Genomic DNA, 288358 nt, shown 5'->3' with positions numbered 1-288358 from the left:
CCTAAAAAGGAGTCTAATCTTCCATACAATACCAATGCAGCCCTAAAATAAACACACACCAACCTTTTCAGCTCCCTCCCAATATTCACACTGATTTTTAGCAGAGCTCATTTTACAATGTATGTATGGAAACTTTTTTGAGATCACAGGTATAATCCAGAGTTTAGATGTTCATTTTAGGGCTTAATGGTTTTTGGCTGACTATTCTTTTGTTAGGTAAATTGCTGATAAACTGAACATCAATAAGTCATCATGGGCAATTACTCAGCATCTAGGAGGAATTGGGTTCTTGGCAGTTTGGGATCTTTCTGAGTTTTTAAATGAATCAGATTTTGATGTGAATTGTGTATGCAGGAAAGAGAAAACAAAGAAAGCAGAGTAGGTAGTCTGGAAGACAACAGAAGAAGAGAAGTCAAGTGTGTGAAGCTGGAGTTAGCTGAAAATGGAGGAATAGCTCAAGATGCTTTTTGAGGACCTGCTTCTGCTTGAGGAGACTGCCTGCCCGCTTGCGTCCACTTATGCACCACTTGTATATTTTCCTACGAAGTTGCTTATGCTTCCAAATTAAAAGCACACACACCTAAAGCTGGTGGTTGTGCATTTGACTGCTTGGGCCAGAGGGACAGCACACAGCAGCATGAACACAGTAGTAAACTCATTTCCTTGTTCTGAACGCATTTAACTACTGGAATTGAGTTAGCCCCTCTACAAACCGCCATGATGTATTCCAAATATGGGAAGAGCTCACACATCGCTTTGCAGAGAAGTGACCTCCCATTGAACATTGATGATCTGTACACATAACAAGAAGCACAGCTCGCTTACAATTTACGACCAGAAACCAACACAAGCTACCTAGTTAACATCAAAAAATGCAGACAGTGTTTATTGATTCTATAAATAGCCAGGGCTACCTACAATGGCTGCCAGCAACTATAAAGGATGGTGACAGGGAGCATAACCAAATAGGCCCATCATTTCTAAATACACTGCAGAGGATAAGTTCTTGCTGAAAGGTGGCAAAAGAGGGTAGTAGCAGCATGTGTGTGAGACAGGGGGATGGGGGTGGGAGAGATGGTGTTTGACAACGTTTCAGGCAGGTGAAGGAAGATAATTTGTATTGACCTAAAAAGTGCAGTCTTAATAAAACCTAGATATAAAGAGCGGACCTAAATGTGTGCACACATATTCTAGTAGAAGCCAGACATTTATCTCAAAGTACAACTGATAACTACTATATGCATGCTTTATGCTGCCCAATTTCTTCATCATGCATTTTCATAAGAAGCTGAATTAGCCTGCGAGGACGAACAGGATGGATACTAAGATCAGTCATTAAAATCCTCTGCTGAAATAGCAGTGGATAGATCTGTGTCATAGTGTGATTTTCCTCAGCCAATTAATAGAAAATCCAGATCACACCATCTTGTAAGTGTTCAGCGCCAGGAAACCAGCTGCATTTCCCCCACAAAACATTCATCCAGAGAAATGCCAATTTTATTTTATTTTTTCCATGCAGATGTCAGGTTTATGACCAAATATACAGAAAGAACTACATGAGATATATAACGGGATGATTAATGCCAGTTTGGCTTTTTAATTTTTTTTTTTTTTACGGAATGCTAGTTTAATGTTACAGTATGGCAGTTCATATATCTACTGAAATCTGACACACGTCCATTCATATGCAAGTGCTGCAAAATGACCTTGCTCTGTAAGTCAACATTTAAAACCATCTATGTTGCTGAAATCTCATGGCTATTCAAGCTCTGATGCTGAATTGCACAGCAAGTGCCAACCCTAGATATGACAACTAAACATATATTTCATGTATGCATTCTGACAGGCTTATGTAGCTTTGCCTTTAATATATTTAGAAAACCGTGTCCACGTTTGGTACAGACATGCACATCTATGCACAGACATATGTCACTACTGACTCCCTTTTAGAAGACACTTTTTTAAAAAAAATGTACAACTATTGTTATTCTTACTCTGTTATTAAAGCTTCCTAAAATTTGTTACATGATTTCAGCTTGTAAATACTTCTTTCCCTCTGATGCCATGAAGGCATTTCTAAATAGACTACCTCTCTGGATCTCAAAGCTAATTCTCTCTTTCACTTAAGAGGTTCATGCATTAGAGAGTCTTTCCAGCATGGAACCTCAATTTTATAAGATCTACTGCTAGAAAAACTCTGTTTATATATTTGCTCTTTTGGTTAAAAAAAAATAGGATTGATGTCTACTTCATACAATTGCTTTCTTAACTGGGCTATGTTCTAGCCACACATATATACATATAGATATGTACACAAACAAACTTTAAAAATGGCACCCTCTAAACAGGATGCGGAAATGGCCTAAAATAAGCCATTACCTGTAATTCCTATGAAAAAGTCAACTGCTCTCAAAACGTCAGAAGACTGAAGAGCACCACATACTTAAATATAAAGTTGGGAACTACTTTAATACTTGGAAGTTTCATTTAATTCCCTAATATTCTTCCAGAGTGATAGGCTTCGCCATTATTCTATCAATGTATCCTGAAGAGATCTAAACCTCATTCTAACTTGTTAGACTAAAGATTCTTAAAGTATGCTATGAAAGTTAGCTAAAGTGAGGTTTATAAGAACAAACTAGTTAAATACTGAAACACTCTGTACAAATTACTGCAGCTTGAGGGAAGAGGGAGCAACAGGCATATTTCAAAAAGAGAAGTAACACTTATCAACATGTGCAAAACCTGTTAAGACCTGTTTTATTTTTCTATCAAATAAGAATCTGTAGCTATTCTGGAAATTCAGAACTACCTTATAGTAAGTGTACATTTAGAGGTTTTGTATAATGCAAGTATTTAAGACTTTAACTATCCCAAAGTGACAAAGGTGGCTCTATTCAAAATGCCAGCCCTTTCTCATAATTTTTCCACAAGTATATTTACATGTTATGCTTGAAGTCCACTATAAATGCTTTAAGAATTGCTGAATATCAGCTGAAAATGTCAACTAGCAGCCACTGTATTATAATGGTCATTTGAGTGAATGCATAAATTTTTCAAGACTATATTCGGAGTCATACTGTTCTTGATCCCACAGGTCTCCAAGATTCTCAAGAACGGACTTCATAGTTGTTTTTCCAGAAGCAGAAGAGGCAGCATCTGATTTTTCATTTTTTCCATCCTTGAAGGCATTTGGAAGGTGAAGTGGAAGAAAAAGAGAAAGAGAAGCACATTGAAATCTATGTATTTTAAGAGACAGAAAGCATCTGCAAATACATAAACCAGTACTTAAAAGATCCAACAATCCTAAAGCAGTCTCTGCAAATTACAACACAACAGCAAGCAGAAGCATGAGGGTACTTATCTTTTTCACATCACCTCTATGAAATGAAAGACTTAAGAATGGCTATAATTCCACTGCATATCTTACCAAACATTGTTGACTAATCCAAAGCATTACAACTACGGTAGCATTAGTCGCTTGCTTTCAGATCATATGTGAGCTACTCTTTACCTTGTCGAGTGTGAAGAGGTCAAGCAGCTGATCTGTCCCCATGCTTTGTAGACTAGTATTCTCTTGACTAATCACTGTATTTGCAATATTCATTTTGAACTTCTGCAGACCCATTATTTTTTCTTCCAAGGTTCCCCTTGTAATCAGGCGATAAACATTAACAACTCGTTTCTGCAGGAGACAGTTAATAATCGTTCAATTTTACCAAAGGGTAAAAGAAAATGTGGAGGAAAACACTTGATATACACCACAAGAGAAAATAAAGCAAGTAATAGAGGCCTTCGTCACTGGAAGCAATTTTTACACTGTACTTTCAAATCCAGGTTTTGAACAAGACAAAAATGTTCACAGCATAAGAGAATCCAAGCCTGGCTCAGTGGCGGAGAGGAAAGAAAGGAGGCAGTCCCCAATGAGGACCTTTATAGGAGCATGGAATAAATTGCAAGAAATTATTGTATACATAAATAGTATTTTTCCTTCCTAGGATAGTATTTTTCCTTCCTAAGATTTATCTTGGGTGTTAATGAGATCCCTTCTCTGGTAAATAGCAAATATCTATTTTTGGGCAGGGTGAAAAGTGAAGAAACATTTTTTTGGGGGGGGATACTGCAGTAAACTTTTTGCCTGGAATCTCTTTGCTAGTCTATGCTAATGCTTTCAGCTCATCTCCATTATTTTAGAAAATGGTTATAAACTGAAAGCACAAACTCTGAATGATGGGGGCTATTTATGGCATTGGTTTAGGAAGCTTAAACCAATTTTGGATTTATTGAAATGGTTTTAATTGCTCCCAAACTGGCAGCAATTTATGTTTTACCTGTCCAATACGATGTGCTCGGTCCATTGCTTGGAGGTCTTTCATTGGATTCCAGTCATGTTCAACAAATACCACTGTGTCAGCTCCAGTTAAATTAAGGCCCAGTCCACCAACGTGAGTAGTGAGTAAGAGGACATCTATGGAGGGATCATTATTAAACCTGTGAATGAAAAAAGCCAGTTTAGATTTACATGGTAGCACATGCAGAAAAAGCTTGAACCCACAATGGCAGGGCTGAGCAGACAGTGCTGGTGGGATGGAGGGACTGGAGAGAAAGGGAAAGAGACAGGTCAGAAACTGACGCTAGATTGCGTTAAAACTAACAGCTTTATTGCTTGCACCTTCCAGATACTTTAAGTCTTGCATGGACAGAAATCAGGGCTTCACTAGAAACTGCCCATCTGCTGACGGGGCACTTCTAGCCTAACTTTTGAGGTGGGAGGGGGAAAGAGGTGAGAAAACCCAGCTTAAGACAAGTCAATGGTATGAGCTACTTCTGAATACCTTCACCAACCTGGGTCTGTAGATAGCACCATCAGCTCACGATGGGACCGTGTGAGCAGCCAATTTCTACTTATCCGAGTTACAGTCCCTGCCCAGTGACAAAGTGACAAAACGCACTGTGACTCGAGAGCAATGAGTGCAAAATGTGAGTTCAAAGCAAAATAGTATGCTAAGAGGAAGGCAAACTCTCGCATGGCTTCCAATCAGGAACCCAGACAGAATTTCTGTCCACTAAGTTAACATCTGGTAAGCAAAAGTAAGAGAGGGGAAAGTACCCACTGTAGCTGATAAGTTCATCTTAATGCCATTTTCATGTTTATGCTGGGCACCAAGGATGAGCAGTCCTCTGCATCCAGCATAAAAGCAGGCCATCAGGGCAATTTGAGTTATGTATTCCAAGTTGATGCAAGTGAACCATAAGATCTCATTCCTTTCAGCAACTGTGGGAGCTCTACATGCAAGAGCTACTCTGTTAGAATATAGCTGACACTGGATTTACCTTGACACAATGGAATGCCTCTGACCAGCAGGTATGCTGCCATCCAGTCGCAGGTAAGTAACAGCGGGCAAGTGGGGCTTGAGAAGGTCGTGTTCAACGATATCCAGCATACTCTTGAGTTGACAGAATATAAGGATCCTGTGTTGTGCAACTATGGCTTCTGTGCCACTTTCTGAGGAGCCTCCGTTTCCCAAGCCACAATCTAGTAGCAGCTTAAAGACCAAATACAAAAGTATCCCATTAGTCATTGAACTTAGTAGGCATATATTCTCCATTCAAAACGATTGTATAGATTTCATCCATTGGCAGAGTCATTGTAGCTCAAACAGGATAGCACATGCTCCACATGCAGAATTCCGATGTTTAATCCCTGGCATTGTGAATTAAGAGTCAGGTAGCAGGTGATGGCAAAGATCGCTGCCAGAGAATCTGGACAGCTGCTGCCAGTGAGATAAGAAAATACAGGACCAGCCAAATCTAACAATGGATGAGGTGCCTTCCTAGGTTTCATAATATCTAAACATGAAACCGATGAAGCTGCAAAAAAGTTAAAAATATTTGATTCTTAGAGCCTCTGGAGGTGCACATGTACATGCATTAGAAGCTAGAGAATGGCTAGGGCACATCAGCTGCAGCACCATTTATTTCTCTTTTTTAAAGTAGTTATGGGTGAAATCTACTTCGTACTAATGACAGAGTGTGAGTATTTTGGCATAAACGTAGAAATGAGACACCAGTGACAAAGCAAGAGGCAAATCTGCTTTTCATAAAAGACGTTGATTCCAGAGGATTGCAACAAAACAAGAACAGAAATCATGCAAATGTGCTCAGGATGATAGGATTTCTATTTCCTTAATGTGTTTTTTATAAACTGATCTATATTGAACACTTTTATCCAGCCTTGGTCAGAACACACCTGGAGCACTGTGTCCAGCTCTGGGCACCACAATTTAAGGAGGACATTAACAACCAGGAACGTGTGCAGAGGAGGGTGACCAAGATGATTAAGGGTCTGGAAACCAAGTCTTATGAGGAATGGGTCAAGGGAACTGGGTATGTCTAGCCTAGTAAAGAGGAGACTGAGAGGAGATATGATAGCCGTCTTCAAATATCTAAAGGGCTGTCACATGGAGGATGGAGCAAGCTTGTTTTCTGTTGCTCCAGAAGCTAGGACCTGAAGCAATGGCTTCAAGTAACATCAGGAAGAACTTTCTGACAGCAAGAGCTGTTTGACAGTGGAGCAGACTCCCATGAGAGGTGGTGGACTCTCCTGCCGCTGAGGGTCTTGAAGCAGAGGTTGGGTGGCCACCTGCCATGTATGATTTAGTTGAGATTTCTGCATTCCAGGGGGTTGGACCAGAAGGCCCTCAGGGTCCCTGCCAACTACAATTCTATGAATTTTACAATTCATACCACAATTTCTTTCCCATCCCTTTGTTACATATAAAAAACGAATAGGCTTAAGAAGAACACTTTTCCTAAAACTAGATATGAAGCCAGGATTTTCCTCACCTGTTTTAAAGCAGAGAGTTTAGGTGCATGCTGGATGTCTCGAAGGGAAGAATTCTCAATGGAAAGTTTTTCTGTAATCCTCTTGTGCTCTGGATGATGAGCAGTTAAAACTAATGCTGGATGGTTGCAGAGTTTCCTTAAATACTGCAATGCCTTAAAAAAAAAACCCATGAAGGAAGCCATTAAACATGCATAACAACTTAATATATATAAGGCACAAGATGGTATATTTCTCTTACTCATTGAAATCTTGCCAAAGATTGGAGATAGATGCCATACTTACAGCTAACTAATGTTCATTGTTTAATTATAATCAGTTGTGGAGGGCAGAAAAAAATATGATTGACAAATTTGTCCCTGGAGCAATTACTTTACCCTGTATTTAAAAAAAAAATCATTTCTTTGCTTCCTGTGAATCTAAGAATACTCCACACTATATTTGCATGTTATAATGTATTATTTAATAAATTTTACATTTATATATCACCAAGCTTAACATCTATTTTGGAAATTTAGAGGCAGCTCACTGCTTTGGTTCAATAGAACTACAGTATTTAATCAAACAATCACCAGTTACATAAAAATTACCACTCTTATTAAATGTTTGTAAGGAAGATGTAACAAAATGAAATTTCAACCTGAAACACATGTCCCGTGGCTTTAAGTTTTGGTTTCTCAGTTTCCTCAACCAGTGACACTGCTGAAACAGTTTCTTCCACATCACATTTGGCACGAGACTTGGCAAAATCTTCATAAAGCTGAACCTATTAAGAAAGGAAGAAATTTATGCTTAATAGACTATTGTTCACTTCAAAATTACCTCACAAAGGGGTGTGTTCAACAGTAGCTATCTTTTTAAAGAAGGTGGTACTGTGGTCTAAACCACTAAGCCTCTTGGGCTTGCTGATCGGAAGGTTGGCGGTTCGAATCTGTGTGACGGGGTGAGCTCCCGTTGCCCTGTCCCAGCTCCTGCCAACATAGCAGTTTGAAAGCACACCAGTGCAAGGAGATAAATAGGTACTGCTGCAGCGGGAAGGTAAATGGTGTTTCTGTGCGCTCTGGCACTCGTCATGGTGTCCTGTTGCGCCAGAAACCGTTTAGTCATGCTGGCCACATGACCTGCAAAGCTGTCTGTGGGCAAGCGCCAGCTCTCTTGGCCTGAAGCGAGTTGAATGCCACAACCCCATAGTCGCCTTTAACTGGACTTCACCATCCAGGGGTCCTTTACCTATTTACCGACTCCCACATTAACCTCAACAATATAGTTGACAGAAGGTCAGTATCCTGTGTTAGACAGCCATGGTTTCTGTTTCATTTCTTAGGTACTGCTGTTTCCCAAACTATCATCCAGCAACAACTTAAACTACTAAATGCTCAACACACTGCCATTTTCAGGATTAAGCCACTGCATTTCCTCTTTGCAAGGGAATATACAACCACAACTATCTTATTCTTAACATAAGCCCAAAGGAAAATGCTTAGAAAAGGGTATTCTAGTCAACTATTCATATCCAGAGGGACAGAAGCTTTTGCGCCACACCAGAGCAGCATTAACTATCTTCACTGTTGATTCCCTTCCATTTATTTATATTATTATTGACCATACACTACATATAAACTACAGCACAAGACAAAAGCTATTTCAATAGTCCAGAAAAAAACCAAAGGGTTTTCAGTCCAAGAAGTTATGACTAAACTTCTCATCATGAAAATGTTGTTACCTTGGACACAAGCACCTGCAATATTTTTCAGGCAGGACACAACATAATAAAATTCCAATTTGGAACAAGTATAGGATCTGAGAAGATCTACAACAGGCTCGTTTGTTGTTTACTAATTTCAGCATAATGCAAACCAGCGCAAGGAACTTGCCTGTAGAGGACTGAGGATGCAGTAATAGTCTTGAATAATTTTGGGTGGAAGATCCTGTAGCACATCTTCTTTCATCCTTCTCAACAAAAATGGCAGTACTTGCCTGTGCAATGCTTCCATTGCAAGAACACCTGCAAATGCCCACCAAAGGAAGAGCATATGGATCAGCAAAGCCACTAAACAAGAACAGGATTCTTCTGGTGTCTCACCCACAGCAGGATTAACTTTCCCCAAGAACAACAGTGCTTCATTAAGCAACAGAACTTGCTTCTTACCGGCCTCCTGTTCTCGACCAGAACTCCGAGCATCTCTACTTGCTAAGATGGGCTTGCTATAGCGAGCTGCAAACTGGCGCTCAGTACCCAAAAATCCCGGCATAAGGAAGTCAAACAGTGACCACAATTCTAAGACATTGTTCTGAAAAAGGGGTAAACAATATTTATTTTTAATTACGGCAAACTGGGTCAGGTCTCATGCATTTATTTATTTCAAGGGGTAGCGGGGGATTACCTGAATTGGTGTCCCAGAGAGGATTATCCTATAATTGGCAGTCAACTGTTTTATTGCTTTGGACAGTTTTGTTTTTCCGTTTTTGATGACATGGCCTTCATCAAGAATACAGTAGTTAAATTTAATATTTCTAGGAAAGAAAACACAACTAATCAACTTAAAATAGCTTTGAAACCAACAGCATCTTTCAAAATAGCAGGAAGAACTATAGCTTTTACCTGAAAAAATCAATGTCATTCCTCACAACATCATAGGAAGCTACAATTAGATTGTATCTTTTCACATGGTGCTGCAACCTTAAGAAGATAAAGTATAGAAAGTAGAACTTTAGAGACAGCAACAAAAAAGAAACCTGTACACTTATTTTTTAAGTACTTTTCACATCATCACAACAGAAGGAACCGTCACTGCAAAGCAAATCTTAGAGCCAAGCTTCTGCAATATATTACAGTACTTACCTTGCCCTTTCTGTGGGAGGGCCAGTATAGTGCAAAGGATTTAGATACTCTTTGGAACAAAATTTGCCCACTTCATCCACCCAATGGCCTGTGAGTGTGGGAGGGCACACCACTAAGGATGGGAGTGGAACACTATCGGCCATCTTAGTTCTTGCATATTCTTGGGCCCTTTGGAGAACAAAACCAAATTACAAGAAATGTTACATCTTCTATACTGCAGATATGTTGATGTAAAAACTGACTAGCCGTAATTGCACATGCTACCTGAGACAGTGATCTCCTGCAAGAATACAGATGGACTGCAAGGTTTTGCCCAAGCCCATATCATCACAGAGGATGCCATGAAGCTTGTATTTGTTGAGAAAAGCCAACCAATTCACACCTTCCTGTGAACAGAAAGGAAGAGGGGAAGAGGAACATAACTTAGGCTTCTCTTCCTATGCCCCATGGCCCTAAACAGGCCCCCACAATTATTAACATTTAAAATACACCCACAGCCAAAAAAACAGACAACAAGTAGGCTAGTGAAAGTGAATACAACAACAGGGAAAATTGAAATACATTAAAATTATGATGCCAAAAAAGAAAAAAAAAGGTATTACCACTCATCTAACAAAAAGAAGAAAATTAAAAAGCATTTTCTCCCCAGCAACCACACCTCTTTGGGCAGTATTAATGCTTTTCTCAGGAGAGATTCTGCTAGAAGTAAAAGCTCAGTCCTCTCCTCCCAGCCAGACCTCTGACACTTTAATGTTAACATTATACCACTTCATGAAACTGCCAACACTCAGTGTGCACTAGAGCCAAGATTTTGATAAATATTTCTAAAATGTCTTAGGTACAAAAAACTAAGCCACCTAGTACTGATGCTTGCACAGAGGAATTTATTTTCAGCTCTGCTCATGTGTTTTATGATTAATCTCAGGAATCTTATTAGATACAATTCTTGATCAGTAGAAGCTATACCAGGGGTCCCCAAACGAAGGCTCAGGGGCCGGGTGCGGCCCAATCGCCTTCTCAATCCGGCCCGCAGACGGTCCGGGAATCAGCATGTTTTTACATGAGTAGAATGTGTTCTTTTATTTAAAATGCATCTCTGGGTTATTTGTGGGGCATAGGAATTCATTCATATTTTTTTTCAAAATATAGTCTAGCCCCCCACAAGATCTGAGGGACAGTGGACCGGCCCCCTGCTGAAAAAGTTTGCTGACCCCTGAGCTATACAACTCTAGTTGCATTTTTTCCAGGTAGGCATTAATTGGAAAATAGTTTTTTTTTAATGTTCGAGTCTTCATATAATTATGATTGGAAGCAATGTTCAGAAGACAAGAAACTACTGTATATGGTTTTAATATCAGGTACCAAAATACAAATTTAAATAATAAAAGCTATTCAAACCAATCCACAAGACAAATTTGATAAGGAAATTATGTGTGTCTTGGGGAAAAAAAACTTCCCATAAGATTTACCTGCTGATATTTTCTTAGTTCTGCTTTAATTGGTACTGGAATTTTATAGTTTTCAAGTTTTTTCCCATCCAATAATTGTTCCAGAAAATGGCGCTCTTTGGCTTTAATTTTGATTAAGTCCTCAGACATATTTGGTGGGTCTGGAATGCCAGCCTGAAACAAGAAAATATATATTTATATATAACTTGCATATTTAATTAAAATATGAAATAAAGTTCACGATATGCTAAAAGTTAATTTTAATTCATGTTTCAACTCTATCAATATTCTACAAAAAGCATAATGAAATCACACAATTTGAAAGTGTCACTTTTCCCCCAAATTCCGACCATGAAAAGTTTAAAGTGCGGCTTAAATTCAGGACCTTACAAAAATGGGCTTTTACGATATCCCTGCTGAAACAGACATACGGTAAAACGGAACGGGTGTGAAATTGGAGCGGCTTATATTCAGGTATTCTCTCTCTCCCCCCCCCCCGAATTTTAAAGGTGCAGCTTATATTCAGACCAATACGGTAATTAGTTGAGATTCCTGCATTGCAGGGGCTGGACCAGATGACTCTTGGGGGTCCCTTCTGACCATGATTCTATGAATTGGGAGAAAGGTAAGCCTCAATGAAGTGCAGGTGGTCAAACTGAATATCCCCTGAAATCTGCAGATATATAGGTGTTCAAAGCCTCAACAGCTATGTCATATAACATGCAGGTTCCATTATTTATATAGCACCATCTGCATACCAGTAGATCACAGATCTGTTATGTAAGGTAACTCACATAGTGGTCTGTACAGGATGCTTTAAAGACAAACTTATGTTGCAACCAAACAAGAAGGACAAACTGTACAGAGAAGTATTTTCCCAAGCAGATTAAACTATGACCAGGCATTGAGAGTTAATGTTTTAAGTGGCATTATGATACAGTAAAATCAAAATAGTTAACAGTGATTTACATGACACAGACACCCACTTTGTCAGTTTCAAGCCTGCCTCCTTTAAACTGACAAAAGGTGAGGGAGGAGAGAGGAGAATGTAAAGGACTCATTTATCTTTTCTACAACAGTGACTTCCTTGTATGCTGTTATGTTTCTTGCTATTCCTGAGTGGTTTCTTGATCTTTCAGTGTTAAATTTCACAGTCATAATAGAGATAGTTTCAGTGTTTGCAAATGCACCAAGACAAATTTAACTAAGAGTCTAGAAAGGTGCTAGGATCAAGAATGAATTGAACATTGTATGAAAGAATGCATTTGAAATTCCAAGAGTGAATGCTCAATCCAAGTATTTGTAAAATATAATATTCCAAGCTCCAAAACGTCAGATTTTAAACAGTTGAGAAGATTTCTGACACAAAATGCATTACTTGCTGAATCCCAAAACTTTTACCTATTTCCCCAAATAGGATGCAATACCGAAAGACTGCTTTCTATCACTATACTGTACGCCAATACGCTTTTTTACAGGGCTCACTCACTGACTTTCTTCAGTCAAAATGAAAGACTTGGACTTACCTCAAGAGGCATTAATCTAATCAGAGTAGCAAAGCACTGGGTGGCCATGAAACGTACACTGTCTGTTTGATCGCTCATTCTGCCCAGAACTGGAACCACAAGGAGAACTATATAGGGAACAATTCCAACATCTAGTTGTTCCATTACACCTGGATTAATAATTAAGGAGCTTCTCTTTACCAGTTTTGGAGTCATTTCCACAACAATAAATCCGTCTTATCTAAACCCAAAATGCATCTAAACAGCAATTACATATGCATGAATCTTAATTTTTGAGAGTAGTGTTCCCCTTGTGGAATGGGGCTTTCCTGCCTCCCACTTCCTAATGCAACCCCTGTTCCCCCTGAAAATATGTATTTTTGATGCAGCTGGTCTAATTATGAATATTTGCGACCCCTGAAAAACTTCTCACTTATATTTTCCATTCTCTCTTCAGATAGTTCTTCTTTTATGGGTCAGGTGGTGCATTTTAAAAAACTACCTTCCAGCTCAGTGCTAAGAAAATGGCACCAATATAGAATTTTCTATTACTATAGCATGCTGTGCAGTATTCATCTTAATGGAAAATAACATTATTATTTTTAAGGAAATAGGGTGGAACTTTTGGGCATATATAGGGGAGGGAATCCCACTTTTTGCTTTACAATGGTCAGAGGAAGGCTGATGTTGCATAGATGTAGCATGGGATTGGATGCAGGCAACCCTGCATAAGCTAAAAAAAAGCAGACCCGATAAAAGCTGTATTAGGCGCAGCCATGAAGTATCCACTAGAGTGAATTCCTTCCATATCAATTTGGCACAGTAATTGCTGTTATGTTTCCCCTCTCATCAGAGTCATTCTTCCTACCACTGCCTGCCCCTTTCCGAAACACAACTTGGAATCATCAGGTTCTTCAGGACATAGTGGTACTCTCACCATGGCAACCATAGTGAGGAGATGTGTGGACTCCTAATGATGCTACTTCTCATAGTATTAACTGTACATTACAGTACTTGAATTCTGGCTTCCATTCAAAGGGCCACATGCAATTTTCAACCTGCCACACAAGAACATTTCAGCCTATCCCCACACCACACAACTCATGAAGGTCAAGGGATCGCTGGTGTCTTTCAGCACAGCCTTCACCAAATGTATAAACTGTGGCTGTTAAAAAAAATTAGACGGAACTGGAATCCTATTAAGGTTGGGCAACTATGAGCGTAGGTACATGATCTTCTCAACTACTGAAGCAAGATATTCTCATGACTTTGTGTAACTGAAAGCTTGAGAATATGAGCAACTGGAAGTCATGTACCTGGGTCAAGGTAGAAAGAGTCTCTGGTCATTACTATCGAAGTTAGCGGGTTGCAGAATGGTTTCTAGGACACTTTCTCTATACAGGAGTATCCAGTGTCAATATACAGAATTCCAGGCATTGGACTAGAGCTCAAACAATTATTATGCATTTCCTTAAAAAAAAAATCTTTCTTCTCCCAAACCTGGAATCAGATGATCATATATACCATTGCTAGTAAGAAGCAAATATTTCTGCTCCAGTTCAATCTTGCAGAAGCACTTGCCCTTTTGAAGAAACTCTCCAGGCTTCACAAAACTTACTAAATCTTCCCCACGAAATCATACATCTGGAGAGCATTTCAGCACTTAAAAGTCACACATGAATAACTCTTCCTTAGAATCAGGAAAGGATACAGGCAAGAGCTTCAATTGCACCCTCTTGCTTGGTACTGTCATCAATTGCTCCCAGCCAAGGAAGAATCTTTTCCAAGAAAATGTGCATGGTTTCCAGGGTGGCCACTTTGCTCATTACACCTACACAGCGAGCAGCCATGTGCCTCACTGCAGTGGTGGGGTGTTGAAGGCACATACAAAGGTAAGGCAAGTGCTGTATCAACTGCAAAGAGAAATCACAGCCGTTTTAAAACATACCGAATGCCAACCGTGAGTATTCCATTTTGCTAAATACTGCAACCTGCATAAACTCAAAAAAGAACTTTAACATAACCACACACAAGGCATTAGGTGCCTATAAGCTACTTGGCTCTTGGAACTTCCGTACAAAGAGGGAAATGTGTAATGCTAGTGTACAGTTTTATATTCAGGATGGAATGAAAATTGGAACATATTAGGTGTTTATTTTGGGCTTAAAATATTTTGGGCTCTTATTTCCAGAAGGAACAACCATCACTTAACTAAGAAGTTCATTTCAAGAGACCGTTTCAGTAAAAAACGGGGGGGAAACGAAGTATATGTATCATATCACCTCTTGTAGAGAAATCATATTATCTGCGTAGTAAAGTTTACTATGAAAGATGTTGCATCATTTCTAATAAAATGATGAATGTAAAGAGTTAACTGAACTGAACAGAACTGTGTTCCTGCAAGGAACTAGAGGGAACAAGAGTAGCCCAATATCAACATGGAGATGGATATGTTTGGGGTGGTTTCTAGTTTTATGTTCCAAATCAAAGGCATCAAAAAGGGTGTTCTGCTTTAATTGGTAATTTAGTGAACATGCTGCCTCATCTTGTTATCTCATAATCACAGACCAATAAGAGAGTGGAAAAATACCTTAGTGCTATTGATGGTACAAACTTGGTGGAGATGCATGGCTGATGTAAATAGGTCAGTGAATGGTTGTTGGAGCTGCGGTTGTTTGGAATAGAACAGCAGCAAGGGACTTAGGAAGAGGACTGTAACTACTTGGGGTCTCACTTTGAAAATAACAGAGATTTAAACATAAATATCCTAAACTTACTTCATCCTTCATAACTGCAAGCTACTGTTGCATAATCATTTTTCCTAGTTTAGAAAACGTGCAATGCCAAAAAATTGTATTCTTGAACATCATCACTTATGTTATCCATTTCCAAACACCTACATTGGCAATTAAAATTGTGTTAGAAATAAATTCAAAACATTTAAATTACCAAAGGGTGAAGCTGAGCATCCATAGAAGCTGCCGTTGTTTCAAAAACCTGTAGAGAGTTCACTAATTCCTGGGCTGGACCATCTCCTTTTTCCAACAGCAGTTTTCTGTCTACAAGAAGCATTATCATATTATCAGAAGTGTTTCAGAATTCAACTTTTAGAATACCCATACCTTAAGAAATACACATACCAAAGTTGTCTATGTCAATACTGTTCCTTAAAGAACCAACCATAGCATCCCAGAGATGTGGCAAACCCATGGCCATTTCACATCCAAAGTGTTTAGCAATAGTGGATAAAGCAAATTCTGCTCCTCTTCTCTGTACAACGTAAGGCTTCTGAGCCTAGAATTTGATAAGAGGGTAAATAGAAGGGTTATGAAGCAAAACAAAAAAAGTTTTTATCCAACCATACAGCCTGCCCAGAATAAATTAGACTGCCCTAGACTACATATCAAACTGCAAACAGAAAGCAATCACACTTCCACAGAAAGAGCAAAGTAAGACCAGCAAAATTTCGAGGCAAAAATTGCCATTGATATAGGCCTGCAACATTTAAAACACTTATCTCTCAACAGAATCATAACCAGGAGAGACAAACACAATACAAACAAGCATCAGATTAATGTCAAAGGGTGTTGATTGAAAATGCATGTGATCAAGGAACAGGTATAACTGCTAAATCTTCACAACTAGTTGACTATTTCCAAAATCAAATGAGATTCCAAAAATGGTTTTCAAGGCCAGCTTTGCACGTATGTTCATTACTGAATATCTGCATGTGCAAATGGACTGTCATTAATCAGAGGCAGATAACTGTGCTTTCAAAAAATGAAGCCTATTCAGAGTTACAACGCATTGTGTAATAAACTTATGCACATCTTGTGTGTTAACCAGTGAATAGAAGTAAAGAAACCAGGAAAATACTCTAGAAAAGCATTGCCAGAAGCATTATTTCCCTGTCCTTTCTTTCTAATCCTCTGTGTTTTCTATTTGTTGTAAACTGTAGAAACTGATGCTGACACCGCACACATCACTACACATATTCTATTGGCTACAGCAGGGTGCTTCTTTCAAGCCTAATTTCAGTGGTGGGAGGGGACACTGAAAGTGCCAGGGAAGGCCTGTGAGGGTGCATGGGCACCGCATTAGCAACTCTTGCTATAAAGGGTCATATACACTTGGAGTGGAGCACCAAACAATGAAATTCGCGACAATGAAAACAAAAAGTTCACACCCACTTCATCAAGCTCTGTGGTTACATTTCCACTACTGCTTGTAGGTAGATCTCCAACTTGGGCTTTGGGGGCCTTTGGTGTAGGACCTCGCCTGCTTGTGATGGCAAATGCAGCTTTCTGATGCCTGTACAGTGTGATTATACCTCTGTGCTTGGTGACTGTATGATGCATCCCATCTCTTTCAGAATTAGATCCTACAACAAAGAAAGGTGGCAATTAAAACATTTTTTCACACCCAGGGAGCGTTTATGCTAATAAAAAACGGTGAGGGGAAACCAGGAACATATGTTTTCCTCTCCAGAGGATTGAGAGGGAGGGGAAGGGAGAGTAGAGAAATGCAGTCTGGAAATTCAATTCTCTGATAAACATTTGAGCTGAATTAAAGAAAGGGGCAACATCAAAACAGAACACTAAGACCATTGTTTTGAAATGCACATCCTTAAAACCAAGTGGCATAATGAGGGGTGGATGGACAATGAAATTCAGATGCACATTATTTCTAGAGAGAAATTAAATAAATGATATGCTTAGATGTTATTCCTCCTTCCCACCTTGCCTGGAAGAAGGACTTGGATATAGCATCTCCTCTAACACTTTTAAACTTCCAGGGTGAGTGAGTGTTCAGATAAGGACAGCAATTTCTTCTCCAGGCAGTGACAGTAAATCAGGGTAGGCTCAAACCCAAAATTCAGGGCTTCTCTTCTAGAAGCCCTGAACAGGACTAAATCCATGGATCAAACACTAATAGTATTCCCAAGAAAGAAGTATGTTCAGAAAATGAATGTTTCCCTTCCTATAAGGAAACTCGAAGCACTGCAAGCGTAACACAATAAAGTTACTGTTCATTTAGAACATTTCTCTCAATAAAAAAATTATGATGCCAAACACAAGAATGATTAACCAGTGGTCAGTTGGTACCACCAGGTTAAACAAAACATTTTAGGAGTTTCTGCAATATTTTCCTACTCTGAATCCAAAGAAAGCATCATGAACAGTACCAGGCAAAGATGCTGATTTTATGGCTAGCTGGGAAAACTGCTTTGACAGTCTGTCAAGGATTATTCAAATGCCCCAAGCTGTTTTGGACAGCCTCTTTGTAGGTTTCTCTTCTACCAAGTTACTCATCCACAGAATAGCACATTACCTACCTTTTGAATTTTCATGGCTGCTCTGAGGTTGTGCAGGGCATGATGCTAAAGGAGTAAGATGAGAGTCTACACAGAGAGAACTGCAAAGATTTTTTATGATCTTTGAGTTGGGACATGGAGATCTTGTTGTACACTGCTGAAGTAACTTTGCTAAGCACAAAGCGGCGTGATTTTGTACTAGTGTGTTCTCTTCTTTCTTCACAGCCTCCATCAGTGGTTTTATGACAGGGTTTAGTTTTTCTGGAAGTTGTTCAAGATTCACAACAGCACAGGCGGCAAAAGTATGGACTCTCATCTGCAATGTTTGCCATTCCTGGTTTGTTTCTGAAACAGTCATTTGGAGTTGTTGTCGTTTGCTTTCTAGCTGCTGAAGAACTTTAGGATTTAGATCAAGAGAGGATGTAGCTTCATTGAAGACAGTAGTGATCTAAGAAAATAAAAATTAACCCAAAGCAACATTGCTCTATTACAACAGAAAGAAGGACAGCAAAGTTTGCTGGTTTGTTTACACACAGTGCTAGAAACTGATACATGTTTTTTGCTTGTCTCCCCCCTGCCCCCAGACAGGTGATATTGTACACTCTACCTCCAGAAGTAGCCAAGGCAGGCATGAGTACATCTAGGTTCAAAATAAGCCTCCATAGTAAAGTCTTAGTAGGTAAAATGCTTAGTACACCCATTGCAATGCTCAATGTATTCTAGAGAAAACTGCCAGAGATGTGACAGTGGCAAATGCGAGATAGTCCATAATACCCTGGACAAAATTTTGTCCAGATAGATCCATTACTAAACATAGATGCGTAATTTCCCCATGTTTCCAAGTTTCATAAGTATGATGAAAAGGAAGGCCTTGATTATGAGCTGAGCTGTATGTGACCCTATTAATGAGGGTGTGCCTGTACTTCAATATCCTGCCTGTTTTGGAATCTCAGTATGAGAACAGATCCCTTTTACCAGCAGCCAGAAAAGGTAAAGGAGGACTGAGAGGCTTGCAGCTTATTCTGTTGCCCTAAAGAGGGTAAAGTAAAGGTAAAGGGGCCCCTGACCATCAGGTCCAGTCGTGTCCGACTCTGGGGTTGCGGCGCTCATCTCGCTCTATAGGCCGAGGGAGCCGGCGTTTGTCCGCAGACAGCTTCCGGGTCATGTGGCCAGCATGACAAAGCTGCTTCTGGCGAACCAGAGCAGCGCACGGAAACGCCGTTTACCTTCCCGCCGGAGCGGTCCCTATTTATCTACTTGCACTTTGATGTGCTTTCGAACTGCTAGGTGGGCAGGAGCTGGGACCGAGCAACAGGAGCTCACCCCGTTGCAGGGATTCGAACCGCTGACCTTCTGATCAGCAAGCCCTAGACTCTGTGGTTTAACCCACAGAGCCACCTGGGTCCCTGCTGCCCTAAAGAGGGTAGAAGCTATCATATAGACACATTTTCATTTTTTGCAGTAGTAGTACCTTGCTGCCTTAAGACAGCAGTAACTTTTATTTTTAGTGGAAGCTCCCACCTTGCAATTAGGCAATTGCCATACTACAGTGGTACCTCTACTTACGAATGACTCGACTTACAAATGTTTCTACTTACGAATGGAGCTCGTCCGCCATCTTGGATTTGGTTTAGATAGGATTTTTTTCTACTTATGAATTTTTAGATAGGGTTGCTTCGACTTACGAATTTTTTCTCCCAATGCATTCCTATGGGATTCAACTTATTTTTCGACTTACGAATGTGCGTTCGGAACGCATTAAATTTGTAAGTAGAGGTACCACTGTATTCTGTTCTTCAGTGCATTTTCCTCGCAATTGGAAGTGGGTGCAGCAAATACTTTTCAAATGAATTACACATCGATTAACAAAATGCACCAAAGAAAACTAGTGTACTCTTTACAAAACATAGTGTGCACATGTTATTCTCATAAAAACTTAACTGTTAAAACTTTTTTCCTGGGGTGAGGGGATTAATATGGTCCCTTTTGTGAAATTAAGATCTGGCCAGCTCTGTTAGTGGTGAAAGATGCACTGAGGAAGAAGTGCCTTGCTTTGCTTATACGGTCCACATCTACAAGCCAGACACCTCTACAAGATGGAATGGGATTTCTCTCTGAAGACTGGTAATACTTTCCACACTATATTTATTAGTAATATGCATTGGGGGGGGGCATATATTTCTGTGTAGCCACAGGTGAATGCTTGTATGCTACCATGGCTGCTCAAGCTCTTCTTTACTCTGCTCACCTAAAGATTGGAGGCTAGCCCTTTCATTGAGTCACTCACCAATTCATTCGCTTGATCTATTGTAAACACACTGCAGTTTACTCTGCTGCCCATGTCAATGTTTGCATCAGTGAATGCGGAGATGAGTTGTTTACATTCATTTTGCATTCGGGTGAAGGGAATAGCAATTTCATCATAATACAGATGCTCAGAAAGGATCCCAAGCAAGCGTGACTGGACAGCAGTTGTCACTTCTTTGTTTTCCTGAAAGCAAACACCATGTTGTTCAGCTGTCAAATTAGCTATTTTAAGTGCAAGCAATCTTCATTGTCCATGAAGAATAATTTGGGTTTGTAACATTTTTTTTTTATACAAAAACAGGCATTTCCAACATATACAACTGCTGATAAGGGGCCAAAGAATTGATACAACTAGTTCTACATGTCCAATAGAGCTGATGGCTTATTATCAAACAGCTAGTCACCCACCCACTCTACTCCATCTCCGAGAAGCTCTGAACGCAGTTTTCTCACTACATGCATGCCTAGCAATACATTTTCAGTCTCAGTCTATGTGCATCAGGAGTACTGAACACAGCCCTGTCAGCTACATGCTTTCAACATTAAAATTAGCACCTTGCATATCAGCTCATGACAGCATAAAGAAAACGTAAATCTGCTCCAAAAATACAATCGAAGCTTAATGTTTTAACTTTGAAAAAGCATGCATTTTTACTGAAGTACATGTCTTACCTTCTGCAAGGAAGCCCACTCACAGATTACTAATGCAACAGTAAACCTCTGCAAAGCAGACTTGGAGTTCAAGTGGAAAAGCAATAGCTGGGCTAGTGATTCAGCTGGCTTTATTTCTTGGGAAACAGTATTCACACCTTGATCACAAATACAGCAGCAAAGTGCTCCAAGCAATCTGGAACAACAATCAATTTTATATTAGTTACACTTCAAGTAACACACTGTTCTGCACAATCAAACTTGAATTATCTTATGAATAGCTTGTCTATAAATATATTGATTTTCAAAAAAAACAAAACCAAAAAAACCTGTTTTAAGATTCTCAGTAATAAACTGACTTTGCTGCCATCATCCGGGCTCTCATAACAACATAATCCCTGGTTGCTAGATCTTCGGCGACACTTTCTGCTCCAGCAATATATTCCTGTACTGCTTCTTTAGTTGGGGCTTGACCTTGCCGCACCTTGCCACCCGTCTTTTCCTATGAACAAGATATAAAAAGGTGTTTGTGCAAGCCTCATTTGCTTTCACATCCTACTCTTTTGTTTTTAAATTTGGGCTACAGATATGAGAAAAGCAGCCTTCCATTACAGATACATTTTACACCACAATGTAATACCTTTTCAAGTCAAATAGTATTTAGAAAACAATCCTGACTCTTACAGAATGTATATAATTTCTTAAAATATGCATTGCATAGCTTTGTCTTCAATACTCCTAACCCTTCTGGTGCAACCCCTGAGCTTTGAACGGTTTCAGGCTCCATGGTTCTCAAAGTAAGAGGCAGCCCTTGCCAAAAAGTGCAAGCATTTAGTTAGAAAATGCTTAAGCTTGTGACATGCACAGTTCAGATTGCTCCATAGTATAACGCAACAAAATAAGCAAAACACCACCCAAAGTAATACAGGTTTCTTCTGACCTTTGATCTGGCTTTCACTTCTAGCAACATATTTAAATCAATAGGCAAATGTGACGGCTGCATCATTAAGCAGAGCCAGGCTCCCATCCATGGGCACGCAGCTGCTACTACATATTGTACGGAAGCCTTGCTTAGTAATTCAAGCCACACCTAAAAAAAAGGAGAAAAACAACATTCACAGAATTATAAAAACAACTACCCTTCAAATTCAAACATCTTACATTACCGATTTCTTTAAGACTTTTCTGTGCACATAAAATACATCCACAATTTTCACCAATATATTCCAAGGAACAGCATTTCACACTGCATGGTACAAAGCAGATTTGACCAATGCTAAAAATGAAAGTTAGAACATTAAAAGACAGCATCCACGCACAACCAGATTTACAAACAGGGCAAGGTAAATTTAAGTTGCAAAAGGGCACATACCTTATGTATTAGTTCCAGAATTTCTTGATTGCTTTCTAAAATACAGAACTGAAATATATGTCTTAGCATGTCTTGCAAAATGGGAGTGAGCCAGGCTGCAGAACTCTAGAAACAGCAAATAAGAAATTATCAAAGCAGATTATTCTAACAAAACAAGCTTATTCTCAAATAAGCATACCAATGATTTTTAATTTTTATTTTTAAGACGATGGAGCAATATAGCTACTGTTTTGGAGAGCAAGCAAAAGTAATTCCTTTCTCACTTGAGTGTGCTATACACACAGTATATGTGAGTGGTAGAAGTTTACAAATTAGTTCTCATACAGTTGGAGGGACAACTCTCCCCACTGGAAAGACAAAAACTCCACATCAATGTATTTTTATCCAATAAAATACTAACCCTTCTGAACCAACTTAAAAAAATAGGGGGAAGACTTTTTATAGCGAGGGAAAATGAGAAGATGAACAAAGAAGTAACTCTGATAGATTAGAAAGGGTCCACCAATGTCCACCAAGACCGCAAGCAGGTAAATAGCTCTCACCTGATCCTCTGTAGATAATAGGGTAAACAAAGTTTCTAATGCTGCTTTTCGAACAGATGATATTGTATGATGTAGGAATGGCCACACACGTGGTACCAGAACTGTGAGTGATTGCTGAATACTGAGGTAAGTGTGGAAGGAAAAAGAAGATCACATTGTAATTCATTTTTGTTTGTATTCATATCAATTTATAAAGCAAAATCAGTGCTGCTGCGTAGGCATGCTGACAAGTAGAATTCATTCTATATATCATAAAGACAAGATCTTTTGAAAACAGTGTATTTTTACATAAAAATTAAAATTGTGAAAAGAATTAAATTACCTGCATTTTCGGACCTGAGAATACGTCAAAAGAGATGAAAGAAGGGTCATAATGCTGTTTGTGGAAGCTGTTAAATCGTCCAGTTCCAGGAGTGCATCCCAAAGTACATTAAGAATAAAGGGAACCTAGATTATAGACACAGAGATGAAAAATACATCAGGTGAAGACAGTTTCATAAAACATGGATTCCTAAGACTTGGTTTTTCCTTCAGAAGGGTAACAAAACATTGAAGTGTCGGAGTGCTCCACTTACATTCTGTGGCTGAAGATGCACAAGGCTTTCCACAACTGGTACTAAAGATGCTGCAGCTACAGCTCTAACGTCATCATCCAAGTCTTGCAGACCTTCAGTTATTGCAGGCAAGACTTTAGGCAATAAAGTATCAATTAAGTCCTGCAAAAGCAAGAATCCTTAAGCTAGAGATCAAAGGTCAAAGCAAATTCTAAGCTTTCTGGCAGAATGATTGTTCCTTTTCAAGCACACATAGACTATTTTCACTTTAGGTAATTTAGCATCATTCTGCCTAACAGCAGACGCAAGTAAGCTGAGTGTCTATCAGTCTGAAATGGAGTCACCCAAAATATAAGGTAATAGTTTCAACATACATGCAATATTTTCTAGGTACACAGAAGTATGCAAGTTATGAGAACAACAAAAAAACAGAACAGAACAGGGTGACAAATACCTGCAAACTTCCAGGAGCAACAGAATTCTGATGGAAATTTGAGCTCAACAAGGAGAGACCAAGGGGCCAAAGCTCAGGCAGACTATATGAGTCTATGAATAATATCTACGGTTGGGACATTGTATGTTAGGCTGATAGCTGGATAAAAAGAAAAAGAGGGGAGGGAGCGTTGTCCTGCTGGAGTTCCTAACATCCCATAGTAAGTATCCTGGAGATGTGCATGTGTGAAACAATAAAGGAACATTTTTCTGCCCACCTCTCAAAGTGGGGAACCTTTCTATTTCTGTCTTAAGGGGTGAAGTATACACCAACACTACGCTGCAAGTTCCACTATTATTATAATAATTATTATTATAATTATCATAATTATTATTAAGAATGAAGGAAGCATTACCTAGTCTTATCATCAAAGAACACATTTCTAAGCCAAAACAAACCCCATCCTCCTGGTGGGTACTGATCAGGGCAGGAAAGGCCCACAAAACCGCTCAGTAGAGATATTCACATACACATTGCACATGATGGCACAATGCCGCTTTATACAGCAGCCAAGACTTTGAAATCAAAGAAGAAACAATACCACCTTGAAGATTTAAAACCAATTACCTGGCGCACTGCCAAAGCATACTTTATCCCCAGCAGGCCACCATGCCTCACTTCCCACTGCTCCTGTGCCAGTAATTTTAGCAAGATAGTCACAGTTTTATGAACTCCACTCTCGTTCATGTACTTCAGCACTACGCCCAAAGTCTGAGCACAAGTCTCTCGTACTGGTGCCACAACCTAAGGTTTAAAGGGAAATAAACACACCCAGTGTAATAAAACAAAGGCATCAGAAAATTGAGCCCCATATGCAAAATAAGGCATCAAAGATTGATACTTACTTCATCGGAAACAAAATCACCAAATCTGTCTAATGCAAACACACAAAGAAGCCTGATAGCCAAGTCTTCCAGCCAGTCTTGGTGTTGTTGAGTCATCTGTTTAGAAAAAAAGGTAAATTTTGAAAAGGTGAAATATTAAAGATTATTACTTACATTTTTAGTCGTTGCCTCACAAAAAGTTAACTAAAAATGAATTTCTATATAGTTCCAACATTAAAACCAAATACTGTATAAAAACCAGAACAGAATGAAAATCTAAAACATAATAAAACAAACAAAAGGCGGGTCTAATATAACCCACCCCACAAAAAAGGCAAGGAAGAAGCCAATATAAACACAAAACTCTCAAAATGAAGGTCCAAAAGCTAGCATATTAAAAAAGCACACCTTTTTGCCTGGTGCCAAAAAGTAGATAATGATGGTGCCAGGAAATGACAGTGCTTTCTGTAGCAACCTCTCTCAACATTTCATTATTTTTATAACAAAAGAACAGCTGAGAACTCTGCACTACAGCTGAATGTACAAATGCTCACAATGTATTATCTAGGTTTGCATATTGATCTTACCTCTTCTATAGTGCTGTCTCCTATTTTACCCCCGCTTTTTCCATGAGCTTTAAGTACCTCTCTTAGTCCAACACCTGCACCATGCCGGATCTAAACACAAACAGATTAAGTTTCTAACGGTTTAAGAAGAGGTTCCATGATACAAGATTTATTTACATACATGCAGGTCTCACTATTCAAACAATGCATTCTCAGGAAATCGTTTGTTGACAATTTCTATTGATTCCTATGGGAAAATTTCTAATGTGTTCCCAGCCACAGAATTTTGATCCCAAAATGATGAAACAATATATGAAAACCCTCTGAAATCTTGCAAAAGACAAACCAGGAAGGAAAAAATGCTCTCTTATTTGTTCAGTCTCTCCCATTTCCTCCCCTCCCTGATGGTTCTGGAAAACACCTCCCACGAACCACAAAAAGTAAGCATTGTTAAAGCTGCTTATTTGCTTACAGTACTACAAACAGGTCTGGCTGTTTGGATAACTGAATTGGTGGTGTGTATAGTGAGGTTGGGTAAGTGAATTTTTGTGTAATGAGCATTTGGATAGTGGGACCTGCCTGCATTCAAAGCACACAGACCTTTATATGCCATGGTCCATTTCACCCTGAAGGGAATGTAGAGCTTGAGGGGGCATCTCTGTACTAAAGCCTACACAACTGCCCCACTGTATCCAATGCATGAAAAGGGCATCAGTGGTCTTGAATGTCAAGTTACCTTTAAATGGTTAGAACTGCACAGAATGAATAGAACTGAACTACTGTAATGTTATGGTCTGAACTATTTGTTAGTGTCAATACAAATAACTTATAAATTGGAAACAAAAAGATTTGAAAAACTGCCCCAAACTCAATCTTGAAAGTCTCTATTCTTTTCAATCCAATACATCTGAAGACAGCAAAATTATTATTATTTACCTCCCATGATGGATTAAAGAGATCATTGCACACTTCTTCACAAAAACTCTCCAGAGGCCATTCGTTGGTCTAAAAGAAAGACATAAATAATACAGACTATTACCACTGTCACCAACTGAATCACTGGATAAAGTTATTGAGGCTGGATTTTGCTGTCAATTCAAATTTTTATGAGGGTATACTCTACCTCTTCTGGCATATTCTCTACCAAAAGTTTGGAGTCAGTTGCAGGTTGACTGATGATAACATTTGCAATTTTTCTTCTCTTTTCATCAGGCTCACCATCAGTGCTATCATTGCTAGAAAGAACAATAAAATGTTTAAGTGTCCAACTGCTTGACAGAATAGTTACTGGTACTTGTCACATACGTTATTGTACTCACTATTAGCATCTAAAGATTGACAATTTTAAATCAAAGTGTCTAAGACTCCTCACAGAACAACTCTTGGAAAATTTGGGCATGCAGGTGCAAATATCATATTGAATGGGAATGCTTCCAAATCAGAAACTTACAGTATTATATTTGAAAATATAAGAAAAAAGGTTGGCTTCGATTTATCACTAGATTCCTTGGTATTATTTTGCTACATGAAATAAAAATGGCATTATTAACTTGTAGGCAGCTGCTAGGATAGCTATAAATCATAGACAGAAACAAAGAGATACATCCTCTTTAATGTAAAGAATGTAGGACATGCACAATTAATGTAAGTAAGATGGAAAACAGTCTTATCTATATCTATCTAACCAACCAATCTTGCAATGGAATGGAATGACAAGGTTCAAGATATACAAATGGTACTGGGAGTACTGAAAAGGAACTAACAAGACAACTTGTTGTACTGTAGAGTACTCTTTCAGGATTTCAGCTAGGCAACTTTCCCAGGATACTCCATTCCTCCGCCTGTCATATCAGCATTCTGTGGCTATTAAGAATGTTCTACCGGTATCTTAGGGCTGTTTTAGGGTTTTTGTACTTGCGCAAACATTGGGGTTTCCTCAAGCTTGTAGATACCTTCCTCGTACACACAGAAAGTGCTGTTTTGGTCTCATAATCAATGGCATTGAGAAATTGAGAAATAGAGGGTTTGTGTTTTAGTATGTCTATATCAGGCATAGGCGACCTTGGCTCTCCAGACGTTTTGGAACTACATCTCCCATGATCCCTAGCTAACAGGGCCAGTGGTCAGGGATCATGGGAGTTGCAATTCCAAAACATCTGGAGAGCCAAGGTTGCCTATGCCTGGTCTATATTGATGTACTTTTGTAAATCAGCCTTCCAAGCTTGGTGCCCTCTTGATTGTTTTGGACTACAACTTCCATTATCCATGAAAATTGATCTTTCTGACTGGGGCTTATAGGAACTCTAGTCCAAAACATCTGGAAGGCATCAGGGTTGAAGAAGGCTGTTTTAAAATATTTTATTATAATGGTAAGTAACTTAAAATTGATACAGTACCTCTTCTCATTGGTTTCTACTGCATCTCTTGACTTCTGCTTTGCAAACAACTTGGCCATTCTTTTAGCCTTGTTTTTCTGCCTGCTACTCATACCAGCTCGAAATTCTGAATCAATCAACTCAGCAGCTTGAAGAGTCTGGAAAGATACAAAGGTTCATTGGCTACTCTGGCTTAGATCCAGATAAACATGATTTGAGTTCCACTCACACAAAATGTTTTTCATGCCGTTGCCTCCTTTATGTAGCCTCTTGTACCCCAGCAAGGGATTCTTTGAGGAGTGCAACATGGGGCAAGTATGGCTGAAGTGGTAACAACTGGAAATTCAGGATCACTTTGGGTAAGTAAAGTAGCTTCTGACTGAAATTTAAAGGAGGACAGACCTCCCCCCTCACCTAAAACTTTCAATATCATCCTCCATCAATGATTTTTACAGTATGTTACAATAAATTACTGTGTGATATATTTTCCTAAAGTTGAAATTATGACAAGCATAGTATTTGAAACTTAATTCTTTACGTTATATGAGTCAAACAGTCTGAAATTTTACCTACAGGTTGTTTGTGAACAAAAAATGATGAAGTAGGAGTGTAGTCCAAATCCTCATCATTGAACAGGTCTTCTGTGTTCATTCCAATGGCAGCCCCCATATCAAGGCCAAGCTTCTTCTGAAGCAGCTTCCTCTGTCGTGCTATTCTCTCTTTGGGATCAACTTCACCTTAAAAAGTAAAAGAGTATTTAATCCCATATTTATCCTTTACCAACATGAAAGCTCTAAGCACATTTTAAATCTAGAAGCAGAACATTTAACTGAAGAATAACTCCTATTTCTCCGCTTCTTTCAATATATACTCTTCACTGCCACACTTTGTGTCTGAAGTATATAATGTCATCTTGACTAGTATAGAGAGTTTGGTTTAGACAAAAAAATTGCACTTTTATATATTAATATGCTATTTAAAATATTTCATTTTTGCTACTGCCATCTGCTACATGGTGCAAGAGATAAATTTCTGCCTCTTTATAAGTGCTGCTATATAGACATTTTCAACACTTCATATTGTTTTTATAGGTATGGCTTATAAACTAAAAACACATGAGCAATAGTTCTGGGACCAAACTGAGAATCAGTGCAAGAGCCATAAGAATATAGGAAGATCTCCAATTTTAGACATTTCAGATCTGCTGACTTCAATTAGCCTACTCTCAATATGGCTTGGTTGGGTATTACCCACACCCCACAATGATAGTGAGGATTCTTTCATGGACTTAGCTACCAAATGTGGAAGGAGTGATACAGTTTGCATCTAACACTAAGCCAATGCAAATGTGTGGGTTCCCAGAGTGAAGATTGTTATCGCTGCTCTCCTCCATTAGTCCTGCTGCAGGTGGGCTACCCATGGCTTGGCTTAATATTATATGAATTAACCCAGGCTTATGGTTTGTCATCCGGGACGCGGGTGGCGCTGTGGGTTAAACCACAGAGCCTAGGGCTTGCCAATCAGAAGATCGGCAGTTCGAATCCCCGCGACGAGGTAAGCTCCTGTTGCTCGGTCCCAGCTCCTGCCAACCTAGCAGTTCGAAAGCACGTCAAAGTGCAAGTAGATAAATAGGAACCGCTACAGCGGGAAGGTAAATGGCATTTCCGTGTGCTGCTTTGGTTCGCCAGAAGCGGCTTTGTCATGTTGGCCACATGACCTGGAAGCTGTACGCTGGCTCCCTCGGCCAATAATGTGAGATGAACACTGCAACCCCAGAGTCGGTCACGACTGGACCTAACGGTCAGGGGTCCCTTTACCTTCATGGTTTGTCATGAGCTCAGGTTTGGTTGTAGTGCAAAGCCAAACCATTGTTTACCCTCTACCGGTAATACCATGGCAGCAGCAGGTACAAGAGGAACACAGTGGGTGTGATCTTTTCTCCATCTGTTTGCTTGTTCATGCTAAGACATGCTTTGGTTTAGCATTACATCTGAACTGCACCATTGTATCTAATGTAGTTAAATAAACATATTCTAATTTATTTCATAGATCTGATATATCAGTTGTAAAACATGAGTAGAAATATTTAATCACAAAAATGCAGAGACTATAAAATATTTTTAATTATTTGAGATAACGAAAGGTGACACAATGAAAACAATGTAGCTGAAGTATGTGGCACAGTTAATGTATTAAAGGAGCAAGTACCAGATGTGTCATCTTGAACCTCGAATTCTGCACCAGCAGACCCAAGAAGAGAAGCACCATGCTTTAGAAGTCGGCAGATATCAAATCGGTCAAAACGCAACCGATCAGAGGCAGAGGATTCTTCCACTGGACTTTCGCAGCCATGTTCTAGGTAAAGGTTAACAAAAAACTTAGAATGAGATTAGTGCTGAAGTAACTGGTTCAAAAATATACAACTGCCAATCAATGTCATTTCACTAATGGGTTGAAGTTTTACACATGTCTAAGCAAAGTGAAAGAATAGATAACAGCCACATAATGTACTTCATAGTAGAGAGGGGGAAATTGTGTTCATTATGGCCTTTTTGTTGTTGTTAATAACGAAATATACAATGTTGCAAAGCAGGTTGAGAAAGATGGCTGCACACATAGTTTAACAAAAATGTACTTCACAGTAATAATTGTAGTTCTCTTGGAATCACCTTGCTTTGGTCGTGGAGTTGGGTTCCATTCTGTTACATTTTTCACTATTGCTTCCACAGCTTGTCCAGCTGCAATGCGGGTATCCCAGTTCGTACTCCTTAAGTGTATCAATACCTTTAAGAAGTTCAAAATTGCATTCGTTATCCTCTTTATTTCCAAACAGATGTAATTAAATTCAGCAGCCATCCAATATTCTGCATAACACACAAGAGCTTATAAAGTATGATTGATTAAAAGCTAGTCATTGAAATAGGAGGTGATAAACGCAGACCACCTTTATCTTTACATCCCAATAGACTATCAAGTTTACGCCTGGTATATACCACTTGATTTTTTTTAAAAAAAATATTAGTAGTTTATAAATGCCTACACACACACACACACACACACACACACTTTTTGATATATACATGTTAAGCAATGGTCTGGTTCAACTAGCTTTTTGAAAAAATGTGGACACTTCGATGTAATACCTCTTTTCTTTCAGAAATTCATAGTTGTTACTTACACAGAACACTAGATTAACAAATTTAAGGATTTAAGAGCTATTTTTACTCAAAAATAGCTCAACAGCATGAGGCTCTCTGCATCTCAGCTCTCATCTCCATCTGTTTCTACAGAGGATATTCATTGAGAACATAAGAATCTGCTGGATCAGCCAGTGGCCCATTTAGTCTAGTATCCTGTTGGTACTTGGCCAACTAGACCCCTCCAAGTCCAAAAGCAGGAACAGAGTGCAACAGCACTCTAGCCACTTGTGATTATCAGAAACTGACAATGTTAAGTCACTTCCTTAACCTATCACAGGTCAGAAGCAAGGGTGGCACAGAGGTGGCACAGAGCCCATTTACAACAAGTCTACAAATATGTCCAACTTACTTCTGTCATTTTTATAATAATGCCATGGAGGAAATCAATTATTGTATTCCACAAAATATTACGACAGTAAATTCTGTGGATTTTCAGTAATGATATTCCCTAATAAAGTGTTTTATGACTAGTATCATAATGAACAGCCCCTATGCAGAGAGACTTTACCAATTAAAGCCGCAATCATACACACCCACACCCACTTGGGAATAAGCTACATTACTAAGACTTTATTCACACCAGACATATACAGGATTACCCTGTAAATACAGAATTCTAACACAGACTTATATGCTATCTAAAGTGTTCTATTAAATAAATTAACAAAGTGCACCATTCAATGTATTTTGGTATTATTCAACTGATTCTAACTTAAGGCCTTCCACAATCACCAGGTATTTAAGGTTACAGAAATTCACATTTGGCTCATTTTGATGACAAGGAATACCTCCAACCATAAGAGGCTATTGGAGAGGGGTGCTACTGCAGAACAGGCTTTCCAGCACTGATGTCGTATGGGAGAGTGCAGGGTGGCACCAAGGTCAGGAAGGTGTTGGTGTATTGGCAGAATCAATCCAGCAGTCCCAGAGGTGAACCTGAGCAACTTCTGCCCCCTCATCCTGGTACACAGCAGCTGAGGGGGTTACCAAGTCCAGGGTGGTGCCCCCCCCCCGCACTGCCTAATCCTGGCACCAACATTATCAAACATTCAACAAAATGCTTACTTTAGCTAAGAGATTATGTAGTTCATGTGGATGAAGTTTCACAACCTCCCCAAGTTGTTGTGCAGCTGCTTTCCTTGTTACTGGTGTTGTGCCAGTGTCCAGTAAGATAAAGAGACGATCAAGCCTAGTATGGATGACAAAATGAAAATAAAATATTTAAAAGATGTATCTGCGAATTTTGAGGCAACCTATGTTCTAAAGATCACACGACTAGATAGCTAATTACAGTGCATTGCATTGACTGTATTAAAAAAGGAGTTTAAATACCATGACTGGGGTAGTCAACCTTTTTATACATACCGCCCACAAATGCATTATTCTTGATAGTAAAATTTCCTTACCGCCCACCAGTGCTGCAGTAACATGTGCCATAGAACCCCCTACCGCCCACCTGGAATCCTGAAACACCCACTAGTGGGTGGTAGGTTGACTACCCCTGGACTAGACTAACAATTTGGACAGTCACATTTCTGTCACAGTGAAATATAACCATATAGCCATCCAGATCTTTAACATCAGATTGACATCAAACAAGGTATGCTGTCTCTGAAAATTTTTGCTCATTATCCTTGACTGTGTGAACTGAAATACTGTACAAAGAACTTCACAATTTGCCTACCCAGTATACTACTTTGTAGAGCACGTTGTCGTTACCAGGTTTGTTGCATCTTCTCTCTGCCTCTATTTGTAAGCTGATTCTCATTTTATTTTTTTACCATGTAGGAAACTTACTTTACAGTCATTTTTAGCATAACACTTATGCTATATGGCTGCTTGAGCAGAGCTTTGCTCAATGATGGACTACTTAACTTAAAATACTTATAACTAAGTACAGCCTGCAACATATGCACATTAAACTTGTGTGTGTTCAGTATTACATGCTAGGCAACTTTTTTAAAGTGTGGGGTAGGAAGTGTCTTTGAAAAAAGACCTTTGCAATCCCTCCCACCATTCTACCAAATGTGTTTTGACTATACACAATTTTGGTTTGAGGCACAATGCCCAGAACGTAAACTCCACATAAACATAAATTGTGGGCTTACTTCAGTACAGAGATAAGGAATCCAAGTAAGTATTTTTGATGACTGTCATTTTCTAGTTTAATTTTCTAGCATGCCTCTTTAAGAAGAGTGCAGTTGTTTGTACAGTACAGTATAGGACTCTCAAAAATGGATAAATCCTATAAGCATGCTGTTAAGCAACTGTACACATATGATCCAACCAGCTTGGGGCTTCTTTCTTTGATGATGATCTTGTAAGACAAACTCTCACCTTTGACTCTTTATAGAATATAATGTTTCAAGTCACCCTGGCCTGCAAGGGTAAAACTAAAAGCATTACAGTATTGCACCATATTTTCTATCCCACCCCACATTATTTCATTTGTTAGATGCCTACTACAAAAAATGTCATAGGACCTTACCATTTAAAAATACAAGGGCTAAAAATAATCGTAGACTTAATTATCAAGCCAACAGAAAGAAACTTTGTATACAATCACAATTACTAAGACTTTAGCTAGCTGAAACGCCAACAGTGACAAAGACATCAACAATCAAATGCCTAAGAGAAAAGGAAAGTCTTTGCCAAAAATATTAACATAAGGCGAGTCTCACTGGGGAAAGCTTTCCACAAAAGGGAGGGAAACCACAGAAAAGCCTCTTCCTTGCTGCTACTCTCCAAGTTTCTGCTGGCGGGGGATACTCAAATGAGGGCCTCCAACAATTATCTCAGGATCCATGTAGGCCCATCTCAGAAGAAACATTCTGCCATGTATAGGATCCTCACTGTGCAACAATTACAGGAATAGATATTGAGAACTCCTATCCATACTGTAGACACAAATCAACCTGTATTTCTGCAACTAGAAAGTGTTGCCACCTTCATGAGAAGATCACACAAGGCCTTTGCTTTATTATGAATTGTTGTCTCCTTCAGGTGCATTATGAACTAGTTTTGAGATACCAGAAACAAGTGCCCTGCATCTGATGTCTTTTTGAGTTGCCCCCTCCCTTGTGGGTGATCTTTTCATCTATTCCTCAAATGCTTGTCACACTGCTACCAAACAGTACAATCCTATGCATGTCTATTGAGAAGTGTCTGGGAATATAATCCCCACTGAATTCAATACTAATTACTTCTGAATAGACATGCACAGGACTGTAATGTAATGTGCTGTAGTTTTGAGGCTGCAATCCTCCTTTTAGTGGAATGAAGTGCTGCTAAACATAGTGGGTATTCTGAGTAAACATGTGTAGGACTAATCTAGCCAACCAGATGCCTATGGGAAGCCCACAAGAGGGACTCTCTTTTACCCCCTTGATAATTTTGTTGCCCTTTTCTGAAACTTTCCCAACTCCACAATATCATTGTTGAGATGAAATGACCAGAACTGTACATAGTATTTCCAAATTGGTTCCACCATACAGTTGTATAACGGCATGATTGTATTTTATTTTCAGTTCCTTTCTTAATAGTCCCCAACATGGAATGTGCCTTTTTCACAGCTGCTACACACTGGGTCAAGGCATTCATCAAGCTATACATTATGATCCCAAGATCTCATTCCTGGTCAGTCACTGCCCGTTCAGACCTTTTGAGTGTATATGTGAAAATAATGTTTTTTCTGCTTCAACATGTAATCCCTTTTTGTTTTAACCACCCTAAACTATTAAGTATCATCAGCCAGCAAACTTTGCTGCCTCACTGCTCACCTCATTTATGAAGAAATCAATAAGCACAGGTCCCAATACCAATCCTTGGAAAACTCCACATACACCCCTCCACTGGAGAAAGACTGTCCCATTTATTGCTACTCGTCTGTTACTTAACCAGTTCTTCCTGATTTTATATTGTTAAAATTATACTGCTTATATTTCAATTTCCCAAAAATTGGTTATCTCAGAGAAAAAACTTGGGAAAATGTTTTTCCGTATGGCTTAAATTATAGAAATTTTTACATCTCTATGTGTGATAAATCAATGAAATTGCAGGATCTTCCCAGAAGACTGAGTAGAGACACATGGGGGAGGGCACTCAGGCTCTTCCATTACTGTAATACCAATTCCATCACACTTGATAACTATCTATCCTACCTCCTGCTCCCATATCCTGCCTTCCACTCCCATCCACTATCACTTCACACACAAGGCAAATGGGCATAGTCAGTTTCAGGGTGTCCTTAAGCAAGAGGAAGCAGGACACAGAATGGGAAGCAAGAACCAAGACAATGCTCTTTGTTCCAGACATGGGAAGAATAGATACAAATCAGTGGATTTGGGCTCCCGCAATACCAAGTCCTACTTGAAGCAGAGTTCAAGAACACATTGCTATTCATAATTAACGTACTTTTGACCCTTGGCCCCCTCAACATGGCTCCTAGTGGCACAGAATGAATATGTCAATAGTGAAACCATTTTAAATACTTTTACCATGAGATCCAGATAATCTATTAATTTGGAAAATTAAACACTGTAATAAAGTTAAGCAAAATTCTAGTGAAATACTGTTACTATGTATAGTATACTATGTATAGGATAGACTAGAACAAAAACCCACCTATACCACAAAAAGTAAAATAAAACTATTTAACACACATATAAGAACTAATATTTCTTGCTGAACATTTTACATTTTAGTTGTCTCTTGCATTTTTGCTCCATTTTAAAGTCTTAGTATTTCCTTTTACAGTAACACTGTGTCCTCCATCTAAAAGCCTAACAAAAGTAAGAGAAGACCTTTAAAAAAAACTCCCAACGAAGTCTCTGAATATTTTCATTAGACCAAGTGACAGTGTGAACCTGTCGTTTTAAGAACCAGGGACCCAGGTGGCGCTGTGGTTAAACCACTGAGCCTAGGGCTTGCTGATCAGAAGGTCGGCGGTTCGAATCCCTGTGACGGGGTGAGCTCCCGTTGCTTGGTCCCAGCTCCTGCCAACCTAGCAGTTCGAAAGCACGTCAAAATGCAAGTAGATAAATAGGAACCGCTACAGCGGGAAGGTAAACGGCGTTTCCATGTGCTGCTCTGGTTTGCCAGAAGCGGCTTTGTCATGCTGGCCACATGACCTGGAAGCTATACGCCGGCTCCCTCAGCCAATAATGCGAGATGAGCGCGCAACCCCAGAGTCGGTCACGACTGGACCTAATGGTCAGGGGTCCCTTTACCTTTAGGTACAAGCCACACAGAGGCTCACCATTTGGAATTTTTTGCCAGGTGTCAGATTGGCTTTAATTGGCCTTACATGGGGATGTAATTACTATAAATAAATCCAATGGTTCAATTTCAAGCTACAATGATAATTGTCGAAGGGGGTCTCATTATACCCAAGAATGCTGCTGTTATTGGGGCACCATGTTTGGCTACTCAGCAACTGCTGTTGGCAGTAGTTTCTGTGCTGGCAAACCTATGTTTCTCTCTGCATAATATGTAAAATGTGTGCTTTGTGCAACACTTGCAGAGATGAGTTTAATAATTTGTATCAAGAAGTGGCTACTTTGTGACTTCATGCTACAACTGCAGCTGTTTAAAAAATAGCATCTTCATGTACTGTACAGTATGAGGTACATATGAGCCATCATTTAGACAGGGGGAAACTCTTTTATGCCTGTAATTACTAACAGAATGAGAGATGGAAAATCCGTCAACAAGGTCCATAGACAACTGCTATATATTTTTGTTTGGCAAAGACATCAATTTTATTCATCAGTTTCTATTTTTGTATCACTTTGACCACAAGGTTCCCTACTTCATGGTTTCCTGCCTTCTTTGGATGTTTAATTGCTCAAACTCCTACACTGCTTTCCCAGACCTATTGTTGTATAAAAAATTGTAGGTGCTTCATAGCTAAGCAAATAGAAATCTTATAGAGCTTCATTTTTTTGTCTCATTCATTATCTAACAGCACAAGATAGTGGTTTATGTCTTATAAACCTTAGGGCAAAAGATGTAGAACAATCAATTCAACCTTTCAATTGAGAAGGGACTATTTTTCTTTAGCTGCTAGTGAGCATTAATGTTTGTATGAAACATGTACAACCATTTCAGGAAATCATGGCTTTAAAACTGGGAATCCATGGACTTCCTAATGTCGTTGGATTACAACTCCCATCAGACCAAGCCAGTATGGCCAATTGTCAGGGACGATGGGAGTTGCAGTTCAGCAATATCTGGAGGCCCAAAGGCTCCCCATGCCTGCTTTAAAATGTTAAGAACAATATCATGATTAACTCAGACCTATCATCTTCTAATTTGCAAATGACCTTTACTGGCTGGTTACAGAAAGTAGGAAAAACAAACAAACTGCCTTGAACTGAAATGACCATTTGGGCCCACTATTTCCTACTTCAATTGTGTCTTGGCCAAGCTATGGCCTTTCTTAAAGGTAAAGGGGCCCCTGACCATCAGGTCCAGTCGTGTCTGACTCTGGGGTTGCGGCACTCGTCTCGCTCTATAGGCCAAGGGAGCCGGCGTTTGTCCGCAGACAGCATCCGGGTCATGTGGCCGGCATGACAAAGCTGCTTCTGGCGAATCAGAGCAGCGCACGGAAACGCCGTTTACCTTCCCGCTGGAGCGGTCCCTATTTATCTACTTGCACTTTGATGTGCTTTCGAACTGCTAGGTGGACAGGAGCTGGGACCGAGCAACGGGAGCTCACCCCGTTGCAGGGATTCGAACTGCCGACCTTCTGATCAGCAAGCCCTAGACTCTGTGGTTTAACCCACAGTGCCACCTGAGTCCCTATGGCCTTTCTTAGAACAATTTAATTAGACCTCAGTGATCCATGTTCCAATAACCTCCCATACAGATTACTGCAATGTGCTCTATGTTGGGCTGCTCTTTAAAACAATCTGGAAGGTGCAGCTGGTGCAGAATGTGGGAGTTCAGCTGCTAAGCTGCTAGAGTATTGCACATCACTCCAATTTTGAAAACACTGTACTGAATGCCAGTGGAAGTACAGTACCAGGCCTAATTCAGGATGCTGGTACTAGTGTACAAAGCCCTTTATGACTTGGGACACAAGTACCTGAAAAAGTACTTTTCTCTATATGCCCCGAGTCACAATGTATATAACCAGGGGGTGAGACCCTTTTCATAGTGAAACCACCATGGATGGCAAGGAGGATGGGAATGCACGAGAGGGCTTTCCCTGTGGTGGCACCCTGCTTCTAGAACTCTTTCCTGGGACACATCTGGTAGACCTTCATTTGCAAATTCCAGGTGGAATTTGAAGAAGTTTATGTTTGTGCAGGCCCTTGGAAGGGAATGTAGATGGCCAGACATTGGAATTTCATGACACAATTACTGCATATTGTTTTGTTTATGCTGATACAGTGGTACCTCGGTTTAAGAACAGCCCTGTTTATGAACTATTCGGTATACAAACTTTACCTCGGTCTACGAACGGAAGCCAAACGGTGGAAGGGCACCGACGGCAGGAGGCCTCATTAGGGAAAATGCGCCTCAGTTTAAGAACGGACTTCCAGAATGGATTAAGTTTGTAAACTGAGGTACCACGGTATTACCCTGGGGACCCTTTGGGGGGGGGAAGGGCAAGATATAAGTTTAACTAATATTTTATTATTTATTAGATTTATATACCGCTCTTCATCACAGTATCTCAGGGTGGTTTACAGGATAAAATCAAATATAAATTAGCAGTAGACATTTGAAATATCCAGTGACTTTTGTCAACTTGCTACTAAAGATGCTTTCAATCATCCCCCCCGCTTATCACTGGCTAAGTTGGCTGGGATGATGAGGACTGTAGTCCAACAGCAGAACTAGAATGCTGGGGAGCTGCTCTGTGATAAAACAATGAGCTCAAGGTGATTGGTGGACATTTGGTGATTTATTTATTTATTTTTGTATTTTTACTGTACCCTTTGGTATTAATATGCTACTCACAGCTTGAGGTGGCCCTTGTGCCAAAAAGTGGTATATAACTAAACCACAACTTAATAACATAGTATCTGGGGACCTAAGGTTGAAATGAAGCTGCTTGTCTGTGCAAAACATACGCTCTACTAGAGAGCTATGTGAAAAGGATCTAGGGGTCTAGCAGAACACAAGCTTAACATGAGTCAACAACAGTGTGATGAAGCAGCAAAAAAAGCTAATGCTATTCTAGGCTGCATCAACAGAAGTAGTGTGTCCAGATCAAGGGAAGGAACAGTACCATTCTATTCTGCTTTGGTCAGACCCTAGAGTGCTATGTCCAGTTCCAGGCACCACAATTTAAGAAGGATATTGACAAGCTGGGATGCTTGCAGAAGAGGGTGACTAATAGGATCAAGGTTCTGCAAGCCAAGCTTTAAGAGGAACAGTTGAGGGAGTTGGGTATGTTGAGCTTGGAGAAAAGACAGAGGAGATACGATAGCCATCTTCAAAGATCTGAACGGCTGCCACATGCAAGATGGAACAAGCTTGTTTTTTGATGCTCCAGAAGCTAGGACTTAAACCAATGATTCAATTTACAAGAATGGAAATTCCACCTAGGAAGAACTTTCTGACTGTACAAGCTGTTCAACAGTGGAATGGACTTCCTCGGACTTCCTTTGAAGTTTTTAAACAGAGGTTGATTAGCCATCTCTTGGCGATTCTTTAGTTGCAATTGCTACATTGCAGGGGATTGGACTAGGTTACTCTTGTGGTCCCTTCCAACTCTCCAGTTATATGATTCTATAAAGCTCAAATTATAACACTGCAGTATCGTCACAAGCTACAGCAAGACAATTATGTAAAGAACTGCTGGCAGAAGCTCACTAGTTACTGCCAAGCCAGTGTAGCACAAGGCAGCTAGGTTTTAATTTACATGATCAGAAAAATGGTGGGGGCTATAACAGAGGCAGAGCACATGGTTTACATGCAGTTCCCAGGTTCAATCCCTAGGATACCCATTTCCAAATAGGGCTGTCTGAAACCCTGGAGGGCTTCTACCGGTCATTAGTCTGCACAGAATTTGTGCCTGCCCCCAGTGTTGGTCATAGTTCATCACCATCATTCCCATACAGCATGGCCAAGAGTCAGGGATAACAGGAACTATATAGTACAGTGACAGCTGAAAGTCCACATATTCTGCAGATCTGGTATAGGCAATACTCAACTAGATGGACATGACAACTTCCTAGAAGTTTTTCAAATCAGGCTTTTTATGAATAAAGGTAACAGCACTGCTGCTTAACAGAAAGAATAACCAGAAGGAAAACGCATGATAAATAAAACACTGACCAAATGAACACAATGAGCCACAAGTTAACAGCTTCAGCCTTCTAGATTCCTAAATTTGTTTTAGGACTGCAGTGAAAGCATCGTTACTATGTGGGGACCTCATGCACCAGGATGCTCAAACACTGGAAAGGGCATGATGCACAGCTTCTCCATATACAGTGGAGGCCTCCGTGCACACACATCATGCATAGACAGGAACACACATTCAGACAGGGAAACCCTAACAGCCTTGATGACTTCTCATTCACTTTCGTGTAGCCAGAAACCATAATTTTGTGTGTGTGTCTCATCAGATTTCTCCACGGCCCTTCTTTATTCAAAATCACTTAAAGTTGTGTTGAAATAAAGTTTGACACCTACCACCCACCGACCCCCTTAAAGCTTGGGAGTCCCTAACTTTAGTGGGGGGGGGCAAGATCCTTTCGCCTGCACTCATCCTTGCTTCTAGACTCCACAAAGCTTCTAGAATCCCGGGTATAGGGCAGCATATAAATTCAATAAATAATAATAGGGGGGGTATGCCTGCCTACCACGACTCCATGAGCAGCCACCTCCCCACGAGGCGTCTCTCCGGAGTAAGAAAGGCAGGCGCATGCCGATATCCCGGGCTACTATACCAAGCCGAGGAAAGAGCAATTGAACGAAGAACGAGCCGAAAACCCTCTTAGGACACCGCCTGCCCCCTCACCCCACGCCTCCCCCACCACCTCACACCGACCTGGAGACGGCCATGGCGAACGAGAGACGGAGCTAAGGCCCGGCTGAGCAGGCAGGGAGCCACCGAGCTGCTGGCAGGAAGGAGCGGGGACAGGGCCCCGGCTTGGGCCTCCGGGAAGCGCGGCGCGGCCCGAGGGCGGGATGGCGACTAGGCGAGGCTTCGGCCCGCGGCGGCTCGAGCCCCCCTCCTCCCTTCGGGCGCCTGTACGAGCAGTAGCGACCAGAAACTCCACCCGCGCGGATTAAAGCCTCTATTCTCCCATCACCAGGGAGAAGCCCGACGCCTGGTTTTATATGAGCAGCCATCTTGTATTTATTCCCTTCCTCCATGGAAGCCGCTTCCTGATTGGCATGGACGCCAGACCGCAGCCAATGGGAAGCGCCCTCTGAAGAGAAGCGCGGGGGAGGGGACAAGCAGGGGCTGGAGAGAAGCCTACCATGGAGTTCGCGGAGCCCGCTGAGGAGGAGGAGGCGGCGGCGGTGGTGGCGGCGGCCATGCTTAAGGGGCAGTACCATTCGGCCACCTGGATGGGGGTGGTAGTGAAAGGAAGAGGCGGTAGTTTTAGCAGTTTCCCCCCCCGCGGAATAAAGGGAAATAATATATCCTCCCCCCCCCACTCTCCCAATTTCTTCGAAAATAAACTTAACTTGGAAAATAAAGCGGTGAATATGTAAGTTCCTGAAGAAATAGGTCTGTTGTCCCCTGTTCTTGCTTGCAGGTTTCCCGCAGGCATTTGGTTGGCCACTGTGAGAACAGGTTGCTGGACTAGATGAGCCATTGGACTGATCCAGCAATCTCTTCTTATGTTACTACTGTATGTTTCCCCCCAGAAAATGCCCATAGGACTGTGGCATTTCTAGCTTACACTTCAGTTACAGAGGGGAACTGAGTAGCCTGTGGTGCTTTTAACCCCACTTTCCTAGGAATGAGCTGCACTAGGGCTTCTGAATAAACATGGTTAGGATTGCACTACTACTATGGCAGTTCTACATTTGCTTGCACTATTTATGGTGAAGGAATTGGCTACTGTGCCCCTTGCTGATAGAATGTAATGCTAATGAGTTCAGTTTTAGGTCAGTTTCAGAAGGAAAAAGTAGACCGTAACGAAACAATTCAGACTTATACACTACACTGTCCATGAAAGTTGAGCACATTTGATGATGATGATGATGATGATGATGATAAAATGGGCAAAAGATATTGGGCATAATATTCAAATTGACTTAATTTCACTGCGTGTACGGTCTTGAAAGAAAATATAATGAAACTGATGTACATATGGTACTTAACTACAGCTAAATTAGCTAAGATGTACAGAATGAAAAATAGGAAATGTTGGAAATGTAATGAGAAAAGGAGATTTTTATCATATGTAGTGGACTTGTGATATGCTAAGGTTAAAACATTTTGGGAGAATATATATAATGAGTTAAAGAAAATGCTAAAATATACTTTCCCTAAGAAACCCGAAGCCTTCCTGTTGTGAATGGTAGGGGCTGAAATATCCAGATCAGATCAGAAATTACTGTATTTATGTACGCAACCACAGTAGCAAGAACTTTACTTGCCCAAAAATGGAAACAACAAGAAATATCGACGATACAGGATTGGCAGACAAAGATGATGGACTATGCGGAAGAATCAGAGTGAGCAAGTGTTCCAGACAGACTGGAGTAAATTTATTCCATATATAGAAAATCAGTGTACACATTTAAAAACACTAGCAGGATTGAGATAAAACTTGCATTGTTTATAAGAAGAAATTTTCTACTTGTATTTTAAAAATCTGAATAATTTAGAAAAATGTAGAATTGTGATGATATAATTGTGTGGAATTAAGATACCGTATGTCTTAGAAAACCAGAAGATGGATGGAGGGAAGCGGAGAGCTTGGCAGAGCTAAAAGTTAAAATGTGTTTTAAGTTGATATATTAATGTTAAAAATTTGGAAATATATATATCCAAATTTTAACATATATATATGGGGGGGAAGTACTATTGAACATATTTTAGATCTAAAAATGCAAGAAATATAGGCTGTCATCACAAGGAGACTCTGCAGTAGGTAACTGCTAACAAAGCTGCACTCTTCCTGCCACTTCAATAACTTGGCGTATGTTCGCAATACCACCTCAAAACACAGTGAATTTTTTTTTTCTGGTGCATTTTACAGCTCCCCCCCCCCAGCTATTCATATCAGCATGGCTTCATTAGTGTCAAATTAATTTCTGTTTGCGTCTGCACCATCTTTACCCTATGCAAAGGTGTTCACACCTTGGCTAGAGATTAATTAGGAAGAGCTTAAGCACTCCAATCAGTGTGAAACTGGTTTGAGAAAGAATGCAACAGATATTTAGTATTTTAGAGCCAGGTAAAGGCATAGCTGCCAAGTTTTCCCTTTTCTCGCGAGGAAGCCTATTCAGCATAAGGGAAAATCCCTTTAAAAAAGGGATAACTTGGCAGCTATGGGTAAAGGACACACATATATTTTGGATAATGTGAACATGGATTAAAAACCCAGCACTGGAAACAGGGTGAGTGCACAGTAAACAGGAATGTGAATACAGCCTTAGTTAATTCATCAGCTCTCACCAACTACTGTAATCACCTTAAATTTCACATACAGTATTCCATAATTTTATAGGTGCATATTTTTAGATACTGAAAGGATAGCCTAAATTCAACAAAAATAATTACCAATCATGAAAAGGCCACATTTTAACTTTTTTTTACACAACCCGACCAAAATAACACCTAGAAAACTCTAGTGATCTCTGAAATATCAGCTCCACCAAGACAGACTAAAGACTAATAATTTATAGTCCTTATTACAAAAGCCCCAAACATGCCCACATATTATCATCTCCTGTAACAGAAAGCATGAGAGATAATTTATAGGCTAATGTTAATTCCACCCAACCCTAAATTTCAGCAGTCATCAATCTCCAACTAAGTCATAGTAAGAGTAGACCCATTTAAATCAATTGACTTAAATTACAGCCCTTACATTATGACTGTAGAAACATAAATAGAGCACTGTTGGATTTTATTACCATGTTTGTAGCATTCAATTTGTTTAGGTCGTACTACATACTACATTGTGTTCAAATTTTGCCTTATGCCATACATTTTTCAGCAAGTCATTGTTTTAATGATGTGACCTAAACACACCTTAAAAACATGCTTCCCTGGGCAGTTCCTTGATTGATTCAGAACCTAGATGGGACCTAGATACTATATGTAGCCTAGATTTAAAGATTAAATAACATTATGCTATATTTAGCCTTAAGCCCCCAAATGGGGGTGCCAGGTCACAACCCAGAGAGCATGTGTGCCCTTTTACAGCCCCACAATAACACAAATCTATGCAGCTGTGGCTTCTTTTGCCTTGATCACCCTTCTGTGCCTTGCCCACCCTTCTCTTTCTGCCTGCTGTGCAGCATATTGAGAGCCCTGCTTCCTCCAACAGTGGAGAAAGGTGTGTGGATTAATGGACTGGGGGTGGCTACATCCTCATTTGCAGATTGGATGGCTTTTCCTCTAACTAGCCTGTGCCACCCAATGAATGGCTGCTACTCCCATATTTCGTGCTGGTGTCATTGCTTTGCCAGTGTGGTATTACTTGCTGTCTCCCATGCTGCACAGCACCCGCTGTTAGTTCCATTTTGTCCCACCATACCTTTTTCAATAGCCAGTGGCCTTGTGTTAAGAGTTGGGCTATTTTCTCGTTTTCTGTTTTACTTTATCTGCCCTTCCCTTCTCCTTGGATGTTCCAGCCCATGATATGGAAGTGTGTTGTGGTGGATATAGTCTTGTGCTTCCATCAGGAAAATCTCAATTCATTCACCAGTCAGATACGAAACGAACACTGATCTTGTCCATGTCAGGTTTAAAGACTGAGAGTGTGAGGATAAAGTGGGGAACCTGCTCGTAAAATACCCTTGGAAGAAAAAAGACATCCTCTCAAGTAACCTGGTCCTGAGTTATAGAGTCTTACGTGTTAGTACCAACACTTTAAATCTGGCCAAGTAGCAGATTGGTAGCCAGTATAAATCCTGCAAGCAAGGCAATATTTGGTGGTAGTGGTTTGGCCCCACAAGCAACTGAGCTTTATGAATCATGGAGTTTTTTGTCCCTGCAAGAAACACCCCACCCAAGAGTCTCTTCAAGTGCTTTCTTTCTTTCTTACTTACCACCACAGGAACGAGTAGCAGCTAAGGCTGTGGACGGACCTCTCCAATCGAATCTGTGGCCCCCCATTGGGTCAATTTGCTTTGTGCTGCCCTATCCCTCCCCAAATCTGTCCCCAAAGCAATTTGTTAAGCAATTTTTAAATCCCTATTTTAACACAAAGTTTAATTAAAATAAAATAAAATAAAATAATAGTCCTGTAGTCTTGATACGGATCTTGCTTCTAGATTCTAGTTTTGGCTTTTTCAAGATATTGCTTATAGTAGTACTTAAAAATCCTCCAAAAGCATAACAGGACAAAAATGATGAATGCCTGCAATGACAGTGAGGACTCTACACAGCTATCTTCAAGCCTGAAATTTATTTGCCTGTTTGTAATATACAAGCACACCTTGGTTTAAGAAGGCTTTGGTTTAAGAACAGACTTCTGGAACGGATCAAGTTAATAAACCAAGGTAGCACTGTGCTGAGAAATTCAAATTGCTACCATCAAATGAATTGACCATAACTATTTTATTTTCATATTTTGCAGATTTATTTCCTTTCAAATTCATAGTAAAAGTTTATTGAGAGCAGTATTTGTCTTTAAATTATTTTATTACACATTTCATAAGTTGAAGCAATATATATACTTTTCAAAATAGGGGAAGTGAGAAGAACACAGCTTCTGTGATGCTGTAAGCTGCGGTCTTCCAATTTCACTATAGGTAACCACTATTTTATTTTACAGAAGTTGGACATTTGTTTCCACATACACGTAACAAATGTACCACTATCTACATGTAAAAAACCCCAAACATTTGTGGAAACTAGTCTTACTACTGATACGAGTGCTGTAATTTTTAAAGATAGGCTTTTTCAGTTTGAGAAAAGGTTTGGTCCCCACACAAGGGATAATGGGTAAACATGCATGGCCACACATACTTGGCTCATTTCCAAATCTGGTGCAGTTTTGGAGGTAAATCATAGTGTGATCTATCTTCGTCTTCAGTTGCATAGTCTAAAGGCAAACCATAATTGTAATCAATTGTTACTACATGCAATCTTTTCCTTTGCTCTGTCTCCCTTGTAATTTTATGTTGAAGTTCCCTTCCATGGTCCACTGAAACTGAACTACCGGTAACTTTCTGTTGCACGGATGAAGAGTGATGTATTGGCTGTGAGGGATATGGTGCAAATCTGGTTTTTCTTTCTTTGCTAATTTCATCCTTAGAAAGGCCGCTTCTCCTGTAATCTTCAGGGCAATCAGGTCTATAATGTGAAAACAATTATTAATTGTAAACTTCTTCAACTGATCAGGCAGTCATCACAGACAGGAAAGACAAGCATAAAAGGTTGCACTTTACAAAAAGAGCTATGAATTGTTCATTGAAACATAAGCATTATGCATTATTTTCCTTAATACTTCCTTTCTTTGGAAAGGAACATGTCAAATTAAATATGTAAAAGGCGTCTTTCTCCAAGTGATGTGTAGTGCAGCCTCTCTGTGTGAGATAATGAAATTCCCTCCTAGAAGCTTTTTAGTTTCAATACATTTCATAGGAAAAATGTTACCAGTATAGGTCCCAATGCATAGGAAGATTCATACCTGCACACAAGGCTCAGCCTCCACTCAAGAAGAGATTTCAGGGGTCTCTTCTGTAATATGATCCATGCACACAGTGAGACGATCATGCTATGTGAAGAACAATAAGTCTCATGTATGCTGAGACCCTTGTGTATATATCCCACCCCACTCAGAATTTTGGACTGCGATGACATAATACAGCATTAGTGTTTTGAAGTGTGATACCGAGCAATCCAAAGCCTCTTTGTGCTGGTCTGGAGGTGTGGTTGGTTGGACCGAGTGGAGGTATTGCTCCAACAACCTCCCGCTGCCTGTGGAGTGATGCCAGTATCACAATGTCAGTGCAGACCTTCTCTTTTCACCTGCCAAACAGGCAGATGTGAGGACCACCGGTGGAATCCCCGCCCCACTGGCACATAGGAGAGAGCTCTGAGGGGAGGGGGGAGCTGAGGATCCACTCCAGGTTGATGCAAAGATCTGCCTGCCCCCACTTTCTATCCCGGCCACCATGAATGGCAGGGCTGCATATGTAGTGGTGGCATAGCTGCCAAGTCTCCCGTATTCCCCGGGAAACCCCCGTTTTTCCAGCCGTTTCCCTCTGGCAGCCTGGATTTTAAAAAAACCCATAAATCCCCCAGATTCTTATCAGCCCAGGGAGGCTCCTTCTGCGCATGTCTGGAGTCTCTGAACAAGCGCAGAAGCGATTTCTGGCGCTGCGGCCATTTTGGAAATGGGCAGAGCATGCGTAGAAGCGACTTCTGGTGCTGCTCTGCCCAGTTCCAAAATGGCTGCAGTGCGACTTCCGGTCGCAGCACGACTTCCGATCCCGGATTTTTCAATCTGGGAGTTGGCACCTATGAGTGGTGGCCCTTGCCAGTCTGTTCAGCCCCACCGGACTGGATTAGGATTTCCCCCCTTTAATTGCTTCCCCTTCTGTCTTCTGCTGAGACTGTCAAATATCTTCCTAAGAATATGATCAAACACATTGTCTCAACAGAAATATCCCCAAACACAAATACTTAACTATTTTGCTGCTTCATCCCAGTGTAAATTACTTTAGTTTATAATGAATTGTTGCAATCAAAAATGGTTACTTCCTGCTGTATAAATAATAATATACGGTAGGTTACATGTTATATATCACACAGGCAGAGAAACATGTTTGTGGTCAGCAGCATGAAGCCACACCACACTGCCCAGTTATCTACCCTAAGGATCAGTGACTTCAGGCCTTCTCTACTAAGGCCTCATTTGATGTCATGCTGTGATTTTCTTTAAAGCCATACTTTAAATAGAACTATATTGCTTTCACTGCCACTTGATCCCGATATGCCATCCAAATTCTAAGAGGGCATCATTAAAAATAAATAAATGAAAACTTCTTTAGGGCTACAATTCTGAGTCCAATTATACCCAGTAAAATTAATGTTATCTGGAGCTACAATGCTACCTCTCTCCTACCCACAGTTAAGATACTATGAAACCAGCTGTAGGGTGCTCTCCAAACCCTCCTCTGTTGGATGCACATACTACTCCACTACCTTAACTACAAAATGGATACATTAGGACTGACCCCCAACCACATCTAATTCTAACCAGGATTTCCAGTTAAGCATAATTTGAAGCCAGAGTTTGATCTTGATCAAAATCCATTTTAAACTGGAACCGATGAATTAGTTTGTGCTGTTGTATCGCTTAACAGCAGCCACGGTGGGAGAAGGGAACTGAGAAGAGGGTGGAGGAGATATAGGGTGTGATTTCAGAGACTGCTCCTAATTATAGCTAAGAGGGAACCAAGAGTTGTACCTGCTCCAGCCTCTAAAGAAAAATCTTTATTTTCAAAGCCGAGTTCCTCAAGAATGAAGTAATTCTATGAAAGGATGTATTGTGTGCACAGGAAACTGTCTTGTTGCAAAAACAAAGCAGGAGTATGTATATTATTAGAATATGTCAATCTTTTAGTTTATATTTTTGAATGTGAATCAGTGACATGCTTTGCATAAATTCCGTGACAACGCCTTTACCTGCAATATCTATTATAATCATTTTCTCTGTGAAGTACCTCATGAGAAGATTCTGTGAAGTGCTCATGAGAAAGAAAAGGATGACCTCTATAAGGAGCAAAACAGACATATTAAAATAGTGGAAAGTAAGAAGCAATCTGAGTATAAATAATATATATAATAATTGGCACATTAAAATATATATGGAATATGAAGTTTATACAGTCAGAAAGTTAATTGTATATGGAGCTTAAAGAAAAACAGTATTTGAAACTTGATAATTTTCACCAGAATTCATGTTCCCAATTCCATAAATACAATAAATAATCAAAACTATAATTTGCTAATCTGGCTAGGTTACAGAATTCCATTGTAGATGGAAATATCAAAAATAGCCAGGATATCAGGCTCCTTGACCTCAGAAATCTGAAATCTAGCAGTACATAAACGGAAATGGAGTCTTCCTAACTGCTTTGTACTGTTCTTCCTTTGTATTAGTTAATAGCAGCTACTGTCAAAGACAGGAAACTGATCTAGAGAGATGTATACTGTGAGCTAGTAGGGTAATTCTTACCTTTCAAAATATCCTTCACATGGCACATCATCATGGGGCGTGTGGTCATTAAAAGGTCCCCTATTTCGAAAACCTTTCAGTTGTGTTTCCTCAGCGATATCACTGTAAGACTGATCACCATGAAAATGTCTACATCTTGATCCAGAATCTCTATCATCAAAATCTTCTAGTGGCACCTCTCTTTGTAAGTCATCGATGTGATGCTGGTGGTCGGGGAAAGGTGCCATTCTTTGTCCATGGGTCCTACTAACAAACTCAAAGTCTCCTACTGGTGGCTGCATATCATCATGAGGGGGACAGTCATGAATATGTCTAATTCTTTGCAGAGGTCTCTTGTGGAATGTTAGGTCTTTTAACTGCACATGTGGTTGAAAGTCATCATTAGACTGCGGTTCATAAAATGGTCTCCGCCTTTCTACATGGCCCCCCTCAATCTCCGTATCTAGCAGCATACTTCTGAGAGCAGGGATGTCAGGAAAATGATCATGACCCACATTAACAAGATCTTCTGGTGGTGCCCTTCCTGGAAAGTCACCAGAAAACTGACCATGGAAAGGACTCAGCCTATGTTCTGATCCCCTTAAATCCATCAGGCGCATTTCTTCTTGATAGTCATCATCATAATACTGGCAGTCAGGAAAATGCCTTTGACTTATTTGTACTAGTGGCTGCAAATCATCTTGAAATTGGTGATCATGATACGGTTTTCGCCGTTGTCCAGGACCTTTGTTAATGAAATCGAACTCTCTCAATTGAACTTGTTCTGGTAATTCATTGTGGCCATAGTCAAAAACTCTTACTCTTTCCCCAGGCCTGTTAAGGAAAGGGTTCTCATTTTAAGAAAGGCAAAAATATTGAAAACAGCAGATAAAATCAAAGTGTAAAGAAATATCTCATCTCTTAAGAGTATCACACTTACAATTTATATTTTTGGACATAGTTTTAATGTTTGCATGTCAGTTTTCATTGTAGAAGAAATCCTTGAATAGAATTATGACTTTTACTGCACTTTCCACAATTTAAAACCTAGTTATCATTAAATTATGGCTTAATTTTAAGCATTACAGTAGAACTATACAGATTTCATTGTTCCAAAATATTTTTCATACTTCTACTTTCTACTTAATAAAAATGAATTTCTGCAGGTTACCTAGGATATTCCTCATTTGGGAATCTATCAACATGTCCATCAACATCATTTGGTGGTGGTGCATTATCTCCATCAGCATCCCATAAATTCATTCCAAGATTGCTAGAAAATGTCAAAGCAGAATGTAATAATTGTTTGCTGAAGTTACTGATAGAAAAATACAAAGCAACATTATAATGAAGAAAGGGGGAAGTTTTCAGCCATATTTATCGGTTTCACACCTGTATATAAATATGTTTATACTTTCACGTAGCTGTACAGTAGTATTTTTATGAGCAAGGGACAGATGTGCTTAATCAGCATGTAGGACACCCAGATTTCATATTAGGATATGTTACTCTTCACTTATCAGTTTATCAGAATGTATATTTAGTGTATATTCAGGAAGTGAACAAAAAAGTTGTCAGGTTTGCATTTTGTGTGTGTACAGAAATTATCGGTTTAAAGTGTAGAGATATTTCCTATTCCATTGATTCAAGAAGGAAGCTTCTATTGATTCTGGAAGCTTCTCTGTGTGATACAAGCTGGAAGTTTCTAGCTAACAAGCAAGCTTTTATTCTGCCTAGAAATAAGCAGAAGGTTCCTGATGTTTGGCTTATTCCTTCAGAGAAGTTGAACAGCTGGTTTAAAGGGGTTCTGTTATCTCTTTCTGTCAAGGTGATGCTGACTATAATAATAGGCCAAAAGGAGCCTGGGTTTCACTTCCTGTCTCTTTCCTTCTGTTCTGTACATAGTATGTTTAAGCAGTGCTTTTTTTCTATAAAAATGTTTAGGGGTACTCTCATTTTTCTACTCATATTGAAATACTGCCCCTCAATGAGGCCAAACTTGGATTCACAAAATGTTTAGGGGTATGCATACCCCTGCTTCCCCACAGAAAAAAGGACTGTGCTTAAGTGTTGAGGTTTTAGTCTTATTGTAAGTTTAAATTAAGTCTGCTGCAACTGGATTTCTTATGGTTTGTGATAATCCTGAAATTTATGGATTTGTGACCATAAAGCTCATTTGCCTTCAGTAGTAAAAAGCTCTGATGGGTGAAGTTGATTGCCTCTGGTCTCTTTTTTAGGAACCCTGCATTGTGTTTTAGTTTTTACTCTGCTAACCATACACTGAGGTCTGCTCTGAATCAATATGGAGCAGAATCCATGACAAATGTAACAAACTTGTTATCACAATCAAAGTCTGAAGAAGGAAACGCTGAACTTGTTTAGAATCTCCAATAACAGAAATGGAATGAAAAACTATGTATTTACTTACCTTCTCATTGGTTGTGTTTTGAGATCTGCCAGGTATATTTTCCCATCAATATGGTGACCACGAGCCTCCCCAAAAGCTAAACAGATTTTGCAAACATTAGTTGTATGGAATGCTATTTTGTGAACAGTGGGGGAACTGTTGATAGGGGTTCAAAAACCGCAGCGCACTGCATGCTAGGAACAAATTCTGTTATATTTACATGGGCATATGTTATACTTACATGTTCTTCTCAAGTGAAGAAGACCAGCTAAGTTGGGGAAAGTTCCATGCCTTGGGGAAAAGGAGGCAGTCTCCTTCTAGAGGTTGCAGGTCCCCCCCTCCCCCCCTCCCGATCCCAAGGCAAAGGTAGATGGTTCAAGGATCAGTTTAGATCTTTGATGAGATCCCCTATGGATATGATACTTGCTTTGAGGAGAGGGGAAGGGGATAGGAGCACAAACAGCCAAGCTGGGCGGAAATGAAGGAGCTATTCTCTCCCAGGGAAGCGGCTTGAATGATGGGGCCTAGCTAATCTCCTTTACTTTAAAATAACAGAGAGTCACAGGTGAGCACAGAATTTCTTTCCTTGAGCGCAGGAGGCAATCTAGGTTGGGGATTTTTGAAAAGCAGTGCATCTCTGGGTAGATCAACAACTCTCTGGAGAGCCCATTTGCCAAAGCTCCCCATCAGAGGATGCAAAGAGGTTAATTTTGTAATGTCATGATAGCAGAGATGGCTGCATGCAATTCTGCTCTGAAGTGCTCTGTCACAAAAAGCCACTGAAATTGATTCCTCAGTGACTGAGTGAGGAATTATTTCCTCTGGCTTCCACAGGAGCTTGAGGCTTGGGTGTAAAGCAGGTACTATTTGATAAAGGAAAGCTCACAATGGGAAAGGTCAGATCAAGCAGCAAAGTTTGGTCAAGGCAGACAAAGTCAAGTCACAGCAGGCACCCTCTGATGTTTATAGAGCCATCACGTTTCACATTGAGGACACAGCATCCTGTTCATCACTTTTAAACAGTTCTTCCCTGGATAGGAATGTAGCTACCACCTTGCTAGCATGTTGGTTGAGAGAATGCATCACAGTGTTATGACCCACCAAGCTTGGAACCTTGCAGTGCATGGTAGAGGATAAAGTTGAGGTCCCTTCCTCCAGGGGTTGGGGAGCAGTGAGAGGAAGAACCACCAGTTTTCCTGGTCAGAGGACACAGCCCTGTCACCATCCTTGGACTCAGTGATGAGTCCCCTGCTGGATCTCCTCCCCAGGTTAGCAGAAGTCAAACACTACAAAATCAAACGAGTCCCTTTAACAACCCAGACTGCTCCTAGGGAGGCACAGCCACAATACAGGTCCTGTCAGCCAATACTGTATAAATCTTCACTTGGCTTTCTACCTGCTAGTATTAAATTTTCTCATAGCTACCTTATGTAGTGGAGAGCTTTAGCAGAGCAGGGCTGCTTGGAGCTATCCAAGGTACTGATTTTCTTTGTCCTCTGCCTTCACCTGACCTTGGGCTTGGCTGGCTTGGCCCATTGCTATTTAAAGATATGATTGAAGTTTGCTGGGACTATTGTTCTCCCTGCTGCTTTCTGAGTCATCTAGTCCTTCCTTCCTCCCTCCCTTCCTCTTGTGCTAAATTGTAGGAACCCTGCTAGATTGTCTCACAGCCTCTATGTAGGAGTTGACTGGAGATCCGGGAAGGTAGTCCAGAAGGAGACTGCAACCTCACTCTGAAGTGTGGATCCCTCCCCCAACTTATTTCGTTTTAACATGAATAATGTTGTTTTAAAACAACACAACACGATAATAACTGCATCAGGCTGGTGTTGACATATTATTTGTTCTGTAAACTGTTGCCTAGAATTGCGGTGTCTTGGGGGGACGGGACATCTCAGATCCACTTCATTTTTTACTAGAGCCCCGGGTTCTACCGTAACAACCAGACTCATGTGCAAAGACACAGAGGTAGAATTAAAGAACAGGGTGCCTCTGAACATGTTCTGAAACAGTAGTTAGAAGGGAGAATTTGGCCAAAGAAGGAGAGGAGGTATGAGGTGGGGATGTGTATTTCCAAGGCTGACTCTTGATTTGCCAAGCATGGTTCTCAGAGAACTAGTGTTACTACACTGCACTGGTCCAGTGGGTGCTATTTGCCACTGCTGCTATGGACAGAATATTTTCAATCTCTGAAAAGATAAACTGTGCCCAGCTGCAATATAACAAATCATGGTTTGTCATTATGAAGATGGACAAGCAGGAGCCTCTGGTTCACATACTCCACTCTCATCCTTACCTCTTCTCCATCACTTGCATAAGAAAATTGAAAACTGCTTTAGAATTAACCATAGCTCCCTGTTTCATTCACACTCAAGGAACTGTGGTTTGTTCTAACTGTGGTTACTAAAACTAATTAGGCTTAAACTCTTATAAAGAAGAATCATCCTTCTTTTTAACTAACCGCAGTTGTTTGGGATCTTGAGAAAACCACAGCTGGAACAAACTGCAGTTCCCTACTTTTGATGTAACGGGGGCATCTGATGACTGTTGAAGCAGAGGTTTTTGACCTCTTCCTCATATACAAAGTAAAGTGAAGTGGATATATGAGCCGAAGGGTCAGAAAGGCTCATTCTCATAACAATGAATTATAGTTTGTCATTTCATTTAACCAATGTCATGGACGCTCACAAAAACAGCTTATTATATCCACCCCACCCTACTAGGCATGAGAATTATCCATTTGATGAGCAACTTGATAAAAACCTGAAACTTTGAGTTCTTAGATACACCTGTGGCCTCTAACATATGAAGAAATATATACTGAAGTCAGAGATAGTGGAGGTTGCTGTATCTGTATCCAGTATCTGCATGGTTCACATCACGGTGATCATGCAAATGAGAACTCCACAACATAACACATTAAAAAGATTTACAGACATTTTGCAGACAGTATCAGGACTGAATTATCATGAGCTAAATTACATGAAGCCAAATCACATTAAGGAGGCTCTGTTTTCCCTTACACAAGTGTAAAGTTTTCTGTGCACATATGGAGAGATTGGAATGTTGCACTTTTGGTATAGCATCCTGCTGCTCCTCCAGGAGAAGTTTTTTTGAGTTGCATAAAACAAAACAAAGAAAGGAGGCTGCAAAAGTCTCAGTACGATTGTGGCTTTTGGGGGGCAGCCTTTTGGATCCCAGCTATGGCAACTGATATAACAACACAGTGCATGCAGAACCTTGACTTTTGATCAAGGGGCACACAAATACCTTGGATTGCTGTTTCTGGATCCCAGCCTTCAACGTCAATAAGATATCTAAAGGAATATATGCACAGATGCAGATCACCAAGCAGAACATATCACTCTAGTGAAAATAACTGTTTATTATTTTATATTATACTTACCTACAGATAAGATAACCCGTTCTATTGATTCCATTAGTACAGTGTACTCCTATGAGCTTTGCTATTTAAAAAGCAAAATGAAAATAAAAGAATGTGAATATAAAAATACAATAAGTGCACAATAAAACAAAGAGGTTTTGTAAAGACTCTTGTTGTTTAAAGAACTGGCCCAGTAGTAGTGCATCTTTAATCCCTTAATGCTGAATGTATTGGCTCCCACTTAGAGAACCATAAATTCAGCAAATGGCTATTTACACTCTGCTTCACTTGCAAAACTTCTTCTAAGATGTGGTGAAGACTCTGAAAACTGACAGTCTTGAGCAGGCATCCCCAAACTGCGGCCCTCCAGATGTTTTGGCCTACAACTCCCATGATCCCTAGCTAACAGGACCAGTGGTAAGGGATGATGGGAATTGTAGTCCAAAACATCTGGAGGGCCGAAGTCTGGGGATGCCTGGTCTTGAGCCAACTTCTCCCCCCTTTTCTGCTTAACTAGTAATTAGTTTAGGACTGTTAGGACTGAGGTGGCATCTTAGGTAGTCTGCATGCAATATACATGGAGCAGAATTACCTAAAGACTTCTGCTTCTGCTGTGGGCCTTTCTGCCCATCCCATCCCATAAAATTGGCATGGTGGGGTGATCAGGTAAAAAAAGGTAAAGGACCCCTGGATGGTTAAGTCCAGAAAAAGCCGACTATGGGGTGTGCCACTCATCTCACTTTTCAGGCCAAGGGAGCTGGCGTTTGTCCACAGACAGCTTTCCAGGTCATGTGGCCAGCATGACTAAACCACAACGGGACAATGGGACAACGGGACACCGTGACAAGTGCCAGAGCGCATGGAAATGTTCTGGGGGCTGGGATCAGGAGAACTCCCAGAACAGCATGCAAAGGAGGAGAGGGATGATCATTCCATCCAGCAAGGCAAGGTGCAATGCTTGTGCAGATGGAACATTTGGAAGAGCTAGCGTGACATTGAATTCTACCCGAATAATTGCTTTTGTGGGTCCAAAACTGAATGCAAGGCTTTCCCTGCAGCTTAATCCACATATGCAGGAATCTGTTACTGCATATGGATTGACTTTTCTGGGCTGAGACAATGATGTGGATGCACATTTTTAATGGGAATTGTTTCTACACAATAGCCGAGATTCAAATAAACACACAAACAGCTTTGCATGCACAAAAGGGCTTTGTATTTGTATTTCTTGAATAGCAGTTGCATGCTGCGTAGCAAACCTCATTTGAAACTGGGCCAAACTACACAATATGTTAAATGCATGTATTTAGTGTCTCTGACTTTTCTTATTGAAAAATACACTGATAGTAAGGGGGAAAATGGAAACATTGTAAAATTCCAGATTTGTTACATTGGAAAACTGTGAATCCGTATTCACAGATTCCAACAGCAATTAGTAAATTATACATACTGTATACAGACAAATAATGTCAGTGTTTTACAAAATGAAAAATGCTGTTAATTACCATTTTCTGCATTTTCCCATAGGAACTTTCTGACCAATTTTTTGAATTGTAGAATAGTATGATCACCTGGAACTTCAAATCCAATCGTATAAAGTTTCTTATAGACCACATTTTTAGGCAAATCCTATCAACAAGAACAAAATTGTAGCAAAAAATTGTAATTTAATCACTGCATATCTCTAAGATTGATCCAACTTTTAAAAATTGGCTCTGAATAAAGTTCATTTTGTAGGAGCTGAAAGTGCACAATTATGTCTGGTGAATCATTTTCCAAAAGGCTCTTGCATCAGTCATAATTACTGTTGGTACAAATCCCCAAACTCAGAAAGGGAATGTGATTGCAACAACTCCAACCACTTTTGTGTCATCTGTCTTCCTTGCACTGAAATTTATTTATTTATTGCACAAGATCTGCCAGGAAACCTGCCTCATGAGACCGTATTTGGAGAAAGCCCTATAGAGTTTTAAACATATGACATAGTAACATGGCTAAGTATCCAGTTTCAAAGGTTTGAGCGTCATGGCATCATTATAATCATCTGCCAAAACACAGACAGATGTCAGCTGAAAATATGAGTGCTTCTCTCTGTTTCCAACATTTTTGGAATTTCATTGTGTTATGTGCATTTCATAATTTGATTAAAATCAATGAACAGAAATATCTGGGTTTCAAACTGGCAAATCTTACTCTCATAATCCTGTCACTATGTCTCACTACCAGTCTAAGTAACTCGGTCACACTATAATCCACTAAAACGAATCAGCTCATTGATTCTAATGTACTATTGTAACGAAGCCTAAATGCATTCTTACTCTTTCTCCCTACCTCTACTTCTCTTCCCTTGCTCTGCTGTTTTGACTGCCCTCAGGGGCATGGATCTAATCCTGTTACACTAAGCAAAGCACTGTGCATATAGATGGCAACTATAAATAAATAATTGGCATTAGGAGCTCATCAAGTTCCTCCACTGTTGAATGCTGCATAACACATAGAGAATTGGTATGTTTTAAGATCAGCATTAGAAAGTATGCAGCAAAACTCGAAAGTACAAATTTACTATTATTACCTTCACATGATAATATCTTGTTGTATATGTTAAATCTATAATTAAGCCAAGCTCTAAATTTAGAGCTTTTATAGCAGCTATCAGATCTTTCGGAGTGAACTTTTGAGTTGGTGTCAGTCGCTGGTTGATTTCCTAGGGTGGAGAAAAAAGTAATTGTATATGAGAAAATGTACCTATGGAAATGGAAAAATCTGACTCATAAAACTGAGAATTAGGAAATGAAACAGAAGCATTCAAAAGTAACAGGTAGCTTTGAAGCACAAAAATTATTTACCAAAAAATAAACAGGAGGCACAAGTAATATGAAAATTCACAGACAGAAGGTTGTTGAAGGGGTTTCTGTCTTGGCTGCTGTAAGGATAATGCTAATTTAGAGCCCAAATGGAATTGCCCTGAATTGAACCTGTGGTATTTTGTCAAATATCTGACTTTTGCAACAACCTGAACAAGTGAAGTCACTGGAACTTCTGCCTGCTTCTTTGGAGAGAAACTGATAAGCAACAGGAGCAGATCATTGTGGAGTAAACATCTTTCATTATACAGTTTCACCATTTGAAGCATCCTTCACAAAACACCTCTTTGCATCATCTAGAGTAACACTGCTGTTTATCAGATAGTAAATAGCAAACCAAACCTCCCATTCTTGAGCTTGTAAGCAACTCCACCCAGTACAGACAGGGTAAGAAACAGCACTTCTCAATTGGAAGAAAATTCTCTCCCCTATTCACCTTTCTTTTCTTAAGTTTAATTTACATATCACCCCCTTCCTTTTCCCCAGCCTTAAGGAGTGAGTTAGCAAGACAGAATTCAATCTGTGTAAATTGTGATTCCTGGAAAAGTGTTATGCTGACCCATTGAAAAATATGGAAATGTGTGATGTAGGTGCACATAGGATACAGGTTTGACCTTTGTATGTTCTGGAAAGAAAGTGCTTTCTTTCTTTTAATCTCAGTTAATAAAACTCTCAGACGCAACTGAGCAGCAGACAGGAGTTTTGAGACAAAGGGCCAACACACAGAACACAATGGAATACCCTACAATCATGGCAGTTTTGAGCCACATACAAAACACAGAGTAGGGATAGGAGGATACGAAAAGATTAGTCTTGTAGTTTAAAGACAATTCTGTTGCTCTTATCTAATATTGTGCTGAATGGGATTATCCAAAGGGGGATAAGTTAATAGTCAAACACTTAGATAAAATGTACCTCAGTTTATGTGCTATGCTTTGTGATTAATATAAATGTATGAAAGCAAAATTTTATACATACCCCTTTCATGGGTGCTTTGAAAGGAATGAACCGGGTTCCTGCAATAGGTTGTCCAATTGGTGATACATTCCGCCATCTGTTAAGAAAAGCGAAATAGGGTTGTATTTAATTCTGTATGCATTGGAAAAATAGAGGTTATGACAACAGTGTTTTACATAAGGACTTCAATCCAGAGATATGCACATAAAGCAGAAACTGGCTTTCATAATACTGCTGGAAAGGAAGGAGGTTCTGGATTCCCTCCCCCTCCCCAACATATTGTTGTCTCTGACCAAACTCAGGGTTCAACCATACTTGGTGCTGTACGTGTAATCCTCATGCCAATGTTACTGTGCCCCAGAAGCTATGTAGGCAAGCATTTGTGTACACTTCATTTCCAATCCAACATTGTTAACAATGTTGATTTCTCCTTTTCTGTAGCGTTGGTCATGCCATTCCAAACAGGTAAGCATGTAACGCTTACTGAAATCTCAGAGCATGGGCCTGCCCTATTGATTTTAATGGGAGAGAGCTCAAAATTCTCCTACAGAAATGTGCTCAATCTTTGATTAGGTTTCTGGAAGGGCAGCTAAATTTGTCTGTCAAAGCACAAATAACAAAAGAATCTTGAGGCACCTTAAAGACTAAGAAATTTATGAGGGCATAAGCTTTTGTTAGCGAGAGTCTGCTTTATCAGTTGTATAAAGTGCTCTCTTCAGTTGCAGGTAGGAAGAGGATTATCAGCAGTGAAATCAAAGAGAAATGGAATTTCAAAATTTACAAAGGAGAATTAAATTAGGGTTAGAATGTCTGCAAAAAACAACAACACTATAGAGTGAACATTCCCCAAAACTATGACAAATGTTAACATAATCAACTTAGTGATGTTGAGTTAATTAACATATGCAGTGAGACAGGAAACCATTTTCTCTTGCTATTATTGTGAGATGATAATCAAGTTTTTTGTTGCCAAATAGCACATTTTGCTATAGTACTTGTTACTACTATTGCTACCACTAATTCCATGGGATGTATGGAAGTGATGTATGGGAGTGAGAGCTGGACCATAAAGAAGGCTGATCGCCAAAGAATTGATGCTTTTGAATTATGGTGCTGGAGGAGACTCTTGAGAGTCCCATGGACTGCAAGAAGATCAAGCCTATCCATTCTGAAGGAAAGCAGCCCTGAGTGCTCACTGGAAGGACAGATCGTGAAGCTGAGGCTCCAATACTTTGGCCACCTCATCAGAAGACTCCCTGGAAAAGACCCTGATGTTGGGAAAGATTGAGGGCACAAGGAGAAGGGGACAACAGAGGATGAGATGGTTGGACAGCGTTCTCCGAGTCAGACACGACTAAACGACTAAACAACAACAACAATTCCATGGGGCATTTACTGCTGCTGCTACTACTAAATTATTTAGGACATTTTTATGTAAAAAGCACCCAAACCAAACAGAGGCAGTCTAGAATACACTGATATGATTAATGACATTAAATGCCATTGTGAGATTCAGGAAGGTCAACAGGGCTACACTGTCCCTATCCATCTCCTGCCATAGGACCAAATCTGGGCTGGAAGCAGGACAAAAACCTTTATCATTTCAAAAGTTACTTTTTTAAAGCAAAGCTAAAATATACATTACTTAATGCAGTAACATATAGAACTAGAAATGAGGTTGGCAGGCTCCAAAGCTTAAAATGCATCTTTAGCAATTTTTTAAAAATGGGAGTCACTGTGATGTGGCTGTTCCAATGCTATTTCTGGCAGGGTTTGAAGGAAGCAATTGTGAGCTGGTTTAACATGTTTATATCCCAAGCCATCATCTCTGATATGTGAGAAATAACCATTGCTCCAGCAATGTCTACAATCACTTCCTATAAACATTACAAGAAGCAGCTGTACTGCAGCAGCTTCTATGTTGTTGCCAGTTACATTTAGGGGGCTGTTGTGTATTGAGCACATATAGTAAGCATAAAAACTCACGGGACTCATAATTTAATTTTGGCTTTTATTTTGTATTTTATATGAGATACCCTATTATGGAACTAGAAAATAGAAATTTTACTTGCAAAAGTAATGGGAAGCCTCTGGCAAAGTGAGAGGTAGGTAAAAAGTATCTCTTGCTACTATGGAAGTCTTTGGCTTCCCACGTTGCGCAAACCAGGTTGCTGCATAGGTAGCCTCAAACTATGGCTTACTGGGACTGCTGGATGTGCAGGCTCCTGCAGCAGAGCTCACAGCTGCTTTGCTCCTCCTAAGTCTTTTTCGCACCAGCAACATGCTGAGCTAAACCAAGGTTTGGCTTAACGTGTCATCTGAACCCCAGCTCGTGATTAAGCTCTTCCCCTGCAAACCATGAGCTGTACCCAAGAATAAACCATGGCTAAGAGCAAACCTTGGCTACAGTTTGCGGTTAGCAAGGAGAGAGCTTAACCACAAGGCCAGATTTGGACACGCTAAGCCAAATCTTGGTTCAGCATACCATAAGCATCAAAAGGACAGGGGAAGCACACATACTTCTTTGTGCAAAGTAGGCATCTTTTTACTGTGGATATTGTGAGGAACGTTTTTCACATTTGTAGGTGTTAATACAGGATATGGGGTGGGGATTTGAAAACAGAAGCCTGGATAGTTAAGCTATCCTGCAGAAAGCAGTATTGCTTGGACACCTAACCATGTGACATTGTCTCTTGCACTATTATTGGGGATTCAGCATGCAACTGAACATAAAACTCAGCCAAGAGGCCCTCTAGTTTGCTTTTAAAAAATCGGGATTCACAACTATGCTCTACCATCCTTCATAACCTGTCCCTGTGCAGTATGTATATTCTGCTTATTAAATAAAAAATCCCTTCCAGTAGCACCTTAGAGACCAACTAAGTTTGTCACTGGTATGAGCTTTTGTGTGCATGCACACTTCTTCAGGTAACATGCATGCACACGAAAGCTCATACCAATGACAAACTTAGTTGGTCTCTAAGGTGCTACTGGAAGGAATTTTTTTTTTGTTGTTTCAACGTCAGACCAACATGGCTACCACCTGTAATTGCTTATTAAACATACATATGTGTATTGAGCATGGATATATGTGAAGGTAATTTTGAAAATGTGTATGCAATACATGATGAATCTTAGAAGAGCAGCATTTCCAGGGACCAGGTTCAGGACTTCAGTACCCTAAATAATTCATTGGCTATCCTCTCATGAGTAACAGAAGTAGAAAAATAACAAAGTAACAGAAGTAGAAAAAGCACATTTGCATATTTTGCAATATCTGAAGATTCAGCTGTCCATTTTTTCATAAGCCCATGTATGACTACAAGGGCATGTGCAGGCATACAAGACCAGTATTTAATCTCCAACTCATTCTTGTTGAATGTGCAAGGCACATTAGCCTCCAACACCAATTTAAAAATGCAAGCAGTGTTTTAGGAATGTGGAGTAAGCAAGAGCAGACTTAAGATAAATTCATGGGTGGGGAACCTCAGCCCAAGGGGCTAAATGCAGCCCTTAAGACCTATTTACCTTGCCCACAGAACTCTCCCCTGGCCACACCTCTTACTGGTCCTGCTTCAATCCCTCCTTAAGTATTTTTGCCTGGCTGAAATGCTTTTAAACTCTAGATAGTTCTTGGTTGCCTGAGGGACGGAGGTGTGGAAGTGTATAAGTTTACTACACTATTAAGTTTCACAATTCTCAGTCCACTTCTGCCTCTGACCATGCTCATTGCTTGCCTCTGGCCCCATCCATTACTAGCATGCTCCCCAAAGGGATTGGAGCCCAGGCTGAAAAAGGTTCCTCATTACTGCATAAAGCAATGCAACTATAAACTGTGCTACAACACTCAAGGCTTTGACATAAAGATCTTCTCATCCCTTATATACCAATGACAATCTTATCAGAACTTCTCTGATAAATAAAATATAGGCACTCCATATTCAAAACTCAATACCAGTGGCAATGGATAGCAAAGCCTGTATTTCTTGCTTTATATACATGCTCCCAAAGTTTGAACACTTATCGCTATGTCCAACAGTCAATAGTGCATATTTCCTAAGTTGTACCTAGTGGCACTTGCTTAAAAAATAAATTTATTTTGCTTTAAGTTGGACTAGGATCTGGGAGACTAGGGTTCAAATCCCCACCTCAGGCATGCAGTTCACTGAGTGGATCTGATTGGGTCAGGCACTGTATCCCAGTCTAACTCACAGGGTCACTTTGAGGATAACATGGGGAGAGAACCATCTAGCCACCTTGAGCTCCTTGAAGGAAAGGTAGGATAAAAATGCAATAATGAAATTATTAATAGGCTGAATAGAAGAGAGCTTTGTATGTTGTTAGCCAGCTTTTACTACAGCTGACAAAGAGAGTGCCACATTACCTTCAAACAGTTTGGCAGATTGTTTCCATAGCTTAAAGGTTCTCATCGGTTGCTAGTGGTATGCCAATCCAAACCATAGCTATATTGAAAATGATGCTGATGATAGGAGAAGCAGCAATCCACTCAATGTGTATGAATGTGGCTAGAGGTTAGGAATATTGGAAGCTGTCTTATTCAAGGTTGGACCATTGGCTCACATAACTCACTACAGTACTGTCTGCACTGATGGACAGTGACCCTGCAAGGTTACACTATTACACTTTTGTAGTAGACTCTTTCAGACACAATGCTTGGTATCCACAACAAAAAAGCAACTTGGTTGAATTTTATTGTTTAAAAAAGATTTATATACTGTTTAACCTTTTTTTTATAGAAAAATGGTAAACATTTCCTTTATTTCAGGAAATGTTTTCCATTGTGTAAGCTTAAGCTTCCATTCTCAAAATGAATTTAAAAAAGTATAGCTGACAGGTGAAATAAAGAGACACAGAGGTGGTAGAATTATTATATTTTATTGTCAGAAATATCGGCTTGTCTGAAATACAAATTATGCAAGATTGTGGGGCTTTCTTCAGATTAATTTAAAGATTGTATGGAGTAATTTCAAGGTTTACGTATGTAACCACTTAATGAAGATAAAATAAGCAAGCGTTATCTGCTGCCACATACCGATGCAACACAGTTGTTCACTGACCAAAGTATACTTACCATCTTTGAACACTAAAACTCTTATCGTAGGGATAGGCTTTCATTCTCTATTTGTATAGCTATCAATCTACCCAAACTGGACTGGGATCCAGCAAGCACTACTGAATTCAAACAGCACACCCAACCACTGATTATGATCCAAAGTCACAGCTTGAGTTTCCAACAAGGAGATGAGTTAATATTTAAATTGTGCTTTAACCAAGCATATGATATTTGATAAAAGCAAGACTCAAAGACATATTGGTTTGTCTTAAGATTCTGTTATCAGTGAACCTTGCCTCAGAAGTATGAATGCAAGTATCCTATGAAGTCTTTTTTATTCCTGAACATGTTTAAAATTTATTAATATTATTTTTTTATAACTATATTCATTTCATGGTAGTTGCATCCCAAGCAGAAGGCTTTTTGATATTAACCTACATTAAATATATCTGAACCACCTCAAATGGTTGAAGAGGCTACCAAACATTTCTTAAGATACTGGGAGAAAGAGGCAATACTCATGAACCCAAGCTGGAAATCAAAACCAATTTTTAAAAACATTTGACTCAATATGTCCTGGGCAGAAATGACTATCTGCCACCTTTTGGCAGCTTCTCATACTATAGCTGCCACACATAATATTACTGCTTGAAATTGCTTCCTTGGTAGCAACAGCCTCATGCAGTGAGCCATTTCATATGTACTGCCTCACCTTGCTGGTCAACTCCCACCACATTTTGTCTCCGCACCAATGCCAAAAATTCCAGCTTCTGTGAACACGGAGATAAATGAAATAGTTGAGCCTGATCCTCATAGTGAAGTGATGCATACAAAACATCTCACCACATGGAGGCAGTTTCAGATAAACCAAAACCAAAGCCCTCTCCCCGTTGAAAATCCTTCATCTGTCATGGACTCTTTACATTCTCCAAAAAAGTGAGGAAGGTCATTGTCATCCATTATCTTAAAACTGGCATGCAGAGCTGAAGTTTTTTGTTTTAGTTGTTGCTACCTTGCTATACAAGGAAGCATCTGGCAAGAGGAAAAGAGATATGTTCTCAAGTATCATTTCCTGCTTAAATACTAGATTGGGCAAACTGCCAGGATTTACTCTGAATTGAGGATGACTCCTTAAAACAGGGATGCCCAAAGTCTGGCCTAATCTGGCCTGCCGCGGTCTTTTTAATCCGGTCCCTGTGGCAGTTTATTTCCTGGGGTAAAATCCTTTTAAAAAGCTCAACAATTTTGGTCAGCCCTCATGCATGTTCACTTCATCAAATCTGGCTCTCTTTGAAAAAAGTTTGGACACCTCTGTCTTAAGGGGAGAACATAATTGCTAGTTTTAAACATGCTTTGTCTCGTCTTCTTGAAGATTTCTGCCTGTCATGCCATTGAGAGCCATGCAAAAAACTGAATGTTAGAATTATGCTGAACATTAAATAGGTGGTGAAATCCTACTTACGTTAATATTATATTAGTCTAGGATCAATTAGAACAGGAGTGACTAATCTTTTTCACCCTGAGGGCCACACTAAGGGCTGCCACCCCTCCAAGTTCTGCATGCCAGTGGTGATGTGCCCAAAGAACATGTGTACACTCTCCTACTCAGCTATGCTGGCATACAGTTCACCATAGAGGCAAGCACACATGCAGTAGAATGGGGTGGAGAGGGACAGACCAGCAGAGGAGGAGTGAAGGTTCCAGCGTTCTTCCTCTGCACTGTAGTGCTAGGATAGGAGGCTTTCCTCCTATCTCAATGCTATAATGGAGACGAAAAGCCAACAGTTTCAAATGTCTTCTTACATTCCAAAGCAGCCTTTTCTCTCTTTTGTGCAACGCCACTACAAGACAACACAGGAAACAGGAAGAAACCTTTCTTCCCGTTTCCTGAGCTATAAGGCCTTCTTGCAATTGTATCACACCAAAGAAGAAGAGGTGCATTTGCAAGCTAAGGTGTCAAATTTTTGAAGAGTTGGTGAGGCACCCTACAGCAATAACACTATACCATCACAGCGGGAGTCTTGCCTCATTGCACTCATCGAGTGAAAACTTTGGAATGAAATCCATCTCATGCACACTTAAGTTGCACTCATCACTTCCTCTAACAAAGAAATCAGGTAGTAAGTGATGGCAGAAATGGAACTAATAAGAGAGAGAAAAGAGAGGTACCAGCATGTTCAGTGGGACCCCATGGTTTGCAAAAGTATAAAAAATATGTTTTTTAAAAAGAAACCCAAGTGGCAAAGCCCTCAATGAGGCCTGAGAATACTCAGTACCTATGTAAAGTTGACTGTCAGATGGAGAAAATCAACAGGGGTGAAGGTGGAATTGGGTTTTGTGGAGGACAGCAGTGCAGCTGTAATGGTTTTACACAATTCCTCATCTGAGCTAAACCTATTTTTTCATAATAAGAAAAAAACTTAGGACTACTTGCAGTGACCCCAATTAACATCTGATTTAATACTTCAAACTGTGTTACAGAAATACACTAAGTGATGAATATTTCAACTGTCCCTCAAATCATAAGGAATGAAAGGAGAACCATTTAAGCAAAAAGCTCAGAGTAAAGAACTATCTTATAATGCCCTCCACAAGACTCTACAATAAAAAAAAATTAATGGAAGGGAAATTTGTCTTTATTCTGTTTAGGCAATCCAAAATTGATAGTATGTTATCACCTGTTAAAAGAATGATCATGCAAGCACCTGAAATTATGTAAATAAGTGCTTCATTAACAAAAAGGTGATTTTTAAATGTTTGCTAGCCTACGTGTCTTATGAATAATTGCAAAGTAACATAACATTTTTAATAAAGAAGTATAGTTCCTTCTTACAATAGGAAACAAAGACATTCAACTGCACTTTCTATTCCTACTTATATATTATTATTTAGCTGCCTAAAATAACTTAGCTGTTTAAGTTGAATGTATTTTTCCTAATATGAAAACAGAAAATATTTATCAAGATGAATTGCTTAATTTTTATTAGATTGTTAATATACCTGAAGTATATAATGATAATGCATTCCACGTTATGTGTATTAGCACTTTGGATAATGTATATTCACCTACAGTATATTGTTAGCAAATTCATTATAGGTATAACAATTAACATATAATAAAACAAAATAATGATGTGCAATTTGAAATAGTCCAGCTATAGTGTACAATTAAAGGGGGACGTAAAAACTGGAACCTTCAGCTTATTGTGAAAGTTATCAGTATTTTTTTTCTACAGTAAAATATGCCTAATATTCTGTAGGGCTGAATCATATTGGGAAGGTAAATCTATTTCTGCATTATTTTCCTTTAATTAAAATATTTATATACCTCTTTTCATCAATAATTTCAAATCAGTGTATAAATCTAATCAGTGTACAAATCAGTGTACAAAAAAATAAAAAGAAAGCAGCAGCAGATAAAAGCACAATTAAGTCATATAATACAGCAATCCTATACAGTATAGTGCTCTCTTACTGAAGAGGAAGTCCCACTGAACTTCATTCTCAGCAGACATACATATTTAGAATAGAAGAATTCTTTTAAATGCCTGAGTAAATACAAAATGTTTTTGTCTGGTGCCTAAAGATAGCAATGGTGGCATCAGGTATACTACCCTGGGGAAGCCATTCTATAGCAAAGACAAAAAATGTCCTTGCCCTTATTGTAACAAATACCATCTCTGATATTTGGTATTTGAAAGAGAGCATCATTCAAAGACCCTCTGACAAGGGAGGAAACCGACTGATATGCATTTTATATTTTTGATCTGTTTTACACATTTACACCTGGCTTTGGACCAGAGATAGGACCTTTTCATTGGTGTGCTCCAGATTTGTAACTTCACTACGTTTTTGGCACTGGGAACAGCCATACTTCTCCCTATTTTAAAAGGTCGCTTCTATTCTTACTGATGCTCTTTATTGGTGTTGTTTTTGCTTTTATGTTAATGTTCAATTTTAAATCAATGTGTTACCATCATTGGAAACTTCCACTGAGAGGCGAGATGGAAACCTTTTAAAAACTGAAAACCCCCAGCACTATCTTCTTAGCAAAAGCAGCTAATGTCCATTCTTTATATAATCCTTTCAACCAATTTATCACAGATTTTTTCATATACCCCTCACCAAGGATCAACTAGCCAAGAAGTATCTGGGGTGCTATAGTCTGTGTGTACTACAACTCTAGTGCTGGTATTTGTATGGGTGTACTGTGAATGCATAGAGAACAGCAACGACATAGAAGAACAAATGAGAGATGGCAGGTTGTGTAACAACCCCTTAAATGAACAGCTGCTGCCAGTAAACTCAGCCAGTAATGAGTTCCAGCTAGCGGTAGTAGCATATACTAAGATGGCTAATATAACTGTCAACAACACAGACAGCTCAGTGCACAGAGCCTGTAATGTGCAGCTACAATTGTATAGTAACTTCAGTACTGAAAACTTATCTGCACCTAGTTCAGTGCACAATTGTGATAGCCATGGATCGCTTCTCATAGTATGTTACCAAGCTGGAAGAGGTGAAGTCCTGTTGGTTAGCAGCTATACACTGAAGAAGTTGTGACGATTGGACTCTAGACAAAAAATCAAGCTCTACTACGCTAACAGTTCTAGCCTAAAAGATAATGTACCAATCTTGCAACTACAGTTCACTTTTATTTGCACTATTTTAATTGGTACCTAACTTCCTAATAATTCCTTACAATGTTAAGCTTTTGTTCTCAATGCAGAATTCCAACCAAGTTATCCTTCTATTGAGGGTTGGACTACCAAGTTGATCTGTTTATGAAAATCAATGCATGTTTCAATTGTCCATTAAATGCATACTCAATTTATGTTTGTAATTTAATGCCAGGTTACAAGAGTGTACAAGAGCAGGAGGCAACAGAGGAAGACGCAGAACAATTCAAACTAAAATATATATAACAACAAACTTTGCTTTTGAATTGCTGCAACAGTACTCCTTTAGAAATAATACTGCTTAGCAATATTCTATGTTTAATTTTCTAATGTCACTTCCTGAATTACTTCAATTTTATATTGAAATTTGGATAGCTTTATCAAACTAATCTCTACATTTTAAAAGCACTTTTCCATAGAAAAGTTGTTATCTGGGATATTTTGGCATGTCACAAAAGTGGAGAAAAATTGGGACCTTAGGGGCTGTGATGAAGGAAAGCAATTATTGTTTAATAACTGTTAGATAATTATGCAAGTCAATGCTGACAATCCTACTGTTAAAAATAACCACACTTGAATACGTACTTTGGTATCTGAAGCAGTGTGCATGCACACGAAAGCACATACCAATGACAAACTTAGTTGGTCTCTAAGGTGCTACTGGAAGGAATTTTTTTACTTTGGTAAAGTTGGGTTTATGTAAATAGCCTGTGCTTAGTCAAGTGCCGTGTTTCTCCGAAAATAAGCCATACCCCGAAAATAAGCCATACCCTGAAAAGAAGCCATAGTGATAGGCACCATACTTAATAAAAAAAAAACATCCCCTGAAAATAAGCCACCGTGTTTTTTTTTGAGGAAAAATAAATATAAGACGGTGTCTTATTTTTGGAGAAACACGGTAGCATATGTTTCTGCATGTCATGTAATTAATAAAAACCACATTTATGACATGATCATGTGGTATTTTTCTGCCATGTCACAGAACTGAAATGTTAAGAATGTAGTTTCAATTAATTCCTCTTTACACACATTTGAGGATAAAGAGAGAAGAAACAGGAGCCATCTATGGCTGCTGGAGGAGCATTCACAAACACGGTGGGATAAAATACTTACCTGGGGGATGGTAAGCTGTGATTTCATGTTGCTGCAAATACTTACCTTAGCTTATGGTAGATGGCAAAGATAGTGTTGCAGCAAGAGAGAACAGGTGGGGCTGTCAGAGCCCCTTCCTCTCTCTCTATGTAATATTTATAGGATACTTACCCAGCAGGAATACTATTCTTCTTAACCATGGTGAAAGCAGGAGTGGACAAGAGTGCGAGGCAGCAGAGAAAATGGGCAGCACTGCAGCAAATGAGAGAGAACCGCGCCGTTAACCCGATGCCAGTCTCTTCCTCCAACTCTCACAGAGCTGCGAGCCCTCAAAGGCCCATGTCGGATGCAATGGTGGTAGCTCACCAACCATGCATAAAGCAAGGGAGCAGAAGAGCTAGCTTTTGTTGCCAAAGAGGAGAGCTGAACCCTCACACAGCACTTATCTCCCCACAGTCCAGCCCCATACCACACCAACCTTACTTTGAACACAGGAGAGGGGGGGGGGATCAGACTGCAGGGAGGTAAACGGGGGGAGGGGCCCAATAAACCCAGTTTGCTTCCAAAACCAGACCCTTGCCCCTCTCTACTGGGGCACTGGGAAAGAAAAGCCTGATCGATAAACAAACACCCCTCACCGTTTGCTTGGTCTTAAGTGCACGCACTTGAGCAGGTGGAAATGGGTGGGTGGGGGTTTTAAGGGGACGGAGGAATCACCCCCAAGGGCCCGAAGCGAGGTGGGGAGAAAAGGGGGCGCCACAGACTTCATAGGAAGCCCCGGCTCCCCGGCGACGGACTCCGAGGTTGGGGACCTCGGCGCCGGGCCCCCAAACAAGAGGGGCGTGTAAACTATCTGGGCAGGCACCGAACCCTTCGGGCCGAGAAATCAACCGAGCTGCGTCATGGCCTTCACCAGGCCTCGCAAGAGGACCGGCGGCGGCGGCGGCGGCAAAAGCGGGTGGGCGGCTGCTCGTACCCTCAGAAACGCGTTTTTTCCTCTCTCCAGAGAGAAGCGAACGGACCCAGCGACGCGGAAAACTTCCCCCCTTCACGCTCCGGTAATGCGCATGCCCCACAGCCGGTCAGAGCTGCAAGCGCATGCCCAGCGGCCGGCGGCGCGCATTTGGAGCGCATGCTCAGAGAGGGCCCTCTTTTGCCGGCTTCATTTGCCGGCTTCTGTCGGAAGAGTGGCTGGATGGAGGGAGGCGGTGCGCGTGCTTGTTTCGCTAACGGTAGAAAGGTTACAGTTATAGCTAGGGCGGGAGAGAGCGAGGACCTCTCTCTCTGCTCCAGAGCGTTTCACTTTGCCTCACCCTAAATGGAGCTGGGACTTGGCGGGCTGAGGAGACGGTTCTCCCCCTTCTAGCTCACTTCAGGAGGAAACGGTCCAGCTAGTCAGAACTGCGGGCGGGGGGCAAGGGGGGGGGGAAGAGATTGAGAAGGAGTTTCTGTTTTTGACGAGAAGGGTGCGTGCCTAGCGGTGCATTTCTGTGCTGGGGAAAAGCTGATTGTTCAAGCTTTTAACTAGCAATGAGCCTTCTCAGCTTAAAAAAAAAAGAGAGGGGAAGAATAAGATTTTGTCTTACTGCATTTCTATTTTCTAGGATAACTTCAGTCAGTAGAGCATGAGACTCTCCATCTTGGGGGTGGGTGGGTTTGAGTCTCCTGTTGAGTGAGAGATTCCTGCATTGCAGGACTGACTAGATGATCCTCGCTGGTCCCTTCCAACTCTACAGTTCTGCAATTCTAAGAATTTAGGACTTTCTGGTTCTAAACTACTGGACCATGTTTATTGGCAATCCAGAAGCAAAACTCCTGTTCTCAGAACTTGCTGGTAGTAAATGCGCCCACTTCTCAAGTTCTCAAATAGGGCTTCTCAAGTTGGGTGCTTATTTATTAAACCTGTTTGCATTCCATTGTTATCTTGTGGCAGCCACTTGAAACAATATTGCTTTCAATGCTTGGTCGCTGTAACAGACCTGGACAACTATTTCATAGAACTCACAAGCCCTTAAATGTGGCCTGCCAGGTGATTGACAGCTGCCGCTCAAGTGTGGTTGGTATATGAGCTGTGGTTGACTTGGAATGTTCCAGGTTACACAGATCTTCTGTAAGCACATCAACACACACTTCTGCATTCTACACCTGCACTCAATGGGCAGAAACATTCTTTACTAGGCAAAAGAATAAGATGAGCCATGATAGACACAAATATGTGGAATGGAGTAAAGATGGACTGGTTTTTACATTTTAATATTCTGCATATTTTTCCCAGTTTCCTTGATGACCAACTGAATCCAGTTTTTATATAAAATGGATCCTGACAAAGAATTAGGAATATTACTGGATAGAAAAACAAAGGCAAGCTATGAAAACTATTTTAAAATGTTTACATTATTACCCAACTACAATGCCCTAATATTTGGATTTGTTTATCAGTTTTTTATTCTAGATAAGATAGTGATCATAATAACCGGCATATGTTTATTATTATACCCCAAGAATGTACTACAGTTAACAATTAATATGGTTATTCTGAATTTCTTATAAGACTCTTACAGATAATAGACTTAAGTGTATTTTAAAAACAAATACATATAGATTATGGCTGCATTCACACAACACTTTATTTTGTTTTCCGGATATTTCCCTAATGGTTAAAATCTCAGGCAAGCAGATGCCTCTTTGGAGGTGAAGGTGTGGTTGCTTACTGATTAAAACCCCACCTCTCTTCTCCCCCAACTTCATACATCAAATGTAACAGATTTGTATAATAGACTCTACAACCTGCAAATAGAGGCAATGCACATACTTTTGTAACCCAATAAAATCTTTAATAAAAATTATTTATAAAAATCCTGAAATTAATTGTTATTCATAACAACAAACAAAATTGTTATAGTGAACATCCCTACGTTGCAAGAAGCCTAACCTTAACAATATAATCAAATATTTTTAAAGGCAGCATATTTATTTCCCAAATTACCCATCTACATGTAGTCCCTCTTATTTATTTATTTATTTATTTACCACTTGACTATGATAGTCTCTAAACGGTTTACAATAATTCAATATAAAAACTAAAAAATTAGTTAAATTTATAACATGAAATGCTTGGTGGAGTAAAAAAATAAATCAGTAGGCGCCAAAGGTTCAGTTAGGAAGGAGTTCCCTAAAACTGACTCCATCATTCTATGCAAAACCACCCTTTTATTTACATTTGTTTATGAAGTTGTGTATCTTATAGATTATGATTTTAGATAGTTTTCTTTTTTATTATCCAGAAAGAAAAGGTTCAGGGAAGAATTGCAAGGAAAAGTAAATCTTTACACAAAAGAAGTATCAGTAGAAAGGTACGTTCATACATTTTACCCCATCACATAGCACTGAAGCAAGAATTTGGAAAGCCTTTGCTTTTAATTTTTTCTAAAAAATATTCTCTTCTCTACAGTGCTTTCATGGAAAATGTATTTTCCCCCAAATCAGTTTTATCTTGAAAGTGAAATCTTAACTGCGCAGTGCCATTTTAGTGCACGCGTGGGTGAAGATATAATGACATCAGAGTAAGTTGCTCTAGTCTAGACCAGCTTTCTTCAATCTGATACCTCCAGATGTTTTGGATTACAATTTCCATCATTCCTAACCAGTGTGATCAATGGTCAGGGATCATGGGAACTGTAGTCCAGAGCACCTAGAGGGAAACACTAGGTTGGAAAGCCAGTATTAGACATTAGGAAGTGAGGCACTTCAACTAAGGTTGCTGTTTTTGTAATCATTTCATATTATAATATTTGGTTTTGCATTCACTTCAAAGACTCATTGGCGGAGCACTCAAGGGCTTTGGGGGCCTTTCTCTATTTTCCTTTAGTCCTTCAGAATCTCTCAAAAGGCCACTTTAGAAGTTCTAAATACAACAAGAGCCATGGTGGAGAAAGGGGGTGCGGATCCGCCCCAGGTGTCATCACTGGGGGAGGTGTGACAAAATGACAAAAATATGAGTTGTTTTTTAATGGGCTCATGAAACTTTTTTGTTCAGTCAATGAATGTAATGTGGCTGGCACTGGGCACCACACTGTGGGGGCCGTCACTTACCGCGGGGCCTGCAGCATGCCTGAGCCACGTGTCTCTCCTGGGAGTGACGTAGTGGCTTGGGTGCCTGCAGGCTCTGTGCTGCCTGAAACAGCAGCGTGGGACTTGTGTTTGCCCTCCACCTCTCCCTCAGCCACCCTACAGCTGAGGGGGAGGCGGCGGAGAGGCTCCATGCAGTGCGCGCCACCCCCATGGGCGACTTGCCCCACCCCCAGCTGCAGGACGCGCATGCCGCACCTGGCACCCGAGCGGCTAGCTACTCCGCTGAGCAAGAGGAAGTAAAATGGAAATTAGATTTTGAGAACTCCGTTATACATGTGGATACATTTGTTGAACACATGGGACATCTTGGATCTTGGACAATTAAATGTTTATATAGCAATGTTATTTTGTTTCTAATATGAATATCATTCTTCTTTGTTTATTCCATTTACTATCGGAATGATGGCATAAACCTTGCCTGCAGGCTACATCACAACTTGAAGTTTTTGTAGGCTGCTCACTAGTAAACATTTTGGATGGGGTGATGGTATATGATGTAGAAAGCTGGAAAAAAACGAATAAAAATGTGAGGGAATAGTTTTGATCATTTCCTTGCAACTTTTCTCTTTTGTTTAATGTAGCAAACTGAAGATGACATACATGTTGATAGAAAACAAAAAGAAAGTCCGGACCAAAATCCACAGGAAGGTAGCTCAATGTTTTTACTCCTTACCAAGTGGTAATATATCACAATGAAGTTCAAGGGCATTTCCACAAATGTGGCTCAGATTAAATTTAGATGTTATTCAATCGTCAAACCTGCATATGACCTTTTCCTGTTTTCATTCTGTTCTAAAGTACTGTAACAATATTAGCACTTGATAAAAAATAATACAGATTATTCTAATGTGCTAAAATTAGAATATTCTAATTTTAGATTTTTGTCAACTTTTTGTGCAAATGTTGCAACTAGAAATCATGTGTTTTGTGCATTTTTCTTGTGCAGTGAACTAAATGCACTTTCATTTATAATTTGCACTTTAAGGAGCAAGCTTGAAATGTGAATGTATGACTCAGATAAATAATACTTAATCTATTCTAAATCCTTCACAAACTTTGAAAAACCTACTGGATCATTGTCATTTCCTTGAGAATCCAAAATTCTCTATATGAAAAGTACTACAGAAGATATCCTGATAATATTCAAGTATTTTATTGCAAAGTGTGTTTGAAATATCTGTGCTTTTTATAATAGCTGTGGCTGTAGAAGAAAAACAAAGTATATTAACTGAAGTATTACGGGATAGAGTGAGAGGGAAGTTGAGAACAGTTAAGGTAAATAGTTTTAATTGAATTTTGATTTAGCATTCAAATGAAACGTAACTTATTGTATGTATGATTCCATAAATGACGGAAAGTTCAACCAATTTAAAAGACTCATCATTTCTCCCACACCAATTGGAGCACATCAGAAAAAGAAGTTAAGTGCTGAATATGGAAAGCCTGCATTTTATCTCGGTTCTTGTTTTCTCTTTGTTTAAAAAATAACAAGAAGCACACTAAAATATCCTTTGTTTTAGGCTGAACAAGAAGAAAAATCTTCTGACAAACCGTACTCTGATACTAAAGAATACCAACACAACTCTGAAGTGACCACTGAGGTAATAAAATATTTGTAAAATTGCTGCCAACACTGATAAGCTTTTTATATTCAACTTGGTGCAACAAATTCTAATATGAGCATATTTTTGTAGAATGTGTGATTCTGGTTATTCCTGCCATTACATATAGAAAACACCTTAATCAAGAAGATGGGTATCATTCAGTCCTGAATCTCTTCTCACTACTTTTTTTTAAAGCACATCCCCCATCCCCTCAAAAAAGGATCCTGTGAACTGACATTTTAAGGAGTGCCAAGAGTTGTAGCTCTGTGAGGTATAAACTACATTTCCCAGGATTCTTGGGGGTGGGGGCGTGTGTGCTTTAAATGTATGGTGCATATTCAAGAATCTCTGTATCGGAGAGGAGGGGAGGGGAGAAGCAAGAGGGAGATGCTTGCCACTTGTTCCTGTGGGACTTGATATCCTTCCGCAGGGCCTGCAAAACGGCGCTGTTCCGCCTGGCTTTCTGTCTGGGCCCAGTTTGACCCCCCCCTCTATGGGACCCTGTCCCAGTTCCTGCCAACCTAGCAGGTTGAAAGCAAGTCAAAGTGCAAGTAGATAAATAGGTACCACTCCAAGCGGGAAGGTAAACTGCGTTTCCATGTACTGCTCTGGTTTGCCAGAAGCGGCTTTGTCATGCTGGCCACATGACCTGGAAGCTGTACGCCGGCTCCCTCGGCCAATAACGCGAGATGAGCACCGCAACCCCAGAGTCGGTCACGACTGGACCTAATGGTCAGGGGTACCTTTACCTTTACGGGACCCTGTAAGTTACCTCTTTGGCCCTTTTATCAGCTCATGTGGGACCAACATGGATAGCTGGCCCTGATTAATACTTGAGGTTCCCGACCCCTGTGGTTGTAATTTCATGGGCAGTCATTTAATTTTATCCTGATTATAATTTTTAAGCTGTATTTTAATCAATTGTTTGATTGTGTTTTAATGTATTTGACATTTGATGTTAGTCGCCCTGAGCCCGGTCTTGGCCAGGGAGGGCGGGGTATAAATAAAAATTTCCTTTCTTCCTTGCTTACTTACTTACTTAAAAAAATAAATCTCTCTGGTAGCTCTGTAAGCTAGAGCTTCTTCTTGCTGCTGCACAAATTTGAAAAAAGCCAAAGAAGCATTCTGCTTCCTCAAGCAACATGATCTAGAGGTGTTTTAAGTTGAAGTTGAAGGTCAGCTGGAGAAGACTGAGAGATAGGAATTACCTTTGTTTACAGAAAGATTGGCATGGACCCAGGTGGCGCTGTGGTTAAACCACTGAGCCTAGGGCTTGCTGATCAGAAGGTCGGCGGTTCGAATCCCTGTGACGGGGTGAGCTCCCGTTGCTTGGTCCCAGCTCCTGCCAACCTAGCAGTTCGAAAGCACGTCAAAATGCAAGTAGATAAATAGGAACCGCTACAGCGGGAAGGTAAACGGCGTTTCCATGTGCTGCTCTGGTTTGCCAGAAGCGGCCTTGTCATGCTGACCACATGACCTGGAAGCTATACGCCGGCTCCCTCGGCCAATAATGCGAGATGAGCGCGCAACCCCAGAGTCGGTCACGACTGGACCTAATGGTCAGGGGTCCTTTACCTTTACCTTTTACTCCCCTCTACGTTCAGACTGCTAAGATCTGAATGATGAAGAAGGTAGATGATTTTGGCAACAAAGCTATGGGCAGAGGTGTGTGAACTAAGGCATGATAAGGAAAGGCCTAAGAGGAAAAGGTTTCATTAGACAGGATGGAAATCAGAAGACGATGAACCAAAATTTAAGTTGAGAAAGATAGAGATGAATTGGTGGGTTTTTATATAAGAAAATGTGACTTGACTCGGTGAGAAGACTGAATATGAGAAGGAGGGAGGAAGGAAAACAGCCTCAGTGCTAGGTTAGATGGTGATGTTGTCAATGGATATGCGGGACAATAAAGGAAAATTAAGTTTTTGGAGAAAGAGAAGGCTACCCAGTATTTAGCACTACTGACTGATAATTATTCAGCTACATTTTAAATCTTAGAATGAAGTCTCCTTTGATGAGGGTTTTATATTTTTTACATCAACTTTTGAAGATTCCTCAAAGCCGAAAGAAACTGATCAGGTCATTGACCAGGTATTGCTATTCTTCTCTTCATACAAAGTGCATCTTTTTCTGTTGCATTATGATGCTGGAGTGTCTTGAAAGTCTTCTGTCAAATAGATGTCTAGTATTTGAAGTTGTTTATAGCTACAGTTAATTCACTTTCTCTGTTAACAAAGGAAAATTATGAAATAAGCTATTCAAAGGTTTTCTTCAGTGGCCCTAAACTTATATACAAAATAACCATATATCCTTAAACAAAAGAAAAAGAGTTTTTATTTCATTCATTTTCTTTTTTTCAAAGTACCTTGTACCATAGATTTCCTAGATATATTTGACCATGATCTAAATAAGTATTTGAATTCGTTTATAAACAATTGTCATGCCACTGGAGCTTTCTTTAAAATATTTAACTTTTTCACAGACTTTTGTTACACTTTCTAGTGTTGCAAAGACCAGTTGGCCACTTTAGTATTCTGCTGATCACTTCAAAGGGATGAGCTGGGTTGAAATTAGTTGTATACAGTATAGGTAAGAAAGTGCCAAAATGAGTAACAATATGGGCTGGGCTGGAGATTGCTTGTGAGTGAGCTGGAAGGAGAGAGATGCTTTGAGAACTAGGGACAAAAACATGTCTTGCTGTGTTCTGAATCCAAAGCTGTGGCTAATGGAGAAGCAATACTTTTTGAGCTATTACTGCTGTGAGCCCCTCTGCCCTGTGCTCAGGTTATATGTACTGGTATGTAAATAAAAAAATATATTTTAAAGACACCACAGTCTCTACTGACCTTCTTTCCAAGGAAATGGAGCCCGAGCAACACAATCCCTGGAGACTCTCACTGCTTGGAGAGGCATGGAACCATAATTGGCATGGCCCCAACTGTCTTTATGACTGTATCAGAGTCCTTAGAAGAAACATGAGAAGCTATAGAAAATGAATACAGAAGTTTATTTTGTTTTCAAGTGAATGAGAGTGAGGAAGACAGCATTTTGGATGAAATCACTATGCATTTCTTTCACTTGCTTTGTGAACAACAAACTGATATGTGTTTAAGCAGAGACACTGGGACAGGTTAGGTAGTTGGGCTACACAAAGCACCAGACCCTATATATTTGTTTTTCAACGAGATCAGAGAGGTACTTCCTGTTTCCACACACCTATGGACTAGACCAGGGGTTGTCAACCTGGTCCCTACTGCCCACTAGTGGGTGTTTCAGGATTCTAGGTGGGCGATAGGGGATTCTATGGCACAAGCTGAATCCTCCTTCCATCGAGCACCGGTGGATGGTGAGGAAATTTTACTATCAAGAAAGGTGCATTAGTGGGCAGTAGGTATAAAAAGGTTGTCTAACCCTGGACTAGACCATGCACTGAAATGCCCGCATATTCTGAATGTAAGCAGTATTGGTGATACTTCATTTTTGAAGTATTTGTGGAAAATGCCTATTCTCATAGAGATAGAAAATAGTGATCCAGGTACTGTATTAAGGAATCACTTATTTCTTCATACTTGGATACGGTTCATTAAACCTGAAAGTTGAAGTATGAGTTTTCTAATTCCAATGAAAACCGTAAAATATAAGAAAAATTGTGGCTATCAATGTTTATCCATTATAAATAATCAAAGGGTAACAATAAGGTGCTTCCTTTATTAGGACCTATTGAAAGATCAGAAAGAAGTGAGCAAACTGGTCCTAATAATGGTGTTTCAGCACTACATTAAACATACTGGACTCATAAAATTATAAAGCAATTTCTCTGGAAATTACCTATATCTATTCCAACATGTTTATGTAGATTGTTTCCTGTTGGTATCTGTCCCATCATTCTCTATATTTCTATCACACTTATTTTTTATTATGATTAACAGAAATCAATAAATGACAGCCTTCAAAATGTCTGTGGCTTAAACGAACAAGCTCCTTTGCTTGATCATGTGAGAGAAATACTACTACCAGAACTGCTTGAAGTAAAATCTCCTAAGTGTGAATGGAGTAATCTTGATAAGAAAAAACAATGGGACCAACAACTTTTTCTGCCAAGCACTTCCCCAGGTAATGTATGTTGCAAAATATGACAGTGACTTAGATCCTACAAATGTGCATGTGAACACACAAATGCACAGTAGCCTGTGGATAGTCTGATCCTGTTCATTTTCTGGTACAAATGCAGAAATGACTGCCACCCATCACCAGGTGAAAGGCCATGGAATGCAAGGAAAGTGCCTGTTTTCAGGTTAGCCCATTAAGAGACTAGTTCTTCGAAAGTCGGCAAAGTCTAGGAGAGGTGGGCTAGAGGCAGAAACTCTAAAGGTCCTAGAAAACTTTCAGTCCTTGTCAAAGCAAGTTGTTTGCTAGCAGCTCTGCTTGGTGCTGTGATAATAGACCTGCCTTGCTACATGAGCTTATCTGCAGGAGCAGAACAGGACACGTTTCGGTATCAACTATTCTGAGAGAGAAGGAAGGATTAGAGAGAAGAGCAAAAGTTAGTGAAAGAGAGGGCTCATTATAAAATTTGCTATATTTGGCGTAGGTGGTTAAGCAGTTCGTTTTGGGTTACTGTTGTACTTTTCTGGATCAGATTTAAATATCTGACCAACAAAAAGAAGAGGATAAATTAATTCAAGAACTTACATTCTACCTATATGTCACCCTAATTTCATAATAATTGTTCTCAGTTATACAGAGCTGTAAATTGCCAGACAATATGGCACCACGATTCCTAGAAGATGAAGGGTTTTATATTCCAAGAAAGCCTCATATATCTAGGAATACATACTACAAAATGGAAAACCGTCTTCTTCAGCAAGATGGGGTAAATATGTGCTGCTTAGTTCCTAAAAAGTTCTGTAACCTAAATAATATGTTTAAAAAGCAGATGACTTGCTTAATGTTGTTTGTGGTTCTGAATCATATTTATTAAGGGGAAAAACTGGTTTGAAGAAAGCGGGGAAATAATGTCATTGCCTTCTCCAATCAAACCATCAAGTTACTACAGAGTGTTTTTTCCTTCTGAGATTGACCCACGATTAAAGACAACATACAGGAAGGTTTGTTTGTTTTTTCCACTTTAAAAAACAAAAACACTTCCTTTTTAAGATTATTATTTTACTAGGAAATGCTTTCTATTCCTGGGCTAGAAATACTATGTAGGGCTGGGAGTATATTTTAGATGGAATTGTTAATTCACATCTTTACAACTAATTAAAGTTGAGGAAGCTCTCTACTGCACTAGGAGTTGTGCAGTGTACTACCAAAATGGAATGAATATATTTGAGCTAATATTAACAGAAATATATAATATCTTATGTTTTAGCTAAAATATTTTAATGTACTTCATTCATTTTATATACATACAGTACTGTACACTTAATTTATAGAAATAAAATCTAGTGATCAAATAAAATTCTATAAATCTAGTGATTGCTATAAATTAATTTGCTACGGAATCAAACACACATAAAGTTAAAGAATGGTCTGAAGGCACATAAGGCCATTCAAGCTATAGGTAGGGTCTGATTAGTGCATAAGTGTCTGGAAATCACACGTACTCTGTCTTAATAAAATTAATATTAAAAATGGTTCAGTTTATCTGAAGTAAGACTAATAGTCACTAAAGGTAAAGGTAAAGGGACCCCTGACCATTACGTCCAGTCGTGACCAACTCTGGGGTTGCGCGCTCATCTCGCATTATTGGCCGAGGGAGCCGGCGTATAGTTTCCAGGTCATGTGGCCAGCATGACAAAGCCACTTCTGGCGAACCAGAGCAGCACACGGAAACGCCGTTTACCTTCCCGCTGTAGCGGTTCCTATTTATCTACTTGCATTTTGATGTGCTTTCGAACTGCTAGGTTGGCAGGAGCTGGGACCGAGCAATGGGAGCTCATCCCGCCACAGGGATTCGAACCGCTGACCTTCTGATCAGCAAGCCCTAGGTTCAGTAGTTTAACCCACAGAGCCACCTGGGTCCCTAATAGTCACTAGAGTGACTCAAAATAAACACCTTTGATTTGGGTTGGAGGTATGTTTATTAGGCCTTTTTACATATGTAATATTTGTGCTCTCATGTAAAATACACCTTATATTTTTGTAGATGTGATAAATTCTTATACATATATTTAAGGCTGAATCATATAGGAACTCAAAAGTAGTAAATAAGAGTAAAAGTTAGTTTAGGAACCAAGAATTAAGACAGAAATAGTTTTTAGGAGAGTCAGTTGATACTAGAGAAGCAGCACTTTCCACAGTGTATACTTGCACACATTTTTGTCCACTGCTATCTCTGGTCAAGGAGGTTATGCAGTTTTTTTAATGTTGTGAAAACCTAGAAAACAAAGCAAAAACTACCTATCAGAGCCAAAAACATGCATGCCAGATGAAGTAATTCCTCATTCAAACCATATTCAACTCTGAAAAACTTGTAGCTTCACCTCAAATTTACTTTTTTTAAAACATAGGCAATGCAACCTCAACTGGAAAACTGCATCATAACTAAGTCAGAGGAACAGAGTACAATTTATCAACTGGATCTTAACATATCACGTATTGTGTTTAGCCATCATTTTTTTTTCAACTGTGAGCAAGTACTGGCTGCCAGGTTGCTTGACCTTTATGACTGCTTTCAACAACGGCAGCAGCAAAACGTTACTCTCTTGCTATCTGAAAAAGTAAGAAAATGCTTTATGTTACAGTTTTAATTATAAGGTATGATGTAAAAGGCTTTAAGACTTCAAGATGTCACAGCTTGAAGGCTTGGTGTCTTCATTCTGACAGATGGGCAGTAAAATGGCAAATGCAAATCCATGTAAACGAATGCATAGTGATGCATATCAGGGCAGGAAAAAACCAACAACCCTAAATATCCAGAAAGGATATTGTCCTGTACAGTGTGACACTTTCATTTTAAAATATAATAATTTTAAAGTCTTTCATTTTAAAATATTAATAATTTTAACAAAATACCACATGAAGTTATTCGCTAATAAAAAAAATAATGCATTTTAAATAAATTATTTTTTTATTACAGCTCAAAGCATTAATAAGTTCCACAAAATTACTGGAAAGTAACTTAAAAACAAGTGAGCTAAGTACGAAAACTTTGAAGGATTACAGATCACAAATAAGGTACCTATTTAAAATGGGGCAGGAGGAGGAATTGACCGTGGTATAGGTATATACTGCTTTGATCAATGCTGATTTCCAAGAGTGCAAAGTTGAAAATAGTGAGTAATCTGCATTGACTCAAAATCAATTCCCTGAGGCAACTGATTAAGCTGCTTTGAGGTTTTAACCACGTTGAATACCCCCCCCCCCAATCAAGGAGAAAATAAATTCTATAAATAAAACAAAAAACAAGCATCACCACCATCATTTCAATTTGTTTCCCACCCTTCAGCATCAGATACCAGGGTAGGTTATAACAATGTAAAATTCAGAAAAGTTAAAGCAAGTTGCAGTTCCAGGAATAGGGCGAGTGCTTAAAATATATATCTTGGGTGTCAAAGCCCAGGTAAAGGAGTGCATCTTCAGCATACAGTACGGTGGAAACTACTGTATGTACTGCGAAAGTACCACCCCCCCTTCATAGTCTGGCCCACCTGGTCTGAGGACTGGCCCATGGCTGAAAGAGGTTGCTGACCCCTGGTCTAGGCCCAGACCTCTCTTTTTTGGAACTGGGTAGCATGCGTTTGGTGGGCGTCAATCTGAATGGTGCCATGAATCCCTTCCAATTCTTGGGCTCCTGCATCTGTGTGGATAGAATTTACAGGCTTGCCAAACCAATTCCTTTATTAAGGTAATGACTTTGTCTGGTTTGTTAAGCACCATGATTAGCATATCCAAAGAAGTTGCTCTGTTCCATACAACTAATGGGTGGGATTTCCCCCACCCACCTACGCTGCTGGGTAGGAGAACATTGGCATCCTCTTGCCTATGAGCTAGAAGCAGGAGACACAGATACAGTATGTGGTGAGCCCTTCTATCATATGCTTAAGTTGTATATATGTGAACATAAAACCATCTATCCTGAAGACGCTACAGTCTCTGCTGACCTTCATTCCAAGCAAACCAAATTCTGGGCAAGTGCTGGAACCCCTAGAATCTCTCACTGCTTGGAAACTGGGGTAGTGTGTAACTATATTTAAAAAATATGTTAATCGCAGGGGAAATGAATGTACAATTTATGTCATGATTTTAGATTTTTGTTTAACAACTGGAAATCATTAAATGGAATTTTAAGTTTGTGATCAGTTTTTTTTGCTGCTGTTTTGCATTATAAAATACCAGAAATACTAGAATATTACATGACATAGAATACCAAAGAGATAAATGTTTAATACAAAGTATTATGAAAGTATGGAAACAAATAAAATCTCTACGGAGACAGCAAGGATTTGTCAGTTCTTCTGTCAGGCTGCAATTTCAAAAGTAAGTGGTAATGATTATCTTTCATATATGATTTTATATTCTTCAGGAAGATTTAATCTAGTCCTTGTGTGTTTGTAATATATTGCAGTTTGTTTGTTTATATGTACTCATAAACAGCTTGGTATCTTTAAAATCTCTAAAAATTAATCTAAAATCTAAAAAGACAAAAAGCAGGATTTTGAGTACTCAGTAAACTAACAGTATTTGGAGATCAAGGAGTATGTTTCTCTGAGGATATGATGTAGGGCAGTAGATTTTGTTGGAATGCTTAGGCCAGGCTTCCTCGACCTCGGCTCTCCAGATGTTTTGAGACTACAATTCCCAGCATCCCTGACCACTGGTCCTGCTAGTTAGGTATCATGGGAGTTGTAGGCCAAAAACAGCTGGAGGGCCAAGGTTGAGGAAGTCTGGCTTAGGCTGTGTGCCTCCATCTATGCTTAACCTGTATATTTGTAAATAAATTCAAATACAATATTACCAAATGCAATGGACCTCCAATGATTTCCTTCCAAAGGAACAAAACTCAGATAATAGCTGGAGAGGGAGAGCACTGGAGGGCTATAACTGAGTGTGAGAAGAGTGTCGGGTGAAAGAGGTAGCAAAAAGGCACTTTCTTTCTCTAGTTATATCCTCTTCACATTAAAAAAGGAGATGAATTGTACAACCAAATATCAGATAACATTTGAGCCTAAATGTAGAGGTTTCATTGTTTTCTTCCCATCTTTCAATAAGGCTGACATATATCTCAGAACTTGATGATTTTGAAGGCAACATATCAGAAGAGAATGAAAATGCTCCAAGAGAAGAAAGATATACTGATTTATCAAACAATTTTTCAGCAGCTGGAAGAAGACAGAAGGTTCTTAAGTTGAAGGAGTAGTAGAATAGTAAATCATTGTGCCATAGGAAAATGTGATTAGCACTGTTCCCTGTTGGTTTGTGCTCAGTTAATTTCTGGCGCTTATTATAGAAATCTGGTTGACCTTATGAATATTTTATATACAGTGTAAATTCAGAATTGCTCTATCTCATACATGCCACTCTAAGCTTTTTTAATTGGAATGCAGATATTGTGGTTTGTTTGAATATTGTATTGGATGCAATGAAAATACAAATATTGATTTCTAGGGATGCTTGGATTCAGCTCATACCTTTCAAACCGCAATGGACATTGGAGGGATAAATGAACCTCTTTTGGTGCCACATCTTACCTTTGTAACAGAAATAACAGCAGAAGACATGTGCCCTCTGTGAGTTGCAGGTTTCCTTTTTTTAGTTTTGCAAAGCACCTATTATATAAAAATGTATTTCCCCAGTAGTATAAATATTACTGGGGGAATACACACACACACACACACACACACACATTATATATATATATATATATATATATATATATATATATATATATATATATATATATATGAGAGAGACAAAGAGAAGGCTGTGCACCTGTCGTTTTGTGCTTATTTATTGAGTTTTATAATGCTTTAGGGTGGGGGAAGGGGGAATGCCCCTTAAGTGAGCCGGCCCCCAGCCAGCCCACCCCGCACCTCACTCTGCTTCTGAAAGTGGAGATGCCAATGACAATAGCCTATGTGTGCCTGATATCCAGAAAGAACTATGTTCCACTGGTTCTTTCCACCCCACCATTATGCCCCCTACTGTATATTAATGCTGTCCTCCAAGACTATTTCTGAAGTTCAGCAGTTCCCATCTTGAAGCACTAGGGGGAGCCAAATCCTATGTGAAGACCATCACTGAAGGGGAAACCTGGAAATTTCCTGAATGTTTGGCTGCCAGTTACTCTGAATTTCTGCTAATTGTAGGACACAGTGCACTATGGGTATAATCCAGTTATATCCATCTGCTTATCTTATGCAACATAAATCTTCTGGTTTACCGTCTCTCTCCCCCCCCCAAATGTCCCCAGATCTGCTCTGGAGGATCCTTCAGCCCTTTGGAGCAGATTTGGGGTGTGGGGGAGCTGCAGGTTGGAGGAAGCAGTTTCACTGTGTGAGCAATGGCTCCCTAATTTTTTGAGCTCTTAATAATTATTGTGGTAAAAAGAAATATACATATGAGAATTGTGACTTTGAACCCCAGTGACAGAAAAATATTGTATCTTCATTATTGATTTCAAAATCTTTAATAACTTTGCACAAGTTAAAGAAAATACGTGATTATGCTGTAATCTCCCACTTTTTGGTTTGACATGCAATATATAATAAATATTCAATTTAATTCTGTACACATTAAACATTTAAATTGTTTGCCATAGTGAGACCCAATGTAGGAAAAGTGTAAGCACATATTTTATTGTACTTTGAAAGTTTCCTCTGATTTGTTGGCTGGTTGTGTATATAAATATTAATATATTCTTTGATCTGGTCTGTATTCCGGTATGTTTAGAGATGAACAACAGAGAAGAGAAAAAGTCAAAATGGAAAAATACTTTATTAAAATATATTACAACAATAAATTGGTCTCCTCTACTTCCGAAGCTCCTCTTCACCAGGATTTTAAAGTAATATTTCAGCAAATTTTTAGAATTCAAGTATTAAACTGGCCTGAATCTCTTCGATTAGAGGTATGCCTAGTTAGATGATAAAAATAGTTCAACAGTGTACCATAGCTGAAGCTACTCTTTACAAACCATGCACTTTGAAGAGAATTGGTTTGTATTCTGATGTAAAATTTAAGAACTATTGTTCATACTCAGCATAGTTTCCTGTATTTTTATTTTAATAGGTAGGCTGCATAAAAATTGTGTGAATCTATGGTGTTCAATAATGTGTGAAAATGTCACATGTCTTTTTCATGCTGTCAGGATTTTGGCATCTCACATTTCCGTGGTGCCCTGTGCAACACCAAAATCTGGCACCCTCTGCCTCTCGCCTTCCAATGGATATCATAGTTGTTGCACCTGCTTCAGCGCCCCAGACACTGTGCCCAGAGTGACTGCACTGGTCACACTCCCCTAGACCCACCTTTGATGCTGTGTTATATTATCTGTACGTGCCACTGGAAAGTAGGGCCAACTGTGGCTTCCTTGTAGGATGTGCATATGGTAAAGAAGAAAAGATGTAGTTACATTTTGGGAGTACAACAAGTCCATGTGATGCAGCCACTTATTTTGTAATGTGTGAATTTTAGATCATATTTATAACCTTAAATCAGTGGTACCTTTTACACAGTATTGTGCTATACTGATGACTACTTGTTTACAGTATTTTAAAAGAATCCACTTTGCACTAGGTACAGTATTGATTTATAAGATATCAGCCTTTTAATATGTGTTTAATAGGGTTTCTTTGCTTTTCTTTTTCTTCTGCATTTCTTTCGTTAAGCTGACACAGTTTAATCTTCCTTTTTAAAAACATTAAACATTGGGTGATTTGTTCAATTTTAGATATTTGAATCAAGTAAAAAACCGACTTTGTTGGCCAAAGTATACTTACCTCTTCCCAATAATGTTACATTGAAAAGCAAAGATGTTTTGGATGAGGCAGAGTTTAGTTGTGAACAACAAGTTAAACCTTCCAATGGGGCAGTGGGAAGCAGTAAGTTCATAATATATATATTTAACTCGATAGGCATGATGGTGGTGGCTACTATTTTGCGGATCATTCAAACCAATATGCTACAATATGTCTCTGTGGATGATCAGTTCAGGAAACTAGATATGGGAAGGGTGCCTCTATTAATTCTGCTGCACCTGTCAGTATGATAATGGCTTTCTTTTAAAAAATGCTTATTCCTCCCATTATATCCAGTGATATATTTGATAGAATTAAAAGATTTTGACATGGAGCCCCCAAACTCTGAGGATATTTAGCTTTCTACCTTTAGACCTCTGATTAGTCACTGTGAGGGCTAGTCAATATGCAATGATGGCAGATCCATGCATTTAGATGTAGATTGATGAGCATAGCCAGGGGGGGCAGCTGCCCTCCTGAAACAAACAAACAAAATACAAATATGAGGTTCTGCCCTCACTAACTCTGTCCCAGTCACAGAGTATAAGGAGCGCAGGTAAGGGGTGTATAACCCACCCTTCACTGACAGCTTACCTTCTTGAAGCATCTCATCATGAGTCAAACACCCAAGTATTTCTGGGGGAACAGACTGTGAAGAGGTAAATTGAGGGTATTAAGGTTTCAGTCAACTGTACACTCTTTTATTCTTTAAAAACACCATCATATCCTCTCTCTTCATGTGAGTGGGCAGATCCACATTTAAACACACGAAGCTGCTGTTGTCATGATTAGTTTGGCCTTAACACTTCAGTCCTAACCATTTCCATTATCATCATAGTGGCCAGGATACTTCGCTTTGATCAGTTGTTTGTTATCAGGGGGGGGGGGGAGAAGCAGCTCAGGAGTTGGGGTATAAATTGGATGTATGGCAGTTACCGGTATCATTAATTCACTCAAAAGATGCAAAAGTAGGAATGTTTGGGGGTGTTAATGGTAGTTTATATCACATATTTGTTTCCTCTCTTTCTCTCTCTTTGTCTGTGTGGGCTTATCCACATTGCAGCATTAATGTTAGCAATAACACCTTAAATATAAGGTCTTGTTATCAAAAGGTTTATTTCAGTTATGTTTTTGACAGATGTATCTTTTTTCCTTGATGAAAAGGAAAGAGAAGAACTATGTATTCTGACATCAGGAAAATTAATGTATTCTTTATCTTGGACAGTTGATGACACAGGAGCTCCTTTAGCACCCACATTTCAGCCTCTTCATGGTGCCTGCATTAGGTAGGTTTATATTTGCTGAATAGAGTTCCATCATAATGAGACTTGCTTATCCCTTTAATTCTTTTTTCTTTTTTCTTTTAGTGTGCCAAGGTGTATTGATTCAGGAAAAGGAACTGGAATTTGGCAGCATTCTGACATACAGAAACTAATTGAATGGGCAAAAGAAGCCAATATTGATCCAAATAACCCTGACTATTTGGATTTGATTGAGATAATCATGGTAAATATTTAAGTCTCAATAGCTAGTGTATCAGTTGATACTTAGATCTTTGTCATATCAGAGACTTTTTGGAAATGTGAGGTGTGCATCTGACACACATTGCTGAGCTCCTGGACCAGGTTTGCAAGATCCATGCACCTGCACTTTCTGATGTGCAAAAGTTGTGTTTTCAATGGTTTTGCTTTATCATTTCAGCATGCATGTAGAACATAACATTGTAAGCGGTATTAAGAGAAGAATTGTTTAGTTTAAATTTAAAAACAACTGCCATATTTATTTGTTGTAGGCAACTAAGTTGCTAAATAAATTATTTTATAATTCCTAGTATTCAAAATCCTTGGAGCAAAATGAATCAAAATACTTTCGTCTTGAACAGCTGCAAGAAGAATTTAACTTTGTTACTGCAGAAGAGATTACAAATTGTAAACGTTTCCAGCTGTTGCAGCTGAGAAGCTTGGGACAGTTAGATTTCTATGGTTTCCAGCAAATTCCTTTGTATGACAGAGAAATACCAGACACAGTCTTTCAGGTATTCCACTTTAAAAACAAATGTTGGCCTACAATTTTGGATACTGTTTGCTTGAATACAAACAGTATTGGCTATGTGTTTCATTCTAATATCCGCATTCATGTTGGGCAATATTGATTATGTATTCTGAGGAATGGAGCTTTATGATGCCTTTCTACATAGTTTTAGTAAATTCATTTTAAAAGTTTATTTCCATCTTGTCTTTCTTTCAATAAGCTCAAGACTGCATACATAATCCCAGGCTGTTGAATGACATATGGAGAAAACAAGGAAATATCAAATATATAATGTTTATACAGGAAATCAAAGATACACATTAATTCATACAGCAAAGTACTTAGAAAGTATTATTCTAAAGCTGAAGGACAAAATGCTTGAGAGTTATGCGAGTTCCCCAAATACTATGAAAAATGGAACATAATTGTAGCAACTTAACTTGTATATGGCTAGCTGCACAGTCCAGTGAAAATTAATGCTTTATGATTAATGAATTGATTCTTATTTCAGGCATATGGGAACCAATTAGAAAAGGACATGATGACAGATGCAGATCCTATTTCTGCACGAAGGAATAGTTCAGCCACTTTTGTTAGGATGGTATGATATTTTCCATTAATTTAATATTGAAGCATACAGTAAATGGCTAAGAGAAGTACTGGAAATACAGCTAGGTATTTCAGTCTGGATTGGGCCAAGGACTGTTTGAGTCATCTTGTGTCAAACTTGGTTTCATGTCAGTATTGCATGCCTATGAAGCATCAAAATTGTCATCACTGCACCTGCAACAATGATCATACCTGTGCTTAACTCTCCTCACCATTTATTTTGGCTATCAGTCTGCTGTTGGGGTCTGGAAGACCCCTTTCAGTTCCAACTTAGAACTAAAAGCAATATCTGATTTCAAAATAATTCAAAATAGATTTTATCCGTATCACATTCTAAAAAAGCAGTCTATAATATTGGACCTTACAATGTTGGTGTCTATGTAGCTAAACCCATTATGATTTAGTTTCAGATTGCATTCATCGAGTCTCTTTTTTATATACAGATGAGAAAACAAGCTACAAAACGAATTGTGACCATTAGGCACAAGTTTAACTTATCAGATATTGTGAATGATTATGAAGAAATTATATCTATGAGGTACAATATTCATTTATTATGTAAAAGGTTAATGGACTATACCCCATTCACTTTGCTGCTTAGTGTAGGGCTATGTACCTATATTTTTGGCTGTTCTATAATCTTCCATAGACTACCTGACTAATGTTTCTGAATTTTACAGAAAAGCCTATAGAAAAACATTGAAGTTTAAAACTTATTTTTCTAGAATTATGTTACAAAATGCATAATTAAGATTTAGATTTTTCTCATATGAGCATATGCAAGTCTGATCTAAATTATTTCCTTTTTTTAAATAGTGAATTGAGTAATGCAATTTTCAAGCTAGGTGAACGCAAAAGACATTTGAAACCACAAAGGAAAGAGAGGCGAAAGATTCCAGCACAGGCTGTCTCTGATGGAGATGTAAAACTTCTCATCAGAATATTGAGAGCCTATAATATTCCTGCAAGAAAGGCACCACCAGCTAAGTAGGTATAGAATTCCTAGATTATAATAGTATTGACTCTTAAGAAAGACTGTTTATATCAACACATTGTGTCATAGAGAATTGCATAATGGTTGGCTTCCGTCTGTCTCGGGAGTTGCATACATATTTCATAATCTGTTCTGTATGCCTCTCAGTATAAAGTTTCCACTTGGACATAACATCTAGAATGAAGGAACAATTTCACCTGCTAAGAATATTGCTACAAATATTTTGTTAAATATCTTCAGTATCTTAAAAGTCACTGAATGAAGTGAGACAGATACAATGGTTGAGTTAGAAAAAATATTTATGGGAAAATACAGTGAAATTAAAGTATAACAATTAGAATTATAGGGAAAGCATATTGAAACATAGTGCATATTTTACTGCAGCTTCTAATCATCAACACATTGTTAGCATTTTGTGCTATTTTTATCTGAAGTTCAGCTGTGCAGTGAAATACTATTTTAGTGTACAGATATGTAGAAGGATTTTGTGAAAGTGTAAATGGTTAGCATAATAGCCACTAAATCAAATTATGTTGAAAAATCAAGGCTTTAGTGTATTCTGAAACAAACTAATAATAATTTTACAAGGTACTGTGTTTGAAAGTATGTTTGTTCTTTTATACATTACTATGCAAGTAATTTGGATTACAAAATATGTTGTAGCTGCAAGCAAACAGAGCTTTCTTTCAGAGAATCTAAATAATATTTTAACAAGAATGGTTGACTTAGGGGGCACATCACAAAATACTTGCACTGGTTTAGTCTCATTGACTTGCATAGAATTACCATTATGCTGAATTTCTCCCTTAAGAGATGCATTATTCATGATTTTGCTCAAGTAGCAAAGCACAAAGAAAACTATTAACTATTATTGCTTCCAAACTCAGAATGAAGGCATGGATGGATGGATGGATGTAGTTTAAATAAAGAGCCACAACTTTATTGAGCCACTGAATATTGAGCTACCTGCAACAGGCAGACTAATCTTAATTTAGCACAAACACTCTACAAATGTGGGTGCCTACCAGGTTGTGGAGGTACAGCAATGGGGTACTGCCGCCTGCTGTCTCTGTCTTGCTTAGCCAACTCCATCCTGGCTCAGAGCCCCAGTTCAGAAGATTTGTTGCTCATTGAACCCCTTTCACCTGGTTAGCAATTAACGGAAAGCAAGCTGGCTGCCTACCTGCTGAGATTGTGCCGCTGATAACGTTCCTTTTTTTCCTGTCTCAGTTTGCAAGGGTGTATGCTGCAATGTCAACTTTCAAAGTGGTCTTTTCCTGCCCCCACTCCAGCAGGAGGGCATTTCGACTGCCTTTTATTTCTAGTAACAACCAGCCAATTATGTACCTATACATAAGCAGGGAATCTTGATGCATGTTAATGAGGTAAACTGGCTGAAATATGCATGTAATTCTTGTTTACTATCTCAAGGGTTGGAGTTGCTAATTCACCATCCTATTTACCAAATCGAATGTCCAGAGGCAGGCATATTTTGTCAGGAAATTCAGCCTATTCAGCAGACCCTTTGTATGAGGTAATTATGGGGAAAAAACATTTATATGCTCCCCTCTAAATTAATTTCCAAATCATGTCTATTTTGTGTGTTCAGAAATTAGTCGGAAGTGGTGGATAGTTTCATCTTGTGGTTAAAAGTTTGCTTTCAATAAACAAGGCCTCTTTTTTGCTTCTGAATCTCAGATATTTCAGCTAATTTGAATGCTAGTATTCAGGGGGTGGAATTTGATTATTACATGAAGGGAGAAGGGAGCAATCTGTGCTAGAATCAACACTCATGCTGTGCTGGCAGGACTTCAACGAGCTTTGTGGCATAGGGATTGAAAGTTATCCTATACATTGCAGTAAAATGCATGTATTTTTGGAGAATGAGGTGATTCTAAAATTTTGTTTTTGTTAAGTTGTGGGTAAGCATAGCAGACGACATAGCAATCTCTCCAAAGCAGCTCTTTATTTGGAAGCTGGAACAGAACTGAACTGCATTGCCATAAGCGTCCGTCTTCGAGTGCTACCTGGTATGAGCGGGGTCCAGTGACTTCCACTACCGTGGCCGGCACCCAAGGAATGTTTCCCACAAAGTTCCGGGCAAAATCCCGATTCCCCGGAGTGGGTGCATTGACACAGCCCGGGGGTTCGGCCACACCAAAGTCCGGGTGTAGTCGATCGAGTGGAGATCGAAGGCAGCGGCCCATCAGCAGTTCGGCCAGACTCCGCCCTGTGGCCGAATGAGGGGTGATGTGCTGCACAAGCAAGTACTCAGTGACCCGCTCGTGCCAGTCCCCCTGGTTTAGGCGTGCAAGCGCCTCTTTTGCCGATCTCACCATTCTTTCTGCCTGCCCATTGCTAGTGGGGTGAAATGGTACTGTCAGCGCGTGTCAGATGCCCAGTCCCAGAAGGTACTGTTCAAACGTACCTGAGGTGAACTGTGGTCCGTTGTCGGAGACGAGAACATCAGGACACCCATGGGTTGCAAACAGGCCCCGCAGCACCCGGATGATGCCCTCGGAAGTGGTGGATGTCATCAGGGCCACCTCCAGCCACTTGGAGTAGGCGTCTCCCAAGTGTGTCCTTTAGCTGCTGGCGGTGCAGGTCTCGACTCTTGGCACTTTTGACAGGCGGCAACCCACGCAGTGATGGCATCGTCCATGTTCATATATACACTAATACATAACAGTTTTTAATGTTGATGACATAACAACGTCCTCTGCAATAAGACTAGGTAGAAAAGGGTTCAGACTGAATGCAAGGGCTCAGGTTGTGCTCTAGCAACACAGAGCTCTAGGGTTGGATCAGCAAGGAACAAACTAAGACTTGATGCCATACAGTAGTAGCAACAGCTGCATCCTAAGTGCTAGCCTTGCCCATTACGAAAAATGAAGTACCTTCCATGAGTGTCCACAGAAATAATGGAGGCGGGGCAATGTGTATGACTTGAAACCACAGCTTATTGACTTGACTATTCAGTCTTTTTATGATTGAACCACACACACATGGTGCTGAAGAGAAACAAGAAGAAACTGGTGGACTGTTACTGCTGGTGATACACTATGTCAGGCATAGGCAATCTTGGCTCTCCAGATGTTTTTGAACTACAGCTTCATGATCCCTGACCACTGGCCCTGTTAGCTAGGGATCGTGGGATGTATGATAATCTCAAAGTTGTATGAGATTATACATTTCAGAACTAACTTCTAACAAGCTGCTTGATTTCTCTATTTGACAATAACAGAATAAGGCACTAGTAAGACATAGTAGCTTCAGTTCGTCTATATACTGTAGGACTCTGAACCAGGTTAAAAAACCCTAAGACTAAATTCCACACCTTCTACACAACATCTGCCTTGGCTGTGGTTAGGGATGTAGTTTACAGTTTGGTACCAGTTTGGTTGTCAATTCACCAAACTGGCAGCTGTTATTGTGATAGGATGGGAACTGGAGTGTATTTTTCTCTTGTAATGCCCACTGGGTATATTATATTGGGAGCGGGGAGATAAATGCATTACATGAGTAACTTTGATAATTGATTTTTAAAATGTCTGCAATTAATCTAAATAACTGTAATAAGGAAAATGACTATGATCAATAGGCCTGAAAATGAAACAAAACCAAAATAAATTCCAGTATGTACTGCACATTTTTATTTTAGGTGGGTGTCCACCCTTTTGTAGAAGTTACCTTCCAGGACACAATCTATCAAACTAGCACTGCTGATGGCTCTCATCCATGTTGGAATGAAGAACTGCAAGTTGATTTTATGTAAGTTACGTGTATCTTTTAATAATGTATACAGTACTTCAAGTTTTCTGTGGCCAAATATTTTTTACATTGCAGCCTGTTCCATTATTTTAAGTCTCTGATTTCAACTGTATATATTGGTTGTATATGTAAAATCAGTAATCCCTTATTTTGCATGGTTGTGGAAATTATCTGAATATTATCATAAGGGTTACCTTGCAGGGAGCCTGAAGAATATGTAATGTTGAAGGCTTCAAACTTTTTTGTTTTGTTTAGAAATATAGGTTTGGATCCCAGGTTCCACATTCTTGAGTAGAAGTAGTTCTGATCATGTATTTGGTGAGTGGAGGGAGTCACAGATTTCTCCGCAGCCGCAGAATCTCCTGGAGGATAAAGATACCGATGGCTAGCCAAGATGGCTATGTTCTACCTTCGCTTTTAGAGGCATTATGTCTCTAAGAAGCAGGTTCTTGGAATCACAAGTGGGGAAGGTGCTGTCACACTCAGGTCTTCCTTGTAGCCTTCCCATGGGCATCTGTTTGGCCAGTGCAGAAACAGGATGCTGGACTATATGTGTCTTCAGTCTGACCCAATGGGGCTCTTCTGCTGCCCCACCTCCTCAACTGTTCATGGAAGAACCAATTCAGAATGGCTTGAGAGGTTATGCATAAAGATGCAGTGCATGTAAATTGTTACCCTTCTGTGCACAAGCAGAACTGCTTACAGAACATTAAACCAAAACCACATTACAGTCATAACTCGGAAGTCAGTTGGAATCCATTCCGGAAGTCTGTTCGGCTTCCAAAAGAATGTTTGAAAACCGGAACACTCACTTCTGGTTTTTGATCGTTTGGGAACCGGAACGTTCTACTTCCAAGGTGTTTGAGAGCCGAGGTACGACTGTACATAGTTTCAGTAACTTTGTTGTCAAAATGTTTGATTTATTTTTTTTGCTTTTGTTTTTGTTTCAGCTCTCCAGGGCATGATTATACTTTTTCAGGACTATCTAAAATCAAAGACAATATAAATATTAACATTTTTGATGAATTTGTGATTGAAAAGCATGAGGTAAATTGTAGACTATGTTTGTTTGGGGAATGTGTACAAGGAATCATAGAAGGTTATAGTACAGTAAGGTTATAGTATGGTGGAGTACAGTATCGTATCACAGATTTTAAAGAAAAGTCTGGTATTTTGTACACCAAACCCTATTTCAGCATCATATTTGAAACTAGACAGCATTTTTTTCTAAGAATGTATTTATAACCCAGATAAATCATTTGATATTTTTACAAGTATTAGATGTTACCTCTTGTTTCTAGTTTAAATATATACCCTGTATTTCTTTTCAAACTGTTTATTAACGCTAGAAATAATATTGGTGCTATTTAATGAGGAGAGAATATTATTGAAAATTGTTTCGTGCCCCCAAAGTTTTCGATAAGTTGCAGCTAGGAAAATACTTTTGGTCTGCTTAAACACCGTAAATCCATTTAGGCAGTAAGTGAATAAAGACGTGAGCTAGTTCTAAGATTCAGCTGTTTAGGAAACATAGTTGAATAATACATACTAAAATACAAAAGTTTAACTCAAATTATTAACTTTGTTAGGACACATGTCCAAAAAACTGCACCGGTCACTCCTATGTAAGAAAGAATTGGCTTGGATCAGTTATGTTTCCTTTCTCTACTCTTCTGGAACATTCAAAGGTAATGGAGAAGAAGAATCACGCTTTTAAAGATTTTGTATCATTAACTTAACTGCAGATAATGAATTGCTTTTAAAATAGCAAGATTGTAATGCAGCCATATCATCAGATTTTTAGACTCTTAATACTTGCATTTGTTTCAGTAAGCCAAATAATGTATGTTTTCACAGATTTGTGGTACATTTCAAGTAAATATGCCACCGGTTTTGCTTGGATATACTTGGAGTAAGACATATGTGCCTCCCAAAGAAGAATGTCATGGCCAGAACTTGAAGGAATATACTTTTTTAACCATCTTTGCCACTATTGAACCTCAAATATCTTCTACTGAAAATAATTTAGAATCAGACAAGGTTGGCCTTTATTTTTTACTCTGTTTAATAAATAGGATAATTTGGATGAAATTATTGCTTTGAAATTTATAACTGAGATTATAATTTTGATCTCAGTTTAAAATAAGTTTTTTTAAGACATTGGAAGAACCTGCTGCATTCGGCCTTCTAATCCATCATTCTGCTCTCACAGTGGGCAACCAGATGCCTATGGAAAGCCTAACAGCAGGACCTTATCACAAGAGCATTCCCCACTCCTGTGGTTTCCAACAACTGGTATTCAGAAGCCCACTACCTCCAAGCATGGAAGCAGAGCATAAACACATGGCTATTAATTAATCATGGCTGTATTCCCCCGTGAATTTTTCCAATCCTCTTTTCAAACCACCCAAGTTGGTGGTCATCATTGCCTCCTGCAGAAACGTATTCCATACTTTACATATGTGCTGTGTGAAGAAGCATTTTAGTTTGTTTGTAGTTTGTTTGTTTTGAATGCTTCAACATTCAGCTCCACTGAATGTCTATGAGTTCTAGTATTATGAGACAGGGAGAAAAACTTTTTGCTATCTACTTTCTTCAGGTCATGCATAATTTTATACTGTTCCATCATGTCACCTATTACTTTCCATTTTCCTATCCATTCATTCAGTTTTTAGAGGTCTTTTTGGAGCTCTACACCAGGCATAGGCAAATTCGGCCCTCCAGAAGTTTTGGGAATACAATCTCCATCATCCCTAGCTAACAGGACCAGTGGTCAGGGATGATGGGAATTGTAGTCTCAAAAACATCTGGAGGGCTGAGTTTGCCTTTGCCTGCTCTACACAGTCCCTTTTTGTTTTAACGATCCTGAACAATGAATGACCCTGAGCAATTTAATAACATCAGCAAACTCAGCCACATCACTGTTCACTTATAACTCTAGATTGTTTTTCAGTTCATAGATCATGAAGACCAAACACTGTTGCAAAAAGCATACATTTTTAAGCAAACATGCAAAGCATTGTTTCCAAAGAGGAGAATAATAACCTCAGCTTTTAACAATCAAGGAAGAAATATTTTAGTCACAAAGTACATTACCTCTCTGAATCCACCTCAGCAATTATTAGATATGTGTGCTGATGAGCCTAACTCAACTTCTGTAAGTATGTAATGTTTATCACAAAATAAGCACATACTTGGTGGGCTGGGGCGCTCACAGCAGGGGACCCACAGTTAAAGGCAAACTGGTGGAAACTATGAGTTGTAAGGGTGGCATTGCAGTACTTGGTTCCAGCTATGAAACTGAGACATGTGATGCTGAGGATGGTCAATACCACAGCCAAAGCTCACATCCATCATCAGGGTGGCATAAGATCGCAGCTAACCTCTGTAAGAATGTAAAAAAATGTAACACAATGAGTTAATCATTGCTTGATGCCTTTAATAACGCCAAATGTCAGATGGATTATTTTAATATGTATTTCTGGGACAGACATACTCCTATTTGTTTTGTAGGATCTTATATCACGATTTGTGTCTTTAATTCCTTGTATATCAGACACGGGGGATGAAAATGATGATGTTGAGCTTTGGATGACATCAGAGGTATATGAAATGTTATTTCTGCTATGCTTCTTTTTCTTACTGGTTTGATTTTTTAAATGTAAATTGCTTTTCTTAACCACTTTAAAAAGGATTTTATTGAAGAGCAGGGTATAAATTTGTTAAATAAATAAAATGTTTTGATGTTCCTTTTAAGTCATAATAATATACCTGAAAATATGAGCAATAATGTTTGAAATGTTTCTGCACTTCAAATAGCTTGAAGTTTGAGGGTCCTCTAAGTTAATTAAGATGAGGGGAGGGGCAGAAGCTAAACTGATAAAAGTAACAAGTCATCAGACTTGTAGCTTTCATGAAAGTACTGTAGCCAAAAAAGAAATTCCTTAATCATGTGTATGCCACAGAATTAGGACAGAATTAGATCAATGCATTACACCATTGAAAAGAAAGATTCTATCTATGCCACAACCGCAGCTAGAATACTATTGGCAAAGTACTGGAAGACACCGGAGATACCCACTGTTGAGGAATGGCGAATGAAAATGTTGGACTATATGGAACTTGCTGACCTGACCGGAAGACTACACGACCAAGGAGAGGGGAAGACGGAAGAGGAATTGAATAAATTTAGAGTGTATTATAAAAAATATTGTAGAATTGATATATGAAGAGAATAATAAGCAATTGTGTACGTTGCAGGTTATGAAATAAGAGTAAGAAAATTAAAATAAAATATAGATTAGAACGTGATAAAGGAAGTAAAGTGTAAGAAAAAAATGTAATAAGTATAACCAAGTATAGTAAAAAAATGAGTAGAAACTGCGAAGAAAGATATGCAATGAACCGCTAGAAAAGGAGCTCGGGGAAGTCTAGGACTGATTTTGAAAATGAGTTGTTAAATTAGATTTATTTGCTGTCATGATCTTCAATTTTCTCTTTTCTTTTTTCCCCCTTTTTCTTTTTTGGTTGATATGAAGGTGTGAATATGTTTGAATATGGTGTTATATACAGATGTAATCAATTGTTCTTTTCTTTATATAATAGAAAATCCTAATAAAAAATACTTAAAAAGAAAAGAAAAGAAAGATTCTAAGAGGAAAGTACAGGTGTTACATCTGTTCCAGTTAAAATGGTAGAAAGTGTTACTAAAGCAAGATTTGCTAAAAATATGGCAGAATTAGGGCCCCCACCAGAATGATGTGGATAGTTGGCAAAACTTGGATGGGGGCATCTTCCACATGCATGGAACACTGTTATCTGACAAATGTAAATTCCTCACTTCACACATTCTACAGGATTACAGAGGGTTCCCAAACTCCATAGTGGCTTTCAAGGGGGTACTTTCGTCCCAAGCTAAATAAATACAGCAGTGTGAGCATCTTGAACTTAGTCTGCTTATTTATATTATTTACATAATTATATGTTTAAATATAGCAGTGGAAGAAATATAACTTGTGAGAGCATTGTGATTTTTTATTTTGCTACTTGAAGTTAATATTTAAATAACATGCAAGCTGCCATTTCTGAACTTCCTCATGGCAATACCACTGTAGTATTATTTTTGTGGGAAGATGAAGAATATATGCATTGTTTTTTAAAATGAATGATCTTATATTTCTAACAGAATTTCCTTGAACTTGGTATTGGTAGTAAAGAAGAACATGCAGTGCTTCTATGTAACTACTTTCTGTATATTGGGAAAAAACCATGGGTACTGTTGGGAACATCAGTGTTAGAAGTAAGTCTGGCAAAATATTTCAGTCTTTGTTTCTATAATTCAAGGGTTGATGAACTTTTTTGTTCTCAGTTTAGTGCAGATCAGTATGAAGAGAATCAGCTGCAGCAGGAAACCATAGAGGGTGAAAGGTTGAACGTTAAGTAGATGTTCTACTTGGTATGTCTGTGTTCAGAAGAAGAATGGCATGAAAGTAATAGTGGGCATGAACAGCAGGGTCAGTAGTAAGCTCAGCGCTGAAAGAGACACAAGCAAGTGCAAAAACCTTGAATGGGCAAGGAAATGAACCAGCTGACTCTTCCAACCTCATCTTCATCAGCAGCAAATTCAGCCATTGAGCCAAATGAGATGCAGGTTTCAGGTTTCCTGCCTGTGGTATAGTTCATCCCAGAAATATAAGCCACATAACAAGTGGAACAGTATAAAATTCATAGCTTTGTTATGCACTTAATTCTGAATCCAAGCCATAGGCTTAGGCGTAACAGGAACAGCAGGACAGTGTTAAAAGCTGCCGGATTAAAGAAAATCCATTAAAGATATTAAATAATAAATTGTTTCAGGATAAGTTATTTCAAAACCCTGCTAAATGTAGTGTAGTCTTATCTTTGATATTAAATGACCAATCATGTGTGATCCTTAAGATGTATTATTGATACAATGGCACCCATGACAATAAATTCTTAATATTATTTGTTTTAGATTTATATATTCTTCATTACAGTACTTAATAATAGTTACACACCTCTATCCCATTGTCTTGAAATAAAATGGCCTAGCTTTTATCAAGCCAAGTATTTATGTGAATAAGGATTGTAGGATTTCTAAAAAATACCAAATTGCTATTTTATTTATCAGTATATTAGAAAGTATAAGGAGTAAATATAATATATAGTTTCTCCTGTATTTGTAAAGGGATGAAAACTACAGTATACATAGGACCCAATACCAATCTTTTGGCAATGTAAAAACTGGAATAAACAAGCAGTATAGATTTGGCAGTACGCCAAGAGCAGAAACAGAATCTCCATTACTAAGAGAATGATGAAATAGTATCTTGGATATGGTATACATGTTGAAATTGATAGCTATTCTAAAAAAACAACAACCCAGAGGTTAACAAGAGAGCAAGGGTCTTATTGAAAAATTGTCATTGTTCATAATGTATTAGTGTAATAACAAAGTGCAAGATAATGTGTTTTATTTCTTCCTTCCCTCTTGTATAAACACAGACATTATAGGTTAAGTGTTGCTTTATTTTTTTTCTCATTTTTTCCTTGTTATAGAGCAACCTTGGCTCTACATGTTATAGAGCAGGCACCCCCAAACTTTGGCCCTCCAGATGTCTTGGACTACAATTCCCATCTTCCCTGACCACTGGTCCTGTTAGCTTGGGATCATGGGAGTTGTAGGCCAAACATCTGGAGGGCCGCAGTTTGGGGGTGCCTGTTATAGAGCAACCATAGCTGACCTTAGCTCTCCAGATGTTTTAGAACTACAACTCCCATGATCCCTAGCTAACAGGGGCAGTGGTCAGGGATCATGGGAGTTGTAGTTCCAAAACATCTGGAGAGCCAAGGTTGCCTATGCCTGTTATAGAGGCAGGAAAATAGAGGGTTTTTAAACCATTTCTTGGTAATTTTTTAAACAACAAAGATGGCTGTATCCTTTGCTTATTACAGGGGAAAGTAGCTTATGTAGCAACACAAGAAAATGGAGAGTATTTTCTGTGGAATCCACTGAGTGGCCAGTGCTATAAGCAGTTTGATGCATTTTGCCCTCTACAGAGTGTTGATTGCTTAATCAGTTGGAAAAATGTAAGTATGATTAAATAGAGTAGAAAAACAATATACTGTTACATGCTGCCTGCATCATTGTGGGAAGATTCTTTAGCAGTGGTGGGTTTGTAATACTGTACTGTATTTCTTTACAGTAACAGTACATAGTGATGACAAATATACCCTTCTAATTAGATTTAACAGCTTGCACCAGATTTCCAGAAAGCAACATTTATGGTCTGACCCTCCTCCTTTGGCTCTGTTTCCAACTTATTTCAGCTGGAAAGCTCTTAGGCAGCTCACCTGTTAACTCACATTTAAATTACCAACTTTAGATGATTTTCCTCAGCTGCAGAAGGCCCAGGACATACCCAGCTTGAGCCAAAAAACTATATTTCCAGATAAAAGTCCCCATTAAACATCACTGTTGTGAAAATGTTGTAATCTGGGTAGAGAAACTGGGCAATATTATGCCACTAATGAGGGATCTTTGCAAGGTTTGGGAATTAATACAATTATTGTTTGTTTCCAGGTTGGTGGCAATGAGTCTCCAGCTAAGATATCATTGTACAATATAGTCATATGTGGGACTATTAAATCTGTAAATGTTTTATAAAATACTGTAGAAAACCCATGTGGACCAAGAGATTTTCTCACTTCTAGTTTTTAATTGCCTCTTTTATTCATTCTTCTGTAATTGCCTATTCCACAAGTTTTGCCTCAGCTTCCTTTACAGTTGGTATTTGTGTTGTGAAGCTTAAAAAATCGCATCATTTCTGAAGGGGGGATTTTGAGGAGTACAAGGAGGAGAAAAATTATTTATACTTCTCAGATTTGTTATGTAGAAAATACTTTTCTCCTGGTTTAGTTTTAATAGCCGTTATAGTTTCTTTATTTCTTTTATTTCATAATCTTGTGGCTAACAGTTTAGACCCACTTCCCCCCAAATTCGTATTTTGTTTTGTTTTAAGTACAGCTGTATCATAGTTTTCTTTATTTCTATGGTCTCCAATTCTTTCCACTTTATTTGCAATTTTTAAAAAGCATTTTTGATCCTGTAACTGTGTATTTGTTCCAGAAAGGAAATTTCCTGTTCGTTGTCATTTTTGTGTCCTACGTGATATGTTTAAATGTGATTTTTCCTGTATACATGCCCTTTTCATCACAGCCTTCATTGTTTCCCACAATAGACCAGAGCTTATTCCTTCCGTATTATTTTCCTTATTTTTTTCCTAATATTTCAGTCAGTCTTTCTCTTATTAATTGACTTGTTATGAAATACCATAGTGAGGTTGTGTGTTCAATTGGAATGAATTCAAATTTTGTGCAGACTGGGACATGCTCTGTTGTTTTGATCTCTCCTATTTGTGTTCTTTCACCGTATTTAACAGTGGGGTGGATGTCAATAGGAAGTCTATTCTGGATCACAAGCTAAACACTGGCTACACATATGTCAGTCATATCTCTCGGATTCATCTCCCCACAGACATCCCTTAATCCCCACTCTTGTATAAACCTCACCAGTTTCAGTTGGTCTCTCCCTTTGTTAAGTTTTGTAGTGCTGCTACATTTCTGGGACAGCCCACTTGTTTTGCTTAACTCCATATAAACACTGGAGCTTCCATATTTTGAATCAAATCCAGTATAGACTGATGGTATTATGTATTAATTTCAGTGTATCAAATAATATGTGGAAATGGGAGTATCATTCAGTGACAGCAGATGCTTTGTAAGCAGAAGGTCCTAGGTTCAGTCCATGGCATTTCCAGCTAAAAGGATATGTGGTAGCAAAACTAGTTCAAATATGTGTTTATTTCAATTATTTATTGTTGACATTTTATGTTTTGATAGGTCTGGTTCAACATACAGCAGAACAGTTCACCAATGTGTGTCAGTTTTGATACTTCAAAGGAAAGCTTATGGAAACAATTTCTTCCATACCATGCTCAGGATTTAAAAATGCAGACCGTACAGGTGACAAATATTTCAAAAAGTACTTACCTTGCAAGAGACTTGCCCAGTGGGGCAGAACCTCACTGGATGAGCCTACATATTACATATTGTGGTAAGAAGGAAAGAAGAATTTGAGCTAGAATTCTGCTTTTAAAAATTGCAAGTTGCTCTGATACCGGAGAGCTGTGTGTGCATTTAAATCAGAGGTGAGGAACCTCCATGCCACCAAGACTCTCAGTTTGGTCTATGGAGCTATTTTGGGCAAACCACACCTACCTGTCAGTCAAAGGACATCAAACACAGAAATAATGTGAGCCTTTGTTGTACAAAGCAGTTTAGCAGAGGCACTCAAGTCGGGTGGTCTTCAACATCGTTCAATCAACTTTAGGTCAGTGTAGAGTAGAAGACACAGGTGTTTACTATTTAATAGAGAGTATCATAGGATGGAATGCTGGATTGTGGAAATTCTGTTTCCACACCTCAAAATTAGCTTTGAGCCTTGCGTCCTGGAACATGAATCTATGTTTCAAGGATACAAGTTGAATTTACTAATATATATCTAGGTAATTTTTCTTTCCTTCACAACATTTATACATGGCTCAATCAAAAAAAAATCTCAAAGCAGTTTACATAAAATAGTATACAACATTCATAAGGAAATATCGATAAAACCAGCAGACTTTAAAAATAAGTAGACAGAATGTGTCCATATGGAAACAGACAGTTCAATTCTATACTGTCGTGATAGCTCAGTCAGTAGAGCCTGAGACTCTTATTCTCAGGGTCGTGGCTTTGAGCCCCATGTTGGGCAAAGGACTTCTGCATTAAAGGGGGTTGGACTATATAATGCTCGTGATTCCTTCCAACTCTACAAAATGATTCTTTTAGGAGGAAAGAAACATGTAGTCTCATGGAACCTGGAACTGGAACCACAGGCTAATCCAATATTTCCTCATAGTGGGAAAACAGATGAGAGCTGAAGTTAGAGGGAGGAATCTATTGTCACTTTTCTCTGTGCCCTCACTCCTCTCCCATCAGTGTTAGCATTTTTCTGCACAGCCTCTCTCATTATTGATCTCCATACCACAAGCAGTATTTAATTGGTGCCAGTTATCAGGAATCTCACTCCCTGACCATCTTATACGTTACAGCTGCATTTTCCCAGTAACGTATGGTGTGCTTTGTATCAAAAAATTGTGATACCTTCAGAAAATCGTTCCAGATCCTGCTTAATGTGTATCTGTATATTACAGTGTTGTACAATATCTGTTTCAGCAAGAAGAACTATTTTACATCCCAACTGATGTAAGTTTGGTCATAGAGCTACAAAATAGGTATGCACTTTAAACAACATTCTTTCAAATAAGCTGGGAGAAGAAAGGGAAGTTCCCAGTTGAGAGCTGTAAGGGTCTATCCCCTTCAGTGTGAGACTATGGTTAAGATCTACCTTAGAGGGGGGCTTTGTATCCCCCTTTCTCTTTTCTCGTTTTTTTTTTTATACTTAGTTTGTTTTTCATTATAATATATGATTAAAAGTTTCAATTAAAAAGATGCCCCTCAAAGGTTTTTCATCCAGCCTGCTGATGAAGAAGGAAGTCTTGTATAAGTCATCTGCCTTCTTCTGTTGCAGTGCCAGTTATGCCACTCAAAAGGCAAGGCCCATTAGCAAACTTGACATCATGACCACTTTCCATTCAGCCTCTCTTCCTTATTATCATAGCTTCTCCTGTATGTATGGTTTGTATGTAATTTTCCCCTTTGCAAATATTGTTTCTGTTCTACATTCCATGATACCCACTAATGTAGACGTTTTGTCATTGTATGGTGTTAATACAATGCTGTAATGGTTAATAATAGAGCCAGTGTGGTGTAGTGGTTAAGAGCAGTGGACTCATAATCTGGTGAACCAGGTTCGCTTCCCCGCTCCTCCACATGCAGCTGCTGGGTGACCTTGGGGTAGTCACACTTCTCTGAAGTCTCTCAGCCTCACTCTGTTTGTTGTGGGGGAGGAAGGAAAGGAGATTGTTAGCTGCTTTGAGACTCCTTAAGGGGAATGAAAGGCGGGATATCAAGTCCAAACTCCTCCTCCTCTTCTTCTACTGTTTATGCTGCTACTTTTTTTTTTTTTTTTAAAAAAAACAGGATTGAAAAGACTTTGAAAAAGAAATTTATGGAATGGCGATCTCAGCAGCCAACTCGGTGGCATCGACAGTGTACCAGTGTCTTACGACAAATTCTCTCAAATCTAGAATTTAGAAATGGACAGACAGCTAGAGAAAAAGAAGAAAATAATTTGGAGGCTTTCCAAGAACATTACTGGGTTAGTGTTTATGCTACTAGATTATTGAAATGTCCTGTTCTCAGGGACACTCATTCCCATTATTTCTGCTCTTATAGAGGAATTGGATTTATGCAGTCAGGACTGAGCCACAGGCAGGCATCACTTAGCAGCTAGGCGCAAGGGTTCAGAGATAAGGGATCAAGCCCAAGATTTAGAGTTGAGGGGGCTAGTGCTCAGAGGTAAAGCCAGAACTCAGAACCAGAACTTCTTAATTATTTTACAAGGTGGCCTTGTTTTTATTGAAACAGACTTCAAACATGAAACACAGTGTTAAGGTACTGAAAAATGTTATAGAATTTGTACTTTCTAAAGTTTAATATCGTTGCTGAGCAAACATGCAACGTTTCATGTTTGACACAGTGATTATTTTATAATTTAGAAATTATTTTTGTAGGTTACAGGATTTCCTATTCAAATGCCGTATCTGGATCTACAGTCAATAACTGAAGCTGTTTATCAGACAGGAATTCATTCTTCAGAGGTTCCCAACACAGAATTCGCTCTTGCTGTGTATATTCATCCTTACCCAAATAACATGCTATCTGTCTGGATATATTTAGTATCTTTGGTACGCCATCAGTAAGCAGTACCACAAAACTCTTCAGGAATCAAGAATTTTAGTGCAGCCTTGAGGTGCTTGCTGGTTGTGATGTCTGAATGTTCACTCATATCAGCAAGTAGTAAGTTATGTCTTGAGATTCACATTGCTTTTGCAGAGATTATATCTTAAATGTTCCTCACATATTGCTTACTAGATATATGTAAAAATGCTGTTCGTTTGTAATTGTATTAACTTGTGCTTTCATTTACTTTCTGCAGTGGTAAACAGCATTAAAAAGATTTTAATAATCAGAAAATAAAAGCTTTCCTTGCACACATCTCTATATTGCAAGATTTAAATTAGCCAGATTCAAAATGTTATATTGCTGGTTCAAGGACTTGTGTTTCCAATGACTACCCAGCAAAAGCACCCTTGGATCAATATTCACCATGAAGCCAAGGGACCAAACCTCCTTTACCTTGGGATAATGTCTGAAATGGCATATTAACCAGGGATTTGGTTCATTCTGGAGACACTCCTGCATACCATCCTATGCTCAATAGTCTGTATCTTCCAAGTTTGTGGTTATGTATGTTTTGTATTTCCTTTAGTACAAGAGTAGAAATACATTGTTGAATAGCTGTAGAATTCTATGTTATCCTGTTAGCAATTGCCCTATAACCATGCTGATTTCAATGTGATTTCAGCATAAATAGCCTATAGTTCTATTGCTAGTTGTTTATAACCTAATACAGAAACATTTCCTGTCTTGCTTCCTCTCCTTCTTAGGAGAGGAGGATGTGTCAGTGGTGGAGTATAAAGTACAGACCTTTTTTTGCTATAGATGTTTTTTAAAAAAAGTATTTCCTGCCTATTTTGTTTGTAGAGTTAGCATATTAAAAAAACACATGCTGATACATACGGTATGGAATGAGCTCTATTCACTTGCTGCACTCAAATGCACACACCACTAGAGAGATGATTGCTCAAAACTAGTTTTATTTTTAAAATGAGTACATGGCACTCAGCTGGAATTTTTTTATTGTAGACATTTCTCTTGCATGACCACGACACATAATTCCTTTAGTCGGAATTTCAAGTAGTGTGTGGATTCAGTTGAGATTGACCAAACCCATTTTTATATATATATAAAAGAACTGGAAATGGTTCACAGTGCATATTCTATTGTCAATATCCTGCTAGTATGTCAAACTCAAAAGGCTAAATAATAAATAAATAAAAAATTCAGAGCAGAAAACCACAAACCCAATAGCACATAGTGGATCCTTTTAAGTCCGATGACTTAAATACAAGTAATACCCTATTACACATAGGCTTTGCTGTTAACTAATTACCCTCCCATAATTCCAGTGTTAATTATCAGCTAATGTTTGAGTGTACAGGCCTACAAAATAGATTTCTTTTGTATTAGTAACTCTAGTTTGCTGTCTCACACATGGAGGATGAAAATGAACCCAATGTAAAACAAAACAAAACAAGTAACCTGCTGTTATTTCAAGTCATGGATTACCACAAGACTGTACATTCAACATATTATTGAGGTAGTCAAACAATGAAGAGTCTTACATATAGTATTACAAACTAAGTTGAGTATCTTTTCCTTTCAGATGCATTCTGTAGTCCTTCATCCTCACATATTAAAGTGAAACCACCACAAATGATATCATCAGACCTCCACCTCTTCTATTTGTAACCTTCTCTCTGCCCCCTTAAAGGATAGCATGTGAGAGGAAAACAAGACAATACTTTTATCAAATTGGTGTTCTCAGAATGTTCCCTTCTCTCAAAAACTCCTCACATTTGTCAAAGACACTCTGAAAATATATTACGGTATAAAATAATTGCCTCAGAGGATTGTTTCTCCTCTAAATTAAAGAGTATTTTCTTGCAGCATATTCAGCTCTAGGAGAGCCTTTTCAACCAAGCAGTGCCATTTCTCTTCAAAGCACCAAGTGTTTGGGGGTGGTCCCTTTTGTGTGGAAAATCTGTGGCAATTTTTATATATACTTTCCCCTATCAACTCATACTATTCTTCTGAAAAGCTTAATCCATCCCTAGACATCATGAAGCAAGTGCTACCTTCTGCCTTCAACCATCATGGATTCCTTCTCCCATCTACATCAGATAGTAAGCTAGAGAAGATGTAAGGTGTTCACCCATTTGCCAATCTGTTTCGGGTATGAACCCAAGTATAAGAAATTAAATAGCTAAAAACTATCACCTTTCTGATAGTTATGCACTTAGCAGTCTTTGTAGGACTATCTAGTTCACATCAGAAAAATATCTGAATCACTATTAATACGATTGTAGAAACAAGAAGTGGTAGCTGTTCTGGTAGAGCCTGAGAACTTCAATCCCGTATCTGCTCTGCAACTATCATGTACAATGCTATGCTTCTTGAAAAGATTTCAATTGTACTTTCTCCCTATTTAAGTAGGAATTCATACAATTGGGGGGGATTTGGGTCATAAATAGTTGGTTACATAAACTAGGGGAAACAATATTCAGTTGGCTATGCTACAACATTGGTTTTGTTTGAAGATAGCACACCATTCTTCCCAATAGAAAGCACAATTTTAGATTAAGGGAGTAGTCTGGATGAGTATCTGAACTCCCTTTGGTATTTGCTATGGCCATTACCCTGAGTGAGAAACCCAAGAACACTACTTAAATGATATACACCAGTATCAAAGTAGTTTGATTATTCCCTGAGTTAGTATGACAGTTTAGCTCTAAAATGGTTTCAGCAAACACTAAAGCACTTTGAAGTATGAGATATACAAAAAAGTTAACCCAAAGGGCATTCTAACACAAAATCTCATCCAAAGATCTTGAACGAGAGCGGAACTGCCAATTTCAATCAAGAGGTTCTCTCCTCTCTCCCATTTAGCTCTCCATCTTGAAGGAAAGCATGGCACTTGGTGGAGTTTAAAGTCTTATTCAATACTGTATAGCGAAGGGTAGACGCAGTGGTCCCTTTAGAACCACACGGGATCATTCCTCTTCATGGGAAGACAAACTAAGCCAGTGCAGCAGTTTCTCAGCATCAATTTTAAGCGCAGGCTTCAACTGAACAAATACAACAGCTGTGAACGGGGAGTATTCCACCCTTCTCAGGTTATTAACACCTTACCAGTAGGTATAATCTCATATTAGCAGTTCCTGCAATTGAGTTACCTTTTTTTTAAAAAAAAAGTATTCAACTACTTCTCTGCTGTTAAGAGGAAAAAATAGAGGACTGTCCTCCTTGCAGCATTCTGCTGTAGTTATCACCTCTCAAAGCAGGGAGTAATGCAAGGATAACGTCCAGCGATCTGATAGCTTCGGTTGTAGGAAACACTTATACATGGCTTTACTTCTATGGGGACAGTTAGTGACATTCCAGCAGCCGTCTGTATATGACCTCTCGCCTGGACACCACCTTGTAAACCAGCTGGGCAAGTCTGCAGTGGATAAGACGACGTGTGGCCAGATGGCAGAATCTGCTGGCAGTTTTGCTGCTGCGCTGTTGGATGATACTGCTGAGGAGTCTGATGTGCTTGAACATACGGGGGTATGTGCTGCTGTGGAGGCTGTGTGGTTGTTTGAAATAAACTGTGCTGGGCCGCTTGAGAACCGTGCTGTCCTTTTTGCTTGTTGGCTTCTTTTACATCATTATCATGGGCTCTAGAATATAATATTAAAACCTTATTTTATTATCCATTTTAGAGAGGCTGGAAACCAGAACCCACCTACCCCATGTATGTATGTATGTACATGCAGGCATATTGGGGTGAGAGTATTTCTTCATATATCAAAGCCTACTTGATATGCATGGAAATTTCTGTGGGAAGAAACTGAGGATGTCTGTGTGGGGAGAGAAACACACACATATACAGGTGTGAACATTATTTACAATACTTTAGATCCTGGCCCCAGTTTCAACAACAATAGAACACAATAATATTCTCAGTATTCTGTTTCACTGACATTACCTCATGTAAAACAAATGTAACAAAGCACTTTACATCCTCGTAAAACAATTGGATTGGGGGGGGGGAGAGACTTGTCAGAAAATAAGCAGGCTTCTAAAACATAAGAACAGCATCTAAGGTTGATTTTAAAACAGGGTGTTTCTTTTTTTACATATGCAAAATTTGGTATTTTTGAAAAGCAGTAAAGTAAACCAGAGAAGGGGAATCTGTGGCTCTCGAGTTGTTCGGCTCCAGCTTACATCGGCCCGAATCAATATCACCAATGGGCAGGAGTTTCAGTCCAACAACTTCTAAAAGGCCACAGGTTTCCTATCCTTACAATAAAATATGCCTCAGAAGGTTAATGGCTATTAATTTTTCAATAGTATTTCAGTGTGCTTAATTTGCTCTGCATTCTGGTACCTTAAAGCTGCAATCCAAAGCGCTGTCATTTCTGAACATAACTTGTTGAAATCAATAGGGCATACATGCAAGACCATGAGTTTAGCAGCGGCAGGGCACTAAAAGGGTATACTTTAAGCAAATGAATTCATGAATGTTTAATCAAAAATAATAAGTTTAATGTTTATCACCATCTGGTGAGTATGAATGAAGCACAGAACTCCTAAGTCATCTTTACAACTTCCTGTATTTGACCTATTCTGGCTATTTTATGGATATCGTTAATTAGTTTTTATGCTGCTAAACATGTATGTTTCTGCTCTTTTGTTTTATTGTAGGTACATCGCCTTGGGTACTTCAGTAGAAAGATGACCAATAAGTGCACTGATAGAAGTCAGACAAGGTACTGTTTATGCAACTATTTCTAAGGCACCAAAGCCGCCATGAGCCAGATTTTCCTTGCAGTAAATGCAAATCAAAACTCCACAATAAAAAGCCTAAATAAAAATAGTTGTAAGAATAAAGCCATCATACAATTTCAGACCTTCTAAATTTAAAGTGGTGGATTGCAGGCTGAAGACAATGGATGCAGAGCGAGGCAGCACAAGGAGGGGGAAACCACATTCAAGTCAGAAGCCGATTTTGTCAAGTGGGTCCCAAGGAAGGCAAGATTAGAATGAAAGTCCCCTTAATAAAGGCACTTTGTACCTTAGCCAAAACACACGAGGTTGAATTCTGTGATAACTAGGATGAATTTCAGGCAGAAAAGGGGGAAATCATTGGGGGGAAATAATAAAATGTGGCAATTTTGTGAAAGCATTCAAGCTAAAAACAAATCAGTTGCCAGAATCAAGACTGACACCAGCATGACTACCAGTTTCTTCAAAGTGATCACAAGGCAAAACAAAACACATACAACCCTCTGCATTCCACCACTTGGGTGATTTAAACCCACACCATCAAGTTAGAGACTGCTTGAAAAACTTACACCAACAATCGTTCAATGCATGGCACCAGGAAATCCCAGGAGTACGCAGTAAGGCGATGGAGTCTTGCTGGCCACGTTGGAGAAAGACGCAAGATAATCCTTGAAGAAGCCACACATGCAGCAGCCACTAACGAAGGGGCATAATTTAAAAATGCATGATCTGGAGAGACATTGGAGGATCACGGTTAAGTCAAACACAGTATTAGCTGTGTAACCTAAGTAACTATGGGGGTCTTTAGAACAAAGCCATGAAAACGCACCTTGCAGGGATACTTCCAAAAAGTAGTCGGCATATTTTGCCATGTACAACTTTGTCTTGTCCAAGCAAACCATTGGCCATCCATCGTGAAGATCGGACTCGTGAACGGCAATGGAGAGGTAATAGTCAATGAAGTGAGCAGCTGTCGGGAGGCAGAGGTTCCACTGAAAGGTTTCTAGTAACAGCAGCTCCATGTGCAGCAAGTTCTGTTTGGTTAGTACCAGGTTCATGTTAGTCATACAACCCAAGCTGTTTAGCTGTTCAAGTTTAGGCACACTGTCTTCCTTCTCTTCAAATTTACCTTGAGGGAAATGAGAAGGTAAAATTCCATTACAGCATAGATACACAATAAAAACACATGTATGTATGTTTTAGCTCCTCATGGAGGAAGTGCAATGCCTCAAAAAGAAACAGATCAACATTATAAAATAATAATAATAATAATAATAATAATAATAATAATAATAATAATAGCAGCTGCTGCTGCTATACAACAGGGTTAGCCATCAGGGTGCCTTCCAGGAGTTGAAGCATAACCATCATCATTTTCAACCATTGATCAGGCTGGCTGAGGCTGATGGGAGTTGAACAACATCTGGAGAACAGCATGTTGTGCAGTCCTGCTACAGAGGATTAGCCAATTGCCACCACATCCTGCAAAAAGTTACAACTGGGATTCTGTTGCACTTGTAGTACCTTACATCACATCATAGTGAAAAGCTGCAAAGGTAGGTAATGGCATAAAGAGCATATATACTCTTTCTAATAAGGATAAAGGATATACATTTACAAAATCTATGGTAGATCTGGTCCTCAGTCTTAAAATTAAATATAGGTTGCTCATTTAGGTTGACGATATAAATGGATTTATTTATATTTTTTAAGGTTTTGACAAAAGCATTTCGAGTAGAGTCAAGGCAGATTTGGTTTGCCACTTCAGATATATTCACAGAGTAGAAAGCGATTGCTTTTTATTTGGGATGTATGCCATACTCAGTGCCACAGTATCTGAAATAACCAGTTTTGGTTTCCGTATTTTTGCAAATGTGATAGAGAGAGGATTCTGATGTGGACAACTAGGTATAGTATCGCAATATTTGAAATTCTGAGGTATTTCATCCTTTCTTAAATTCATGAAGTATATTGCTAAGTCAATTGTCCAAAAGCTTCTGAGGAATTCTGCTGCTCACCAAAGCCCTGTTCACAATTTACTCATTGGGACAGGGGCTGCTTTTAGCTCTACCCTTCATTACATTAGCTCTCTGCTGCAGAAGTTATGGTTTTCTTTCAATTTGTTGAGGATCCCGGCACAATCTGAAATGCTTCCTGCCTGGGGTTCCACACTGTGTAGTGAGACTCCACATGTAGAGCAGGCTCCCAATTTATAAGGTATGATCAAATGGCAGAGATGGGAGGAGTCACACAATTTGGGGGGCAGGTTTAAACAAAGCCCCAGTCACCTTGCTTTTGATGTGATTCGTACAGTGGAACCTCGGAAGCTGAATGTCTTTTAACTCCCAAATGTGTTGGCTCCCAAACGATCGAAAACCGGAAGGGATTGTTCCGGTTTTCGAACAATTTTCGGAAGCCGAACATCTGGCACGGCTTCCGCAGCTTCTGATTGGCCACATGATGCTTCTGCAGCCAATCAGAAGCCACACCTTGGTTTTGGAACTGTTCCGGAAGTCGAATGGGCTCCTGGAACAGATTAAATTCAAAAACCAAGGTATGGCCAGAGAGTAATGTGATATTAACACAGGACATGTGGATATAAGAATGAGATTGAACCTACATAGAACAGTGCTTGCTGAGAAACTGCCAAGGCCCTGTGTCTCCCTCACAATCCTTCAGTATCTTGCAGGGTGGTGTATTATTTATTTTTTTTGCATAGTTGTAGGACATGTAACAGACTGGAAAACTGAGGAGCTTTTAACCGAACAATGGGAAATATGATTTTCAAATCTGTTAATCCTGTTGCTTCATACTTACTTGCTAAAAGCAAACAGGAAAGAGCCACCACATGCAGCTGCTGAATGGATATGTCGTAACGGTCCATAAAGAGGTCCAGGAGATAAACAGCAAGATGGCGGGCAGCAGGGCAGAGCCTGAAGCGATTGCTCACAATGGCAATCAAGTCTGCAAAGTATCTTCTCAGATTTAACTGGGGGGACTGGCCTTTATAGGATGGAAGCTTCAGCTCCTAAGTGGAGAACAACAGGCACTTTAAAAAAGACAGCCACCACTACACAGGCATTGAAACTGACCAAAATTAAAGAAACTGAAATCAGTTTAGGAACCTAGGGTTTACAGTTTCTCTTATTTTTTCCCCTACTGATGACACCACACTCCAGATCTTGTGATGACTCCACTCGGATATTACATTTACAGTCGTACCTTGGATCCCGAATGCCCTAGAATTCAGACATTTTGGCACCCAGACGCCACAAACCCAGACGTGATTGTTCCGGTTTGCGAACAATCTTTTGGAATCCGAACATCCAACAGGGCTCCCGTGGCTTCTGATTGGCTGCAGGAGCTTGCTGCAGCCAATCAGAAGCCGCGATTTGGTTTTCAAATGTTTTGGAAAACAGACTTCCGGAACAGATTCTGTTCGACTTCCAAGGTACGACTGTATTTGTTGTTCTTATATCACTCCTTACCAGAGCAGCTAACTACAGTCTTAATAATCACAAATATAGGAGGAATTAAAATTATCAACAGTTCAAAAACAACCCTTTAAAACACAACCACATTCCTGCAGCACCCTAGAAGATAGTTGCCAAGGGTCTAAGATATATGTGTCCTGTAAGTAGGAGCAGAAGCACTTTTACACATTGCCTCCCAGTCCCTACTCACAAGTCAAGTCTAGCAGGATACCATGGTCAATGGTATGAAAAGTCACTGAGAAATCAAGGAAGAAGAACAGGGTCCAGGTAATCCGTTTCTTCCAAGAGTGCAAGAAGCTGGGCCGCCACAACCTTCCCTCCAAAGGGAAAGCCAGGTGGAAGTTGTCCAATAGCTCTGGGTGCACCGCTATCTCACATAGCCACACATACGCAACATCCTGCATGCATCCAAATTAGCTACAATGAGTGGTGGGTTCAAAATGCACTTATCATCCAGCCTGTTTCATCAACTGCAGCTCTTTCGAGCACCAGGGAATAGCACTGACTCCACAGCACTAGAAAGGACACTTTGTGTTGATGGCCTGCCACATCTCCCTAGACTAAGGCCTTGACAGAATCACTAGCTCCATATGCAAGAAAATTCCACTGACCATTCAGGAACCCACTGGATTCCATAGGTACCCAGAGGTGGGCCTTTTTTGTATTTTTATTTATTTATAACATAGCAGAGTATAACAGTAGGTGTCAAATAAAAGTAGAGAGATATCTAGAATCAAACATATAGGGACAAATTTCCATACCAAAATCAAACATAGCAACAAAATACCACAAGGTTCCAAGTAACACAAATGGATTTATGTTGTCCTGCACCTTATTACTGTAGTACATTATAAAAAGAGTCAGTTTTTGCACAAAAGCCTTATTTTGTTGTCTGTTCTCTCCGGTTCTCACCATATATATAAGGGATGTTCATAGGCCTTTCCATCCCTACCACCACCACCCAAACTGCTTTAGCCTTCAATCCTATTTCTTGTCACAGTGCTCACAAGGCAAAAGGCTTCAGCTAATCTAGAACAGTAGACAACCCTATGCATATGAGCAGCTGGACAGCCCACTACATGGGCTTCTATTACATTAGCAAGATTTGCCTATAATCATTGCTTTCACAACACCTCTGTGGTGGAAAGGGTTACTGGATCTCCAGCTCACAGCTGGACCAAGGGGAGGCAGCCAATTAGCACTCATCTGACTAGCAGACATGCCAGCACTTATCACCTCTCCAAACTTGTTTGCACAAAACAGATGCTATGATCCATCTATTAGTATGTAAGTACCCAAGAATTCACTGGAGCTAAGAATACACAATGCCAGCAAGTCTGTAGCCTAGGAAGTTATGAAAGATCATTACAATGAGCATTGGGTGTTGCTAGAACAGGGAAATTTTATCCAGCACTATATCTAAGGGCTCAAAAAAATTGGGCTCAGTCTGCAGAGCATGAGACTCTTAATCTCAGGGTTGCAGGTTCAAGCCCCAAGTTGGGCAAAAGATTCCTGCATTGCAGGGGGTTGGTCTCTTCCAACTCTACAATTCTATGATTCTAAGTGTTCTTGGTTTTCACAGGGAAAACCACAGATAAAATGCCTTGACATACAAAGGCCTGAATTTACTTTACTGCTCAGCTGCCTTATACTTTGTAGTTAAGGGTTAACTGCAAGAGTCGCTGCATTGGTTAGCTGACTCACAACAGTCAGCAAGGTAAGACATCACAGCTCAATGCTTTAAAAATAAACATAGGACAGAGAATCACTTCCACTGAAGACAAGACAAGTCTATAATTAAAGTAATCAAGAAGGAATATCCCCAAATAATAGTTTGGATTTAGTTTGCAGCAAAGAATGATTTACTGTGGAATAAATCCAGAATTTCAGGATCTTTTTTAGAAGGCACATCTGACTTCAGCTATCTTTCTTAGCTTACATTGGGATCAACAAAGGCTTTAAGAAGCTGGCGAGGGAGCAGAAAAATGGGATGGTGGTCACACAAACCACTCATGCTTCAAAACAGCTGCCAGGGCAAGTCCACTGGTTTAGTTTCAAAGAGAATGACACTTCAGTTGTCAGTAGAACTGAGCAGGGCAGCCCTGCTCCTGTTTGTGACCTATATGGGAATATGACTAAGGTGCTGTTCAGACAGATTAATGCTTAAAAGGGTGCAGTCCTAAGCACACTTACAAATATGTAAGTTCCGGTGCTTGTAAGTTCCGGTGCTTCCAGTTATATTTACTTCTAAGTAAATATGCTTAGAATAAGATAGAAAACTGCACGGTGCCCTTCTTCAAGAGAGAATTGACCAAGGTGTCATCCATATCCAGACTTTTACTCTTTCAGAACGCTGCTATAATTAAACATCATCAGCTGACATTTATAGCAGTGGTAACTGCTGAGAGAGCATTTGTACAACCAGAGGCAACTACACACACACACACACACACACACACACACACACACACAAAAGGGTTCAGAAATAGGTGGCAACTATTTATGAAATTAACATAACTGAATCAGTACAGTATATTAACTGGTAATTCCAGAAGAGTTGCCATCATTATTCCAGCGGGGGTTATGTGCCTTTAACAGTAGCATGAAAGGCAGAAATTCAACCACTGCACCGAAGTGATGAAAAGCTGCACCTGTTGAATTTCTACCCTGTTTAAAACCACAGGAGTCCTGCCAGAAACAGGTGTCAACACTTAACTCCAGAGCAGATAACGTGCATTTGTTTATTATTAAAAAGGATTAAACTTGCTAAAATCAAGTAGACATTCCAGATGGAAACCCAACATTTTAAGTTTGGCAGCCTACTGGTCCTTTGAGGAAGACTGCTGAATTTTTATTGAATGTCTAGGGGAAAGAGACAAATAGAGCTAATGGGATGGCAATTTCCGACTAGGATCTATTCTATAGCACTAGCCAGCTGTCTAATGTCCCTTTAACAACTACTATGACGACCCAGCCTCTCCCACAGTTGTTCCTACTGCCCAGCAACCCACTATCACATTTTCATCATTCTTTATGTAGTTCCCATGAAACTCTGGCTCAATAGCCCAGTTAAACAGCCTGGAACTTCCACATAGCTCAACAGGCTTTGGGACAAGGCATCTGAAGTTGTCTTGATGATGATGATATATTTCCCAAAAAAGGAAATCCCTTTTGTATAGAAGGTAGAATAAAGCCTTTTTTGATCAGGGATGAGTCACTTTGGGAAAAGCCAAGACTAAACAGGTTCTTACAATTCCTGAATGAGTAGAGGGAAAATAAACAGGTCCCTCAATGAAGTCACTATCTGAATAAGAGTTTCATCTCCACATGCTGTTCAATTAAGAAAGTAAAGCTGATCAAGCAGAAGAAAAGTTTCAATGAACTCTTTGAAGACAATGCAAAGTATATTATCCTTTGTTTCTATAGGTGCTGGAAAGCACTTTGCGTGAAACCTTTGACTCAGCCACCCTTCCTGATCCTCAGAAGGAACATTTCAGACTCCTTTGCAAAAGCAACAGGTCCAGTTTCAAATGCTCACTAATATACATACCGGTACATCTGGCAGACACCGTGACTCAAAAGACTGCCAGCCAGACACAGATCTGTGAGATCTAAGTTTCATCTCTCCCAGAGATATATAATGCAGCCTGAAGCAAGTTGCGTGGCCAGTCTGGGATGTTTACCTTAGGCCCCAGTTCAGAGAAAGGTGAAGTCTGATCCTAGGCAGTTTTAGGACACCAGCTTGGAGTCTAACTTTGCTTCCATGAACAGAATACTGTACATGGAACATTGCTTTGGCAACTTTTCCCTCCCTCCCCAGTCTCCTCCAAAAACTGTTCCTGGTGGCTGGGAAGCCCTGGTACACCATTCTGGGTGCACATGAAAGTTGACAGAGTTGTCCTGTCCCATGAGAGAACAAAGCAGCTTAGGAATTAAAGCCACTGGAACCAATGGGATTTAGTGTACCTAAACTTTATGGTGCAACCCTATGAGTGTCTACTCAGAAGCAAGCCCCATTCAGTGGGAAATACAAGGCAGGTTATCAAGATGGATTTAAAGCACAACTAACTTTCAGGGCATCGGGGCCTCTGAAGCAAGTCCCCCCTGAATTCCCAACAAGCATGTAGTTAGTTTCCCCATCTGCACATGAACAGATTAGCAACTTCACTCCTGCAACAGCCCTATGAGCGAACACAAGTAAGACTATGAAATCCATCTGGAGGTAAACGGGCGGCCCATACTAGGGCACGGCCTTCCTGCAAAATGTAAACGCTGGGGACAAAAGAGTGAAGGCAGGAAGCCGTTTGATGCGCCCAATGTGGGGTGGGAGGAGGACAGAGAAAGAGCAGCAGGCAGCTGTTTCACCCTGTCACTCAAAAGAAGCAAACTTGATTCTAGCACTGAGCAGCCCGAGACCTACCTTCACCCGGAGCAATTCTGATTTGGAAGAGGAGAGTTTAAAAAAAAAAGTGGGAAAAGGGGGTAGAACACGATCGTGCCCTGATCGAGTTACCTTGTAACGAAGCGCTTGGTGGATGTCGGCAGCGAGCTGTCCTTTCCACCACTGCCCCTCTAGCTCCATGGGACAGGGTGAGGCGGCCGGGAATCAGCAGCGGGCGGCGGCAGCAGCAGCAGCACCGAAGCCTGCACAGGAGAAGGAGCGGAAGCAGCCCCGGCTCAGACCCCCTTTTCCAGGGCCGCCGCTTGCGCCCAGTTAGAAGCAACCGGGCAACTGCTCCCCACCCCGCCCCGCCGAGCCACGGGAACTCCGCGATCCCCTCCCCGCTCTCTTTCCAGGGAGGGAGGCCGGCCGGCCGAGGGAGCTGCGCTTGGGACCACGCAGCTGATCCCACTCAATGCATGTCGAGAGACAGGCGCGCAGGGGATCCTCGGGGGCGAGCAAGAGAGATCGAGCTCGGAGTTTTTGGTGCCGCTCCCGATCGCCCGTCGGATCCCCCTGGTGGGAAGCGGGGAGCCTGGGGTTGCATTAAAGGGCAGCCAGCCCTCCTCCTGGCGGCACCCGGGGATCGGGAAGCGCGGTGGGCGCCCAGCTGAGCTTCGGAGGAGGAGGAGGACGTCTTGGCCTCTTGACAAGGGCTGCGGGGAAGAGCGAGCGCCGGCCACGTCCTCCACGCCCAAGACCGTCCCGCAGCAACTGCCAACTTTCCTCCTCCTTGTGGAAAGCGAGAGCGCAGCGCCAGATGAAGCTACAACAAAGGGCTTGACACGCTTCCTCCGTCTGCTGCCCGAGCTTGCCTCTGGAGAGTCCCTTATCCTACTCCTTCTTCGGAGCTCCGCGCAGCCCCGCCGCCTCCTTCTCTCCACTTACCCGGAGTTTGCCCAGTTCCACTTCTCTCTTTACAGCCCCCGGGCCAGCAAGAGATCCACCTCGGGCATCTCCCCGGGCATCGCACCGACTCGAACGCAGATCTGCAGCAGCAGCCTCAGGCTCGGCATCCCGCGGGAGCTGCGCCCGTCGCCCGTCGCCATCCGGCGGAGCTTCTCCCTCCGTCCATTGTTAAAGGGGCTCAGAGAGCGACTCTGTATACAAAGACAGCGAGCCGGACACATGCGGCCGCGCCTCCGCCAATCGGCGCTCGCCTTACAACTCCGCTCCGGCCGCGCGCTCCAATCAGCGCGCGCCATCCACTCCCTTACCCCCGCCGCTGCCATATGCGCTGGAAGTTTTTGGGCCAATTGGATTGCCGTAGGCCGCTCAGACTTAAAACAGCAAAAGCGAAAAGAGAGGAGGCGGCGGGCGGGGAGTCACGTGGCCTGGTTTGGGGGCAAGTGGTTTTAGGTGCGCTCGGGTAAAGGTCGCCTTGCGTGGAATGATTTTTTTTTTTAAATGTTCAAGGCGGGGATCTGTAAACGACTCGAGTCATTGTCCGGGGCTGGCGGGGGACGTCTTGCGCGTTGTGAAAGTGTGTTTTGAACAAGTTTGAATAAGCGTATATGCTTATCAGTTTAGAAAAGGTTGGGTGCGGAGAACAGCCAGGATCGAATAAGGGGATCGATCGTGATAAGAGGAGTGGAGGCTGCATTGATCAAGGGTCAGAGACCTTGTCTGATGGCCTTCTTTGCTCCTCTCCTTTCCCTTCTCTAGCTGCTGGGAATCACTTGATGGCTGTCTTTCTCAGAACACACTTCCTAAATTCAGTTGCACTGGTGCAACGTTTGGCATTTTGCTAAACCACTCGGTTAATTGATAATTTGTAGAGCTCAGAAACATGAAAGTTGTGTGACTCAATGCAAACCATGTTTAATGCATGATATTTAATTAGCAACCTCAAACTGGGATGCCTTGCCTAATAGTCTGTAGATATTATTTCAGGTGGCTCTGCAGAGTAAAGAGAGTTGGGCTGCATCCTTTGCACACTTAGCAGAGAGTGTTCCCCCATTAAATACAGTGCTACTTACATCCAAGTAAACATGCACAGGATTATGTTGCATGGCTGTGCTGTTTAAGACTCATGTAAGGCTCCTTAAGTCTTAATGCTTGCTTACTTGCACTGCATGGTGATTATGCCCTGGGTAAATTTGACGGAAAGCAGTGGGGCCTTGAAGTGAGCAAGCATAGGGTCAGGATGCACATGTGGTAAAAACATAGCTTTTGAGCAAAGCCATCCCGTGCAGACTCTGTTGTAAGTACTACTGAGATAGTTCAGTTCGCAGAGTCAAGGTTGTGGGTTCAAGCCCCATGTTGGGCAAAAAGATTCCTGCACTGCAGAGAGTTGGACTAGATGACCCTCATGGTCTCTTCTAGCTCTAAAAGTATGAAGTGGGACTTCTGAGTGAGTAAGGATACAATTTGGTATCACATCTTATTACCTCTTTGACGTGTTGCAGACACTGTTCCACATTGTAGAAGTTCATGGAGATGAGGGAGAAGGGCTTGGGATTTGTGTAGCTGTTTAACAGTTGCAGCTTCTCATTCATTAGGCATAAAGCCTGCTCAAGTGAATAGAGCTTGTGTGAGAAGAATGCAGTAGTTGGACCTGTCTAGTCACTTTCGCAGCCGAGGAGGTTTTGTGCACATGCTATCATCCATGCTAAATTGCATTGAATTCAGTGAGATATGCATGCAAAGGATCACACCAGGGTCAGGGCCATCATTAGGCCAATTAGGCAGCTATCTAGGGTGCAGATCCCTGAGGGGCGCAGTACTAACCTTTGAGGGGTACTGTTTTATACAGATTAGTTTTTGATAAACAAAATATTTACTTGGCATTTTACCTGGCATTCTGTGGTTCAACTGAAAAGTTGTACAGTGCTGGCAAATGATATTTTTTTTACCTTGTAGAATTATCTAGCCCTTTTTGATCCTATCACAAAGGAACATTTGTACAGTGAAAGATCAAGAAACAATGGTTTGCTACCTGGGAAAATATATCCAAAAAGAGTTTATATAGCTTCTAGCAGATGCTACAAAGCAGAACATCTTAGCACAGGCATCCCCAAACTTCGGCCCTCCAGATGTTTTGGACTACAATCCCCATCATCCCTGACCACTGGTCCTGTTAGCTAGGGATCATGGGAGTTGTAGGCCAAAACATCTGGAGGGCCGCAGTTTGGGGATGCCTTTCTTAGCACATGCAAACTCAGCCAAATACTACTCAGTTATTCTGGACTGCACATCTGATGTTAGTCACATTGAACAACTTACAATGATTGTATATTATGTTGATGCTATCAAGCCACAGATAATGAGATGTCTGAGCCTGGGGTTATCATAAGAGAACATTTCTTGGGATTTGTTCCACTATAAAGGAGACTACAGGTGCCTTTATGACAGAAACTCTTCTTCGACAGCTTGAGCAAATGAGATTAACAATTTAGAATCTGGTGTGGTCAAAGTTATGATGATGGAAGTAACACGAAAAGCAAAGAAAATGGCATACGAAAGAGAGTCTGGGACATAAACCCACGTGCCCTTTTAAAATTTGGTAGTCAATGCTGCTGCAAAATGTTCTCTGGAAGCAACCAGTTTTTTTCAGTTTTGTTCAACAGATATGTAATTATTTCTTTGCCGTAGCTCAGCATTGGGAAATTCTAACTAGCCATGTATCACACTTAGGCATCTGTTAAGCAAAGGAGTACATCTCTTTATACTACTGTACAGCAAAAACTCCAGGATAATGTGCCTAATGTTTCTGTTGCTCTAAGGATACTTCCCACACTTCCAGTGTCAATGGCAAGTCACAATTTCTCAAAGCTCAAACTTATATAAACTTACACTTTACAGCTAGTTGGCTTGGCAACTACTGTATATGAATTGAACATGCCCAAGTATCTGCACTTCACTTGAAGAAATTGGTGACAAAATTATCAAAGGAAAAGGCACACAAAGTGAGATTTTGATGTGCCTGAAATTGAAACTTTTAGAAGACTAATTTTTTTAACATCACAATTCACACGATTGTTCAAAATGATTTGTTTGCTAAAATAAATTTAGCAGTTTCAAGTTTTGTGCTTTTCATTTTTTTCAACAAGACATCTGTTTTTGAAAATTGATGTTAGCAATTTTGGAGTAGTGGGGGTGGGGAGTACAAGTAGTTAGCCTGGAGTAGGGTGCAAAATTGCCTTGGACCACACCAAGACAGTTTGCTTCTCAATGTGACTGTTTGATCATGCTATGGAAGTGTGAATCCTAGCATCCTTTGTAACAAGCCATGTCTATTTATGGTGCTGGGTAAATAACAATCCCGGTTGTACAGAATTGGCAGTGCCAAACTAGATGTGCTACTACAAGATGTACATATACATATGCCCCTTGAATTTTTTCAGGTATTTATACCTTGTTTTTCCAAGCAAGATGTCTTCACAAAGCAGCATACAATGCCTTCGCAGAGCAGGATACAATATCTACTATAAATACATTTTTTTAATAAAAAAAAATCTCCCCCAAATATTCCACAAGTCTCTTCCTGTTCTGTGACTAAAGGTTCAAGTAAACATGATGAATGAATGAATACACTATAGAAGTTGATGCTGTTTGTTACCAGCCACTTCAGTGTTTGTGTGATTTTCATTAGGACTGTCATATAAGTGGAGAGGGCATTACTTTTCCTACCCACCAGTGCCCCAACAGAAATTCCCCACCCCCTCTGTGGCTACTATTATCCCTGGGAGGGAACCTTCCATTCACAAATGAATTTCTGTAAATCGCTAAATCCCTCTCTTGAGTTCATTGCACATCAGCAGTGTAAGTAGGAGTGGTCAATTTAGATTTATTTTGGCTAGGCCTTTTAAAAGCTTAATATGGCAAAAAAGGCTTAATGCTCAAGAATTTTATATGTAATATATATATAGTGTGTTGAAATAAATTGAAAAAAATAAAAAAATTGTCCAGTAGCACCTTAGAGACCAACTAAGTTTGTTCTGGGTATAAGCTTTTGTGTGCATGCACACATCTTCAGATACACTGAAACAGAAGTCACCAGACCCTTATATAAAGTGGGAGGATGGGGCAGGTTTTTTCTCAGAAGGGTAGTAGGAGATGGGTGATTGACTCAATGGGTATGGTAAACCTGTTGACAACTGTTAACGACTGCAATTAGTCCTACAGGAAAAAGCAAGGGATAGTATGCAGATGACCAAAAATAGCTTTAGCATATGTAATGAGACAAGAATCCAATATCTCTATTCAGACCAGGTCTCTCCATAGTTTTCAGTTTAGTATAAGTTGTAATTCAGCAACTTCTCTTTCAAGTCTATTTCTGAAATTCTTTTGTAATAATGCATGCACACTTCAGATACGATGAAACAGAAGTCACCAGACGAAAGCTTATACCCAGAACAAACTTAGCTGGTCTCTAAGGTGCCTACTGGACAATTTTTTAATTTTATTTTGACTGCGTCAGACCAACACGGCTACCTACCTGGATATATATAGTGTGTGTGTGTGCTGCCTACAATAAACTCTTAGCTGTGTGTGTTGTTGAACAATGTTCGTTTTATGATTTTCTAAATTACTGGTGTGTGCTTTATGGTGAAATGGCCAACAAACGCCCTAGAGCAAATTTAGGACACCAAAGATTGTAGATAAGAGAGGTCACAGTGTGATTTTGGCTCATGCCTTTCAGTTAGCACAACAGCCCTCTCCTTGCAATGCAGAGAAAGTGACAAAATTTATTAGGGATTTAGAAGAACTGTGTGGATCATTAATTACCTGATCCATTTTAGCAAATCGATGGGAACGGAGTGTTTTAGCTTTACAACGGAGCATCTCTGAAAAATGGTCGCTCACGCAGAAAGAAGGCAGAATTTCAAGTGGATAAAGAACACTGTGTAACTGGAACAAATGACTTGTTTTCCAAGCCACAATATAGCTAGAGCTACCCTAAAAGCAGGTTGGTGTCAACTTTGACTATGAAGGAATTAGAAAGCAAGAAGGGGGGGGGTATAGCTTGAGATGCCTTAATGCTTGATGTGCTGAGTCACCTTTTCAGACTGTTGAAGTACACTGCTAGTATGAGAAGAAGAAGAATGTGGCTCAGGATCCTAGTATCTCAAATACCACCTCCCCCCACATGAACCAACCAGTACAACTGATGTGCTTCTTTTTGTGCCCTGGGTGAAACATGCCTAGTGCCACCATTGTCTGTTTTTAGGAGTCAGGAAAAAAACATTTACTTGGGCTTTTGGTTTTCAGTTGGAAGGGCAGTTAGATATGCCAGTGGCCTTTGTTGTGCTCTCCTTGAGTGTTTTTGCCCTGCTAGAATATGTCCTGGAACTCTTCTTACTTGCCCGTCTTGAAGATTTGGAGGTGTGTGGAAAGCAGCCTACCATACGAAGGAAGAAATTATGCTCAGTGCTCACTTTTGCTTCCAGCCCCACCTGGCATGGGGCCCTTGGAAGGTGGCCTAGAAGGGAAAGTGGGCCCTCGGGCTGAAATGGCTTCCCCACCCTTGTACTGGAATGCGTAAGGTAGTGCCACAATCCTCCAGGAGGCTTCACGGGAAATGCTCTGGCAGCACCTGAAACAGCAGAAATGTCAGCCATGAAGTTCTTAGTTCTTGGCACACACCTGGCAACGGAAGCAATGTTGCACTACAAGCTAAAGCTGCTTCTTCTTTCCATGTGTTCGTATTGTATAGGGGTAGGGGGATAGGATTTTTGAAATATATTTTCCACATTTTTTAATATAATTTATCAGTTTATAATCTATCAATCTTCTAGGTTGGAGGATGGATGGCGGCTAACAGATTGAGGTTGAATCCTGACAAGACAGAAGTACTGTTTGTGGGGGACAGGAGGTGGGCAGGTGTGGAGGATTCCCTGGTTCTGAATGGGGTAACTGTGCCCCTTAAGGACCAAGTGCGCACAGGTCATGGAGGCACAGGTCAATTCTGTGTCCAGGGCAGCTGTCTATCAGCTCCATCTGGTACGCAGGCTGAGACCCTACCTGCCTGCAGACTGTCTCGCCAGAGTGGTGCATGCTCTAGTTATTATCTCCCGCTTGGACTACTGCAATGCGCTCTACGTGGGGCTACCTTTGAAGGTGACTCGGAAACTACAACTAATCCAGAATGCGGCAGCTAGACTGGTGACTGGGAGCAGCCGCCGAGACCACATAACACCGGTCTTGAAAGATCTACATTGGCTCCCAGTATGTTTCCGAGCACAATTCAAAGTGTTGGTGCTGACCTTTAAAGCCCTAAATGGCCTCGGTCCAGTATACCTGAAGGAGCGTCTCCACCTCAATCATTCTGCCCGGACACTGAGGTCCAGCACCGAGGGCCTTCTGGCGGTTCCCTTGTTGCGAGATGCCAAGTTGCAGGGAACTAGGCAGAGGGCCTTCTCGGTGGTGGCGCCCGCCCTGTAGAATGCCCTCTCAACAGATGTCAAAGAGGAAAACAACTACCAGACAGAATACATCTGAAGGCAGCCCTGTTCAGGGAGGCTTTTAATGTTTAATAGATTACTGTGTTTTATTTTTCTGTTGGAAGCCGCCCAGAGTGGCTTGGGAGACCCAGCCAGATGGGCGGGGTATAAATAATAAATTATTATTATTATTATTATTATTATTATTATTATTATTATTATTATTATTCAAGGTGTTGTGAGACTTCTGTGGTGTGTGGAATTCTCCCAAGGCAACACTGGATGTTTTTAGTTATGCCAAGCGATGTTGAATCAAGTTGTTCTGTAAGACTGTGCAGCCTAACTTTTTTGAGGGTCTATCTATCACCCTTTTCTTCATCCAAAAGCTTTGGACAATGTGCATGGCCCCCCCTTTCTCCTAACAATAATTTTGTGCAGTAGGCTAAGTTATTATTACTAGCCCGCACCTTAAAAAAATGGCGTCTAATGGTTTCCCTTAAAGCGATGGAGGGCTCTGTTGTTGTTGGTTCCCTCTCTTGCTGCAATCACACTGCAGCATCTTTCTTGTTGTCCCAAAGGGCTCCCCAACCCTCTGGCACATATTTGAGGGGAAATTGCCAAAAAAATACCTCCTTCCTTATTCCACTGATGGAAACCTCCATGGATTAAGTACAAAGGACACATTTGGATGCACGCAATGGTGGTTCTTCTTGTTTAAACCCATCACTAATTACTGTATTTCACAGGGACCAGCCAATAAACTACCCAATGCGAAATGAAAATACCCACAAGACATAAAAGAAGTAGAAGGATCCAGGAAGGGAATAAAGTGGTATACTTCTAAGCATATTGTGGCTTGGTTGCTAAGCTGATAGCTCAGCAAGGATACCTGGGATCAATTCACACATTCAGTCATTATCAAGTGACAGCCGTTACACATCTGTTACACTCCAGCAATTGTCCACACAACCTTCTGTGTCATAATAAAGGGAGCCTGTTTACCTAGATCAAAATCCCAAGAATATATAAGTCCCGTTGATGAGAATAAGTGCATACGTCTGCAGCCTTGATAACTTCCCTATCACCAGCCACACAAGGTAGTCTTTACAGCAGTCTAGTAAAGACTAGACTGTCTAGTAAAGACATCTAGTAAAGACATCTAGTAAATGTCTAGTAAAGACATCTAGTAAAGATGTCCCATTCTGAGCCACTATTTATAGCAGAGAATCATCATCCCCAGCAACACTAAGTTTGACAGGGAACTACAATGACTATACTGTACTGTATTTATAGAAAAGCTGAATAGTTTTCCACCTCTAGAGGGACCACCAGGATCAAAGATTAGGCATGCCAGCTCACTTGAGGAAATCCATACTGCTTTGCAACAACTTTTCTATTTATTCTCTTGGTGTGGCATGTTCAGCGATCACCAGGTGGGGAAAGCTACGGTATAAGGGGTTAAAATCAGGTTGTCATCAGAGTCAAGGTTTCCTAGGTGAGCTGCCTTGGTTTTTAGTGAGGCCATTAACTAATTGATATCAGCATAACATTACCTCAATACAGAGAGTTATATTGAAGGCAGTGGAGAAAAATACTGTTAAGAGTTTCGTTTAGAATACACACTCAATTTGTTTCTCCTAATCTGGAATTATTCACACTCATCCTCAATATGCTGCTGCTGCTGCTGCTGCTGCTGCTGCCGCCGCCAACAACAACAACAACAACAACAACAACTTATTATTTATACCCCGCCCATCTGCCTGGGTTTCCCCAGCCACTCTGGGCAGCTCCCAACAGAATATTAAAAACACGATAAAACATCAAACATGATAAACTTCCCTAAACTGGGTTGCCTTCAGATGTTTTCTAAAAGTCAAATACGGTAGTTGTTTATTTCCTTAACATCTGATGGGAGGGCGTTCCACAGGGCGAGCGCCACTATCAAGAATGCCCTTTGCCTTCAGGTTCCCTGTAACCTCTCTCTTCTCAGGTAGGTAGCCGTGTTGGTCTGGATCGAAGTAAAATAAAAAAATTCCTTCAGTAGCACCTTAAAGACCAACTAAGTTTTTATTTTGGTATGAGCTTTCGTGTGCATCTGAAGAAGTGTGCATGCACACGAAAGCTCATACCAAAATAAAAACTTAGTTGGTCTTTAAGGTGCTACTGAAGGAATTTTTTTATTTTACTCTCTCTTCTCAGTGAGGGAACTGCCAGAAGGTCCTCAAAGCTGAACCTCAGTATCTGGGCTGAATGATGGGGTGGAGACGCTCCTTCAGGTATACTGGACTGAGGCTGTTTAGGGTTTTAAAGCACCAACACTGATTGTACTGTATCTAGATTGTATCTAGATGCTGACTTCCACAAGGGTGTGTGTGGTTATTTGATATGTGTTTGAAAACCCTCCCCTTGATTAGCTTATCCATGCCATTTGCTCCCTGCACATACCCGAGGGTAAATGATGAAGGAAGTGCTGAGTGAGATCTTGGTATACACCCACCATGTCACTGGGCAGGTGTGGACACATCACCACCACGTCCATTGCTTGGGCCACCTACATCTGGTTTCTTCTGTTTTAAAATGGTCATAGGGGGTGTGCTTTTCAAGGGGACGCTTCTCATCACCTCAGGATGGAGAAGCAGGGAAAGCATATAGCAGACATCCCCAAACTGCGGCCCTCCAGATGTTTTGGCCTACAACTCCCATGATCCCTAGCTAAGAGGACCAGTGGTCAGGGATGATGGGAATTGTAGTCCAAAACATCTGGAGGGCCGAAGTTTGGGGATGCCTGGCATATAGCATTAAGCCCCGGTTTAATGTTATATCTGAATATGACCTAAAGGGTCAATTGCTTTAGTCGTCGGGTTTATTTTATTTTATTTGTCATATGAAACTGTGGTAACAACATTTCAAAATAGGCTTATTTCCTTTTCTCCTTGCATTCATCCTCCTTATAACTCTACTCAACATGCATTACTGTAGAGAGAAAAACAAGGTGTGGTAGTTTTGAATTATTTTTGTCCCATTCTAAAAAGAAACGCACAGTGTTATTTCATAAACCGCTGTTATTTTAGCTGCAGATTCTACTCATAGCCCACTCCCTGCCCCTTTCAACTTTATAGCGGACCTGCCAACTTGCCCACTTTGGCCAGATTCATTTCCTTATACCGTAGCTTCCTAAATGGCAATGTTGTTAATTAAGAAAATTGCCCATGAGCTAAACAGGCTTGGTATATGGCACTGCAGCACCTTCAAACACTGCCAGCTTTCTCTGCAAACCGTTTGTAAATTAGCTCACCATCCAGGCAAGACCTTGGATTTGAGTTAACTAGTTGGCCAGGTTGACCAGTTTCTTTCATGACTGCAAAGTTGCTTGGGAAGTGGGAAGGAGTAGGGAATTCAAACTTTCCCTCTTTCAAAGGTTGGCAGGTATGTAAATATTCTTTCCCCTTGTGGGAATTTTGCTATCTTTTGAAAAACAAGTATGTGGAGTCCAAGTGGTCCACTGGAGTGTTGTACTTTGGCTTACAGCAGGCATAGGCAAACTCGGCCCTCCAGGTGTTTTGGGACTACAACTCCCATCATCCCTAGCTAACAGGACCAGTGGTCAGGGATGATGTGAATTGTAGTCTGAAAACAGCTGGCAGGCCAAGTTTGGCCATGCCTGGCTTACAGGGACCTTTTTAATTGGGTCTCTTTACTGAACTATAGCACCTTCAATGTTACATCTAGGGTCTTTCGGTTGCTGTAGTTCTGAGAGGGAGAATTATTCTGCTTTCTTTTCAGTAACATCTTGTTTCCCTGTGCAATTTGAAGATAAGTCCAGGCCTCCACAATATTTTGCCTTCTTATCTGAAGGCTGGCATGAAGTTGTTCCTTCAGCTTTACCACCCATTGTACTTAAAACAACAATTAAATAGTATTTCCTTATTCCTAGTTAATTGTGGAAGTCCTTCCCCCCCCTTACCCTGCTATTCTTCCTCAAAACATGCAGCTATCAGTGGAACTTCCACCTAACAGGCTCAATCCAGGAAATGGTAACTTCCTAATGTCTTGCTTGAAATCTTGCTTGAGTCTAGACCTTAAGCACTGCACTATAATATATTCAAAGATCTGATCCTTTGCTCACTCTCTAGGAAGGAGCTACCATTTCAGTCAGTGAGCCTTACTTCCATGTACATTATGGGATAAAGCTGCATGTCATACTGATTTCAAGGTACCATAAATGTGATCGACTGCTTTCCTAGTGCCCTCCAACCTGATTCCATTTTTGCTAACCCTCTGGTGAATGGCAGGAAGCTGTGTAGGGCCACTGAAGCTCTGTCTCTTAACCACTGGAGATGTAATTCCTACCAAAGAAGGATGGGGCTGGCAGGATCAGTCAGAAGAGAAGGGAATGGAGGACCCTGAGAATGGAAGAGGAGAGAGTCCATGTATTGAGCTGGGAAAGGTCCCTACCCTGTTATTGCTAGATGTCAGCAAGCAGGGTGGGGAAGCAATTGAGACAGTCTTTACTCCATCTCTGGAGAATGGGATGTCCACGGCAGCAGAGGAGACAGCTGGCTCACTCACAGAAGTGGAGGAAAAGCCAGAGAAACTGATGCGAGTTCCATCACCAAGGACATACTGCCGCAAGGGCATATCCAGGATCAAAACTAGGGGGGGGGGCAAGAGAGGGGAAGAGAGAGGGAAGGAAGGAAGGAGGGAGGGAGGGAGGGAAGAGAGAGAAGGAAGGAAGGAAGGAAGGGGTGAGAGAGAGAGAGAGAAGGAAAGGAAGGAAGGAAAGAAAGAAGGGGTGTGTGAGAGAGAGAAGGGAGGGACGGAGGGAGAGAGAAAAAGGAAGAAAGAAAGAGGGGGGAAGGAAGGATGGAAGGAAGGAAGGATGGAGCTCCCGTCCGCCCCGCCCCCCCAGCTCAGGCTGCACCTCCCCCCTCCCACGTTCCTGGCTGCAGCCGCGGAGGGGGTGAAAACAGCCCGATTTCAGGCTGCTTCTCACCCTCCCCACGTTCCTGTCGCTGGCTGCAGCCGTGGAGGGGGCGGGTTTCCATAACCCACAGCGACTTTCCCCCTTCAGTTTTTGGAGGGGAAAAGTGTGGGTTATGGTCCGTAAAATACGGTAATTTTTTTTTGCTTCTGGAGGGGGCAGCTGCCCCCCCTGCCCCTTGCTGGGTATGCCCATGTACTGCGTATTGGTACAAACAGACTCCGCCCATTTACTGGAGCGCACTCTTGAAAGTTCAGTCTTCTCATTGGGGATGAGAATTGCACAGTCCCCTCCCCTTAAAAAGGAAAGTGGGTGAGGCATATCAAGTGCTGGAACAGCATATTAGCTAATCTTACAGACTTGCTTATAGACCTATGAATTGTGTGACTTGTAAAGGTAAAGGTACTTGACCCCTGGACAGTTAAGTCCAGTCAAAGGTGACTATGGGGTTGCGGCGCTCATCTCGCTTTCAGGCTGAGGGAGCCAGTGTTTGTCCACAGACAGCTTTCCTGGTCATGTGGCCAGCATGACTAAACTGCTTCTGGTGCAACAAAGCACTGTGATGGAAACTGGAGTGCATGGAAACGCCATTTAGCTTCCCATTGCAGCGGTACCTATTTATCTACTTGCACTGGTGTGCTTTCGAACTGCTAGGTTGGCAGTTGAACAAGAGATGAACAAGGGATGGGAGAGAAAAGGAACAGTCCAAGTTTCTTCCTTAATTCAACTCCTACTCTGATATATTTGATTGGTCCGGTTTGGAATATTTATATAAATTTGTGTAGATGTCTTTAAATTGTCTAACAATTTCTAGAGTTCGGTTAGTTTCACCATCTTCTTTTAATTTCATTTAGGCTACACTATGGTTGTAAATTTCCAGGTTAAATTTCCCTGCCAGTAATAACTTCTACACTGGAAGATACTTTGTTTTGCTTCTCCAAGTACCAACATTTTGTTGTTGTTGTTGTTGTTGTTGTTGTTGTTGTTGTTACATTGGGAAGTATGTGATCTATGCTCTTTGAATATATTGTAATATAGAGCACATATGCTTTTACAATTAAGAATGCCCTGCTCTCCCTCAAATATTAAAAATGGTTTTACAATTAAACTCCCTGCAGTGCTGAGCAGCCCGGGCATGATGTTGTTTGTGAGAGTCTTCCATCAATGAAGGATGATTCACAACAGAAGAGTCTTCAGGGCTGAGCGCATATATATATATATATATATATATATATATATATATATATATGTGTGTGTGTGTGTGTGTGTGTGTGTGTGTGTGTGTGTGTGTGTGTAGGTTTATAGCAGTAATGCAAGAATCGTTAATCACTTTCCATATTTTATTATTTTTCAGCCACATGTGATGTTGTACGGTAATATTTTCTTTAAAGTTTCAAGTACCAGGAGACCGTATATGTATGTATGTATGTGTATGTGTATGTATAAGATTTATGTTCTGCAAACCTATATAATCACTACTGTGGCACTAGCTGGAAGGTGTAAGACACCAAAGCGAGAAGCTGCAGTTGTAATTTAAATGAATATATTTTAGTTTTGTTTTCTTGCTGAAGGATTTGCTAGCCAGCAACCAATCTTGCTGTGATCCTTTTCAAACTCCTGAAAATTTGAGTCATCTATCTTGCCTTCCATGGTGGCAGGAGAGACAAAAAGGCAACAAGGAACTTTGCTGATTTACATTAGAAAACTCACGTGTTTGAATTATGGAACAAAGGGGAAGGAGTCCTTAAGGGAACCCCAAACTTCCATCTCTTCTCTCCACAATTTTAGCCACCCAAAAGCCTTAACACAATGTGTTAAGGAGTCCAAGCCCTTGCATGGGCGTAGCCAGGATTTTTGTTAAAAGGGGGCACAATTTCAGTTTGCTATGTACTTTTATTGATTTTTATTGAATTGAGGGGGGGCAGCTGCCCCTCCCTGCCCCCTGGCTGTGCCCATGACCCCTTGTAATTCAAGGACTGCAGAAGAAAATGTTATGAAAGTCATAATGCTAGCAACCACACCCATTCACCAACCTCAATTTTTGAGCTGCTCACCATAATCTCCACTTGAAAAATACAGTTAATAGCACTGGAGCTGCCCTGTGATCAGGCAGCATTTTACACATTCCACCAAATTTTTCAAGCCCCAGTGTGCTTCGTTTTTATCCCTCCCTGGAAACTTAAAGAGTGTTTTGAATACTTCTTTTTTTTGGGGGGGGGAGGGAGGACGAATTCAGATTGTCTGCTCCCAGATTTGTGATTGGGAAAAGGCATAAAAGGCAGTGGCAAATTCTTACTCAAAAGTCACCACAGTCCTTCAAAAGATACTGTCAAAAGGGACATGAAAGCAAATGGCTGCCTTTTATGATCTTATTGCAGTGCTTATGCTGCCATGTAGTTGGTTTTCTCTTCCCTGTCCACCCCCTTTAGTCTGGATGTGTATTTGCATCTATTAAAAGTGACTACATAAATACTGGGACCAGCTCAGTAACATAGTTCATATGTCGTTCTCGTAGTGTTAGTTCAGATTATGTCTCTGCTATTCTCAGAGGTCCAGATCCTATCCAATTTCCAGCAGAGGTCACTGCATAACAAGATCAGCCAGGGCTTCCCAAGGCTACCTGGTAAGTGGTTCTCTTGGGATTACAGCTCAAGTTCTCTATACATCCAATCCATTCTACTGCCCAATGTTAGTTTCTCATTGTAGTTACTCATACATAATTCATATTCTGGGGGGGGGGGGCGGGCGGGGCGGGGGAGAGGGAGAAATGCTATTCCATTTTTGAGGCTGCAAAGTAGAACGTTATATTCGAGATACACGCACAAACATACACACACAAAATGGCAGCCAAACAATTTGCTTGTGGCGTTTGTCATCTTCATTCCAATGCAGTGACTCATCTCATCACCTGGAAGGCCAACCTGGGTTGTTTCCTCTCTTATGCATTATACATGTACCATCGACGCTTTCCTGAACAGCTCCAAAAGGACACTTTCTCTGCTCAGCCATTCATAGCCTTGGGTATCATTTCACATCTGCAGCATCTTTGCTCAGCAAACCGATCCTCAGTTAGCACACAATGAGCATGAACTTACTGAAAAGCTGTATATTACACTAATCCTTTATTGGTCCTTTATATGTCTCAGAGGTCAGCAGCGAAGTTCACTTATTTCAGTGATTCTTGGGAACGTCCCCAATGTTCATTCCCTATAGGGGAGAGGGGCTAGCTGGGGTTTTATTTTGCCCCAGCTGAAGCCTCCGGGGATGGGGGGGCACAATTCAGGCCCCTTGCCTATGTGTGCATGTACACAAATGTGTGCGCCAAACTGGGTCTTTGACCCAGGTAAAATAAAGTCTACTTTCGCCCCTGGATGGAAGTGGCACTTCTAAATGACAGGAATATTACACCAGAGCAAAACTTCTAAGGGCCTGTCCATAGCTCGGCTTAATGTGGATTGTGAACCCCTTGCGCCTCCTTTAATTATGGATAATAAAGCATGATTATTTATTTTTTAAAAAGTGTCCCCGGATTCATTGAAAAAAATCTGGTAACCATATCCAAAAGGGATGCGGGTGGTGCTGTGGTCTAAACAACTGAGCCTCTTGGGCTTGCCGATTGGAAGGTTGGCAGTTTGAATCCCCACAACAGGATGAGCTCCTATTGCTCTATCCCAGCTCCAGGCAACCTAACAATTTGAAAGCATGCAAGTAGATAAAGAGGTACCGCTGTGGTGGGAAGGTAAACTGCATTTCCGTGCACTCTGGTTTCCATCACAGTGCTTTGTTGCGCCAGAAGCAGTTTAGTCATGCTGGCCACTTGACCCAGAAAGCTGTCTGTGGACAAATGGTGGCTCTCTCAGCCTGAAAGCGAGATGAGCGCCACAACCCCATAGTCACCTTTGACTGGACTTAACCATCCAGGGGTCCTTTACCTTTTACCTTTTAGTGGTGATCCAGATGACATTGTGTGCTTGGATTTCCCAAAAACTTTTGACAAAGTATCACACCAAAGACTCCTGAGTAAGGTTAGCAGTTGTGGAATAACAGGGAAGGTTCCTCTTGTAGATCAGGAAAAAGTCTGGATAACAGGAAGCAGAAAGTAGGAATACATCCTGTTTGTTTGGTGCATGGGACAGTAGGGCAATAACCTAACTGACTACAGCTCGGGAATCATGTTCAGCTGTCCGGATGGACAACAAATCTGGTTGTCTGGGCATCACCACACATTCATTCTCATCTCTGCTGTTATGAGAATTATAAGATCTAAGATATAAAATAAATGTTCATAAATGTGCAAGGCAAACACATACCTAAGTATCTGAAATAGTACAGGAGAAAACCCTGAAGCCATTTTGACTCTCCCAAATTGACCTCAAATATTTCTCTGCAAGAAGGAAGGAAATGGGAAAAGCTTTCCAATTGTCTTTGGACTTCAAGGGCTTACGCTTCTGGCAAGTATCTGTTAAGCTGAGCACACTATCAATATGCATAAGAGATTCAGGAACTAAGTATTTACCACCTCAAAGGAATGTCCAGGCTACCAGAAAAGGCAATACTGTAATATAAGGCATTATCTGATGTTGGGAAAGATGGAGGGCACAAGGAGAAGGGGACGACAGAGGACGGGATGGTTGGACAGTGTTCTCGAAGCTACCAACATGAGTTTGACCAAACTGCGGGAGGCAGTGGAAGACAGGAGTGCCTGGCGTGCTCTGGTCCATGGGGTCATGAAGAGTCGGACACGACTAAACGACTAAACAACAACAACAACAAGGCATTATCAGGTATCCTGGCAAACAGGAGAGAAGCAATACACTCAAATTTCTGCTGGGGACCACGTCTTTCTGTGATGTATGTATGGTGTTTTTGGGCGTGGTCTTCAGCTACAGGGTACGGTAGGTAATTTCAAAAGTCTATATAAGAGCTTGCACACCAATGTTCTGGGTTCCTCTCCTCCCACCCTGCATGGGGGAGTGGGGGGCCCTGTTGCAACAGTTTAATAAAGATCATGCTTCTCAATATTCTCTGGTTGTTGTTGTTGTTTAGTCATGTCGTGTCTGACTCTTCGTGACCCCATGGACCATAGCACGCCAGGCACTCCTGTCTTCCACTGGCTCACACAGTTTGGTCAGACTCATGTTGGTGGCTTCGAGAACACTGTCCAACCATCTCGTCCTCTGTCGTCCCCTTCTCCTTGTGCCCTCAATCTTTCCCAACATCAGGGTCTTTTCCAGGGAGTCTTCTCTTCTCATGAGGTGGCCAAAGTATTGGAGCCTCAGCTTCAGGATCTGTCCTTCCAGTGAGCACTCAGGGCTGATTTCCTTCAGAATGGATAGGTTTGATCTTCTCACAGTCCATGGGACTCTCAAGAGTCTCCTCCAGCACCATAATTCAAAAGCATCAATTCTTTGGCAATCAGCCTTCTTTATGGTCCAGCTCTCACTTCCATACATCACTACTGGGAAAACCATAGCTTTAACTATACGGACCTTTGACAGCAAGGTGATGTCTCTGCTTTTTAAGATGCTGTCTAGGTTTGTCATCGCTTTTCTCCCAAGAAGCAGGCGTCTTTTAGTTTCGTGACTTTTAATTCCCTGGAATTCTCTGGTTGGCCTCTGTTATTTTCTCCTACCGATAGAGAACCTACATAAGGACTCCATACAGGCTCTTGAATGCCCCATAAGGGATAAAGGAGCAGTTTTTTTCTTATAACACTGCTATAGTTTAATTTCAGTGGTGCCAGCAGTCTCAGTGTACACACCATACATTTAAAGTGCCCCCTTCCCAATTCTGGGAACTGTAGTTTTGTAAGGGGTTTTGTGACTCTATGAGGGATAAACTGCACTTCCAGGATTCATTGGGTGGGTGCTCTAAATGTATGGTGTGTACACAATCCTATAATACTTTCTTGGGAGTAAGTCTGATATGTTACTTCTGAGTAGGCATGCATGGGATTGCCCTGCAACTTCATGAACATAAGTAGGAAATTGGCTGATTTACTGGTTGCATATTGCTCTCTCCAGAAAATGGCTGTCAGCTGACAGCTCTCTTTATATAAGACATTTCATCATAGCTGCCAAGTTCTCCCTTTTTTAAGGGAAATTCCATTATGCTGAATAGGCTTCCTCGCGAGAAAAGGGAAAACTTGGCAGCTATGCATTTCATTGATATACATAAAAAAAATTGATATACATAAAAAAAATTGATATACATACTAAGGCAACACTTTTGGTGTTGTACTACATTTGATCGTCTTTGCACATCTCCCTTCCGTATGTGCCCTTTCATCTCTAAGGGGAAAAGAACAACAATAAAAAAAGTTTCTGGTTAATATGAAGGAATTTTCCTGCCTACCTTCCAGCTGTTTTCATATAGTAGCCAAAGGTGATGCACAGTTCATAGTAACTACATGCTGCATTCTGGTTTTTAATTTCAAAATGCATAATTCCGCCCCCCCCCCTCACAGAAGTATTACATTAAAAATACCACAACAAAACTAATTGCCCTGACTAAACATATGTATAGAGAGAAGGTGCCAAACAGTACAGCTATCTGCAAAAGTTTCAAGCAGCGTTTTAAAAGCCTCAAGGGAATAAGATCTAAAATAACAGGCTGATTAATGTGCTTGGAAGAAAAACTGCAAAAATAACTTTTATTTAGCCTGTTTTGAAATCACAGCCGCAAAGAAGTAACTGATCCGCTGTCATTAAGCTGAAAATCTTAAAGCCTGGGGGCGCAATTAACAATCACATGCACACCTGCTGCTTCAAATCTCTCTTTTGAAATCAAGAGTAAAGGGACTGCAGAGTTTTATCAAGGGAACAAAAAAGAAGAAGAGATTCTAAGGTTTCTCTCCTATAGGGTCCTAGTTCAAATTTAGTCAAGTGGGTGAGGGGCTGGGGTCTCTATATGTTGTCCGGGGCTGCGTACACACCTTACATTAAAAACATATGACTTCCCCCAACCCAAAATTGAGGAAGCCATTGTTACCCCTCACAGAGCTACAGTTGCCAACACCCTTAACAAACCATAGTTCCAACAAGTCATTGGCAGGAAGTCATGTGTTTTAAATGCATGGTGGATACATTGCCCATATTATAACTTGGGAGAGAGCAAATACTCAACAGGGCTTTCTCTTTTCGAGCCATGCTTCCTATTGTGAGGATCACTTGTGATTATTCGAAACAAAGGCGAAGATCTGGTTCTGTATCTGTATGCACACGCAAGTGCGCTTGAAATACACTCTACCACTCCACAACTCTTATCATATCCACTGATCTGGAAGGGGGAATGGTTACTCCAAATGTGGAAAGTCCTTTGTTTCTAATCTGGACATATTAACATTTTGCTATTTATCTCACCACCTTGTAAAAGCATTACAAGGGAGGCAGTGCCTCTCCAGTTGGTGTGCATTGCAGAAAGAATCAGTGAAATATGTCTTTGGCTCCCTGGTGTGAGAAGGAGGAGCCCCTGATGGAGGATGCTCTAGGTGAGAGCTAGGAGGCAAGGTTGAGACATATAGGCTGTCCAGCTGTTCTATATATTGGTGAGCTTCTTTGGCATGGGTTTTGTTGGTTGGTAGAGGGGTTGAAAGTGAAAGCTTGGGTTGTGCTTTGCTTCTGTTGACTGAAGTGGTTTGTTAGCTTCACCGCCTTTTCATCCTAGCTCATTTTCCCTTTCCCTTTCTTTTCCTTTTCCTCCTCCCATTGGTTCCAAAAGGAAAAATGGATAAGGGAAAGCAGGTAATAGGCTACCCACCCACCCAGCATCTTCTGCTCTGCTGGCAGGGTTCCAATAGGAGTTGGGAAGTGGTGGTAGATCTACCATAAATTCTCTCACTTCCATAGGATAGCTTTGGCTTTCTCTGGAAACTTCAGAGAGAGCTGTAGCTCACTGGTAGAGCATCTTCTTTACACGCAAAGGTCCTTGGCTCAATCCCTGGCGTCTCAAGCTGGGGTGAGGAATGTCTCCGATCTGAATCCTGGGAATGCTAGTTAGTGCAGAAATTCGGAGGTGGATGGACCAATGGTCTGACTCAATATAAGGCAGCTTCCTGCATTTCTAGATTTGAGGCACCTTAAAAGTTGAGTTCCAAGAGTCCCTGAGCAGGTTAGCTTGTTTAATGTCGTAGTACACATTACTAGGGACGCGGGTGGCACTGTGGGTTAAACCAGAGCCTAGGGCTTGCCAATCAGAAGGTCAGCGGTTCGAATCCCCGTGATGGGGTGAGCTCCCGTTGCTCAGTCCCAGCTCCTGCCCACCTAGCAGTTCGAAAGCACGTCAAAGTGCAAGTAGATAAATAGGTACTGCTACAGCGGAAAGGTAAACAGTGTTTCCGTGCACTGCTCTGGTTCGCCAGAAGCGGCTTAGTCATGCTGGCCACATGACCTGGAAGCTGTATGCCGGCTCCCTCTGCCAATAATGCGAGATGAGCACCGCAACCCCAGAGTCGGCCACGACTGGACTTAATAGTCAGGGGTCCCTTTACCATTTACCTTACACATTAGCATGTTTACAGTGTTTGTGGCGATTTTTTTTTTTCTTCCCTGAGAGATGAATGGTACTTACTTTTACAGAGGGTACTAAAATATATTTCAGTAGGAAGAGGAAACATTTTAATTAAACACAGCATGGGTCCCAACACATCTTGACAAAATGTCTTTCCCAGCAAATATAACCTATATGAGAACAACTGATGAAAACGTAACTCTTAAAAATACCAGATACAAAGTAAAGACACTAATTAGTACAGTATAAGTAATCTAAGTACAGCATATATGGAGAATGTATGTGGAACTGCTTCAAAGAAGACATACAGATATGAAATGTGCAAGCTATTCATCCAATTGCCTTACATAATTCTTGGTCACCTGTGTGTGTGGATGAGCTACCAAAAAAGAAAAGAAAAAAAAGAACTGTCTTTAAATATGAACAGAATAATAATCATAGTTGTTGTGATATAAGCAAAAGCAATAAGCTGTGAAACAGCAATTATGAAAGACTAATTAGCACTTCAAACTCAAAACTCCAAAAGCTTAAAAAATTCCCCTGGATAAAAAAAAAGTACAGAGGAATTTTATTATTTAACTAAACTGGTGTTTTTAATACTGAAATTTACATCTGGATGCCAATAGTATGAAAAAAGTCAATGGAAACATACCTCCATTGCTACAGTAGATGCTTGCTATGATGATATTATTATATAACTAGATCATATCATCATATTTAAATATTTTTATTTTCTAGTTTCAGCACAACTGATTTGGGATCTCCCAGTGACTTTAAACTCTGATTTTTATGCTGCTTTGTATCTGGAGGGAGCAACAATTACTGTATTTTTCTGTGTACGTATAAGACAAAAACATCATGTCAAAAATTAGGGGGTGTCTTATACACGGATAGTGCCGAGGGTGGACTGGCGATTGGTTGTTGCCCAAAAATAGGGGACATCTTATACATGGGGGCATCTTATAGATGGAAAAATACGGTAAATAATTTAACCAGTGTTTGGGATATATTTTGAAACAGCAAAAATTAGCATTAGCCAGTTGTGTGTGTAGTACCTTGCTTGTTTAATGAAGATTAATTTTGTTGTTGTTGTTTAGTCGTTTAGTCGTGTCCAACTCTTCGTGACCCCCTGGACCATAGCACGCCAGGCACTCCTGTCTTCCACTGCCTCCCGCAGTTTGGTCAAACTCATGTTCATAGCTTCAAGAACACTGTCCAACCATCTCGTCCTCGTATTAATGAAGATTAATAACCTTATTTTAAACAGGAATATATTTAGATATAAGTATATTTGTGTAATTACAGGAACATACAATTCAAGTATTGATTAAATTATAAATATTCTGGGGAAACTTTTTAGGGAAGATCTAATGGAGGGAAATTATATTAAGTAATTTAAAATTAAGTTAATACTCCTGTCTTAAATATCCCAAAGGGGCCAATCCAGAAAAAGTAAGGAATGTTCAGCTGAAATCAATGGATCTTAAGCACTTCAATATGAGCTTACATCTCATCTATTTAATCTCTCAGTTACATCTACAACAAAGCTAAAGAACCTGTTTGAACATAACACTAAAACATAATTTAGCATTACTATATTCAGCCACCATGAGCCTCAGCCTTGGTCATTTCACCTTCTAGCCATAGCTGCCAAGTTTTCCCTTTTCTCACGAGGAAGCCTATTCAGCATAAGGGAAAATCCCTTTAAAAAAGGGATAACTTGGCAGCTATGCTTCTAGCACAGAAGTGAACAATAGTTGAGATGTTTTTGCTTCCATTCTAGATTAACCACAGTTTGCTATGTCATCTGAACTGTGGATAATCTTAATGATGGCTAAACCAGCAAACTGTTGGACTAAATTTAGTTAAGATTAACAATATTTTAGGGCAGAGGTCGCCAGCCTTTTTGAACTAGTAGGAACATTTCTAGTTTGAGAGCGTGCTGAGGCTGTCAATCACAAATTGACTGCCGTGGAGAGGGTGTGGCATGACATAAAATGGCTGTAATGGAGATTGTGGCATACATAACACAGAATTAGAGAGAGAACCACTCTTGACATCCTAGGCAGCTATATCCCCATGTTCCTGACTGTGCAGATCTCTCTCTCTCTCCCTCCCCCATCCAACCCACTGTTGCTATCTAGTAACAACTAGGAGCATTCCTCAGTACCAGGAAAAATATAAGATTTAGCTACACCACTCTCAAAACAACATTTTAAAGCAATACAAAAAACCCCAAAGAAAAAACAATACAAATGCTTTCAATGATTTTGAATCCTGAGTGATATTTAGGATATGACACCATCTATTAGAGTCAAAGCAATTTTAAAAATCTGTTGTTCTTCTCTCAAATACCATATTGTTCTTATCAACACAGAATTCTATTTGCTGTTTTTATATGTTAGAGAGATCTTCTCTAAATTTTACAGGTCTGCATGCATTGTGACTTTCTTTATGTGAAATTAGCAGATAGAAGTTTCAACATTTTTGTACAATCTGCAGTTTCACTTCCTCGCTATTTACACTTCTATCTTTACACTGTCATTTACTTCTGTTGAGGAAACCTTTCATTTAATCATCTGCTTTATTTTGTATCCATTTAAAATATGCCCTAAGCCCTCAGGATATTGGCAAAGATATGAATGCACCTGCTCTGCTATTGCTATCTTATTGCACATTGATGCTTACTGTGGTTCCAGCACATTTCCATAACTGGTGTTTGAAGCTGAGCACACATGACATAAACCACAATCCATAGGTATCCTCTAACTTCTTGATTAAATACTCCGTCTGAGGTGCTTTCCTCACACCAGTTTCCATCTGATTTGAGAGCATCTGAGAACAGAAGTGGCAGTAAAGATAAGTTGTATACATTTCAGGCAACTGTTGCACATGTGCAGATGAAAGCACATGTACAGATGACACCTTCAGCGAACTGGAGTTTGGCACGGGTAATACAAAGCAAGCAATGGGCATTGGATGAAGACAAACCGGACCCTACTCTGGTCTGCACAGCAGCATAAGAAAGCAAGTTGAAATGCTGTGGGAGGAAGCAACCTCGTATTCACACCATACATTTCAAGCACATGGCTTCCCCCCAAATAATCCTGGGGAAGTTTTCAAGGGTGCTGGGATTGTAACTCTGTGAGGGATAAGCTACTGTTCCCAGAATTCAGTGGGGAAAGCCATGCGGTTCGAATATACGGAGTGAATGTTGCACATTGGAATGTGGATCACCTTTAACCACATACTGTTGACACCGTTAAGATGTTCTCTTGGCTTTGTTGAGGCATGATGCCATTGGTCCACAATCTGCTGCATACATATATGAATTCATATGTCTTCATAAAATTGCTTTCCATTTGTGTGGTACAGAAATTAGGCCAATTTGCCTCTAATTCCAGTTCTTTCATTAAGTGAGATAACATCATAATGATGCTGTTTTGTATTATGTTCAATTTTGCGACTTCAAAAACTGGAATTTAGATAGCTTGATGATTTTGTGACCATTATTACTATCCCCCTGCCTTGCAGAAGGTATCTTAATTCACTTGGTTTCCTTTGCCATTATATGGATTCTTAAACCCATTCCAGCTCTTCAAGCTTCCTTTTACTTTCTGATGCAATGCATGCCCACTTGTAAACTGATTTCCTGTCTTGCCCACTGGATTACCATACATATTCCATAACTGAGCTATAGCATGGTGTTATCAGTCTATTTTTCAACTTCCATCAATTGTTACATACAAAGGATTGCACACTAAAGACTACTATTGTCATTAGGGTACTAGGAAGTGAGAGAAATCAAGTTGGTAGGTTGATAAATTGCATCAGACCAACATTCTTTAATGAAAATGAATACATTATTTCCAGCTTCATGGGACTTTGTCTGAAATATTGCTCTTTTTATACCTAAAAAAAAGTTGACTTAATTAAAAATACCACTCCATCTGCACTGTCTCTTGTGAGTGTTTTGTTTTAGGTTCTGCTTTGTTCACTTGCATTTTTTCTAAACAGGATTTGGATTATCAGAAAAGAAAATAATAATTCTGATGAACAATACAATGCATGTCAATGAGAAGATGATAGACATTCTGTAAAATAATTAATTCTATATGGTAGTGGAAAAATACAGTAGCTTTCCTAATGATGAAGTTATAGCATCCAGAAGATATCCAATTAAAGTGGTTTAATTGGCCCTTTCAGCTTTTTGCTCATCATGTTTGCTCCAAACATGGAATAAAACATACAGAAGGTGGCACAAGCGTATACTCCTACTTTTGAATGTCATTTATGAATAAATAATACATTTTTAAACAGCAACATAGGACCAAAAATTGGGGAGGACAGTTATTCTGGATTAATTTATGCAGAATAAATGTATCTTTTGTGTGTAGCATTACAAATAAACTTTTCAGAAGAGGACAAAGCACACAGCTTAAAAAGAAAAAAAGATTTTAAAAGAATATGGAGAGTGGCAGACATACGTAAGTTGACTCAAAGAGGTGCTGAATTAGTTCTGTTGCCCAGTAGTGTGTTGGATTTGTGTTTCCTGAGAAGTCTCCCACATATTTGCATGGCAAAGGACATTTGAAACTAGGAGGGTGGAAAAATCAGCTTGTGGTGTATAGCAGAGGCAATTGCTACATAGGTAAGAGTAAACAATCCTGCTTTGTAGCCCACAAATCTTTAGGGTAGCGTAAAGTAGCTCTTTTGATCCTAGGCCATGGAATATTGGAGAAGATAAAATAGGGCAAAAAGCACAGAGTGAAAAACATCCTGGAAATAACAGATATTTGGGGGTTCAGATGTTGAGCTCTTTCCCCTCCCGTCCAACTCCATGGCTCATTCTGAAGTAATATAGAAGCTTGAGTCAGAGCTGCTTCAGATAGGATTCTTACATAAGTAGCACTTCCATATAGAAAAAGCATGCTCCTATATCACAGCAAGCACTTTTAGGGCCCCTCCAGACAAAAATCATTTTCCCGATTTGCAAGAAAGGGGATAGGATGATCCACAAAACTATTAGCCGACTAGCTTGTTAGACATCTTCTCAAAGCTGATCAAACTGGTTGAAAAGTAATAACATTATTCATGAAGAACAAGTGGGTTTCAGAAGAGGACGCAGTATTGTTGATCAATGTTTTATTCTGAACCATATTATAAGAAAATATAGTAAGAGTAAGAGCATTACGAATATAGTAAGAGCATTACGAATAATCTTTATATAACCTTAACTTATCTTTTTTTCTGCATTCAACTCTGTTAATCAAAATAGACTGCAGGATAAATTTCAAATTGCCAACATTGACTGCAAACGTCCGCTATTGATTCAAGAACTATACAGCACCACAGAAATGAGGGTCAGAGTAGGTTTAAACGGTGATGTGACTGATGCCTTTAAAATGTCATGAGGAGTGATGCAAAGTTGCATTCTGGCTCTCATTCTTTTTAACTTTTATATTAGTGATTTGGTGCCATATTTACCCAAGCAAACTCCCCCTCTCCAGTAGTTAGGAACACAAAGATCTCAATCTTGGTGTATGCAGGTGATTTAATGCTCTTCTCCTTTTCCTGACTGGGCCTCAGCACATACTGTAGACAGGAAGACCTATCTACAAATTACTCCAAGACCAAGATTATGATATTTGACAGACACATTCCTAGGTATAGATTGTGCTTGGATTAGCAGGCTATAGAATCAACTTGCTCATTTAGATACCTGGGTGTACTCTTTAATGAAACCTTCTCTTGGAAGTGTTATATGGAGGCAGTAAAAGTAAAGGCATAGAAAACCATAGGGTCATTGAAGTTCTACTACAATAGGGGGGGGGCAGCTAATTGAACCAGCCCTAAAGATATTTGGTAGCCAGAGGCATACCTAGGGTTTCTTGTATCCTTGCTAGGAGTGGTATTGGCACCCCCTGAAAAACAAACAAACCCCACTTTACTGCAATCACCTCTTGCCGACCTTGCTTCCCGTCCAGCCTATTTATGTTCCAAAGAATTCTCATCCCCTTCCTATAAGATCACCTATTCTGTTGAATGAGTGACCAAGAATTTTCCATCTTACAGCCAATCAAAAGTGCAATTTTTTACTCAGTATACAAAAAAACCCCTTGCTTTCCAGACCAGTCTCATGTAACAACCAGCTGCTAGTCAGCAATGGATACTTTGTATTTTAAACTTAGCTCTTCACAAAACTATGGACACATAGCGAATACAGTATGTAAAACAAACCCAGTAAAACATGATCTCTCCACAGTCACAAATGCTTTATTTCATGATTTATGAAAAGTGCATCTTGCTTCCCAGATGTATTTATATACATTGTATATACTATCAACATTTTATATATTTATTAGCCATATTGAATGTTTAGTAATCTAAACAGAAAGGTAGGATATCGTATTTTCAAACAAATAAGCCAAAAAAAAAAGAAAGAAAAAGATTTAATATGCAAGTAGGTTCTTGGATGAGAGTTTGTTTTGAAAGTTTGTTCATTGAAAATAGTCATATTTTTCACAAAGTAATGAATCTTTAGCAAATGTCTAAAGGTTTTATAGTCCATTGAAAAGTGGCATTTTTTCTCTGACTGTTGAAACAGTATTTGCTTTTGGAAGTTCAAATACAGAACGGGGGGGCGGGGAAGACAATAGCAGAGTTGAGTCTGATGGAAAAATTCAACTCTGAATAATGCAGTTTGAAGATCTGTTTATTGCACTCCCTTCCTGGGAATGTAAGGATGACATTTATTGAATGTTACATTTGTTTTAGTTCTGCGTCTAAGGTCTTCCATAGAACACAGGAAGCCAATCTATTTTCTTTATACCGCATGTTGCCATTTAAACCACCCCTTTATGCTCCAAATATTTTTCCTGCTAGCTTCCTTCTTTGCATTTGACTCTGGTCTTAAAATCCAAATATGCATAGCTGTCAACTTTCCCCATTTCTCGCGAGGAAGCCTATTCAGCATAAGGGAATTTCCCTTTAAAAAAGGGAGAACTTGACAGCTATGAATATGGCTGCTCATATGTTGAATAATGCTGTGCTGGATTTGCTTCAGCAAGGCTGCAAAAATGTTGAATTTGGACGCAATCCCTTGGTTTGTAAAGCTTACCCTCCTGTTGCAGTAACGGCTAAACAAAGAATTACCTTCCATATACAGTACCAACCAAAGGCGCACCCCTGTGTTGTCTGTCACAAAGAAAGCTTCAGCACTGGCTTCACCCCCATTTTTAGGTCCTCCGGATAACGTTCACCTAGGTTTTAAACAAATGCGATTCATGCTACCTATTCATGCTTCTATGTGCCCACTCAGCAGTTCTCTTCCCCATCTGCTTTGTTTTGTAGCTAAGCTGGGTTCATATAAGCTGCTTCGAGGAGGCCATTTCCCCTTCCCTTTGCATTTCGCGATTGTGCAAAGAGCAACGCCATTGTCGTCTTCATGCAAGAGAAGGGGAAACAGGCCGCGTTTTCCTTCTTCTTTTGAGCACGAAAGGACTACTATCTGCAACTGAAAGATGAGCACTGGAAGGAGGGCAAATACATTGCTAATATCAGGAGGCGGCTTCCTGACAATGGCCGCGTGCGGCTGATGGATGAGCAAAGGGGGAAGAAGTGGGTGATGTCGTCGTCATCCCTTGGCTGAGGAAGAGGACATGATGGCGCCCTGTTTTGCTTCACGGGACGGGCTTTGCTTGTGTGTATGTATGTGCTTGTGTGGCACCAGGCCGTTTCGTTGGTCACCCGTGAGGGGGGAATATGGGTGCCTCTTTGTTGGATCTGGTAGTGTGTATTGGTGTTACTGATCCACCCCCACAGCCTTCCTTTCTCTCTCTCTCTCCCACACACACACACAAATAACAGGCGGGGAGGAGGAAGAGGAGGGACTCGGTCGTGTTGCCGCTGCTGCCTTCATTACTTTGACAGAAAAACTCCCCGGCCGCCGGCAGTTGCCGCGTCGCCGCTGAGGCAGCTTTCATAGTACGTGAAAGCGCCGGGGGGGGGAGGCGCGCAGGTCGTGGCGGCAAAGAGGGGGTCGTCGGCAGCCCGCCTGAGGCGTCTCCTTGCGCCCCCCAAACTTCCCTGGGCCTCCGTCCTTCCGCCCCCTTTCCTGTGCGGCGACATATCCCTCCGCCACAGTCACCCCGCCTTCCATTGCTGAGCTCGTCAAACTGCCGGAGTCCCCGGATGGAAAACTATAATGGCCGCCAATTGTGACTCGTCGGACTATGGAGACGGGCGAGGTAATTTAGGCGGCCGGCGCTCGTGCCCAGCGTAGGGGGGAAGGTCGCGGGGCTCTGGGCGCCCAGCTAGGTAACGGGGAGGCGGGATCCCCCACACCCCATACGGGCGGCGGGAGGGGGCAGCTTCTTCAGCGGGACGGGCGAATCCCGGTAGTTGGGCAGGAACCCGCCCTCTTGTTGGGCCGAGGTATCAAATAGTCCCGCGGCCGCGGCTTGGGTTTTTTTTTTTGGGGGGAGAGAGAAGTGCACATCATTCAAGGGGCGCAGGGGGGGGCTATTGAGGGGCCACGCGCCGTTGGCCGCGCGGCCGCTCGCGCCCCTGTGGGCGAAAACTCGACCAACACAGCGCGCGTGTATCCCTCCGCCTTGCCAGGATGAGAGTTGCTGTTCGGCAGCGCCCCGTCTCCTCCTCGCGGCTCCAGGGACCCCTTTTCTAGGACGGGGGCGCGAGCAGCTTGATCCCCTCCATCCCCGGTCTCCCGCAACACAGCTCCATGGGGGCCAAAATAGCGAGGTTGGTGCCCCTGAGCGACACTTGAGGGGCCTGGCAGCGCTTCTCCCAATGGCGCCCAAAAGTTCTAGAGGCGCCCAGGAAACTCAACTCAACCCGAAAGGGCTTTTTTGTGTGTGTCCAGGCAGACGGATGAGTTGGGTGGTCTTTTGTTTTCTCTCCAGTTTATGGACTCCTCCAGCACCTTAAGGGTCTTGAGACCTAAAGACAGCAAGTTGGCAGGCTAGACTCCATGGTTTCAAAACTCAACAAGGGTTATCCTACGTTTGACTTGGGGCAAAGGCCCTTCACCCTTTTCAAGTGCAGATGCTGAGCATTGCCCTATCTGGACTGTGTTGAAAGGATTAACTTGGAACTGGCTAGGAAGCACTTCCTGCAGAATGAGAGAAGAGAGAGAGAGGTTGCTTTGTTGTTGACTGCCATCTTGTTTTGCTTGGGTGTAGCCTTGCAGCAAAAAAAGACTTGCCACAATCACATTTTCTGAGCTGATTTTGGTTGCTGATATTTATTATAGTTACCGTAGGACTGAAGTTAAGTATCATGTGTTGGTGCAGCTTGAAAGAATTTATTTGGAAAGGAAAACCAACAAAGCCAATTGTTCATGAAAATTCCTTAAGATAGTGCAAAGATTATTCTATAACCATGGAAAAGTGCTAATCATTTTTGTTCTCACTGCCGTCTTACTAAATTACAGTGAGTGATATATTGCTGCATAATAATATAGTGGGGTGTACTTATGTGGATAATTTGTAAGATGGACCTGTATTACAACTTAAGTTGAGAAAATTCTAAATCTGCCAGTCCAGTCTTGCTCACATATACTTGAGACATGAAAACGCAAAGGCTTGGTTCTGAAATAAGAAAGATACTACCAGAAGTTACAGTGTTACAAGTAGACAAGTATACAGTGTTACAGTATACAAACTATGGAGATAATTTGGCTTTGCTATTCCTTCAACTCTTGCAAAATATGGGATATTTTGTATAGGGAATTGATAAGTAGACTTAAACATCTTTTTTTTTAAAAAGGTGACTACAGTGGTACCTCAGGTTACAGACGCTTCAGGTTACAGACTCCACTAACCCAGAAATAGTACCTCGGGTTAAGAACTTTGCTTCAGGATGAGAACAGAAATCATGTGGCAGCAGCGGGATCCCCCATTAGCTAAAGTGGTACCTCAGGTTAAGAACAGTTTCAGGTTAAGAACGGACCTCCAGAACAAATTAAGTTCTTAACCCGAGGTACCACTGTACATTGCATGTAGGTTACAATGCTGAACCAAGAATGATAGTCTGTAAGATTGATGTATTGGGTTTGTTTTTTGCCATTAAAATGATGTATGTTTTGGTAACTAGATTTTAGGCTTCAGCCTGTATAAGGAGATACTAAAATTGTTATAAAATTGAGGTTTGGTTTTTTTTTTTTAAAAAAAGGCATATCTGCTTTTAATCCTTGGGCAGAGTGATTTAGCCTGTTAAGTTCCTTCTCTGGTCCCCATGGCACACACCTCTGCATGGCACACACCTCTTTCTCTGTGAAAGATTTCATGCTTCTGATTGTGTACTCTGGTTTCCAAGTCACTGCTGTCTAGAAAATCCTAAATCTAAACTGTTTTTATTATTATTATTACTACTTGTAAGTAATCTAATCTGGGGAAGCGGGAAGTGAGCAGAGCAATCCTACTGGGTGGCAAAGATCTCAGGCAGAGTGACTTCCATTTTCAAAGCCTTGCTGGCTTTGGCGGAAGGTGAGGAAGGGGTGACCATTTTTTCTGTTATGGTTGCTTTCCATTGCAGGGAATTAGGTATACCAGCTCTTAGGCTACTGTAGTTTCTGGAGTCATGTGGGTGAATGAAGAAGTGTAGGATCCTGCAGATCCTTACCTGCCCTCAATGTATGCTAATATCCTTCTAGTTTTGGGCCCACTAGGGTAGACATGGCATCAGAAAGCACTGTTGCCATCCAGGGAACCACCTGACAGTGGTCCACTTCTAGAGATACTTTATGGTGTCTGGGACTCCTTCCCGGGTACCACAGGATTGCACCCTTAGTAAACTAGTGGTGTTTGCACTATTTTAAAGCTTGCAAAATCAATAAGACTCATGTGTTTAGTGCAATCCCCTTTATGTTTACTCAAAAGTAGGAGTGCAGCCTTTGTTTTATAACATGTGAACAAATTCATTCCTGACATCTTTTAACTATTTTTGGAATATTTTGGGAAATAGTTAGATTTCCAGTTTCTGGAGATAAATATTTGCAGGTTAATTTACAAGTAAGCAATGTAAATATTATGTATTAAGGAAGCTCGTTACATGTGCTTTAAAGTTAGCTAGCATAGCCAGGTTTCTATTCCAAAGTGTAGAAGACTTGTACAGATGTGTAAGGTTGGTGAGATTTAGGAGAATAAATTAAACTTGGCATTTGCCTAGTTTATTTGTTTAGAATTCCTGTCATAGTGGGCATTTATTTGATTTTGATTATCCTGCTAAAAATCAGGAGTCAAAAAATGCTACAGATTTGTAGTCAACAGTATCATTTTTTTAAAGGGGGTATTAGTAACTACTTAGTGCCAGCTATGTGCAGAACTACAAAAACTTGCAAAACTTCTAGATATTGAGATAAAAATTTCACCCCTTCTGGCCATATTATGAATTTACATTTAGAGTAAAATTACCTAAATTTTTGCTGTAGGTACATTAGGATCAGGCACAGTTAGATTTTAAGTGGTAGTGACTTCTAAGTTGTTCCTATGTTTGTGTTTTTAAAAACATGTTCTTTATTTCAGGATTTTTTGTACATTGAATGCAGTGTCTTTTGACCCTCTGTTTTATGCCGGTCATCTCTTGGAAAAGAAAAGTATTGAACAGACTACTGAAGAATGGATTTTTAGTCTTTTTAAACAGTAAGTTTATTACTTATTTGTGGTTAAAGTTAAATTCACTGTGGGAGAGTTTTGTTTAAAATATCCTGTATTCTCACATGCTGTTGAGTGATATCTAATGTTAGTTATACTCAAAGTAGTACCAAAATCAACTTAAAATCCATTGATTGCAGTGAGTGTGCTCTTATTTTTATACCGCCCTATACCTGGAATTTATATACCACCCTATACCCAGAGGTCTCAGGACAGTTCACAGAATAGTTGGATATCACTCGTTACATTTATGTATGTGTTCAGACCTGTAAATCACAACATGCCTGGTTGCTTATGCTGGTTATTATTATTATTCATATAGCACCATCTGTGTACATGGCACTTTACAGGTTCTTACAATCTGAAACCTAACGAAGGAAAACAACAGTGGCAATGAAAGCAGTGGAAAACGGGGGAATAAGATTAAATTAAGTTTCTTCAGCTTGGTTACTATAGGGTATTATCACTAGAGCAGACATCCCTAAACTTCGACCCTCCAGATGTTTCGGACTACAATTCCCACCATCCCTGACCACTGGTCCTCTTAGCTAGGGATCATGGGAGTTTTAGGCCAAAACATCTGGAGGGCCACATTGGGGATGCCTGCACTAGAGGATTGTTCCAAAGGTGAGTTTTTAGGAGAAATTTGAATGAGGGAGGTGGTTGGACACATTCTGGGAGGTATTTGAGGCAGCAAGGGAGAAAGGGTGGAGAATGAGACTTTTAGTCAACAGAGGGTAATGGAGCTGAATAAGTAAAAGCCAAAGGAAGGGATGTGTTAAGATATAAGAGCAGAGAGATAATGGAGAGGAAGGCCGTGGAACTTGGAAGGATTTGAAGATGAGCACAAGAAATGTATTTATTTATTTGTAAGATTTCTCACCCACCCTTCATCATAAGCTTCCAGGGTGAGTTACAACAGTATAATGTGCAATTATTTAAAAAGGTTAAACTGTTACAATTATAAAACAAGTAAAACCATTCGAAATTGAGCAGAACAGTATAAATTCAGCAAAAGTGGTGGGTCCCATGAAACAGTCGAAGGCCAGGGTAAAAGAGGTTTGTCTACAGCAGGGGTCAGCAACCTTTTTCAGCCATGGGCCAGTCCACCGTCCCTCAGACCATGTGGTGGGCCGGATATATATATAAATACCCCAGAGATGCATTTTAAATAAAAGCACAGATTATATTCATGTAAAAACACCAGGTAGGCCCCACATATAACCCAGAGATGCATTTTAAATAAAAGGACACATTCTACTCATGTAAAAACACACTGATTCCTGGATTGTCCGCGGGCTGGATTGAGAAGGCGATTGGGCCACATCTGGCCCCCGGGCCTTAGGTTGCCTACCTCTGGTCTACAGCATACAGCAAAAACTGTATAGTGAAGATGCTAAATGCAGCTGTGTTGGGAGTTCCATAGTTTAGAGGCTGTCACAGAGAAAGTGATCTCTTGGGTTACTATTCTCTGCACTTCTGTGGTTGGTGGAATTACTAAGAGAACCCCCTCTGTAGAGCTTAAAAGCCCAAGAAGGTCAGTATGGATGGATACAGTTTTTAAGATACTTGGGAGTTGAGTCAGGCAGGATCTGGAAGGGGAGAGGAAGCCAGTATAGGGATTTAGGAAGGGGCATCACATGGTCAGTTTGCCAGGGGAGGTGACATTGTCAGCATAATGTTAGATGGAGATGAGTGGGTGAAGGATGGGACAGTGGAAGACCTGAGATGGCAGTAGCTAAAGAAAGAAATTACCAGGGCAGGGGCCAGAGTTTTGCTGAGGAAGCAGAGAGGAAGGGCTATATTTTGTGACATTGTAATAGATTGCATGATCTGGTGATGGACTGGATATAGGGGCATCCATTAGGTGTTGCACAATGGCAAGGACATGGCATTTGAACCAAGTACAAAATTACCTAATGCTGTTTCCATTTGAGAATTTCAAACATTGCTACTATGCTTTGAGCTAGAAAAGGAGAACATCAACCAGTGTTGGAACCCTTGGACTTCATTGTTTTAATTTGGTGAACAACATTATAGATGACATAACGGCATATAGGAAGACAAAGACCTCTCTAGCTCTTTTTAGGTGTTAGAATTTTCAAATCCTGGAAGGGATTTCTGGCTCAATGTGGGAGGAAGGCCGGTGCATGCAAGAATGTTGCTAACAGTGTCGTCTTGCATGGCCCTCTCTTTCCTACTTTAACCCCAGTTCCTTGTTTAGGCATAATGCCTGCACAGCACTTCTGCTTAATGAATCTCTCTCTCTCTCTTTCTCTCTCTCTCTCTCTCTCCCTCCCTCCCTCCCTCCCTCCCCCCCCCCCCCCCGGACAAGAGGATTTTCCTCAGCAAAACATCTACTAAGGGGAAAGACCTGTGTTAGAAATGTTTAGGTCTGATACCACCGAGGCACATATTTTCAAATTTCTGTCTTTTACTCCTGGTGTATACACATTATTCCTGTGTTTCAGAACATGTAGTAAGGGGTATTTTGTTTGCTGTATTGCAGAGTGAAGCATCTTTTAAAATCTACTTAATTGAGATTTCTGGTAAGTTGCCTGCTTGAAATCCTAGTTGACATTTAAGGTTATTTTCATTTCATGTTGTTATGGTACAGTCTGTGCATGTTGGTAATTGAGTCTCCTGTTTGTGTATTTTGTTTTTTATAAAATGGTTGGCAGCCTCTGTGTTGAGCAGTCCATCATGTCCAAATGTGTAGAATATGGGGCGATCATAGGAAACTGGGTGAAGATTGACTTACTGATCATCTTGGAGGTGGAAGGCCAGGAACATAACTAGGTAGGGTTTGACTGTCTTCTACTGACTTGGGAGAAAAGCTGTGGCTGAAACAATGGCACACTGCTTCTGGCACCACATTAACTCATGTAGGAATTAACCAATGAGAATAACTTGTATGTGGGAGGAGCAAAGTAATCTGAGTATCTAAGAAGAGACCCCAATACCCGAAAGGTTTTGAGTGTCACTGTGAAGATTTCAATTCTTAATCCACATCAAGGGGATTATGGGTTTAATGGGGGGGAAATGTGACATATCTGTGGTGACAAAAAAACCAATTTTGATCAAAAGCTCTGTGCCTTTTTCGTTTTAATGACTATGTTAGCACACAGGTGTCAGTCAGTATGCTGCTTTTAGTATGTGAAACTCTATGGGTATCTTTTCCCCTTTTAACCTTTAAAATTAACTTTGTACTTTCAATTTCAGATTTACTAAACTGAGGATATCCTGGAACTCTGAGTACTTCTGCACAAGAGTCTCTTAAATAACGAAGAGTACAAAAATAGTAAATTACAGAGTACTTTAGGAAAAATGCCATCTGAACAAGAACCATCCTTTTGCATCCAAAATACAAGTTGGTTGCATAACAATGAGTTAGATAGAACAAGTGTTCCTACATTGGATACTTCTGTTAAAGGGCATATAACTCAACCTGCAATTTCAGATATTCTCACCTATGGACTGAAAAATGTGAAAATAGAGCTGCCTAGGGTAAAGATCCCAAATGAAGTGCTATGTACACATGAAATTGAAAGATACATGAAAGTATTTCAATGTAAAGAAAAGCCTGCAAGAGCCTTTTCCATGCACACGGATGTGAATGGAAGCAACTGTTCTGAGACTGATATACCACATAGTAAACCAAGACTGAATTATGAGGAGGGATCGAAAACATCTGCAAAGATACTGAAATTTAGCTGTACCAAATGCAGAAACAATGTTAAGTACAGTCCAAATGATCTACAGAAGCATTTCCAGCTGTTACATCGTGGAGAGTTGCCATCTTACCCCTGTGAAATGTGTAATTTTTCAGCTAATGACTTCCAATCATTTAATCAACACCGTCGAACACATCGTAGTACTTTAGTAAAATGTGAAATCTGTAATGATGATAATATATATACTTTGTTGGACCTAACAAAACATTTCACATCTAGGCACTGTGTAAATGGCCATTTTCAATGTGAAAGATGTAGATTTTCCACCCATGATGTTGGCACATTTGTTCAGCATATTCATCGGCACAATGAAATACAATATAAATGTGATAAATGTCACCATGCAAGTTTTTCAAAAGAAGAGTCTCAGAAACATGTTGCTTCACACACTGGCACATTTCCCTTCAGTTGTCAATATTGTAACTACATGGCATCAAGGAAAAACTATCTTTTGAAACATATTATTACATTACACAGAGACCACCTCTATGCAAAAGATAAAACGGATACAGATAACAATGAGAAGATGAAGAAAACGTCAACAGGACTAAAACTTATCTTGAAAAGGTACAAAACAGGTGCATCGAGGAAGGCCCTGTGGAGACGTAAAAGAATGACTACTGGCACTTGTAGAACTGGAGAAGAGGACAGACAAGTTCTCGAAAACATGAAGGAAATTCAGCCTAAATCTGAAGAGCTAGGCCAGCCTACAAAAGAATTACACCTCAATGAAGACAACAATCTTCTAAATGAAAGGCATATCTACAGTGGGGCAAAATCCTCTCCAGCAATACCATACAGTAGAGCAGAAGATGGCTTGGGTTCTGGCGTGCTGAAAAAAGCTGTTCATGGTCCTACAGTTCTGATGGTTAAAAACAACAAAATATCTGTTCCTGCAAATTATAGTGCTAAATTTATGGGCTTCAAGGTGGTCGATGGAAAACAGCATATAGTAATAAAACTTCTACCTACAGATAAACAGAATTTGCCAACAGAAAATAAGGTTGATGGGGTAAAAGATGGTTCAACTGAATGTCTGCAGCAGACAGCTGACAACTTCAATTTAACTTCCGCTGCTGGACCTCATGAAATTAATCAGCAAATTTCTAGAAATAATTCTGTTCACTCATTAGCATCATCTCCATTGTCATTTTCTAATCAATATTCAGGAAAAATAAAGCAAGAAAGTCCAGATTATTTTAGTTTGAATACATCTCGAACAGTAGAACCTCATACTGTAATGGTAGGAAACTGTACAACTCGTCTGCCAGCAAAATCAGATTCTTCACTTCCTTGTGATTCTGTGGCCAAGGCTGGAAATATAGATCCTTCATGGATGAATTGTGTACCTCAGGACCATTCTCAGGTTTTATCCTCTGCTGGTGCACACATGCTTCATTATGACCCTATGAAAAAAACCTTTCCTACAGAATTAAAAGTACGGAATGGTGAAGTAAACAACAGTAAATACAATAATATCTACTGCCCATCAACTGATTTTTCTAATCAAGTACCACTGCCTTTCCATAATTATTCCAAAGTAGATACTTTGGATAGCTCTAAACACCATATGTCCAACAGTACCTTTTCTCTCCAAAGTAGGTCTGTAAATGAAACCACTTATCTGCAACAACAAGCAACAGTATTAAATCTAGAAAGAAGATCTTCATTGCTGTCTCTTCATGGCTTTGTAAATACAAATGATGTTCCAGTATTTTCAGCTAACCAATCCAATTATGCTACTGACAGACAGCATCCTATAGAAAATCATCATAATGACCAGCAGCATTTGAATACAATAGTAAATCAAGTGTTGGAACATGTAGCTGAAAAATCAAAACAAGAAAATGCCTCTAATTGTGTAAATACATCACTTATGCCTAAAATAACATCTGTTTTCTCACTCCAGAGTACTCAGGCATCCAACTATTTGTCACCTGAAGTAAACCAGTCATTACAAGATGTTCTAAGAGGGCAACCTGCTGCTCAGCCACTCAACTATATAAAAACTGGTTATGACAACTCATTTCCAAATAATAAAATGGATTGTAAAACATTTGCACACTTCAGAGATTCAACTGCTGCATGCAGTTTAACTAATTCTCCTGTTAAATTCAAGAGAGAGGTGAATGTGAATGGCAGTGCAACGAATGAAGGTGTGTATTTTAGGAATGAAGGACGACTCCCAGTGATGGCTCATAGAACAGAAGAAATGCATTCTACTTCCAGTACAACAGGCATTGGTGCATTGCTTAAAACTCAAACAGATTCCATTTTAGCACAGCAGTTGGAAAAACACAATATGCACTACAGTTTGAATGTCCCTAATGCTATCCGTCCAATGCTTCCAGAACAGAAGAAATCAGTGCTACTTCAGTCATCTCTCCCAAGGTTTTTTGTACCTTTGCGCCTTGCCCATCAACAAGGATTACATGCTATTTCAGGGAAGCCTTCTCCAAAAAACAGTTCAGATGTTCAGGCAACAAGAGCTACACCTTTACTTTTAAACAAAGGACCTGGAATGATCTTGACTTTTGGTAGTGGCTCAATTAGAACAATTGCAAACGCCACTGAAAATAGTTCTCAGGTTTTAGAGAAAATGGCATCTAAAGAGTGTGGTAAAGAGGCAGTAGCTACATCAGGTATGAAATTTAAAATTGACAGCTCTGGAATTGTAAGAAATTATTCTGGTGTTAGTGGGATAGCGGTTGCTTCATCCACTGGCATGTCATACAAGGAACAGCTTAACATGACAAATTCAGAGAGCAGAATTTCTTCCGTGAAAATACAGGCTGGACATCAAGGCAGTAATGTTGCTACCTTGGAGTCAATAAAACAACCAGAGGTTGGACAAGAACAACCTGTTTATGCACTTTTGCCTGATGGTAGACAAGCAGTTTTTCTTAAATGTATGTCGCCAAACAAATCCTTAGTACAGAAGCATAATGTTCTTCAAGGTACTGCTAATAGTCAAAATTGTGAACCAAAGAAACCTGGAGCAATGCAACAAAAGCTTTTTTTGAAAATTAAGACCTTTCCTCCTGGTGACAATTGTCAGCCGATTAGCAACATTAAGTCATCTTTACAGTTCAATAATATGCATTCCCTTAATAGTCCTGCACTAGATCAGAAAAGGGCAGCTTTTTCTTCTAGCGATGCCTTACTGTTTCCAGGTACATTGATGCCAGCAAATGCCTGTTTGGCAAGTGATAAATCAAAGGATCCTATTACTTCTGTAGAATCTGTACATTCCCTTAGGAATTTAAAGACACGGTCACAAAAGATTCCATCTGATTCAGCACAAACAGACAGTGCTAACAAAGGGAACACTTTTGGAACCCAGATGTCAACAGGGCCACCGACAAACAAATTTTCAAAAGCTAGACGTCATTCAAAGCAAACTGGTGCTAAAGTTTCTGATGCTACGGTTTCACAGAAGAACAGGAATTTGAAACGGAAAGTTAAAGATGACCTTCAAGAACCTCCTAGAAAGAAAATGTTGCATCGAAAATGTAAAGAGAAAAATCAAATGGATGTGAATGAATTTGAATCCTTAATTCGCGCCCCTTGTAGACCAAGATTGTCAAAAGACACTGTGAGGATTCTAAAGCTACTTCCATTTAATTCCAAACAATTAATCAAATGCCCCCGAAGAAATCAGCCAGTTGTAGTGCTAAACCATCCCGATGCAGATGTTCCAGAAGTTGTAAATGTTATGAAGACTATTGCTAAATTTAAAGGACATGTGCTAAAGGTCTCCTTGTCAAAGAGAACTATTGATGCTCTTTTGGAGCCAGCAGATTATAACGGCTTGTATATAATTACTAATGATCTCTCTCGAAGAAAACGCAAAATGCTCAAACCTGTAAGTCCTGTAAAAGAAAGGTTTGTTTTAAAATTAACGCTGAAGAAGACGAGCAAAAACAATTATCAGATTGTGAAAACTACCTCTGATAATACGCTGAAAACTAAATTTAGGTGCTGGTTTTGTGGGAGGATATTTGACAATCAGGACAATTGGGTAGGACATGGACAGCGTCATCTAATGGAAGCCACTCGAGACTGGAATTCAGTAGGGTAATTTATTGTGATAACTGAAAAAGACAAAAGAGTTCATCTGCTTGCAGATTATTTTGGATGACAGCATCAAAATGATGTTTTTAAAAGAGAAACAAATGTGTTAATACCTAAAATTATGCTGTATGATTTTAATTTAAATAGCTTCAATTGCAGTTCAAATTGCATTTTGTTACTACTTCCGTGATATATTTAGAGAATGACTTTCAGGGCTTTTGTTATGTATATATTTAAAAATCAAAGTGTGTACATATTTTTATACTTCAGTTATTTGCTATAAAATCTTGCACAGGAATTGTATTTTTTCAGCTCTGTGCATGCACTACTAAAAAATGTTTTTCAGCTACACACAGCTATTGCCGTATTTTTCCTTGCTCTTTCAAGACAACCCCAACAACCCCCCCATTTCTTTTCCAGGGATAAACACTGTTGTTAGCAAGTGCCTAAAAGATGTGAAGCAGTTTACTTTGTGTCAACTGTATAACCACAGGCCCTCATAGGGCCAGTTTTTCTAACAGTTTCTTTTAAACAAAGCCATATGTGAATGCTTTAAGCTATATTGCTATGCACATGACACTTGTACTATTTCTGTGCAGTTTGTCTACTTTCTTAGTGAAGTATTTTTCATATAAATCAATAAACATGTTACTGTGTTTAAGCCTGATAATGAGATCAGTTGTAAATATAATGTATTCACAATTTGTACAGTACATTGAAGAACATTCCAAGTGGATGTTTGACATCCCTATTAAATCAGTATGATTTGTGTTATACTGAATAATTTTGCCACCAGATGTATATAAAGGGCAGCCTGTGGCTGTGGTGGCTTTGGTTTTGTTAGAAATCGGATTATGGCTATTTTTCTGTTAAGTCTTTTTGTGTGGCTAGAGAGTATAACTTAGTTTTTAAAGAGTGCTCCAATCTAGATTTTCTTATCCCATACATTGATGCCTCATAAAATTCTGGAGTATTTGTCATTCTACAATAGGAAAGAAAACCCTCTTATATTTGGTTATCTTCTGATTTGGACAAAAAACTCTGCCCATTTTGATTGTGGTCTCTTATTTGCTGAATAGATTTTTGTCTTTTTGACAGTATAGCACTGGCTGCTATGTTCTAGAAATGGTATCAGGTTTTTACTCAAGATTATCAGGCTTTTAATTGGGTTGATTCACGATCCACTATACAAACTACTGTCCTCTCATAGCCTGCAGTCAGTCTTTATTTCTCCTTGCAGGCTAGGGATTACATCTTTAAATTGTCTGGCCTGTTCAGATATTACTTGTGGGACAGAAAGGAGAGAATTCTCAATCTGGCAAAAGTTTTTGCTGATTGTGCCCTCCCCCTTTGTCATAAAATGGAAGTTGCAATAATCCATGTTGTAACATAGAACATTGCATCTTTGATTTTGGAAAAAACATGTGTTGGACATCTTCAGCGTTTAAATAAGTATGTGATAGCCTGGATCAAACAGTACTTTTTCTTCTTCCATCCCCTGCCAAAGTGAAAGGGATAAAGAGAAATACATCTGTCCCAACACCTACTAGGTTGAACTTTGTCCCTAGTAAGTCAAGTCTGAACAGGCATTGTGTGAATAATCTGTATTGATAGAAATAACCAAAATACTTAATTTTTGTGTTGCAAGGCCAGGGAGTAATTTTGAGTATTGGCAGTGTTTCAGTACCTAAGTTATATATTGGTCCTCTGAAGGGAATTGAGCAGGAAGAAAAATCAAGTGTAATGAGCAGTAACAGGTTCACATTTGTATTTTTAACTTTTTCCAGTGTTTAAACAGTTCCTACAAAGTAAAGTATCTCAGGAAAATGATGTGCTTTTAAACAAGAAATGCAATTCAGAATTACCTCTTAAAAATTCCCCTGCACATGCTTGGTGTTAATAAATTTGTTATAGAGATATATTGTTCTTTAATTGTGTTGAATAATTTTTGTAACATTCAGTAATTACCTTGCGGATAGAAATTTATACTTTTAAAAAATGGTCTTAGTTACTTGAGGTGACTTCCTCAGATACATTACAGGATGCACACTTTAAAAAAAGGTAGCTACAATATAAGTTTACTAAAGGAGGTAGTATGGTGCATCTATTTCCATGTGTGGACATTCCAACTTTTATATTCATAATTATTTTGGGTATTTATAAAAGAAAATATTTCATAATGACACAAGCCTCACCTTGAATGTAAGAGTTTGAACGAACATGCAAGCCAGAAAGGAGATGTTGTAAGGCTGTTGCTAGACTTTTAAATATTTATATGCCATCCACAAAGGTTCAGCTACATGGCTCTAGCTGTAGAGCAGCCAGGCAGTGTATTTGTAATGTGGCTTTTGTTCTCTGCTACAGCACAACTACTTTTAATGCTACATGAGTAGGTGTTTGTAAGGTGACAGTAATTTTTTTTGCCACTAATTTTTTTTGTAACATTGCTATTAAATTTTAATCCTTTGTTGCAGTTAACAAGGTTGGAGAGCTTCATATTATTTATATACGTATTTGCTTAAGGTTTTGAGGAAATGGTAGATTTTATACAATTTTGAGATCTGTGTTAAATGGCATTCACTCCCAGTATTATGTACTCAAGGCAGGAAAACGGCCTTAAATTGCTGCTGCATTTGGAAGCTGAGTTTCCTGTCAGTGGGACTTGCTTCCGAGTGAATGTGTAAGATTGCTGTGTAAAAATACTTGCCCCAGCTCTGGAGCATCAGTCCTATTGCTGGTTTACTATTTCTTCCCTAAGCTACTGAAGTTTGTTGTTCATCAACTGACTACGTTAATTGAATTTGAAACCCAAATGAAGTACAGTGGTATCCTGGTTTAAGTACACAATTGGTTCCGGAAGTCTGTACTTAACCTGAAGTGAACTTTCCCATTGAAAGTAATTGAAAGTGGATTAATCCGTTCCAGACAGGTCCGCAGAGTACTCAGCCTGAAGCGTACTTAACCCGAAGTATGAGTGTAATTGGTTCTGGAAGTCCGTACTTAACCTGAAGCATACTTAACCTGAAGCGAACTTTCCCATTGAAAGTAATGGAAAGTGGATTAATCCGTTCCAGACAGGTCCGCAGAGTACTCAGCCTGAAGCGTACTTAACCCGAAGTATGAGTGTAATTGGTTCTGGAAGTCCGTACTTAACCTGAAGCATACTTAACCTGAAGCGAACTTTCCCATTGAAAGTAATGGAAAGTGGATTAATCCGTTCCAGATGGGTCCGCAGAGTACTTAAACTGAAAGTACTCAAACCGAAGTATACTTAAACCGAGGTATGACTCTATTCCTTAATGTAGCAATACTGACTGGTAAGAAAAAACATTTTCCCCCACCTTCATTTATGCAAATCACATGGTATATGACCACAAAAGTGGTTCCAAAAACATGCTTCGTTTGCTGTAAAACAATAGGCCTCCAGGTGTGCCAAATGAGGGTAAGTAAATATGTGAGGGTAGGCAGTGGGGAAGAGCATGCAAGCTGCAAATCTGTCTCCATTTCATTTGCCTTCCAATTTGTGGAAGGCAACTGTCTGCAGAGCAGCTTTTTTGCATCCATAGAGAATTTCTAAAAGAAGCAGCAGTAGTGGGTTGATGAGCAAGCTATCTCTGCCCATCTCCCTTTTGAAGTTTACTTATATGTAGAATGCCTGAAAAGTGCTTAACAGTGAATTGGTTGATTTGGAAAGAAAGAAGTTCACATATTAACCATAATATCCTGTGTAGGTCTAGCACTACTTACTGTGATTTGGAAGAAAAATACTTCTGAAATTGGGCTTGGGTTTAATTAGGATAGTGCTGGAGGCATTGTTCAATTACCTTTATTCACCTTGAGATGAGAGCTGAAAATCATTTGGCTGTCATACAAGTGTGTAGTTTTGAGCAGAAATCCATTTCCCTTCTGAAGGAGAGTAGTTATCAGAGCTTTGACAAAAAAAAGTGACCCCAGGTCTTTGCTGTCAATTCTCATTTAGAAACACTGTATTATAGAATTTGGAGTTTTAAGAAAAATACTCAGTTTTGAAGTAACAGGAAGGCAAGCCACGTGTTCTGTGTCCAAAAAATTCTATAGTGTTAGCATAACTCATAGAAGCAAGTGGAAAATTATTTAGATAACAATCAGGGTGTAGTAAAATGCAACTGATGCAAAATATATCTGGGAGGAAAAGGAAGGTGGGGAATAAGGCCATTGATTAGAAATAAGGGGGTTGTCCTTTGGAAAATTGGAGCAAAATCTCAACTCTAGTTTCACTGACAGAAGCCAAGAAATGCACAGAGCTCTTTTTGCTAATTACAGGAAAAAGCTCCATAAGCACTATGGCTACCTTGCTGGATCCAAGCCATAATGTTTTACACTACAAAGTCACGCCTTCTATTTTGTCTTAAATTCTGTGGTGGAGGAAAATACACCCCCCTCCCCACAATAATCAGTTAATGATTAGACTTTCATTTTATACCCACGTGTCCTAAATTGTGCACAGTCTAAAATTCCAAACTTAAGTCTAACCTTGGTAACTGATCCTGCATGCCCACAATCAGTAAAATCATTAGCACAAGGAATTTGCCTGTTACCCATTTCTAAAAAAGCAGAGGTGTATGGTTATGTCCCATTTTAATAGAATTTGAGAGGTAGGTAAGTTGTACTTTAAACATGAAAGATTACAACGAAGTACACTCAGTCACAATTGCACAGAACTATGCTCGATATCAGGCTTTTTATATTCTTATTTATATGTACATTTAATAAACATGTAACAATGCTCCCAACTAGGACAGTTGAAGCCAATACAAATATTCTGCATTAATTAAATAAAACTGAATTTTTAGACCTGTCTCAGGGGAAAAAGGTCCAATTTTTAGCTTGTTCCATGATGGCTCATTTTGGCATAGACATCCTGGTTTAACAAATGTGCATTTTCCCCAAGAAGTTGCTTTAAGAACAGTTAAGATGTAGCTAGTACAGTTCTTCTGAATATATCGTATGTCAAGGAATAATTTACCTGAACTTGGAACATCTTAAAAGTACCTAAGTACTTTCAAGTACATAACAACTTAGAGGCTGGTGTGACTGTAAAATTGCCACTTCATAATTCAACCAACCAGTAGGTTATTCAAAGACTGGGTAACTATATCAAATAAAATCTCTTTCCCCTCTTACAAATTGTGTGAACTTCTCAGGCTATGGTGCTTGGTGTAAAGCTTTTGGAGAAAGCTTTGCATGCTTATTAAGATGCTCAATCTTAATTTCTCAGAAGATAAGGGCTGGAAGATTTCCCCCCGTGGATCTTCAGTGCAGTTACGATACTCTAGCAATAGATTTCAGTTTGGTTGAGTCTTTTGTGTTGTTTTGACTGTCAATGAGAACGAGAGAAGTCCGCTGATGATTCTCTATTATTTCAGCCACACTGTTGAAGTGCTGGATTGGGAAAACAAGAGTTCAAGATGGCTTATTCAACATGGATGGAAACACAAATCTTGCTGATTCAGACAAAAACTGAATAATCAAGATTTGGGTAAAATCAACAACTAAACTTTGATTGTAATACAGTAGCTCAAAACAAAATAGTTCAAAACAAAATATTTACATATAACTGCAGACTATTAGTCAATATTTTCTAGAATCTTTGTATATGAACTTACAATAGATGGTTATATTACACACACACACACACACACACACACACACACGTGCATGGGTGGGGTAGAGCTTAGCAGGCTCATTCCAGCACTTGTGTTGGTTTTACAAGGCTCCATTGAGAGTCAAAAAGTGGATGAAGCAGAGCAAAATTTTACTCAAGATACTCAAGATATTGGAAACTAAATGCTTTGAATTGACATTTTGTCTTAAATTTAATGACATACTGAAGAAAAACACTTCCACGTTTCATAACAAACACACACAAAAAACTTACTCCTCTTAAAAATTAAAGGTGAAATTTCAATCAAAAGAACTCAATAATGTCATTTCATTTTTAAAATTCTCGGGAGTGAAAGGATGTTATTTTGTATGGGATTTTTCATTTGGGGGTAGTACAGTAAAGTTAACATTTAAAGGACATTCAGTATTTTTAAGTTTAGTCTTTTTTAAAAAGACTAAAGTCTGCATTCTTTATTTGGGAGAAAGCCCCATTGAATTCAGTGGGATTTCTGAGTACATATGGTTAGGATTGCAGCCTTAGGCTACAATGTGTACTACTGCACTAGCACAGATATAAATGCTATCCCCAAGAGAGAATTAAAAATATGAAACAATACTGTTGAGCTCTCTGATTTAACAGTGGATACTTTGACTAATTTTCTAGTTTTGTGAGAAGACAATGTACATACTTGCTTTTATTACAATATAATCCCAAAACATTAAATACACACTTTTTTTGGAGGTGGGGAGGTGGACAAAAATTAGTTGCCTGACAAGTAATATGTACTGGTCAGAACTTTCGGAATCAGCAGAATTTAATTAAAATCTTCTGAAAGATAAGAGTAAAATTGGATCAACACATTATGGCTGGGTTACACATGACGGTGTATGTTTTCATTCCACAGAGTGGGAAGTGCCGGAACACAGTAATACCAAAACATCCTGTCTCTGTCACTCCTCACTCTGTGGAATGAAAACATACACCATCATGTGATAGACAACAATCTCATGACTGCAGACACGGGGAATAAATCTCCAACATCTGATACCAGAGGTTGATGGATCGAAACCATTCTCTGCTACCAGATGTTGGAGATTCATTCCCCGTGTCTGCAGTTATGAGATTGTTTTCTATCACATGACGGTGTATGTTTTCATTCCACAGATTCGGAAGTGACGGAGACAGGATGTTTTGGTATTACTGTGTTCTGTGAAGTAGGACTATTGTCCTTTGTTCTTTTCTCTCTTTGCTGTCTGATGAGAAAGAGGGAGGAGCTAAGTCAGATTGCTCGAAGTGTATTATGTGTAAATAAACGTAGATTAACCAAAACGCTGAGCTACTGAGGTCTGTTACACAAACTGCAAATACTCTGCAGATCCCTAAGTGTGCTTATGCCTTTTGGCATCAGTCACTGTGATGTTCGGGTTGGAGAAAGCTTTTGAAGCTCCCAAACGATCGACCAGGAGGAAGAGAAAATGCCAGTCAGGCATGTGTCTCTGCCAGGGTCCTACACAAGAGTAGGGTGCTCCTAACACTTTGTACAGTCAATTTTATGAAATTGCTAATTAATGATTGTTTGAATCCCACTCACATGCAAAATTAATGTAATGTTGAGTGGTCCCACTTATGTAAAGGGTAGCAGAAGAGTTCATATACTGCTATTTCCCCCCTCTGTGGGCTTAGTTTCATATTCTAGCACAAAGCAAAGTGTAAAGCAACTGTTCCAAAAGACACCTTTAGATCCAACTGTTTGGCTATTTTCTTCATAGCTTGAAAGGATGTGGCCTACAAGTGGGAATTGAGTGTATCTGTCTTCCATTCAATTAAGTTGTTATCATCCCCACAAGCCCCCACCTGCACAACATCCCTACAGTTTGGATAAATGATAGTATTTTGGTGTGCTTTTCATTTTATTGCCTTTAAGGGAAAAGCTACAGTTAGGAGCTCCCAGTGGGAGTTCTTAAATGAAAGGCTTGATTGTTAAAAAGAATTGTAAACTGCACGCACATTTTAATTAGGTCTCGTTTGGATTTGAGTCACCTACTTTTCTGTTTAGTTTAATGTGTAAGAAAAGTAATAGTTTTTAAAAAGATTTTCTTTTTATACATTATCACGCCCAGAAGCAATGTAACTGAAATTTCCATCCAAATAAAACAGAAATGCAATCCCCTACCTCTTCGCCACTTTTTTCTCTGCCCAGAGCATACTGTCTTGTTGATTCAATAAATCGGATTGGGATGTTATATACTCTGTTGTTATAAAGCACAACAAGTGTATATGGTTGCTTTGAGTCTTGTCCTGAACTCTTCCTTACTAGGAAAGATCCATCCTAGAAGTCATATATGAAAAAGCAAATACTAATGAGGGTTCATAACATAGAAATTCATTCTCCCCCGTAACCCTTTCTTTCCTAAGATCTTAACAGACTGAAAAATGCTAGCTAATGTGCAGCTCTCCCAAATATTAGCATGGGGGTCTTCCAGTTTTCTCATCCCTGTTGGTGTCTACCCACTCCCCTTGGAAAAAGTCTATTGTTTACCTTCACAATTAACATTAATGGTGATTAAAAGTCTCCGATGCAAACTGCATTATTGTATCTGAATTCTTATACAGTAGTACCTCTACTTACGAATAACTCTACTTACGAATGTTTCTACCTACGAATGGAGCTCCGTCCGCCATCTTGGATGCGGTTTAGATAGGATTTTTTCTACTTACGAATTTTTAGATAGGGTTGCTTCTACTTACGAATTTTTTCTCCCAATGCATTCCTATGGGATTCAACTTAAAATTTTTTTCTACTTACGAATGTGCGTTCGGAACGCATTAAATTCGTAAGTAGAGGTACCACTGTATATAGCTTATGCTAGTGTTACATATGCTAGTGAGGAAATGGTCTTTGGCTTTTTTTTACAGAATGTGACAAGATAATTGTGAGTTTGAGTGTGAGTGTGTGTGAGAGAGATGTAGAATATAATTTGTTAAGAATATTGCATTCTGTTCTAGGTTCTGGTTAGGAAGTTGGTTCCTTTATCAGACTGGAAAATCAGTTTTTCATGACAGGTTCTACATCAGGATAAATTTTCATAGCATCTAACCATGTGCATATGGAATTGCAACTTAGGATAATACTTCACACGTCTGATGTCCAGGACAGCTCATGCCAATATACACATATTCATGCTTAAAGGTTCTACAAGACTCTTTCCTGTAGAACAGAATGGGTCCATCAATTTAAACAGACCCAAATAAGAATGATTAGATCCCTATTTTGGAGGTTCCTTCCTTTCATCCCTTGCATGGTCTAATGTGTATTTTTGCCTTTATGGTAAACTTACATTGCAAGATCAGTAAGGTGGCAATTCTATCCCATTACTCTGTGTCAGCTTGCAGTAGTGCCTGCAGTGAATCCCTCAGCCTTCTTAAGAGACTTGGAACGGTTTAATCTTTCCACAAATTGACTGAATTATGCATTATGAAAGAGGGTTCTGGGATCAGTGTTCCCAAATCATATTGTATCAAAAGCCTGTAACATTTGTTCCCATCAGACATATATATGCCTTTTGATGTTTATTTTGTAAATTTCAAGTTCCATTCCCCTTCTGTGCTTCTAAGGAGCTATTACAAGGTATGAGTGTTTGGAAATTATTTTTTACCGTGTTTGATTTGTATAATGCATCTTCAGCTGTTTTTCGATCACTTGAAGCCATAAACCATGCTTTACCATGAACGCTGGCATCCTGTGAAAAGGAGAGGCATTTCCATCAGCACACTAAAAAAAGAGAGCACTGATTTGCTGTGTTGCCTTAACAAGCCAATGTTAAGATCGGAATACATATTTAAGCCAGAAGCGGCTTAGTCATGCTGGCCACATGACCTGGAAGCTGTACGCCGGCTCCCTCGGCCAGTAAAATGAGATGAGCGCCGCAACCCCATAGTTGTCCACAACTGGACCTAATGGTCAGGGGTCCCTTTACCTTTACTTTATAAATGAACCAGCATTTGTGTAGCTTTCAGGCTGGGTTTCTCCAGCCACTCTGGGTGGCTTCCAACAAATGAAAACACAATAAAACATCAAACATTAAAAACTTCCCTATGCAGGGCTACCTTCAGATGTCTTCTAAAGTCACATACTTGTTTACGTCCTTGACATCTGATGGGAGGGCATTTCACAGGGTGGGTGCCACTACCGAGAAGGCCTGGTTCCCTGTAACCTCACTTCTCACAGTGAGGGAACCACCAGACATTCACAAGTGTATATATTTTGTACTCTCAGAATTATTCATGAAACGACTTTTGTTCTATTTTTAAAATGCAGGTTATGAAGAGTTTTTAAATGTAGGTTGCAGAATTCATGACAAAAATGCTTATATCCCTTACTTAATTGTGTGGCTAACAGTTGTTCCCACACACCTTTCTGCTGTATTTTCTGTTATTTCCTAACATTTTATTAACCACCTTTCTTTTATCATGGAACACAAGGCGACCTACCTATGTGGTCCTTAGGAGGTTTCCCATCTAGAACCGCACTTGCTTAGTTTCTGCTAGGGTGGCCTTACATGCCTTCAGACCACGCCCAGAGTATGGTAATCGCAACAGATTTAATTCCTCATAAAGGCAATAAATGCTAAACAGGTTATTTGTTTTAAAAGATGCTTTTTGTCTCTGGTGAACTGGCTGAAGGACCTAACTGAGGACTGGCATTTTATAAGAGGAGGAATCCGTTGTAACCCCTCCCTGCATGTCTAGTTTGACAGGTGGGTGAGGCGGTCTTATCACCTGATGTCATGATGACGCATTTTTGCCTAGGTGGACACAGGCACAGCACTTTGCAAGTGCTGGCAACCAGTTTATCGTTGGCACTTGCAAACCTCCCTTTCTGTCCAGCGGAGTTTATACCTGCCCCACACCTGACATCATATATGACATCAGCTGTAAGGTAGGTGAGCGTGACTTGGCTGAAACAGCCTGGTGTGCCAAATGGGGAGGCTGCTGAGGCCTGAGGCCTGAAAATTCCCTACGTCTGTATTATATCTTGGCCAAACGTTTGTGGAACAACCCCCCCCCCCAATCTCCCTCTTTTTAAAAATGAATTCAAATAGCACACCTGTTCTGTTGCAGTAGAACCACCTTGCAGGCTGCTACTACTACGTGGAGCACATGAGGTGCGGTTCACAGGTTCTGGTGGTCCTGGGGAAGACACAAGGCAACCTGTAACATTCCATGTTTAAACAAGAGAGGGCTTTTATTACTGGTATGTAAAATTGCAGCCCCCTTTGCCTATTGCCTCTGATGCCATGCCGGTCATAAAGACAACATGAGAGGAATCTTCCTTAATCGTGCTGAAGATGCATGAATTGGAAACCCACCCCAACTGAAGTCAAATGAAGGAGGGCTTACTTGGCAGTGTCGCTGGCTTCGGAGGCAGCGGTCTGAAACAAACATAAATTGAGGAAATGCAGGGTGGTATTACAGATTGCAACTGAGGTAAGAAAGGGAATTGCATTTTGCTCACCATTTCTTTTAACCAGAAAAGGAGAAAGCCGTACAGGGAATAAAGAAAAAGACAAAGCAGTGAAAAGGGTGGTATTTACTGTAAAGAGCTTAGACAAATTCACGGTGGCTACCAATGGCTGACAAATTCATGGAGGAGAAAGCTTTCAATGGTTGCTAGTCATGATGGCTGTGTACTGACTCCAGTACCAAAGTCGCTGGGGAATGTAAGTGGTGAGATTACTGTTGCGCTTGGGCTTCTCACAGGAACCTGGTTGGCACTTTGAGAATAGGATTCTGGTAGTCCTGCAAGGCTGGGGGAAAACCTATACATCCTTTATAATCCTAAGGAAATGTTCTCCTCTGGTTTATTCCTGGTTTTCTTTGAGAAGAATTTACTCAACCCCTTGCAGGATCCCGTCTGCTGTTAATAAAGACAGTGGGTTGTACCCACAGAACCTTAGTGTGAGCGGAAGGCAGCTCTACTTGCACAATTCTCTCTTCTAACTGCAGCCTGTTCTATGCTTTGGTTGTAGAAGAAAAGGATGCAGAGCTGGAGTTGGGAGGAGTTAAGAACAGTTGTTAGGATCCAATCCATTATGTTTTGCTGGCGATGCCTGCCCAACTGCTGGAAATATTTGCTGCAAAGAGGGGCACCTTCTAAATTGTCAATATAGTTTCCTCAAGGAATACCACTTAAACTCCAATTTGTGCAACAATGCCAGGAGGTTAAAGAAAGAGCATTACAAATTTTGGAGCTTACACGCTGTTCCTCTGGTTAAAACTACTTTTCTTGTCTTTTATTATGCTTGCATCTTGAGATTTTTATTTATTTTTTACTCTTTAATTTTAGGTGCTCCAAAGCTCATTTCCCCCTCTCATGAGGCTGAAAGGCAAAGGTGGTGATTGCACTGGGGGTCAGGGCCCCAATACAAATACATGGCAGTGTGCTCATCTATGAGGATTTCATGTGCAAATTGTTAAGGAAGACATTTATACCTAATTTCATCTCTTGCCCAATAACCAGTTGTATCCACTTTGGATTCTCTTTCTTTTTAGACTTTGAAACCAGCAGATCACAACTCAATAGCAAAAACAAAAAATTTAAAGCAAATGATGTGCTTACTTTTGGAAGCTGGGTGGGATGGGTGGAAGAGGGATATCATGATTGGAAACTCGCCGGCGTTCAGCAGGTATAGGTTTATCTACATTTGGAAAAAGAGAAGACTGATTAGGGAAATGATGCAAATGGGTCTCGGTTGCTCTTGGTGACATACTGCGTAGCTCAGCTTGCATGAGATTTGACCTTCCACTTTCTGCTGTGCTACTGGAGGTCAAGGCACAACAGCTTTTACGTAGTCCTTCATCTGCTCATTGCTGAGAATCTCGTTTTGCTATCTTCATCTGAATTGTACCTTATATCACACATCATTAATTTTCTGGCTATTAAGTGATCTAAGGTACAATTCTGAAGAGGAGAGCAGAATGGGCTTCTCAGACTTTCAGTCCTCAGTAAGTACAGCTGCGGCAGGAAGGTAAACGGCGTTTCCATGCGCTCTGGCACTCGTCACAGTCCTCCGTGCACCAGTAGCTGTCTAGCCATGCTGGCCACATGACCCAGAAAACTGTCTCTGGACAAATGCCATCTCCCTCGGCCTGAAAGTAAGATGAGCGCCGCAACCCCAGAGTCACCTTTGACTGGACTTAACTGTCCAGGGGTCCTTTACCTTTACCTCTACAATAATCATTATACATACAGGTGGAAGGGAAACTGGAGACCACTTGCTCAACACCTTGCAACGAAGCGAGACTTTTTACACCTTGTTGAAATGAGCAGAATGAGATGGATGCACAGTGCACTGTGCCAGAGCTGCCTGGAGCTGACTTAAGACTTGTGTGGTGGTCTTCTCTCTTGAGAATCCGCATGGTTCACATGTGCTTGATAAATTTGCAAAGCAAACGTGAATATCCAGGCTCTCTTTAACAGGTTTAACTAATCTATATTTCACAACCTGGAGTATGTAGACTACTTAGTTCAGCACTTTCTGCAAGAAGCCCAGCAACCAGGAGATGGTCCACCAGCACATCACTTGACTGCTAGTTGGTACATCTAGTAATTGGATGTGGTTGTAAATACCTTGCTAATTCTACTTTGCAAAAGCTCTCTTGGAATACAGGGAAATGCCTCTAGTAGTCAGGCTGTTGTTCCATCCAGCCCGATATCTTTTACCCTAGCTGGAAGCAGTTCTCCATTGTCTTGGGAAGAGGTCTTTCCCATCTTCTGTTATTTGGTGTTTTCACTGGAGATGCTATGGAGGCATGTGCTATGCCATTAAGCTACGGTCTGCCCCCATCTGAAATTTTCGTAGCAGACTTAGACAAAATCAATCCTGTCTTAGGTGGGATTCAATAGTGTATGTGGCCTTGCAGCACTACAGAGTTTTACGCATTATTAATAAGAAGATGGTAGACAAATGTTTGAACAGTAGAAGTAGTTTACCTTCAATAACACTTAGGTGGTCTCTGTCAGGAAGGCTTGGTTTCTACGAGGACACAGGAAGTAAATTGGGTTAAGATTGTGTGGTAAAATGCTCTTCGGCCAGTGATCTGATATTACAGCTGACTTAGATCCCTGCTTCCTTCTAGGTTTGTGGTAGAGGGTATCCTTCGCTACGCACCGACGTACTTTGTAAGAAGAGAAGCAGCAAATATCTGCCACAACAATTAGCTGAAATAAATCTCTGCTCCGTTCAGTAACACACTGAGGATTTGGTTGTCAGCAGAAGCAAAATTCACTCTACAAATAGCCTGTACAAAATTCACTGTACAAATAGCGCCGAGAAATTGGAATAACATGACTGATTTAGGACAAAGGTTGTGTTAAGCACTGTTTAGTATTATGGAATGATTGAAAGTTTTGCTGTATTCTCATTTATTATTCAATGTGTAATAATATTTTAAAAATAAAAAGCAACTTACTGATGGCAGTGCTGGATTTGGTAATTTTTTCCTGCAGGGGACAAAAAAAAAAGAGTTATTGCATGTGATTCATAAGCTCGGAGGCAAAAGTGTCACTACATGAGTGAAAGGCATTTTGGTTCACACAAGGGGAATCCACCCCCCTTCCTCCTCCTCCAGCCCCACCTGCCACATCAAGTGCCATGCCTGAGAGATCCTTAGACCTTCCAAGAGCCTTTACAGAGGACTGCAGTGGGAACAGGGAGGCAGGAAAGCCCTCTTAGAAGTGGGGAATCTGGCCCATGGAACACCCAACTTTTATGTTGCTTGGCTTAATGGTGATGAGCATTTAAAAAAAGAATCCAGTGGGGTACTTTATATAATGGGTTTAACGCATAGGACAGCCTCTACTTTACTGCTGAGAGTACATGAAGCAGTTCTAAAGTAACATCTTTTTATAACTTACGGAATCCGTGGAAATGGAGATGGGACTGTAGCAGAAGGAGCCTTGAATTCTGGAGCACTGTTGCTACTGAGATCTAAAAATCCAGACACAATGTTTAGTGCCCCCCCCCTTTTTTGGACTATACTTCATCATCTCTAGCCAGCATAGCCAATACCCAGCAATGATAGATGTAGAAGTACAAAACATCTGGAGGGCACCAGGTTGAAATACATATGCCACAGAAATATATGCATTAGATACACAGAGAATATAAACAGTGCAGATGTATGAATGTAGCCCCAGTCTGTTAGTATTTCAGTCTAAGTGGAATGAGGGGGAGATATGAAATTTGGTGCTAGAGTGGCTTTCGATGCCCTCCAGTCGTAGTACAAAAGGCCCCTCAGTTGTGTCCACGGCAGAATATACTTACTGTCATCATCTTGTATTCCGAGGCTATCAGGTTCCTGAAATCAAAATAACAGTTGTCAGATTTTGGTACTATATTTTGATAAGGAGTATTTCATACTAAAAATTCTTCTCTGGGCATCTGAAACAAACTTAGCATCAGTGATGAAGGCTCAAAATGTGCTGGCTGGGGCTGCCACATAAATAACAACATTTGCTAAATAAGAAAAGCCAGATTATGAAGCCACAGAAAACCGAAGGAACAATCAGAGAAGGATTCTGAGCCAACAAATATCTTAATCAGAGGAGATGTGCTCTCCTAAATTATTTAGACAAAACTGGAAGAAAAAGAAATGCCATTTTCCAATCCTTCGGTGAAGATCTTTGTTAGTTCAAATCACAACATGAAAAGAAGCTTTCTGGATCAGAAGAGAGATGTATCTAGTCCATCAGTCTATTATCCACAGTGGCCAATCAGATGCCAATGAGAAGCCTACAAGCAGGGCGTGAGGACTTGTTTCTCCACAACCATCAGGAGGTGATTGGTTTTCTGTCCCTCAAGCAACAGCAAATAATTGCCTTTCAAACCAGGTAGGTAATTAAGAACTTACAATTTTTGGTGGAGGCCGGTTCCTAGGAAGTGGCAAAACATTTCTGGAAAGCATATAAAATGTTTCAATCAAACTTTTCGCTCTTAATTGTAACAGTAATTATCTGCTTTGCTATAGTTTCAGTTTCACCTGAAACTTTTGTTGTAGTGAGCACCCTGATTAGGATGAACTATGCGTAGATATAGAGGGAGACTAGCGGACTTCCTGTAAAGCAGAGATGTCTGACATTTAGTGCTGTTATGTCTGCACTAAACAACTTTCAACCCTTTGAATAAAACTCACCAAAAACCAACATGCTACTCTTTTTAAGATCTTATGGACAAACACTGGATAACGTTGAAGACATTAAATAATTTTTTTATTCTCAGCTGGATGCCATCCTATCAGAGGTGCCTAAGGAGAAAATTATTGTCCTGGGTGATTTTAATGCAATGCAAGAGTTGGGCGAGATTTTCATCTGTGGCCTGGGACTATTGGGAAAGAAGGAATTGGCAACAGCTACCAGAACGGAATCTTTTGACAATATGTGCAGTGCACAATCTTGTTATTACCAACACACTCTTTCAACAACAAAAAAAATTAGAACATCATAGAGCCACCCTTGGTTGAACCACTGGTACCTCTTAGACTATGTAATTGTCTGAGCTGAAGATAGCCATGATGTGTTCCTATGACGAGTGCATGATGGCTATCAAGATTATACCTCAACACAGGCTTCAAGGAAGGAAACCAAGGTGCAAAATGAACACTCAAGCCTTTCAAGATCCTATTAAGTGGGATTGCTTCCAAACAACTCTTAAGGACCATCTGCTTTCAGAGTTCCCTGATAACATCGAGGAACACTGGACCAAGCTAAAGACATCCGTTATTGCAGCCTGTAAACAAACTATTGGATACCAAACCAAGAAACTGGTTTGAGGAGAATGATAGTAAGATTGAATGGATTATTGACAAGAAAAGGAAGGCCTTTCAGATCTGGAAAAGAGACAGAAACTGTGCCACTAAGAAAAAAAACCTATGCCAATGTTAAGGCTGAAGTTCAAAGAAGAACCAGAGAACTAAAGAACACCTGGTGGATAAAAAAAGCTCAAGAGGTCCAGCACTTAGCCAACACTCATGATGCACAGAGTTTCTTTAAAGCCACAAAGATAATCTATGGACCAATAAATCATGGCATATGCCCCCTATGCTCAACAGACAGCACTACACTTCTAAAAGATAAAGAAGCTATTGCATTGCGCTGGAGAGAACATACCAGCATCTCCTTAACTCAACTCCCCCGTAGCTGCTGAGGTCATTTCACAAATTCCACAAAAACAAATTAGAGATGAGCTTGCAGTATCTCCAAATCTGGCAGAGTTGTGTACAGCTGTTAACCAAATGAAAAACAACAAAGCCAGCAGACCTGATGGGATATCTGCTGAAGTCTTCAAAGTGGGTGGAATTGAACTTGCACAACAACTTCACAAGCTCATAAAAAAAAATCTGGGAGAGAGAGAAGATCCCAGCAGACTTTAGGGATGCCAAAATTATCAAACTTTTAAAAAAGGGTGATAGAATGGATTGCAGAAACTACTGAGGCATCTCCTTATTACCTGCGGCTGGCAAAATTCTTGCAAGAATCTTAGCAAACGGCCTCCTAACTATATCTGAGGCTACCCTTCCTGAATTCCAACCTTCTAGGGGGACAGTGGACACGCTTTTTACTGCTTGACAGCTTCAAGAAAAATGCAGAGAGCAAAGCCAACCCCAATTCCCCACTCTGGGAAGTGTAGATCTGAGAGGGGAATAAGGGTCTCCTATCAACTCCTTTGCGGGGAGCCTTGACTGCTTAAAACGGTATGATACTGCTTTAAATGCATAGTGCAGATGGGGCCTGAGCTGGCATTTGAAACGGAACATGCAGTACCCACAATGCCAAAGCAAATGCTCAGTGTGAACCTCTTTTTGTGTAACATACTCACTGATTGTTACAGATATTATTATTATTCATAACTAACCTGGGCACGTCAGGTTTAAATGACTCTTTAGCCGCATTGTGTTCAAGCGAGTGTCCTCTGGGTTCAGGCCTCTGTCCAGGCTTTGGAGGAAGTTGCTTGGAATTCCTTAGAGGTAAAAATATTAAAAGTCTAGTTTTCATATTAAAAGTTTACGTTTACAACAAATGTGAAATAGCCCACAGGTTTTGCCCAACTGTTGTGAATTTGAATTACTGGGCAGTTTTCTTGCCCAGATACTCTAATAATTGGAAGGCAAGACAGATGCTGGAAGAAATACAGGATGTATTTCTTCAAAAAGATGGTGTTGGGCATCTTTTTCCTGTTAAGATAACCATAAATATGCATCAATCTTCTTATAAATTCCTAGGTTCCAGTTGTAGCAATAAATACTATATGGTTTCAGTTTGCAAAGTCAGATGACTATGGTCATGATCCCAAAGGTGTTAGTTTATTATTATTATTATTATTATTATTATTATTATTATTATTATTATTATTATTTACATTTGTATACTGCCCTTCATCTGTAGATCACAGGGCGGTTCACAACATAAAAATACAATATAAAAAAGACAAAATACATAATAAAATAAGAAAAACAAACAAACAAACAAACCAAGGATGCCCCACCCCACAACACATTTCAAAGGGCATTGGATGTTAATCATCCCAAGGCTTGGTTGAAGAGGAACGTTCTTGCCTGGTGCTTAAAGGTGTATAAGGAAGGCACCAGCCAAACCTCCCTCTCATTTGATCTCCCCGCCCTCTTATTGCCCCTTAAGCTGAGTTGAATTCTATACCATTAATAAGCCACTGATCTAAAAGTGCACCAAGTATCTGGAGTAAATGAATACAACTCTAGGAGAACATACACCTTTTAAAAACAGATTTTCACACAGATTTCACATTACCTGGGCAATGGAGGCAGCGCTTTTTCCTGTGGGGAGAGAATGAATTGTTTATTATTAATAATATTATTATTTAGTCACTTTACACACAACAGTGACCCAAAGTGATTTATAACACAGTATAAACATTAAAACAAATTACAAAACTGAACAAGCCAATAAAACCTTTAAAAAACCAAAACACATCCATACATATAAAAGTCAGGTTGTACAGAACCTGCCCCACAAGAAGACAGAGTTGAGACATGAGCCCTATTGGATGGAGTTGCCCTTAGAAGAAGGACTATGAACACAACATTCCTGGCAAGGAGGAGAAAGAAGGATGAGAATGGAAAGGAAGCCCCCCCGTCACAATATTATAGATACAAGGAAACTTCCATGTCTAGTATGGTCAGAATGTATTCCATTTGAAATTTCAAATCTGTGAAATACTGTTCTGAACATGCACACGGTTTCATCTGAGCACAAAATGGACCATATGCCATTTCTCACTCTGGGTATGGAACATTTCTTCTCTCCAATAAAAAATGGGATGCTTTTGCACAGGTGAGCTTTTTTTTGCAGATGGGGTTTTTAGCACTTAAGCGTTTGGTTTTCAAAGTGTGTATACAAGGTCTTACCTCTTCCTCGGGAATTTCATAGACATCTGGAAAAAGGAGGATGTTCCGCAGTTAGAAACAAAACTCAAAACAGCCATGCACAAATATAGATACAGAAATGACTATATATAGAGTTCTTTTTAAAAAAAAGTTTTGGCAGGACATTTGATACTTGTAGATCATGCTAAAATCTTTTTGAAAGGTAGAAAGCCACTGATATTCAGAAACAGAATAAAACATTAGCAAGATTAAGCATCATTGGCTCCAGTCCTACGAGAAGTGAAAAGAAAAAAAGTTCACAGAAAGAAACATCCAAGGACAGTTAGAGACCTCACTGACAATGCTGGGTAAGACAAAGGGTTGTTGAAAAAAAAAGCTTTATTCCAAAATTCACTACACTGCCTAAACATAAGTTGGGTTACAGGTCACAAAGCCTGGAGCCATGGCAGAGCTCTAGAGTTCATGGCTAGGGAGAATCTAAGCTTCTGAAACACACCCTGAGCTCTCCTTTCGAAGAGTGTGATGGGCACCTTCATTTATGCAGTTGGTGTCAGTTGATACTCTGTGCTATGCCATGCCCCCTTAGCAGCTAATTTTGAACTGTTGCCCATGGCAGTTCCTCAAAATTCCAAGGGTGCCCACTGCCCCAAAAGGTTGGTGATCCCTGGACTGGACAAACCCTGTGGAGCATAAGGCTATCACTGGATACTTGTCTATGTGCTACTTCCAGGTTTGGAGGCAGCATGTGTCTGAATGCAAACAGCAGGAGAGAGCTATTATCTTCAGGTCCTGCCGGTGGGCTTCCTGGAGGCACTGTGATGTCCCAAGGTTTGGGCCGGGACATCAAACAAGCAAGCACTCCTGAGAGCAGGTTGAGGGAGTGAAGTCTGTTTGCATGGTACAATTTCCTTGTTGATGACAGTGCCAGCTCACTGTCTGACTGTCTGACCCTTTGGGAGAGTGGCTCTTCGCTGGCTGGGAGTAGCAACAAAGTCACATCAACTGGCTAAGACATTACACTTGGGAGTATCAGATGACCCTAAGGCAGGCTGTATTCTGGACAACCTACGCGGCCCCTTCCCCAGGTCTATGTCAGCACCTCCCAATCTGCTGGAACCCTCTGCAGGGTCATAATCCTCCAGTTCCCATATCTGTTCCCACCCCTCCTCCCCATCTGACCGACTGCTGTCAAGGTGTTTTCATGGGGCTCATAACAGGAACTGCTCTTCCTGAACTGCCCCCCCCACCATGTGCCCACCCCATATTACTGAAGAAAGTCCCCTGACATCTCAGAAAAGCTGTTAAGGGGACATAGGCTGAGGGGAGGGAATGGAAAACGTTCCTTCTGTTAAGTTTTTTTTGCTCACTTATCTTAGGATCCAAGCAAATCTTTCTTAAGCATATTACTAACCTAATAATAATTTTTATTTATACCCTGCCCTCCCTAGTTGAAACCGGGCTCAGGGCGGCTGACACCAGTAAAATTACAATAAGACATAAAGAAAGAAAAACAATTAGTTAAAATACAGGTTAAAATACAATTTACATTTAAAATTTTAAATGCAGCCTCATTTTTAAAAAGGCCCAAGTCAAAAACCATAAGGGAGGAAAACACAGGGGTCAGACTGAGTCCAGGCCAAAGGCCAGGCGGAACAGCTCTGTCTTGCAGGCCTTACGGAAAGATGTCAAATCCCGCAGGGCCCTAGTCTCCTGTGAGAGCATTGGAGCCAATACTGAAAAGGCCCTGGCCCTAGTCGAGCACAATCTAACCATCTTATGGCTCCGGATCTCCAACGTGTGACCTTAAGGTCCTCCGCAGGGCATACCAGGAGAGGCGGTCCCGTAGGTATGAGGGTCCTAGGCCTTCATTTCATCAAAGCTCTATGTTTTTTTCTGAATTGAATACATTGGGTTATGTCCAGACTAAATAATGCGAAATCAGGCCTCACCAAAATCAATGACAAGACAAATGAGTTAAATCCCATCGATTTCAACAGGAACAAAGTCAAGCCTTTGCCTTGTAATGTTTGTTATGGCTAAGTGTGTGTTCACTTATTAGAAGAAATTGGTTGGAAAAATTATTCAAATCTGGTTTTCCTAACTATGTGTTAAATAATAATGTCGCTTGTCATTGATGCAAAGGATGAAAGTAGGGATAGTTGTAGCATTAATAAATTCCACTTGGGGGTGCTGTTTTATTTGAAAGCAAAGTTATTGCTACCATCCAAAGAAACCGAAAGGAGTACTATGAATGAACTTTCTTACATTCCAAACAATGTGCGTAGAAAAAACTCCCTTCTCTGGCGTGGCTTGTTTACACTGTACAGTGTTAATGAAGCCTGCTAGTCTTATCAGACAAAACAGTGAGCTATTTCCTCTAGTTGGCAATATAGTAGATCCAGGATGACTTATGATACAAAATCAGCCCCGAGTTTGCTGCAAATTCAAGGAACACTGCCAATTTTTGGGGATGATTGCAGGTCAGGGATAATATCTGGAGGGACACAGTTTCCCATCACCCTTTAATATATATATGTACAAACCTAGATCTTGCTTTCATGATGGCTTTTTAAAATGACTGCAAAATGCAACCACAACTTCAAAACATATACAATGGTGTTTATAGTTATACTAATACATATTCTTTCATACCTAATGTTGAAGGTGATGCAGGAACGGGAGGCAATGCTGGTGAACTGGGAGGATCGAGTTTTTGCATCGGCTTGATCAATCTGTTCACCACTGGGGCTAAAAACGATGAAAGAAACATAGGCATGTCATGCTAATGAAAACCAAAGTCACATGTATCCGGAGATAGTATTTTTGGCTAAATTAGTTTCCTTAAAACTGTTTGAAACTGAAATTTGCTCTTTTATACTGCAAGCAATAGGCCAGCCCCCCTCTTTTAGAAGTATACTTAAATATGCCTTATAGCTCCTTTTCTAAAAAGGAAGCGGTCCGTTCAAACGTGGAGAGACATGGTATATTAAAATCAGCAGCCAAGACTCTAGCCCTCATTGTTCTATGGAAAGTTTAAAAACGTGCATAAAATATCACCTCTCAAATTCAAAATGTGGCTTTTGCTTGCACTAATTTCCTGCATTCTTCCCTTCACCTCTGTAGTCCTTTGGAAGGGGAAGGGAAGAGACTGGATCTTGTCAAAAGGAATGGCCCTGCTAGCTAAATTTGCACGCCTAATTATGAGAATTTTCCTCCTGTCTGTCGGACAGAAACTGAGTCCTACACATTTCAGATCCAATACCTTGCCCACTTGGTTGGCTTCGTGAAGTTGTGTGTAAAAAAACTACCCAGATGCTTACGTTTTTTAGGCTGCGGAGGGCTCTCTTCTGTGGGTTGAATATAATTATCTTCTTCATCGTCATTTTCTAGAGGCACAACGTAATCTGCCTGAAGGAAAATGCAGGGATGAGTTAATATAGGGTATGTATAAAAATAGCACATGACCCAGCCGGAGACTATTGTGGGTCCCCCCGTGGTTTCAATGCAGAGCTCTCAGCACACGATTAGATTTCTCCTGTGAAATAAATGGGATGTAGAAAGTGCCACTGTTATCTTTGCTGCCCTGGCAAAGCCATTAATAGCCAGTCTCCTAGGGAGGAAACCCCCCTTCCGATCATTTCAACATTCATCTCGGCTGATTGATGGTGTTTGGTAGGTTTTAGTAGTTCTCTTTTCCTGTATTAAAGTTGCGTTGCTATGGCTGTTGCTTCTTTCATTCTTTTATGCCGGGTTTGGATTCAGCGTTGTGTTTTAGCCTTGTTTTACAGATTGAAGATGTAGTATGTCACTTAGATAAATTGTCTTTATGAGACAATGAATGAAAAAAACGAAGGCCTAAGCTTGGGATAGCTCTCCCATAAATACCCGCAGCTCCAGAAGATTAATTGTTTTGGGTGTTATGTCATATGTGTGCTGAAACTGTCTTGCGCTAGAAGCATGGGTTTTTCTGTGGGAGCACCTGAATAATTGAAGAAAGGTCTGCTTGGCATCCATCACCAGGATTTTAAGTACAGTGGAACCTCTACCTGCAATCATAATCCGTTCCGGATGTCCATCCAGAGGTTGAAATAGGTCGCTGGGAGAGGCGCCATTGTGCGCAGGCGCGGGCGGCGATTTCCCGCTTCTGCGCATGTGCGAACTTTGATCGCTGCTCCTGCGCATGCGCGAACGGCGGCAAACCCAGTGGTTACTTTTGGGTTTGCCGAGGACATTGGGCGAAATGGATGCAAGCGGAGACAGACGAAAGAAGAGGCTTGATTGTAGTTGATAAAAACTTTTGAGACCCTCGAGGTGTATCCGACTAAAGAATGAATGAATTGACATGAATGGAATTAATTAAGTAACAACAAGCTTCAGTCCATTGATTTCAATGAGTCCACTCTGAGCATGACATCAGGTGCAATACTAACCCCCTTTATGAAGCCATTCTGAAGTCGGGGGGGGGGGGGACTAAGCTGCAGTGGGGTCCATTGCATCATGACTGCAATACTGCTCCATACAGACCAATGGGTGATTTCAACTGCTTTAGATTGTTGGTTTAGTTAAGATTTTGGTACTACTTTACTTGTACTTTTACAATTGTTGTGTATTGAGTCAAAGGATTTTATCTCTGTATTATTATTGTCTGTATTTGCATTAGGATAAAGTAACTGCCTTTTGGTTCCAGAGGGTACAGCTACTATTGGTTCATTTAAGCTGCTGTATTTGGATCCTCTGTCTTATTGGTTCCCTCCAAAAGGCAGCACTGTGATTGCCTGATATTGTTCCCTCCAAAATGTATCCCCTTCTAGCTAGTTCCCTGTCCCTATAAATGTAGCCTTCCTGCCCTCACAGTCAGTCTTGTTCACTTTAATAAAGAGCTGTTACTAGAGAACTGTCTCCAGCATGTTTTGTCAAGAGAGCTGAAATCACAAACCCCACGTTACAACAACAATGTTTGGCTAAATGTTTTTAACTATATGTTGTAAGATGCTGTGAGCGATTTTGTGACAGCAGGCTGGCTATTGATCCAACAACAAATAAAAAACAGTTGAGCTAACAGCTATGATTTACTTATCCTCTACAACAAATTTGGGGAACCTCTGGCCCTCCAGATGTTGCTGAACTGCAACTCCCATAATCTCTAGCCATTGGGCCATACTTGCTGGGACTGATGGGAGTTAATAGTTCAGCTACACTGGAGGGCCAAAGGTTCGCCATACAAGTAGGTGCCCTTTCCTTGTTGGTTTCCACAAGGATTCTTTTTGCAATTGTTAATCAATTTGAGACCACTGAGCAATGTCGTCAGATTAAGGGATGGAAGCTTATTTTGGGAGAAAAATAAGTCAGAAAATCTCACATGTCTATCTCTCCTCTCTTGGCAGTAAAAATCAATAATAATAATAATGATATTCAAAGCTAACAATTTGCTACCTTTTCATTTAGGGAACGCATTCTTAAATTTGCAACAGAATAGAATCCTTGTATTGATTTTTTTTGGAAAACAATGTACCAAACTGAAATTAAAACCCGTTGCACCTGGTTCCCCTTTTTGTTTTGCATTCTGCAAAATGTATTTACAGCAGTAACACAGTTGTATTTACAGTTTAATTGTTTTGGGGCTTGGAGTGGGTTTTTATTTTGCCAACTGCCCTGGGAATATGACCAAAGAGCAGCATGAAAACACGACAAATTCATAAAAATAAAAATAAACTTCGTACATCAATTGTGTATGAATTGTATTTGATATATGAATAGTGTTATTCCTTCTTATTCGGTAGCATTTCTTCCTGGATCGGTATATGAATATATCAAGCCTTAAGACAAAGAAATAACCATAGAAGAAGAAAGGATGGGAGAAAGATGCTCTGTAATGTATGCGGGACCAAGGCTGTTTGTTATAAGGACAGAATGTAATACTGGGAATGGTTTATGTCTGACTGCAACTGCATGTGAATAATTTGGGGGTGACTTACTGCCATTAGTCAAAACGCCATGGGGCCTCTCTTGCACACACAAAGACCTCCATATGTGCAGGAGAAGCTAGTTTTCTTCAATGGCAGAGAATGCTCCACACACACGTCATTCTAATTTAATATGGGCACGTCCTCTGAATATTGAAAGGAGCAGAGCATCCCTTGGTCTTCCAGAACTGCACAGGGAACATCCGAGCTCCTACACGAGGATTGGAGTGACAGGTCTGGGTTGAGAACTGGTTCTGAGCCTTTCTCTTCTAGAGGTTTTAGCACAACTGTGGGAGTATGACAAGCATAGCTGCCAAGTCTCCCGTATTCTCCGGGAAATCCCAGCTGTTCTTAGCTGAAGAAATGGATTTTTTTGTTTTTCCCCGGTTTATTCTGGCGCGGCGGTCATTTTGGAACTGGGCGGAGCATGCTCAGAAGCGACTTTTGATGCTGCTCTGCCCAGTTCCAAAATGGCTGCAGTGCGACTTCTGGTGCGGTGGCCATTTTGGAACTGGGCAAAGCAGCATCAAAAGTCACTTCTGAGCATGCTCCGCCCAGTTCCAAAATGGCGGCAGCGCTACGTCCGGTCTGCTACTTCCGGCCCGGTCCCTTATTTCTCGGACAGCAACTTGGCAGGTATGATGACAAGTGATGTGAGCACCGGTGGAGCATTGGATTGAATGCTTCACTCAATAAATGAACGCACTGCCGTTCTGTTAAATGAGACCTTTCAAACTTCTTCACTTTGAGCATGTGAGGGTTTGTAAGACGTCAGATGGTAAAATCACTGATCCCAGTCCCAGGGATTTAAGATTAGTATGATGATGATGATGGTGATGATGATGGTAAATAGATTAATATTATTTCCTATTATTTTAAGAACAACAGCAAGTGAGAGATTCTAATATTTGTCTTCTGCCACTAGTTGTGTGCCTATTCCCTGTGCCTTGATTAGCTTGATCTCCATTCTGTTCCCTCCTGCTTTTATAAATAAACTGTATGTGAAGTGCCTTGCAAGTGCCAGGGTAACATTATTTACAGGAATAAGCATGCAGCTTCCTACAACTCTCCCTTCCACTTCTGAATCTTTTGTATGGAGAGAATGTGAAACGTGCTAAATTCATAAAATGGGCAAATGGTCCTAGACCAATCATTTTTAAATCATTACTGTCATCACCATGGGCGTAGGCAGGGGGCGTAGGCAGGGGGGCAGCCCCCCCTAGAAGCAGGGCCGCTGGCCAGCCTGCCCCGCTGCCCGCCCGGTGCCGTCTCCCTTCTCCCTGGCTGGCTGTGGAGCGGGCGGAGGGGAAGCCAGGCAACCGCTTCGCACGGCTCTGGGGCTTTCCCTCCACCTGCCCCGGCGATTGCAGAGGGGGAGGAGGGGATCGGAGCAGCCCGATTTCGGGCTGATCCTGGCTCCCCCTCGCCCCTGCCGATCGCGGAGGGGGAGGAGGGAGTCAGAGCAGCCCGATTTCGGGGTGATCCTGGCTCCCCCTCGCCCCTGCCGATCGCGGAGGGGGAGGAGGGAGTCAGAGCAGCCCGATTTCGGGCTGATCCTGGCTCCCCCTCGCCCCTGCCGATCGCGGAGGGGGAGGAGGGAGTCAGAGCAGCCCGATTTCGGGGTGATCCTGGCTCCCCCTCGCCCCTGCCGATCGCGGAGCGGGAGGAGGGAAAGCTAGCAAGGGAGAAGGGAGCTTTCCTTGCCCCGCTGTGGCCCCTCCCCCGCCCCTTGGCCCCATCCCTTGCCCCGCCCCTTGCCCCCCCTGATTTTCATCCTGGCTACACCCCTGGTCATCACTTTATTTTTTATTTTAAATTATGGCCTCCCTATCACCACGGTCAAGAGGATTCATTCGTAAGGTGGCCGTGCCTAGCTTTTGAATCTAATAACTATCCTGATTTAGCTGTCAGCGTTACCTCATCATCCTTAGGCTTGGGTGGTCGTATTGGCCTGAGAGCAGCAGGTGGCAAGGGCAAAGTGGCCAGTTTCTTTGGTTTAGATAAAGAGTTGCTTGGCAAAGTAGGCAGTGGTTTGGTGACGGGCCAAGGCTTCTGTGGACTAGGTCGCTTGTTGTCTGTAAACGAGAAAGAAAATCCAGTAAGAATCCTTAACTTTCAAAGGAGTGCCTCCATCCCCTTCCATTTTGATCTAGTCTACTTATAGACTGAGATCAGTTTCAGATGTGCGACTGATGTACTGTACAGGGAACAGGGCATGTAACTGACCTGAGGTGCATTAAACCATAGTTAAAAACAATGGTTTAATGTGAATGAACAGCATGCTGCTGAAACTATGGGCACGTCACTCCTCTCCCCAAAGAAACCACAAGCCTGCTTTAAATTGACACGCCAAGCCATGGCTTGTTTTCTAATAGCATGGCAGGAGTGGTTTCGCCAGTGTGTATGAGCACGCTGCTCATACACATTAAACTGTAGCTTATTTCTATTATGGTTTAGTGTATATTGTGCTCTCTGGTTCTCTGCATCTCTGTCTGATTTAAGAAGCACCAGACTGTACAAGAATATGTCTATTCCCCCCCCCCCCAGTTACACATCCAAAAACTACTTTGAATATGACATACTTATCACGACTGGATCAACAGTCAAAGTCACTTGTGCTTGAAACCCTCCCTAAGATCGCAGCCAAAAAACCCTTCTGGGGAATGACATAAAAGGCATTGTTTGACAACTGGGCGCTGTAAATACCTCCTACCCTCGACTCCCCGGAAGTCATAAAAATCATCCGGCTCCTGGAATTGATCACTTCTGAGAAAACAACACTACTGAGAGAACTGAGCGTTCTGAATATTTTTCATATCAGATAGCGTAAGCAATTAAAAATAAAATAAAACAAAGCTTTTTAGTTTTATAAAGGTAAAGGTAAAGGGACCCCTGACCATTAGGTCCAGTCGTGACCGACTCTGGGGTTGCGCGCTCATCTCGCATTATTGGCCGAGGGAGCCGGCGTATAGCTTCCAGGTCATGTGGCCAGCATGACAAAGCCGCTTCTGGCAAACCAGAGCAGCACACGGAAACGCCGTTTACCTTCCCGCTGTAGCGGTCCCTATTTATCTACTTGCATTTTGACGTGCTTTCGAACTGCTAGGTTGGCAGGAGCTGGGACCGAGCAACGGGAGCTCACCCCGTCACAGGGATTCGAACCGCCGACCTTCTGATCGGCAAGCCCTAGGCTCAGTGGTTTAACCACAGCGCCACCTGGGTCCCTTTTTAGTTTTATAACAAGCTATATATTTTTTCAACCCCTTCATTGTTTGGACAGGAACTTAATATTTGGGGAGTTGGAATAATATTGTGGACCTTTCTATGACTGGCATTTTAAAAGCAGATTGCAGATGTGTGGAGCCTGGTCTGGATTCCCTCTGCCCCCATTGGTCCAGATTGCCCTTGAAATTGACTTTTAAAAAGTCACTCGCATAGCTGCCAAGTTTTCCCTTTTCTCGCAAGGAAGCCTATTCAGCATAAGGGAAAATCCCTGTAAAAAAGGGATAACTTGGCAGCTATGCACTCGTGCTAATTTTGTGAATGGTGCCATGTGCAGCTCAGCTCTGAGTTCTGTTATAATTTAATTTTCCACCTCACAGAAAAGCACCAAATGAACTGTCCTAGACTTGTATGCGCCATTAAAAGGGTGGGGGAGCGGTATTGTAACCTCAGCCGACAATTAGAAACTACTACAACAAAGGGCTTGTGGCGTTTTAAAGGCCAACTTACTTACTGTGGCATGAGCTTTCATGGACTCAGGCCCACTTCGGCAGATACATAAAGGAAACAATTGTCAGGTGGGAGTTAGGAATGCAGAAAGATCATCCTACAGAGGCTCGGCCCTGATTAGGAGACCGGGGAAACAGGGTGCGACCACCATTTAAATCCCTTCTGCTTCCTTCAAATTCTACGCCATTCATTATGTTCTGGAATAGGAAAACAGGTGCATGGAATGAGGCATAAAGATTACCTGCATAGTCTCCTCCAGCACATGAGAAGGCTGCTGGAATCTTCTTTTCCTGCTCGCTTGGTGGGGGCTCATAGCTGTCATCCGGGTTTTCTTCGGTGGGAACCACGTACATCTCAGAATCAGAGTGGTCATCAGGATTCTCATAATCACTCTCCTAAAAAAAGAGAGGGGGCATTATTCATTTTCTTAGAACCCTGTAAGATGCAACTCTTAGAGAGAATACATGGGTTGGGTTGAGATATGCCACAGTATCGTTTATTTTTAACACTACCCCAAAATGTAAGCAGCTACCCCAAAGTCTTTTAATTCTGTGTTTACATGAACATGATTAGTCCCCTGTGATGTATAATGATTACCTGTAGATGTGAATGGGCTGCCAGAGACTAGTCACAACATGAGAACATTCCCCAGCGCTCAATAAACAACTTGGATGCAATATTTTTCGGGACATTCCACATCTTCAGCTGACAATCTAAACTTGTCCTGAGTTTACAAAGCAGCCTCCGATTATGGGGAAGAGCAGGGGCAAGGAAACTACAGGCCAAGGGCTACATACCTTCATAGGCCACCTTCTGAGAGCTGCATAGCAGTGGTGGGCAGGGGCAGTTGCAATAGTGGGATGAGCAAAGAATGTGACTTCTATCACATGCCTAAGTTACATTGCAGCTATGCAAAAGTCAGAGGCTTCTATTCACAAACATCTCCATTCTCCTTCCAGGCCAGAAACTTTACCACGGGTGAAGGACCCTTTCCAGCCAAGAAAGAAGGGTGTGTGTGGCTTGTGGGTGTTTTGCTTGAGGACAGTCCCAAGGGCCAAATGGAAAGACTTGGAGGTCCACATTTGGACCATGGGCCTGGGTGCAGAGGAACAGAGCCATGTGGGTGTGGGTTTCAGGGAAAACAAGACAAAAAAATAATTTGAATAGAGGACCAGTGACTTTTTTGCTGGTAGTACACTCAGTGGGTTTTTATGCCCTGTGGCGAATCCCTATGGTGGCCAGTGAGGTGGGGTGACAGTACTAAATAGCAGACCAAGGGTCCAGGGTCCCTTTGTCCTTACCAGCATTTGTCACACAGTGGTGCTGGAAGAGACGGGTGGTGAGACTACATAAGTCAGGAATAGGGAACCCGTGACCCTCCGGATGTTATTGGACTCCCAACTCCAGTTTGATCTAAGTGACAACTTCTTATTATCCAGACACAAGACCACTGCTGTGAACATTTTGGTAGTAATGCAGATACACACACACACCCCTCCAGCTCTTCAAGAGTGTGACTAGAAGACTGATAATATCATTTATATAAATGGAAGCAAAAATAGATGGTTTGGAGTCAAAAAATTCCACAACTCGGATTTATAGTTATTTAGGTGTAGTGGTGGAAGTGTGATGAATATACTTACAAATTCATCTGACCACTGTTCCTCTTCCTCTGTGTAAAAACAAATAAAATTAGTTTGCTAGCCTTTGAAGAGCATGCAGGTTAGCAAGATGTCAAATACTTCCTTCTTGTAAAACTCAGTCTACAAAATGCTCCTAACTGAGGTGTTCGTACACCTAGCTAATACTGTAACTTAGATTTATGGTAGTGAAATGAACTGGTACTTGAGGACACAATTCGATAACCATGTGCTACAATATACAGCATTTGCTTTTTATGGCAAAGGGGGAAAGCTGCTCCCCTTTGTTTATCTTCTTGGCCACTTCTCATAAACTGTCAGATGCCATGATATTTGCAGCTATCGTTTTTTGCAGCCGAAGCCTACAAGTCTGACCACCCATCCCCAATAGCTGTATGCTGGCCAGTCTGCAACACTGATTTCCTATGCTTTGCCTGCACACCACTTGTGCGAGACATTAATACAATCTTCTTACAGGAACGAGGCACATGCAGGCATCCCTCTTCTTGAAGAAAGTCAGCATCTCTGTTTAAATGAGAACCAAGAAGGAGAGGAAACACCTTGCAAAACGTTACCCAGGAAATCTGAGGCCAAGGCACTGTGTATAATGGGCATCCAAAATTGCTCTTTCTTAAATCACAGCCTCCGATGCCTAAATGTAGTACAGTACTACTTTTCTCCTGGGGCTTCCTAAATACCATTCTGAAAGCTAGCAAAGGGTTATGTTTCATCAGGTACTTCTTATGGTTTGATCTTTTAGCTGAGGCAGCTTTTCTGCGGCCTGCTTTTTCACATCTAATAGCCGAGAGAATGATTCAAATTTCTTCATAGGGATGCAGTGTTCACGTTAGGTACATGACACTATGCAATGAAGTCATTGATTAAGTGCCCATTTAACCATTGCCCTAGCCATGTCGGAACCACTTCTGTGAGTGGTTTTCATGTACGGTAGCTGAGATAACTTTTAATTAACCCAACCATCTGGGTAGAGGCCAACTGCATGGGCCCCCACCAAGGAATTGGCACCCCCAAGGGCAAGATACACGTGACTTGCCCCTCACCTTCCTTTATAAGCCCCAAACTCCCTAAACTGGGGTTGGTACCAACCACAAGACTTAACTAACAGTTAATAAACAGTTTCATGTTCATACCTCCATAATCTACTGGTGGCACACTTGGTGGTGGCTTATTTGTTAGCCTGTGTAAAATACAAAAGTATTATATTACACTTCCAAACCATTAAATAATAGTTGCACAGCAACAAAGCACTTGGCGAAAATGAACTATAACAGAAAGCTAGTGCCAAAAGACCACGACAAAGACACGTAGCAAGAGGCACATGAAGATGCAAACAAATCTATGGTTGTGATACTTCTGGGAAAAGAATGCATGTAATGAACATGGATATTTCTGCAGGAAAAGACAACGGACAGACAATTAAGGATGTAAGAAGTGCAGGTTGTTAGTTATAAAACTATCCAGTACAACATTTAGAATGCTAAATAGTGAAATGTCCCTTTAAGCTGCAAATTCTAGGTTTGAATGCATCATCCAGTATTTCTTGTCTATTCTGAATCAGAATCTGATTCTGCATCTCAATATTGGTTTCTAGCTTATTTGTTTGGAAACAAGTTCCTTTCTTCTTTGCTAATCAAATTTTCAATTTGCTTTCCACAGGGCCTAAGGACCAGATCTGATCCTGACCAGCTTAAGAGGAGCTCCTGATCAATGCAAATCTCTAAGCAGAGCTGGCTTCTCAGATCATGGTGATTCTTAAGCTGTTTTAGCTGGAATGGTCCTAGTTAGGTGGATGGGAGTTTTCCAAGACATGTCCAGTCTGATTTTGAATTTGCAGCATCCGAAAGATACAATGTAAGCCAGGCATGGGGGAAACCTGTAGCCTCCCATATGTTGTTAGACTACAATTCCCATCATTCCTGATTATTAGCCATGCTGTCTGGGGCTGGTGCAAGTTGGTGTCCAACAACAATTTCGAGGGCCACATGTCCCCCAGCACTGTTTAAAAGCCATGCATCTTTTAGCAAGTGTTTAAAAGTTGTTTACAATTATTGCTGTGTCTACTTATTCATCCCTATACTGTTTAGAATTTTAATGTTATCAGTGCACATTTAAATACAAACTGAAATGAATGTCTCCCTCGTCCCTACTTCTGAGTGGGCATGTAGAGGATAGCATTGTTAATCATTCAAAATCAGACAGATTTTGTGGCTCAATTGTGGCTGATTCTCAGCCTCATGCCCTAGCCCAGATTGTTCAGAGGAGCTTCCTAACCCTCCAATGAGGCTTTTTTTTGTTGTTCTTGTGACAGCAGTAGTGAGTAGAATTTAGGAAACATTTCTTCCTGTGAGCTTCCTTAAGGCAAGTTATCTTAGAATCCAAGCCAATGAAGTTAACCATAGCTGGCATGCTTTAAAAGGATGAGTTTATCTTTGATCACAGTATATGAGAGTGCAGTGAAATTTCTCTGTGTTTCAGGTTAGTAATAGGTGTCTTTTTCGAATATGGCTGGCCTGAAGTATGACACGGTTGTATGAATTATTTGTGGGGTTAACTAAACAAAATGCATTCCAACTTCTACAGGCCTGAGCTGTTAGCAGATTTCACAAAATACCTGTAGATGCCATAAATCATTTATAATAATAACAATTTATTACTTATACCCCGCCCATCTGGCTGGGTTCCCCCAGCCACTCTGGGAGGCTTCCAACAAGAGATTAAAAATAAATTAAAACATCAGTCATTAAAAACTTCCCTAAACAGGGCTGCCTTCATTTGATACAGTTGCAGGGCTACAAGGAGTTGCAGCCAGTTGGAATTTCCTGCAGCAGCTATCCCCATCAAACACATGCTTAAACATGCCTTTAAACACTATGTGTTACATTTTTAGCATGCATCACACAGGTAAGTGCTGGAAAAACAATCCATGAGATGGTCCTGTGGTGGAATGGATGTTCAAGTTTGCTCTGTCTATGTACTTTTAGGAAAAAAGAAAATTAAGAGGCTGATGGTCTAGGGACTCGATAGGAGAGAGAAGGCTCTGCTTCTACAAGTAAACCCTGGCAAAAAACACACAAAAACATTACACTGAAAGCGGGCAACAAGACTTCATGCTGAACAACCAAAACTTGCGCAATTCGCAATCGCCATACCGATCCCATGTATTTTTTCCAGTTTTGCAAATTATGGCCATTTGTTCATTTTGGAACCTAAATATCAAAAGAGAGAAGAAAAGACAAACGTTTCTCAAGCAGGTTAGGTCTGTCAGTGTGTGAAAGCTGTGACGCTCGTACTTGCAAATGGAGCGAATCCACAAATGCACACTACTGGTATTTCTGTAGCATCACCTAGTGAGTCTTTGACAGTATGAGTTCCGCATGTGGGAGGACGTATCTAGTTGCTTAGACCCAATAGCTGCTAAATTAATCACTCAGCTGCATTTTTATGTCTTGTGAGTTTTGGCTGTTCAGATTGGTGAACCTACTGCTAGAGAAAGTAAACAGAAAGCTCGTGTGTGTGTGTGTGTGTGTGTGTGTGTGTGTGTGTGTGTGTATTGCTTGAATATGTGTGCATCTGGTGAGCAGTCAATGGAATGGAACCATTTACAGGTCAAGTAACCTTGCTCAACTGGTTTGGGGATCACAGGCATTATAACATTTACAGGCTTGACCATAAAGCAGGGCTCTGGAACGTGTGGCCCTCCAGACGTCGTCAGACTCTCTGATCAGCCGCAAACAGCATGAACGATGCTCGGCGATTAGTCTTGCAACATCTGGGAGGATCATGCTCTCAACCCCTGCTATTAAGAACAGTATTGCTGATGGGCTAGGGGAAAAGAAACCGGTCAGGCCTGCTCTTGTATCTGTTAATAGCACCAAACAGCAAGCGATGCTGATATCTGCAGATCAAGCCACGAAGTGGGGTCCTGCAGAAAAAGTTTGCAACCCTCATAATAAAATTTCACAACAGGGAGGGGAAAACTCCCTACGTTTTTCTTTGCAACAAGTAGTACAACGAAGCCTCTGTCTGTAGGTGAGAGAACATGACTGATGTTCCATTATTATTATTACCATCATCATCACAAGGTTTAGAGACCTAGATATTCTGCCATAAACCCCCTAGTTCCCCATTTCAGTTCAGTTATACTTCAATTTATGGCCCTCCCTTTCAGTATTGCTTCCCTTTTCGTGTTATGCTTCAATTCATTTCCTTGACTGCACTGTCAGCATGCAAAATGTAGCTATTTTCACTGATATCATTTCCCTGTTGTGGGAGGGTCAAAAGATGGTGACCCGGTTCTTGTACTCCAAAGTAGCTTTGCTTTTACAGTAAAACTGCCCTTCCTTTTTTTAAGAAAATCAAAAAGGAAGTCATGTATTTGTCAAATGTGGTGTGCTTGGTCATGCATGCTCCTGTAAGCCAGTTTGCCCATGTGCAAGGTTACTCATGTGGTGTTTGGCAAATGCTTTCAAAACCAGGATTCTGCTAACAGAGAAACAGCCGAGCCCATCAGTACAACTTCAAGGACGTCTACACTTCTGCACAGAAAAGAAAGTTACACCAAGTGCGTTTTTTCTAATCACTTTAGCATTGTGATTTATTTAATGATGATCATTCTTATTCTGCTCTTTCTCTAAGGAGAGTCAGAGCAGAGCCAATTAGAGACAGCAAAACAGTATGAACACAGCAGGTACCAACAAAAAAACTCACAGCACTCAAAATATCAGAAGTCTGATTAAATACAGCCATACGGATCTCCTAGAGGGGATCTGTTTTTAGCAGACCCCTCAGAGAGCTGTAATTCCCAGCACTCTCAGCAAACTACAGTTCCCATGATTCTTTGGGTGTGTGATGGCTGTTAAAGTGGTATATGAGTGCTTTAAATGTAAGATGTGGATGTTGCAGCAGCTGTGAATGGGGAACTTAGTATACCTCCTTCTTGCCCTGCATGTGAGCAAAACTAGCTGTTTGTTCTTGGTAACAGATTGTGGGACTATTTTATTTTATTTTATTTTGCTCACAGCTATCTATTGATGCCATTAGAGCCCAGGAGAAGCAGAAGCATTTTCTGGGGTGGAAGGAAGGTAATAATTGCAAGAGTGATAAATGAGCTAATATAAAAGGAGTCTGGCTCCAAAGTGCCTTTCTGTAGGCATCTATATTTAGTCAAGTGTTTTAAGGATAAATACAGAGTTAAGCGCACACACATAGCAGTTGTGGTAGGGGCAAGTTCTCTCTCTCTCTCTCTCTCTCTCTCTCTCTCTCTCTCTCCCTCCCTCCCTCCCTCCCTCCCTCCCTCCCTCCCTAAAGAAAAAAAATTGCTGCAAGCTCTTTGAAGGAGGGAGAACAACCTTGTTGATTTGGTTTATCAGGTCTGTTGCAACAGAAGTTGTTGAGACATGTTGCTATCATGCCATTGTAATACAGAGATACCAGTTTAAATGCAGTTGTTGAAAGTGCTTGTCTAATAGGAGGACAATACATAGCAGCTGGGTCAAAAAGGGATGCCCTTATAAAACTTCAGCCCTGAACCCATTTACCTGGGAGCAAGCAGCACTGAAGTCAGTTGGACTTACTTCTGAGTAGACGTGGCTGGGATTGCATTGTTTGTAAGTTGGAGCACTTTGAAATGAATCCACTGTAGGTCATTTAGTGGAATTATTTGCAAGGTGGGCTGCATGCTACTTCTATTTCTCCTTCATCTCATAGAATTGTAGAGTTGGAAGCCCAATGCAAGAATCCAAGCGAAAACATTACTGAGAGATGGCCATCCAACCTCTGTTTAAAAACCTCCAGTGAAGGAGAGTTCATCACCTTCTGAGGTAATCTCTTGTAGAACACCTCTGGAGCAGCATGTGACGAGGAGATATGCTTCCTAACCATGAGCATTTCATGAGGCAGAGGAGCAGTAACAGTGCTCCTCCTGAGGTTGAGACCATTCATGATGTAACTTTCAGCCTGCTTTTGACATACACCTGAGTTTCTGCCTCGTCTTTTGCAGGCTCATTCAGACAAAGAGGCTGTAATTCTTAATCAGTTGCATTTGCAAGTAAACGTCAGTGAGGTAGACCATCTGAAGCTTATATACACCTAGGAACAGTGGTGAGTTGTCACTGAGAAACATCTGAAGAGAACTCTTCAGCTGACATTTGTGCAGATGGTATGTATACTGCAGGGGAGACCAAGGAGGCACATACGTCTGATGCTTGTACCAGTTGCCCATGTTACCAGGATCTTGTGTCAATTAACAAGGCCCTTAACTACTTGGGTGAAGGTTACCTTAAGGATGACCTTGGGGACATCTCTGTTAGGGATCTCCTATGGCTCAGGTCCATGGTTTGTATCCACCAGGAGCTGCTCATTCAGCATTGCGGAGAGGATACTGTGAAGCTCCCCTCCCCTGCCTGAGATGAGGCAGGCCCTCTTTCTGGTGGACTTCAGATGCTTGATGGAGGCCTTTCTATTTCAGCAGACATTTTAAGGAAGTCATTTACAGATCTTAGCTTATCTACCTTTGGTTTTGTTATAGCACTTTTATTATTTTGTTTTACGGCTTGTTGGGTAAACTGCTTTGTTGTGGCCCTCTATGCATAGCCTCCAACACAACACTGCCCAAATCCAAGACACCATCTTCAAGGTTCAAAATGGCGCATGTGTCATATGATGACTGCATTTTCCAGAGTAGTTTAACAACCAATCACAGGGAACTCTGGGAATTGTAGCTCTGCGAGGGGAATAAGGGGTCTCCTTACAACTCTCAGTACCCTTAACAGGCTACAGAGCCCACAACTCCTTGGAGACAGCCATGTTTAAAGTGTTATCATAGTGCTCTAAATCAGTGTTTCTCAACCTTTTTTGGGCCACGGCACACTTGTTCCATGAAAAAAATCACGAGGCACACCACCATTAAAAAAGTTAAAAAAGTTAACTCTGTGCCGCCCTATATTATAATTATGACTGTAAGAAACCCTTGCCAAATATTGCTTTCCGGCGGGTCAGTGCTGTGAATTGGCGGCCGCCAGGCTCGTTCGCACTGAGCTTTGGGAAAGAGGAGGAGAAATATTGCTTTCCGGTGGGTTAGTGTTGGTTATTGGCGGCCGCCAGGCACGTGACAATGCAAATCGCCCTTCTCGTCGCCGCACGTCGCAGCACACCAGCCAGCGTCTCGCGGCACACTAGTGTGCCGCGGAACAGCGGTTGAGAAACGCTGCTCTAAATGTATGGAGTGAACGCGGCCTCATATACATACTGTTATTAAGAAGACAATTTACAACTGTTTGTTATTAACAAAACTGAGCATTTCAAAATGCTCAGTTGGGCATCTGGGGCCCCCTTCACAAACCACGAAGCGTTCCATTTAATGCACACTTACTTGGGAGTAAGCCCCCTTGAACATGCTGCGACCTACTTCTGAGTAGGCATGCACAGGCTTCTGCTGAACATATATCAAAAATAGGCACTAAAATGAGGAAAACACTCAATCATGTAAATGGCGGGTGTACATAGCTTACTTTTTGAACTTGCTCATTATTCCGCTGTCATTTTTCTTGATATCATGTACTATCTTTTGAAGTTGCCTGTAGAAAATAAAGCATGGACATCTTTCATCATGGCTGCGTTATTAATAGAACAAGAAGGTGTATTACAACATATACAACTAGACATATCAAAAGCCCCATATTTGCTGTCATATGTTCCTCCCCCCCCACTTCTTTCTTTCACTCTTTTTCTTGGTGGAAGTGTTAATTCTTCTCAGAAGCTGTTGGTAAACCCAGCATCTGTTGAGAAAAACTCATCAAAGTGTTCTGTAGCGAGGCAATCTAAAATAAGCATACAAAGTGCTACAGTGAAATCTCATTGGTCTGATGACAATGATTCAATCAGTTTATTGAGCAACTTCGCAGAAAGTGAATCTATGGCATTCCTTTTTTGGGAATCTTTGGCAGTTTTTAGTTTACAAAAGGTTTCTTTCTTTCTTTTAAAGATTGCAAACTTTAAGAGATTTAGGTCATGAGGACAATTGTCTTCCCCACTGTTGCTTCTCAGCAAGTGGTCCTGGGGGTAGTATATAGTCATTATTTACGACCTGTCCAAATCCGCTTTCAAAACCATTTAAATTGGTGACCAGCACCAGATCTTGGGCTGGCAAATCCCATTGTTGATCTATCCACAGTATGAACAAGTACATCCTTTTGTCTGTCCTGAATCTTTCACTGTTCAGCTTCATTGGATAAACCAGATTCTAGTATTATCCGAGAGAAAGTGCACACACTTTCTCTATCTGGTCTCTCCTGGTACCATGTATAATTTTATTAACCCAAATCAGTTAATTAGTGGAAAGGAAGATTTCAACTAAAAGACCTTTGGAAGCATCGTGACACCTTTTCCAGAACCTGATCTGTCCTGCAAAAGAACATGCAATAATAATGAATCCCCTCCCATTTAATCATGCCTTTTTGAGCATCCTTGCAGAATTAGAGCATCCTTGCAGTATTAGGAATTAGAGGTGGGGAGCCTGTGGTCTGCCAAATATTGTTGGACTCCAACTTCCATTAGTCACACCCAGCATGGCCAGTGCTCAGGGTGGTGGAAGTTGCAATACAGGGGGCCACATATTCCCCATCTCTAAGCCAAACACTGAACCATTTGATCTGCAGATGTTAGCAAAGGTAAAGGTAAAGCACCCCTGGACAGTTAAGTCCAGTCAAAGGAGACTATGGGGTTGCGGCGCTCATCTCGCTTTCATGCTGAGGGAGCCGGTGTTTGTCCACAGACAGCTTTCTGGGTCATGTGGCCAGCATGACTAAACCACTTCTGGCACAACGGAACACCGTGACGGAAACCAGAGTGCATGGAAATGCAGTTTACCTCCCCACCGCAGTGGTACCTATTTATCTACTTGTACTGGTGTGCTTTCGAACTGCTAGTTTGGCAGAAGCTAAGACAGAGCAACGGGAGCTCACCCCGCGCCAGGGATTCAAACTGCCAACATTCTGATCGGCAAGTCCAAGAGACTCAGTGGTTTAGACCACAGCGCCACCTGCATCCCCAACTCTGCAGATGTTATCAAGTGCTAAAGCTTATACCCATGCCATGAGCAACTTTATTTTCTAATTCCTGTACAGCAAGTTGATGTTAAGTTGATGTCACCAGTTTACAATTTTAGCTCCTATGGTCTTGGAAAACAAGTTAACCCTAGTACTGCCCCTACATTGAGGGGTAGAAGAGACATATTTCACCTCTACCTCACTGTTGTGGAAAGGGAGTCAAAGAGCTTGTTCCCATTTGGTCAATACTATTTCAGTGGAGCTGGACTGTACTCAGGCAATGACAGTAATTACCACTCAGCTAGTCTTTGTTTTGGTAGGCATGGCTTTTAGTTTTGTATAAACAGGTGTGCAGGTGAAACAGAAATTAAAGAAAGAGAGAGGATTATAGTTTCTGAGCAATGAATGGAGCTCGCCAGCTCCAGACAAACTGTAAAAATCCACTGGAAGTTAGGAATGCCCCCACAGTCCTTTCCTGTATTTCAATGAGACAGGTAAAATAAATAGTAACTCTCTAATCAGGGTGTGTTCACGCAAAAGGAGGTATCACACTGGTTTCTCAGCATTATGTCCAACCTCAAAAAATAACTTAGGACAGAGAAATCTTGTTGTTGGTTCTAAACTTGTCAAAGTCAAATACAAATGCTATCAATCCAGTAAGGAAGGTAATGCCATTCAAATGTAGCACTGTTCAGTTGGTGACTTAATTCTGCTCCCCTTTCCCTCTCAACTGGAAGATGGCAAGCGTCTGAGCTGCCAGTACCAACCAGGTGATCCATGGATTAGACACACAAAGGAGTACACAGTCAATTACCACCTGCATTGATTTATGTATCTATGCCAAGGTCACTAGGCAGTAGGTATCCAACTAATGTGTTCTGTCAGGGCAAAGGATTTCCACTTGCCCAATCTGGTCAGCAACTGTGAGAACAGGATGCTAGACTAGATGAGCCATTGGCCTGACTCTGTTAACAGATTTAGGAGGTGTACAAGGGGAGGGCAAAGTTCTGTTGCAGAAGCAGAAATTCTTGAGTTGATGGAATGTGTCACTTAATGCTACTCTGTATATAATCCATGGCTCCCCCCCATAGTTATATATATATATATATATATATATATATATATATATATATATATATATATAAGGTCTAAGCGGAATTACCCATCCCACCCCAAATATTTTGCAGATATTTGCAAATATTAAGTCAATAATGGATATTGTAAATATATTTTTCTTACTATATTTATTTATTTATTTACTTATTACATATCTTTATCTATTGCTTAAAAGCAAAACAGTCTCTAAATGATTTACTAAAAACAATACATATATAAAAACAAACAATGAAACTGGTAAACCGCAGGACCAAATAAAACAACAAAAGCAAAAAGAGAGTAGCCGATTTGGAAAACATTTTAAGAGTCAAGGATCCCTTGGCCCTCTTCACCCTACTATTTGCCTGACTCACAATATACTAACTTCTAAATGTACATTTCTGTAGGATAGAAATCATGAGTTTTAGTACACAGGAAGGTGCCTTATACTAGAGCCAAGCTATTTTATCCATTTACCTTAGGACTGTCTACTGTGATTGGCAGCAGCTCTCCGGGGACTCAGCAGAGATCTCCCCAGTCATCTGTAACTTCATGCTTTTATGCTGAAAATGGCAGGGTTTGCCCCGGAACCTTCTGCATGCAAATCATGTGCTCTACCATCAGGGCCATCCCTAACATTGGAAAGTTAGGCAACTGCTTCAGATGGCAGATGCAGAACTGCCCTGCCCTCCTTAAGCTGTCCTCAGATGCAATGGAAGAAGCTGTTCCATTGTCAGTGTTGAATTAAGACTCAACTGTCAGCTGAGTATGTGGCTACTGTTTGTGGAAGGGGAAGGGTGACACCTTGCCCATTGCTTCAGGCCACAAAATGTCTTGGGTGGCCCTGCCTACCACTGAGCAATGGTCCCTGACCAGAAAACTCTCCTGCGTGGTCCCAATCTAGATAAAGCCACTTTTAAATCCTGCTGAAATAAACAGGGCAAAGGATTTGTGACTAAGTCCCCCTAGTTTTAAGGGACAAATTATGCAATGCTAGGCAGTAAGTCCAATGGAGTCAACTTATTTCTGAGTAAACATTCATGGCAATAGGCTGCCTAACTTTGGGCTACCACTTGTTTCAGTCTCATAAATCAGTCTGTTTTTACTTCTAAAGGTAAAGAGACCCCTGACCATTAGGTCCAGTCGTGACCGACTCTGGGGTTGCGCACTCATCTCGCATTATTGGCCGAGGGAGCCAGCGTATAGCTTCCAGGTCATGTGGCCAGCATGACAAAGCCACTTCTGGCAAACCAGAGCAGCACATGGAAACGCCGTTTACCTTCCCGCTGTAGCAGTTCCTATTTATCTACTTGCATTTTGACGTGCTTTCGAACTGCTAGGTTGGCAGGAGCTGGGACCAAGCAACGGGAGCTCACCCCGTCACAGGGATTCGAACCGCCGACCTTCTGATCAGCAAGCTCTAGGCTCAGTGGTTTAACCACAGTGCCACCTGGGTCCCCTGTTTTTACTTCTAGTGAGTGTTTTATTCCCGAAATCCTGAAAGGTTTGGCATTTTTAAGTGCAGTACTCAAAAACAAAATGGTGAGATCATGTTTCGGAGCAACATGCACAGCATATGCGCACTTGACAATGATCTTTCACTCTTAGCTACAAACAACGTGAATGTAGGATGAACTCCTTTCTGTGGAAAGAGCTAAAGGTTTTTTTTTTAGAGCCGCATGTGACAGCGGCCAGACCCCAGGAACAGTTTTGACTGGCCAGCTAAACCAGGTAAGGGTAGCTGATGGGTCTCAAGCCCTCAGCGAGCTATGGACTTCCTCTGCATGTGATAACAGGCTCCAGTGGATTGAGCGGACGAGACCAATAGTGGGTCCAATGGTCAAGAAGGAGGTTTCTGCGTGTGCTGTAGAGGGAAGTGAGGAGCAGATGGGGCTTATCAGCCTGGGAAGGTAGCCCTTCTAGAAGGAAAATCCTGATCCTGAAACTTGGGGAAGAAAAAAAAAAGGCTAAGAAATAAACCCTACATAGATCTGGAGTGGAGTCCCTAAGGCGGTTGGATGGTGTCTTGTGCATCACCTTCTACCAACTCCTGCAGCCAAGCTGGTGCCAAATGTATTGCTCTGCTTTGGACCACATCAGGGAGGCCAAGAGGGAGGAGGTCCTGTCGTCTGGGCAGCCCAGGCCCTCCTTATCTACTGCCCAAGCTTGCACCCTAGAGTGGTCACTTGGGTGTTGCTAATGCGGTGGTTTGACTTCACCCCTGGAAGCGCACTGCATTGTCTCCTGAGGCAGACAGATGCCAATAAATGCCGCGTACAAAAAAAGAAGGCCCAACATACGAAAGCCCAAGCATGGGAGGGAAGCAATCATACCCACGATGGACTCGCGATAACTGTGGTATCAGTGCATGGAGTTCAACCCATGGGTCAGATTTCCCCATCTGAGAAGTTTATACAGGAAAAGCAGGGACGTGAATGACAGCTATAATGATGTCCCACAAAATGTGAGATACACTTGCTTCCCCAGAGCCATGCACTTCCTTGCAACCTTTGGAACACCAGCTTTCAACACGGCTCTACTGGATTTTTATTGAAAATCTTGTCACATTTTACAGATTGCCCTTCCTTGCCTTCCTGCTGTGAGTTTGTGTGGTTATCTTCATCAAGTGCTTCCGCTTTTCCTTTTATTAAGCGTCACACTCCTTGAAGGTTCTTCTCTATTTAGAAAAGCCTGGTGGCCAATGACATGTGATTATAACGTCAGCCAGGCCACGAAACAAGCGTGCAGCTGAAATGACAGACATCATACAAAACAAACAGATGAATAGAAGCCGAACAGGTTTCTGTTTAGCTTCATAAAAAAGTAGAAGCAGGTGAATCCAATGTTAAAGACATCCCAGGGTCAATGTTTTGCTGAATGCACCTTTGGGTCCTGAGAAACTCAAGACAATTAACAGTGCAAACCTACCCAGGCCTACTCAGAAGTAAGCTCCATTGAGTGTCTGGGACTGCACTGCATTGCACAGCTCCTTACAAATTACAGGTATTGGGAGACTGCATGGGCTATTTGTTACTTTTAAAATGTTCTTCAATCACATACTTATCAGTGAGAGAACTCTTACCAAAACAAACTTTTTTTTGTTAAAAGTATGCCAGCTTTAATTAGGGGATGAATTGGTTACTGCTTCAGTTGCTTAGTTAATTTATTTCAATTAGTGGAGCTGATATTTAATAGCACACTTTATTTTTGTTGCTGCTTTTTTATCACTACACTTTTTTTTATCACAAAACCATTCCGACACAGATTTACTTTTTACAGTCTTGTGGATTAACAAGAGATCTGTTAATAGTAAATGTGGTTATGTGAAAAGATTAAGACAGAAAGAATCTCAATTTATATTTATGTTTAAGACACTCTATCTGGAAGGATTGAATTCAGAAATTGATCTTGGTTGTTTTATTTAACCTTGGTTATAGGTGATATGTCTCTAGGGCGAGCAAGGATTACCCACCTCCGTCACTGGTGTTGTGCAATGCTAGGTCTATAGGCAATAAAACCGCCACTATGAGAGACTTTTTCATCTCATTGGAGGTCGACCTGGCTTGCGTGACTGAGACCTGGGTGCGTGAGGGCGAAGTAGTTGCCCTGCATGAAATAACACCCCCGGGCTTCTCCGTCCTCCACCAGTCGCGGACTGTGGGTCGGGGGGGAGGGGTAGCGCTGTTAATCCGGGAGGATTGCTCTTTCAGGGCTCTGCCATCACCATCAATCACCGGCATTGAATGTGTTGGCCTAGTGTGGGGCACCAAGGGGGGCTTGGCTGTCTGGCTGGTGTACCGACCACCTAGCGCACCAGCAGCCACCCTGTCGGACCTGCTGGAGGTGGTGGCAGGCTGGGCCTTGGAGTTCCCTAACCTACTGGTTTTGGGGGACTTCAACGTCCATGCAGATGCCACCCCCTCCTCACGGGTTCCGGATCTGGTGTCTTCCATGGCGACACTAGGGCTCTCCCAGTTTGTTTTGGGTCCCACACATCAAGCAGGCCACACGCTGGATTTGATCTTTGGTGCGGGTATAGACGTGATCATGTCCCCAACTGTGGAAGTGCCATGGTCTGATCACTACGCTCTGAAAGCCAGGATTGACTTCCCGCCCCTCCCCTGCTTGGGTGGCGAGCCTATTTGGGCTCGCCCGCATAGGCTGATGGATCCTGATGGATTCCGTCAGGCCTTGCGGGACCCTGCTCCCCCTGGCGGCTCATTAGAAGAGCTGGTCGAGAACTGGAACAACCGGCTCTTGGCGGCCATCGATGAGATCGCACCTAAGCGCCCTCTGCGACCCCGCCGAAACCGGGCCCCTTGGTTTACCGAGGAGCTTCGGAAAATGAAGCGGGACCTTAGACGGCTAGAGCGAGTATGGCGGCGTGCTCACGACGGAGCCTCAAGAACATCTTACAGGAAACTTATGAAAGCCTATGAGATGGCGGTGAAAGCTGCAAAAAAGTCCTACTTCTCAGCTTCCATTGCATCCGCTAGCTCTCGCCCAGCACAACTTTTTAGAATAATCAGGTCTTTAACAACCCTAGAGGAACAGCCAAATTTAAATACGAATTTGACCCATAGCTGTGAGGCATTTGCGAGCTTTTTTGCGGAGAAAGTCTTGACACTCCGCCGTGACCTCCCTGCCAATTTGGATACAATAACGGAACTGGAGGCCCCTCGACTGTCTTCGAGTTCAGTATTGGACCAATTCGATCAGATACTCCCTGCCGATGTAGACAGATTCCTCCGGGCTGGAAGGCCCACCACTTGCTCCCTGGACCCGTGCCCGTCTTGGCTGATTAGAGCGTGTCCAGATGAGGTACGGGCCCCCCTGGGTGAGATCATCAACTTGTCCCTGGGCACAGGGACTTTCCCAGAGGAGTTGAAGGAGGCAGTGGTGCGTCCACTCTTAAAGAAAACATCTCTAGATCCTTTAGATCTATCCAATTATCGCCCGGTTTCGAATCTTCCGTACCTGGGTAAGATAATTGAGAGAGTGGTTGCCGAACAGCTTGGTAGGTTTCTGGATGAAACATCAGCTCTAGATCCATTTCAGTCCGGCTTTCGCCCTGGTCATGGGACCGAGACAGCTCTGGTAGCCTTAACAGATGATCTCCGTAGACAGCTGGATCGAGGTGGGTCGGGACTGCTGATTCTTTTAGACCTGTCAGCAGCCTTCGATATGGTCGATCATGACCTTTTAGACCACCGCCTTGCCGACGTGGGGATTCAGGGCACAGTCCAACAATGGCTGCGTTCCTTCATCTCAGGTCGGGGACAGAGAGTGGCGCTAGGGAGGGAGTTGTCGCCGCGGCACCCCTTGGTGTGTGGAGTCCCGCAAGGCGCAATCCTTTCCCCAATGCTTTTTAATATCTTTATGCGCCCCCTTGCCCAGATTGTCCGGAGTTTTGGGCTGGGTTGTCATCAATATGCTGATGACACCCAGATCTATCTGTTGATGGACGGCTGCCCTGCCTCAGCCCCGGACACACTCACCAGGTGCTTGGAAGCTGTGGCTGGATGGCTACGTGGGAGCCGACTGAAGTTAAATCCTTCGAAGACAGAGGTCCTCTGGCTAGGTCGGGGCGACATGGGGTTGGGGGGCCAACTCCCATCTTTTGCAGGGGCTCAATTGGTACCAGCGCCTTCTGTCAAGAGTTTGGGTGTAACCTTTGACGCCTCCCTTTCCATGGAGGCGCAGGTTGCATCCACAGCAAAGGTGGCATTTTTCCATCTCCGCCGCATCAAGCAGTTGGTCCCTTACCTCTCTCGCCCCGATCTGGCCACAGTGATCCATGCGACGATCACCTCCAGGCTTGACTATTGTAACTCGCTCTACGCAGGGTTGCCCTTAAAGCTGACCCAGAAACTCCAGCGGGTGCAGAATGCCGCGGCGAGGCTCCTTACAGGGTCCCGGCCGTGGGATCACATTCATCCAGTGCTTTACCAGCTGCACTGGCTCCCGGTGGAGTACAGGATCAGGTTTAAGGTGCTGGTTTTGACCTTTAAAGCCCTATGCGACTTGGGACCCTCGTACCTACGGGACCGCCTCTCCTGGTATGCCCCGCGGAGGACCTTAAGGTCCACAAACAATAATATTCTGGAGATCCCGAGTCATAAGATGGCTAGATTGGCCTCTACTAGAGCCAGGGCCTTTTCAGTACTGGCCCCAACCTGGTGGAACGCTCTTTCCCAGGAGACCAGGGCCCTGCGGGATTTGTCATCTTTCCGCAGGGCCTGCAAGACAGAGCTGTTCCGCCTGGCCTTTGGGTTAGACTCAGCCTGACCCCTGTGTTTTTCTCCCTCATGGCTTGGATTTATGGCCTACCTGAAATGAGGCTGCACTTTAAATTTTAATACTGTATTTTAATCTGTATTTTAACTAATTGTTTTTATGTTTTATTGTGGTTCTGTTGGTGTCAGCCACTTATGGCCTACTTGAAATGAGGCTGCACTTTAAATTTTAATACTGTATTTTAATCTGTATTTTAATTAATTGTTTTTATGTTTTATTGTGGTTCTGTTGGTGTCAGCCGCCCTGAGCCCGGTTTTTGACTGGGGAGGGCGGGGTATAAATAAAAATTTATTATTATTTATTATTATTATTATTAAATGTGATTTTCATCCATGATTAGAATGGAAGTCACCTGGTGATGAGTGTGGGTATATTAGTTTCTGAATTCCTGAGAACCAACAGCAGTGGTTACATAGACATATGACCACGGCTCCTTAGAAATTCTATTCTATTCTTTACTGAGGTATGCTATTATACTACATTATCTTGTTTTAATGGATTATGTATGTCTTTTATTATGCGTGTTAATCTTATGGATTACAGTGATGCCTCGCATTGGAATTTCTTTTTTTGCCCATAGGAACGCATTAATTAAATTGCAATGCATTCCTATGGGAAACCGTGATTCGCAAGACCAATTTTTCGCAAAACGAATTTGTCTTGCGAGTCACCATCAGATCGCGAGACGCATTCATCTTGCGAAAAATTCATCTTGCAGGGCATTCGTCTTGTGAGGTACCACTGTACTGTGATACATGTCCATGCAGGTCTTCGTCCATTATATTCTTTCATTTTATTTTACAGTTATATGCTGAGGAAGATTTATTCGAAACAGTGGTAATACCGATCACCTTGGCTTTATTTTTGTGGTTTCCAGTCATGTATATTGACGTGCATCAATAGGCATTAATAGACTTTTTAAAAAATAGTTCTGCCTGGCTTATATTTTTGCAGTTATTGCATATGATACCAGAAATATATAACATTGATTTGTCATTGGTCTTCGTGTTGCCTTTTTTGGTCTCAGCTTTTTTAAGACTGGCATTCTACTTCAACAAGAAATGAAAGTAATATTAACAACTCACTTGTCAGTCACACATCATTGGGGTGTCAAATGATTTGACAGGTGGTTGGCAGGCACTAGGGAACCTACTGCTCCTGAACAGACCAGGATTGACGTTCTGTCCTGCTTCTGCCGGGTTCAGGTGTACAAGAGAGCTTTATTGCAGGGAGCTCTATTGCACACTCTTAACTGGGCAGGACTGACCTCCCCTGTTCATCAGCTGATTGGTGGGTGACTCAGGACTCAGGCCCTCTTTCTAGAGGGTTTCACTTCCCTCCCTGATCAGGGTTATGTCACCTGATAGCCTTGTGGGTCAAGAGTTGCCTACTGGCCCAGGGCAAAAGTTCCCCACTCCTGCACTAAAGCCATTGTTTGGCCTTGATAACTTGTGAACCAAGTCATTGTTTCATCAGCATTTGTGTAAAGATGTGCTTCATATTGTTCCTCTATAACATTGTAACAGTGTTCCAGCGGTGTTACAATTATCCATTTTTTTAAGAGACAAAAGACAGAAAAAATGGTTTATGTTGTAGAAGAATGGTAAAATATGTACAATTTCCAAATATTTTGAAGCTGAGGGTGATGGGGAAATCCTCACTCTTCTCTTCTCCATAAAATAGAAGCAAATTGGCGTGGGAATAGAAATATATGCAGCACTTACTTTCTTGTCAGTTCTAAGCCTATTATACTACGCTTGGAACCTAAAATGCATTATGTATATCAGAGTACTGTTCATGGAATTGTACATGTTGGCTATATTTGTTAAATTCAGAAGCATAAACTCTATCAATTGCAACCCAGCCCACATTTAGAGTAAGCAGTGGGATTTTCTTCCAAGTAAACATGTATTTCTTCCAAGTAAACATGTATTGAATTACACTGTTAGTTTATTCAAATAATTACAAATAAACCCAGATGGAGCATCAAAACTGATACACCCTGAAGCATCAAAAATATCATGAGGGGGACATGAGGGAACAGTGCTGTAGTAGGGTAGGGATTGATATTGTTTTTAAAAACACACATTTGATTTAGGAAATAATGATCCAGAAACAGAAAAAATACCATCACAAATATCTATATCTCCACAAAATGGGACAATTAAAATGCCAGAAACAATTATTCCTCTTTCAAACCGTCTCCACCTCTCTTTAAAAGAGTTAATGTCTATCTGTAGCCAAGCAACATAGGATTTGAGTTGTCTTCAGTTTACATCTGGCCCTCCAGATGTTCCACGACTCCAGCTCTCATCATCCCTAACTATCAGCCATGCAGAAGGTTAAGGCGGTCAATGGCCACTAGACCTGGTGGGGTTACACATTGCCTTCAATAGTTCTAGTTACAGGTAGGTAGCCATGTTGGTCTGACGCAGTCAAAACAAAATAAAAAAATCCTTCCAGTAGCACCTTAGAGACCAACTAAGTTTGTCATAGGTATGAGCTTTCGTGTGCATGCACACTTCTTCAGATACCAGATCTCTAAGGTGCTACTGGAAGGATTTTTTTTTATTTTGCTTTGACATTGCCTTCAGTTACAGAGCCAACATGCCTCTGAATAAATACCAGTACAATGTCATCTGCAGGGGTCACAAATTAGCCACCGCAAGAATGGAGGGATTTGCAATTACCCAACACTTTATATTGCATTGCATAGCTATTATCGTACTTTTCAGTGTATAAGACTAGGGTTTTTGCTTTTTTAATAAAACAGAATTTTAAAAGGGGGGTAGTCTTATACATGGGGGCAATCTCTCCCCATTTTCTTAATTTTGAGTTCCCAAAAAACTCCTCCGGATTTAAAGTAAATGCTAATAAGATATTATAAGACATTGGAAGGTATTGCAATTAAACGGAATAAGAGGTATAGTAAGGAAAAGTGAATTTGTAAAGGAAAGCATGTTGTAAATAACAGGAAGTGCATTTCTTTCTTTTTTCTGTTTTGATTTTCTTTTCTTTTTTCTTTCTTTCTTTCATTTTTCTTCTTTTCTTTTCCATGTTTTGGGTGTTTACCTAATGCATGACCTATATGTTTTGTATTTTTTAAAATTTGTTTTCTGAGATTATTGTGATTTTTATGTTTTGCTCTTTTTGGATTTTTGGATTTTGTATGTTTAATGAAAGTTGAATAAAGTTTTTCTTTTAAAAAAAATTGAGTTCCCAAAAATAGGGGGCATCTTATACATGGGGGTGTGTTATACATGGAAAAATACGGTATACTGGTACTAGAAAGCATTCTGAGGGAGCGCAGCACAGCTAAAGGAATACTTGTAAAACCTGCCTTAAAAACGTTATCTTCGTTATTCTACAAAAGGAAAACAGATCATAAGGATGTTTTTCAATTGCTCCCAATTATTTTCTCCATTGGAAAAAATAAAACAAATGTTTGGGGGAAAACAGCCCCCCACATCTTTCTATCCTGGTCCCCCCCCCCATACACACATTATTTCTGTTTCTATTGCTTACTGTACAGCAGTCATTGCTGCATATCACATGCACACACCTCAACCTGGGCAGAACACTCCCACCTCCCATTTATTTCTGTACATACTATATGGGAAACCAAGCTTTAAAATGCTGGTTGCCAAACAGTTCAGTCCTCATAACATTTACCCCATCGAAAGGGACATGGGTGGCACTGTGGGTTAAACCACAGAGCCTAGGGCTTACTGATCAGAAGGTCGGCAGTTCGAATCCCCGCGAAGCGGTGAGCTCCCGTTGCTCGGTCCCAGCTCCTGCCAACCCAGCAGTTTGAAAGCTTGTCAAAGTGCAAGTAGATAAATAGGTACCACTCCATGGGGAAGGTAAACGCCATTTCCGTGTGCTGTTCTGGTTCGCCAGAAGCGCATTAGTCTTGTTGGCCACATGACCTGGAAGCTGTACGCCGGCTCCCTCGGCCAGTAAAGCAAGATGAGTGCCGCAACCCCAGAGTTGTCCGTGACTGGACCTAATGGTCAGGGGTCCCTTTACGTTTTTTAAGTCCCACTGATTTCATTCCAAATAACTGGACTTGAAGCTGTATCTCAAACGGTCACTCAAATAATTTCTGTTAAGCATGAGTAGTTCTATTAAAGTAAAGCAGGGCAAAGCATGTTATTAAGGTAGATGAATGCTTGTTTATACAACGAAGTAGCTAGAGCGAAAGCAGAAGATTGTGACCTGTACGGCTGATTTTCTTTATACCGTCTCTAGGCTATCATTAGACCTGCTCATGGTGATGAACGTCGGCTGCATTGGTGGGATTTTGTTAGTTTCATTGTTTCTTTAGCTTAAATGTTATTTCATGTTTTAAGCCAACTTCCCAGTGCATATTTTAGGAAGTGCATGACAGTAATAATTCTGGGAATATTTAGGTAGTCAAAATGTTCCCAGTGCTTCTGGGCAATAATGCTGTCTATCTGATTGTGTGACTATAAAGCCCTGTTCATATATCTGCTGCACTGAAGGATAATGCTTAGATATGAGGTTACATGCTGCCCAGCTCTGCCTCTCTGATTTCTGCCTGTTTGGTAAAGGTCTTAAGGGAGAAGACAGCTTGACTTCCATAGGTTCCTCCTATGGGGCTCCCGGCCACGTGGAGGAGTCTGTTTGAGGAAACTTGGATCTCGCCTTCACTCAATGTGATCAGAGGGGTGAAGCTGTTCAGGTGTGGGGATTGTTGCATTTCTGCCCGTTGAATGCCTTTTAACGGCACAGAGACTATGGGGTCAGTCTCATATATCATCTTCGGAATGAGAAGTACGGAAGCTGTACTTCTCAGGATAGAGCAGGGCTGTGCAGAATTATTAAAACAGCAGAGAGCATTATTGGCTGCTCACTCTCCACCTTAGAATAAATCTATACCACCAGGTTCCATAGAAAAGCACTAGACATATCAAGAGATCCAATGGACCCTGGTCACCGTTTCTTCGAGCTCCTGCCATCGGGATGGAGATATAGAACAATGCAGGCAAGAACAAGCCATCTCAAGAACAGCTTCTTCTCTAGAGCGATTTTGGCCTTAAATGGAAAGTCTGGACTTTCAAGTCATCTTATTTTACTTGTTATATTGTATCGTATTGCACTGTTTTAATTAGGGTTTTGTAGTAATTTTGGATTACGTAGAATGCTTTATCTGAGTGGATGTGGTAAGCGAGTAATTTTGTTGTTCCCACAAGGGGACAATGACAATAAAGATTATCTTATTATCTTATCTGCCTTGTAACTTAAACTTCCACCTTGCTAGTTTCTGCTATGTTATCCTCAGTTTCTGCAACAGCCAGAAACTCTTGTTTTTCAAATTCTTTTCTTTTCTTCTAAATTCCCTCCTACAATTTATTACTTTGGTAGCCTTATTAAAGTGGCGTGTTCACTTGTCCAATCAGCGTGTGGACAGGATTGCACCCACTAGTTCACATGCCAAGCTTGTTTGCTCCATGTGGCATCCAGACACGCAGTGCAAATGTTTGCAGGCAGAGAACATTTGTGCATTCCATGTCATCTGGAACCCTGATGATACAAGTGTGCTGTATGTGAGAATGCCAGAGGTGGAGCTAACTGGAAGGCACAATGTCAAGGGCAGGGCTGATCAGTGTGGCCTCACTCCATAGACTTCTACAGCTGGAAGGGACCCCGAGGGTCATCGGGTCTAACCCCCTGCAATGCAGGAATCATAGCTAAAGAATCCTAGACAAATGGCCACCTAACCTCTGCTTTAAAATCTCCTATGAAGGAGAGTCCACCCACCACCTTCTAAGGTAGTCCTTTCCACTGCTGAACAGCGCTTACTGATTAATGTGTGAGCAGATCACCTGAATGTGGGAGGGCCATAGTTAAGTGTCGATAATCTGCTTTGCATGTAGAAAGTCCCAGGCTCAACCTCTGGCATCTGCCAGTCAGTGTAGACAGTAATGAGCTAGATGCATCAATGGTGTGGCTCAGAATAAGGCTGCTTCCTATGGTCCTAATAGAATCTGGACCTTTGCTTGATCTCCGGAGCAACTCCTTTTCTGGGTTCTATGCTGTCTTCTCCCAGATGTCCACAACACTCTTAACAAGCTCTGCTACCTTCTTTCATTCTTATCCTGTCTCATTTACCTTTTAATTTCTATGATGGAGCAGTAGTGGAGGAACAAGCTTTGCATGTGACAGCAAGTGTCCAAAGATTGTTATGCATGAGTTTGTGGGATGTCGGAATGGGGAATTTGTGTTCTTTCTCACCATCGAGGTGGGGGGGGAGCTGCAAAAATCCCCACTCACGTCATTGTGCCCCCACTTTCCAGCACTTATTGTCCTATTAACTCTGCTAGCATTTATTCCCGGCTAAATATGTGTGGGATTGCAGACTGCGCCTCTTTGAAATGTGCCTAGCAGTACCGACATGCTACTACATGTAGAAGTTTCAGCAGGAAGTGGTATTCTCAACACAACACTGTCTCCAGGCCCTTCCCTTATTCTGTGGAGAAAAGTCCTGAACAACAGTGCTGAATTCAAGCAGCCACCCTTATACAATTGTGTTAGATATTTGTTTAAAGATATATCCTGCCTTATTGGAAGACTTGAGATGAATTAGCACACTGGGCAAGATAAATTCTCTCTGCCTCTGTTAGGAAACAACAGAAATTCCTGCAAAATTTACAGAAAAGGGCTTGGCTATTCAGCCACCCTCTGCCAAATGCTCGTTTGCAACAATTGCTTTAGCTCAGGCATCCCCAAACTTCGGCCCTCCAGATGTTTTGGACTACAATTCCCATCATCCCTGACCACTGGTCCTGTTAGCTAGGGATCATGGGAGTTGTAGGCCAAAACATCTGGAGGGCCAAAGTTTGGGGATGCCTGCTTTAGCTAATATGGGCCGATGAAATCGAATTACATGCTTTGTCAGCACTCCTGTGCTGTTGTAACTATGCACTAAGCACAGTGATGGAACATCGGACAAGGGTTTTACCTTTACTGCATACCTGTTCCTTCCTGCATCCTCAAAACACTGCTAACTCATTAACATCCAATTGCCTTATAGAATAGAATAGAATAGAATAGAATAGAATAGAATAGAATAGAATACAATAGAATAATTTATTGACCAAGTATCAACCATACTTGGAATTTTGCTTTGACTTCATTGCAATGTAAAGAAAAAACGTACCTCATACAAACAGTATTCCCCTCACAATACAACAGCACAGCGAAAAGACCCCATACCACCAACTGGCCTCCCTTCCGCCCACAACTATAGATTCAACATTTTGATGGCACAAGGAAAAAAGCTATTCCTGTGCCTAGATGTTTCTGTATATAGAGTCCTATACCGACGTCCGGATGGGAGTAAATCAAACAGGTGATGACCAGGATGTGAAGGGTCTACAGCAATTCTCTTTGCTCTCTTATGTGTATGTAATTACATTTGTTTCCCCACATTGACATCATTCCTCAATGACATCACATGAAAGAGCCAGTATGGTGTAGAAATTAGTGTTGGATTAGGACCTGGAAGACCAGGGTTCAAATCTCCACTCAGCCGTGAAGTTCATTGGGTGAGTGTGGGCCAGTCACCATCCCTCAGCCTAACCTACCTCACAGGGTTGTTGTGAATATAAAGTGTTGGGGGGGCACCATGTACATCACCTTGAGCTACTTGGTGGAATATCTGTATAAAACATCAAATTAGTATTTTTTTAAAAATCTGCTGCAAAGTATAATTGTTGTGGCATTTGTAGGTATGTAGATTTAAGTGCTTGATTTGTAATTGTCGATTTTTACTGATGGCTTAAATGTTTCTTGTAAAGTGTTTAGTACAATTAAGAGGCATATAATTTTAGTTTTATGTACCGTATTACTATTTTGTTAACTGCTCTGTGCTCCCATAGGACAAAGGGAAGTCTAGAAATGCAATTCATAAACATGTGGTTTCTTAGGTTTTACTTTTTATTCCAACTAAATTATCTTCCCCTAGATCGATTGACTCACAGAACATTTTTACATGTCCCATCATCAAAGGTCCCTGTTAATTCTCCACTAGATTGCTTGTGCCATCAGTTTCTTCAAATTGATTTTCAGTAGAGCACTTTCAGAAATGCTCTGTCTCAAAGCCAGTTTGTGATATAAAGTTCCCAGACAGGGAACTTGCATGACATCACACACACTTGACATGTTTGCTGCAGAAACACCTGTGGAACACATGTGTATTTGCAGTAGTTGGTTTACCCTTGTGAAGCAGATAGAGAAGTCCCACTCTTTGGAGATCTCTTTGGAATGCATTTGGTAACTGGTGATCAATCGACAAGGACTAATTTTGTCTTTGCAATATAAATCTGAAAGCTGCCACCTCGCACATTCACTTCCTGCCAGCCGTGCAGCACCTGTGCAAATTCTAGATGGACGCCCATCACAGAGAAGAGGAACAGCTCAAAGATACTGGCACTGCCCACACAAAGGAAGGATGCATGCACCAATGTGATAAAACAGCAATGCTTCTTGAATTTGCAAAAAGAGAGAGAAAAGCACACAAAAAAGGAACACGGAGCATTTATTGTATCCTCATTTCAACAGATGTCAGGCTCCCAAACGGTTCTGAATATGTGCTGGCATATTGAGGCGCAAACCTGCCAGCTTGGTTGGGCTATTGCACCTTTAGTGACCTTTAGTGACACTCAACAAAGGAAGCATTTCTCAAGATGGAAATGTAGGGTGCTTCCAGATGACATATTTACTGCACATTCATCCTGGCTTGTTTGCAGGGAGATGAGATGATGTTTGGCTATTTCACTGAGCATGCATTCTGATTGGTTGGTGGGGAGGTGAGATGATGTTGCCTATTCCTGTCACATTCTTCCCCACTAAACGTCCAATCTTCCGGGAAAGTGAGTTTGTTGCCCACAACCTCCCAACCGACCATAATTGCCCAACCTGAATTTGCTGGTATGCCACTGAATCCCACCCCAAAATAGCAACAATCTGGAAGCAAGCGATCCACAGGTTGTTGTTGTTTACTACTACTCGTGTGTCCCATTTGAGAAAGTTGTACAACTCTGCAGCCTGCTACCCTAACAACCATTTTGAATCCTCCCTCAATTGCTTTATCTTCTTACATACAAGCAATTTTATCCTCCCTGACCATTTCCAAAGAGGGGTTAACCCTGTCAGCATGTTGCAAGCAAGGACTCTAGTGACACCTTCAAGACTAATTTTTTAATATGACATGTGCTTTCATAGACAAGCCACTTCGCTAGTTAGCGAAGCAACACTTATTATCCCCCCCCACCCACATTTTCTTTTAAGGTGCCACAAGATCTCTTCCTGCTTCTGTCCCCCAGATCCCCCTCGTGCGCGCCTCCGAGAAAGAAACAGCCTCTGCACCTTGGCGTAAAAGCGCGAGAGGAAAACGAGGGACGCGGTTCAAACCATACCTGAACTTCTGTCCCGCTGGCACCGTGATTTTATTGAACTTGTCCATGCTGCCAGGCGAGGCGACTGCCTCGGACAAACGGGCATCCGAGTCGGCAGGGACTGAGGGGGGCTTCCTCGTTCCCGAGAGAGAAAGGCTGGATTCCCCCTGATGACTCCCCTGGCTGCTTCGCCTCCTCGCGGATCCCCTTAGCGTCGCCTTTGCGCGCGGCCCGCCAGGCGACTTCTCGTGTGTTGGACGAGAAGCAAAACTTGCCCGATCGCCCGGCCAGGTTTCATGTTTCGAGGGGGTCATGTGACGGAGCCAGCTTGGCTGGCAATAGGGTGTTTGTGCAAACTTGAAGGAGATCCGCACCTATTGGGCGTGTCCCAAACCACCCACGTCTGGGGCTGAAGTCCTTCCTGACGTCCTCGCGGCTTTGCCTCGCGCGTCGCGGGCGTTTCATCCCCGGGATCGTGCTGGTAGCTGGGAACACTTCCTGCCGCCGTCCCGGAGCTTTGAAGCGGCTGTGTGCTACCTGGAAGAGTTTCCTGCACGTTCTGCTGCCCTGGAAGGCTCTCCTCTCTTGCAATGGGATGCCTTGCCCGCCCCCCAACAACACACAGAGTTCGCTTCGTAGAGCCTCCATGTTCCAGTGCAGACTACCTCGGAATACCAGATATTGGAGACAAGAAATCGGGGAGGGTTCTTCCTGGTGTGATTCTATGCAGAGTTCTTCCTGGTGTGCCCTGCTGACTTGCTGTTGGAGAAGGAATGTTGGTTTTCTGTGGATCTGTGCCCACAGGACTCTCCTGATGCTCCTTCCATAAAGTGGGCTACATCCAGACACCATTGGAATCCCATGTTTATTATTGTCGTAATATTTATATCTCACCTTTCTTCCAAAGAGCTCAAGGTGGCGTACATAGTTTCCCTTCTGGCACCTTTTATCCTCACAACAACCCTGTGAGGTAGGCTGGGCTGAGGGGCAGTGACTGGCCCAAGGTTCACCCAGTGAGCCTTTATAGCTGTGTGGGGATTTGAACCCTGCTCTCTCAGGTCCTAGTCTGACACTCTTAACTACTACACCGCAGTGGCCCTCTTTCAGGGTGGCGGATCTGTGCAGATCGCGCCTTCTGTGAAAGGCAAGCATGTTCTCCTCCGTGTTGATTTCACTGTGTGCGCATCATGCTTCCCACCATCATTTCATGCTCTCTCTTGCTTGAGATGCTGTTTGTGTCAGGCTGTGCACACACTTCCATTTACCCTGTATCCAATGTGCACCCACCACTGCTTGGGGAAGCACTGTACAAGCCACATCCCGCAGGTGTCCTGTTGTTTCTTGTGAAATGCTGTGTTTTGAAGCATTTGTCCCAAAGGAACTTCGATGCATATTTGGGGGGGGGGGGAGAATGACCAAGCTGTGTTTTAAGTCAGTAATGCACACACACAACCTTAGTCTTTGCCAACCGGTATCTTTCTTGAAGTGTCCATTCATTTGCACGACCTCATTGCTTTTGGCCCAGGAACGCTGCTGAAAAGAAATCTTTAAAGTGTAAAGGGAGGGTTAAGATGAGAATGCAATGTGCTGACCCCCTCCCTTCACAGGGAAAGAAAGGTCACCCAGGGAGTGTTGGCAGCAAACACACACTGATCTAAACAAAGGCGAGGGGCTATGAAGATGCTGTGTAACGTGGCAACTGGATTTTGCAACACTACCCTTTGTTCCTCTTCGATGAGCAAGAACAGATTTTGCAGAGGAACTTGAAAAGTGAGGGGGCTGCATGTTAAAACACCGTTAAACCTGGAACCAGGCAAAAACTCTCAGCTGATTGTGGTAGCAGCCACAGCAGTGACTGAAATGAACTACCTACAGCATGTGTGCACGCATGCTGAAATCTCATCAGTGGGATGGTGTGTGAAATGGGTGAATACATTTCCTATACAGTATTAAAATATATTTAAATAGGATCAGGATTTAGGATTTGGACTGTTTACTGCATGGGGAGGAGGAGATGAACCATACCACAGTCTTGATGACACATAGTTGCAAAGCTGCTACCCTGTTTCCCCTTTTTTAATACGTAGTCAGAAAGTAAGCCATGGCAGGGTTTTTAAGCATTTGAGAAATATAAGACATACCCCCAAAATAAGCCATACTTCCGCTCCGCGGAAACCAACCCCCACAGGCACTTCCACTCACAGAGTCACTCCATGCAGCTGGCACTGCAGGAGCGCGATCAGCTCTGAAGTGGCGCTCCAAGAGCTCCGCTTAACAGCTGATCGCGCTCCCGCCTTGCTGGCTGCATCCCCGCGCTCCGCCTTCTCGTCCATCGCCGCCCTGCCGCTTCTGTGCTTGTCGCCACCGCTGGGCTCACTGCTTCTTCCTTGCCTGGCCTGGCCAAGGAGCTTGGAGCGCCCTGCAGCGGCAGGCGGAGCGCCTGAGCCAGCGGCCTCTGCCTGGCCCGGCCTAGGATGCCTGCTGCCCCGCCACCCGGAACCAGTGGCTGCTGCAGCGCCGAGCACTCAAGAGAACCGAGCAGCGCCCTGAGCCAGCGCCCTGAGCTGTAAAAACTGTACCGGTAAAAAAAAAAAATAAGACATCCCACCGAAAGTAAGCCACCCTGTGTTTTTTTGAGGAAAAAAAGTTATAAGACGGTGTCTTAAAAAAGGGGAAAGACGGTATTTGCCTTGGAAGGAAAGCTACCAGTAGCATCAATGGCTGAACAGCAGCTTGGGAGTCGAATTTACATTGGGAGTCTGGCATAACTCAAACCACTGGAGAGTTACAGAGCTCAAGTAGGACTTTTGGAAAAGTAGAGGACCTTTGGATGGTTAAGTCCAGTCAAAGGCGACTATGGGGTGCTGTGCTTATCTCGCTTCAGGCTGAGGGAGCTGGCGTTTGTCCACAGACAGCTTTCTGGGTCATGACTAAACCACTACTGGCACAACAGAACACTTTTGGAAAAACAACAGGCAATGCACTTTCATTGCTGCTGGCCACTGTCATGTAACGGACTCACACACCCACACTGTAAATTTCAAGCGCCTGGCTTTCCCCATCCTGGGTACTGTAGCTTACTTCTACAATTCCCAGCAGCCTTAGAAAATTGCAGTTCCCAGGGTTCTTTGGCCACGTGCTTTGAATGTATGGTGTGGACATTGAACCTGGGCATTCAAGTCCAAGTGCAGAGGTGTATTCAGATGTTTTCCACATTGCATCCTGACTGGGTGTTGTTAGGTACCTCCCCCTCATGCCCAATGGAAAGGAACTGAGCATAGCACCACCCGCTCGGGTCCCATTCTGGTCAGTCATGTGGGCTGAGGCATCTTGCAGGGTGATGTGAAGTTAAGATGCTTTGAGAAGAGTGCTTCCAGTCTCCACTGTAGTACAGTGGTACCTCGGTTTATGAACACAATTGGTTCCGGAGGTCTATTCATAAACTGAAGCGTTCATAAACTGAAGCGAACTTTCCCATTGAAAGTAATGGAAAGTGGATTAATCTGTTCCAGACGGTCCGCGGAGTACTTAAACTGAAGCGTTCATAAACTGAAGCGAACTTTCCCATTGAAAGTAATGGAAAGTGGATTAATCTGTTCCAGACGGGTCCGTGGATTACTCAACCTGAAGCGTACTTAACCCGAAGCATGGGTATAATTGGTTCCGGAAGTCTGTTCATAAACTGAAGCATTCATAAACTGAAGCGAACTTTCCTATTGAAAGTAATGGAAAGTGGATTAATCTGTTCCAGACGGTCCGCAGAGTACTTAAACTGAAGCGTTCATAAACTGAAGTGAACTTTCCCATTGAAAGTAATGGAAAGTGGATTAATCCGTTCCAGACGGGTCCATGGAGTACTCAACCTGAAGCATGGGTGTAATTGGTTCCTGAAGTCTGTTCATAAACTGAAGCGTTCATAAACTGAAGCGAACTTTCCCATCGAAAGTAATGGAAAGTGAATTAATCCGTTCCAGATGGGTTTGCGGCGTTCGTAAACCGAAAATTCGTAAACCGAGGTGTTCATAAACCGAGGTTCCACTGTAGTCACAGAAGGTACCATCCCTAATGCTGTGTCCAGGTGCTACAGATATCATGCTCTCAAATTCAGGAAGGCGCTAAAATTAAGCAGATTCTTCAGTGTGGCCTCAACACCTGTTCTTTGCTACTTTGTGTGCCTCTTGGAGTTTCACAATGTCACCACCTGGTTTCAACCATGAGGGTTAGAAACCTAATTCCAAAATGAATCATTTCTCTTCTTGTAAGGTTTTGTGACCTTGACAGATCCGTAAATGCTATACTGTAGTTTACTCCTCACAGATGTACAGTTCCCAGCACCCTAAACAAACTATGTTTCCCAGGCTTCTTTGAGGAAAGTCATGTGTGTTAAATATACATACAGTCAAACCTCGGCTCCCGAAAGCCTTGGGAGTCGAACGTTCCGGCTCCCGAACGATCAAAAACTGTTCCGGTTTTTGAACGTTCTTTTGGAAGCTGAACGTCTGACGGGGCTTCCGTGGCTTCTGAAGGCAGCTGAGACGTTTCTTTTTTGCACATTGCAGTCCATTAGCAGATTTGGAGTAATTAGGGTTCCTGCTGGAATATGACAGAGCAGTCACACAAGCTCTCTGGTCCTCAACCTGCTCATTCTGACCTGGGATTATCGAGGTTATTTTGCAGGATTTACAAAATCTTCCAGTCCCAACATAAAAACAAGTTGTGTCAATGCACATCCAAGCTTCCTTGTTGGACTTCAGTTCCCCTTCAGTCCCAGCCAGCAAAACCAACAGCCAAGGACGCTGAGTGTTGCAGTGTAACAACATCTGGAGGGCTACACATACTCCTTTTAGGTAGTACAGTTCCACTTCTATTAGGAAACACTGACAGTCAGAAGGCATTCATGAAAACAACACATTCTCATGCCGGATCTGCCTTCATGATTCACTTAGCAACTGTTCCAGCCACAGTTAATTTCCCTTGAGAACAAAATCGCAGTTTGGAGGTACAGTTAACACTTCTGCTTTTATTATTTTTTTTAAAAAAATTATTTTGATTGCTTCTTCAGTCAATGGGGGACTTTTGCTTCATATCAACTAAAGGCTTGATTTTTTGCCTTGCCTGTTATTATGCGGGAGAGATAGGGAAGTAGAGGCTCTCCATATGTTATTGGACTGCAACTCTAAAAATCCCTGACTATTGCCTATACTGATGAGAACTGGGGCTGAGAAAGATCTGGTGGTCTGCAGGTTCCCCATCCCTGAAATACAGGTTCCCCCAATGGTGCTGTGGAGGCCTGGATCTTGCCATATGTCGACCATAACTTAGACCCTAGGCTTAACTATTAAGTGGTGGTTTGAATCCGAGACTTCAATATGGAGCCATTTTTGTTTAGCAGTAAGATTCAGGTCAAAATCTGACAATGTATTGTTTTAACATCTCATTAATATACATATCTATATATCTATATATTTCTTCCTGAAGTATTTCAAATGTTTTCACCAAGCAGCATAGCTAAAGAAACACACAGCATAGTTTCCTCAGAAGTAAACCATACTGAATTCAATGGGGCACACAGCCAGGTAAATGAGCCACGCCCCCTTGGAACGTCCGGATTGGACGCGCCAAGGGAGCGCCTGTCCAGGAGCTAGCCAATGGGTTGGGGGGGGGATGGCAACCACCCCCCCAGCACGTGAGGGCCTCGTGGCGCCCACAACCCCCCCCTTCTACAGCGGAAGGGGCTTTACTCTATACCAGGGGTGGCCAACTCCTAAGAGACTGTGATCTACTCATAGAGTTAAAAACTGGCAGTGATCTACCCCTCTTTTTGGGGTTCAGTTCAAAGTTGCTGAGCTTTTTCTTTAGGAAGGAAAGCCCTGGTTTGGGGGGTTCATGTCAAAGGGAGGAGGAAAGCAGAGATAAAATCATGAGCTTTTTTTAGGGGGGCCAAAGTTGTTGAGCTTCTTTGGGGGGAGCCAGTGATCTACCAGAGACGTCCAATGATTTACCGGTAAATCACGATCTACCTGTTGGACGTGCCTGCTCTATACTCTGTTAAGAGGCAGAAACATCTCCTTCTTTATGTCTTAGGAATGTAACATGAAGCTGGAAATTTGCTGTTTGAAAATGGTTTACCACAGAATTTTTTCCTTTATTTGTGCAGCTCTCAGACCATGGGATATGAGTGATTTAAAATTTCCATTATTAGGATACCATGACACATAATGGCAGAGGAATTGGGTTTATTTTGTTGCATAAGAAAACTAAAATACAACAACATTTTGTTTTCCAATGTTTGAACGCGCTATTTGTGCCTTTTGCTTGTTGTTGTTGTGTTACAAAAAGACAGTGGGCTTATACCTTGTATGGGAGAACATAATTTTGAATTTGCATTTCTTAAAAGTGAGCTGTCCATGAGAAATATATCTTAAATACATAAGAGGTAAACTGTCTTCCCACTTAAGACTGCAGTCTTATGCACTCTCATCAAGGAGAAAGCCCTATTTAACACCCGAGTAAACGTGCATGGAAGTTCACTGTTAGTGTGCTAATTCATTAATAATTGTGCTAATTAAATACCAGTATTTCCAAATAAATGAAATTAATTAGAGAATGCTATGAACAACAAAACAGAATTGGAAAAACAGACCGGGGTGTGGGTGGGGATGTGCCAATGTGGAATCATTTGCACATTTCCCTTTTTTATGAAATAGCAAAAATACAACTGTAGGCTGCAATGTGCCATTAAAAAAGATAGTTCAAACTATGACTAGTTAGCTAAAACTGTTTTAAATTTGAGAATACTTTTCTCTTTTTGTTTGGGATAATACTTTAAGGCAATTTCAGCTGAGTTTTGTGACATGGGGCAATGATAGCAACATGCATGGCTTTTATCATGGGGCAATGATAGCAACAATCGAGCATTCTGGTCCTCAGATTGGAATGAGGCCTGGTGTATGGCGATAGCACACTAGGTGCAAATAACTTCAGTTTTGAATGTGAAAGAGATAGGGCTTCAGATTACTTGATGCATCTGTTCACAGTTTCCTTCCTTACAGAGCTTGAGAATATAAATGTGCAGTTTCTTCATGCTTGAGTGAAAGGCAAGTTTCTTCTCACTGCTGAGGTCCAGGTGCAGCACTTTCTACCAGACTGTCTGTAAAGAGGGAAGGGTGGTGGCAGGGGGCTCAGACCTTGGAAAAATGGCAAGGCCTCATCTTTGTTATTTTATCTTGCATGGGGCCTTCTGGTTCAGATGAGCAGGGCAAATTGTTAATAATTCTAAACAGTGGTATTGCTGGAGATGGTTCAGGAGTCCTGCACCCTGGGGTTTTCCATCTTGTCTCAGATTGACTGCTCCCTCCAAAAAACTTTGGAAATAATCAACTTTGCTTTCTCCCCTGAAATTTGCATCTACACATATAAATTTGCATATGCAGCTGTATACAGAAGTGCCCTGCTGCTAAGATATGTTTACTGTGGCAGAATAAACCAGTATAGGCATATATTGTATTGAGTTGCATGCCACTGAATACATTTGAGATTGCATGCTGAAGAATTTTGGTTTCTTTGCACTGGATCTGTAATTGTTTTGATGCACACATTTCCCACTCCAGTGTGAGGATATAATGCATCATTTTGTAAAAATAAGTCAGTGTATGGGTAATTAATTTGAAGCCATTGGAGAATGTGCATAAACGTCAGCCATTGTACAGTTTCAACAGACACCATGGTGAATAAGCAATACTGAACAGCATAAACAGGGGACATTGTCAGGTGAATACGTTTAGTCTCCAAGTGATGTTGGGAAATACGCATGACTTGGCAACATGAACAGGGCACTTCATGCATGACTCTTCCACTTTGCAAATTCCTCACTTGGATCTTATGCATATTGCCTCCTCATACTGCTAAAACATAGCACATTCTCTGTGATGTGTGCTCAATATGCACAATGGCCACACATTCTCAGGGCCGGCCCTATGGCAAGGCTGGGTGGCGCAGGGCACCAGGGGGCTGGCATGCTGCTGTGCCTGCGGCAGCCGCGCAGCGGGCGCTGGGAAACGGGGCGGGGGGGCCCGCCGGAGTGATCTTCGCACCACGGCGCCAGGGCGGCAGATATGCTTAAGACGGCCCTGCACATTCTGAAATCATGTTAACCCCATAATGTGTGTGTGTGTGTGTGTGTGTGTGTGTGTGTGTGTAATATATTCATTTTTAATGGTCTTCATATCCAAATGCATATTTTATTCCAGATATTCACAAAGAGGGAAAAAATTATGTATTTCCATAATTATAGACTTCTTTTATCAGTGATCCTGATAAATCAAGGAGAATATATTACCGGTATATAAGAGTATATGAGAGAAAAACCTGTGATGGGAATTCTGGAATATGACGGCTGATTACTGCCTGGAATTTCTTCACATGAAACTTCAGGCACTCCCAAAGATATGCTTCCTTATCATTTTGACCCTACTGAATCTGAATTCCTACATCAATAGTTTCTCAACAGAGGATATGCAGTAGGAAATTAATGTATTATGTGTAACTGAAAGTCTCCCAAGCAATTGTTGAAACGGCAATGGAGTGATAGATATGGCTTTGTACAAAGTAACCCAGCAAGTGCAACATGTGAGGAAGTTTTTAAAAGATGTTGTGGCACCACGGTTTCACTTTTTCTTCTAAGCGATCTTCTATTGCATTCTGGTAAGTATAAATGCATATTTTCTTTTGATAAGGAAACAGCTACATAATGTTAATCACCACATGGCAGACCCTTGTTTACTGATGGGAATGGCTGCCAGCAAATAAATTGTGCATACAAACATCAGCTGAAATAAGTTTGGTTTTTTTTGGTAACGAAAATAAAACAGGAAACTGGATACAAAAATCTTTAAAATGCACATTCACCAACTTTTTAGACCAACTAGCAACATTCTAGGATGGAGCCTGTATGGGAGTAACAGGCTACGCACACACTATACCTTTAAAGCACATTCAAAGCACATCCTCCTCCCCAAATAAACCTAGGAATTATAGTTTGTTAAGGGTGCTGGGAATTGTAGCTCTATGAGGAATAAACTATGCAGCCATAGAGCTGGGGGTTAAGCTAAGCTAGCCAAATCTTCTTGGGTACCAATCAAGGAATACCATGAAGTTTTAGTGAGTAATGTGCAATATTTTTTTTTTAAATGTGAATATAAAATATGAAACATCAGTGTTCATCCTAACCTTTCCAGACATAACTCACATGAGTTCCTGCTTAATGAGCACTGCAAGGGAGACTAGAATTTAGTACTTTGCATGTTGCAAAAACGGGTGTGAATCTTACAGATAATTGTCTGGTTTGGGCCTGTAATTTGGAAATATACTCTCATGAAGGAGATATAATTATGGTGTAATCACTGTGTTGAAAACAAAGACAGTTCTGGGCTCGAAGTGTTTACAAAAATACGTTATTTTTCCAGGGTTCTTTACTTAGTGTCTGGGGGACTCCATACAGGGACCCCCCCCAGTCATCCTGACCAGCACTTCGCCCAGTGACAGCGCTAGCAGTGGGTCAGGAGGAGGGAATGAGGAATGGAGCGGAGAGGGGGCTCTCAGACATGTCAGAGCCAAGGCACCGACCCAGGAAGGACAGTGCAGCAAGGTGCCGGAGCCTCTGCAACGCTCCAGCCAAAGAACGGGAGAAGGAACGCAGCCCCTTCCGGCGCCCGAATTGAGGCACATGCCCGCATGCAGGGCTAGGGGGAGGCGCTTTGGGGTGCCCAGGCTTTTATGCTGGTCCAAGACGCGACGTAAGCCATTGCCGGGTTCTGAATCAGACTAAGCAGTCATGTTTTCTGATATCTCTGCACTGTAAATAATATGCACAATAAAGCTCTTAAAGACAGAGCGGACTGGAGTGTCTTTACTCGAGAGTAGCCGCAACAATCCCCTGACACTTACCTATGACCAATGTTTAGGCACTTGGAAATTAAGAAGATATTGTATTTAAATAGAAAATGTTCTGAACGACAAATATCGGAGGGTATTTTCACACAAGAGTCCTGATCAAAATTCTTTTACTTCAGTGTGGTTTTGCTTGAGCAATTTGATGTGCAATCCTATGCATAGAAGTATACCTAACAGTTCAATGGTATTTAATCCTACATAAGTGTGTACAGGGCCACAATCTAAGACTTATTTTTATGTAGCAGGAAGTTTGCTGCCTGAAACAGCATCCATAAACTTTCCCACCTTTATTTCATATAATAAACCAACCTTTATTTCCCAGTGTGGGGCATAAAGTTAAGGGTAAACGTGTACTCATAACAGATCCCACTTTCTCTTGGAGATGTGCATTGAGTACATGCGAGTGCTGGACACACCTGCGGGCTCAGGTGCAAACCTTGCAACACCTGCAACTAAAAAAAGTCTAACCTGTCCTGTGTATAATTACACTAGCAAGGATTTTTGCTGTGGTTAAACCACTGAGCCTAGGGCTTGCTGATCAGAAGGTCAGCGGTTCGAATCCCTGTGACGGGGTGAGCTCCCGTTGCTTAGTCCCAGCTCCTGCCAACCTAGCAGTTCGAAAGCATGTCAAAATGCAAGTAGATAAATAGGAACCGCTACAGCGGGAAGGTAAACGGCATTTCCATGTGCTGCTCTGGTTCCCAGAAGCGGCTTTGTCATGCTGGCCACATGACCTGGAAGCTGTATGCCGGCTCCCTCGGCCAATAACGCGAGATGAGCGCTGCAACCCCAGAGTCGGTCACGACTGGACCTAATGGTCAGGGGTCCCTTTACCTTTACCTTTAAGTGTGTACAGGGTCACAATCTAAGACTTATTTTTATGTAGCAGGAAGTTTGCTGTCTGAAACAGCATCCATAAACTTTCCCACCTTTATTTCATATAATAAACCAACCTTTATTTCCCAGTGTGGGGCATAAGGTTAAGGGTAAACGTGTACTCATAACAGATTTCACTTTCTCTTGGAGATGTGCATTGAGTACCTGCGAGTGCTGGACACACCTGCGGGCTCAGGTGCAAACCTTGCAACACCTGCAACTAAAAAAAGTGTAACCTGTCCTGTGTATAATTACACTAGCAAGGATTTTTAAGCTCAGACTTGGAAGTAAGGACACACGTCTAACAAATAGGACTCCATTTGGAAATTATTAGAACAAGCTGGAAGTGATTAAAAAAAATAGCATTATGGCATGATATGCCTATACTTAGTGAAGTATCAAATAGATGGTATTTAGTCACACAAATAATTACTAAAAGAATATTGGGGATCAGAATAGACCACCCATGGTTTTCAAGTAAAGCTGAATTAATAGAGACTGGGTTAATATGTCTTTCCTTTAGAAGTTACATCATTTGTAAATATATTTTTGACTTGCTTTTTAAACAAATATTTCTTCTTTTGATAATGGTACATTTTACTGTTTATAGGAAACCATTTATGATGTTTAGACCATTTATACATCCATATATTAATTTATGTGTTACATATCTATGTGTGTGTGTGAATATACTTAAGGTACTCTCTCTCTCTCTCTCTCTCTCTCTCTCTCTCTCTCTATATATATATATATATATATATTGCAGAATTAAGAACAGACTAATATAATTGTACCCAATCTGCTGCTTTGAGACTGATCTTTTTTTTGCTTTTGTTTTTGTCTTTCTTGTTTTTCAGTTTACTTTGTGCATGATTGAATCACAAAATAAAATAAACTCATAGTGTGACACAGCCAATAGGCTGATATACCCAAATGAAAGGTGGAATTTATTCTGCAAGGCCAATCCAGTTTGTTCTAATCCAAACACAAAATAAATATACCGGTAGCAGTTTGGATGAGGTTATTGTCTGATACTCTTCTATGTAAAAAGGGGGGAAATGAAATGAGGATATTAAATTAAATATGAATCATATAAAATTAACTACCGGTATGAAATGCAACAAAACATCTGTCCACTTTGTGAAGGTCAAAAAAAAAAAAGTGAAAACTTACGGCTGGTCCATTATACAGAATCTGTTCATCTCATATTCTGATAAATTCTGAAAGAGAGAGAGAGAGAGGAAAAAAAGTGTTTTTGTAGGGAACAGCCAAAACAAATGAGGAGTTAATTGAAATTGAGATTCACTTTAGCTGGAGGACAGTTAGATGACTCTGTGGAGTTGAGTAATCATATTCTTTTAATGCCACTGAACGATTAAGTCCTGGTTATTTATTAACTCTTTATTACTAACACCTGGTGATTACTGTGGAGGGGAAGTGGCACATGTTGTACAGTGAACGAATCTTCCTAGGAATGTTGTGCTTAAAAAACACACTGGTTAATGAATAATTATTAAAACTGCAAGCAAGAGGATGAATTGGATGAGTCTCCTTAGTTGGAGCTTCCACAGAATGTCCACTGAGGCTCCAGGAGTCTTGCAATCCTTGAGAGTTTGAGGGAAAGGAGAGGCATTAAAGAACACAGCTACTCAGAAATGAAGGCTTTCGGGGCTCATTCATACTTCCACTTGCCCCATGGCTAGAAGGCACAGGTCCAAAGTTTTCTGCTTGTCCCATACTTTCTAGGCATGAGTCCAAGCAGTTTTCCGTTTGCCCCACTGCTTTGCTCAGGATTTACAATTACTGTATATAAACAGGCATAACCGGCTGCTGTAACAAGTCATTCAAGAATTTATAAAGACAATGTGAAATAACATAAATAGCACAACCACATGTTGCAAGGTATCAGAATATGTGAACTATGACATATGAACGACGACATACGACTGTGGACATTGCATTTATGTTGGACTAAGTCCTTTTCTGATTTTTGACATTTGTGTTCATAACTGAGGTTATTTGTGTATGTTTGCTCAGGATTTACTGCTGCATTGGTGCAAACACCATTTACCAAGTTTTATGCCACCCAAGTCTTGATTTCTACCAGTAGAAGCCCCATTCAGCATCCCTCCACTCTGCCACTGCTGTTCAGTGAGTCTTTGCCCTTGGTCATGACTCCTCATCTATAGATCTTACCATCACCAAACCCAGTTTTATTCCTATTTATTTAGAAGATTTTTTGGGGGGGCCACTTCCAGTTGAACTATTGGGTTGCCGTATCACTAGGATTAGAAAAATTACTATTACACACAACGGCAAATTTGTATTCCTGTTATTACTCAGACAAATAACATATATTTTAACACAGGCTTCAGTGTTTATTTGCAGACCCTTTCAAGCTGAAGACGGCAACGTTCTGTTTGTAGAGTTTTCGCTATATTTTTTTATCTTGATGTAACATAAGCTTGAGCGTGTTAGTTTTACAAAATTTATAACCATCTGTCTACTTGCACACAAGCTGAATTTGATAGATTTACCATTTCTGCTGTGTTCCGAAAGCAAAAAGCAGGGTGAACTTCAAAGCAGGGCTTTAAAACCCCAGATAGCATGGAAAGCATGAGTTTGGTTCCTCAGATAACTTAAGGAAGTTCATGTCCTCCCTGCAACTACCCATGCACCCCCCAAACCTTTCCAGAAGGTCAAGAGCCCTTCCTGAGTGATGTAGGATGAGACATGGGAGAGGGCAACTTTTGTTCTGTAAAGTACCTTAAGTTAACCAGTCTTCAGCTGAAATCCATGATTTTTGCCAGTACAAATCCAGAGTAATAGTTATGTTGAAGTTCTGCAGTGAAAGCAAGACTTACTCTTTGGACATCTAATATATTGACTGTGGGGTGAAGGCTGGCATATATCACAGGCAAACACACAATGGGTTTAGAAAAACAAATTGCAAACAGTGCGTCCAAAAAGCCAAGGAATCCTAGAGGGGCTGTTAGTGAGTGATACAAAGCCCAAATGTGAGGTAAGTTCAGCGACCATGCACCTCTTCAGACCTCCTAGCTTTGCTATTCAACAGCTATAGTGAGAAAACAAATCATTCTGGACGAAGCTCAAATGAGCAAAATTAAATCTGCTGATTATTTCTAGCTCTGCAGTTTCAGCCTTAGTATGCCTTTGCTTACGTTGTTAACTAATAAAAAAAATCCTTCAGTAGCACCTTAAAGACCAACTAAGTTTTTATTTTGGTATGAGCTTTCGTGTGCATGGAATGCAGTCCAGTGTGGAATGGAATGCAGTCCAGGTTCTGAAATCTAATCCGGAATATTGCTGGCTCAGCTAAAACTGATTTCAGAGTGGAACTAAGTGTTCCCACCAACCCCCCCCCCAATATATATGTGAGGCATATGCAGTATCTCAGCAAAACTGCATATCTACAGACTATTTTCAAATTCAAATGTATCTCTGCTTCTCATTATGATTCTTATCTGCATTAGGAAAATGTGGCATTTCAGACTCTAGAAAACCATCTATATTTAATACTAATCCTGTAATTATACTGTAAGACAAAACAGAAAGCTAGTTTCACACACTGTATGTACCATAATTAGGGGATGCCTGACTAGGTCTCGAAATCAGCAAATTCCTATGGATATATATATATATATATATATATATATATATATATATATGGACAAGGAAAGGGGCAGACAGCCTTTTTTCCCCTGCCTCAATTCTTGTGCCATTAAGATCTGCATGAGAAGCAGAAATTTAATGGATAGAACTTCCCCCGCTTGGCTGGTACTACATCAGTAGCACCTATTCCTGATATGCTCAGACCTAACTATGGTCCTATATGTATCAGTTGCATCTTGATTTGACTACTGTAACATGCTTTATCAGAATCGGTCTTGCAGATTTGTTTCAGTCTGGGTTCAAACCTGTTATGAGTCACCTTTAAAGAATGACCTTTACAGAAAGCAAGACAGGGGGAGAGGAACCTTGCTCCTGTTTCTTGCTCTCTCACTCTCTCTGCAGCTTTTGATACCATTGAACATGGTATCCTCCTGGGCTGGCTCTGGGGAATGGGAATAAGGGGTGCTGTGCCACTGCGGTTCCAGTCCTACTTAAGGGACCTATGGGACGTGCGTGGTGCTGTAGTCTAAACCACTGAGCCTCTTGCGGTTGGCGATCAGGAGTTTGACAGTTCCTATCCCCGCGATGGGGGGAGCTCCCGTTGCTCTGCCTCAGCTCCTGCCAACCTAACAGCTCAAAAGCACACCAGTGCAAGTAGATAAATAGCTACCATTGTGGTGGGAAGGTAAATGGCGTTTGCGTGCGCTCTGGTTTCCGTCACAGTGTTCCATTGAGCCAGTAGCGGTTTTGTCATGCTGGCCACATGACCTGGAAAGCTGTCTGTGGACAAACGCCGGCTCCCTTGGCCTGTAAAGCGGGATGAGCGCTGCAACCCCATAGTTGCCTTTGACTGGACTTAACAGTCCAGGGCCGCATTGGGAGAGTGCTTTTTGACTCCCTAGCAGTTCTGCTATGTGGTGCCAGTGCCACAGGGCACTTGTTTTAACGCAACTGCTATTTAATATCTATATGAAGCAGCTGGAAGCGGTCATTAGGAGTTTGGGGCACAGTATATCAGTACAATGATGACACTCAGGGTTATTGCTCCCTGACATCTGACTCGGGAGAGGCCATGTGGGCCTTGTAGCAATGCAGGGAGTCCGTGGTAGGATAGATGAGGGATTTTTAATAAAACCCTGGAAAGGAATTACTATAATACTATTCAGTTTAGTATAGTCACTGTTCTGATTCAAATCAGGAATCGAGGTAATGCTTATTTATTAGGATTTACCAAAACAATTTACCACCAAAAACTGGCAATAAAACAGTTACTATCATTTGGACAGATTGTTCTTGGGAATTAACATATTAGGCTACATATATTTCTATAAAATAGAGTGCTTAATGTTTGGAAAGTCTGGGTTAACTTTATCAAACTTTATGGTTATTCTAGAAGGATTTTTGCATTCATCTAGGGAGTAATTAAGGATTTTATTGTTCAGTTAACTATTAATAATAACAATATTAATAATAACAACAACAATAATTTTATTATTTATACCCTGCCCATCTGGTTGGGTTTCCCCAGTCACTCTGTACAGCTTACAACACATATAAAACCACACCTAGTAGGTAGATGGTAAGTACGATTTATTGATAGCTCAATATTAATAACAATATTAATAACAACAACAACAACAATAATTTTATTATTTATACCCTGCCCATCTGGTTGGGTTTCCCCAGTCACTCTGTACAGCTTACAACACATATAAAACCACACCTAGTAGGTAGATGGTAAGTACGATTTATTGATAGCTCAATGGACTGAACTGGAATGTGATTAATTGAAAATAAACCTAGAAACGAGTTACTCTAGCATTGTGCTGTAGTAACTCTCTTCTTCCTTGCGTATAAAATGCTTCAGAAACTTTGGTTTCTTGATTTTGCTCACAGGCCTGCTAGCCTGAAAACAATGCATGCTTGGTTTAAAAGAAAAACAAATCACCGTTTGCCTTTAAGGAAGTAGACTGTGCTCCTGCCTTCAAATAAAAACTTCCTGCATTGTAACATCTGCTGAGAAGTCACTTCCTAAAGCAAACTTGTTGATGGCTATGCAAATGTTCCACACAATACTTTTTTCAGGCAACATTAAAGACTTTATGTGTGCAAATGAACAGCACCCATACCCACTCTTCACCCTAGGAAAGGTGTAGCTTTTTTTATGTGTACTCTGGTACATTGGCAGTTTAATACTCTACTTTTCTTGCACAATACCAAACAGTGGGTCGGGGATATGAGCAAAACACACACAATTCTGAATGCTAAAATATCCCAGCTAGTCCTAGAATTCCCTATGGAAGCACTTGCTAATGCCCTCTGTGACCATTTCAGCATTTGGCAACCAGTGGATGCTTTTACAACCCCCAATTAGCTGCATCAACCAAGTCAGTAAATTAATACTGAGATAATCCTTTTTTTGCCTTTCTCTTTTGGACTCTTATCGCTTGCTTTCCAAAGCTTTTCTAACAAGAGCTTGGAATGGGTTTGCAGATAGACAAAAAAGAGAGAGAAATATTGGGCTAATTAGTATGGAATGGTGCTTGTTTTATGAGCTATACAGAAATGAATTAGTCAATTCAGAATTTCTTCCCAGAGTTCAAAGTTAAAATCTGAATGTTCTGTATAATAACCTACTTCCTCCCAAATAAGATCTGAAGTCCAAATCTTCTTCCCATTTAGAAAGAAAACATTTTAAACATATTCTACTTTTCTTAAAAACCAAACCAAACTGAAGAGGGCTAACAAAAACAAACCTAATTTAAGAATGTATCAGTTACCAAACACTACAAAACAACAAGGAAACAAAAAACCATATAGGCTACTGGCAGTATATGGAATCAAATACTTGGCAGTCCCCCGCTACCCCCGAATCTGAAGATTTGTAGACCATTAACAAATTTGAACTGAACCAAGCGGGAGGATCATGGTTGTATTCTTTGAAATGTATTCTAGAAGGATGTGGAAGTCAAGAGAAGAAGGTTATATTTCCAGTATTGGTTAAGTATGTAAGGAGTGAAAATACTCCTGAGGTTGTGGAGTAATGTATGTACGTCTAAGTTTCTCTGAGCCATAAACCGAGGTTACAGAGTCAAATAGCACCTCTCATCCTGGCATGTGAGGATATCTGGTGGAAAACCATAGTTCTGAAACATAGAGGAGGGCATGTGACCAATGAAAACGGAAAATATGCATTGATTGATGGAAGAAGATACAGTAATTTGGTTTCAAAGCCATTTCATTGTAGAAAACTCTGACATCTGGCGGTCTTAATGAAAAGTGCATTTAAAAACTCTTCTCAGAAACAGTTTTATGTCATGTGAATTGAAAGCCAGGGTTCTGAGATATTTTTAAACGAAAGTGAAGTTAACTGTGGGGAAAAAAAGAAATGAGAAAGAGCTTTTATAGCACTTAAATTCTTTTTATGAATGTATAGTACTGTGTGCTTTGATGTGCTGTATTTGTGGCATCTAGAATTCAAGCTGCGTTCCTAGATATGTCAGTGGTCAGGAAGATGATTCCTGTTCACACAAAAGTTGCTTGGTCATTTATCTTAACATTCTTCTTGTGTCCAGAAATTAGTTCTATCATACTCCTTCACTAATGCAATGACTCCAGCATTTGTCGTGTTTTATCATTTTCTTTCTTTGCTGTTGGGCAACACAATTTGCTTTTCTTGTTTCTTGCAAATTGGGACAGAGCTACAAAATTAGAACTTTGAAAAACTTGCCAGACTAGATTGTGTCAGACACATCAGAACTTTAATAGGCCATATCCCAAACAGAGGAAAAACTAATGGTGAGAAGAGTTTTAAAACTACACTTCTCATTTTATAGTAAAGTGACCTTGCAGGTGGCGACTGCATTTTGCTACAGATAAACTGTACTCTTTACAGCAGGTTCCTTAGCTGTTCTAAATCAGATGATAAACAGCCTACTGATGACTACACCATTCAAGTTATTTTTAATAGGGTGGGAGGGATCCTTTCAAAAATAACAAGAAATGGTAGCCCACCCAAGAGAGATACAAAACTCTAGTGTTGAAGAAGGCAGAATATCAGAAGGATCTCTGGCATGAACAGAAGATGTCTGCTTTGCGTAGACACTCCTCTAATTTTTGGCAGTTGTCGTTCATGAGACTAATACAAACATTGATGCTCGCCCCCTGCATTCAACGTGGGAAGTCCATTTTTGTCTCTAGGTAACAAACCTGCCCTTGAGGGCACTAGGAGAAGGGGACGACAGAGGACGAGATGGTTGGACAGTGTTCTCGAAGCTACGAACATGACTTTGACCAAACTGCGGGAGGCAGTGCAAGACAGGAGTGCCTGGCGTGCTATGGTCCATGGGGTCACGGAGAGTCGGACACGACTAAACGACTAAACAACAACAACAACAACAAACCTGCTAGATTTGCTTTCTATTTGGATGCTATTTCTAAGATTGTTGTCAGTGCCTTCAGGGGCCCAGCCTGTCATGGTCCCCAGCTCTGTGGTTCCATAGTGCTCAGAAGAGAAGGCTCAGCTGAAGAGCTGAAGAGAAGGCTTTCCACAGGGGAGAACCTTCAGTAGCTTCTCCTGTACCTTCCTAGCTGGAGGATGGTCCTCCTTGAATCTAGAGAACTGCTTCCCAGAAGCCCCCCCCCATCTTCTGGATCAGGGATGTCTAACCACTGATCCATCAATGTTGCTGAAATCCAACTTCCATCAACCATAGCCAGTATGGCCTATGGTCAGGGATAATTTATTATTTTTAAAAAATTATACACACTTTTCACCCACATGTCTCAAAGCACTTGGGGAGGTAGAGCCCAACAACATATTGAGAGCCCCTGTTTCTCCACCCCTTTCCTAGACCTTTCAAAAGACAAAAGATACAAAATGAGTCCTCTTTGTAACAGAAGACCACCATGTAGTAGAGCATCCCACAAGCATCTATTTAGTCCTACTCGTTTCAGTGAACATCATTTCCACAATAGTGTGCATAGGATTGCAGCCTTAGTTGTTCTGGAGTTGAAGAAAGGGGCGTGTATGGGAGGGTGGGGATCAACTACAAAAAAATAATATTCAGTAAGGCAGATCAACATTGTTGCTAAACATCATGCTGATTTTCTTTTAGGAACCCTAGAATCCTGGGCAAATGAAATCTCTCATAGCTGTATAACCTAGTTTTAGGAAAGTTGTTGAACAACTCAGCAACGCTTCGTATTTTGTCAGCCAGCCTGCATGGTCATGGAAAGATACCTTTTGATCCGAGTTCAGCATTTGATTCTATTCATAGGGAATCACACACACACACACACACACACACACACACACACACACACAGAGAGAGAGAGAGAGAGAGAGAGAGAGAGAGAGAGAGAGAGAGAGAGAGAGAGAGAGAGAGAGAAGGAGTCAATTAAATGCGGATGTCAGGTTACTTTTGTTTGGGGTTTACAACTTCAAGGGCTTGCTCAGAATCTAAAGGTCAATTGACTGTTTCCAGTGGTGGAACACACGGGTGTCTCTTGGCCTCTTTGAATATTGACAGTGTGGCCAGAGGTCAGCTAAAAGCAATATTCACCCCTAGAGATAACGACTTTTTATTTTGGGGAAATGGGCTCATTTCTTATCCAGAATAGACTTTGTGGTTTAGGAATGCAATCCTTGCTGTGCCAGGGCTACAGAACAGGCCATCTAGCCATTGTTGTCCTCCACTTCAAACCATCTCAGACCACTGGCCATGCTTGCTAGGGCTGATGAGAGTTGGAGCCCAATAATGTCGGGAGGGGCAGCAGGCTTCCCCCATCCCTGGGCTATGTTATATTAGAATGCTGCCCGCTGTCTCCTGGGTGAGCCTAGGCAATATCCATCTCTTAGCTTAACATATCACATAGGGTTTATATAGGGATGAAATGGAAAGGGGAAAAGGAAGAAACTCATATTTACTGCCTTGAGTTTATAGGAAAAGTGGTGCAGGGGAAAAAAGATGATGGTGATAACACAAAAGGGTTCAAATGTGGCTTTATCCCAATAGCCTCCTCATTTTTTATGACTTCTCCCCCCCCCCTTGGATCCACATTAGACTTCCTGCCTTTCAGCCTCTTGCAAGAAAATGCTCTAAAGCCAGGGTGGGGAACTTGTGGCCCCATGGATGTGTCCCAGTACCAAGTACCTCTAGCCAGCATGACCAATGATCAGGTATTATGGGAATTGTAGTCCAATACCATCAGGACAGTCACACCTTTCCCAACCTGTCAGTCTCTGTGTGTCTTTGGAGCTTTCAGGAGAAATAGGCAAAGTCAAGAGCCCTAGCAAGGGAACATACAGGGCTTTGGACAGCTCCAAGTGGCCCTCCTAAATCAGCCATAAGAGGTGTTTTTGGAGGAAGCTATAGCCAAGTGGGGACCCAGGTGGCGCTGTGGTTAAACCACTGAGCCTAGGGCTTGCTGATCAGAAGGACGGCGGTTTGAATCCCTGTGACGGGGTGAGCTCCCGTTGCTTGGTCCCAGCTCCTGCCAACCTAGCAGTTCGAAAGCACGTCAAAAATGCAAGTAGATAAATAGGAACTGCTACAGCGGGAAGGTAAATGGCGTTTCCCATGTGCTGCTCTGGTTTGCCAGAAGCGGCTTTGTCATGCTGGCCACATGACCTGGAAGCTGTACGCTGGCTCCCTCGGCCAATAATGCGAGATGAGCGCGCAACCCCAGAGTCGGTCACGACTGGACCTAATGGTCAGGGGTCCCTTTACCTTTATAGCCAAATGAAGACTCATGTCGTCTGAGCAGGCCTGGAGTGTAGCAGGCTCCACCTCCCTAGAGGAGCGGACTTGCTGGTTCAAGGGCTGTCACCTTATTTTGTAGTCTTCAGCTTCTGAAAGGCTGAGGAGGCAGAGATGCTGCAGAGGACTCATTCTCCGAGTCAGAGGCTAATGTCAGGAGAGTTGTCCTCCAGCTGGGAGAGCCGGGATGTTCTCCCAGCTGGCTGTTTCCCCCTTGGTATCCTGAACTTCGTTCTCATCTGAGTACTGGGTCATGGGCCATGAGATTTCCCTGCTCTAAAGACCTGCATTTGCTGAGTTCAACTACAAGGTTCCACATTTACTGAGACAAGGCAGTAAAGGATTTGCTGCTTGCGCCAGAAGGAAAGGGAAATCTACTATCCCCACTCTTGTCAGGCAGGATTTTTTTAAAAATAGATGTTCCATATTGTTACAGGTCACACCAACCCCTGCCCAGCTGTGCACGAGATTCCAGGTGTCTTGGCATTTAACCAGGGTTCGAAAACGAGGCACAATAGAGACTGTAGTGTCTTTAAGAGATATGGTTTTAATTTCGCAGATGTATAACCTGAACCTGCTTATGGAGCAGCTCACAGCAGCAGTGCTCAAAACATGCCAACTTATTCCATCAGCATCTTTTCTCAACAGCATCTCCTGCTCTGCAGGATACTTGCCAGCTCCTCTCTGCTTCCTCATTACAACCCTGCCAACCCTCTTCCCTAAACTAAATCCTTGTCATGAACTGGCAGGATGATGGGGAGGAGGAAGAGTGTCCTGACGAGAGGCGTAGCCAGGACTGGGACACACAGCGGCAAGCAGGAGATGGGGAAGGAAGTACTCACAGTGTGAGGGAGGATGGCAGCCAATGCACAGGAACCAGAGCAGCAGGACCCACCCTCAGAGCCAAAGGGGCCCCTATCTCCATGAACATGGCAGACTCTGAGGTGTAGGGAGCAGCAGGAGAGGTGCTCTAGGAGGCTGAGGCAGGCAAGGGCCCATAGCCCAGCTCATTAGCTGGCCAGGTGGGGCTCAGTAGCTCTGGGAGGAGGGTTGTGATTCCTCAGCTGGAGCAGACTCTGAGCAGGTGAGGGTCACCTGCCTCATCAAGCCCAGGTGCTGCAAAAGGGAAGCAGAGCTGAGGTGCTGTGTCTGCTGAACTGCCCTTGTTGATGGACCTTGGCCTCTATGGGACTGTGCTATGGGTTTGATGCTGGATTGTATCCTAACTGCTGGACTTCAGACTTGGTTACTTGGATTGGCCTTGGACTGCATTTCCTGACCTTTGGGCTTTGCGTGTGTGGCTCGATCCCTGGACTTGACATGCTGACTTACTGCCAGGTAGGCCAGGGGTTCAGGACAGCCCTTTTTATCAACAGAGGGAGGACTCCATTCATTTGCATTCCAACACCTATTTCCTCTGAGGCTTTGAACTCCTAAAGGTTAACTCTCCCAGGTGGTCATCTCACAAAGAAGTTTGTCTGACTTCATTAACACTTGTTGATTTGGCGAGGATTACAGTGTGCATTATAGGGGAGGCAGGTGGCACTGTGGGCCAAACCACAGAGCCTAGGGCTTGCTGATCAGAAGGTCGGCGGTTCGAATCCCTGCGACGGGAGCTCACCCCGTTGCTCGGTCCCAACTCCTGCCAACCTAGCAGTTCAAAAGCACGTCAAAGTGCAAGTAGATAAATAGGTACCGCTACAGCAGGAAGGTAAACGCCGTTTCCGTGCACTGCTCTGGTTCACCAGAAGCAGCTTTGTCTTGCTGGCCACATGACCTGGAAGCTATACGCCGGCTCCCTCGGCCAATAACATGAGATGAGCACCGCAACCACAGAGTTGGTCACGACTGGACCTAATGGTCAGGGGTCCCTTTACCTCTACCTTTACAGTGTGCAATACAAAACCCAGCAAGTGTGCCTACTTACCTAGCTTTTACAGTAACAGAGGCTTATCAGTGAGTCTACCACAGCCTTAATACACACTTGGGTCTGGATGTTTCTTCCAAGAAAATTAGCTTTGACACCTCCAAACCTCAATAAAATCCTAACACCTATAAATCTCTAACAATGTTTAATGAAATGGGAAGGGCCAAATAGTTCTGGACCAGGTCTCTCTCTCTCTCTCTCTCTCTCTCTCTCTCTCTCTCTCTCTCTCTCTCTCTCTCTCTCTCTCTCTCTCTCCATCAGTTGCAACATTTATGCAGAATGTTCATCTGTGGCTATATCTTGCAGATCATTTTTATTTTCAGCAGTTCTAGCTGGCTCTCTAACAAATAAGAATGGAAGTAAATTGTCACCAATGGAAGCTTTCCTCCCAGAGATAATTGCAATCTCTGAGACAAGTTTTGTCCGGTTAAATCCCTCCTCTGGTTCCTATTAAAATGTTTAAAAATGTGTATGTGAAATGCTTATATGCATCAAATGCATCAAACTAAATGTCCTGTTTAGTTTGGCTCTTTTACATGTGTCTTGCTGCTAAACAACAGCCATGCCTGTTTTGTAAATTTGATTCGCATCAGCTTCATTTTGATTATGTAATTTGGGGAGAACTAAATTTGCCTTTTTTTTGCAATAGCCTAATGACGCATTGAAATGAAACTGAGCGGAGCTGAGTGCTGACATGAGAACACAGGGCAGTGTTAAACTCCAGTAGTACCGTAGCTGAAGCCGAGGGACTAACATCATCACATCCTTAAGCACCATCTTCTTGTGTGGATCGTTCCTTAGTTCACTATTCACAAGGCAAACATTTGGATTGGGGAGGAGGGGGAGAATGAGAGTTTACAAGAATTTAATGGAAGGAAGAGCTTGTGACAGAAGACTGTGGTCAGTCACCTCTGTATTCTAATGAGTCCCTGCTGGCTGAGGGCCTGGGAACTGTGCAGAACCGCTCCCTGCTGACACTGACTGCCAAAGTATCTCTCTCTCTCTCTCTCTCTCTCTCTCTCTCTCTCTCTCTCTCTCTCTCTCTCTCTCTCTCTCTCTCTCCTGTTCTGCATCTGGATGAGAAAAACAAGAAAGTGTGGGAAATAGCTCAGTGGAGACTGAGAAAAGGAGGGGGGTGTAAACAAGAACAAGGCATTTTGCTCCCTGAGGCAAAAGACAAGGTCTCTCCCTCAGCATTTCACATACACAGAAGAAGACAACCAGACTGGAGGCCACATCTTGCGCTGCACCTGAGGGCGGCAGCAGGATAGTAGAAGGGAGTGCAGGCTGGGTTGTGTGGCATACACAGCTGCACCTTCCAACACCTTGCTGCCCCTTCCCAGCCCCAGTGACGTCTGCATGAGGTAGCAGTCTCACTCTGCCTAAGAGTAGGTCTGGCTCTGGTGCTTTCAGATTTGGGTGCTTAGTTTGAAAATGGGTTGTTGAGATATCCTAAATAGGTAGTTGGGAACATTAAAAAACCCAACAACATCAGTTGTTGTTGTTGTTGTTGTTTTAACCCAGAAACTATAATTCTGGGTGAAAGGAAGGGGAAGGAAGGAATGCAGGCTGTCATTATGATGTCAATGATAATACAGTGGTACCTCGGAAGTCGAATGGAATCTGTTTCGGAAGTCCGTTCGACTTCCAAAATGTTCGTAAACCAAGACACAGCTTCTGATTGGCTGCAGGAAGCCCCTGCAGCCAATCAGAAGAAGATATTCGGGTTCCAAAGAACGTTGCAAACCTGAACAATCACTTCTGGGTTTGTGGCGTTCGGGAGCCAAAACATTCAAGTCACAAGGCGTTTGTCAACCGAGGTATGACTGTATGTGACTTCTGCCACAAATTTGCCAGCATTAGAAGCACCCACTGTCCTATAAGAATGGATTGGAATGGATTGGGCAGGGGTTGGATGGGACCAAATCTCAGAAAATTCACTTTAAAAATGGCTGAATTACATGAATTTAAACATATTGCACTGAAGGACTAGCACCCCATGTTTGGTTACTGTTTTTTTTTTTGTCTCCACCCAACATATATCTTAAATGTGCCCGTTTAACTTGTCCTTTGAAATATATCAGACAGCCAAGGATGCTTCAAAGCTTTGCTTTTAGCTGGCCTAGTAAAAATCTACCATGTACTGTATTTCAAAAAGCATAAAGCTTTTCAACTGTTTTGTAAACATTATCTGTTGCAGTATGGTGATCATACTATAGCACAGGTGGAATGTGACTGAAAAATGGCTCCTATCAGTGTATGCTAAATGTACATTACCATACTTTCTTTATCCCATAATAGCATTTGATACTTTGGGAGACTGGAGAATACTACTGCATTTAAAACAACAACAACCAAAACCCTCCCTTCATCGAATGAGTTCTTTATAATAGCAGATAGGCCCATTAAAATAAGTACAATTACTGATGTGATGAGGATTCTGTGAGCATAAACTGTCTCATGCTAATATTACCATTGCATATATTTTAGAAGTAAATCAGTCTGAGTGTATGAGCTACATATATATTGTGCTTACCAAGAACTGCATGTGAGAACCAGAGTTCAGCATTCTCATTCCTGCTCATGCAGGAATTTTACATGGGAATAGAAAGGAGTGAACCTTCAAGGGAGTTATTGCTTTGCATTGGATTTTCCCACACACCTCTTTGAAAACAGGCCCAGGCTCAACATTTTGCGTGTTTAGACCCAGAAACCTCCCCCTGAATAAATTCACATATGACTCAAACATTGGTTTGGTTTTTGGCAGAATTTAGGCCCATAGCTGCCAGGTTTTCCCTTTTCTCGCGAGGAAGCCTATTCAGCATAAGGGAAAATCCCTTAAAAAAAGGGATAACTTAACTTGGCAGCTATGTTTAGGCCACAACTTTATTGATTGCAGAAAGTGAGTGGTTGCATAGGCTCTGGTTCAACTAGCTCCCTGCACCGTTGCAGGTAGCGCTGACCCAGGGCACCAGCATAGGTCAGCCTAGGGTGAACACCTGGATAGGCGGAAAGCCGGGGACTTGCTATGTCCACCACCCAAATGTCCCCCTGCATTCAGGCATGGGCACAACCCTCTCACAGGGTTGACCAAACCATTGAGCCCCTGGATTCCTTTAACAGAATACCCTTCACATAGGGATGGCGAGAGCGTTCTCCCATCCCTATCACCTGAACCAATGCCTATCCGTAACCTTACAAGTTGTGATGATTTGCTACGCGGCAGGCGAAACCCAAATGGCACCAGCCAATCAGCCAAGTGGAAAAATTCCTGCCGTGCCCAAGTCCCAATGACAGATGACACACGAAGGCATAGCAAGGTCAAGTGCAACAAGCGCTAAAAGTAGGGAGAAGTGGGCGGGTGTTCCGAATGCATGCACCAAAAGAGGAAGCTCTGGGTCATGTGCATGGGCATATATAGGTCCCTCGATCCGTTTGGACTGCACCCCATTGGCCAGATTGAACCCAACATCAAGGGACCCACCAATCGGGTGTTGTGGCTGACCAATCTTACCCACCCACACAACACAGGGTGTCGGTTTCCAAGTCTCACCGCAACACGTGCCCTCTTTGAGGTAGGACCCAATTTCACAAATTTGAACTGTGGAATTACACCTAGAATGAGTGCACCTAAATTTCATTTCTATACCTCAACGTTCAGTAGAGTTTCGGATTACTGACAAAAAAATCAGACTGCTGAATGAACCTTTGTTCATCAGTCAAGCAACCTGGTTCAGAATTCTACTATGAAGGGGAGCAGAGAAAAAGATCAGGCACTGGCACCCTCATGCCACCATATAGTGAAACCTCATCTATCCTCTTGCTCTACAAAAGCAAGCTGGCTTCGCCTAACACCCCCCCCTTCTACATAGTGCAGTAGAGTGGGGAGGGAGGGAGGTCAATTGGTTCAAGACACAGATGGCAAACGTGCAAAGATGGGTTTGGACTGCAACTTCCATCATCCCTGATGATTGGCTATGGTGACTGGTGGTAGGTAAAGGGTAAAAGGACCCCTGATCATTAGGTCCAGTCGCAGACTACTCTGGGGTTGCAGCGCTCATCTCGCTTTACTGGCTGAGGGAGCCGGCGTACAGCTTCCGGGTCATGTGGTGCTTCTGGCGAACCAGAGCAGCGCATGGAAACGCTATTTACCTTCCCACCGGAGCGATACCTATTTATCTACTTGCACTTCATGCTGTCAAACTGCTGGGTTGGCAGGAGCAGGGACCGAACAACGGGAGCTCGCCCCGTCGTGGGGATTCGAACTGCCGACCTTCTGATCGGCAAACCCTAGGCTCTGGTTTATCCCACAGCGCCACCTGCGTCTATGGTGACTAGTGGTAGTTGGCATCTAACAACTTCCTGAGCACCATTTCCGCATCCCTGCTTCAGGGGATACTTGGGAGGTAGGATCAAGATTGCTCCACTGAAATCCTGCAGCGAGGCAAGATTTAGAACTGTCTCGATGGCTTTGTACAACTTCTTCTGCAGAAGGATGGCATTTAGCCGAAGCAGGATTTGAGAATGAGCTGCAAGCGGTAGCTAATGTTGGTTACCAAACACAACCCATTACTCACCAAGAAGATATGTACCGAGGGTATTGCACATTGGTTTATTTCAGGCTGTTGTAGACTGCGGGTGTTTACCAATGCACGTGCCCCCTCAGTTTCTCTCTCTCCCTCAAAAGCAGTAAATGATATTGAAATTCTACAATTGCTTATGCGCATAAGGCAAGCAGTGCATGGATTTTCACAATAGATTGTGGTTAATTCAGCTTCAGCCTCTATGTTAGGAAAGCTTAAGTAACAGTTTTATTAGGGTATTTGTCAGTGGGGAGCCAATCGTCTTTAAGCAAGAAGAATCAAAACACAGTGTTAACTGGGGGATTTCAATCAATTTTAATTAAAGCAATTTTGTTACCAAACTACTTAATGGCTTACTAAATATTACTAAGCGCTACTTGCCAAAGCAGCTTTTGTTTTTCATTAGTGGCTCCTTGCCATCAGCAATGATCTCATCCCTTCAGATATAAGGTTCCATTTCCTTAGAGCTTCACTAGAAATGCCAGCTTTTCTTTTGCAATTAAATTGCTAACTCTCCGAAGAGCAATAAAAAGCTATACTTTCTCTGCTGGTGCAACTTCTCAAATCAGGAAGTAGAAAAACCAATTTCTTAAACGAGCTGCAAATGAGCAGAGAGGGCAGTTATGGGGAAATTACTTTAATGCAGATTTACTGTTCTTTATGAAAAAGACAAAGATTTTCTAAAAAAAGGGGGGGAACCACGCAGTTCTTGTTTTTACAGATATTGATCTGTAAAATCTAAACTCTCTAAAAACTTCACTGCGAAATTAATAAAATAATGTTGGCTTCTATTTTCAGAGAGTTGTCTGTTTCTCATTGGCTGCTATGGAAATTAGGTAGGGGACAAATAATTTGAGGGCCAAGGCACAACAGAGTTCAAAAACTGATATTTCCACCTGATGATATGCTAATAGGCTTTTGATGACCCATCAGACAGGCATTGCACAGTTCATTTGGGTTGCCGTCTACTAATATGCCAGGTTGTAGAGCACTACACTGGAGTGCATTTCCATCTCTTGCCATTCAGTAGGCAGGAAGAAGCACAAGAAGGGACTTTATTCCTGTTTGGAAAACAGTGCAGCACAGGAGTACCCCTCGCCAAAACTATTCACTCACCAATGCAGATGGCAGCTGCATGATCCAAAAAGGGCCTACCATCTGGATCTGCCTTCTGGCTTCCCTAGAGTATTTGCAGAGTTAACAAGGGGAACAATAGCTTCTAGAAGCACCAGAAGACAATCAACCACAATTAAAATGAAGCTACTTTTAACAATGAACTTTAAATGTACACATGTGGAATCGAGCATTTCACATTCTTTGCCTTTAGGAGCAGCAAAACCCTAGGACCTTGGCTGATATCACCCAGTCTCCTCAACTCACAGTGTGCCCTAGAATACACCCAACACTCCACTAAATTGGTGCAACATGAGGGAATAGTTTAATGTCAAGCAAGATGTTTTTCAAATTTGTTTGCCATTCCTGACCTTTTCATTGCTGCGGGCAGGGGAGTGTGGTGAACCTGTATGATACTGTAGGTGTGAGCCCTTCAGTTGTTACAGGACTGCAACCTCATCATACCTGACCATTGAGCTCGGGTGACAGTGAGGAGAGGAGAGCTGGTGTCCAAAAGATTGTTGACTTGAGGGATGGAGATGATGGTGTATTGGGAGATATTTACCGGTATGTCCAAGGAAGACATCTTCCATCAATCCCAGTGCTTTGTCCCTGTTGGAACTGATGGACTGGTCTGATGGGTATATAGACCCCCTTTGACATGTAGACTTACACACTGGAAGTAAATAAGTCCACTGAAAAGCCCATACCTGAAGGAGCGTCTCCACCCCCATCGTTCTGCCCGGACACTGAGTTGATCTTGTTCATAAGCACCCTGCAGACACCAGGCATCACTGTGAGAGCAGGATGCTGGGCTAGACTGGCCATTGGATGAGCTCTTAGACTGATTCAGCAGGCTCATCTTATGCAAAAGCCAATGAGCAGGGGGGACGTGGAGCTGTACAACACTGCCTTGAGCAGTGCAACCCTTGACATAACATACTATTTTATACAATAGTCAGGGCAGGCATTGGACTGTAGATTGTCCATAGGAGGGATAATTAAGTGAATTGCGGTCCCACTGTGTCCACAGGATTTTATTTCTGGGTAAGCATGTATAAGAGCTCTAAAATGATCAAGACATCTAAGCATTTCCTGCTATGCACAGGACTGGGAGAACTTTGGGGGCCATATTTTCTCACCAGTCTCTCCCCATGCTGGTTGACATCAGACTGCACACACACACACACACACACAGTCTCTAAGGTGCTACTGGACAATTTTAAAACTTTTTTATTTATTTTGACTGTGTCAGACCAACATGGCTACCTACCTGAATGTGTGTGTGTTAGCAAGTACAATCAAAATTTGGAACAAGATTACACAATGTTAAAATCTGAGCAACCAAACAGGGCTAGCAGGTGGGGGGAAAAGCACAACCCTCCGCAATCGGAGCCTTTCTTCTGTTTCCTTTGAATTTATTTGTAACGGGGGCAAACTCCCTGGGTTTTAAAATATGGAATGGCTGATAAATATTTTAATAACCTCCTCTGCTTCACTGAGAGGAATGTCTGCTAGTTTTCATTCGTTGGCAGAGAATGCTGACAATGGACAGATTGTTCGTGTTTCACCGGGAGTTGCCAGTTCCAGCCCAGTTGGGGACTGCTGTTCCTTTAAGAGCTCCCGCAGAGAAGAAAGCTTGACACAGCCCTTGAGCGGCTCTTAGGCAAGTCTCTTAAAGGAATAGTTGTCCCCTTTTGCAGATAGCCGCAACCCTAAAAAGTCTGGTGGTTTTTGCCTTTTAAGTTGAGAACAATTGCAGGTTGACACTAATTAGTGATTAGGCCTATGCTGATTTCTCTCAGGTTTCTAGCTGCTCCTGTGCCTGCCATTGCTTGTTTGGCTTCATTCATATTCATAGCAGATGGTGTAATTTAGGAGAAGGCAGGATGAAGTCATCATACTAGTGAGGGGAAATCTTGAGTGTTCAGTCTGTACTTTTCCTGTGAAGCCCATCAAGGAAGTTCCTTTCCACATTCAACAGCTTTGCTAGCTAAGCATAATTTTAAATGTAATTTGAGAAGCTCAGACAAGCTTTGTGTGGTTGTAAGTAGGTGCCAAACTATTATAAGAACCATGCAGGGTGATAATGATTGGCTGCTGTCACCAGCCTGCTGGCTTGTCTCGTGGCAAACTTATCTGGTACTATGAGAAGAAAAAAAGAAGGAAAAAGGCACAAGAGAAAATATTTATTGAGGCCAATGCGTTTTGAGCCCACTCCCCCCCCCAAAAAAGCACCATGAATATAAAATGATGGGTGCATATGCACCATAAATGTAAAGCCCATTTAAAGTACCCCCAAAGAATTATGGGAATCCTTTCGTTGGGGTCCTACCCTCTGAAGCAGCAGCAGCAAACAAGCTTGCTCCATCTTCCATGTGATAGCCCTTTTGATGTTTGAAGATGGCTATTATATCGCCTCTCAGATGCAATACAGAGAAAGTTATTTGCTCCGTCTTAAATCCCACTGAAATTGGTGGAAAAGGTTCTTGCTCTCTTTAAAATGAGATTTAAGAAAATTACCTTTAAAAACTATGGGCCAGCAACTGGGTATCATTTAATATATGCAAATGCTGGGTGAATTTTCCAAGTTTCTCTACTGTTGAATGGGATTCTTTTTAAAAAAAGGGGGGGGGGAGAGTTGAAAATGGTGATGCTTTGACTTAGTATTTTACAAAGCCACTTACAAGCACCCAGAGTATGTTACCTCCAAGTAACAGCTTTCATCTTACTTGGAAATATAGCTGTAAAACTTTAAGAACAAAGGGTTAGACATCAAAGGATATTCTTTTGATCTATATTTAATGTGAATATGAGTTATTTATGTTTATTTATTTATTTTTTCCCATTTGTACCCTATCTTTTTTATGATAAATCATCCTTGCTGTTGTACTACTAGCATTCCTCCCCCCCCCTTTTAATCTGGGTTGCCTTGTTTTGTGTTGAGAGTGTAGATGCACTCAGAATGCGATTAGATATATTCGTGGCTAACGACGGCTGCTCATCAGAACGGATATATATTATGTCCAGTATCAAAGGCAGTATGATTCCAAATGCCCATTTCTGGAGATGATCATGAGTGAGAGAGGACTATTGCGCTTGTGGGATTCTCATAGGCATCTGGTTGCAGTGGTGGCTGGTCCATTAGGGCAAAAGGGGCCTGGCTCTACTAGGCTCCCTGCCTGCCTTCTGGCTTACAGAATAGTCAGGCTGTGGCTCTGCCTGTCCTTGGCTCTGGCTCCACCTCCTGTTGGCCTCCCTGCCTTCAACAGTAACAGCACAATTCTGTTGTCTTGGCGCTGGTGCTGACCTTTAAAGCCCTAAACGGCCTTGGCCCAGTATACTTGAAGGAGCATCTCCACCCCCATTGTTCAGTCCAGACACTGAGGTCCTTCTGGCGGTTCCCTCCCTGCGAGAATTGAGGTTACAGGGAACCAGGCAGAGGGCCTTCTCAGTGGTGGCGCCCGCCCTGTGGAACGCCCTCCTATCAGATATCAAGGAAATAAACAACTATCTTACCTTTAGAAGACATATGAAGTTTTTAATGTTTGACGTTTTATCGCATTTTTAATATTCTGTTGGGAGCCTCCCAGAGCGTCTGGGGAAAGCCAGCCAGATGGGCGGGGTATAAATAATTTACTTACTTATTATTATTTATTTATTATAGCGGGTGGTGCTAGGATGTGGGTGGCGCTGTGGGTTAAACCACAGAGCCTAGGGCTTGCCAATCAGAAGGTTGGCGGTTCAAATCCCCCCGACGGGGTGAGCTCCCATTGCTCGGTCCCAGCTCCTGCCAACCCAGCAGTTCGAAAGCACGTCAAAGTGCAAGTAGATATACAAGCCGATGTGTATATGTGTTGACTTTTTAGATGAACCTGCCATATTTTTGCCCTTTTCTCCTCACTCATTTACTTGGCTTATTACAGATCGGTGACAATTTAGTCATCAACATTAGTGGTTACACAACAATGCTTAACTTGGCTTCTGTTTTATTCTTGTAGGAAGAAATAAAGAGACAAAAATATATCTTCGCTTTTTATAGTTTTACATTCCATTGGAGGAATATCGCCATAGCTTATTAAAGAGACTAAGAGCAATCACCAAGGAATGCAAATGTACTCAACTATAGTGGTACCTGGGGTTACAAACACCTTGGGTTATAAACACTTCAGGTTACAGACTCTGCTAACCCGAAAGTAGTACCTTAGGTTAAGAACTTTGCCTCAGGATGAGAACAGAAATCGCGCGGCAGCAGCACGGGAGCAGTGGTACTACAGTTTAAGAACGGTTTCAGGTTAAGAACTGACATCCGGAATGAATTAAGTTCGAAATCAGAGGTAGCACTGTACAGTGGACACTCGGGTTGCGAACGTGATCCATGCGAGAGGCACGTTCGCAACCCACAGTGCTGCATCTGCGCACACACAGGTCGCGTTTCGGTGTTTCTGCGCATGTGTGAGCGCTGAAACCCAGAAGTAACTGGACTTCCAGGTTCGGCGCGGTGTGCAAACCCGAAAACGTGCAACCTGAAGCGTCCTTAACCCGAGGTATGACTGTATTAAATCCTCTAAACTCAGGTTTTAAAATAGGTCTCCTCGTTCTGTTTGCTTTAAATGTCGTTTGCTTTAACGACCTTTCCTTGTTAGACCCCTCAGCTTCTTTCTTTGAAAAATGCTCATGATAGTGCCATATGTTGCTAGCAATAGATTACACCAGCCTTTGACTGGGGGCTGATGGGAGTTGCAGTCTAAAACATCTCAGAGACACCAGTCAAAGGCTTAAAAAATGCATCTTATAGTGGAGAACAATATGTCAAGGGTAATCCAGGAAGCTTTAAAATAAAGAATCACTCTAAGATGAACAGTCACCCTTCCTCAAAACAGTAAACATAGATTGAAAGTGTTTTGAGGCAGATAGCCAAGCACTGTAAATTCTATCTGTATCTTTTTTTAAAGGCACCATTCCCTTTCTTTATCTGCAGTAGCTGGCCTGCTTACAGTACATTAACTAGGCCACGGTTGTCATTGGTAACATCTAGTAAGCATAAATAATGTAGCTCCCTCCTCTAATTAAAGTATTATCAGGGCAGTCTCGAGCAGGTCGGGCGCCCTGGCGCTGAGGGGCGGAGATTGCTCCGGCGCCCCCGCCCTCGCAGGACGCAGCAAGGCTTCCGTGTGGCTTTGCCGCGCAGCGCCCTGCCTACCGGCCCTGCGCCCTGGCGCCCCGCACCACCAGGACTCTACCTAGAGCCGGCCCTGAGTATTATTGATGATGCATACCTTTATATAAAAAGCACACACACAGTGAAGCTATATCTTGACAGCTATAATAAAGCATTAGGTTCACAATGAACTGCAAGGCAAGTGTTAAACATGTCCCGTCCTACCCTACGATTCTGTCGTTCCTCTTTTAAAACCACAGATCTAGAAGGGGGATATCATTTCTCTTTCACTCAATTTATGTTTTGGCCACAACAGCCAGTATAAAGCTGAATGCTGAAAACTGTAACTTAGGAAATAAGGTACCCCTTGGGAATGACTCTGCATTCAACTCTACCTTGGAAACACCCTTTCGCTGTGGTTCTAAGCGGAAAGTGAGTTTAGTGGCCTCTGAAATCAGCTGCAGCCTGCAAATGAAGGGCATTGGAACCGTCTCTGCCATGCAATCTCTTTATAGTTACTCCTGCAGTGCAGCACTCCCCAGTCGTAAGGGATGTGGGAAGTAGAGGGAGCCAGGAAATATAAAGCTAGCCAAGGAGGTTAAGAAAGAACTACAGATTAAAAGAACTGTTACAGGAATAAACAACTCATTGTCTAAAGAGATTCTCCAACGTTCTAGCACAGCTGTGTATGTGCAGGGATGATGCAAATACTGAGCATGGAGGTTTCCTCCATTTTGTATTTTCTATGTTTGAACTAGAAACGGGGGAGACAAAAATGCTTATTTCCCCCACTATTTATTCCATTTAAAAATAACCAATGTCAGGTAGAACAAGTGAGAACTGTTGACCAACCACAACTGCCTCCTAAATAGTCTATTCCCACCCAATAGTCAGTTACTGGTTTTCCCAGTAGTGATGTATGGAAGTGAGAGCTGGACCATAAAGAAGGCTGATCGCCGAAGAATTGATGCTTTTGAATTATGGTGCTGGAGGAGACTCTTGAGAGTCCCATGGACTGCTAGAAGATCAAACCTATCCATTCTTAAGGAAATCAGCCCTGAGTGCTCCCTGGAAGGACAGATCGTGAAGCTGAGGCTCCAATACTTTGGCCACCTCATGAGAAGAGAAGAATCTTTGGAAAAGACCCTGATGTTGGGAAAGATTGAGGGCACAAGGAGAAGGGGACAACAGAGGATGAGATGGTTGGACAGTGTTCTTGAAGCTACGAACATGAGTTTGACCAAACTGCGGGAGGCAGTGGAAGACAGGAGTGCCTGGCGTGCTATGGTCCATGGGGTCACGAAGAGTCGGACACGACTAAACGACTAAACAACAACAAAGTCAGTTATTTGAGGCCCCACTTTCAGTACTGCTTACGTCTGCAAAAGTTAGGGAACAGTCATATCGCTCTGTTTCCGATCAGAGCATGTCTTGAAACGCATCAAGAAGACCATAGAGTGGATATAGTAATGTGGTATCATTAGGGAAGCACCAGAGAACAACCAGTAAACCAGAATGATGTGTTCACAGCGCAGTATGAATCCACTATTAATGCACAATTAATGTACTGTATCTGGCATGTTGTGTATACCCACAAAACACCACCAGTCTGAAGGGGGTCCTCCAGTCCATAGCCACTCACAGACCCTCCAAGTGTCCCTATTTTCCAGGGACATCCCTGATTTAGAGAAGCTGTCCCAGTTTCTGATTTGATCCTGGAATGTCCCGCTTTTCCTTAGGCTGTCCCCTTGAGTTTTCCAAACCTGAGCCGTCTGAAGGAAATCCTGTATAGGAAAATGTTGTTTTTTAAAGTTTAATGTTTTATTATGTTTTTATATATGTTTGAAGCTGCCCAGTGTGCTTAGGCAAGCCAATAAGATGTGTGGGGTATCAAAATAGTAAAATTATCATTACGGAATGGACGTCCCTATTTTCATCAGAGAAATGTTGGAGGGTATGCACAGTCCTCATTGATCTGTTTTGCCATCCTCAGTCCGCCCCCCCCCCCAATGCAAACCTAGTTATTTCCTTAAGCTTGCCATGGGAACAGCCAGGAATTTTTTTTTGGGGGGGGCAGGCCTTTTTTTGGGGGGGGGACAGAACCAATGTGATTTGCCAGTTAAGTATTGCTATTGTTTTACTTGATAGGGGTGGCAGCTGCCCCCCCTCCCTTTGGCTATGGCCATGAAGCTTTCTGATACCTCCCTCTATTGCATAGATTGTACTGTTTTGGCTACATAATAATCCACACTTGGAGAAAGAGTTCATTATTAGTATATAAGTTTTTGAACACTGGTTATCTCTCGATCTTTCTACTTTGCCTTCTTGCATCTAGTTGCCCTTTGGAATAACTCTGGGTTCAAGTCAATTCAATCTCAGAGCATCCTCTAGTTTTGGGTTCAAAATGGAAAGGGAACTTGGCGGCCTTGTGAGATCAGAGGCAGCCTGAAAATGAAGGGCTTCAGTATGTTCTCCAAGGCAGTTCCAGCATAGCTAGTGATCTTAAGGAAGGCTATAAAGAAATGAAGATGGGAAGCATGAGACAACTTAAAACCATTGGAATGAAAATGGGATTAATACAAGTGCTCTGTTTTTACAAGATAATTTTAGGATTGTCACTATAATACTGGTGTTGGGAACTCCTGTCGTAAGGAAATGTATTGTAAAGCAGTACAGTAGCTGAATGGAGTATTTTTATAGTCCCAGTTATAAGGAAATAATATCACACACAGCTATGGGATATCACTTGAGCTCTTTTAATTCCAGCTAAGGAATGGTGATGACTATAGTAAGCATCCTTTTTTTTTTTAGCACCAATGACAATAGTACTGGCTCTGAATTCCATGGATATAATATTGCCTGGGACCACGAACATTACCCACCAGCCATACCTAGAAGCTTTCAGAATGCCAGTGTAGGGGCATGCAGATGAAAAGCCTGGAAACAGTAAGTGATTGAAAGTCTTGGACAGGCACCCCCAAACTTCAGCCCTCCAGATGTTTTGGACTACAATTCCCATCATCCCCGACCACTGGTCCTGTTAGTTAGGGATCATGGGAGTTGTAGGCCAAAACATCTGGAGGGCCGCAGTTTGGGGATGCCTGGTCTTGGACTAGGGGTGGCAGAAGGTAAATGGGGAGCTAGCAGCAGCAGCACAAGGTTCAAGCATCACCTGAGGACCCTACTTCCTTTAGAACCCCATCTATGAACCCCAGCATTAACTTGAATGATCTATGATCACTGAGCTTCAATATGGGAAGATAAAGCACCAGAGCAACATTCAGACATTAAAAAAATGCATTCCTAATAGTGTGACCCACCATACCAGGGGTCAGCAAACTTTTTCAGCAGGGGGCCTTTCCACTGTCCCTCAGACCTTGTGGGGGGCCGGACTGTATTTCGAAGAAAAAAAATGAACGAATTCCTATGCCCCACAAATAACCCAGAGATGCATTTTAAATAAAAGCACACATTCTACTAATGTAAAAACACGCTGATTCCTGGACCGTCCACGGCCAGATTTAGAAGGCTATTGGGTTGGATCAGGCCCCCGGGCCTTAGTTTGCCTACCTATGCTTCATACAGCTCTCTTGAATCCATGTGCAGCCCATGGTGTTTTGCTCCCTGGGCAAATGACAAGATGGCATCCCCTCTCAATTCCCCATACAGAAGCCAGTTGGATTGACAGCTGGCAACAGGACAGCACCCTCCTCTGTGTCTTCTAAGTTCAGATTTGAGGGGTGCAAGACAGCTGGAGATGGACTGGGTCCAGCCCTGTGCCCAGGTCAAGCAAGGAGCAGTAGGGTGAAAAGAAGTCAACTTTAAAATTACCTGCTGTGGTGAGCAAAGAAGCACCTTCCCATAGAGAGAAAATAATCTCAGGGTTGGTGCTCAGCAGCTCCTTCCCATATTTTGATTTTGCTGAACTGTTATTAGTTGTTTTAATGAATTTATTGTTGTTTGCTTTATTTTTATGTTTCTGTGTTTGATATTATAGTGTTTACAATGTTCCCCCCTTCCGAATGCTGTTGTGGTTACTTTGAGCCGCTTTGAGCTCAACATTTGTTGTTGGAAAAGCAGAATGCAAATATTAAATAAAATCAACCCCCCTTCCCTTTTAGTATCTGCTTCCTGAGTCAGCCACCTCACTCTGCCTCACAGTTGGCCTGGCCCTGCTTGAATCTAGATCGGAACCTGTGGCCCTCCAGATGCTGTTGGACTACAATTCCCATGATCCTTGACTATATTTTTGGTTCTGCTTGCTGGGGCTGATGGGTATTGGCATCCAACAACATCTGGAGGACCACACGTTGCCCGTACCTGATCTAGATGTTGAGCCTGCAGGCTAGCATCAATTAACAACTGTCAGAGCTACATCAGGCACCCCCAAACTTCAGCCATCCAGATGTTTTGGACTACAATTCCCATCATCCCTGACCACTGGTCCTGTTAGCTAGGGATCATGGGAGTTGTAGGCCAAAACATCTGGAGGACCGCAGTTTGGGGATGCCTGACCTACAGCAAATCCATCACAGTTTGACAGAAAGGAAAATTATCAGTTTGTCTCACTCCCCTGCTTAAATGGCAGTTTCTATTGCTTTTCTTCACACAGACACACTGAGGTTACATCATCCTTAGCTGTGGGGGGTGAGGCAATGTCTACTTTTGTCCTATTTGGAGGACTTAAGAGCAATTGTCTAATGATTTCCCTTTTGGATACCAACAAGCCAGCAGTCTTAAGATGCCATGAGTTTGTCATTGCAACACAGAACTACTTCAAAAGCAGTTGGGCTATAAAAGGCCCAAGGCGGCTGAGAAATGCGCAAAAGAGGCACACTCTGGATGAATCTGAGTGCCAGTTTTATTACTAAATTTTGTTCTTGTTGTTTTAATTCTGGACCAATTAACTGAAGATGCTTTGGCCTGCTTTATGGCACCATTGGATATTTGCATGGCGTTAATTGCCAGGTTTTAGCGCTCTATCCCATTGAATCGCTCAGACTCATTTTCAATTAACGTGCAGTGTTTGACATATGATCTGAAACTAAACCACCCCCTAGCAATAGTTTTATATGTTTGTTCTGTTACTACACTCTCTTCCCTTGGTAATGAATGTTCAGTGCTCTGAGAAAAATGAAACCAATTGCGCCTTCTCAACTTGGCATTTAAAACCCTTTGAATTGAATCAACTGTCTCCTAATTTGGAAAGATGCCTTGCAAAGCGGGGCTGTTTCTAATCTAGAAAGGGAGGAGAGAGACATAAAATGCCATTGAAGATATTCTGCCCTCATGATTTTAATTACAGTGAAATACATACATGTCCAAAGGTTTACTTTGCTTAACTGATTTGATTGCATTATTTTAGGGCTGCCATATGTCTGGATTTTCCCAGACATTACCGGGATTCCAAAGATGGAATTGATGTCCGGGCGGAATTTCCGAAAGGGGGCACTTTGTCCTGGATCTTAGGCAAATCAATCGAAAAAAAAAGCTTGGCAATTTTGGGGAGTCTTGATATTTTACTTTTTGAAATATGGCAACCCTACCTTATTTGGAATCTTAATATTTAATATCATTTAATATGTGTGCAAGGAATGAACAATGGAAGGTAAAGGAATCTATGGGTGAGTAGTAGGACCACTGTGATAGAGGTTTCTGCGTGGAAATATATGTAGAAAATAAAGGACATGTGTCTCTACATTGAACCTGGGTCTCTACATACCATTCAGTAATCGCCTATGTGTCTTCGCTGAGGGAGTGACATTTGGCGTGCCACCTACCGCGACTCCCAAGCCTACCCTGGTGGCATTCCCCCCTTACCCCTTCGTTTTGACGGCTTGGGGGTCGTGGGCGGGCGGCACGCCAAATTGGCGGCTTGCTCTGCCCCTGTGGGTGGCTCGCTCCGCCCCTGGCTGCGGGGTGCGTGTGCCACTCCGGGCACCCGAGCGACTACCCCGCGCCTAGGAGGGCAGCCTCCGTGCCACGCCCCCCTTGGGAGCGTGCCCACCCTGGGCAGCATGGGCATATGCTCCGCCTCTGTGTCAGGGTAATTTGATGGTTTCTCCTTGCTCTGGCAAGTGAATGAGGTGATAACAAGACTTTCAAGTTCTACAATGGTTAGTGACAGATTAGCATTAATGAAGTTGCATTCTCTGACTGTTGGGTTAGGGAGCCACCTAAACTTAGTATAGCTCCTTTATTTACATGCTCCCTGTACACAGGGGGGAGAGTGTCATAGGGCACAAGACTAATAATGTTTTGACAGCTTTATCCCACTGAACATAGCACATAACGTGTACTTTGGTTTCCTGATCTGCAGGCTGTTCCCCAACTTTAGAACAAATTCCCTACAGTCATGAGGGCTAAAATCACACACTTCTAAAAACAAAAACCTCCGGGGAGTCATATTCTGTGCAAATTTCAAGACCGTCAACTGGCAGAGTGCATACAGCCATAAAATGCTAGTTTCTCTTCATGATTCCTGTATGATTACATTTCATACAGTCTTCCTTCAAGAAGCATGCTCTGTATATAAAATTAAAATTAGACACAGACTTATAGTCTAAATAAAGCAAGACTCACAACAGAAGGGAAGGTCAGTGAAGGGGAAAGGCAGGGAAAGCTTTTTCCAAATATATATTTTTTAATTTGTGCCTGTATTTCATTTTCTTTTTAGTTTAAAATGAATAGTTCTAGATTTGTAAGCAGTCTAACTTACGCATAACTAATCACTGAGCATTGGCAAAATGCCATCAGAAGAATAAATTTACCATGGATTTGGTATTACATTGTCAACAGTGTTGAGCAATATTAAATTGTAATGAAAAGCGAAAGAGCCCATGAAAGTTCCTCCAGATCGCTTTTGTCACATGACATTTCGTCACTTACTTCTCGCAACACAATTGGAAATGAACTCTAAGTATATATTGCTTCGCTTATATGTTTAAGGTAAGGGAAATGTTCACTTTTCTTTGTGTTCATTTTCTATTGGTATTTTTCTGTTGCCTTCATACCTGAATACTGAATAGGCTGAATACTGGTGTTACTCTATCAGTGTTTCACAGTGTGAGGGCACGATCATTGCTGCTCGTATACCTTCACTAAAACATCGTTCTGTTAACAATTTCTAAGAGAAATTACGAAAAATTCTTACCAAAAATCGAGCTCCGTCTATCTTCAATTTTTCCACTATCCGGGCGCAGTCATGCATCCCACACTGAAAAGGGAGAGGGAGGGAAAGGTGATATTAGAGTTGGTGATATGTACATTACACAAACCTTTTAGATGGCTTTCAGGCTGACATACTGCTAGTGCCTTGATGAATGTTCGTTTTAAGTACAGTGTCTATTTATTCTCACTACCACCTTGTGAGGTAAGTTAACAGGAGGTGACTGTCATCCAGTAAACTTCATGACAGGGTGGAGATTTGAACCTGGGTCTCTACGTACCATTCTGATACTTTGATCCCTGTACCAGACTAAACGCCTGGGACATAATCTCCCTAGTATCATGATGGCCAACAGTTTTTATGCATGTGGGCAACAGAAAAGGAGACACAGGCCCTTCTGCTGCCATCCAGTTGTGTCTCAAATTGCTGTTGCTTATGCCACACGTGTGACATGTGTTGTAAAATAGCCAGTGACATGACATATTAATAGGAAATTTGGGTAGGATAAGTTTGTACTAACTATTTCAGTAGAAAGTTCTCCACAGTTCCTTTTTTAGAAGATTGCTGGGTGATTTGTCATTTCCTTTGGAGTTGGGTTTTTAAATAAAATTTTTACACAACACTATTTCTGAAAATGTCATATTTTCTTGACCTGTACCCTGTACCATGGACAGATGTGTTGTACTGTATGTCTAGATTTAAAGAGGAAGTTAGCAGAAGTGGGTTTTTTTGTGTGTGTGTGGTGCAGACGTCCATTGTAGAAATGCAAAGTCAGGGAAAAACAGTACAATAAAATGTGACTTCTAAAAGTTCATGAATTTATAGAAGGAAATAGAAGTGAAAAGCAAAGACAATAAGGATTGCCCTGTTTAATGACATAAATATCTCAGTATTATATACCCCCTTTTTGCTAAATGAGAATATTTGGACAAAAAGGCTCTGTGAGTGCATAGTTCTTGCTTCTCTTCCACATCCCCATAACCTCTTAACAGGTAGTAAGTGTTGCTAAGTGGGTCAAGGGTTGCAGCTATTCTCTAATTAGCACCATCAGAGCCACTGTGAGATCACACATTCTACAAATTGTGAAAATGACAAGGATGTGATCAGTTTAATAATACCACCCCCCTGCTTGCTTCAGAAGCCAGGACAGGACAAATTGCTGAAGAGAACAAGGCTGCAATATGAGGAGAAGGAAGATAATAAATATTTATCCTGAGTGAGGAAGGGGAGCCTACAGTTTCCAGTAAATGTAAAAGGTAAAGATAAAGGACCCCTGGATGGTTAAGTCCATGTGGTCAGCATGATTAAACTGCTTCTGGGACACCGTGATGAGTGTCAGAGCGCACGGAAATGCCATTTTCCTTCCCGCCACAGCACTACCTATTTATCTACTTGCACTGGCATGCTTTCAAACTGCTAGATTAGCAGGAGCTGGGACAGAGCAATGGGAGCTCACCCTGTCACACGGATTCGAACCACCCACCTTCTGATCGGCAAGCCTAAGAGGCTCAGTGCCACCAAGCCCCACATACAGTTACCAGCAGTGCTTTTTTTCTTAAAAAATGTTTAGGAGTACTCTCAGTTTGACTCAAGAAAATTTCACAAAAGTACAAAGATTCACAAAATATTTAGGGGTATGCGTACCTCTGTGTCCCCCCCAGAAAAAAAGCACTGGTTACCAGTATGGTTGTACACTCACATACACAAGAATATCTTTTTCAGCTGTTATTCCTCTGCTGCCTTGCCTCCGCTGCAGATGAATCTTACAAGCTTTGCTTAGGGCTTGTCCACATTAGAGGAAATCCTCACCCCTCCCTTAAAACTAGACTGGAGTGTCCTTTAGTAGATTCTCCAAGAGCTGGCACAGGGATGGGCAAATCTAACAATTTCGGTCAATCTCTCTTATCAATCTTAAGATCAGTTTTCAACACTGTATAGTGCAAGGTTTGGCATGGCACATAATGTTTTATTATGTTTTTATATATGTTAGAAGCCACCCAGAGTGGCTGGGGCAACTCAGTCAGATGGACATTTATTTTATTTATGCCAGTGTGCATTTTCTTTTAAAAAAAAAACACTTCACAAATTCAATCATTTTAGTGTGGATTTTTCCAAATGTACACATCTATGTACATATTTTTGCCTAACATAAACTTGTATTGCAAAGCAATTTCCCCTAATATAACTTACAGCCTGGTGAGCCGTTTGAAGCTGTCAGCTGACTTGTGGGGTGTCACATGGCCGCCATAGCTAAGGGGGAGGGATGACCCCCCTGTAAGAACTCTTGAACCCTGAATCTTGCATGGCCAGGCAGGTCCTTGCGTTGGGGGTAAGAGGAGAGGGTGCAGGCAGTTTTGAAGCCAAGAATATGAGTCTCCTCATGGCTGCATGTAGAGGAGGATCTTGAAGTTGAAATGCTGCATATGTTAACTATTCTCCACCCAGATTCATATTCCTAATGGCAACCTGACAACTATACATGTTGTGATAACATTCAGTATAACACAGGCAACTAATGAAATATTCCCTTTCTTGGTGTTTTAGGCTAATAATAGAAGAGTTTCACAAGTATATTGCCTCTAAGAGCTTGCCACCGACTTCAAAAATAATGGAGTAATGTTACACCAACTCTTTAACCCGCCTCTTAATCTGTGGACAGTCAATTGTCTAGAATATCATATCAGCCCAGTACCTGTCTCAGGAGATCTGCCACTTGAACAGCAGTCCAAGTCTCACATTCTTCTCGGAAGGGTAGTTTTGTGGCCATGCTGGGTCACACAACAAGGGCAAACTGATCTGCTTTCTTCTGGTAAAGCAGAAACTGTTTGCTTTACTAAACATTACTGAGAGATTCTGGAAGTTATTAGAGGAAGTGTCCTTTGCAACTTCCCCCCCCCTCCCTGTGGTCGTCATTGCTTAAAGCTACACATCCCTTTGCAGTGGTTGCACAGTTGTTAGTGTGATCATTTCAAATTTCATTCAGTGACAGCCATTCTGCTTCTTAAGCTGCGATGAACATGACAAGGAGGCAAAGATGTCTCACCACTAAATGCAAAGCAAAGATCCAAAGCATATCCACCATCAACAGCAAGCTTAGATAATGGTGTATTGCCACAATGAGATGTTTACTGGAGTAAATGTACTGGTGGCATTAAGTTTTGTATGTAGGAAATCTTTTATCTTGATTTCTTCAGTGTTATTGTTTATCAAATCACATCTTAAAATACATATTGCTGGAAGCCCTGACTTCTGGTATTCTGTTTCGTGTAAGTGTATGTATGAATATGTTACGGCAAATGTTTGCAACCCCAGTCAAATTTGTGAATGTCCAGAAATTCAGAGATATGCCAGTAAATGCCAACAACCTATTAAAATATATTATCAACATTCACTGCTGCATGACAAAAAGGAGAGAGAGAAACAGATGTATTTTGTAGAATCCACAAAATTAATTTGGGATTGTCAGCACTCACATTCAGTGTTCTTCAACTTAGCTCCAGGTGCCATCCTTTGGGGTTACTGAGATTGGCATCTCCTAGGAACAGAGCCCTTTTAGTTGTTGCTCTTACATTACTTTTCTTGAAAAGAAGCCCATTTATGGTTTTCTCTAGATTCCTTTTGGAGATGACTTAAAGTATGTTCGTTCTGTCTGGCATTTGGGGACTAACTCGAGGTGTTTTCATGGTTGTTTCCTCGCTTTTGTTTTTGTTTCTATTATTTTTCTGTATTGTGTTTTACACGACAGTAAAGTTGTTCAAGCTACCCTGAAAACATATGTGTTAAAACATGGAGCGGAAATGCCATAATCAAGCAAACAAAATAAGCTACCTTAAAGATGCTCATGATAAAATAGATGCACAAACCTAAGTGAGGACCTGACCCCCCCCCACCAAAAAAAAAAGCTTCACGGCAAAATTGTATTGTATCCTTCAAGGCCAGTTCTTTCCTTGCAGTTCACATTGGGGCATTGCTAGGTGGAAACTGGGCTTTGAGAGCCTCTCCTATGAGCTTCCCATTAGCCAAGCCTACTGTGTAGAACTTTTTCTGGTCCCCACCAAACACACACACACAAAACTAAGGTTAGATTGACAACAGAATATCTTGGCACTAGGGACAGATGAATCAACCTATTTCAGCCACCTCAGCTTCACATTCTGTTTTTTTTTTGAAAGCCACACACACAAAAAAACCCACATGTTGAATGTGTTCTTTCCACAAAATGTGCATTTTTTTTGCATGCGTTTCCTCTTCAGATATCCTTTGCATGCATTTATGTACTCAACTATAATATGAATTTGGAGGAGTACAGAAACCTGAAGAGTAAAACTGCCTTCTGGTGCATTAAGTCGGTTTGCTTAAAAATGCAGTTCAACCCAAGTGACAAGTGACACCCCTACTTGTCACCAACATATTCCTGCTTCCAAAGCAAATTCCAGCGCTTAAGTCACACTGGTGATCACAGAGTTCTGCAGTTGTTGTTGTTACTACCAGTATGCCCCATGCCATTAATGTGCATGGCATAATCAGAATTAGGCAACATAGGTCCCTTCTCCCAATGAGCTTACAGTCTAAAATAGACAGTGGAGAAAACAGCTGCATTTGTGTAAGCCAAATCCCACCATGTTCTTATAAATATAATTATACCGCTACAGAAGCACCATAAATCCTGCCTTTTAAAGATCAGTCAGTAAAACAAGCACGTTGCATTTTTGGAAGTGGGAGAAAGAAAAGATACAATGGAACCTTACCATTTAGAAATAAAGCTGGAGGAATGAAGTTATCACTCATTTCGACAGAAATCAGCTTGTTTCGTTCGGGAATCCTGAGTCACTGTGACATGACAAATGTAAAAGTTTCCATCAAGACTGGAGGGTGAGGATATTCTGTTCCACATCCTGCTTTTCCTTTTCCTGTTTAGTATTTTCTGTGCTAATATATGTTTTAAAGACTGAAGTAATTACTTTAAAGTCAGGTCTCAATCTCCCATTCCTATGTTGGAGTTTCTGTATTTAGAGGGATTGACGCAAGCATATTTCTTTCTTTCTTTCTAAAAATCCAAACTATTTAAAACTCTTCTTCCACTTAACAGGAAGCAAATTCCTAAGCCTTGTTTACATGGATTGACTACTGTAGTCGTTAAAGTAATTTCTCACTGTACCCATTAAAGCAGCAGTTAATTGGAAATTATACTGTTAACCTACTTGCTAAATTGTAGCAACTTGCTCCCATGGGTGTTTTATCAAGCATTCAACATATGAAATATGCAACATCCTTTAAAATCAATATTGGCATTACAGAAGCAGCAACTATCAATGCACTGTGGTTATTTCAAGCATAAATGCATTTTATTAACAAGCCTAATGCAGACAGATATGAAGATACTGTGTACAGAGAATTTAAAGAACAACTTACCACATACAAGTGTTCTTCTTAGTCATCAAACTGCTTAAAGTCCAGAGCAGTTGCTTTCTCTATTATTTCTCTGAAAGCTAACTGTTCTGTGTGTTTGGAGGATGATTGACAAGCTAGCTGTGCCCAGTGGGAGGGAAACAAGAAGCCTTTAAATTCATAAACTAGTTCAGGGAATGCATTGCATAAAATCCCTTGCAATATCCCCAGGAAGATCAATTATTATAATCCTCTTTGCAAAATCCACTGATAGCTTTCACTAGTGCCTGAATAGGTCTGGAATGTTAACATTTAAACTCCCAGTTCTGTGCTGAAAATTAATTAGGGAAATTTGCTTACATTTCTTTAAACCGCCTACTTAATTTTTGCTACTTAATTTTGCTGAGAACTGGGTGGGAGGGGGCATGAGATGCTACATTTTGGAGTAAAATAGGTGTGTATTACTATTAAGTACACTGTGTGCCACATGCAAAAGGTGGTTGGAGCTACAATGTCCCCCTAGTACTGGGACAGTGCTAGGAGCAAGAGGTGAATGGTTGCACACTTCTGCCACATTTGCCTTGCACATGTAGTCTGCTTCCTTCACTAAAGAAGAAGAAGGAGTTTGGATTTGATATCCCGCTTTATCAGTACCCTAAGGAGGGACACGGTTGGCTCTGTGGGTTAAATCACAGAACCTAGGGCTTGCCGATCAGAAGGTCGGCGGTTCGAATCCCCGCGACGGGGTGAGCTCCCGTTGCTCGTTCCCAGCTCCTGCCAACCTAGCAGTTCGAAAGCACGTCAAAGTGCAAGTTTGGTCAGGGGTCCCTTTACTTTTAAGGAATCTCAAAGTGGCTAACAACCTCCTTTCCCTTCCTCCCCCACAACAAACACTCTGTGAGGTGAGTGGGGCTGAGAGACTTCTGAGAAGTGTGACTAGCCCAAGGTCACCCAGCAGCTGCATGTGGAGGAGCGGAGACGCGAACCCGGTTCACCAGATTACGAGTCTACCGCTCTTAACCACTACACAACACTGGCTCTCAGTGTGGAGTGGAGAAAAAGGAGAAAAGACAGTTACTAGAGTATCTTGTGTAAGATTAATTTGATATAGTAGATCAGGATTCCTCAACCTCGGCCCTCTAGATGTTTTTGGCTTACAACTCCCCTGATCCCTAGCTAGCAGGACCAGTGGTCAGGGATGATGGGAACTGTAGTCTCAAAACATCTGGAGGGCCAAGGTTGAGGAAGCCTCAGAGGATCTGCTTGAACCAGTGATGTTTTTGGGTGAAACCTATGTCATCATTTGCACCAAATATCACCTTAAATTAAATGTGTTTGAAATTGTGTCCACGTAACCCCCTGCCCCACATCATAAAAAGTACTATGGGTGGTATTAATAATCATGATTAAGCTAGGTCCGTTAATTTCAATGGGTCTACTCTGAGAAAAACCTAGTTGAATACCACCCTCTATCACCAAGAGAAAGCTTGGGCATGGCAAATGTGTGATGTGGAGGGTGCTTTCAAACTAGGGATGGACAAATCTGTTGATTTTGGTTCCCCCCAGTTTCTTGGTTTTCCAATCTTAAGTTCAGTTCTCCACATTAGGGATGCACTCAATTTTTTTTTTGCAACTGTCGAGCTTTCATTCAAATGGAGACAGATTTGCTTGATTACGAATGTCAACTGCAGTTGCCGAGTAATCCTGTTCTCTAAAGGATTTTTCAGTATTTAAAGGAACCTATTCCTGTGATCACTGCAAAAAAAGGGCTGCTTTATGGTGAATGCAGCAACCAATTTCTATGTCAAAACTACGATTTTTTTCCTTTGAAGAGGATTCCTATATACTCTGCTTATGGCAGCCATTAACATTCTTTATCTTCCATTCCTCTTGGCTAGCTTTCAAATTCTGTTTGCTAGCTAGCTAACAATGTGTGTCATTGGTGGTAGTGGGAGATGGTAGGAAAACTGAAATGGGGCTTCGTGCCTCAGAGCTTAATCGAGAAAACAGGTCATTCTGAGTTATGCAAGTTCTATTCAGTGTTCTCATCTCTCATCCTCACTTTGACATGTTTTTCATTTACAGTAGTTCTCATAAAGAAAACAATCCAGGCACTTTTTCCCTACTGAGGAGAAGGATAGACAGTTTTTGTTTTCATTTGAAATGTGAATGTTACTGAATTTTTTTTTTTACAATGCTTTTTTATATTGAGCAAGTAAAGGTAAAGGGACCCCTGACCATTAGGTCCAGTCGTGAACGACTCTGGGGTTGCGGCACTCATCTCGCTTTATTGGCTAAGGGAGCTGGCATACAGCTTCCTGGTCATGTGGCCAGCATGACTAAGCCGCTTCTGGCAAACCAGAGCAGCACACGGAAATGCCGTTTACCTTCCCCCTGTAGCGGTACCTATTTATCTACTTGCACTCTGACGTGCTTTCGAACTGCTAGGTTGGCAGGAGCAATGGGAGCTCACCCCGTCGCGGGGATTCGAACCGCCAACTTCTGATCAGCAAGGCTCTGTGGTATAACCCACAGTGCCACCCGCGTCCCTTTATTGAGCAAGTAGTCCTTTATAAAAAAGAGAGGCACAGAATTCATGCATATACACCATATCCTGCCTTGGCCATGGGTGGACAGATCTTTAAAAACATATTTTGTGTGTGCAAGACAGAGGCGCTGCCAGTCAAAAGATCAAAATCCTGCTTTTACAAGAGACCAAACTCCTACAAGTAAAACGAGTAGTTTCAGGAGCAGGCCTACAGCTTGCTTTAAGGCAGAGTCCTAAGCATGGCTACTCAGTCAGTCCTATTCCATTCAATGGGGCTTACTCCCAGGCAAAAATGGTTAGAACTTCAGCCTTAATATATTGGCTGAGAGAGAGAGAACAACAACACAATTTGGCGTCAGATTAAAATTCATTTTGCAAACCAAATGACATTAACGAGCCATACTTGCACAAGGTAATTCCAAAAATGGAAGGATGCAAAAATTCCAGTGAGTTCAACCCCTACTCCACATTCATCATTTTGTTTAAGTCTTCATGAAATTTCAACAGTATGTTAGTGCAAATTTACCTCATACACATTTCCTCAAATATAAAGCATTGTTGATGTTATTTTCACTAATATATGCATTTTTTTAAAAAAATGAACACTCTACCTAGTTTATGCATTTTTGTGCACATTATGTGGCTGGAGAATCACAGTGAAAAATTCAGAGAAGTGTGACTTTTGAAGTGTAGCTATGTTGGGGTTTTCATATTGTTTTAGAAACTGCAAATTAGGTAGGTTTCACCTTGAAATGCAAACTGAATCAAATTCCCTGACCCCCATCCCTCTTTCAAAAAAAAAAATGCTCCCTCTTGTGTCACCTGAGCAGATACAGAACCATTACCTGATAATGAAACCATCTTAATTATGTACATTTGAATGCACATAACCCAGGTTACGGTCTACCTTCATGTAGGCACAAACACTCACAGTTGGAACGATAAACATTAGAGCCCCATAGAGCTCCACAGAACCCCGTTCTCTTGCAGTGTGTGCCAGGCTGCTTATGTTGGGAAGCCATTCTTTAAAGAAACATATAAGGTTCCTTTAAGTTTAAAAAAGCATTCAAGAAGTTTCTTCAATGTGTGGGAGTGGCAGCTGAATTGGTATCAGCTGGTGATGCAGTTAAAAGGCGGAGCTATGAGTTTGCCATTTTGAGGCATGAGGATCATAGAATCGAATCATAGAATTGGAAGAGACCACAAGGTCTCTGCCAAGCAGGAAACACCATCAAAGCATTCTTGACATATGCCTGTCAAGCCTCTGCTTAAAGGCCTCCAAAGAAGGAGACTCCACCACAAACCTTGGCAGCAAATTCCACTGTCGAACAGCTCTTACTGTCAGGAAGTTCTTCCTAATGTTTAGGTGGAATCTTTGAGCAGAATTCCTAATGTTTAGGTGGAATTACTTTGAGCAGCAAACATAGCCCCTTCAAACTTATAGACTCTTATATCCACCCCGAATGACAACCCCCATAGCCCTGTAAAGCATTTTTATTTTAATAGCTGGTATACGACCGTAATAAAGCTTGATTGATTGATTAGGTGGAATCTTCTTTCTTGTAGTTTGAATCCATTGCTCCGTGCCCGCTTCTCTGGAGCAGCAGAAAACAACCTTTCTCCCTCCTTTATTTGACATCCTTTTATATATTTGAACATGGCTATCATAACACCCCTTAACCTTCTTCTCTTCTCCAGGCTAAACATACTCAGCTCCCTAAGCTGTTCCTCATAAGGCATAAGGAGAGCACACATACGCTGATACTATGACTTTGCAAGATCAGGACTGTTTATCATGAGACTAAAAGTATACCGTGCCGATGAAGGAGAAGGACTGTAAATAGTAGCTGCTAAAATGTTTGTAGTACCTGGAAATGCTTACATAAAGCACAGTAATTCTTCACTGTGCATTTGAGTGTGTCTGCAGTTCTGTCGTCTGCCACTAGGGAACCTCTGCTAGAGCTTTGGGAAGCGGTTATAGTCTGTAACCTATAGCTTATTGGGAATGGGAGGTCCATGGGCACCTCTGTAGCCATTCATCAAGAAGGAGGCATGAGATTGGTCTGGATGGGACAAGTGATAGCTGGTGCCCATTTGTGACTGGTAGCGTAGAAGACAAAGAGACAAACAGGAGATGAAGCAAGAGCAATGGCAGTGGACCAGCCAATTCCACCCTTGTCTTATTATGCATACCAATAGTCCTTTCTATTTATTTTTTTTACAAAGTTTATACTTAGCAAAGTCACCTCACCCCATAACATTCTGCCCCACCGTGGTGAGATGTATGACATTTCTAAATTTGCCTCTATACACACCTCAAATTTATATGCCAGTCTCCGTTCTTGTTTGTGATGGGGCAGGGGCCTCAATTCACCCACAGTGTCCTGGGCCCAGAAAATCCTGCTGGCATCCCTGTTCCCAGGTAAATATTAAAACCATTGTAATCTGCCTGAGTTACCCTATCATAAATTCATGGTTTAGTTAGTACGGCTGGGGGAAAAATAATTTTTTTTTGTCCGTCACCCTCTTGCTACTTATGCATCAAGAATTCCATTTCATCTTTCACTTTTTAACGATTGTTGCTGAAATGCTCAGTTGCGGTTTTGTGGGTGTGTATTTCAATGTGCTTTTCAATTTAACTGGGAAATTTCTTTGAATTATATTTGTTCTTTGGGCTTTTTAGAGTCTCTGTTGTGTATACTGTTTATGGCAATTGGTTGATATCAAAACCCCACTCAAAAGGAATTTGCAAAATCTATGATTAAAAAAAGGGAAAAAATGTATTGTGAAAATAACAGGGCTGTGCTGAATGTTTTCCGGTTAACATTTGTGGGATGGACACTGTACTTTTTTTAAATCAAGAGTCACAAAAGGTCGCTGAAAACCTTGGGTAGTATCCAATGCAGCTGTTCAGCTGGTGGTTTGCTATCCTTTTCTTTTCCCTGTCTCCCCAAGAGCATCCTCAGGATCTGCTGAAGAAGGCTGGGGGACCCCAGAGATTCTTGTGAAGAGGGATTGATGGTTAAATCACTCTAGGATTTCCTTCTGGGGGGAAACAGGGGTCTCCTAACAACTCTCGGCACCCGTAACAAACTACAGTTCCTAGGGTACTTTGGGAGAAGCCCTGATTGTTTAAAGTGGCAGCTTAAATGTTAGGAGGCCTAGACCAGTGTTTCCCAACCTTGTGCCTCCAGATGTTTTGGGACTACAACTCCCATCATCCCTAGCTAGCAAGACCAGTGGTCAGGAATGATGGGAGTTGTAGTCCCAAAACATCTGGAGGCACAAGGTTGGGAAACACTGGCCTAGACATCTATAGGATGTTTCAGCCAACAATGCTGCAACACTCTGAAGTTGTAGCTGGAAACCATCGGCGCTTGCCCAATGGCAATATCGATTCAGCAGGAAAATACTTGCTAAGCATGAAATGAGCTTTCAACTTAAGACTTTATTTAAAGATGATATGTAGCTCTTGGTTATAAGCCGCATGGCATCTAACACAGTGTTTTGATTGATTAAACAGCACTTTAAAGCCAGGGAATTGATTGCAGTCGCTCCACGTGCTTTTGTTCTGCTTCAGCAGCTCAGGTTCAAAAAGCTGTGTCAACAGTATGCTAGGAATAATACCTTAATCTCCGCCGAGCCTTTTACAAGAGCAGTAAAAAATTTCATGTGAATCTAATAAAAGCAACATAAAAACACATTACTGCTTTATACTGACCAATATTGCCAGAACAGTTGCGGTGGCATTTCCTCCCTGACAAGCCCAATTGTTAAATTTGTTGGCTTATGTTGTGTGTAAAAATGCACTAGATGATAATCAATGAATAACTGGCCAGTGAACATTGGGAAAAATCAATGTTAAGGGATTCTTTTTATTTTTGTTTTGCAAAAACCAATAATGTTGGAACTGTGTAATGTCAATACCCATTCTCCTCTCTTTTAACTCTCTTATCTCTTTTGTTGTTGATCCTTAATGGGTCAGGGGAGGGATTTGCATTTCAGAATGATTGTATCCTGCTGTATCGAAGCGCCAGCTCTACGTTATTACCTCAGTACGGAAAGTGTAATCCTCATACCCCTTAGGGAGCTCATCCATTTGCCAGTTTAGGATACTGACAAACTTTTATTTTAAAGCACGGAGTAAGTTTGTTTCTATCGGGGACATTTTGTCACCAAAATCTATCACTCTGATACCAGCATCGGGGACAGAAGGTCTAAGACTTTTTGGCAAGGGGCCCTAGAGTTGGTGACCTTGTTCTCATGCAAGGTTAAACCATAGTTCAGTAGTGGAAGCTGTGACGGTAAAGGTAAAGGACCCCTGGATGGTTAAGTCCAGCCAAAGGCGACTATCCGGTTGCGGTGCTCATCTCGCTTTCAGGCCGAGGGACCCGCCGTTTGTCCACAGGCAGCTTTCTGGGTCATGTGGCCAGCAGGACTAAATCACTGAACTAAATCGCTTCACAGCGCAACACCACGATTGAAACCAGAGCGCACAGAAACGCTGTTTACCTTCCCGCCGCAGCAGTACCAATCTATCTACTTGCAGTGGCGTGCTTTCGAACCGCTGGATTGGCAGGAGCTGAGACAGAGCAACGGGAGCTCACTCCGTCACAGGGATTCAAACCGCCGACCTTTAGACCACAGCGCCACCTGCTCCCCATGTGAGCTGTGATGACACGGCAGTTACTCAGCTGTAGGGAGGTCAGGTGAGTACTGGCACTCACACCATGCTGTCTGCTACCACCATAGTTAAAAACTAAACTTATTTTCTGTCTTTCAGTTTTTATGTTAAAAGAAACCCTTGGTACTTGACATTAACTTTTGTATATCGTTTTTTGTTTTGTTTTTCAAGTTTCAATTTTAAAAACTTCCATTAAAAAAGCCCTGTAAAATATGGTTTAATGTGAACCAGCAGCGTGTTGGTGCATGCTGTTTAAAGATCCCTTCTTTATTCCACTCCCACTCCTGACTTTGCCATGTTGGACAGGGAGGTGGGCAGGGTAGGGGGGATAAACTAGAGGCTGGATTTACATCCTGTGTGAACCAGCGCTCATGAGTTATTTCACTCTCAAACAAATAATGAGTGGGAGCTAATATTTTTTCTTTCCTTCTCATCCACATGAAACCATAGTTAATTTTCAAGATATCTTAAAACACTTGCTAGAGATATTTTAAAAGATTTTCACCTCTAAAACTTGGCTTTGAAAAGTGAATTTGGAAATAGGGCTTTGAAATCTCCCCCATCCCCTAACCTCCTCTTCTCATTCCACAGTTAGGAAGAGCTGTTTGACTTCTTTTTCACGAAACGGAATAACCAGCCCTTGCTCCGGCTGAGTTCAGTGGGCTCCGGTTGCTATACCAGGTTGGTTTGCAGATCAAATGCCAGTTCTTGATTTGCAGGGGTTTCTTAAGAGGACCCCAAAGGTGAATTCCACCCTGTTATATATTTCAGTTTGAAATCTATTTGGTGTTCTCTTGAGAATCTCTTGATTTTTGCTCATTCCACCTGAGATGGTTGCATACTGCACCAGAAAATACTGCACAAAAGGGTCTTGTGTTGACTTGGCCTGCAGAGAGGTCTTTCCATTTGTGCGATATTGCATGGCTCGACTATGTAATAGCGCCATTGATTCAGATTACAGCAGCTCTAGCACATCTTAAATGCTTGCTCATTCCATTCATTTGGTTTTTTTCTTTGGGGGCATGAAAACTAGAGAGGGGGCATTGTCTGGGTTTGGATCCTTCAAATTGATAAACATGTCCTAGATGTGCACACAAAACACCCCCCCCAAAGCCTGTTCCACTCTCCATATCCGACAAATTACAACTAGTGCAATTGTGAAGAATGAAGGCCCTTAGCAAGTACTTTTCACGGAAATAAAATCCTTCTCTGGCAAATGCTTTGATTAGCTAAAACAATTGCTTCTCTCTTTCTCTTTCTCCTCTCTCTCACACAACAATTTAGACTGATATGAGATGATAAATGGTTGTTGTTAGATTGATTCGATAAACATTCTCTTAAAAAATACACTAGGCCTGGCTTCAGAAGGATGGATGGATGTATAAAACAAAATTCGCCAAAGTATATCTGAATAACACCAAACATCATTCTCATGTGTGTACAGGGCTGGCTTAAGACATTCAGTTATTTGAGGCAAAGATGCCCCCCCCCACTTTCATGTATACAAACGGACCTAACAGGGACTTAAGCCTCACTTCAGCACCTAATAGAGGGGCAAGGTCCTGAAAACAATGCTTGCTCAAATGCAGAAGGTAACTACATATTTACAGAGCATATTATTGGAATGCACATCTCCTGCTGTGAAAGATATTACAGTAACCCGGGCAGTAAAGTCATAGTATGAGCTGCTCTCTATATACTGCTGAAGTTTGCTTTTTTTCAGAAAATCAGGAAGAGCCCAAGGATAAAGCAATAAAGGTTTCCCACCTTGCCTCCCAAGCTGCAGAAGCAAGTTACTAAATCCGTAATAAACTATGTAGGCTGACTTATTTATTTTAAGCTTCTTTTTTTTTTACCCTGTTGACCAAACTCCAGTGCATAATAAGCACAGCAAAAGAAATAGCACATCATTAAACCAAGTAAAATAAATAAATAAATGCATGTGGTTTTTAATAGCCTATTTAAAAGGTGGCAGCGATGGCATTTCGCCTAGCTGGCTTCTTCCTCGCAGAGCAGTTGGCTGCATCATCCTCTGAGGGAAAGAGGGGCGAGTCCTAGCTGCTGAAAGCAAGAGGCAGAGGTGGTGAACAGTTGGCCTTTCTGGTTGTCCCTGCTGCTTCCAGATACTGAAATGCTCTCCTCTATTTCAGTTGCTGGAAAGTGCAGGAGGGGAAAGAGGCGTTGCATTCATGCCCTGCCTCCGGGCTTCCCACAGGCATCTGGTTGGCCACCGTGAGAACAGGATACCATACTAGACGGGCCATTGGCCTGATCCAGCAGCGCTGTTCTTCTGTTTGTGTGGGTGGGTGGGTGGGAGGAAGAGGAAATGCCCACACTACAAAACTGGCTGAACAGCCATCTCCACATTTGTAGAGTAGATGCCAGGGGCATCTGCAGGATTCCAACCCCCCAGGAATTTAAAATAATAATAATAAGAAAACATTAAAAGTGATTTCTTAGAAAAATTGAGAACAGGAGTGCATATGCATTTTCTATAATATCTGATGTTATACAAATGTTTGAAGCTTTATTGTTTAAAACAATGAAATCTGGGAATCTGTGGAATAATAATAATAATAATAATAATAATAATAATAATAATAAATTTATACCCTGCCCATCTAGCTGGGTTTCCCCAGCTACTCTGGGCAGCTCCCAACAGAATGTTAAAAGCACAATAAAACATCAAACATTAAAAACTTCCCTAAATATGGCTGCCTTCAGATGTCTTCTAAAAGTCAGATAGTTGTTTATTTCCACAGGGTGGAACCTCTGCCTGGTTCCCTGTAACCTCACTGCTCGCCAGAAGGCTCTCAGAGTTGGATGATGGGGTTGGAGACGCTCCTTCAGGTATACTGGGCCGAGGCTGTTTAGGGCTTTAAATGCCAGCACCAACACTTTGAATTGTGCTCAGAAACGTACTGGGAGCCAATGGAGGTCTTTCTGTGGTCAGGGGTGACATCCATGTGTGTACTTTATTTTTTTTTTAAAAAAAGTATTATCCTCACTATACTGGAAAATGTAACTGGATGGCAGGGTGGGGGAGATCATTGCTCAAATGCTCTTATGAACTGGCCCTCAGTCCAAGGCCAGCGCAAGACAAGATGGCACCCAACTCATTCCACCCATAGAATCTGGCCAGACTGATTGTTTGAAACTTACTTTGATGTAGGAATTGCAGTAAGGAAGCATCCTCTATTGCATCTGTTTTGGAATAGAAATGATGGCTTTGTGCCCCAAAGTGGAAGCTAAGGCTTAATTTGTTCTTATTTTAAAGAAGGTGCAATAGGTCATGCGGGTTGCTGAGCAAATTAACAGCTCTTGATTGTTCTAACAGCTGGATGGGACTTTTAAATTACTTGCAAGCTGTGGGTTTTGTTGAAAATTATTTCCTGGGTGAGCAGTGTCAGTGACCGTCAAAGCATAGTTCTGACAACGAATTATGAGTTCAGCATGAAAAAAAAATGCTTCCTTTAAATTTTTTGTCATAGAGTTATTACAAATCAACTTCATGGAATGATCAAAGCTTCTAGAATTTTGAGGCAAAGTCAAACAGTAAGTTAATATCCATTTGAGTTAGGAGATATTGCCTGAGAATTAGCCATCATTGCTAAATGGAGCTTCCAGTTAGGGAGATTGCATAACTTAGTAATGCCATATGGCAAGAGCTGAACTGGTTTTGGATACTAAAATCGCTGTACTAGAAACTCCTGTTTGGTTGAAGTTGGTGGGGCAATGTCCTATTTGCCCTAATGGACTAGCATCCACTAACTACAAACCCAAGATCTACCTGTAGGTCCAGATCTACCTTCTTTTAAAATACAGCAGGCAATTTGTAACTGGGCCCTGTGCAAACCCAGTGGTTTATTATTTTTTAAACTTACTTAGCAGGGAATGTCAAACCACCTGAGAACGTCTGATACCTTTCCAACATGTGCTTAAGAGGACTGGATGTGTTTAAAGGACACATACTTTTTCTTCACCTGCTGACGCATCTTTATTTGTTTGACTCCTTTCTTCTGCACGCAGTTTTGTTTTTTTCTCTCCCTCACAAACTTTAATAGGGAAGGAGCGATGTAAAAAGCGGAACCAAAGTGTTCAGTGCAGATTTCATGGGAACCAGAAGGGGGAGATCACGAGCTTGCTCTGCGTGCCTCGTCAATGCGAAAGCAATGCTTTCATTTTCTGTCACCCAGCGATTTAAAAACCAGAACAAATTTACCCACCAGGTGATAGCCGTAAATGCTTTTTATATGTTCCCGATTGGTAGTAAATTAAGTAATTAAAAATGATTCTTGATCCTATATGGAATTCAAATGCCCGCGTGTACCATATAGTGGTATTTATTCACTATTCAACTGATTCAGTATAACTGAAATTAAACTGTTGTGAAACTCTGCTAACATATTTTGTTTGAAATTATTAGATGCCCATCTTGTATCCCAGCTTTCTCCTCTATCCCAAGTTAACCTAACAATAATTATGGGTGGTATCTAAACGCATCGAGAATTTCCGTTACAAATCAGATTGAAATGCTCAGAATACTGGAGGTAGAGGAAAAAAATAGCCAAAGGTCTCTTTACAGAGCAATTGCATGTATGTTTACTTCAAAGTAAATCCTAGTGAGTACAGTGGATCTTACATCTTGGGAAGAATGCATAGCTTGGCATCTTCAGGCCATTGGAAAATGGTTCCAGAGAAACACACAAAGATCCCCCCCCATTTACGTAATAATGGCACTGAGTGAGTGAAATTAACATCTGGCAATCATAACATGGCAATCATGAAATATTTTTCTCTGGCAGGAGATAATGCCCATTTGGAATTCAGAGTTATAGCGAAGAAGAAAGTGGAACTAAAAAAACCTTCACACAAAACACATGGGAGATCAATGGGTATTACCTAGGGTAGATGGAACATATATCTCCTAGGTAATAATGTTCCTCAGCAGATGGAAGTGATCATTTAGCAATGCAATGCTCTTTAAGGGCTCAGTGCCATTGCAAATGGCCTTTAAAGCATCTGGCTCTGCCCCATGTGAATGTCATGCAAGGGGATTGGATGATATATTAGTGATTGAGTACACGCACCATATAGCTAAAGTGCATTTAAAGCACACCATCCCCAATAATCCTGTTAAGGACTTTCTTTGGTTGTGTGAGAGCATTAAGTGTATATGGTGTGTATGCTGCCATTGGCCTTAGCAAGTGATACAATTTTTACTTTCTTGTCAGCATTTGCCTTTTGGGGCTCAGATGTCCAATGCAATCTGAAATCAACAATGAGCAAATGTGATCACTCACTGAAATGATCAAATGCCAACCTGGAAAATATCTCCAGGACTTTCCTTGCAGTAACAGTAGCCAACACCGGCTCTAAAGGTAGTTTAAACCATCTTGAAGAGAGTCACAAATGAAGAGAGTAAGTAGCTAAAAACACAAAATGCGGCACTGCCAAAAATACCTGCACAGGTGTAGGAAGCAGGTGTTGTTGGACAGCAAAGTGTAGGTGCTCTTTATTGGACGGGCGCTGATTCACATAGCCTGCTTTCTCTTGCTCCAAAAGGAGTCTCTGACTGAGCTACTTCTAAGTACATGTTTACCCCTGTTTTACAAAAAGTTATCGTGATGTCTATGAACGCTTCTTTTGTCTAGACTATGCAATCATACATTCTTTCAAAGGTATGTGGCCTGTTCTGTTTCTGGCCAAATCTTCATTTTGTCAGAATTCATGAACAGGGCCGTCTTAAGTATATTTGGCGCCCTGGCGCAACGGAGCCCTCCGGCACCCCTGCCCTGCCCCGTTTCCCAGCGCGGCGGGCAGAGCTGCGCAGGCGGGCGCAGCTCCGCGGCGGGCGGGCAGGCACCCTGCGCCACCCAGCCTGGCCGTAGGGCCGTCCCTGTTCATGAGGTTCCTTTTTTGATGCTGAAGGGTATGGAGTTTTACTGTTGAAAGTGATCCTTGAGGTTCATATTTGCCAGTGATATTAACAAAGGTTTGTTTAATCTTTTCCCAACCTGCATGGCAGGTATGGGAAGCCTTTTGTCCTCAGGGTGTTGCTGAACTGCAACTCCCATCAGCCCCAGTAAGCAAGGCCTATGGCCAGGGATGATGGGAGTTGTAATTCACAAGTTCTGAAGGACCAAAAGCCCCCCATACCAGCTGTACTGTGGTTATAACCAATCTTCCTCCTTTTAATACCCTTGTTCACTGAATAATAACAGGGAACCATGACTTAGTTAATACAACCATAATCTCTGGCCGCTGTTTGTATAGTACCCCCCCTCCAAATCTTCAGCGAAACTACACCACCAGCAGTGCCAATGGACACATGTGTTAACACGTGCACGCAAACACCAATCGGAGGGCATTTAACTCTGCCAACTTGCATGCATTGCTGCTAGATAGCCACCAGATGGGCACAGAAGGATGTGAACAAAGCAAATATAATTAAGAGTGGCAGAGGATAATTTAGTGTTGCTTTAACTCATCTATGAAAGTGTGCCACAGGACAATTAATATCTGCAATGCCCTTCCTTTGCCAGAGGTGCCAGCTGACATAGTTCTGTCTCATAAAACACCTGGACGATATATAATAGATTGGTCAATTATTGCAAATCTTCCATTAGTAGGAAAGTAATTATAACGAGGACCTACACCTACCTGGCTTATAATTAAGTACATTTCATTTCTTCTTGTTCTTTTTAAAATGCTATATCAAATTAACACAAGGTGACTTAAGTGGCATGCTTATCACAGGCACGAAGCCCGATATAAACTTTTGTGTCCCTCTTTAGCCTCTTAACAATGGTGAGCAGCCCCGCTACAATATCTTCAACCCTGCAAAATACAGCAAAAGCTCAGACAACTCCCACCCTCCAGGGAATAAATGTGAGATTGCAATACAACAGGGTTGGGGAACTTGACCTCCCATTATCCTGACTCTTGGCCATGCTGACTGGGACTGGGAGGAATTGAGAGCCAACAACATCTGGTTCCTCATCCCTACAATGCAGATTGAAAAGATGATCACCTTGAACAGAGATTGGGAATTTTGGTCCTACAGATGGTGTTGAACTGTATCAGCTCCAGCAAGCATGACCAATGGCTAGTTATGATGATGGGAGTTGTAGAAACATCTGGAGGGGCCTATGTCTCCCCATTCCTGAGTTTATATATATTTATAACCTGGTTCCTAGCCTTCTCTACGTCATAAGAGACCAGGCACTATAAACTCAGTCTGGCAGATTAGCAGATTAGCCTCTCGGTCCTCGTTTCACTGGGCTGGTGGCTGGGACAATTCAGGTGTAGTTTTTTGCAGGGACTCATGAGTCTGTTCCTTCTGTTCCTTCATACAAAGGCTTGAGGCTGGTTGTAAGCCACCCACAATGCCAGCAGATTCCTCATATAAACTTCCGGTAGTTGGCCTGGTTTTTAGGTGTTTTTTTTTTTTTGGTCTTGGTTTGCAACCTGGTTGGCTGAAGACATTGTAGTGCCTGAGGTGGCTCACAAAGTTAAAGCGAATTGTACCCCAAGGAATTGTTTTGACAACAGCATCAGAAAATCCCACAAGTGCCTCTCCCTGTCCCTGGCAGTAAAAAATACAATAATAAAGTAATTTAAAAAAAATGCTGCTCTTGCTTGCTAACGCAAAATCAGCTGATTGAGGTGGTCACCTCATTTGCAAATGATATTCCCAGTAAAAGCTCTACATATTGATTACTATCACTATGTTGAGCTATTACAGGAATAACATTTGTGATATTCTTGTTCTTAGTGATTATATCAGATATAACATGTTGACATGTAGGCACCAGGCAGCATATTTCAGCTTTTTTTTTTTAAAGGTGGTGATAGGGAACAGAAATATACTTTAACTTGCTTTATACCAGTGGTAATATACCACTCTGAGAAGCTGGGTCTCATTCTAGTTTTCAAGCCGCGCACTGAATTCCTACTTATGTCAAAAACAAGATTTTCAAGGGCAGTTTATTTGTACGTCCCATGATATTTCAGCCAGGAGCAAATGAAAAGAACGATAATGAATTATTAGTGTATCTATAGTGGTGTAATGAAAAACCGCAGCTGAACCAAATTGCCTCTAAATTATAAAACAGCAAGGACTATTTTTTCTTCTTCTTTTTGTTTGAATTATTTGAAAGCAGAGTTCCAGCTGATAACTACACTAGTCAAAACAAATAGGGTTGTCTGGTATAAATAACTGCTGTTCTCCAAGCAACTACTTGATGGGCATTAATATCAATTTAAACTGAGAACATGTGAAATTCTAAACAAGGAAATCTATCAGAAGACTGCAGTCCCAATAGTTTTTCGGTGACAGGGGGACTCTTAAGGTGGAATGGTGAATTCTAAAGCAGCCACGGGAAGACTGCAAGGTTGGGGGAGCCATTTTGTTGTTTACTAGAACTCTGAGGTCCATGAACCAAAACCAGGTGTGAATTGCTGGTCTGGGTGGTTGGGGTGGTGGTGGAAGCAATTGTCTACTTAGCCACTCCAATTGGAAAACAGCCTTTACCAAAGGTGTCATGGACTTCGAAGACACTGAACTCAGGACGAAAGGGAGAAATGTGCTAAGAGGAAGGCATGCTTGGCAAACCCTCGCCATGATTAACTCCCACCTGGAAACCTTTATCCCCACTGTGGAAGGATGTGTGGATCCAGAATTGGCCTCCACAGTCACTTACGGACTCACTGCTATAACCCTGTTTTGGAAGACAATCTTACTTGGCTACGAGTGATCGCCAAAGAAGAAGACACTGGGATGACCCATATGCACAAGTACAATCTTACATCTGAATTGTACAATCTTACATCAAGGATTCTAACAGCTAATTTTTGGGTGGTGGAGGAGCCCTTTTATTGATAGAGGTTTGCTTACTTGCTTATATATTGTATGTATAACAATCTAACAATCTACTGTAACAATCTACCAGTGGATCTCAGTCTACCATTTGTCCATCTAAAAAATGCTACAGAATATGGGGGTGGCTCCAAGGCCACCATCACAATGTAATGCCTATTTAAAAGTGAAACACCGCTTGCAGTGGTGGCACTAGCAATGAAGCATTGCATCCTCAATGGAGCCTGGCCCAGCCAGCTCAAGGAAAGATAGAACATACACATTGAGGATTCTCTTAGACAGCATCTGATCTTCTTGGAAACTGTGTGCAGCCTGGAAATGGTAGTAGCTCTGTCCCTATAGCAAAATCCAGCTCTTTCCACAGCCCTGACTTCTTATCTAATGTTTCCTTTAAAGCTACTTCAAATGCTAGTTGCCAACTGCCACATTACTGTCAGCCATACTGATTCCTTGCAACCAATTGGCAAGAACTGGAGCACTTAGGAATTGGGAACGGGTTTACTTCTGACCAAGTAATTAATTGGGTAGAGAGCAGCCAGCACATTGCTCCTTATGTCTCTTGGTGTGTGAAAAGGGTAGATTCGTTGCTTAAAATATGGAAATAAGGAAAGGGCTGTGGTGGCATCTGGCTTGGAGTGGATTTCATGGTCTAGTCCAGCAAGGTGATTCACATGCTTGCCTTCGGCAGTTGGTAAGGAAGCCTCTTCCCTTCCCTTTCTGTGCTTTCTCTCTATGGTGTGGTTTTCTTCACTAACTTGAGGGCTGCATCATCTGGAGCCAGTTAGTTTTGCAGGCAGCTTTGGAAGTGCACCTGCTCTGTTCTTGTGGTATGCTGTAATCTGGATTGTGTACATTGCTCTGTAGGGGCTGGTGGCCGGGTGGCCCTGACTTTGGGGGAAGGTTTGGACAAGGTGACCGTTGAAAGTGACTTTGGCTTTTGGACTGTGAACACGCCATACATTTAAAGTGCATGCCTTCTTTGAAAGAATCCCAGGAACTGTAGTTTGTTAAGGGTGCTGGGAATTGTAGCCCCGTAAGAGCTAAATTACAGTTCCCAGGATTCTTTTGGGCAAGTCACATGCTTTAAATATATGTAATGTATGCAGCTGTAGAAAAATGAGGCTGCAATAGCGGTTCACACAATTATATTCTGTGTTCTTACTTGTTATTGCTGTCATTCTGGTTTTTTTTTCAAGATCTTAGTGTTTTGACTGATTCTACATTGCTTCTGAATATTACAAGTGGAAAGTAAATTTGATACAGTATGTGATAATTCCCAGTATATAGCTTTGGAGATTAAAAAGTAACATTATTCAGCTGAAACCCTCTGGGTCACTTATCGTCCGGGGAATCACTTTCATTATCTAAAACTTTTTCAGGGTGTTCCTCTGCAACAGATGTGGTAAACACATCCTTGGGTGTGATGGGGGTAGAAGGAATCCAGCCTTCCCTATTTAGGGCATGAATATTCCACAAAGCTGCCCCTGTTATACGACGGCTTCCTCTTTCTCACGATTAAAAGGACCATTCCTTTCCCATCTTTCTGTTTGTCTAAAAATATAATTAAGAATATAATCAACCTGGTTTAATAGTAACTTAAGACCTTAACCAAATAAACCCCAAAACAGGACCCAAGCCACAAAGCACTCTCCCCTCTTGTGGTTTCCAGCAACTGTTATTCAGAAGCATTTCTGCTTCCTTTTTTGGAGTCAGAGCATAGCCATCATGACTAGTAGCCATTGATAGCCTTTAATTTGTCCAATCCTCCATTAATTTGTCCAATCCTCTTTTAAAACCATCCAAGTTGGTGGCCATTACTGCCTGCTGTGGCAGTGAGTTCCATAGTTTATTCCCTGTGTGAATAAGTACTTTCTTCCAACTATTATTAATCCACCTCAACACACTATTATTGTGCCTATGGCATGTTGTAGAAACCCGAGAAACCCCCCAGTTTGGAAGGGCCCTGAGCTTTATGAATAGGGCTTGGGCTGCACAAGACAGAGGAACTGAAAATAACCAGCTGGAGAAATGATATCGTCTCTCTCCTGCTGGCACAGCAGCAACATGCAATATTTCTTTGCATCACAGTTAGTTCAACAATAGTTAAATGCCTCCCTTCAGTAGATCGAATGCCTGAGAATATAGCAACGTGAACTGCAATACTAGTTAAGCATGACTTTTCTAAGAACCATGGCAGCAGCTCTGGAGATCCTTTGGTGTCCCTAGTGCATTCTTGGGCCATTTAGTTCATATTTACAGAATAAGAGGCAGTTAATTGATTCTCAACCTTCACTTGGGAGCAAGAACCTCCTGCATCTCATCTAACAGTTGAACACCTGCTTGGTTCTCTCTAAGGCAAGAGGAAAGGGGCATGTATCTCTTTCAACCTTGTTGTTGCAATTTCTGTTATCTCTTTTGAATGGATAGTACAAAGCAGACACCATCCATTTGAACTCTCTAACGCTGAACTACAGTTTTGAACCATGTGCTTGCTTTAAAAAAAACAAAAAACCCAAAGCCAGCTACAATAAAATGAAAATACCTTACAGAAACTGGTCACTGATATATAAAGGAAGAAGATGATAAGTTAGAGCTAGACATAGTCATACTAAGTGGACTGCATTGAAAACACATTACCTTGTAATTAGTAGAGAACAGCGTGGTGGGATGGAGGTTGGTGTGGTGCAAACACACCGGCTGAACAAATCAAGCCTTCCTGCTTGTGTGTTTGCAGCACTCTGATTCCACCTCTACCTCTTGCTTCCCAGTTAAACTGTAGTGACTCATCTGCCAGGAGGTCAGGTAAGTCCCTCTGCCCCAAAACACCATCCACTACTGCTGCTAGCATTGTATACTTTACAGAAACCTGTCATTTATCCCCATGGGGGATTTTCAAAAGAATTCATTTTAAAAGTTGTTATTTTTCTTTACAATGCAAATCTTATTTAAACCCAACACTTTGGGTTGTTCTCATTCATTTCCACTAATTAATATGTACCTATCTTCACAAAGTGTCATATGCTTTCCACCATCAGTGGCACATAATGCATTGTAATCAGTTACTGTTTGGATCTTCATACAACTCTGCTAATCTGGAGAATAATAATAAGACAACATGCAGAGAAAAGTGTTTTCAACAAAATTAGTCAAAGCATTAATTGAAAGTGCACTTTGGAAATGTGGCAATGAAGCGGATTTATTAGGTACAAGTAGCAGTCTTCTTGAGATCTACTGGAGTGTACTAGAGAAAGCATGAATGAGAGAAGTCAAGCGGAATATACTGTTTTAACATAAAATTTCATAAAACACTGTTTTAAGTCAATGAGAGATTGGACTGTGCACTAACCTCTTCAGTGTGTTTACAGGCTAAATCTTGGTGGCATTGTTTTGTCAGAGCATAAGTAGGGCTGTATTTGTTCTGAGATTACATACAAACACTCCCCAAATCATGGAGTTTGCCTGTGCTGGATCCAGGCTTTAGGAACCTTTGGGGAAGAGGGCACCAAAGGGCCCTCCTCCTTGCCACTGTTGGGATTGCCCGTTCACCTGATCTCAGCGGCGGAGCTTCATGCTCTGCCACCGGGGGCGGAGAGCAGGTGCACTGCCCCCAGTGACATGGTGCGCGTTCTGGGGGCGGGGCGCGGCAAGCGTTTTGGGGTGGGGTGCGCCGTGCGCAGTGACGTGGCATGCATTTTGGGGGAGGGCTGGGCAGCGGCGATGGCGCCCCTGGGATGACATCACTCGGGGTGCACCGCCCCCAAGGCCCCTATCTTCCTACGCCCCTGCCTGACCTCTTCCCCTAGGCCTTATCTTATCCAATTTCTTGTCAAGGGGAAATACAAGATGAGTGGAGATAACTGCTCACAAACTTTCTTCTCACTGTTGTCAGCTTCCTCGCTTGGAGGGTACAAGTGAACAGACATGATCAGCTCAAGGAGGAGTGGGACTCGGGGGTTCTGGAGTTGGCTCTCGCCCTGCATGCCGAGGGGTATGTATGGGCTGCCTGATTCCAAACCTGAGAGTTGCATTCAGTGCAGAAGCCAGAAATGGTTTGGGCAATGTCTCAGAAATTAGCAGGCTGGTTGAGTAGCATTACATGGGACCCATTTGGCTTTGATGCCCTATGACTCCTTACGATACCTCCTAAGCAGCAGGAACACAGTAAATCACACAGGTTCAGCAAATATAGCATAAGCGTCAACTTCCAGATAGGAAAATAAGGGAAAATGAGGGATCGGAAGTCGCTTCTACGCATGCCCGGTGCCGGGCTGCCCATGTCCGCATGTCTGGGCACCAGAAATCGCTTCTGCGCATGCTCAGAGGCTATTTCCGAAGCCAAGTGAGTGAGCAGCCAGCCAGGAGCCGGGACATGGCTGCTGGCGCCGGCAGGAGCTGCAAATCCGGGAGATTTACGGCATATTTTTCAATTCGGGAGACCAGCGGAAAACGGATTTAAATCTGGGGGTTTCCCGTGAAAAATGGGAGACTTGACAGCTATGAATATAGTCAAACAAGAACCTGTCTAGTCTCATATTATTGGACTACTACTCCCATCAAGTCCAGCCAGCATGGCCAACGGGGAGGGATGATGGGAGTTCGAGTCCAACCACAAAAACAACTGGAGGACAAAAGTTTCACATCTTACATTTAGAACAAAGGCTTGTGCATATTCTCAATATTTGCCCCTCTCTAGTGCTAGTTCGCCTCTGAAGCCATAATCATTTTAAAGTAGCGGGGTAATGCTTTGTTTCTTTAATATCCTACCGCCTGAATGAAACCTCTGTGTGCAGTTTATCATAATTTATACTAGAAAATGCTGGGAGACACTGTCTCCAGAAATAGATATATATGGTGTGCTTTTCAGGGGGAGTGTTTGCTGATGCAGCAATTAATGTCCAATACATCTGATCAGAGCTATAAGTCATGCAAATCCTTTGTGTGCACCTAGTGGAATCCATATCCTTAGAGCCTGATGTGCTGGTAATATTTTGCTGCGGCCTGGGGCTGCCAACTTAACAATGACAGCAACTACAACTAATTAACACTTTACTCAGACAGAGTTGGATTACGAACAGAAGTTTCAAGCTGTAATGAATGCAGAATCATTCCCTGGTGGTAATAAGAACAGATGCCTGAAGTGATAATAAATTAAACAAAAAGAAAGAAAGAAAGAAAATACAGAAAACAACTTTGGAGTACATCTTATTTATCAGTCTTATACCTTCCTTATATTTATTTATTTGTTTGCATGTGTATGACTTCACCCTGTTCAAAGCAATATGGACCCCTGTCCCTCGAAAAACCCCATTATCTATAACACATGTATCCCTGTTCTAAATCTGTTCCTCTGAGATTTTAGTCAAAGACAAAGAAAAGGACTGGTGGGAAGCTACTTCTAAACGTGTAGACTTTGGTAGAAACCGGCATTGGTAACAGATGGAATGCACAGCAGTAAATAAAAACCAGATCTCAAACGAACAGCAAGTCTCGTAAGAGAAACAAGTGACAGAAGGGCTACAAAAAATGATGGTGAAGATATTCTGATGCTAGGAGTTCTCTACATCTGAGGAAAGAGGTGACAACGTACTTTGAGCCATGTCTTCACAGATCATTCTAGCACTTGTAATTTTGCACAATTCCCTTGTTAAAGGTAAAGGGACCCCTGACCATTAGGTCCAGTCGTGACCGACTCTGGGGTTGCGCGCTCATCTCGCATTATTGGCCGAGGGAGCCGGCGTATAGCTTCCAGGTCATGTGGCCAGCATGACAAAGCCACTCCTGGCAAACCAGAGCAGCACATGGAAACGCCGTTTACCTTCCCGCTGTAGCGGTTCCTATTTATCTACTTGCATTTTGACGTGCTTTCGAACTGCTAGGTTGGCAGGAGCTGGGACCAAGCAACGGGAGCTCACCCCGTCACAGGGATTCGAACCGCCAACCTTCTGATCAGCAAGCCCTAGGCTCAGTGGTTTAACCACAGCGCCACCTGGGTCCCTAATTCCCTTGTTAGGGGTGTCTTATTTCAGTCTTCACCCAGGGACTGGGCTACAACTTCCATCAGCCCCAGCCAGCATGAATCTGTAGTCCAGAAATCTGGGTGGGGGTGGGGGGACATCAGGTTGGTGAAGGCTGCATTATTTCTTAATACATGTATTTTATTAGAAAAGTTGGTTGTCTGCTTTATAAGTGTAAAACTCACTCAAGGTCACTTAAAGAATGCAATAACGCACAACAAACACGTGGATCTAACACCCTCAGGTCCATGTGTGTGCCAAAGTCTGTATGGGCACCTGAGCTTTCTGTTGAAATCAGAATCAGAATTGTAGTGTTGGGAGGAACCCTGGGGATCATCTAGTCCAACCCCCTGCAACGCAGGAATATGCAGCCCTCCCATATGGGGATCGAACCTGCAACCTTGCTGTAACCAAGTGACCTACAGATACTTGTATGTATTCCTGAGCAACTTGTTCATAACTCAGAACATTTCAGGTAATTGCTTACTGAACTAAGACATTTCTAAAGGGCTCTCTAAAGAAGAGCCTACTGGATCAGGTCAGAAACTCATATATTCCAACATCCTGTTCTCACAGCGGCCAACCAGTGAAACCCAAAAGCAGGACTCAAGCATAACAGCACTCTCCCCTTCTGTGGTTTCCAGCAAGTGGTATTCTGAAGCATTCAGCCACCAATCACAGAGGCAGAGTATAGCCATCATGCTTAGCAGCCACTGTTAGCCTTTTCCTCCATGAATTTGTCCTGTCCTCTTTTCAAGCCAATCCACTTGGTGCCCATCACCATAGGTTAACTATGAGCTGTGTGAATAAGTACTTTTGCCTGCCTTGAGTCATCCAACATTCAGCTTCTGCGGATGTTCCTGAGTTCTAGTGTTACAGGAGAGGGGGAAAAACATTTCCCTATCCACTTTCTTCAAACCATGCATAATTCTACACAATTGTATCGTGTCACTTCTTACATTCTTTAATGTATTTTTAATTTTTGTTGGAAGCCACACAGAGTGGCTGGGGAAACCCAGCCAGATGGGTGGGCAGAGTACAAATTCTTCTTCTTCTTCTTCTTCTTCTTCTTCTTCTTCTTCTTCTTCTTCTTCTTCTTCTTCTTCTTCTTCTTCTTTGTGGAGCCAGTGTGGTGTAGTGGTTAAGAGCGGTAGACTCGTAATCTGGGGAACCGGGTTCGCGTCTCCGCTCCTCCACATGCAGCTGCTGGGTGACCTTGGGCTCGTCACACTTCTTTGAAGTCTCTCAGCCTCACTCACCTCACAGAGTGTTTGTTGTGGGGGAGGAAGGGAAAGGAGAATGTTAGCCGCTTTGAGACTCCTTTGGGTAGTGATAAAGCGGGATATCAAATCCAAACTCTTCTTCTTCTTCTTCCTCCACTACTGGTAGAACGGTCTCCCTCAGGAGGTTGTGGACTCTCCTTCCTTGGAGTTTTTTTTAAAGCAGAGGTTGGTTGGCTGTCTGTCATGGATGCTTTAGGTGAGAATCCTGCATTGCAGGCGGTTGGAGTAGACGACCCACAGGGGTCCCTTCCAACTCTGCAATTCTATGCTTCTGTGATTCTACCTGCACCTTGAACTTAACTTGGGAGCTAATTGGCAGCCAGTGCAATTCTTTCAGCAGCAGCATATAACATGGTGGCGATAGTCTGCACCAATGAACCGTTGTGCTGTGACTAAAACACCCCACCTGAGGTTCTGGAAAGCTTCTGCCAGTCAAAGTGGACAATATTGGGAAAGAGAGAGGATGAAGAAAGCTCCCTATGTCCCCGTTCTGTATAGGACCAAACTTTATACAGCTTACTGTGAGTAAGACTTGGTGGGCTGGGCACAACCCAGCCAAAGTTAGTGGCTATTAATGGTCCAAATGTTTGTGGAACTCTTTTCTCTCTGCCCACAGCCCGGCTATTTGCTTCTAAATAAGCTTGAGTGTTCCTTACCATCCCTGCTGCGCTGCACACAGCACTCAAGCAGCTCCACTTACAAAAGCCTTAAGGGAAGTCTAAGACACACCCTGTACCACAAACTGTTCTGTGGCCATTATGGTTTTGTACTACTAGTCATGGGTGGTGAAGAGTAAGATATTGCATATGGTGCTGTGACTCAGATAACTGGAAGTTTTGTAGGAATGTTTTCACTTTAGGTTGGTTTCCTGCCAGCCTCTAGACAACTTGGTTCCACACCTGCTGAAAGTGGTCATAAAGGGAGAGTGGTTTTAAAAAAAATTAAAATCTAATGTGCTAGTTGTGTGGTCTTTCAGCATGCATTGGGAATATAACCGTCTTTTTCTGTTCATCTATTGATCTGAATATAGGAAATGTGTCCAGTACTCATAGCACAGAGCAGTAGTCTGTAGTGCATTGGCCACAGGGACAGTGGTACCTCGGGTTAGAAACACTTCGGGTTACAGACTCCGCTAATCCGGAAGTAGTACCTCGGGTTAAGAACTTCACTTCAGGATGAGAACAGAAATTGCACGGCGGCGGCGGCACAGCAGCAGCAGCGGAAGGCCCCACTAGCTAAAGTGGTACCTCAGGTTAAGAACGGTTTCAGGTTAAGAACGGACCTCCGGAACGAATTAAGTTTGTAACCAGAGGTACCACTGTATATTGTATTGGGTCAAGGGATGTCATGGATCATATGAGATGACAGTAAGAGCTGTTCGGCAGTGGAATTTGCTACCAAGGAGTGTGGTGGAGTCTCCTTCTTTGGAGGTCTTTAAGCAGAGGCTTGACAGCCATCTGTCAGGAATGCTTTGATGGTGTTTCCTGCTTGGCAGGGGGTTGGACTGGATGGCCCTTGTGGTCTCTTCCAACTCTATGATTCTATGATTCTATGAGATGGAGGTCCTGTTCATTTTGCCACAGGACTCTTTGAGAATATTAAGCCATGATAATAAACCATGAAGACTGTATTTGGCCTCTTCAGAAGAGTTTCTCTAGTACGAGTTGATAGCTCTTGGGTTGTGCATTGACTAGTGACATCCAAGGTAGTGCAATGCAAAATGTGTCAGGATGGAACCATGCTTGTACTGAGAACACAAATGTGGGCTGCACATTGGATCACCCAGTACTACATACTGCTAAACTGAAAACACCAGGATTGGGAGATGTCTGTGAGGGGTTAGATAAAGAAAAACCCTGTGGCAGGAGAGAGAGTAAGGAGAACTCTGTTGTTAGTGGCTAGATCAAGCTTGTAATCAGAGGATAGGATTTTACCAAGTTTTCAGTCTCAGTACTTTGGAATAGGAAAGCAAATGTGTTTCAGTTCTGATCTCCTCCAATTAATTTTAAAGCTTGCACACAAAATCTGTGGCTATTTTTAAAATTTCCCAATAGTGAATGGAGAGGGGGAATTGCTTTGCTTTACCTGAAGTTGTCTCTGCCACTGATCTGGAGCCAAATTGTGCAGCCTGCAAAGTGATTCAGACTGAGTCAGACTGTTTTCTGAAGCACCAAACTGCAATCTGATCTGAGTCTTGTGGTTGGGGCACACTCCTAGCCTTTGCTTAAGAGAAAGAAACTTAGCAGTACCATTTCACTGTACTGATGATATTCTTATTTCAAAACCAGCTGAAACCAAAGTTTTCTGAAGCTACTTCACTAAGTTCTCGGACAGATTTTTCAAACAGAATTGGGAGTGATACCTGCGCTACCTTTTCTGCTTTCTGAATTTAGAGA

The 288358-nt window shown here is 41.4% G+C and overlaps 6 protein-coding genes across 15 annotated transcripts; 2 read left to right on the top strand and 4 right to left on the bottom strand.

The window, feature by feature from the left end:
• Window positions 1–1537: 1537 nt before the first annotated feature.
• BTAF1 (B-TFIID TATA-box binding protein associated factor 1) lies at window positions 1538–41171 on the bottom strand. The gene is made up of 38 exons (XM_035137440.2): window positions 40847–41171; window positions 31903–32026; window positions 30307–30421; window positions 29846–29992; window positions 28211–28374; window positions 27659–27795; window positions 26386–26497; window positions 26199–26267; window positions 25284–25373; window positions 24718–24813; window positions 24440–24616; window positions 23401–23541; window positions 23148–23272; window positions 22826–22946; window positions 22284–22388; window positions 21852–22001; window positions 21271–21413; window positions 20933–21107; window positions 20241–20444; window positions 17975–18401; window positions 16830–17020; window positions 15780–15933; window positions 15589–15698; window positions 14351–14552; window positions 12661–12809; window positions 11156–11308; window positions 9951–10072; window positions 9687–9854; window positions 9447–9524; window positions 9229–9358; window positions 8994–9135; window positions 8719–8849; window positions 7485–7610; window positions 6847–6999; window positions 5335–5546; window positions 4332–4491; window positions 3515–3685; window positions 1538–3181 (listed from the first exon to the last, which is right to left on the bottom strand). The coding sequence occupies exons 1-38, from the start codon at window positions 40858–40860 to the stop codon at window positions 3032–3034; spliced, it is 5538 nt and encodes a 1845-aa protein (XP_034993331.1). The 5' UTR covers window positions 40861–41171; the 3' UTR covers window positions 1538–3031.
• A 2196-nt stretch (window positions 41172–43367) lies between these two features.
• LOC118096122 (uncharacterized) lies at window positions 43368–70773 on the bottom strand. Of its 5 annotated transcripts, XM_035137445.2 has the most exons (13): window positions 70595–70773; window positions 69790–69870; window positions 58795–58870; window positions 57525–57656; window positions 56458–56581; window positions 54974–55034; window positions 54838–54884; window positions 51589–51664; window positions 50332–50433; window positions 49182–49994; window positions 48667–48715; window positions 46626–46712; window positions 46155–46288 (listed from the first exon to the last, which is right to left on the bottom strand). In XM_035137445.2, exons 2-12 carry the CDS (start codon window positions 69816–69818, stop codon window positions 46650–46652), a joined length of 1572 nt encoding a protein of 523 aa, XP_034993336.1. In that variant the 5' UTR covers window positions 69819–69870; window positions 70595–70773; the 3' UTR covers window positions 46155–46288; window positions 46626–46649. The 5 variants fall into 5 exon arrangements, with proteins under 5 accessions (XP_034993334.1, XP_034993332.1, XP_034993335.1 ...); XM_035137441.2 differs by lacking the exon at window positions 46626–46712 and having other exon boundaries at window positions 43371–46288; window positions 48629–48715; window positions 70595–70772; XM_035137444.2 differs by having other exon boundaries at window positions 46146–46712.
• Window positions 70521–106669, top strand: CC2D2B (coiled-coil and C2 domain containing 2B). Its single transcript, XM_060275201.1, has 35 exons — window positions 70521–70576; window positions 72903–72971; window positions 73070–73085; window positions 74331–74397; window positions 74945–75024; window positions 75270–75350; window positions 77352–77444; window positions 79283–79466; window positions 80090–80226; window positions 80336–80461; window positions 82438–82535; window positions 83697–83837; window positions 84570–84630; window positions 84966–85087; window positions 86250–86427; window positions 87250–87400; window positions 88455–88602; window positions 88684–88822; window positions 89148–89351; window positions 89859–89948; window positions 90400–90494; window positions 90773–90943; window positions 92382–92484; window positions 94612–94721; window positions 95672–95768; window positions 96311–96409; window positions 96579–96761; window positions 97675–97878; window positions 98235–98324; window positions 99907–100020; window positions 101697–101831; window positions 103644–103766; window positions 105021–105079; window positions 105888–106065; window positions 106481–106669. The coding sequence occupies exons 1-35, from the start codon at window positions 70521–70523 to the stop codon at window positions 106667–106669; spliced, it is 4191 nt and encodes a 1396-aa protein (XP_060131184.1).
• Window positions 106670–106682: 13 nt separating this feature from the next.
• CCNJ (cyclin J) lies at window positions 106683–120447 on the bottom strand. Its single transcript, XM_035138455.2, has 6 exons — window positions 120246–120447; window positions 119430–119560; window positions 114240–114450; window positions 112252–112551; window positions 111992–112151; window positions 106683–110314 (listed from the first exon to the last, which is right to left on the bottom strand). Exons 2-6 carry the CDS (start codon window positions 119496–119498, stop codon window positions 109918–109920), a joined length of 1137 nt encoding a protein of 378 aa, XP_034994346.1. The 5' UTR covers window positions 119499–119560; window positions 120246–120447; the 3' UTR covers window positions 106683–109917.
• A 27665-nt stretch (window positions 120448–148112) lies between these two features.
• On the top strand, window positions 148113–164346 carry ZNF518A (zinc finger protein 518A). 3 transcript variants are annotated; one of them, XM_035138138.2, is made up of 5 exons: window positions 148113–148480; window positions 151778–151894; window positions 154416–154455; window positions 154588–154705; window positions 155129–164346. In XM_035138138.2, exon 5 carries the CDS (start codon window positions 155234–155236, stop codon window positions 159719–159721), a length of 4488 nt encoding a protein of 1495 aa, XP_034994029.1. In that variant the 5' UTR covers window positions 148113–148480; window positions 151778–151894; window positions 154416–154455; window positions 154588–154705; window positions 155129–155233; the 3' UTR covers window positions 159722–164346. The 3 variants fall into 3 exon arrangements, with proteins under 3 accessions (XP_034994029.1, XP_034994030.1, XP_060130828.1); XM_060274845.1 differs by lacking the exon at window positions 148113–148480 and adding an exon at window positions 148765–149245; XM_035138139.2 differs by lacking the exon at window positions 154588–154705.
• A 71-nt stretch (window positions 164347–164417) lies between these two features.
• BLNK (B cell linker) lies at window positions 164418–262651 on the bottom strand. Of its 4 annotated transcripts, XM_035137409.2 has the most exons (26): window positions 262577–262651; window positions 261913–261994; window positions 257150–257212; window positions 227992–228038; window positions 197642–197707; window positions 193283–193339; window positions 191264–191310; window positions 190116–190144; window positions 188714–188867; window positions 186658–186815; window positions 182098–182185; window positions 181430–181525; window positions 178799–178824; window positions 178182–178207; window positions 177271–177375; window positions 175271–175313; window positions 174685–174718; window positions 174276–174348; window positions 173831–173861; window positions 173352–173394; window positions 171978–172056; window positions 170759–170790; window positions 170466–170548; window positions 169015–169098; window positions 167532–167687; window positions 164418–165135 (listed from the first exon to the last, which is right to left on the bottom strand). In XM_035137409.2, the coding sequence occupies exons 2-26, from the start codon at window positions 261913–261915 to the stop codon at window positions 165016–165018; spliced, it is 1743 nt and encodes a 580-aa protein (XP_034993300.1). In that variant the 5' UTR covers window positions 261916–261994; window positions 262577–262651; the 3' UTR covers window positions 164418–165015. The 4 variants fall into 4 exon arrangements, with proteins under 4 accessions (XP_034993300.1, XP_034993299.1, XP_034993297.1 ...); XM_035137408.2 differs by lacking the exons at window positions 261913–261994; window positions 262577–262651 and adding an exon at window positions 259857–259984; XM_035137406.2 differs by lacking the exons at window positions 227992–228038; window positions 257150–257212; window positions 261913–261994; window positions 262577–262651 and adding an exon at window positions 216013–217850.
• Window positions 262652–288358: the final 25707 nt, after the last annotated feature.

The sequence above is a fragment of the Zootoca vivipara genome, chromosome 5, assembly GCF_963506605.1.
Source record: "Zootoca vivipara chromosome 5, rZooViv1.1, whole genome shotgun sequence".
In the NCBI taxonomy this organism is placed as follows: Eukaryota; Metazoa; Chordata; class Lepidosauria; order Squamata; family Lacertidae; genus Zootoca; species Zootoca vivipara.
The sequence above is the reverse complement of the archived record's forward strand: the minus strand, read 5'-3'. Positions and strand labels throughout refer to the sequence as shown.

Coding starts and splice junctions, on each gene's coding strand:
- CC2D2B (XM_060275201.1), top strand. CDS start 70,521: ATGGCCTTCACCAGGCCTCGCAAGAGGACCGGCGGCGGCGGCGGCGGC. Junction 103,767..105,020: donor TAAAAATGCAGACCGTACAG/GTGACAAATATT, acceptor TATCTGTTTCAG/CAAGAAGAACTATTTTACAT. Junction 106,066..106,480: donor CTTTCCAAGAACATTACTGG/GTTAGTGTTTAT, acceptor TTATTTTTGTAG/GTTACAGGATTTCCTATTCA.
- ZNF518A (XM_035138139.2), top strand. CDS start 155,234: ATGCCATCTGAACAAGAACCATCCTTTTGCATCCAAAATACAAGTTGG.
- LOC118096122 (XM_035137441.2), bottom strand. CDS start 69,818: ATGGTTAAGAAGAATAGTATTCCTGCTGG. Junction 57,657..58,794: donor TCAAAGCACCCATGAAAGGG/GTATGTATAAAA, acceptor TCTCCACCCTAG/GAAATCAACCAGCGACTGAC. Junction 54,885..54,973: donor ACGGGTTATCTTATCTGTAG/GTAAGTATAATA, acceptor ATATTCCTTTAG/ATATCTTATTGACGTTGAAG.
- CCNJ (XM_035138455.2), bottom strand. CDS start 119,498: ATGGAGCTAGAGGGGCAGTGGTGGAAAGGACAGCTCGCTGCCGACATC. Junction 112,152..112,251: donor TTTGGAAGTATCCCTGCAAG/GTGCGTTTTCAT, acceptor ATGTCTCTCCAG/ATCATGCATTTTTAAATTAT. Junction 110,315..111,991: donor TGCATTGAACGATTGTTGGT/GTAAGTTTTTCA, acceptor ATTATATTCTAG/AGCCCATGATAATGATGTAA.
- BLNK (XM_035137406.2), bottom strand. CDS start 216,305: ATGACCCCCTCGAAACATGAAACCTGGCCGGGCGATCGGGCAAGTTTT. Junction 197,708..216,012: donor CCAGCGGGACAGAAGTTCAG/GTATGGTTTGAA, acceptor TATTTTCTACAG/GCAACTTCAAAAGATAGTAC. Junction 173,862..174,275: donor TCTCCATTTCCACGGATTCC/GTAAGTTATAAA, acceptor TGTCCCCTGCAG/GAAAAAATTACCAAATCCAG.
- BTAF1 (XM_035137440.2), bottom strand. Junction 28,375..29,845: donor GGTTCAAGATGACACATCTG/GTACTTGCTCCT, acceptor TTACTTTTTAAG/GTGAAGTTGATCCCAAAGAG. Junction 7,611..8,718: donor GCATCCTCAGTCCTCTACAG/GCAAGTTCCTTG, acceptor CTTTCTTAATAG/GTTCAGCTTTATGAAGATTT.